The sequence below is a fragment of the Manacus candei genome, unplaced genomic scaffold, assembly GCF_025592945.1.
Source record: "Manacus candei isolate 608988 ecotype Guabito, Panama unplaced genomic scaffold, ASM2559294v1 h1tg000070l, whole genome shotgun sequence".
Taxonomy (NCBI): Eukaryota; Metazoa; Chordata; class Aves; order Passeriformes; family Pipridae; genus Manacus; species Manacus candei.
Genome location: NW_026138118.1, coordinates 505932 through 752242, shown reverse-complemented (window position 1 = coordinate 752242; position 246311 = coordinate 505932). Strand labels below are relative to the sequence as shown.

Here is a 246311-nt window from a genome sequence, read left to right as displayed (position 1 = left end):
CGGGGCTCTGCTGACATCTAGTGAGGTTGCATCCTCCGGCTTTGAGCTCCCGCTGGGGCGGCATCCAAAACCCTCCGAGGGCTGGATTTCTGTGCGCAGCCAGAGGATGGGAGTTGTGTGTCTGCTGGGTGAGCACACAGCTCCCCACTGTCCCCCTCCCTTGGAGACACGCAATTCCCCACTGTCCCCCTCCCGTCCGTGCAGCCGCTGCCCTGGCAGAGCACATCCAGCCCAGCAGGACCCACCACTGCCCTCTCCTCCTCCTTCCCAGTCCGGCTGAGGTTCCCTGCAGCTCCCTACGCTCACTCAGGCTGTTTGCTGCTTTTCTTGCCTCATTTTCCCCCCTGCCAACACCTGATGTGCCTCTTGCTGTGTCTCCGTCGTGATCAGACACCTCAGGATCAATTGGCATGATGCAAAATAGAAAACAAGGTAAAACCACCTCTTTGCCACGCAGCCAATGAGTTCTGTTTTATAGCATCCTAAAACAGTCACTGCAGTGAAACACCAGCTCTATCCTGCCTCAGCAGTGCAGGGCAGTGTCTGTGGGGAGGAAGCAAGGCTGGGAAGAGGAAGGAGAAATAACCAGAGAACAGGGAGAGGAACTAGAAGTAACCAGAGGATGGGGAGAGGGAGAGCTCTGCCCACTGGGGACATCACAGCCCAGCCCCAGTCGGGGTGTTTGCCTTTGGGTGGGTCTGTTCAGCTGAGCACAGTTCCTGGAGGAACAAAAATCAAGTTCCTGGTAAGGCTGGGTCAGGATAAACCCTTTGGCACCTAAACAAGAGCTGCCTGTTTGCAGAAGGGCTGTGAGGTCAGTGAGTTGTGGGGGATCCCAGTGCCCAAAAAGCTGTGCCATCCCTGCCCTGTCTCCAGGGCAAAGCTTACACCTTCCCCATGCTGCTGCCAGGTGGTTCGTGCCTTACCCCCCCTTTCTCCAAGCACCAAGGGAATATTTTCTTCATTTTTTTTAGCCATTCTATAGCTAAAAATGCCTTTGTGTCCCCTAGGCAGCACCCTTTGGCTTTTTGCAGGAGAGCACTTGTCCCTGCTCTGTTGTGGTGCACTTGTCTGAGCTGCAGCGCAGCTTCATTCCTGTGAAAACAGATTTTTGATAGCAAGAAACCATCTCACTGCCCCACCATTTCTGTGCACGCCCTGCAGTGCTGTGGCTGCCTCCAACCTTGGGAACAGTGGCCTTGCAAAACATTAACCAAAGCCCACCAGAGCAGGTCGGGAGCCTTCAGTCTGTGTTTGCAGATGAAGTGAGTGACCTCAGCGCGGTGGCACAGACAGGATGACCCCCAGGGACAGCTGTTCCCAGGAATGCCTCCCTGCTGCCCACCTGGCCCTGGTTCCAGCTGGTGACAGAGCCCAGCGAGCCAGGGACGTGTGTCTGCTCACCATGACCCACCAGCCAGCACCTGTCCTGAGCACAGCCCTGCTCCAGCATTCCTGCTTTCCCCCAGAGCTTCCCAGGCTGAGCTAATTTCCAGCTGGATCTCTTCCCTGATCCAGCCTCCCAGAGACTGTACCAGCACGGTGGGGTGACACCCCTTTCCAAGGATGCTTGATTCATGCTGAGGTGTCTGAAACCAGCCCTGGGTGATTCCTGCTGCAGTCTGGGGCATGTGGGTCCTTCCAGCCCAGGGGCTAAGGGAAAACCATCCCCAGCAGCAGCCATTGGAATGTTTCACAAATCTGGCTGGGAGATAAACCTGAGGCTTTTTGTCCTATCCCTGCAGATAAGGAGGGTGGTTATTCCTGACCCTCTGCAAGGAGAGACTTTCCACACTTCCACTTATCCCCTGCAGGGTGAATAGACCCAGCATGGCTGCTTTCACCCCAGGGACTGTCCCTCCTGCTGCCTCTGCCTTGGCCAGGATGGTTCTGCCTCTTGGCAAAGCCACCTTGGCATCAGAGGACGCACATCCAATTCTGGAAGATGACATGCTGCCCTTCAGAGCTACAACTGATATTTGCTTGGTGTTGTCCCCTCTGCAGTCATCTGGTTCCCCGAGCAGACCAGAAACCCTCTGCTCTGTTCCTGCACAGGCAGCAGTGCCCCCCGAGTTCAGGGAAGGCTCCCCTGGCAGCCTGTTAGAGCCCATCAGTTGGGACTCAGGGCCCATTCCCAGCCCTTGCAGCTGATTCCTGGGAAGCAAAGCCCCAGCCCCTGTGCAGTGAGAGGCACCAGCTCAGCAGGTGGGAGCACACAGCTGACACCCTGTGTTTTCCCTGTCCTGGCTTTGACTCCACAGGGACAGCACTGCCCCTGTGTCAGCCCAGGCATGAGGCTCACCCACAGGACACACCCAGCTGTCACTCCAGCTTTGCAAGGAGGTGCTTCCCAGCACTTGGATGCATTTCCTCCATCCCAAAGTCCGTGTGGATTAAGCCATAGCGCAGCTGTACGTGCGGGCAACCTCTCCCCTTGTGTTTCTTGCCAGGCAGATTTCCCATGCCAGAGGCTTTCTCTGTGCTTGGACTGAAACCCTCTGTAATCACAGCTGGAGCAAGATCTCAGCTTCGAGGCTGGAGTTTTGCCCAGGGCTCAAGTGTTATCGACTGCCATGGTCATTTTTTCCTCTCAAATCTATTTTCTTAAAAGCCTCAAATAGGAGAGGTGTGCTCTGCTTGGAATGTCCGGGCCCCGCTTCAATCTCCGGATGGTTTTAGTCTCTTGAGCTGGCTGCAAAAAACCCTGAACACAGACTCCTCATGAGCCCCACAGAGCCAAGAAAACAAGGAGGCAGAGAATAAAATGTCCCTTATTTCTGTTGAAGCTCTTTGAAAACAAAAGCTAGCAGCAATCTTTCAAATCCTTGGAGGCAGCAGCGCTGCCCACACCCCTCGGAGGCAGCCAGGTCGTGGCAGTGGCTGGGATAACTCCCAGCAATCCTGGCCAGAAGCAGGGCAGGGGTCAGCACATTCACAACAGTCCCGAGCTCTGTGTTGGCTGGAGCCCTGCCCTCCTCTTTCTCCTCTCACAGAGGGTGCACATGACACCCACCTGCCATGCCACAGGGGTTGCTGGCTTTGTCCCCATCTTGTCCTGCCTGTGTTCCTTCCCTGCAAGCTCCATCCCCGGGAGAGCAGGGAGCACCCCAGCCAGGGCCAGCGCTGCCTCCTGCCCCTGCTCAACACAAAGCCAGCTCCCAGCTTCCTCCCATCATCCCTTTTCCTTCTTTCCATGACCATGGTGGCAGAGTGGGGCCCAGTTAAGCATTCCCAGCTAAGGTCTAATCCCTCTGGGCTATTTTTAAATCCGATCCTCATTCCAGTCCTTTGTACCCAAATGTGGAACAAAGGATGAGCCCCCCTAAGCCCCCTGCTCTCAGCTCAGCCCTGACCCTCCACAACTTCTCAGTGTGACAAATGTGCTTAACAAAAGGCAGCAGCCCTGTCCCCTGGCACAGTGGCCTTGGGGACAGAGCAGAGCCAGCACAGTCCCCACACTGGGAATTCACCCCATCCTGCTTCATCCCTGGTGCATCCTCCCTGCACTGATTCCAGCCCGCTTTTCCCTGGAGTTACACTTGCTGCTGGGGGTGTGGGGAAGGCAGGGCTCTCCCCCATTGCTGCTGTGGAACAGGGAATGCAAGAGGATGATATAAATATCCACGGAGATTAGTGCTCCCACGGCCCTCTGTCCCGGGAGGGAGTGTTGAGTGTCACCCACAGCCTGCACTCCCTTTCTCTCCGCTCCCCAGCTGCCTCTCCTGTTTCCAGCCCTGGGTTCATGGTCTCCGCTGGCAGCACTTTGATTTCATTCCTCCCTCCACCCCCGTTCCCTCTTGAAAAGGAGAAAATAATAGAGCCTTTGTTGGATCGCTGCGGCACCGAGCAAGGAGCTGCACGGGGGAAAGGGGCTGCCTGGATTATGGCATTCCTGTGCCACGGCTCAGGAAAAGTCAATCCTGCACCCCATGGCGTGTAAAGGGACCCTGGGCTTGCTGACAGCCGTGAAAAAAACCCAGCCAAGCAAAAAAAATACCATCCTTCACACCCACTGCTGGCTTCCCCCACTTTTATGTAAATTAATATTAACAGGTCCTCGAGTTCGGTTTCTGTACAGATATATACAAACAGGAAACAGCTTCATATTTACATCATTAAGTTAATTGGGCCATATAAAAAAGAAAATAACAGGTTCCCAAGGTAGTCTCCTATGTACAGACAGCAGAGGTGAGCTCACGTGCTCGGCGTGGGCACACTGACAGTGTAATGTACACCAACCATCACCCCTATCCCCCAGGTCACAGCCCACGGGGGCCAGGCACAGAGGGGCAGTGGGCACGAGTGTTCCAGGCAAAACAATCCCAATCCAGCCTTTTCTGCTCTCCAGGCCCCCGGCAGGATCAGTGCTTGTGTCTGGTGAGGCACACGAGTACCTCGGCGTGTGTAATGTACACTACCAGCGCTCTGTGCATCCCGTGGAAGGCACGAGACCGGCACAGATCCCGTGTTTTCCAGGCCATGGATGCTCCACACGGCTTCTCCAGGTGCTCCCAAGGCAGACACCTGCATTGGCACAAGGCTGGGCCAGCCCAGAGAGGCAGAGTCCTTCGGAGAGCCCCGGTGGGAGCGGACGGACCCGGCCTGGGTCACACGATGCTGGCCAGTTCTGTGTTGTCCGATTCCGAGCTGCTGTTGCTCTCCCCCCTGGGGAAAAGAGTTGGGAAGGAGGCATGGAATGAGCCACAGAGCAAGGTCTGCATCCCAGCAACACCTGCCTTGGAGCATAGGAGCTTCTGAATGGCTCAAGAGGGATGTCCCTGGACAAGTTTTGTGTAGCAACTGAGGCGGGTTCCTGCTGATTTCCCAACACTTCACGCCACCTCTTTGGAAGTTGGGATTGGGAAAACAAGTCAGCCCTTCCCTCACCCCACCACCCACGGGTCCTGAAGGATTCCTGGACAAGTCATAGTGTGTCCCAACCCGCCTGGTCCTGCCCCCACACACCCCCACATGCTGGCATGCCACGTTTGCCACCTGGGGAGCACAGCTGGCACTCACCTTAAATCCTGCAGGGCTTTCTTGTTTTTCCTCCGTTTCTCCTCGTCAATGGGATACAGCTTGAACAGGAGCAGGCCCAGCAGGATCAGCACCACGGGTGCAGCAGACACCAGCATCTTCAGGGTGAAGTTTACCTCGCTGGGCTGGGAGCAGCCCCGAGTCTGGTACCCCGCAAAGCTGTGGACAGAAAGGTACCTTCAGGCAGAGGAAATGGGGTTTCTAGGAGGTGAATTCATCCCTGCAGGGAGAGGTTTGGAGCAACAACTGGATTTAGAGCCCTTCAACTCCCTCCCAGCCCTTGGGAAGCAGAGATGTCTGGAGGCAGAGGTGCAAGACTGGTCTCCCTCCCTGCCCACCAACCCTCAGCTCCCACGCAAGAACTCACTCCAGGCTGAGTGTGGAGATGCCCAGGGAGACCCCAGAGGTAAACTTGGTGAAGAAGACATAGAAGGAGAAGAAGATGGCTTCATGGCCATGGGAGCCGGGGTGCTGCAGCTTGAAGTCATCTACGACATCTGGGAGCATGGACCTGTGCAGAGAGCGGGATGGTGAACACCAGGACTGGGCCAACAAGGCACCTCCTCTCTGTTGAGAGGATTTCCCTCAACAGCCCCATCTTGGACTGAAAACACTGCAAAGTGGCCTTTCAAGGATTTCTAACCCCCCCCTCAGGCCCTGGAAACACCTTGCCCAGCCCTGGGGGGCACTGCTGGGAGCACCAGGCCCTCACACTCACCAGGGCAGCAGGAAGGCGGCTGCGACGCTGATCCCGGCCGCGACAGCCACGATGTAGGTGACGATGAGGTTACTGTCCAGGACAGCCACCAGGATGAGGAAGGGGATGGCAGACTGGAGAGGGGACAGAAATCAGGTTGGCATCAGTAATGCCTGATCCAGACTCCCTGCCTTTTTGCCTTCCCTTCCACATATTCCAGCCCTCTGACCACAGAGACGGCCAGGGAACCAGTGGTGCCACCTTTACCCCTGAGCCCCACAGCACATTCCCTGCTGGCCTTGGCCACATCCACAGCAGCACAAACAGCAGGATGAGGAACAGGCACCAAATCATCCTTAGCAGCAGCCCCTGCCCAACTCTGGGACACAGCTCTGCTTTATCCCATGTCCCAGGGATCCCATATCCCAGGGATCCACCTCCAGGCCTGAGGGACTCACTCACCGAGATGCCCACGTAGACAGCTGTCTTCTTCCCAAAGCGAGTAAGGAACCACTGCCAGAAGGGGATGGTCAGAGTGGCCGACAGCTATGGGAGGAGAAGGTCACATAGTGTCACAGGGCTCTTCTCTGGGGGGAAAAGCTCTTCCCAGCAAGAAGCAGCTCCTGAGCACAGCCTCCTCCCATCACATTCCCAGCACCCGTGATTTCCACATGCTGCTGGGACTGGCACGAAGCCACACGTGTGTGCGGGGCCACCTCCTCCCCCAGCGTGGAGAACCCTGGCACCACACCTGCACAAACATAGGGAGGACCCAACTCAATCCTGGGTGCTGGGAAGGGACCTGATCTTGTCACCACAGGCACAGCATGGCCAGGAGCCAGGCTCTGGGGGGAATATGGCACCTTAGGCCTTTCTACCCCACTGAGGAGAGAGTGGGAAGTGCTCCCAGGGATGAGGCAAGCTGGAAAGGGCTCTCAAGGAGCTGTTTTGCTCCATCTTCCTGGCAGTAAACACTGAGATCCTTTTCTCGAAGCAGGGGGAAGGGAGATAAGTAGCAGGATTTGGACAAAAGGCCCCCATGGCTCCTGGTCTGCCCCGTCTCTGGCCGCCTTCATTCGGGAACAAAGGCCTTGCTGTTCCTGCCAACCCACCAGGCTTTTGCAGGACATTTGGCAGCTTCTTCTCCCTCCCCTTCTCCCAGGGGATCTTTGATCATTATCCCTGTAGCAGAGCACCACAGCCCCATGGCCTCCCTGCCCTGAGATCCCATCCAGTGCCAGCTCCCAGGGAGGACCCACGGGATCCCACCACGTTCCAGGACAGGGCCACACTCACCATGATGGCCAGGAGGATGTTCTGGAACTCGTTGCGGAAGCCCAGGGTGTAGGTGCAGAAGAGGGCAAAGTTTCCCTCCAGCAGCTGTGGAGGAGGCAGACAGGGATTAGGGGGGACACCCCACCTCCTCAGGGGGACACCCTCCTCCTCCCACAGCTGCACCCCTGGCACAAGCAGGGGAAGAAAGCGGCCATTCACTGACCCATCCGAGGGACGAGGCCACATCCTTCCTCTCTGCCCTGGGGCAGCTCCGGCCCAGGGAGCTGCCACCTCACATGCTCCCAGCCCGCCAGGATCATCCCTGCAGCCACCCCCAAGCTGTGCTGCTGCCATTCCCTCTCCCCAGTCCTTCCAGCTCACCATGAAGCCCAGCGAGGTGAAGAGGAAGCCAGCAATGAGCTTGATGTAGGCACCGTGGTTCATCACCAGCCTCAGCCCCTGGAAGAAGGAGACAGGCTCGTCCGACTGGAGCTCAGAGGACTCTGGGGAGCAGAGCAAATCAGCCCATCGTTAGTCCCACCGAAACAGCACCCTTGGGTGCAAGGGGTGCAGGGCCTCATCCTGCTGCTCAGCACCCTGCACAAACCCCTGCCCCTCTACAGCACCCCACCCCAGGGGAGTCAGGGCAATCCTTGCCCTCATGCAGGGGTCCCTCAGCCCCACGGAGGGGAGAGGGTGGCCTGGCTGATCCCTCATGGGATAAGCAGGGGGAGGGAAGGACAGAAGCTACTGGACTCTGGATATCACATTCCCCCCTAGAATATCCTAGTTGGCACTGGCAACCTTGGCCAGCCAAAAATGTGCAAGATAACCTTTATCTCTGACAGTGCAGAGCAGAGCTAAGCCCTCATGGCTGTGCCTGACGCACCCCAGAGATGCTCTGGCCTCCTGCCTGCAGTGCTGCCCTTATGCAGCATCTCCCCAGGCCCTCAGACCTGGAGCTCAGCTCTACCCACCCCTCTCCTCTGGGGCTTGACCCGTGAATGAGGGGCCAAGGGCTCAGCCAGGCTCCTGGAGAGGAAGGAACCAGAGCATTTCCACAGGTGTGGGGTGTTGCAGCACCTCCCAAGCCTCACCTCTCTTCTCGCGCACGCCCGCCCACAGGATCAAGGCACAGAGGATGTAGAGCCCCCCGATGACCCCAGCAGCGATCATGTAGGCATTTCTCTGTGCAAGAGAGAGGGGGGACAGGTGAGGAAGGGGCAAATCCCGGGAATCAGCCTGGTGCAAAGGGCAAGAAGACATGGCAGGGTCTCCCCCACCCCAGCTTACGGTGTCTGTGAGTGAGCCGGTGTCGTGGGTCATGTTTAGCTCCTCCAGGGCCACCGAGGAGTTGGTCATGCCAAAGAAAAGGGGGCTCTCAATGCAGGGAGTGTCTGCTTTGCCCACAATCTGGCCCTGGATGGCGGTGCCCAGCACAGTGCCCAGCACTTCCACAGTCATACCTGGAGGGAGAAGCCAGAGGGACTGAGCACAGCCCTTGGGCACCCAGGGCGTGGGTGCAAATCCTCATCCACAGTAGAGCCTCCCCAGCTGCCCTTCACTGGGGGAAATGAGCCAGGCCAGCTCTGCTACAGCTCCTTCCAAATCCCCATGTGACAAAGCCACAGGGAAGGAAAGTGCCTCCTGGGGAAACTGAGTCAGAGAGAGAGGCCAAGCCGTGGTCATGCGGCTCCCACTGCTGCACGATGGAGCAGGAGGAAAAGCTCAGGAGCTCAGACTCCCCATCATCTGCTCCAGGCAGAGCCATAACAGGGATCATCTCCCCTTCAGCCCAGCTCACACCAGACCAGACAAGGATGTCTGCTGGAGGAGCCAGGGAAGAGGAACGGGAAGAGCTGGACCAGCTGCAATTCAAGCCCTGAATGATCATCACACACCACCCTTGGGATGGAGGGGCAATCAAAGGAGCCCTTGCCAGGAGGGTTTATAAGGAGGATCTCCCCAGTGAGAGTTGGGGGGAAGGGGAGGAGGAAGGGAGGAACAAGGGGGGGAACTCTTACGGTAGGCAGTGGCCGAGTCCCGCTCGCTCTGCTCCCTGCTGATGAACATGGTCAGTGCTGAGTAAGGCACGTGAAAGCACTGCAATGGCACAAGGAGAATTGGCTCAGGGAGGGTGTAACAGCCCAGGGGACCTGGGGCAGGGGAGGACCTGCCCCTCTGTGCAGCTCAGCATGGGGGAGGCAGGGACTGGTCCCCTCCATCCCTGGTGCGTGCAGAGCCCAACTCACCGTCACAAGGGTCTGGAAGACGCAGTAGAAGACAAGATACCACATCACTTGACCTCTGGAGATGTCTGGCACAAACCAGATGAGGATGTAGGAGATGACAGCGAATGGGGTGGAGAAGATGATCCTTTGGGAGAGCAGAGTGTTAGTCTCATGGGCACACAGGGCCCGGGTAACCCCCCTAGCCCAGGTCCCCCTGCTTCCACACATCCAGTGGGGTTCAGGCACCCGATCTGGGGGGCTCCTGAGCTGCCCCAGCATGGCCCACCCAGCTCCAACCCTTGGCCAGGAGGTGGTTGCCCCAGGGCTGATCCAAACCAGGCTGAAGGCAGCAGCTCGGGTGTCACAGGGTGGAAAGGGCTGACTCAGACTTCCAGGGAAGAGCTTTACTTGCAAGAACAGACATACCTCCTTCCATGGAAGTGATTGATCTGTTCTTGCCTTTGGCTTCCACCCTCAGGCCCAACCTCTTCCCCAGGCAGCACTGCTGTGTTCAGCAGGATGCAATCACCTCTCTCATCCTGGCAAGAGCTGGGGAGCAGCTGGGGGACAGCCAGGCAGCTCAGCCCTGCTCCCCAGCAGCCAAAAACCTCTCACCAGCTTGGCTTTTCTGCCAGGCCCCCCAGGCCCTGGTCCTGGGGTCACTCTAGTTCTGCTGGCAGCAATGGGGCAAACCACCATCCAGCAGCAGCCTGGCTCCTTCTTCCACCTCTGCCCAACTTCCCAGAGCTGTGGGAGCAGGGCCATGGGATGCAAAACGCAACGGAGGATCAGAGGGGATTGCTCAAGTGCTGGTCCCTGCAGGACCAGCCAGCAAAGGTGATGGGAGCAAGAAGCGATCCAGGGCACCTGCCCACTTCATCCAGGGGATCTCATAACTCCTGTCCTGGTGCAGGACAGCCAGGGCACAACTCTGCTCTGCACCAGCACCCCAAGGACACCACAGGCTCCCAGGACCCCACAGCACTCCAAGAAGCACGGGAGGAATTCCTCCTCCTGGAGGGAAGCGAGCCAGGTGTTGAGGTCACTTCCACATCTGTTTAGGAGATGGATTTTTGCTTGGCAATTTGTGAGCATCCTGCGCTCCACAAACTCCAGGAGGCTGCGTCCTGGAGCGAATCCAGCAGAACTGGGCACGGGACTGATCCACACAGGGCCAGAGCTGGCCCTGCACTGCCAGGGTACAGTGAGATCTTTCCCTCGGGGCTGACGTACAGGACGCAAAGTTTAAATTTAAAGTCGCGCAGGGAGGCGGGGGGGGGGGAGTAGAACGAGAAACTGGATCTCCATGGATGGAGAGCGACAGAGGCGCTGCACAGGACCCAACACATGCACATTCTTCCGCACCCACGTCACCCTCTCGGGGAAGAGGTGGGGGGAGGAAAGGGGCGAGCCTACTCCAGCCCCTCCTCTGCTGCCGCTTATCGCCGAGCACATACGTGGAGCCCGGGGAAATGCTGAATGAATCACCAGAGCAGCGGCGGGAAGAGCGTCACGCTGCCCGTGGGCGCCTGAACGTCAGATGCGCCAGTTCCCCGTGGGTCACCCCAGCCCCGACACCGGGATGCTCAGCCCCGGCCAGGGCTGACCGGCAGCTCCGGGCAGACACTGAGGAGTGACTGGGAGTAACCCCTGACCCAGGCCGAGGTGATTAAGGCGCTCGGAGGCGGCTGCCGTGACGCGCTCGCCCGCTCATTGGCCCCGGCGCGATGGTGTGTTCCTTTGTGCCGCGCTCACACCCCTTCCCGGCCCCGCCGTTTTTAACTGTTTGCAAACGGCTGCGGCCCCGGAGAAGGTCAAAGCCAGGGGTTCCTCCGTCACCGACACGGCGAGGAAAAGTTTAGTCACCGGGAAGTCTGGAGTGGTCAAGGAAAAGGGGATCCCAGCTCTTAGCTGGAAGTCCCAGCTCAGAGCAGAATCCACGAGGCTGGGGGGAAAGAGGAAGCAGCCGCTGGATGAGCTGCTGGGAAAAAACGTCACAAAAAGTGTTTCGAAAGGAAAGAATTGAAAGGGAGAGAAGTGATGGCCCTCAGAGAAGGTCTCCTTGCCCTTCTAAGGAGCTGGAGCAGCCGTGAGCTTTGAGCTGGAGGCAGCAGGAACCACAGATCAGCCCCCTCAGAACCTGGCAACAAACCCTCATGCACGGGGAGGGTTACACAGAGTCATCTCATGGGTGCTGAGGGTTGGGATCCGGCAGCAGCCTCCGAGACCACCCCAGTGCCTGCAACTCCTGGCTTTGCACGCAGGGAAACTGAGGCAGCACCGGCAGCTCTGCAGCCACAGCAGCAACACCAGCCTGGGGCTGTGCAGCCCCAGACCGCCAGAAAACCCTGGGTTTAAGAGGTTTAAAATCAGCTCAACTCCATCCAAACTGGACTCAGCGGGCAGCCTTTGAGCCATGTACAATAGCAGCAAGCTCCGGCCGCCCCGGCACTGCTGAGGGGCCCAGAGCGAGCCGAAAGCTCTGGCTAATTTTAACGAAGCAGGAGCCGCTTGGAGGAATGCAGCCGCTCCATCCCCACCCCCTGCCTCGAGATTAGGGCGAGCAGAGCCACGACAGCCATCCCTGGCTGTCCCACACAGCCCAGCCAGCCCCGTGCTAATCTCCAGACCCCAGACCCGGCCGCGGGGCAGCTATTTCAGGCCGTGCGTGGAGCCTGGCTCCAACAACTGCCTGCTGCTGCCCAGAGCTATTCCAGGAAAGCCAGGAAGCAGAGGGTATAATCTGCGGGGGAAAGGACTGCGTCCCTCCAATTCCACTCCCCCCATGCCCACCCTCTTCGCTGCATTGTATTTCAGCAATCCCACAGGCGCCCGGGGTTATTTTAGCACAGGACATGCCACCATGGCCACACCGAGGCATTAGCGCCCTGAAACGCTCCTGCACAGGGACAGGTGTTCATGGATGTCCTAAATCTGCCCCGGGTGCAGGCACGAGCCATTGGGGGGTTCACGAACCCCATGCCATCTGCTCCAAACTCCCCGCTCCCGAGGGCGGGCGGGAGCATCCACGTGCGGTCACCCAGCTCCATGACAGCTGTTTTCCTGCCCCAGGAGCGCCCTCGTGACTGTCAGCCAGCACCCACCACCACGCACCTCCGCACACACCCCCGTCCCTCCTCCCTGTGGGTGTGATGCCATCTGCTCTGCTGGCACCTTGGCCCTGCCACCAGCCAGGCCTCTGCAACCACCGCTGAACAAAGTCCAGCAGGGACGTTGGAGCTCACAGGTGCAGTGACACGGAGGTCAGCCAGGTCAGGCCGACCAGCCAGAGCAACAGGCACAAACTTGAGGCCTCCCAGCTGTTGGTGGCAGCTTGGGCTTTCTTGGGGCACTTGGCACATCACCTGGGTGAGCCAGGGCGTCAGCACGTCCTGCCCTGCACACCTCATGCCAGGGGATACTCAAAGCTGACACTCAAAGTGCTGTGACACATCAGGCAGGGAATGCAGGGTGCTCCCAGCAGCTCTTACCAGGGCATCAGGCGGCCGAAGCAGGTCCATGAGGATTTGCTGATGAAGAAACCCACCATGGGGTCCGTGATGGCATCCCAGGCTCGTCCCACAAACAGGATGATGGAGGCATAGAAAGGATCCAGCTGCAGGAGGAAGATCTTGTGTCAGCACATGCAAACCCTCAGTGCCCCCGGCTGCCCTTCCTGAGCCCCTCAGGACCCTCCCAACCCTACCTACAGCAACCCCACTGCCATTTGGGAGCAGGGGAGGAGTCTCTTGGTCTCTCCCGCTCGTTCAGGGGGATTTGAGGTGCCCAGTCCCTCCGAGTGCTGCCCCACCACACTCTTTCCACACCAAACTCCCACATCTCGGAGCTGAGTTCCCCAAACCCACCCCGCAGCCAGCACGAGGGAGCCCACGGGCACTTCTCCCGTGGCTTTCTTCCCTTCGTTGTTTCACACCGATCCGGCACGCTGCGGGCCCGTGGGACGCGTCCTGCCCCCCGCCAAAAAACAGCCACCACCAGCCCGTTTTATAGCGCGGGGAACCCAAGCACGGAGCGGTCGCACAGCAACACGCGTGGGAGCGGCCCGCGGGAAACCCGCAGCCCCCGGAGGGACTCCCGCCCCCGCGGGGCGATTCCGGCGGGGGCCGGGGCATTTCCAAGCCCCGGGTACGTCCATCCGAACGGGCAAAGCGGCACGGGGAGCTCCGAGACCCCCGGCCCCGGCCCCCCCAATCCCCCAGCCCCGGTCCCAGCCATACCTGCGCCACGTCCAGGAGGTAGATCTGGAGGAAGAAGCCGAGGGCGCAGCCCGTGATCTGGTAAGGAGCCCCCCCGACGGCGTAGCACAACTTGCTGCACACCGACAGCCGCTCGCGGCTCTCCTGCAACCGGGACCCGGCGTTAGCCACAGCGGGGAGCGCCCCCCGGCCCGACATGTCCCGTCCCGTCCCGTCCCATCCATCCCACCCCCGCCGAGGCGGTCCCGGCGCTCACCTTGCGGCGGTGCTGGCGGCAGAGGGGGGGCAGGAGCCCCCCTGCCCCGGCCCGCTCCGCGCCGCCGCCCCCGGCCATGCCGTGCGCGATGAATGGGGCCGCGCCGCCGCCGCCCGCCCTTGTACCGGCAGCGCCCGCCCCGGGAGGGCCGCGCCGGCCCGCCCCCGTCCGCCTCCCGCGAGCGGCTGCCTCCTCCTCCTCCTCCTCCTCCTTCTCCTCCTTCTCCTCCGTATCCTCCTGCCCCGGCCCTTCCCCCCTTCCCCACCCCCCCGTCCGCCCACCCGTCTGTCCCCGTCTTTCCTCTGCGTCTCTGCTGTCTCACATCCCCTCATCCCTCCATTCTCGCATTCTTTCATCCCTCAGCTCCCCCCCTTCGCTCCATCCCTTCCTTCCAATCCCAGCTCTTCATCGCTTATAATCAAAGAATGGTTTGGGTTGGAAGGGACCTTAAAGACCATCTCGTCCCACTGTGCCAGGGGCAGGGACACTCTCCACTAGCCCAGGTTGCTCCAAGCCCTGTCCAGCCTGGCCTTGGACACTTCCAGGGATGGAGTATCCACCACCTCTCTGGGCAACCTGTGCCAGTATCTCACCACCCTCATCCTAAAAAACTTTATAATCTCTATATCTAACATAAATAATTTAGTTTATAACCATCACCCCTATCACAACAGGTCCTACTAGAAAGGGTGCAGTGCTGCAGTGACCCCAGCACTGGATGGTGACGTGGACATAGATCCCAGCACCTCTCAGCTGTGCCAGGTGCTGTTTGCCAACCAATGAGCACACACAGACCAGTGCCAGTGTTGTGTCACTGCAGTGACAGCCACCAACTCTGCTTGGCTCAGGCCACTGATCAAAGATCACCCCAAGACGGGACTGCAGAGCAGGGCTGAGCCAAGGGGGCCAGCGTGGCACCAGTGCCATCACCTGACTGCCACATGGGACTGGGCATGGGGACAGGGATGGGCAGGGAGGACGAGCCGCTGGCACCCAGCAGGGACCTGGGATGCAGCAGAACCTGAGTGGATGCTGGGGATGAGCAGGGTGGGCAGCCCCTGGCATGGAGCAGTGAGTGGCACAGCAGCTCTGTACACTCCCTGGTTTCAGAACTGAGCTGGTGTCACTGCTGACTCACAGTTTCCGGCCCCTCACACACGTGCAGTGGGTTCTCCCAGTGCTGCTCTGCGTCACAGCCCCGTGTCCGGCCACACTGGGAGCTCAGAGCTGCTCCCCACTGGGGACAGGGACCTGGGTGAGGCTTCAGAGTGTCCAAATTTGTTCAGTGACGCAAAATACCTCGAAACAAAAGGTGAGGGAGGTGTGAACAATGCCACTCACCCAGTCAGTGTGAGAGAGACCTGCCCCTGGCTCCTCGTCCTGCTGTGCTGTGCTGACTCTGGGTGCTGGTGTGGAGCAGAGGGTCCTGGTCACCATCTTACTGGCAATGACCATGTCCCTGGGCAGCATTGGTGCAGCCACTGGGGACACAGAACCATAGACTGGGTTGGGTTGGAAGGGACCTTAAAGACCATCTCGTTCCAACCCCCTGCCCCGGCACGGACACCTCCAGTGTGACACTTCCAGGGACATCCATGCAGGTTTGTGTCCCTGCCTGAGAAAGTCCTGCACCACCCTGAAAACACAGATTTGGATCCCCCCAAAGCTCTCTGGTTCCCAAAGGCAGGTAACCAGGGGAGGTGTATTTGAGTCTGCTCCATGCCTCAGTTTCCCTTTCCACAAGAAAAAAACCTCTTTTGAAGGAACAGAGGGGACACTTGATTGACACTTGATCTGTAGGGACCAGACTCCCCTCTGTGTGTGACCCCAGCACTATTACTCTGCTCCCTTTGTCCCAGAGGCTCCTCAGCTCCTGAGAATGCTTTTGGCATTCCTGTCCTTGAGTAAAGCACTCAAAAACCACCTCCTGGGCAAACTCGGCTTTAGGGGAACAAAGAAATGGCCTTTGAGAAGGAGATTGTGCAGAAAGATCACAGATAGGTGAGCTCAGCCTTACATATGAAGAGGAGAAGTAGACAGACCAGGATTTCTCAGGATTAGGAGGATTTTCTCCCCCAAATCTGGTATTGCACAATTTCCTCTGGGGGATTTGAGATCTTCCTCCCAAGCAGATGCTCTGGGGGATCCTCACAGCAGTAAAGGGACTGCCAAGGGCTGATCCCTGTGGGGGTGTCAGTACAGCAGCTCCCACCAGGTTTGGGGTCTCCAAGGTACAGGTGGTTGGGGCTGGACCACTCCCAAGGTCACCTTTGTCAGTGTGATGGTCACACATCAGGCACAACCTGAGCTCAAATACCCTTTGACGTGAAATGTGCCACATCCCTCACATGGGGACACCACTGGGGACCCTTCATGGGCTGAGCCCCAAATAATGGCCTTGGTGACAGGAACAGGGATGGGGACTGCTGCTCCAGTGCATGATGCCATCCCCTGCCTCCCACACCTCCTGCTGTCATGCATCCGGCACAGCCTGGAGCAGGATCTGAGCAAATGTGAGAGCACCTGAAACCAGACAACCCTGCCAGGCTGGGCCAGCCAGGACGGGGAGGATGGGCTTGGGGGCAAATGGCAGTGAGGTGGTCACGGAGCTGCCGGGGTGACACAGTGTGTGCCTCAGTGTGGCTCCCCAGCACCGAGAGAGCACTGCCCCAATGTCACAGAGCTTCTCCAGGGCTCAGGGCACCTCCTGGCACCAGGCAGGGTGTGACGGGGGCAAAATGGGACTGGAGGGGGGAGGAGGCAGCAAGACTGGAGCCAGTGGTGCAATTTCCTCTCCCTTCTCTTCCTTCTCTGCTAAACTCAGAGTGGGTGGCGGCATGCCCAGAGAGCTGGGGCTGGCATGACCCTGGGGCTGTGGGCATTGTCCCCCACCCGGGCTGGGAAGAATTTCATGGTGCTCCCAAACCCCAAAGGGGCTCGGGTTGGCATTTCACAAGCGCCCAGCCAGTCCCCGTGGCTGCTGCCCGGCAGCTTCACGGGGACAAAGGGGACACATTGCATGGCAGCACGTGGCAGCTGCCCTGTGCTGCCCACCCCTCTCCTGTGTGGGACCCTGGGGAGCATGTCACAAGGCTGAGCAGGATGAGACAGGGCCAGGATGTGCTGGCACGTGGCTCACAGCCTCTGCTGTCCCTGGGGATCTGGGACCCCCATGGGGACAGCAGGGTGGCTCGAAGGCTGCTGCTGCAGCAGGATGGGGAGAGCCAGAGGCAGAGCCCAGCTCAGGATGCCCCTGGACCAGGCTCAGGGTGACTGCCCACCGTGGGGAAGCACTTTGGGGTCTCAAAGTCCAGTCCTGCTGTCAGTGGGGATCCAAAGGGCACGGGGGCCCCCGGGGAACTGCCTTTCATCATGTGCTGGAGCCGTGCCAGCCACGGCAGCTCCCGTGGGGCTGTGCCAGCGCCGGGGACACGTGCTCGGTGCTGGCTGTGGAGCTGTGCCAGTGCCCTGCAACGGCGGGGCACGGCAAGAGTTATCCTGTCCTGTGGGCAGCCCCTCCATCCCTGTCACCTGCAGTGCTGCCACAGCCCCCGGGGCTCTCACCCACCCACCCACCCACCCACCCTGTTTGCGCAGCCGGCGCCGCAGCGAGAGGCTCTCGGCTCCTGTTTGCCCAGTGCCTCGAGAGGCCGGGATGAAAGGGCTGCGTGGCCCCTCCAGCCCTCTCCAGCGGTGCTTCCGCACCTTCAAAGCATCCGGAGCCCCTTGAAGCCGAGACAAGCACCTGCCTCACCCTGGGAAAAGCCGGAGACATCCCGGAGGCCAGCAGGGAGGGGGAAGGAGACGTGGCTGAGAGCTATAGGCTGTGGGAGGCTTTGCTTCTGTGCCCGAGGATGTGTTGGTGTTGGATGGAACAGGTGGTTTGGGGCAGTGCCAGTCGTGTCCCCAGCCATGACCACTTGTCCCTGCAGGTGCTGGGACAGGACAAGCCTCTGTGGTAGCTCAGTCTCTGCCCTCAGTGCAGGGTGATTTGTTTCCTACTGAGGAAGAGGGGGCATCACCAACGACGCCTTCCCGGGGAGGGGAAAGGACTGGGAGCAGCCCTAGGGTGGGAGGATTCTGGCCTGGGACAGGGCTGGGAACTGGGGCCAACGCTGAGACAGGAGCAGAGAGGGAGCATCAGCCCGGGCTCCAAGGGAATACCTGGATCCCGCAGCTCCTGCCCAACCCCACAGGCATGCGGGCAGGATTGGGATGCTCGGGGCTGCTCTGGAAGGGCCAGGAGGGCATGCAGGGTGCTGCGGCCATCGCGGGGACCTCACGGCAGCGTCGCGGCTGGGAAACCACAGCCCCGGGCGAGCACCAGCACCCTCCCAGATGCGGGAGCTGGCAAAGCTTCGCAAGCTCCGCTGCGCCCCGAGCCAGCAAGGGAAGGGCTGGAGCTGCCCTCGGGCACACCGGGGCACGTCGGGCTCCCCCGGGGCACCCCACCCGCGTGGGGACCCCGGGCCAGCCGCCAGCCCAGCGCCCGCTCCCGGCGCTGCTCCTCTGCCTCCCCCCGCGCCCGCCTCGGCAACGGGGAAACTGAGGCACGGAGCAGCGCCGGCCCCCCGCGCTGCCCTCCACGCGGGTCGGGGTGCCCGTGGGGTGTCCCCGCCGCGTCCCCGTCCCCGCCGCCCCACGGACGGTGGTTCGCGGGCCCAGCAGGTGGCGCCCCGCGCCCGCCGGTGGCGGCGAACGGAGCCCGGGCCCGGGAAGGGCCGGGAGGGACCGGGGGAAAGCGGGGGGAGCTGTGATGGACCGCACTGGGCAGCGCTGGTTCGTGCGGGGCTGGGCTGGGCTTGTCTGTGCTGATCCATGCCGGGCTACACTGTCTGGGCTGTACTGGGCTGTACTGGGCTGTACTGGGCAGTGCTGGTCTCTGCTGGGCTACACTGGGCTGACTGCACTGGGCTGTACTGGGCTGTGCTGGTCCAGGAAGGGCCGTGCAGGGCTGGGCTGCACTGGGTTGTACTGGGCTGTGCTGGTGGATGAAGGACCATAAAGGGCTGTGCAGTGCTGGGCAGCGCTCGGCTGTGCTGGGCTATACTGGTGGCTGGACTGGGACAATTTCCTCCCAGCGTGGCCGATGCTGCATCCCAGGGACCAGTGCCCAGCATCCCCCTCCCTCCCAGCTCCCACTGCCACCGGCTGGGGCAGATCCTCTGTCCCCATCCACACTGGGTGGCAAAAGGAGGGTGCTGGGGCCGAAGTGGGTTCACACAGGCTGTGGGGGCAATCTGCTCGTTCCAGGTGGACTTTGTACCAGCATGTGTGTGTGTGTGTGTGTAATAATGTCACAGCTGTTAGTCCAGGAGGTGAAAGTCTCTCCGTGTCCTCATAACATTAATTGCTCTTCCTAGAAGGACCCTGGCAGTGGAGAGATGCAACATCCTGCTGGGCTTGCTCGGATCCCACCATCTTATATTGGATGTTGGGGAGAAATTCCTCCCTGGGAGGGTGGTGAGGCCTGACACAGGTTGCCCAGAGAAGCTGTGGCTGCCCCATCCCTTGGGAGTGTCCAAGGCCAGGTTGGACGGGGCTTGGAGCCACCTGGGCTAGTGGAGAGTGTCCCTGCCTACGGCAGGGGGTGGAACGAGATAAGCTTTAAGGTCCCTCCCAACCCAAACCACTCTGTGATTCCATAATTCCATGGTGCTCCATGGTGCCACCATGCTCAGCCGAATGTCCCCAGGCTGGTGGCATCGCTGCGTGCCTCTCCTTGCAGAGGGGGGGACCCCCAAACCCTGGCAGGACAGCGCAGGGGGCGGCCGCTGGTTCAGAGCCCCGTTACCGGGGGCTCCGGGGGAGCCGCGGGATCGCTCCCGCCGTGCCCTCCCGGGGGGGCGGGGAACAGGGCAGGGCCCCTCCCTCTATGAAACGCAGGCCCCGCGATTGGCGGGGGCGGGGCCGGGCTCCGCGGCCGGGCTATAAGAGCGGGGGGAACAATGCGCCCGCGGTCCCGGCTCGGGGGCTGGCGCCGGGGTGGGGGTTCCCCCTCATCCCTGGGGCTGCCCCTTTCCTGAGCGGGGCTGCCCCCCGTTTTTCTCTCTGTCTCCCCCTTCCCCATGCCGAGATGGAGTTTGACTCGTACCAGCATTACTTCTACGACCACGATGCCCAGGAGGATTTTCACCGCTCCACGGCTCCCAGCGAGGACATCTGGAAGAAGTTCGAGCTGGTCCCCACGCCCCCTCTGTCCCCGCTGGGTACCCCCGGGGAAAAGGGGTGCTGCTCGGGGGCGGAGGAGCGCTCGGGATGGCTCTCCCGGTACTGCCTCGCCGGGGAAGAGCCGGAGTATCTCATAGGGACCGGACAGATCTTCGGGAACCTGAGCGCTTTCATCCTCAAGGATTGCATGTGGAGCGGATTTTCAGCCCGGGAGAGACTGGAGAAGGCGATGACTGAGAAACTTTCCACGGGCACGCAGAGAGCCACCCCACTCAAACCCTCCTTCGCGCAGGATTTTGGGTTCAGCAGCTCCGTGAGCGAGTGCGTGGATCCCGCTGCCGTCTTCCTTTGCCCGCTGGCCGAGAGCAAGATCCCCGCATCCTCGGGATCCGAGGGCCAAAGCGACTCCGGTAAGGGATGGAGCTGCTCCGCCGCCGGGGTGCGGGCTGCCCCGGCCCAGCCACCCTCCAGCCTTGCTGGAGCCCGGCGTGGAGGACACGCGTGTCCACACATGTGCGTGCCGGGAGCCTCCCAGCCGGGCTGCGCCTTTGTTGAGGCTCCAAGCGAGCCCCGGTCCCGGCCCCACGAACAAAGCGGGCTCGGCTTCTCCCCTTCCCGCGGGGCTTCTGCTCGGGAAACCCCTGCCCTTCTCGGGACGGTGCGTGGGGCTCTGGTGGCCCGTCTCCCTCGTCCCGGGAGCCTCGTGGACAGGTTGAAGGGCAAGTTTGCAGCTCGCCGTGGGAAGTTTTGGTTTTTCGAGCGTCGCAGCGTGCCCTGCTGCCGGCTCGTAACTTCGGCTGATTCCTCCTGCGCTCCCACGGCCCACCCGGGACGGGCTTCCTTCGGGACAAAAGGCAAATTATCCCCTGGGGGCAGCAGGTTTGGGAGCAGCGGCGTGTCCCCCGAGGCGGTGGCTCCGTGGGACGGGCAGGAACAGCCGCATCAGCTTCCCAGCCCAGCCCCGGGGCACGTCTGCCTGTCCCGCGTGGGGGTGTTCACACGGGGGCTCGGCCTGGGAAGCGGATGCCTCCGAAACCCACCAGCCAAGGGCGACGTGGCTCCACCCTCCCCCCGCATCTCCCCCGTCTCGCACCAATTTTCAATCCTTATTTACAAACATCCCCCGGGGCTCTCCAACACCCCCCATCCCCAGTCCCGCAGCCCCGGCGGGGGCCGTGCGCTGTTTCCCTCGCTCCCACGGCAGCCGGGCTGACTCGGCAGCCGCGGTGCCGTGACCCCGTTAATAAATCTGCCGGTGGCCGCCACCTGCGCCGGTGAGTCACGGCGCGGGAAGGGCGCTTAATGCCATTAAGGAGCCCGGGCACTGTAAGCAGGTCGCGGGCGTTAAGAGGCTTAACCCAAATATGTGGGGCCGAGCGGGGGCCCGCGGGGGTCCCGGCGGGGTCCCGGTGCCGCGGGGGTCCCGGTGGGGTCCGGCCGCGCCACGTGGGCCCCGAACAAAAAGCAACAGATTGCAAACAATGAGAGCGGGCGCGGTGATGGACAGGAGCGGCGGCCAATGGGACGGCGGGACGGCCGGTCTGCCCCGCCGGGCAGCCAATGGGCGGCTCCGAGGGGCGGGGCCCCGGGGCCCGACTTTTATTAATGAGCGGGGGGGGCTCCGTGTGTGTCCACGTGGCTGAGAACGGGCGGGTTGTGACACCGATGAGCGCGGCCCTCGGCCTGTGTGTGGGCAGCGAGTGGCCCCCCCCCCCACCCCAGTGTCTCCAGTAGCAGGGTGGTTCGGGCTTGCTGGGCAGAGCCCCCGAAGCCTGGGGGGGCTGCGGTGTGGGCTGGGGGCCACAAGCAGGAATGTGTCCTGGAGGACCAGGCCTCTGCCCACAATGCTAGTGGGGATTTGGGGATTTGGGGGACCTTTAGTGAGTGGCTGTATTTTCCCCTGAAGCTTAGGAAAAAAGTTGGAGGTGCATCTCTAAAACAAGGGTGGTCACAAGTCATGGTCATCTCACTGACTGGTCATCTCACTGTCCCCAGGGCCAGCTTCCTGCCACTGGGCTTTGCTGGCATAGGACAAACTGCACTGACAACAGGCAGGGTGCTTTGGGGTCAGTTATGCTTTATTTAGGTCTTTCTGTTCCCGGGCTTGGGATGCCTTCGAGGTTCAGGGTCTGTTGGAGGGACCCTTTCACCTCTCCCTCCCCCCCTGCACAGTGGGGGATTGTCCCCTCTGTCCCCGGGAAGCCGGGGTTGAATGGGCTTTATCACTTGTGAAAAGTAACAAGTCACCGAGGTGAGAAGCTGCAGCCGAGGGGAACAAAGGGCAGCTCTGCCCCCACATCCCTCATTTACAATTCCAATGGGCCATGAAAGCACCCGACCGGGATGAACTTTGGAGCTAGGCTGTCCCAGCATCTTGCTCCTCCAGTCCCTCCCAAGCAGGAGGGCTCAAGTGTTTCTTGCCTGATGATCCTTTACATGAACACATGTTGCTCCTGGTGCTGAAGTGAGGCAGAAATAAAGCCCCGTCCCATTTTGGGGGACCAGGCGCATGAATGTGGAAGGAATTCTACTCCTCTCCACACAATTGTATTGGAAGAGCACTTAAATCACATAGTCCCTTCAGGAGGTCGCAGAGTGGCTTTGCAGTGCATGAGCAAACTTCAGTGGGACAGCAGCAGGGAGGTTGTCCGGGGGGGCTCTGGGGACTCCCCCAAAGGGGCGACTGGTGGTTCCCAGCTGATGGGGATTTGTTCTTTCTTTGCCACGTCTGTTTTGAGCAGAAGGAGAAGAGATCGATGTGGTGACGGTGGACAAGAGACAATCTCTCAGCCTGAGGAAGCCGGTGACCATCACCCTGCGTGCAGACCCCCTGGACCCCTGCATGAAACGCTTCCACATCTCCGTCCACCAGCAGCAGCACAACTACGCCGCCCGCTCGCCACCAGACTCCTGTCCCCCGCTGGAGTCACCCCAGCAGGACCAGGACCGAGACGAGGACGAGCCACCAAGTGCCGCAGAGCCAGTCCCTGCCATCACACCTCCTGAGCCCGGCTTGCCCAAGCTCAGCAGCAACCCCGGCTCCGACAGCGAGGACGTGGCCAAGAGGAAAAACCACAACTACCTGGAGCGCAAGCGGCGCAACGACCTGCGCTCGCGGTTCCTGGCCCTGCGGGACCAGGTGCCCGGGCTCGCCAGCTGCCCCAAGACGCCCAAGGTGGTGATCCTGAGCAAATCCTCCGAGTACCTGCAGTCGCTCATCAGCGCCGAGAGGCGGATGGCAGCCGAGAAGCGGCAGCTGCAGCAGCGCCAGACCCAGCTGCTCAAACGGATTGCTCACCTCAAGGGGCACTAGCACCCAGGGTACCCCCCGCCCCGGTCCCCACAACCCCCCTGGCTCCCTCTCAATTTGCACATTTTTTATTTTTTTTTTTTTTAGTTTTTGGTTGTCTGTTGGACTGTTGGCCCCGGGGGGCTGGAGCACATGGCGGTTGCTGCATGTGGGGTGGCCGTGGTGCTGCTCCTGGATGAGAGAATGGGGCCACGGTGGAGACCCCCCCCATGGCATCACCTGCCTGGGGCTGGTTTCTTGGCACCAAGTGTTGCAAGATTTCCCCTGTCCCTGCTGTGAAGCTTTGTCGAGTGATTACTTCAATTCAAGAACTCAACTCTACTCCCCCTCCCCAGCAGCCCCTGCACCCCTCTCTGCTGTTTTCCACCAACAGCATCACTGGGAGCTGCCCCTGGGCATCCATCTCACCCTAAAAATCCCAAGCAACCACGGTCTGCCTTGGCTGGTGGAAGCAGGCAGACACAGAGCCCAGCACAGGCCTCGTCTCTGGATGGATCCCACGGAGATGGTGAGGGCAGGATGTGTCTCTCACCAGGGTGAGCAGTACCCTGTGGGTGATCCCCTTGTTCGGCTGGACCGTACCTCACTTCCTTCTCACTTCCTTATCACTTCACGCAGTAGCTCATCTTGGATTTTATGTTCTAGAAACTGCTGCTGTAACTGCGAGTCTTATACTGGAGGCTGTGTTTTTATACTGTATTTTTGTACCACTTTTTGAGAAGTATTGGTAAAAGAGTTTGCTTTTTTTATATATATATAAAAACTTTTTTTTTAAGGGGGGGGTTTCCTGCTGCAGGGGAGGGCTCAGTCCTGCTGCACTTTAGGGAGATCAGGAAGGGGCTGGCTCCTGCTGGACCCTCGAGCTGAGTCCTCACAGAGGCCATTTACCCCCTTGCAGCTCTCCAAACCACCCATTTGCAATAACAGGGGATTTTATCCCTTTCCTCTCCTTGTGAGTACCCTTGTGACCCCTTTTCCCACCCTTGTGAGTACCCTCTCACCAGCAGCCACTTAAAATCCTCAGCGAAGCTTTGGGCTTTGCAGGGGGCAGGTTGTGCATGTGTGTGGGGCTGCTCTGCCTTCGAGGCTTCCCCCTGCCTGTGCCCTCCTGCTGCCCAACCTGCAGTGGGGTACGTGGGTGGCAGAGTCCCCTGTCCCCTCCCAGGGGTGCTGGCAGGGGTGGTCCTGCAGGACAGCACCCTCGGGCCCCCACTGACCTGCTGAGAACTGTTAGAGTTAACACTGTGGTCGGATTTAGCACTTTCTTCATTACCTCACACTTCATAAATAAATAAGTTTGCAACAGCCTGGGTTGGCTTTTTCCATGCAGTCGGCTGTGGGTTTCCATGCATCACATCATGAGGCTCCTTGGGGGGGCTGACCTGGCCCCTGTGTTTTGGGGTATCCTGGACATTGAATGGGAGTTAATATATTTTGCACCAGGGCTCGACTGTGCCAAGACTGAGCTCTTTGTCCTGGTTTTCTCCCAGCAATTGAAGAAGTGTTCATGGTGGTGGGGCCAGGGAAATGAATCACCTGGATTATTTTTCCTCTTTTTAAGTGGTTTTATTGGCAAGGAGGGGCAGAGAGAGCCCACACTGGGCTCAGAGGAGGCTTTGGTGTAACTATAAACCCCCCTAATGGGGCTCGGGGCAGGCAGTGTGGGGTGATCACCGCCACGCAGGTCAGGGGCTGTGGCTGGCAGTAACCCTATAGGGAGGGGGGAATGCAATCCCCTCGCTTCCAGGGGCATTGGAGAACTCCCTATCCCAGATCTGCCAAGTGGATGAAATTATATATATGTGTGTTCTCCGTGCTGCCCCCAAACTCAATGCATTTGGGTTTCCTTTGTCCTGGCAGCAAAAGCCTTACTCTAAATGCAGGAGGGACATGGGATCCTGTTACTGCTGAGGAGTCAGGAGAGAGGAGCTGCTGCTGGAGACTCGATCACCCGGGGGAAACCAGCCTTAAACAGCAACGATTCCACCCAGAAGCCCTTAAACACCCACCCTTTGGTTCCAGCAACATTTCGCGCTCTGTGTGTTGCATCACACCGTGTCACAGCCGTTCAGAGCTGCATTAAAAGGTGCTCTCGTGACCCACAGCTTAACCAGGGAGCAGGGTGACCTAAATCTGACACCTCGCCCATGCGCAGGAAACAAAGCCCAGATGTACCAGCCCCTCAAACGGTTATTTTTGTTGTGTGTACACTCACACTTGCAGCCTGGCTGTCTTTTTTCAGCTCAAGGTGACCCTCCCGAGAAGCTTTTTAGTGAGTTGGGCTTTTTGATTTCGTGCTCAAGGCACATCAGAGGTTTGAAACATTAATTATCTTTCTTGGAAGTGATGAGCAAATCCACGGTCTGAGCTGAGACTGTTACCAGTGGGAGATGTAGTTGGTCGGGGGTGAAATAAGGAACAGCTCCAGTTTTGCATGTACCTTTGAGTTCTCCTGCTTAAAGCTGCATACACAAGTACACATCTACCTGAAACTTCCCTGGTTACTGGTGCATGTGTCTCCTCTCGTATCACCAGTCAGGATGAGGAAAGGAGACTGACAGTGCTGTGAAGTGAATAAAATAAACACACAGGGCTTTCCCCCTTGCTTGTTCAGCACTGCAGTTTGTGAGTGTCAGCTGTAATCACCACAGTTCGGCATTTCCGGGCCTGAATTAGTGATTTTTTTATCACACACTGCCCTGCTCACACCCTGCTCCTTGCTGTACCCCCCAAACCACCTCTGCTCGCCCATCACATCAGCACGGGCCCGGGGGTGTCGTGGGCACGATGCCGCCTTCACGCCTGGGCTGGCAAATTTTTAGGACAGTTTCCCGAGGCGGCGATAATCCCTTCCTTGCCGAGGGGGGCCGGCTGCCCGCACCCCCCTCCCTCCCCGGCCCGCAGCCTCCCTCCCGCTGTTGCCATGGCGAAGGATGTGTGTTGCCGGGGAAAGCGGCACCGAGGAGGTGCCATGGCAACCGCCTCCCCATTTCCCTGCCCTCTGTTGCCACGGAGACAGCCGCCCGCTCCCCATCCCCTCCAGTTGCTGTGGCGATGGGGAGGACGAGCCTCCGCGGAGCCTGCGGTTGCCATGGCAATGTGCTCTTCTCCCTCGCCATGGCAACAGCCCCGCATCATCCTACTCTGCCCCGTTGCTATGGCAACAGCCCCCGCTCCTCATCCTCCCGCACCGTTGCCGCGGCAACAGCAGCCCTTCCACCCCGTTATACTCCCTGTAAAAAAAAGGGACCGCGGGGCTGAGCCCCACGCGTGGACACGGGTGTGAGGGGCCCAGAGGGATTTTGGGGGGGGGAAGAGGGGAGCAAAGGCCCCCAAAAGGAGGCAGGGGCGTGGGGATGGGTTTGGCGACCCGGAATGCGGGAAGGGGAACCGGGCTGGCTCTGGGGACCCGGGACTCGGGGAAGGAGGGACCCAGGGGTACGGGGAGAGACCGGGGGACACGGGGAAGGACCGGGCTGGGTCTGAGGACCCGGGGCGAGACCGGGGGACACGGGGAAGGACCGGGCTGGCACTGGGGAGCCGGGACACGTGGAGGGCCCGGGGTCACGGGGCGGGGGGCTCGGGACACGTGGAGGGCCCCGGGGGCCCCGGGAGGGACCGCGCTGGGCTCCGGAACGCCGGCGGGCAGGGGCACACGGTGCTCGGGGCCCGGCCCGGGCCCTCCCCGCGGGCGGCCCCGGCCCCGGCCCGCCCCCGTCCCGCCCGCCCGTGGCCGGCCGGGCCATGGCGGCGGCGGCCGCGCTGTGCCTGGGCCGGGCCCCGCGGCCGCCGCGGCCGCTCGTGGTGATCCTGGGAGCCACCGGCACCGGGAAGTCGGCGCTGGCGCTGCAGCTCGGGCTGCGCCTCGGCGGGGAGATCGTCAGCGCCGACTCCATGCAGGTACGGCCGGGAGCGGGCACCGGGCACCGGGCCGGGCCCGCGGCGCTGGGAGGCGGCCTGGGCTGCACCGGGGAGGGCCCGGGCTGGGCCTGGAGGGGCGGCAGGGCCCGGGCGGGGCTCGGAGGGGCTCAGCCCCGGGGGCTGCGGGCTGGTGCCCCCCCGGGAGCCCCCGGGCCCTGTGTCGGGGTGCCTGCCGGGGAGAGCACGGGGAGCGGATCCTGCTCGCTGGGAGCGCTCCCGGTGCCCCGTCCCGGTGCCCCTGTCCCAGCCCCAGTGACCCTGTCCCGGTGCCCCTGCCCTGGTGACCCTCTCCAGGTCCCGGTGACCCTGTTCTGATGACCCTGTTCTGGTGACCCTGTCCAGGCCACAGTGCCCCTGTCCGGACATGGTGCCCGTGTCCTGTCCCAGCCCTGGTAGCCTTGTCCCGGTGCTCCTGTCCCAGCCCCAGTGTCCTGGTGTCCCTGTCCTGATGCCCCTCTCCCAGTCCCACTGTCCCAGTCCCAGTGCCCCTGTCCTGATGTCCCTGTCCCAGCCCTGGTGCCCCTGTCCCGGTGGGTAGTTGTTTGTTCTGTGTGAGCAGTGTCACCATCTCCTCTCCTGCAGCCAGCGGACGGTGCCCTGTGGGTTTGTGGGCTCTGAACATGGCAGCACAACCAAAACTGCAGGGCTGGGAGTATACAGCCCCCCCATCCCAAATAAAATCCTTTTGAAAGGAAACCAAAACAAAGCTGTTTTAATTTTAGCCCACCCAAAGCTATGTGGAGGTGTAAGGGGTTAACTGAGGGAGGCAGCAGCTGGAGTTACTTAGTAATGAGTGACACCCAGGGTGATATCCTCCTCACTAGCAAAGAGACACCAAGAGATATGGGAAAGGGTATTAAAAATTATATTTGCTACTTGCCAGTGACAAGTGGTGTTGTCTCTTATTGCAAACAGCAGCATGGAATAAATATATCAGTTGTTTACTTGGGTTCAGTCAACGCTGAGGAGCCATACCTCATTTTTTGGTCCTAATGGTGTTCAGCTGCAGGATCTTTGTCACAATGTACATTTCGGCCACCACAAGAATAACAATTTTGTTATTGTTTAACAAAATGTTTTCCTAATCCACACTTTCATGGTCTTCTTCCTGTAGTGCCTGAACTTTCCACCAAGTTTAACGTTTAATGTATTTATTACGCTTTCTAAAAAGGTGTTTTCTGCCAACACCACCCTTTGTGCTGCTCAGGGACTGCTGTGCTGTGCCCCCAGCCTGCTGTGCTGTGCCCACCTCCTGGTTTCCTGCCCCAGCCTGCCACTGCTGGTCACTGTTTGTGTCCTAGAGAGCTAAACTTAAAAACTCCCTCTCCTGATTTTGGAGCAAGCAATCAGAAAGTAATTTCATGGAATGTTTTCCTTAAACTCTTGGGGAAGAAGCGTTTGAGGTCTGAGCTGAAGTGACAAAATCCCGCAGGGGCAAAACATTCGTGCAAAGCCCGAGGAAGCTTTGTCCAGCTTTAATAGCAGGGAAGTGGCTGTTGGCTTGAATGATCCTGTGAACACAAGGCTGCTGCTGCTGCACCCCAAGCTCTGCAGACGTGGTTGGGGCTGCCTGGCACGCTGCGAATTCCCGCCGCACGCTGGTGGATGTTTTGGAGCGTGTATTTTGTGCTCTGGTTGTTTCAGGTCCCACTGTGGGAATGCGGGCGCTGGGAGGACTCTGCTGCAGGCGCCCAATGGCATCCGGGCTCCAGTGGCTCTTGTCCTCCTTTCCTTTTAATCTCATTCTAGCGTGACTGTGGAGCCAGAGCCGAGCAGCTCCGCTGTTTTATCCTGTAATGCACCGTGCTGCCGGCGCGGCCCCGAGGGGCGGCGAGGAGGGGGAGCCCGGCAGCCCCAAGGCCCGGCCCCGAGGGGCTGCGCCTCCCCCACCACGCTCCACTGACCCCCCGTGCCCCCCCAGCCGGGGCTGCTTTCTTGCTGGCTTTGTTCCCGTGGAATATTGTCTCCCCCCGTGGCGTATCCCTCCCTCTGCCACGCAGAGCTGGCTCTGGTGTCCCTGTGGAAGAGTTGCCGGGTTTTAAAAACCCCATTGCTCATTCTGGACTGACAGCTGCCAGCGACCGTGTCGCCCTCAGCCCCCGCTGTCCATTCATCCCTGGGCTCCGTGGAGCTCTGACAAATGCTGGCAGTGTTTTGGGCAGCTGCTGGAGCTGGAGCCAGGCTCGGGAAGGGGCCAGGGAGCCCCAAGCCCACCTGTTCCACACACAGGCACCACTCCATCTATCTCCAGGGTGTTTTCGTCATGGCTGTGAGTTGCTGTGGTCAAATTACAGACTTAGCTGCTGCCTGCTTGCAGCTCAGGAGCTCTGGTTAATCTGCTGGCCTCTTAATCTTTCTTTTTGTCCTTTCTGTTGCTGTTTGTCATCCCACTGAGTTTTGTTGATGAGTAAGTAATTCCTTGGAAAGCCAGGCAGGGTGAAGCCAGTCCTATTTCTTCATTCCTGGCAGAGTAATGAACATGCAGCAATCCCAATTGCTTACAATCCCACTGTCCCTTCTGGATTTCACCCTTGGAAGTGGTGATGCAGTCCTTCTCCAGAGATTGCTCTAGTACACTGGGTACATTTATTAGTTAGTGTTTCAAGTCATGACGTTTTAAGAGCCTTTGCTGACATCACTCTCCTGGCAGGGGTCAGAGTGGGGAGTGAATTGTGTTCTCCTTGCACCTTTGCTTGGTTTGGGTCCTCCATGCCCGTCTCCAGCTGGGAGATCCCTTGGTCCCCGTGAAATGTTGATGCTTTTCCTGGCTGTAGGTGGTTTGAGTGTGTCTGGGGCCAGTCATATCACCTTGTATTCTGTGGTATAGAAGTACCAGGGGGTACCTTTCCCCCGCGAGCGCCGATGGTGACAGAGGGGCAGAGTTTGGGATTGTAGGTGAAACTGGTGGCAGAGCCAGGCTTTGGGAGAACCTGCCCTTCCCGGGCTGCGGATCCTCGAGGCACCACGTCCTGGGGATCTCTGGTGTTTGTGTCTCCTGCCTCAGTGTCCCCATCCTTTCCAAGGGGACGGCGCTGCCCTTCCAGCCCGGAGCCGCGGGGCCGCCTGTGCGGGGGCTCAGCGCAGAGGTGGGAGGACGCCGTCAAGGCTAAGCATCTTTAGTCCTGGCTTGTGTTCCGTGTCTCGGAGGCCGGCTGCTCCAGGCTGCTGCTAATCTGTTTTGGGGCCTTAGAAAGCAACAAAGGCTTATCTGAGCCACTGGCTGAAAATAGAAATGAGTGTCAGGAGGACGTCTCGGTGCGAGGCCCTGCCGACAGCCAGCTGGTGGAAACCTTCTCTGGGCTTTGCTGGGTGTGTGTAAAAGGCTGCCTTTGTTTCCTCCCAGCCCACACACTGACACCGCATTCCTCCTCTGGTTGCCAGATACTCCAGGAGCCTCTCGGGTGTTTAATCTCCAGGAGAACCTGGGGATTGCAGCCTGAACTGTGTATCCTGGATCTGCCCGTGCAGGGCACTGGGAGCTCCTGCCTGACTCCGAGCCTCCCATCAGCCCGCTGTATTCACTGTGATTGCAGGCAGACAGTGGGAATTGGAGGAGCTGAAGGGCTGGAAATGGGGAGAGCAGGCACTGAGCCAAAGCTCACCGAATTCAAAGGCTTTTGGTGCCGACTGGAGCCCTGTGTTGAATGGAGCTGCTGAGCCCAGGGATCAATAGGCTGCCTGCAGCCACGGGGCATGTTGGCAGAGCTGCCTGTGGGCCTCTCCTGCCTGCTCACCATCCCCTGAGGCAGCTGGGTTTCTGCAGGGCAGAAGGGAAGAGCATTTGGTTGCCCTCCCTCTGCCCTGCCCCGGGGAGAGCCTTTCGGGACGGGAGCAGGAGCCGGCCCTCGCCCTCCCAGCAGCAAGTGCCAGAGTTAGGCAAGACAGGAGTGGTGCCGGTTCAGCCACCCCAGTAGCTCACATGACTGCTCCAGGCAGGGATTGGGCTTCCCTGCTCCACTAACCTTGGATTGTCCCTGGCTGCCACTCCATGCCTGGTGCCCATGGGTCACCTCTGTGTCACCTTGTCCTGTCTGGGACCAGGGGAGCAGTGGGTGGAGGTCATGCTGCAGCCGGAGGCTTGGCAGCTTCTCAGAGGGTATTAAGGGGAAATTTATTTCTTAAAGTCTGGCTCTCTGGCTGGGGTGGTTTCTGGTTGATGGAGGAGGAAATGAGTACAGCTATTTCCAGTCCTTTTTCCCATTATCAGAGTTTATCCCAAGCTGAGAGACTTCTCTAAGCAGGAAGGTGCTGAGAACAAAACAAGTACCTCCTTTATCGTGCAGAGCTGGGCTGGGCTGAGAGGCTTTGTGTGCCCCACTGCCAGCACCCTTGGGATGCAAGTTCCCACTCTGATCCCTGTTTATCTGCAGCTCTGCAGAACCTTGCAGCACCCAGGTGTGCTCGGGACAGTGCCGGGGCACAGGACACCCCGTGCTGAGGAGGGCTGTGTTTGCATGCCATGGGAAGCAGGGTGAGGGGCCATCCTCCCTTCTCCTGGGTGGAATCTGCTCTCATCAGGAAGGGCTCTGCTGAGCTGTGGGGATGGGACTCCAGCCCGAGGCATCTCCAGTCCCTGCACCGCCTGGATCTGTGGGCTGGGCTGTGGCTGGTGCTTTATGCAGCCTGGAGGGTGGATTTGGTGCATCTGCTGGGATCCAGGTTGTCTTGGCTCTTTGCCAGGAATGTTCCTGAGGGGTTGGTTTGGGTGGCTTTTCTCCCTGTGCTGCTCTCACTGTCTCAGCAGTGCTCTCCCAGGTTATGTATCCCAAACTTGAGACTGAAGACACGTCAAATGCTGCTGGCTGTGTTCACCAGTGTCTCCTGGCACCTTGGCCAGGACAGTGCCACTTTTTCCTGGGGTCACTGACCTGCACTGATGTGTAGCTTGCTCTGTATCCAAGTGTCTCAAGGGAGAACAGGCAGCATGTCAGGCTTTTAAGGTGTGCCTGAGCTCAGACTGTTTGTGTGTGTTTAGGAGGCTCCATGGAGTTCCATGTTGCATCCAGAGAGATCTTTGTGTGTTACAGGAAGCAGTGATCCTTGTCCTCACATGAGACTCCGTGCTGTGCTGGAAATGGGTGTCTGGAGAGAGGTACATCTGAGCTTTTAGCTGCAAACAGCAGCAGATGAGGAGGTGGCAGCTTGGAGGTAGCTGCCCTTGTTTCAGAGCTCTGTGCTGGGCTGGTGGCATTGACTGGGCTCTGACCCTGCTCTCTGATTGTTCAATCAGCCTTTCCATCCCTAATTGCAGGGTTATATCAAACCAGGAAAGCAGTCACATGTGGTTGGACTCAACGGTTCATCTCCCATGGGCAGGAACAAACACCAGAGAGATGCAGTTTGGCCCTGGCAAGAGCAGGAGTTGGCAAGATTCCTGCTGCCCTGCCTGAATAGGGCACGTGCCCCTGCCTGTGCTGCCTGCTCCAGAGACCAGCAAGGGGCTTTGAGGGGTGACTGGGACAGGCAGGGGCTGTAGAGGGGGGAAGGAGCAGTGGTTGGTGCAGGTTTCATGGGACACAGAGGTGAAGGACGGGCTCTTCTCTTCCCCAGGTGTACAAGGGCTTGGACATCATCACCAACAAGGTTTCTCCTCAGGAGCAGCGTCTGTGCAGGCACCACATGATCAGCTTTGTGGATCCCCTTGTCTCCAACTACACGGTGGTGGATTTCAGGGACAAAGCCATGGCTCTGATATCCTTTCACACTGCAGCCTGCCTGGCCAAGCAGATATGGGCTTCCCACCTCTATGGCCAGACCTGCCACAGAGATCAGTGTTTGGGCTCTCATATCCCAACTAACTCTGTTTTTTCAGAGGATATTGCTGGTGGGGGGGGGTTGGGGCTTCTCTTACCCAGCTAATGCTCAGGGCAGCCCAGGGAAGATCTCTGCTGCTCTGCAACAGCTGAGCTGGGCATTGCCTTCCCTGGCAGTCCCTGGGTGTCTGAGTTTTTGGTGGTGGCTGGCAGAGGTAACAGAGAGATGAGGGACACCTTTAACCCTGTCCTGCAGCCTCACTGGCCCTGTGGGCCTGGGAGAGTGGGCCCCAAGGTGCTGCTTCCCTCAGCCCTCCCTCCCTGCCTTGCATCTGTGCTTAGCCTCCCTGACTATGGCACATTGAAGATATCTTTGCCCGAGACAAGATCCCTATTGTTGTGGGAGGAACCAACTACTACATCGAGTCCCTGCTCTGGAAGGTCCTTATCAACACCAAGGTACCGTGGGGGGCTGTGAATCCCTCTGGGAAGGGGTTAGAGACCCTGAGATTAGCTCAGTTGGTTAGAGCATGGTGCTAAACATGCCAAGACTGTGGGTTCACTTAAGAGTTGGACTTATTGATCCTCTTGGGTCCCTTCCAACTTAGAATACTCTGTTATTCTGCGAGCCCCATGTTCAAGGCAGTCTTGGTGCTGCCCCTGCTAGAGTGGGGCAAAGAGAACCCAAAGCTCCTTGTTCACCCCGTGGGCCCGGAAGATCTTTTTTACTTCCTCTGGCCTTGCACGGGGATGAGCGGTTTGATTCAGGGCTGCCTTTGTGCCCCACAGGAGAAGACCAGCAGTGCCCCTGGGCCGGTCAGCGACAGGAAGGTGGAGCTGGAGCAGCTGGACAGTGCTGAGCTGCACCGCCGCCTGAGCCGGGTGGACCCCGAGATGGCGGCCAAGCTGCACCCCCACGACAAGCGCAAAGTGGCCCGGTGAGCTTGGCATGCCCGGGGCAGGAGGTGCCAGGGCCCAGCACCCCTTCCCCAGGGAATCGTGTGCCTGGGAAGGCGGCTCTCCCACCCTGGGCTCTGCTCCTGGCCTCGCAGCAGGACCTTGGAGCACCGGGGTTGGGGAGCTCTCTGGGCTCTGAGACCTCTGGCCATGCAGCCCCCTGCCTGAGCTGCCTTTGGGGTCCAGGGCAGCGCCTCACCCCTGGGCTGTGCACACCGGGGCTGCTCCCACTGCCCTGCCCCAGCAGCAGGGTTTATCTGGAGCTATTTAAAGACAAGCTGCTGTGCTGGCTGAGTAACATAGCTGAGCTCTGTGGGAACAGCACGGCAGCAAGACCAGGCTTGCTGCTTTGGCGGGCCCATCCCAGCCGAGCCCTGGCCCGGGGGGGAGCAGAACACCACCCACCCCATTCGCACGGTGCAGGGGACAGAGGGTTGGGCACCCAGCACAGCTTCCTGCACCTCCCTGGCTGGGCTGGGCTGGGCTGAGCTAGTGGTAAAGCTCTGCAGCAGCATCGGCAGTGCTGACCCCTTCCCTGCAGCCCTGCCTGGCTGGAAAGGGCAGGGCTGGAGCCAGGTCCCTGTCCCCTGCAGGGCTTGTCCCAGTGCCAGGCAGGAGTGGGTGGCTGTGCTCTGGGCTCCTTGGGTGCCCCCAGGACCTGGGTGTGCACGGATGCCGGGCACGGGAGAGGGATGAAACCTGCCCTCCCCCCACATGAGAGGGTTGGATCCCAGCAAGTGTCTGCGGTTCCCTTTGCTGGAGCCCCCGGGGCTGCTGGGGAAATGGGAAAAGCTCATTCTCACCGAGCCTCTGAGCTCTGTCTGTCTCTGCTTACAGGAGCCTCCAAGTGTTTGAAGAGACAGGGATCCCCCACAGTGAAATCTTGCACCAGCAGCAGAAGGAGGAAGGTGGGGGGCCCTTAGGTGGGCCCCTGAAATACCCACATTCCTGCATCTTGTGGCTCCATGCAGACCAGGCAGGTGAGAGCGGGCTCCTGGCTGGCTAAGGTGGTGCAGGGTTGGGCTGACTCCCTGCTTCTGCCCCAGCCTCCTCCCTGGAGAAGGCAGCAATTCCTTTGGCACCAGTGGGTGTGACAGAAAGCTCATTCCCCTCACCTGCTGGGCCCTGCCTTGCTCGGGTGGGGCGGGAGGTTGGCAGTGCCGAATCACGTCCTGGCACACTGTCCAGCCCTGGGCCTCCCCAGGGCAGGGCTCCAGGGGCTGAGCGTGCCCTGCTGTCCTGCCCCCAGCTCTGGATGCCCGTCTGGAGAAGCGGGTGGATGACATGCTGGCTGCAGGGCTGCTGGAGGAGCTGCGGGACTTCCACCGCCGCTACAACCGCCAGAAGGTGGCCGAGAACCGGTGGGTGAGGAGGCAGCTCCTCTCTGCTCCCACTCCCCAGCTTCCTCTGGGAAGGGCTGGGACAAGGGGATGGCTGTGACTCTCGCCCCTTGTCTTGTTCTCCAGGCAGGATTACCAGCATGGCATCTTCCAGTCCATTGGCTTCAAGGAGTTCCACGAGTACCTCGTCAGTGAAGGGAATTGCTCACCTGAGACCAGTGCCCTGCTGCTGCAGAAAGGTGGGAGGAGCACCCTGTGTGCCCCACGTCCCTCAGCCCCACACAGCTCCAGGTGACACCACAAGATGGTCTGAACCAAGGTCAGACCTTGGGGCAGGTCTTGTTGGGGCTGAGCTGCACCTTTCTCTCTGCATTTCCCACTTCTGCCAGCTCAAGAGAGCAGGGACTCATTTTCCAGGGCTTGGAGAGCATCTCTGAGCATACCCAGAGCAACCCCTCCCTTCCCCCAGGCCTCGTTGCAGGATGTACAGGGCACAGCATGACGTGGGATCTGGGGCTGGTCTACTTGGGTGATGGGATCCCAGCTGGGCTGTGAATGCTGTGCAGAACAGGGGTAGAAAGGAGGACTGAAGCAGAACTCAGGGAGGGTTCAGTGTGGAGATGGAGACTGAAGAAACCACAAAAATGATAAAAGGCTTGAAAACAAGTCTGGTGCAGAAGGGACTTGTTTTGTCTGCTCAGGAGACAATTAGGAGGGATATGATAAGCCTGGTATGAAATATTGACTGGTGGTACAGTGGTAAATGATCCTCTGGGCCCACTGTGGGTGGGACAAGCAGTCCTGGGCTCCATTTGTGCAGAGAATCGTTCAGTTAGGCATTATGAGAGCAGTGCAGCCCTTGATTGTCCTACCTGCTAAAAGCTTCAGAATGGAGGGTTTGGGCTCTTTCCACCCACTGTTCATTCAGGGGTATTTGGGACATCTTATTCAGCCTTTCCATGCTGCCACTGCCCCTACACTATCTGTCAGGGCTTGACCTCTTTGCTGTGATGACCCTTCTCAGTGCTGGCTCAAGCCCCCCCAGACTGACAGTAGAAATAATTCTTGTGGTGCCACCCAGCACAAACATCTGTCTTGTGTGATTCCCCCCCTGGAGCCAACAGCCTCTTCTCACTGCTTTGAGCTCAGTTTGCAGCATTGCCCTGACCTTTGGGGTGGTTTTTTTCCTCTTCTTTAATCCCCCTGTTTCAAAGGGATCCAGGCCCTGAAGCAGGTGACCAAGAAATACGCCCGGAGGCAGAACAAATGGGTGCGGAACCGCTTCCTGAAACGTGAGTCCTCTGTTCCCATCCCTGTTCTTGCACCTCTCCTCATCCCTCCTCAGTGCATCCCCCACTCCAGCTGGAGAGGGGAGAGTGGTGCTTTGGGGCAGTCTGTGTCCATGTGTGCCCTGAGCACAGCCTCTCATCCCAGACACTCAGAAGCCACCTCCTCCTCACTCTACCCTGTACCCCATCCCCTCCCCACAGCAGTGCCATCAGGATGGATAAAATCCCAACAGGACACAGTAAGCCCTGTGCCAGGCTCTGGTGGATGATGATGATGGCCACAGCATCCCTGCAGATTATCCCACCAGCAGCTCCTGAGGGGCTCAGGGAGGGGGTCCCCACGCACCCACACATGCTCCTGGCTCTGCAGGGAGAAAAGCCCATTTGACAGCTGCCCTCCAGATTAGGAGCAGGAGCCCTGTGGCTGCTCTTAGCCTGGGCTGTGCTCTCTGTGGTGGCAGGGAGCCAGCAGGACTTCCCTGTCCCAGCCCCAGCCTTGGAGCAGGGCCAGCAGCAGCAGCTGGGAGCCGGGCACTTGTTGAAAGGTGCTCGGTAGGGGCAAAACAACAATAAAATAAACAATAATAATAATAATAATAATAAAGAAAAGGCAGGGAGAAACTCAAGTCAGAAGAAAGATGGACTTTGAACAGGGCTCAAGAGCTCTCCCGGAGCCATGTGCTGGGTGGGTGCAGCTCACCTTTCTGGTGGCAGGTGTGCTTCAGATGGGCCCTGTCGGGGCCTTGTTTGTGGGTACAGCAATAAAACCAACACCTGCTGGGGACTGGCAGGCGGCACCTTTTGATGGCTTTGTCTGGGCAGGGACAACCATGTGCCCGAGGGCAGGTGAGTTGTGGAGGGCAGGTGAGTTGTGGAGGGCAGGTGAGCCACAGAGAGCAGCCACGTTGCCCCAGGGAGCTGGCACTCTCTCAAAGCAGCTCTCTCACCCAGGCTGGGCTGCAGCAAGTGCCCCGTGCCCTGGCATCAGTCCCAGGGTGGCTGTGAACCTGTCCCTTGTCAGGTTGAGGCACTGGTAAAGTATCTCCTGCCATGACCTGGGAGCACCAGCCCCTGCACAATCAATTACGGCTCTGAGGCTCCACGTCTGCATCTTCTTGTAAGCTTGGTTTGATGGCTTTGTGCCTGGATCCAGCTTTTTCATCTTCCTCAGCCCCCTGTGGGCCATGGCTGGGGTGAGGTGATTGTTCTTGTGATGAGCTGTTGGCATGCTCAGGTTCTGCAGTGCTCTCCTGAAGGCAGCCAGCCGTGGAGAGGCTTCCTTGAGTTCCAGGGTGTTCCTGCTGCTTGCAGGGGCGGTGCCCCCGTAATTTTGGCTCTGGAAAACCTGGTGCTGTTTGCTTCTGAATGCTGAACAACAGCTAGATAGGAAAGAGCAGAGCAGATCTCTTCTTCTCCCCATGGGTGTGGGGTGGGATGCTGGGGGGTTCTGGTGGTGACCTGCCTTTCTGTGTCTCTGTAGGTCCTGGGCCCAACGTGCCACCAGTGTATGGCTTGGAGGTGTCTGATCTCCAGCGTTGGGAGGAGGATGTGCTGAAACCTGCTCTGGAGATTGTGGAGAGCTTCATCCAGGTACTGGATAACTGGAGTGAACACACGAGCAGTGGCAGTCTCAGCAGTCTCCAGGCCCCATGACTTGGCACACAGTCTCTCCCTTGAGCAGGGCTGGCTGCTTACATGTCCAGCCTTGGGCTTTCCTTGCAGTAGTAGAAGTTTGTTGTCTAAGCTGAAAATTTCTCCTAATGCCCAGTGTTCCACTTGATAAAACTGCAGTGTTTGTCCTGCCGACCTTAGTGTCTGGGTTTGGTGAGTCCACATCCCGAATTCATCTACCAAAGTGAACACAGAGGGGCAAATCCTCATGCCAGAAGCCAATTTGAGACATTATTTAATCTGCAGGGACGGGAGCCCCCGGCAGAGCCCCTGAAGATGGAGCACGATGTGACCGAGAACAAGCGGAGCCATCGCGTGTGTGAGCTCTGTGACAGACTCATCCTCGGGGACAGGGAGTGGGCAGGTAGGATTCCAGCAGGGGGACAGGAGGGGCCTGGGAGGGGACACAGCGAGTGTGGTTATGTGGAGGGAGGGATGGAGCAGCTTCCCTGGCTGTCTCTGTGTGGCAGGATGACCCTCGGCACATGATCTTGGGCTTTCAAGGATTGTTTACAGCCCGTGGATGAAAGCAGCCATTTGCAAGCCCAGAGGGGGTGCAGGAGCTGTGCCACAGCAACCATCTGTCGGGCTTCCCCCCTTCCCCGGGCTTCCCCCCTTCCCCAGCACCCAGTAAACACAGGGAGTGTCATGCCAGGGATCTGGATGTAGCATCTGACTGTGTTTAGTCAGGGCTGCTGGTCCTTTACAACACTTTGGATGCTTCCTCAAAAAGCACAGAACAAATCTGTTTCTTCTAAAATTCTGCTGTATAAATGAAAGTATCTTAATGTTTTAATAGCTCTCTTTTGCTCCAGTATATCCTATTTGTATGGGGTTCTTTTTTTTTTTTAAAAAAAGTATAGTAATAGAAAGGGATTTTCTATTTTCAATAGACTTACTTTAAAAGAGCTCAGCTGGAATCAGATTAAGTCAGTGAATTTATCTGTGCTGGGAGGCTCATGCTGAGAGCCAGAAACAAAAAGTAGTGGAGAAACTGGCTGCAGAAATGAAACTGGTAAATCTCCATGTGTTGCCCAAATGCAGGATGTGCAGGGTCGTGGTTTAACCCCAGCTGCATCCGAGCCTTGCACAGTGGCTGGTTTTGTCTGGGACAGCTGATCCCAACTGGCCCACTGCCCACCTGTGGGATGGGAGAGAGAACTGGAAGGGTAAAAGTGAGGAAAACTTGTGGGTTGAGTTAAACACGTTTTAATAGAGAAAGCAAAGCAAAACAAGGAATTAATTCCCTGCTTCCCGTGGTTGGGCAGGTGCTCAGCCATTCCCAGTAAAGCCAGGCTCCATCACATCTAATGGTGACTTGGGAAGACAAACTTCATCCCTCCCAGTATCCCCCCCTTCCTCTTTCAGTTTTATATACTGAGCATGAGCCTTATGGTCTGGGATATCCCTGGGGTCAGCTGGGATCAGCTGTCCCAGCTGTGTCCCCTCCAAACTCCTTGTGCACCCCCAGCCGTGGTGGCCTGAGGAGCAGAAAAGGCCTTGACGCCGTTCAAGAGCTGCTCAGCAACAACAAAACATCCCTGAATTATCCACCCTGCGTTCAGCACAAACCCAAACACAGCCCCAGACCGGCCACTGTGAAGGAAACCAACTCTGCCTCAGCCAAAACCAACACACGCAGACACAAGGTTGTTGATCTTCAGATTTGAAGGAGTCGCTTATTCCGACTGAGCTGGGGAAGTGCTGGAAGCAAAGATGGAAGCTCATTGTAATGAGATCAGTTTGTGAGTGCAGTTGTTATTTTAGCCAGTCTCAGCTTGGAGGTGCTTTGAAGGAGCTCTGCCTGCCCCAGAACTAGAGCACTCTCAGAGCTTTCAGGGTCCCTGTCACCCCTCCAGGTCCAGCAAGTTCTGTGACAGAGTGGGAGCTCCTCAAACACCACAGCTGCAGCTACACGTCCTTAGGGATGTCATCCCAGATTCCAATCGATCGTGGCAGCACCTCCCTCAACCAAGACCAGCTGCTGTTCTCTGCATCCAGCTGAACTGGGCTCAAATCCCCCAGATGGTGGGAGAAAAATGGCCCAAAACCTGGGTGTTACTTGTGCCTGCAAAATGGAAAAGGAAGGTGAAAACAGTGGTGGGAACTGAGTGGATCTGCAATCTGGTCTGTTTTCTTAAGTCAAGTTGCAGATAGTTCTGGGAACTGCTCCCAGTACCCTGCTGGCTCTGGAAGATTTTAAAATTTTATGTAATTATACAATTTGTGTGGACTTAAAGAGCTCGACTCCCCAGATAGCAGCAGCAATCAGCCCTTCTTCAGCCACTGCAGCTTTGGTGTTGCTTGTGACAAATTGCAAGAGGTGAGACTTTACTTCAAGCTGAGGGTGACCCTCCAGCATTGTGATAAAGCAGCAGCTTTGCATGTAATTTCATCCTTTGGCAGAAAAAGGATGACTGGAAAACACCTGAGGGCCTTAATTCAGCGAGCAAATACCCTTGTTTAATTAAGGCCCTGCTTGAAAAGTTTGTGCTTTAATTGCTGCTCTGATCTCTTTGGAAACACAGAACCGCCCCGCTAAGGTGGTCAGACAAAGCACCTTCCCTGAGTTAAAAACACTGATAGAGGAGGTTTTGCTGTCCTTGAGGATGTGATTTCACACAGAAATGCAGCTCCTGCTGCCCTGCTGTGTCCATACAAGCTGAATCCCTGGGGTTGCCCCTGTGTTTCCCTGTCTCCTGCTGCAGTGCACTCCTGGCTGGGGCATTGCCCTGGGGTTATGCAGAAGTGTAGTTGTGCTCCAGGCTCCATCCCTGACTGCTCTGTAGATGCACAGGATATTCCCAGTGCTGTGGTGCAGGCATCCAGCCCTACAAATGATCCTGGCAGAGCTCCACGGGGAGCTGAGAGTTGCACAACCTCACCTGCAACCTGCAAAGTGCCGCCTCTTTGGAAACACTTTCCCTTCTCCCGCCCTCTTGGGAGAGGCTGGGAGCAGACTTGCTGGGAGAACTGAGTCATGACATGGACTCTTCTGCATGTACAGAACCAAGATTATTCCTTCTTCCAGTCCTCCCTGTGTTCAGGAGGAGGTTTGGGAGCATTGTCCCCCTCTGAGCCCTGATAGTTTGGCCTAGAAGTGTCCAGAGGAACAGCCAGGGCAGGGCTTGGGAGTTCACTTTTCTGCAGGAGTGAGTTGTGCGGGAGGGTGGGAATGGAGGATCGAGTGTTTCCTCCTCCAAATTCCACAGATTAAACTGCCCTGTTTGCCTCCAGCTCACACAAGATCCAAATCCCACCTGCACCACCTGAAGAAGAGGAGGAAGCTGGAGGCAGCCGGCCGTGCCACAGGGACTGCCGGGGACAGTGGGGACACAGAGACCTCGGATGAGGATGGCAGCCTGCCTGTGCCATAGGCCTGGAAACCAGCTGGCAAAGAGGATCAGCCGTGCATCCACCTGCATGGCGAGGAAGCACCTTAGTCCTGGGCAGCCTTGAACCAACAAGCTGAGTCATTTTTTTGGGGATGAGGCAGGTTTGTGATGGCAAAGGCCGTCGGCTGCATTGGATCCTCTTCACGTGGCCTCATCCCGCCGTGTTCCCAAGCTTCCCCAGCCCTGCCTGGAAAGGGCTGGGCCCTGGGGCAAGGCTGCTGGGAGCGTCCTCCCATGCAAAGTGTGAATTCCTGCCAGAGAGGCAGCGTTATCCTTGGAATGGTTGAGCTGATGCTGCTGGCATGCGGACGTGTGGATCCCAGAGACAAAAATACCCCCACTCCTCCAGCTTGGCCAGGAGTGCAGCTCCAGAGCTGAGGGAGCTCTTGCTGCCTTTATTGTGGAGAGGATATTTTTTTTTTGTTCTTTTGTATGGAAATAAAGTTGCAGGATTATTGTGGGTTCACCTCCCTGTTAACAGGTGCGGTTTCCTTGCTCTCTGATTCCACCTGGCCCAGGTTCTCCGCTCTGGGCACAGGGCAGGAGGTCCAGGTCTGGTTCCTTCTTCCAGTAACCTTTTCCACAGCTTCTGAGGGAGCTGAGCAGATGTTCCCAGCATAGTGGGGGAAGGCTGATCCCTGAGCACACAGCAGGTGCAGAAGGAGCTGGCACCTGTTAAACAGGAACTTGGAAATGATCTCATCGAGTTTGCAACAGATGAGTCTGTCCTAGTTAAGGCTGAATTCCCGGGGGTTTACACTGTGGTTTGGCAGTGGGAACCAGCCCTGCATTTGAATCTGAGCTGCTGAGCAGCAAATTCCTGGTGTTCCAGGCAGTTGGTGTCCCAGCATTGTTCCTGGAGGACGCGAGTGCCGTCTGTGCCGCCGCGCTCCCCGGCATGCTGCTCTGGTGAAACCGGGACAGCCTTTTCCAGGGCATTTGGGATTCTCCTGGCAAATGAAATCGGGACAGTTCCTCCTGGGAGGATTTTGGGTTGGTAGAGCGCAAGTTTTTCCTTCAGCTGCTTGTGCCATGTGGCAAGAGCCACCTCCCAGGGCTCATCCTGCGAGGGGAAGGGCTGCGTGGGTGGATCTGCCGGCGCAGGCTCTGGAGATTCCTGCTTTGGTGGGGATTAGATTAAACCTCCTTTTTGTGTTCCTCAGCACTGAGTTATTTCTGTCACGCTCTGGGGGGTGTGATGGAGTGTGGGGTGGCTTGGGAGCTTGTACCAAAGGGAATATGTGGGGAAGAGCTGGGAATTTGGCATTGGGCAGAGCTGGGCATCAGGTTTGGAATGCTGGGCACTGCATTTGTGTTGCTGGGTCTGTGCAGCGCCAGCTGAGCCTCTTCTCCAGCCCAGACTTGTTTGCCATCCGTGCTGACTCAACCCATGGATATGGGCTCAGCCCAGGGCTGGAGCACAAGGCCATGAGGTCGTGACATGGAATCGTGTTCTCCCAGCCTGGATGGACGGGATGTGAGCCCCACTCACCGCCCGTGTGCTGAGCATGGTTTTTGACAGACAGCACAGAGATGTTGAGTCATCTCCCCAGGCCAGGCCAGGATCAATGGGGCCACACTGGGAATGAGGGGTGGGATTATCTGCTCCGGCTCCTGAGTGCAGTCAGATGTCCATACTGTTGGAAATGGATTAAATATCCTTAATCGGTTTAATATGAACTTTGTTATCCTCACAGATACATGTTATTCCTCTTCCACAATAGCTGTAGTCTGCCTGTTCTCTTCAAGAGCCTGCTCAGGATGGGCTGTGCTGAGCCATGGCCGAGCAGGGGCTCCCAGGCCTTCCCAGGAGAACAGGGTCTGTCATACTTGTCCATGCTGTGACTGGGTTGGGAAGTGGAAGGAGGAAGCACACCCTGATCCTGCCGGCAGTGAGGAGCAGGTGAGTTTGTTTCCTTGGAGAGGTGGGGGCTGTCAGTGGGGACACAGGGTTTTATTCAGGCATCCCTGCCATGGTTTGCTCTCCAAGGAAGGAGCCGGTGTCTGTTGTACCTCTGCTGTTTGAGGGTCTCCAGGCAGGGTCGCACAGTTCCTGGCACCAGCACCATCTCCTGCTCCTCCTGCTCTGGGCCCTGCAGAAGGGACAAACAATTTGGAATCGCTCTCCAGTCCCAGCCAGGACTCGCTGAGAAAGTTGTTGTGGTCTCAGGTTTCAGGCTGCTGTCAGTGCCGGGAGGTTTGGGGATGGGAATGGCACTTCACTCCATCTGCCCTCCACTAATCCCCAGACAAACGCGGCTCTTCCATCTGTGCAGCCGGAGCCGCCGAGCCCATCACACCAGCCACTTAATCTAAATGGCTTTGGCCAAAGATAAGGTCATTAATTACACTGGGATTAGAAAACAGTCCAGGCCCAGCGTGGCTTGGCTCGCCATCAATTAAAGTCCTCAGCGCCCTGGCCTGGCTGAGCATCGAGCGGAGAGCTCGAGCTGGGGGAGCTCTGTGTCCTTGCTGACAGGACACTGCCTGTCCTCGGAGGAGCCCCCTCACCTGGGCACTGGTATTTTGGCACAGCACTGGGGTGGGCTCCTGTCCCTGGTCACTGGCTGGGCTGTGTGCGAGGCAGAGCTGCAGATGCAGGTCCAAGGAGCGTGGGCACCGGGGCGGGCACCGTGGCAGCCAGTTCAGCACAGATCCTTGTGTCCAGCAGTGAGAGGTACGTGAGCAGCACCTCCCCATCTGCATCCCCATCGCTGGCTGCCTCCAGCCTCCACCAGCCCCTGCCAGGCCACCACACTGAGCTTGGCCCTGACTCACTGCCCACACGGGTGGCCAAACTCTGATGCCCTCGCTCATGGCCACTGTCCACAGAGCTCAGAGCCCAAAATCTGTCTGTGACTTGTGCTTCCTTCTGCTCCTCCACCTTTCGGTTCCCTTTTCTTACCAGATTTTGGGTATAAAATGCTCCGATCTGCTCATCCCACAGGAAGTGGCTCATCCATGCAATGCTGCCCTTTGCTGGGGCAGGATGTGCCACTTGCTCTGCTCTGCCAGGTGCCATGCTGGGGAACAGTCAGGGCTGGGACATGTCACAAGTTTGGCCTCATCCCCTCCCCTCACAAGCAAGAGGCACCGTGAGGGAGGTGGGGGGACATTATGGGCTCTGTGCCAGGAGCCAACTGGCACTGGGGCACGGGGGCACAGCTGCCACCTCGCCCGGCACCGGTGACCAGCTGGTGTCTGTGCCCCTGTTCACTGGTGGGTTTAAAGCACCCGGCTGTCCCTTAACTCCCGTTGGAGGTCCCGGCTGGTGACGCTGCCCTGGCTCTTCCCACCCCAGTTCCCACACTGCAGGGACAGTCCTGCACCGGTGCCTCGGACGGGCTGGGGACCATCTGTGGGATGGTGTCACCTGGGGCCATCGGCTCCTGCAGACACGCGGCAGCTGCAGCCACCGAACTGAGCCGTGTCCTGGGCTCGTCTTCGGCTCCCAGGTGGGATCGTCGTGTCGTGGAGCACCGGGGGGATTTAACGGAGCCCTGGGTGGTGGGTGTGGTGGGAGGGAGCCCTCAGGGTCCATCTGGGCTCAGCAGGGCTGAGTGGCACCGCTGCTGTCACAGGGCTGGTGGGTGAAGGAAACTAAAGGGGAACCCGAGTCATGGCTGGGGCACGGAACTGCTGGGAGAGCTGGGAGCAGGGCAGGGCGTGGGGGATGCTGTGGCCCATCCGGTGCCTCGGCAGCGTTTCGGGTGGCTGCGGTGAGGCCGTGTCGCAAGAGCCTAAAAATAAATGGAGCTGTTGGCCAGGGTTGTGCAACAGTGTGTGCCCCATCCCGCGCCGCGCGGGACCGGGGTGGATTTGGCGGCAAAGCCCGGGTGTGTGTGGCAGGATCCTGGCATCGGGCCCAGGAAATGCTGGTATCCGAAGGGCTGGGGGCTGTGCCCCCTCTTTGTCCCATTCTTGTGGTGCTGCCCTGTGCCCGGGGGTGCCCGTGCAGGTTTAGGGACGTGTGGGCTGAGCTGGGCTGTGGGGGCAGGTGGTTGGGATTGGTGTCCACATCTTGGCACCCTGAGGAATTCAGTGGGGGAGTCCAGAGTTCAGGGGGCTGTGGGGACCCTGCCCACGTGCCCTCCAGCACGTGCTGGACACAGTGGTTGTCACCCATTGCCCAGGTGGGGAAACTGAGGCACAGGAGTGCTGCCAATGCTGTGACACCTTGCAGGAGGCTCTGGGGTCCTGGTGGCACCTGTGGGGTGCCCATTGTCCCCTGGCAGTGGGGGGAGCTGTGTGGGGCAGTGAGGGGGGGTCAGCAGTGCCGGGAGCAGCCTGTGTGCCAGGCGGGAAAGGCGGGAAAGGTGGCGGGAAGGAGAGCACTGGCAGGACACCAAATCCCAGGGGACTTGGCCCTGTGCCCTGGGAGCATGGCTGTGCTGAGGTGAGTCCTGGGGTGTCCCCATGGGGGGTGTCACAGCCCCCGCCAAGGGCTGACCCGGGGTCCAGCACTGCAGGGGCCCCGCCAGGGTCTCCCCCAGCTCGGGGGGCTGTGGGTGGGGGTGTCAGGCCGAGTGGGGCCCCCCACCGTGTAGCTGGTGTGAGTGGGGCCAGCGTGGCCGCGTTGTCACGGTGTCACAGGGCCATCTGCCGGCAAAGGCACCGGCCCCGTGGCAGCCAGCCATGGCCTCCAGCAGCATCCCAGTCCTCCCAGTCTGCAGCTGCTGGGGCACTGGGGAAGGAGGGGGTCCTGGATGGGCTGGCTTGGGGGCAGCAGTGGGGGCAGCCCCACCATGGGGGGCACTCTGGGGGCCACCCTGGGCTGTTTACCCTCCGGGAGCTCCTGATCACCGGCAGTGTCACAGTAGGGTTGAGACTTGGGAAGTGGGATTTGCCCTACAGGGATGGGTCCCCACAGAATCAGGGATGGGGGACATGCTCCCTGGGGGGGGTTCAGTCAGGGGGTCTCATGGATGGGACTCATGAGGGCTGGACAGTGGGTGCCTCCCAGGATGAGGACGTGGCAGAGACAGCCCCGCTCTGGCCTCGAACATTAAATGTCATTTTATTTCACACCCAAAAAAAAATGTAGAAAAGAAGAGGTGAGTGTGGATTTAATTGCTCATATTAAAAATCTACCAGGTGAGACTGAGCCATTTCCTCCAAAGTCAGTGCAGATCCACAGGGATGCTTATTCCTCCTCCTTCTCCTCTTCCTCCTCCTCCTCTTCCTCCAGCAAATTCTCGGGGACCAGGATGGGGACAGGGGCGACACCTGCCCCCTCCCCAAGGTGTCCCCATGCCATGGGCACTCACTGCCACTGGCCCCATTGGCACATCCCTGCCCGGGTCCATCCTGCCCGGCCCCGACGCCCTCGGCGCGGTGTCCCCACAGTGCCACCCGCACCATGTGTCCAGGAGCGGGTGCTAATCTGGGGGGTGGGAAGGGGGGCAGGAGCGCCTGGGGGGGGTGGCCTCGGGCCATTTTGATGTTCTGTTAGTATTCCTGTGTATTCCTTATTGTCCCTTTTCCCTCTGTACAAAATGAGCAGTATGGTCATGGGCGTCGGTGACACGGTGACGTTGTGGCTGCGGCGGCCGCCCCGCGCTCACTGCAGCAGGGCCCGGATCTGTTTGGACGTGGTGTCATCGTTGAGGTGCCGAGTGGTGTACCTGGACAGAGAGGGGATGGTCACCCTGTGGCCACCCTGACCTGCTCTGCTGTCACCCCACACCCCCCTCCGTGGCCCCTGGCTCACCTCAGAGCATTCAGGAGCCCCTCAGTGCTGGTTGAAGGTTGGTCTTTCAAGACTTTGATGCAGCCTTTCATCTGGTGGGGGGGGAGGGAGAGGGGCTGTGAGATCCCTGATGTGTCACAGGGGGGGCTGTCCCTCTTCCTCTCCATCCTCCTCCTTGCTGCTCAGGGGGATGAGTTCCCCTCAGGACCAGCTCAGTCACATCCCCATAGGGATCATCCGGGGGGAGCATCACAGCTACACTGGGATGAGCAGGATGGGTGTGACCCCCGCCCCCCCATGCATCCCATGGCCACTCACATCGATCTTGGAGGTCTTGGCAAAGGCCCCCACGGGGTGGACGTGGTCGTAGAGGATGATGACGCCGACCATCACCCTCATGCAGAACAGGAGGGTCTCGGTGTTGGTGAAGCGGCTCCGGTATTCCCTGTGCCGGGAGAGGGGCCGGCTGAGCCTGGGGGGCTGGCAGAGGGATCCCGGCACTGAGGTGTCCCCCCCAACCCATATGGGGTACTCACGGGGTCTCCAGCATCACCCTGCAGACACAGGCCATGGTGCTCAGGCAGTCAGTCGTGTCCTCAATTGGGAGGGTCTTGTTCTGAAACCCAACATGTCCTGACTGCTGTTTCCACCCCCAGTCACCCACATGGTGCTGGGGCTGTAAGGAGCCTTCCCCCCACCCTGAGGGTCCCCCCAGCATCCCTCACCTCCGAAACAAACTTGGTGGTGGCATTGCTGAGTGTTTTGAGCATGGGGGTGGCCTCAGCATAGAAGAGGGACATCCTGTTGGCCATCTCGTTGTTCACCTCGCTCTCTGCATCCAGCTGGGGAGGGGTGTGATGGGGGGCCATTAAGGTGGTTAATCACCCCCGAGTCACCCTCAGCCCTGTGAACCCCTGGGGGAGGCCATCCTTGGTCAGGGTGGGGGACAGCACCATCCTTTCACCTGCAGGTTGTTGATGCGATTCCGGCTGATGGTCCGTCTGTAGTAGCTGAAGTCGTTCTGGATGGCAGGGTTGGTCATCTGGGTGGGAAACCTGGGTTAGGGGCTACAGCAAACCTGGGGGGTCCCAAAGGGACCCTGCTGGCTCACAACTTTTGCACGGTGCCAGTGTGGGGACCCCCAGTTCTTGTCCTGCACAGGGAGGTACCTTGAGCTCATCGAAGCTGAGGGTGAAGTGAAGGATCTCAGCAAACTGCTTGGCCAGGGCTTGCTCCCGCTCCAGGTGCTGGGTCGGGGCGTACGGGGGGCTGGTGAGGGCCTCCAGAAGGCTCCGCAGGGCGTTCTCTGGGGACGAAGCACCTCTGGTCCCCTCTTGCCCCTCTGCACCTCCCCACCCCCCCCGATGGGGAAACTGAGGCACAAGGCAGCACAGCACCCAGAGCTGAGCACACTCCATGGCCGGGACTCCTGCAGCCCGTCCCATTCCTGCATCCGGGCTGGCATGTGGGATGCAAGGAGGGGATGCAGGGAAGGGGGAGTGGGGGTCAGGCACTCACCCAGCCGCAGGGAGAACTCATAGAAGCGTTTCAGCTTAGCAACGAGGGGGCAGACGGCGCTCCAGGCCCGCTCCTGCAGCCGCAGGTCCCCGGGGTTTTGGATGGCCTGGGGAAGGAGAGCGCCAGCGGTCGCCCCAAGCTGTGGTGGGTGAGTGGGTGGGCAGCGGGCGCCGGCGCTACACCCACCTCTCGGATCTCCTGCCCGGCCCCCGTGTAGGACTGCAGCTCGGCCAGGATGGTCTGTGCCTCCTCCAGCACCGCGTTCACCTGGTTCCACACCGCCGTCTCGGCCTCCGTCGGCTGCGCATCTGCAGGGCAGCGCCCCGGGGAGAGAAACCCGGAGGGCTCTGAGTGGGGCCCGGGGCGGCGAGAGCCAGAGTGGGGTGCCAGCACCCCGTCCCACGGCTCTCCCGCCAGTCCACAGCCCTTCCTGGTGGGATTCTCCCCCTGATCCGTCTCCTTGCCCGAGCTCGAGTCAAGCCGTGGAGTGGGGGGCAGGTGGGGGCGAGTCCTGGCTGCCCTGTGACCAGTCCTGCTCATGGGGGTCCCTGAGGAGCCCTCGGCCCCCCTCACAGGGCTCCCCGAGCAGCCCTTGGCCCTGGGCTGGCCCCAACTGCCCCGGGGGAGAGGTGTGGAGTGACAGCCCCCGGCCATGGGTCTGCTCCCCCTCCCCGGGGAGACCCCTGGACAGCAAAGGTGGGGGCAGGACATCTGGGATGGGCTCAATGCGATGGGCGATGGGTACAAGAACTCAAAATGGCGTGGATGTGGAACTCAGGATAAATACGAAACAAAAAAGGAAAATAAAAATCCCATCTCACTTTCAAAGTCAAGGAAAAAATTAGGGCCTTGGTCAAGTTCGTTATAAGTCAACACTTTTAGAAGGTTCCCCATGTGAAACCTGCAAGAGAAGAAACAAGAGGAAAAAAGCATGATGGTGAGGTGGAGCTCGGGGAAGAGGTGCTGGGCTGTGGGCAGAGGCGGTGGCCAGAGCCCCCGTCCTCCCCCCACTGCTCCCCGGGGGCTCGGGGGGCTCCTGGACAGCCGGGGGGTGACCCCTCAGCTGCTCCCGGCCCCGAGTGCAGCCTCTTCCCCCCCCCGATGGTGATGAGCGCTGGCGGATGGGGTGATGGAGAGGAAGGAGCGGAGGGAGGAGGGAGCCGCCGGGAAGCGGTGAGCGAGTCCCTGAAGTCTTGGCTACAGGCGTTCCCCTCCTCTAGGGGCAGAGCCAGCCCCGGAAAGGGGCATCCCAGCGAGCCCCCAGAGCCCCATGCCCGTGGGCTGTGGAGGGGACTGGAGGCAGGTGAAGGTTGTGCTGCCTCAAAGGAACCTGGAGGAGCCAGGAAGGTCTCTTGCCGTGGGAGTGGGTGGCTGTGTGACCCCCAGCCCTGGGTATTTTGGAGGTGCCTCTGCCTGAGGTGGTTGCGCATGGCCCTTCCCCACTGGGGATGGAACTGGGGCCAGGACTGGGGTGAGCAGTTGCACTGTTTTTACGCTCCTCACTCTTGCTCTGAGCTGTGCCCTGGAGGAATTACAGGAGAGGGAGCCAGGGGGGCCCTGGGGCTGTGCCCGGTCTGGCATCTTGTCACGGTGTCCACCATCTCCTGTACACCCCTGTGCCCAGCCTGGGAGGTCTCAGAGCTGTGCTTTCCTGTCCCAATTAGCCAAGGTCAGCAGGAAGCAGGGGAAGGTCCCTGATCCCCATCGCTTGGTTTAGGCTGTGACCCCTGCACCAACCTTTCCAGTGGTGCAGGTGGATCATTCCCTCCTCCTTACCCAGCCTCCAGGCTGTCCCTGCCGTGAGGGTGGCAGGGGACATGCCACGTGGCCACCAGTGCCATCAATTACAGCAGCAGGCAGGTGCCTGAGGTCGTCCTGGGCCAGGTCCTGCTGCTGGGATGTATCCTGTATCCTGCCACTCAGCCAGGATGTCTCCCCACACTTCGAGGGATGGGGCATCTCTAGGGGTCTCGCTCCCCTGCCCCATTCAACCCTTTGCAGGGTGAGTTTGGGGCTGCCCCAAAGCACTTGGGGACACGGGGCTGCTCGGGGACACGGTGCCTGTCCCCATCTTCCAGAGAGCAGCCACAGCAGTGGCCCCGGCCCCCTCCCCGCGCCCGCCCTGCTCATGGGACTTACTTTCAAAATCCAGGAAAAAATGAGGACAGTTTTCTAAATCTTTGCCCAATACCTTTATGAGGTTGCCCATGGCCAGCAGACCTGAGCGAGAGAAACAGAACAGAGTGGAACAGCACCGGCACCCCTGAGCCCCCACGGTGCCACTTCCACGGCACCTGCCTGTGCCCATCCCGCCGGGATCCGCACCCCGTGGCCCCCATCACTCTCCCTCCTGGCCGGGCACAGGGGTGTGAGCATCCACCAGAATGTGGCAGCTCGGCTCTCCCGGCACTTCTGCCAATTCCCAAGGAAAGTGGGATGCGGGTCTGGGAGTGCTGTGCTCCCTGGGGCACCCCTGGCCATGCAGCCACCACCGAGGCACCCCGGTTCCCCCACCCTGGCACCCCGTGCTCTCCTGAGGGTTGGGGGGCTGCCCCAGGTGACCCCCATGGGGTCATGCCTTTGCTGATGGGGCTGGGCACTCCCCATGGACAGGGGAAGATCCCAGCTGGGAATTGTGCCCCATAGACTTGGTGTGGGGGTCTAGTGCCTGCGCTGGTGCATCCCACCCACCCCACAGCCGTGATCTCGGGTCTTTACCTCAGTGCCCGGAGTGGCAGCGGTGGCTACGGCAGGAGCAGGGGCTGTGCCACCCCCTGAGTCACTGCATGGGCTGGCGGGGACCTGCAGGCAGGAGGGCGAGAGGGTCAGGGCACCCCACTGCCCTGGGGCCCCACTGGTGGGTGACCAGGTGGGGAGGCACAGTGGGACCCTGGATCCCACCACCCACCTCATGCTGCCACCAGCCTTATTGACCTCGGTTATTTTTTTATTGCCACTGGCAGCTCACCAGGCACTGAGCTGAGTATCCCTGTCCCTCTTCACTCCTTGGGGGACCTGCCAGCAGCCCGGGGACAACCCCAGGGCTGAGCCATCTGTCCCCATCTCTCCTTGGAGAGGCCAAGATCCCCAGGGATGACTTTCCCAGCTCCACCGCTTAGGTTTGCTCTTTTCAGTGTGTTGCATGAAAATCCTTTTATGCCACCGATGAGCCACAACCCAAATCCTGCAGGCATTGGGATGCTCCCCCCGTTCCTTGTCTCCCACCTCTCCTACAGGGATGTGGGGGAGTCAGGATTGGCCCCATGGTGTTAGCGGGCTCCAGGAAGCAGTCATGGGTTCAGCAGATTGTAATTAAGCATTTGGGTTTAATTAATGAGGCAGGGGAAGGGGAGAAGGAGAGCTGGAGCAGCAGTGGAGAGGGATGGGATGGCCTCGTGCCTGGGATGGGGCTGCTGCCCCTCAGCCCAGTGCTCCCTGCTCACCCCCAGCGCAGCCCCTCAGCATCAACAGTGGTGGCTCTGCCTTCCTTCTCCTCCTCCTCCTCCAGACCCAGTAAGTGGTGGCTTTACATCGGAGCTGCATCAGACTGACACTAAAATTCAGCTGCTTTCTGGGGGAGCCAGAGCACCCACATTCCCCACTGCACACCCCTGCCTCAGTTTCCCCACGCGTGGTGGGCGCTCGTGTCCCGTGATGGCACAAAGACACCCAGAGCTGCCCCGGCACAGTGACGCCAAGGTTCGTCCTGCTGGATGCTGGGGTGTTTTGGAGTGGTGCTGAGGGGTCCCTGGGGTGCTGGGGGTCCCCGGGGTGCTGGGGCAGCCGGCGGGGTGGGAGATTGGCACCCGCTCTGCTCCGGCATTCGCACACATGCTGTGACTGTGACGGGCGTCCTCGTGGCCGTTGTCCTTGACTTGGGGCGACCTGGGGCTGGGATTTGACACTGCTGAACTCTGCCTCTGCCCAGGGAGGGGGCATGGACAGGTCCCTGTGCTCCCAGGTGTGAGGACACCCCGGTGTGAGGCTGGAGCCGTGGCACTGAGGTTTGGTGCTGGGTGGGAGTCTGGGGATTGCTGCAGCCCCTCCGGGTGGGGAGGAGGATCCGCTGGGGGCTCAGCCCCTGATTTGCACTATTTCCTCGGTCCCAGGTGCCTACATCCTGTGGGTGCCCTTGGCCCTGGGAGCCCCGGGTACCACAGCACATCCCCCCCGGGGGGACTGTCGGGGAGGGCGAGAGGCTCCCTCCAGTGCAGGCTGCCCATTGCTATGAGGCTGAACTGGAGGAACTGTGCACCCCAAATCCACTCCCAAATGGGGAGCAATCACAGAGGAATGTGCTGCTGGAGGAGGGCTGGGAGCAGCACGCTCCCTGTCCTCAGCCACACCCGAGGTGGCCCTGGGTTCTGTCCCTCCCTGCGGTGGCCTCATTGCACCCCAGCCCTGCTCCGGCAGCTGCTCCTCTCCCCGAGCGTCCTGCCCCATGGGGACCCCACGGCAGGTGTCACCTCCATGGGGACATCCCAGCCGATGGGGTGATCACCCCGGCCCCCTGCTCCAGGCAGGGCCAAATCCTGCATCCTGGAGCATCCCTCCCCACAGCCGGCAGCACCCAGGCTGGCCACCCCGGAGGGGCAGCGATGCCCACGGATCAGGTCCCTCCGTGTCACCGGGGGCCGTTTTTGGGCTGTGCCCCTTCGCCGCCGGCGCAGCATCGCTGTGGGCACCGCAGGCTGGTGCAGAGCCGCAGCCCCGGCCGGGGGCCGGCTGACCCTTCCCCTTGACCTGGTCTCGCAGCCTCCCCGCCCGCCGGGTGCCCACTGGGTGCCCCCCGGGTGCCCCTCGCCCCCGCCGAGCCCCTCCTGCCGCTGCCCCCCGCCCATGGCCCCGCCGGCATCGCCGCAGCCGCTGCGGGGTCGGACGCGCGGTGCCTGAAGGATTTTTCATGGCGGGGGGGGGAATACCTTATCCCGGGAATCCGGGTGTTGATCCTAAATCTTACCCCAGGATCAACCAGGACACCCCCAGCCCTGCCCAGGGTGGTGTTGGGGCTTCTCAGCGCCGCCACCCCCCGGTTTGGGGACCTCCCCGAGCAGAGGATGGTGTGATCCCCCCGCGGGGGCTGAGCCCCCGGAGTGGGGCTGGCGGGGTGCGGGGGGCTCCCCTCTGCCTGGCTGCGGCTGCGGCTGAGCGGCAGGATTTACCGCAGGGCTGCCGGGAGCCGATCCGCAGCACCCAGCCGGCGCGGGCGAGCACCCACCCGTGCTCCCGCACCCACCCGGGGCCACCGCGGGGCTTCAGAATCCCCGGGGTGGGGAGAACCCACCCCATCTCCATCCCATCAGCCACCCCATCACCCCCAGTCCTGCGGCGCAGCGGGCCAGGGGTGCAAAGGGAAAGAGGGGTCCCTTGCGGGGGCTGCCGGCGGTTTGGGTCCCTGAAGGGGGGACAGCCAGTCCCTCGCCCTGCTCTCAGGCCTGGTGGCAGCCCCGTCCCCGTCCCCCGTGGCGGCCCGTGCTCACCGTGGCGGTGGGAGCTCGAGGCGCGGGCGGGCGGTGGCGGCCGCGGGTCTGCGGATGCTGCGGGATCGCGGGGTGCCGGGGACGAGCCGCCCGCCGTGTGCGTGAGCCGCCCTGCGCCAGCTGCCGAATGCACCACAAAGACCACCATAGCCCCCCGGCCCCCCCTCCACGCCACTGGTGACGGTGACGTCTCAAGTGTGAGGGAGACGGGGATGTTTAACCCTCTGCGTGCCGGCCGGGGAACCTCTGCGGCCTGACTGGGGAGGGGCTCCGGCTCCTGCTGGGGGGGTGAGGGGGGGCTGCTCCCTGGTTTTGGGGGGCACGGTGACGCCGAGAGGGTGCCTGTGTGTCCCCCCACGTCAGAGCCAGCCTGGCTCAGCCCCGGCACCCGCAGCCCACTCTGAGCAGGGGGAGGGAAGTCCCAGATGTTCCTCTGCTCCTGACCCAGCCCATGGATGGCACTGCTTGCCCCCAGTCCCCTCTCCAGGGAGGAGGACAACCACTGACCCCACCTGGTGCCACTACCATGGGGACAAACCAAACCCATGCCCCAGGACCCCCCTTTTGACCAGCCAGCTCCCTCTCTCTCCCCCTGTCTCTCCTGAACTGGGGTCAGGAGTGGTTTGGGTGGCATGAAGTGGCACAGAGCTGTTCCCACAGGGCTGATGTGGGAGGTAGGAAGCAAGTGGGGACCCCCAAAATTGGGCTGGTTCTGCTTTTCCACCCTGCACTCGCCTTTCCCTGGGCCAGCACTGAGCATTACAGTGGGGACATCAAAAAGCATTCCCAGTGTCGTGGTCACCCCAGGTCCAGCTTGCCCAGTGGCACACAGGGGTGTCCCCCAGGAACACGGGGTGGGTGACAGCAGCTCATTACTCCTTTACTTGGGCATTTCTGTGCAGCAAAGCAGGATGGGTGCCCATCCTCCAGCACCCCAAGGCACCCGGCACCAAAGCTCAGCCCTGGGGTGCAGTGGGCGGGGAAGGGACCTGAGCTGGGGATGGTGAGGGACCAGGGAAAGGCTGAGACTGCTGGTGAGGAAACCCGGCTCAAAGGGAAAGAGCAGCAGAAGAAATAAGTGAGAAACCCTGATTTTGGCCCTGGCTGTGTGGCTGCTGCCCAGTGTCACTGGAAAACGGGGGGTTTTGTGGGGTTGCACTGGCTGTGACCATCATGCACTGGCCTCGAGGGACAGTGTCCATCCCTGTCCCCATCCCTGCCCAGCTCAGAGTGACGGGTCCTGCCCAGCGCCGTGTGCTGGTGACACCGACAGGAGTGGAGCACTGGGAGGTCACAGATGGGCTGGCTGAGCCACCAGTGCCCCGAGCACTGCCGGTGTCACAGCCGGCTGACCTGGCAGCGCAGCGGGACGAGGGCTGTTGGAATTCTGGGATACGCAGCTGCCAGGAGTCTGGGGGGGCTGATCCGGCTGCAGCAGCCCCAGGCAGCTGCCCCACAGCCCCCCCCCATCGGGCACAGCCCCCCGGGCCGTGCTGGTGCAGCCCGTAGCCGCTGGGGGAAGCTGCAGCCCTTTGCATTCCACGGAGTGGCTGGATAAGGAGGTTTTTAGGAACGGGCAGGGCCCTGGCAGCTCTGCACCCCGGGGAACTCGAGGCAGGGAGCTGGGGGGTGCTGCTACGGGAGCGGGGAGCAAAGAGCTGACACAGAGCCAGAGTTGCCTGCAGAGCCAGTGCCCCCCCCAAACACCCTGTTGTCTGCTCTGCAATCCCAGGGCCAACATTCCAGTTAGGGTTTGGGTCGCCCCAGTTAGGGTTTGGGGCTCACCTGGATGCTGTGATCAGGGCCACCAGTGTGTCCAGCCCCCCACGTGCCCAGGCAGTTCCCCAGCACCACGACTCACGGTGTCACAGCCCCAAAAATTGGGGCACTCCAGTACCCCACAGTCACCCTTACACCCATCTCCAGGCCATCCCTGTCGCCTGGTGCTCCCCTGCCTCTTGCAGCCGTCCCATGTCCCCTTGGCAGCCCTGTCCCATGAGCTGAGCTGGGCCGGTCTCAGCCCTGGCAGCCGTGCTGCTTCAATTAAGCCCTCATTAATTTTTCAGTCCCCCTGAGCACCCCGAGCACGGGAGGTTTGCAGAGCTGCTCTAATTGATGTCTCCTCGACTTCAACATCTAAGAACTGGCAGTGGGTCCGGGGGGGCTCATCCCCCGAGCTCTTGGGGAGGCTCACAGAGAGGCTTTGGGGCCGCCCAGAGCTGTGTGCCCAGAGCCCAGCAGAGTCTGTGGGGGTGGCACAAAACCCATGAGGTTGAATCACCCCATTCCAGGTGGGGTCCAACCCTGGACACAGGCACGGTGCAGGGATGTCACGTCCAGCCATGGGGGTCCAGCCCTTCTGCCCCCAGGGTGGGGGGGTGATGGAGCCCTGCAGCCCCACTGCTCACACACAGCTGAAAATATCTGGGTTTTTTGTAACCCGGCCCCGTCTTGCCTCCAGCTGAGACAGTTTCTGCTGCTTCATGCAGCCACCTCTGCAGCAAAGGTGGGTGCACCTGAGAGCACATGCCATGGAGAAGGGCTGAGCACCCCATGGCACCCCACAGCCCTTTGGGGACGGGATGGGGACCAGTCCTGGCTGGCTGGAGACTTCATCTGGGCTCAGTGGCCACCAGCTGCAGAGGGACAGCTGTGGACAGGCCCAGGTGGCACTGGGATCACAGCAGGATGCCAAGGTCACCGGGAGAAGCACTCAGCTATCTCCATGGAAACATTCCGCGTTTGGTTCTGAAGATCAGAGTGGTTTTCTTGTCCCTTTCCCCTCTGTGCTTCAACTGTGGCTCTGCCAACCAAGAAGCCACTCGTGTGTCCCCGGTGCAGGCAGCATGGGGCCGTGTGCTGAGTGCCAGCGTCCCCTGGCATCCCCCCGCCAGCATCCCCCCACATCCCACTGCCAGCATCCTCCCTACATCCCAGTCCCAGCATCCCCTCAGCATCCCCCTGCCGGCATCCCTCCTGCATCCTGCTCCCAGCATCTCCCGGCATCCCAGTACCATTTCCCCTCCCAGCATCCCGGTACCCCCCCAGTATCCCACCTCGACCCCCCCACCCCGCGGCCCCTCCCGGTTGATTGACAGCGCTCCCAGCCAATGCACGAACGCTGCCGCCGGGGGGGGGGCGGGCGGCCTGAGGCTACAAGAGGGGCGGGAGCGGCGGGGGCTGAGCCGGCGGCTGGACCGCGGCCCCTCCGGCACCGGCACCGGCTCCGCGCCCCGCCCGGCCCCGCCGAGCCGCCACCTGCCCGCGCCGCACGACAGGTAAGGGCCGTCGGGGCCAGAGCGGGGTTGGGAGCCGGTTCCGCGGTGCGGAGCTGCCGTCGGGGCAGGTGCCGGGGCTGGGAGCCGGTTCCCCGGTGCGGAGCTGCCGTCGGGGCAGGTGCCGGGAGCTGCGCTGCTCCCGGGAGCCGGTTCCAGCGGCTGTCGGGGCTGGTGCCCCGGAGCCGCCTCCTCTCCGGGTGGGCAGAGCACCCCCGCATCCCCATCCATCCCCCGGGGCTGAGAGCTGAGCCTCTTCCCTACTCCTTAGGGTGCCAGTCCAGGGGTGCTGCTCTGTGCTGCCCAGGGTGCAGCTCCCCTTGATGGGGACACCTGTAGTAATCCCCCCCTGTCCTGTTTTGGGACCAGCAGCCACTGGTCAGTGGTGATGTTGGTGCTTTGGGGTGAGTGGTTTGTGCCAAGTGTGTAGTGTCCCTTCTGGCTGCTGTCCCCTGCCCTGGCGTGACTGGGCACAGCTTGGAAAAGGGAATGGGGGACTGTGAACCAAAGGATGTTGCTCCTGAGTCCTGGCCAATTTGAGGGCTTCGTGCAGGATAAGGTGTGGTGAGATGCTGCCTCCTCCTGCCAGTGTGACTGGTGGGAGATGTGGGAGGCCATGGGTACGGATCAGGGAGGGGATGGCCGGGGTACAGAATTGGTCCCAGCAGCTTAGAACTGGACTGCAATGCTGGGAGGGCTTGTGCAGCCCCCCAGCCAAGCTGGGATCACTGGGGAAGGGTTGTGCTCTGTGGGAGTCTGGACATTCCCTCAGCTCCAGCTGCCGAGGGGTGCTGGGTTGAGTGTTGCTGTGGCAGACAGTGACAGATGCTGGTGGGATGATGGGGCAGGAAGAAGGCACTGCCTGTGAGATTAGCTGGCAATGGGGCTGGCTGGGAGCATGAGGAGCCCCTCATCACTGCAGGGCACTGCTTGTGCCCATCCCAGGGTAACCCCACATCCCCCCAAGCCTGCATGGCCGGGACATCGGACTCTCGGAAGGAAGACGGTGCTTGGTTGGGCTCCAGGTGAACTTCTACTCAACTTTCTCCATGGAGAGAGAAGCTCCAGGAGCTCTCAGCAAACCATCTGCTGCTCAGGCTGAGCGGTGCTGGCAGCCAAGGCTGCGTGGGAGCGGGCACGGCGTGTATCGGAGCAGATCCACGTCCTGCCCACGCAGCCATGGGCTCCCAGTGCTCCGTGCTGCTGGCAGCCCCGTGGTACAGGAGTGGAGGCCTGGCCAGACCCCATCCTCACCAAGGGCTGGCCAGGAGCAGGTTGGGTGTCACTGTGACCAGCTGGATGCTGCGAGTCCCATGGTACCAGTGAGGATTTTATGTGCTTTAGCAGCAGACTCTTCACTGTCCCATCCTTGGAGAGGGTCAAGTGAAGTGGAACTAGGTGATCTCTGAGGTCCCTTCAAACCCAAACCATTCTAGGGTTCTATGATCGCAGTCTGGTAAAGGCCATGGGAAGAATCCTGGATCTTCTGTTGCTTTCTGAGTGGTTTTCTGCAGGCAAAAGGTGGTTGAGGAGATGGGGGGCTGCAGGTGATGCTGCTGGGTGCACTGGGGGGCTGCCCCAGGGCCAGCTCCTGCACATCTCCAGCAGCAAAGGCCACAGCCAAGCATGCTCCCAGTACCACAGTCACTGTCCTGCATGAACACCCATCATCCAGGTGGATCAGCTCTAGCATGGGGAAGAGGGATGTGGGATCAGTCAGCTGCCAGGGTGGAGGAGGGCCTGGGAGGACCATACCTCTCCAAGCCTGGTGTGTAGGAGCCATGTGTTTTCCCTCCCAGGGGCAGCCATGGGCAAGCACAGCAGCAAGCTGGCCCCGGAGATGCTGGATGACCTGGTGAGGAGCACGGAGTTCAGCGAGCAGGAGCTGAAGCAGTGGTACAAGGGCTTCCTCAAGGACTGTCCCACCGGCATCCTCAACCTGGAGGAGTTCCAGCAGCTCTACATCAAGGTGGGGGCTCCAGCCAGGGGTCCAAGGGCTGCCTGTGGGGCTGGAGCACTCGGCTCCTGCTGGGCAAGGGTGCTGCTTCAGGTGCAGCCTCTGTGCTGAGCTCCCCCTCCTCATTTCAATCTCTCTTCTCTCCTTCCCGCAGTTTTTCCCCTACGGAGACGCCTCCAAGTTTGCCCAGCACGCCTTCCGCACCTTCGACAAGAACGGGGATGGGACCATCGACTTCAGGGAGTTCATCTGTGCCCTGTCTGTCACCTCCAGGGGCACCTTCGAGCAGAAGCTCAACTGGGCCTTTGAGATGTATGACCTGGATGGGGATGGGAAGATCACACGCTTAGAGATGCTGGAGATCATAGAGGTACCAGTGCTTAAAATCCACAGGGGTAGCTTGTTTTTTCCAGGCTTTTCGCAGCTCTTGGGTCCCTTTTCACACCAAAGAATGAGTTTTCCTACCCAGAGCCTTGTCCAGACGGTAACTGTGCAGCTGCAGAGAACTCAGTCCCAACAGAGCAGAAATCCTGTGCCCCCGGCCTTGTCCTGGGACATTCTGCCCACCCAGCATTCCCACTCTGGTACTTTGCTTCTCTTCTTTCTCCAGGCCATTTACAGGATGGTGGGGACTGTGATCATGATGAGGATGAACCAAGATGGGCTGACACCCCAGCAGCGTGTGGACAAGATCTTCACAAAGATGGACAAGGACAAGGACGACCAGATCTCCCTGGAGGAGTTCAAGGAGGCTGCAAAGAGTGACCCCTCCATCGTCCTCCTCCTGCAGTGTGACATGCAGAAATAGAGCCCTGGGGCTCAGTACTGGACTGGCTGCAGCCAACCTCTGCTCCCTGTGCTGGTTTCAATGCCCATTTTTTGCTGAGCCCCTCTGTGCCCGCTTGGTCCCAGGTATCAGCCATGCTCCATTCCTCCTGCTGCCCATCCACCTCTGCTCCAGCTGTATCCTGGACAGCTCACATTCCATACCCTCGAAGGGTAGAGCCTGCTCTGGGTATTGTCAGCTTGAGGTTACCCCAAATCAATCTTATCCCATCCTGGAGCTGGATTCCCTGCAGCCAGTGACAAGTTTCCTGGCTCCCCAGGGCTAACTGTTCCCACATCCCTGCTGCTTTAGAATCACATCCAACCTCAACCTGGTTGTAGCCAGGTGGGTGTTGGTCTCTTCTCCGAGGCAACTATCAGTAAGACAAGAGAGCATGGTCTTGAGCTCTGCCAGGGGAGGTTTAGGTTAGATATTAAGAAGAAATTCTTTACAGAGAGGATAATCAGGTACTGGAATGGGCTGCCCAGGGAAGTGGTGGATTTTCCGTCCCTGGAGGTTTTTAAGATGAGACTGGATGTGGCATCAGTGCCATGGGCTGGGAACCATGGCAGGGTTGGATCAAGGGTTGGACTTGATGATCTCAGAGGTCCCTTCCAACCCAGCTGATTCTACGATTCTGTGAGGTGCTGCTCCTGGTGTGTGGTGCTACTGTAGGGACTGAGGCTGTGCAGAGGTGTGGATGGGTCCTGCACCTGCTGAGCCTCCTGGCAAAGCTCTGAGGCCACAAGAAACATGCCTGTCCCCTTCCTCACCCATCCCAGCCTGCTGCATCCATCCCTCCTGTCCCAGGCCAGGAATATTGTCACGGGTTGGTGTTTAGTCTGCACGTTGTGGTGTTGATGACCGTAGTATCTCTTAGAAGATGGTGAAGTTGTTATCTATTTTTTTAATGGAAAAAATAAACTGTCCCCTGTGTCTGGTGTTCCCCCCGAATGGCTTATTGAGGAGCAGCCACTGCAGCTGTGGGGAGAGTGAGGTGACAACACTGCACTCCTGAGCATAGTTTAGGGGTCTCTGTTGGGCCTGTGACACTCCAAGGGATGGAGAAGCCCTTGGGGACAGCACAGTGGGGCTCAGTCTGGGGAGCCTTGAAGATGTGGGCAAGTGAAACTCTTCAGTTGTGCAGGTAGCTCTGGGGAAGGCAATGTTACTTTTGGGGTGGGTAGGACCAGGCATCCCTGGGTTGTGCTAGAAATGGGTTTCATTTGTCAGTCAAGACCTTAGCTCAGGGCTGGGCATGGCCAGAGGACCTGGTGGCTTTGTCCTGGGCTCCATCCCAGCACCATAAGCAACTGGGATCTGCTATCACAGTATCTTTGTCCTTTTCTCCACCCTCATCTTCCCTGTGCATAGTTTCCTCTGGCCCTTCCTCTCCATCAGCAGCCTGCACAGATAGTGACTGTTGCTAAGGAGCTCTCACCAAATTTTAATACTTCTCCAGTCAATCAGGCAGGGCTGGCTCCTGGGCAGCAGTGCTGACTCCCACCCACCTGGATGCTGCAAATCACCTGGTCTGTCCTGCAGCAGCCAGCACCTGAGCACAGAGATGGGAGGATGCCAAGGCCAAAGCAGGGTGTGTATTTTTAGGAGTGCTGCTGAGGGGAGAGCTCTGCACCCTGGGTTTGGCTGCTGTGCTTTCCAGGAGGGTGTGTGTGTGTTTGCAGCTCAGCAGTGCTGGGGAAGGAGGGACAGGGCAGGTCCTGCTGTGTGGGGGCCTGGGGACGTGCCAGGGCTGCTGCCTGAAAAGGCAGCAACTCAAAAGCTTGAAGAGGGGACTCCAAGAATAGCCTCAGTGATCCCGGGGCTCTCCAAGCTCCTGCTTCCCTTGGGGCCACCACAGAGGAAGTTCAGGTGTTTCCCAGGAGGGACCTGCAAAAGCCCTGGGGAAAGGAAGTCTTTGAGGCTGAAATGGTATCAAACACCCAAAGGGTTTGGGATCCCTGGAGCCAGCCCTGGTCACCAGCACCCAGCTGGCTCTGCTCTCCTGGTTGAACCTCAGTGCGAGTGAGGTGGTGTTGGATTGATCTCATGGACAGGGACATGGGGTCCCTGAGGCTTTACATCAAAGTCCACAGGGAGTGTTTTTCTTTAGCTGTAGGTTAAAAAAATCCTGCTGGTGGCCTCTGTCCTGGGGCTCTGTGACCTTCTCCCAGGTGCTGCCCTGTTCCAGGTGAGACAAGGTGAGATCCTCCATCACTTGCCCCTTCCTGGCTGATGGGTTTTGGTCTCTGGGTACACTCCCTGCTCCCCAAGGGCTTCTGGGGGTCTGCTGATCACGGTATAGGTTTTAGTCTGGGCTGAATGCTGGGCTGTATGTGCTGTTTTGTGTCTGGACTTAATCCCACCAGCACTCCTGGGAGTGGAGAGCCTTAATTAACACCTGTGCTCATTCCGTTAACTAGTGCACGGCACAGGTAACCCTGGCATGGAGCAGGGCCCCACCACACATTTGTCCTACCCTGCTGCCACCATCGTGGCTGCTCCAGCTCCCAGCACTGACCACCCTCCTGCCCTTCCCGCTGCCCTGGCATCGGTGCCACCCTGTGCCAACCCTTGGCACGAGCAGGAGATGGTGTCTGCCGTGGATGCCCCATCACATCCCTCTCCGTGTCCTCCTGGGGGGCTCTGCTGATGTCACCTTTGTCCCCAGCCCCCTCCCCTCGCTCCCGGGGGCTCGCTGCCCCTAGGGCTGGCTCTGCCTTGGAGCGAGGGCTCCCGGTTCAGTTCCCCGCAGCACCCCGGTATTACCGGGCCGAGGGGAGGCGGCGGCGAGGAGCGCTCGGTCCCGAAGAGGTTAATCCGTGTCCCGGTGGACTGAAACCCCGGAGCTTCATGGGATGCCTTATAAAGCGCGTTCCGCCGGGCCGGCCCCGGCTCCGGGAGCTCCCGGGACTGGCGGAGCCGCCGCCGCGCCGGAGCCGCCGGTGCCCCGGAGCCGCCGCGCTATGGAGCCGCCGGGCCCCGCCGGGGCGCCGGGCCGGCCCTGGGATGAAGCCAAGGCTTTCTACGACAACCTCGCCCCCAAGAAGAAGCCCAAATCGGTGAGAGCCCCCGAGGTGCCCAGCCGCGCTGCGCTCCCTGCCCCCGGGGGGACGCAGCCCCTCTGGGTGCCCCCCTCCAAACCGCGTGCCCCATCTCCCCCGGGTGCCCCCAGGTCACTCCAGGGGCCCCATCTTCTACAGGTTCTCTGTGGTCCTCCTGCGTGCCTCATCTTCTCTGGATTCCCCCGTGGAACCCCCCCGGGTGTCTCTGGGTGCCCCATCCCATCTCCTCCACACTCTCTGGGGTCCCCCCGGGGGTGTCTCTGGTTTTTCTTTGACACCCTGTCTCCGTCCAGGTCCCGGGGTCTCTCCAGATGCCCCCACTCCTCCTTGGCATCCCTGGGTTACGCTTGGTTGTCTCTGGGTTCCTGTGGGTCCCTGTGGTGTTCCCGGGTCCCTCCCGGGCTGAGGTGTCCTTGCATAGCGGCTCCGTGTCCCATGAGCTGCCCGTCCCCCGCGCCAAGGCGGGAGGCCCTGCCAGGGACAGGAGGGGTGGCAGTGCTGGAGCAGGGGGACAGCCCGGGAGCTGAATCCCTGCCCAGAGCAGTGGGGTGTCACAGGGGTGCAGCTGCCCCTGCCAGGCTCGCCTACTCTGGGAGATTAGAGGGAAAGCCTCCGTTATCTAACCAGGGCTGAGCCTGCCGGGTTTAAACATGGGAGCGCTTGGAAGTGCTGCTGTACCTCGGGATAGCTGTGGTGCTCTGTGTGTGACCTCTCCACGAGGGGAGACAGCCAAGCTCTCGCTCTGCAGACCCCAACTTGGAGCAGCCCCTGTGCTTTCCCGGCTGGGGACCCGGCTGCAGCCCCCTGTCGTGGACCCGCTGCCAGCTGGCATTGCTGTGCCCTTCCCAGAGGAAGAGGGACAGCCTGGCCTGGTGGTAGGATGCAGCTAGTTGTCTTTCATGCCATGCTCTCGGCCTGTGTGGATGTCAGCCCAGGCTCCTCCTCTCCTTGCAGGCAGCTCGGTGACCAGTGCCCCCGTCTGTGCTGTACGACTGAGGCGCCGGGCAGGGATGGGCTTTGCTCACACAGCAAATCAGCGGCAGGGCCGAGATCCAGGCACCCAGATCCTCAAGTCAGGCTGTGCCATCCCCCTTTGTGGGGCTGAGGATGATGCTCAGCCCCGTGCCCCTCCGTTGGGGCAGGCTGGGGGCCCTCGCACAGAGCTGGGGTGCCCTGCCCTGCCCTGCCAGGCAGCTGCCAGCCCGGTGATGGATGGCTGCAGAGCTCTTTTCTGCAGCGTAAATAATGCTCTGGGAAAACTCAAAACCATCTCAGCCATCGCCCTGAACTTTAATCTGATCCCGAGCAGGGGGCTCAGAACACCCAGGGCTCCCTCGTGCATGCGGGAAATGGAGTTGTCAGTCTGTGCCCTTGGAGGTGCCAGGTCTGTCTGTCCTCTTGGTGGAACAGGAGCAGGTACCTGTGGGGGAGCAGATGTGAGCTGTGGGGGCTGCTCCCTCCTGGACACAGGCTGTGAGGTGGCAGGAGGCAGGGGGATTTTGGGGAGCCCATTCCTGGCTGGGAAATGGGTTGGTTAACAGGGCATTCCCACTTTGCAGGGGTCTCTGCTCTTCCCATGCTCCGGCTCCTGTGGCTGCTCCAGCCTCGCTCCTGCCAGCTGGGGAGGTCAGCGAAGGGATTTGTCACTCCTCAGCAATGCTGAAAATGTCCCCCAGCCTCTCTGGTGACGCTGAGTGGGGTTAATGGGAGCTGACCTTCTTCTGGCTCCCTTCCTCTGAGCACCCTGCTTGTCCCCTGCACCCTTGGGGTCCCATCCGGCTCACCAGGGTGCCTGATTTTTGGGATGCTGTAGCTGGAGTGGGGGTCATGCTTCATCCTGGAGCAAGCCCTTCTTCTTCCCTTTCTGTGACCATATTTCACTCCAAAATCCACCTCCAAATGTTGAATTTGGCCTTCTGCAGCATCCAGGGAAGTGCCCAGAGCTGACAGGATTCTTCCAGGATTTTAGGATCCAGTTGGGTCCAGCAGATTCAGCCCCAGGCAGGGATCGAGGGGGGCAGAACAGGGTCCCCACTGTGGCTCCTGCCAGTGGTGGCCTCCAGGGGTGGCAGTGGAGCTGCTGGTGTTGGGTGCCACTGTGGGCACCTGTGGCTCTTGTGGGTGGGAGGACACAGTCCTGCTGCTCATCCTGGGAGCCCGTGGGATCTCCAAATGTCTGCCTCTAATCCTTGGGGGGCTGCTTAGGATTTACATCTGATTAGAAGAGCTATTTAAAGGCTGCCAGCTGTTGGGTCTGCAGAGGGAAATGGGCTGTTTCCAGTCACTCCTGAAATACAGCTTTGCCCCCAAATTGGGGGTTTGGGTCTGTGATGGGTTTTGCACTTGATGGATCTGGAGCATGTTGGAAAGGTCACTTATGCTTCTGAGATGGGCTTGGACTTTGTGGATCACCTGGAGCTGTGCCAAGGGCTGATGTCCCTCTTCAGAGGGCTGGGCTGTCGGGACATGTCCCTGGTCATCCCTCCTGTTTGCCTGACCACAGGGATGGACCCAGGATTAGGATGACACCTTCCCCTGTGCTGCCCTGCTCATACTTCTCTTAAACACATCATTAATCTCTTGCTCAATGGTCAGGATGGGGCTGGATCTGACCTTCCCATGAGAAGGAAGGGAGAAGAGCTCACCGTGAATCTCCAGGCAGCAAATTCAGTTGGACAAAGCTGAGCAGAGCCCAGGCTTGTGTTGGATGATGAACTTTAACTGACCTTGGCTGACCTTGGATGTTGCTCCAAGGGGAAAACAAGGTTTGTGATTCAGAGTTCCCAAACCCTCAGGGGCTGGGGCACCAGGAGCAGGAGGCTGTGTTGGGATGGGGGCTGTGAGTCTAAATACATCCCAACCAGGATTGTGAGCAGGACCCCTCCCATGCACATGCTTCCTGTTACAAAAGGAGGGTGTTTGCCTTGAAACATCACAGTTTGGGAGGAAAAGTGGCATTTGTTGGGTTGTTCGCAGCACTCTGATGGAGGATTTGAGGTGTTGTGGTTCCTGGAGCACTGAGGCTTTTTAAAGCCCATTTCTGAATGTTGTAATGGCCATCTGCAGTACTAGTAGGGACGGAGAAGCATCCAAACAACCTCGAGGAGGGAACGCTTCCAAATGAAACCTCCACTTCAAAGAAATGTCAAAACGCAGATCCCTCCTCGCAGAGCAGAATTGCCTTATTTTTTAAATGTCAGCATTTCCCAGAGAACAGCAGGGCTGTTCCAGCCCAGCCGGAGCTGGGAGCTGCGTTAGCACCCGGGTGAGACTTTCCTGCCTGAAGTGCTCCGAAGGTGCAAATCTTCCTTGGCAGGAGCCGACAGGATCCGGCAGGTCCCATTCCCAAGGGCCAAGCTTCCTGCCCGCGGGCACCTGGGGCTCCAGCAGCCCACGCTGGGGCAGAGTCAGGCCCCAAGCTTATGGTTATTTTTATTGCTGCGTTTATTACCTCTTAAATTAACCTCCTGGAGGCTGGTGCCTTTAAGTGGCAGGGAAGGGACCTTGAGCAGCCTGTTGCTGTTGTGCAAGGTGTCCCCTCAGGGTGCAAGGTGTGTGTGTGTGTGGAGACAGAGATGGAAATTCCCTCTGGGCACCCGGCTTGGCTTGTGGCCCCAAACATCCTTCTGGCCCCCTTCTTTGTCTCTGTGCTGTTACATGTGGGCTGCTGACCTATTTTCTCTCCTAAGGATCTTCCTTCAGGGCTGGTTCTGGAGGATGCTTTGCCCTGTGGTCCGCTGGGGACCAGGATCAGGGAGCAAACACCTGGCAGCTTTCCTACAGACCCAGCACTGCAGGGAGTCGGGAGAAGGATGGAGAGGCAGGACTCCAGCTAATGGCCGGATGTCCCAAGACCTTTAATAGTTATTCATATTTTCAGCTAACAAATGGCCCATGTCACCAGAGTTATTAATTAATGAGTTGAAGTGCCAAGACTTGGCCTGTAACCAGTTAATAGCTGAGACCCCTTGGGGATCTGAACATAATTGGAGACCTGGCCCTGGTTCACTTGGAGCAATGCTGGTGCCATGGATCAGCTCCTGCGTGGACCTGGGTGATCCTGCATGTCCTGGGGGTTGTTCCCTTGCTTTCCTTAAGGAGCCACTTTCAAATGGGGTCATATTTCTTTGCAAATGCTGCAGGAAAGGGATCCCTGTGGCTGTAGTGATGTTCTCAGCCTGACCTGATCTGTGTCTCATCCTGATCACCTGCTGCTTAATCTCTTCGCTGGGGATTTTGGGAATTTGGGGACTGATGCAGCCTTGGAGAGGGGACTGACCGTGCTGCAGGGCTGGCCTTGGGCACTGCTTACAGGGGCATTTGGTGCTGGGAGTGGGATGGAAGCTCCCAGTGACTCATTCCTGGGTGTGTCTCCATGTCGGGTTGGGGGCAGAGCGAGTCCCAGGGCAAGCCCAGCCCTGTGGGGAGTGAATCCCCAGTGTGGATGGGGTACCTGTCCTTGCCAGGCTGCTGTTCCTGTAAAGCTCAGCCCTAGGCAGGGTGGGAGCTTGAACTTTGGAGCACCTGGGTGTGAGGAGCAGCTGGCAGAGGCACCCTCCACCCCCTGGGCAAACGGCATTGCCGGAGGATTACTCACGGGGTAATGCCACAAAGGATCCCAGAGATCACAGAGGAGTGGTTTCTGCAGTGCTGACACCTGGATTTCACAGGCTTCCTGCAGAGATGCATCCCTGAGCTCCCAGGGAGCCCCTGAGGCCTGTCCTGCTCCCTGGTCTCGCTGCAGGCTCTGCTGGGGACAGGGCTCCCTGTGCCCCTGTCCCTCCGCAGGATTTGCTGTCCTGGCAGTGAGCATTCCTCATTGGCCACCAGTAATTAACTTATTTTTGTGCTTGCAAGTGACTGATGGGGATTAACACCTCCCTGCCCTCTAAGGGGAGAGGGACATTGGGTGGGGGTCAAGATGAGATTGACTTTCCCAGTGTTCCCTCCCTCCCTGCCAAGTCCCACTGGAGGTGCCTTGTTGACTTGAGTGGATTTTGGATCAAGCCTTCGAACATTAATAATAATGACACATAAATCATTGCCTGCACCACCTGTTTGTCATGTTTCCGCCCACAATAACTCTATCAAGTGTTTTTAGGAGCTGAGCTGGCGTGGGTTGTTTGTCACATCTGGACGGCATCACGGGATGCGGATCTGGCTGAGCCGCAGAGTGGTTTTTCCTGGCTGGGGGGTGGGAAAAGCCACAAAAATCCCTTCTGCATGAGGCTGAGTGGTTCTCCTGGGGTAGTCTGTTGGGCCTGAGAGCCTGCTTGCAGTGGGAATGCTCGGGAGCGGGACTGCAGGTATCCCAAAGGTGTGGGGGCGGCACGTCAGGCGCATCGGGAGATCGGGGTTGCAGCTGCCCCTTGTCCTTCAAATCACTACGGAGGTGTCACCCACCCCCTGGCCTTTCATGCTGGGAGCGAAGAGATGCCAGCCCAGGGAGCGGGGCTGGGAGCAGGGGCTGCCTCCCCAGTTTGTCCCTCTGCCCACAGCCCAAGCCGGAGAACGCCATCACCATCGCCGTGTCCTCGCGGGCGCTGTTCCGCATGGAGGAGGAGCAGAAGATCTACAACGAGCAAGGGGTGGAGGCCTACGTGAAATACCAACTGGACCACGAGAACGAGCCCTTCCTCCCCGGGGCTGCCTTTCCCTTTGTCAAGGTGAGCGTCCACCCACCTAAGGTGAATCAGCACGGTGGTCCTCACCCAAAAATTCCTGGGAGAGGGGAGTGCTGTGGGGTGCTTGCATGGGGTCGGGATGGAGACGAGCAGTGTGGCAGAAGGGATGCAGCCACAGAGCAAACAGAGGTCAAATAAACCTCCTGGCAAGTGATGTTGCTGCTTCCAGGGCTGAGCAAATGCTGGATTTTGGCAACTGAGCCCAAGAATTGAAGAAATCATCTCTTTGGATCATATTTAGAGTTTTCCTTTAGGGAATTCTCATAACCTTAAAAAAATTATTATTATTACAATTTATTTATTCTTGTAAATTGGCTGAGTTTAGCCTTGCTGCAGAGTCAGCCAATTTCTAATTTTGATGTGTTGAAATGAGGCATTTCAAACTTGAAAAACATTTTCCAGTTTCTTTCCCAGTTCCTCTGGATTTAGTGCAGCTTTGGGTGCTCGCTGGAGCAATCTATTGCCTGTTCCCAATGAATAAACTAATCCACTCGGTGGGGAGAGACTTATTCTGTTTCTGATTGCTTGAAAAACACTTATCTGTAACTCAGAGCTAATTTATTCTCATTTCTTAAGCTCGAAACCTTTCATGTTTGAAAACAGAAGAGCAGCTATGTGGGTTTTTCCCCTCCAGAAATCAGTCTGTTTTTTCCCCAGTCGATGCTGGCTTGGCTCGGGGTGTAGCTGGGGCTGGGCCAGATCCCTGGTTTGGTGAACAGGAGTGTTTTGCTCGGTGGGAGGGGGGTCACAGCCATACCTGGGGCTCGCTGACACTCCCCCCCCTCACCCTGGGGTGCTGCAGGCACTGGAGGCAGTGAATACACAACTGAGAGAGCTCTACCCTGACAGCGAGGAGCTCTTTGACATCGTCCTCATGACCAACAACCACGCCCAGGTTGGGGTTCGCTTGATCAACAGCATCAACCACTACGGTAAGCGGGGAGGGAAGGTATTCTTTGCTTGGCACCAAGAAAAGATGTTTTCTCCTGTCTCCTCCTGCCAAACACCCCCTGAGCCCGCTTCTCCCAGATTTCCTGGGTACTTAGAGCAGGAGTTGGCCGATGCTGAGGTGCTCTGGCTGCTGGCCCTGCTGTTGGGCAGCAGAGCCAAAATTAGCCCAGTCCTGCCGGCTCTGGGGATGCCACGGGGAGCAGCAGGTCAAGGCTTGTTCAGGGGGCACCAGGGCTCACCCCGGGGTCTGTCTGCCCTCAGATCTGTTCATCGAGAGGTTCTGCATGACGGGAGGGAACAGCCCCATCTGTTACCTCAAGGCCTATCACGCCAACCTCTACCTCTCCTCTGACGCCGAGAAAGTGAGTGGGGCCATTGAAGAGGGTGAGTCTGGGGTCCAGCCTGGGGGTGGGGGGAAATGGGGGGAGCCTGGAGCCCTCAGGGGGTTGGTGCCAGGAGCAATAGCTCCAATATCCATGTCCCTACGTTGACATGCAATTCAGGTTTGCCTTGTCCCACATCTTCGAAGCTCCAAAGAGCCTCTAGTTTCCATAGAAATAAGCTTTTCCACGAGCTCCACAGCTCTTCCAAGGCAAAGGCGGTGTTTTTCCTCATTAATTCCCGTATGCAAAGGGTGATTTGTCATCTGGGGATTTGTTTTTGCTGTAAAAGGTCTTGGGGCCAAGCTGCAGGCGCTGCTGGGTGCATTTCCTTGCGGTGTTTGCTTCCAGCCCGTCGTGTTTTGCTCTGCTCCTCAGTGGACGCGCCACGAGGACGGATCCTTGGGTAACTGCCACCTCTTGCCTCACGCTTTACCTCTGCAGGGATTGCTGCAGCCACCATCTTCAGCCCCAGCAGAGACCTGGAGGTGTCAGAGAACCAGCTGCGGGTGGCGTTTGACGGGGACGCCGTGCTCTTCTCGGACGAGTCGGAGCAGATCGTGAAGGCTCACGGCTTGGACATGTTCTTTGAGCACGAAAAGGCTCACGAGAACAAGCCTCTGGCACAGGTAGCGCTGGGGTGAAGCCAGGAAAAGGCTCTGGGAGGGAGGCAGCCCTCAGGGATGCTCTCACCTCTGGGAATAAGGCAGAGATGGGCATGTGGGGTGTGAGGCAGGGTAGGTCAGCAGCTGCTGGCCCATGGGATGGCTGTGGTGGGGCCCCTGCTGTCGTTTAGGGAGGAAGAAGGATGGCATGGACATCTGCAAAGTGATGGTTTCTTCTTGCTTCGTCAGGGACCCCTGAAGGGCTTCCTGGAGGCCCTGGGGAAGCTGCAGAAGAAGTTCTACTCCAAGGGGCTGAGGATGGAGTGCCCCATCCGCACGTACCTGGTCACCGCCAGGAGCGCGGCCAGCTCGGGCGCCCGGGCCCTAAAGACTCTGCGCAGCTGGGGCCTGGAGACGGACGAGGCTTTGTTCCTGGCCGGGGCTCCCAAGGGGCCGCTGCTGAGGAAGATCCGCCCCCACATCTTCTTCGACGACCAGATGTTCCACGTGGAGGGAGCCAAGGAGATGGGCACCGTGGCCGCCCACGTCCCCTACGGCGTCGCCCAGAAGCACAAGCGGCCGGCGCAGGAGAAGCAAACCCCCAACAGTAAATAGTGGAACTGGCTGGTCCCACAGCCCCCGGCATGGACCTCATCCCGTGTGTGTCACACCCCCGGCGGGGTCGTGGTCTGCGAGGCAGAGAGCGTTTGTCCCGGGGAACGTGAGTTTATTCCCCAGCGGGAGCCGTGTAGGGGGCGTGGAGGGAGGAGGGGGCTGATGGAACCCTTCCTTTGGCCTCTTTTAATGGGGGTGCTGTGGTGGTGTCCCTGTCCCTCGTGGGACTGGGGACTCCCCTGTGCCAGGCAGCCCATGAGCCGTTTCCCCAGTTCGTCCGCGCGCTCTGTGCTCGCTTCAGGCAAAATCCCTCGAGGATGGATCCGCCTTGTGTGGACTCTTTGTGCCAGGCAGGTTTCACCTATTGGTGTTTATTTAAAACCCCAGGTAACTCCCGGAGACTTCGGCTTCCAGAGCAAATGTTTAGGCTGAACTGGAAAGTGGGGAGCACCCAACAACCTTTCTTGCAGCTTTGAAACAAAATGCCCCTTTTAACTAAAATTAAACTGTAGTATTGTGTCTTCCCAGGCTCATCTTCTGCTCCCTAACTAGAAAATATTCAATATCTGTCCTCACAGCAAGATTTTGCCAGCTGAACAGCTTAAATTTGGAAAAATAGAAACAAATACTTACATATTAAAATGAAAAAATCCTGTTTCCTGCTTGGAGCTTTGGGCTAGCTAATGTATTGTTGGGCCCAGGTTTTTGTATTTGGGTTTCACACTTGCATGATTTAGCACTTGAAAATAATAATCTCGGTGAGGCATCCAAAGCCCAGCTCATCCCTGAGCTGTCCAGGGGCTGCAGACACATGCCCAGGGCTTCAATTAAGTTAAAAGCAGGCCCTGATATATTAGGGACATCATTTGAAGTCCATTTAGGTAAATCTGCAGAGAATTTCAGCCTGGGGATTTTAATTAAAGGATTTTTTTTTTCCCTTTCTAGGCTGAGCCCATATGAGTTGATAATCTTTTTCTCCTCAGCTTCTTAAAACCTCTGGTGTTTCCTAAAATAGACACCTCTGCTAGTGATGCTGTGAGAGAACCAAATCTCTGATTAAAAAAACAGGCTGAGAGATCAATTGGAGAGAAACTGGTGTGGAAATCACACTGACATTTCTGCTCAAAGCCCTGTCCCAGAGGACACCCTCAGGAGGAAAATTTAAAGATTATTTCTTCCTTGTGGTTTTTTTTTTTCCTTTTTTTTTTTTTTTTTTTTTTACTACACCCCACAGTGTAGGAGGAAGTGTAGCAGGAAGGATGCTCAGTATTATCAGTTTGTAGTTTTCTACAAACTCCATGGGCTGAAGTTTCCCCAAGGTGTGTGTCTGCCTCTGGCTCTTTCCAGGGAAGTTTCAGCTCAAAGAGTGAGGCTGGAGCTTGAGTTATTGCACTTTTGAGGAATATATAAACAAGCTGGTGATGCCTTCAGTGGCTTGGCAGACTTTGCACTAAATCCCGCTCTGGCAGTGAAGAGCAAATTGCACTTTTTTCCCCCCCCAAACTCTTTGACAGACTGTTCTTTGTCACATCTGGGTGACAAAGACCTCAGAGGAAGGTCTAAAATCCAAACAAACAAAGAAAAAAAAATCTTGAAAGACGTGAGTATCTTGGTAACACATCCATTAACATTCATGCTTATAGAAAGGTCTCATCTTTTTGATGTGAACCCAAGATTTTGGGATCTTGGGCTGGATCTTGGAGACCTTTTTTGGCAGCTGGGAGGGGAGCAGCACAGCCTGGCTTCTCAGTAAACATCTCCAAGGTGTTTCCTGAAGATCTGCATCGTGGAAGCCCAGCCAAGCCCAGCTTGCCCACGGGAGGGGATGTTCCAGGAGGAATGGAATTGTCAGCCAGCCCTTCGGAGCAGGGCAGGGTGCCAGTGGGATTGGATACAGGGTGCAAGCACGGCCACTGGGGTGGGTGGTTGCACTGGGTGCCGTGGGGAATGTGTTGGATGATCCAGAGGTTGGTGTTGGCAGGGCTGGGCTGGCAGGAGGAGATGGATGCCCTGTCTGGAGGTGCTGTGAGCTCCAGGGAAGTACGCACGGTGATTTTGGGGCACAGCCCTGGATCTCAGCAGCTTTCCTGCTGCCTTTCCGGGCCCTGAGATGCACAAGGAGCTGGGTGTGAGCTGAGGGCAGGGTTTTAGTGACTGTGCTTAGGGTCCTTCTGCTGCCAGGGCAGCTTAGGGGCTCACTGGGAGACGTGGGACTCAGGAAATGGGCCCCAGGTGAGGCAAACCTCCCTTCTCCCCCCTTGAGTCCTTCCCGAGTGGGGATTTCTGTTCCTGCAGTGGCTGCCCCATTTGCTTTTATCCACGTGGCTTCTTGTGTTTTTATCTCCTCCATCACTACAACTGGAAGACATGGACTTGCTGCTTGTGTGCTTTCCTCATGTGCCCACCTGCCACGTCCCCTCGGGCTGGGGGTGTGATGGGGCCCCTGGTTCCAGCTCCATGGGCTGGGCATGTCTCCCACCTGGATGGGCCAGTGCAATCGTGCCTCTTGTGCTCTCCTGGCTGACAACTGGACTTTCCTGCTGTGTTTTGTTGCCCTGGGTTTCACTTCACTGTCCTCCAGTGGTTTGGGTTTTTTTTGCCATGTTAATGAAATCCCTGGGGGTGTTTTTCTGTAATAAACCGTGTTGGTCCCAGCCTGGCTCTCTCAGTCGCCTTTCTCACAATGAGTATTTTGGCTGTCTGGGGTCCCTGCCTGGGACCTCCCAGGTTTTAGGAGGGTGGGGTGGGGGCGACGAGAAGCTTTTGGGGATTTAAGGGAATTCAGAAAATGTAATTAAAACACCTAATTTGGAACTGGAAACCTCTGGGAAAGGTGGGATTCCAGAGTTGAGATGTGTGGTGATACAAACACCTCCCTCTGCTTTGTGAACGGCTTTTGTGGGAACCTGGACTCGTGATGAAGCCCTGGATAAAAATACAGTTTGGCAGAAGACTTTTGTCAACTTGATCTTCTCTCAGCCAACAGGTGGGAGGCAGCAAAAGCTTAACAGAGGAGATTTATTGCTGCTGAAGTACCGGGTTTATCCGAGTAGCGACACTGCAGTTCTGGTGTTGGCTCCTCCCTGCCAATAAGGGGAACAGATGGGTTAAGGGGAAGCAACAAATTCTCCATCCAACACCAAATATAGCCAAGGAATGTCCATAGGCCCCGGGGCAGCATCCCTGCTATGGGTGTTCATTTAAGGGATGGATGGCCCTCAGCAGAGAGTGTTTTGTTTTGCTGGAATGCCTTCCCCCAGCCCATCCCCAGTCCTGCGTGTTCTTCCACCAGATGCCTGGAGGAAAAATCAAATTCCAGCACAGATTCCAGCCCCTGTTGCACCAGTGAAAGTTCAGGTGGGTCCATCCACTCCTGAGAGGTCAAGATGTCTACACCAAGGCCAAGAGCTGCCTCTGATGCAAAATCCACCCCAAACCCCTTGACTCCGAGGGTTGACACCAGGGCCAGGGCGGGTCATGGAAGGACATGGGCCAAGGCCATGTAGGGTGGGAAGGGGGAGGTTTGTGCAGGTGGGTCTGGCATGTTTTGTCACTGCTTTGCTGCAAGCCTGAGGTTTTGTTTCTGTTGCCTGTTTTCCGAGCTTTTTCCTTTGCCAGCATTGCAGGGCTCTGCAGTGAGAGTGCTTTGAAACGGAGCCCATGGAGGAGGAGAAGCGGAGGCAGAGCTGATGGGGAATTATGCTGCCACTCAGCAATTGTCAGTGCAGATGTTCCCGAGGTAATCACAGCCTTGAATAGCAAGAACTGCTTTTCATGAGGAATCCGGGATTTAACCCCAAGAACTTGTGGGGTGTCTTGGTGAGGGTGGGACACGCCTGATGACATGGAGGCATGGCAGGGAGGTCAGGCAGAGAGTGGACTCTGCTTTCCTCATCCTTCATGTGCATCAGGTAAGTCATGACACCTCCCTGCCTCAGTTTCCCCACCACTGTGACAGAGATCAGAAAGAATTATAAAATCACAGACTGGTTTGGGTTGGAAGGGACCTTAAAGCTCTTTGAGTTCCACTCCTCTGCCATGGGCAGGGACAGCTCCACTAGACCAAGTTGCTCACAGCCCCTTTCAACCTGGCCTTGGACACTTCCAGGGGTAGTGAATCCAAAACTGATGAATGATGAATGATCCAGAGGGAATGTCAAGTCTGAAGGATGACTCTAGCTCGTTGGGGGGGGAAAGCAGAAATCCAGGAGTGCTCTGAAGTGCAGTGAACCCTGTGTCACTGCAGGTCCCCATGTGTAGGGGCCGTGCAAATACAGGTCTTTCCCGACAACCCTGTGATTTTGGCTGTGAGGGGTCCCAGGTGGGAACTCCACTCATCCCTGCAGTCCCTTTGGTTTTACATCTTTCATGGACTGTGGAAAAGGCTCCAACACACACAGTCAGGGACCTGCAGCCATCCCAGGAGGCTAAAATGTCAGGGCAGGGGACCTGGTGACAGGCTGACAGAAACACCCTGAGTTGGAAGAGTAGATAAGGGGACCTGGCGGCAAGAGAACAAGCAAAGGGCACTTGCTATCAGCGCTAGCGGGGCCGTGCCAGGATCTGAACAGCCTGACCATCTCGTTCCTTCGACACCGCTATTTATAGCCCTGTCTGCTGATGCCTCTGTCACCGGTGCCTAAAATGGTTCCCCCGAGTGCAGCCAGGGCTGGGCTCGGCCACCCCGCGCTGCCGAGGCCACCGGCGAAGCCGTGACTCAACGGGGCGCGTGTGAAGCCGCTTCACCGCCCCGCTGACGGAGGAAAGCAGCGTCTCCCGCTGCCAAGAGGCAGCTCCACGCCGGGCAAGCTCCTTGGAAGATGCACCAGGCAGTTTCTGCTTCGGGCCTGGCCCCCCGCCAGAAGGAGTCAATGGGGTGCATACACCCATCCTTGCACTTTTCTCCTGCCTCCCCCCCAGAACTGGGAATTGCCCAGCTCTGACTGGGAACTGTTGGTATCCACAGCTTGGTGTTGGTCCTTAAGGTAGCTGTGGGATAACTCCCACCCACGCTGGTGGGAATAACCCTTTGGTTACTGGGCTGGAGCAGCACCAAGAGGGCAAAGATCTTGTAACTGCAGAGCAAATCCACCCAGCCCTATTCCCTGCCTGGAGATTCCCCTTTTAAAAAACTGCCTTGTTTTCCCAGTTCTGCCCAGACCAGTGAGCGACGGAGGCGGAGATCTTTCTGTCCTGGCGTTTTCCCATTCCTGCAGTGAAGGTTCTGTTACCAGGGCTGCACTTCAAAGCGTTGCTGGCAGCACTCTGCCGGATAGGACTGTGCCATAATCCCCCAGGGAGGAGAGGAGAGGAGGGGGTGTCAGTACCTAACGGGGCTCCAAGAGGGCTGGAGAGGGATTTCGGACAAGGGCATAGAGTGACAGGACAAGGGGGAATACTTTTAAGCTGAATGAGGGCAGATTTAGATGGATATTAGAAGAAATTCTTCCCTGTGAAGGTAGTGAGGCCCTGGCACAGGTTGCCCAGAGAAGCTGTGGATGCCAGGGAGGATAAATGAGGGAAAATTTGCTCCGAATGCCCTATGAGGGAAGCCTGGCTCTGCCAGCCCCTTGCAGCACTGGCTTTTGGGCTGCATCTGGTGGGAATTGGAGCACGGGTGGATGTGGTTGTGTGAGTGGGAATTCACACCCATCCTGGTGGGGATGCATCTGCCCCGGGAAACAGGGGCCCTGTTCCTGCTGCCACAGCTGTGAGGACTGGGACGGGGATGGGGCTGGGGATGGGGCCAGGGGTAGGGAGAGGCACCAGCACAGTTGTGGTGCTGAGTGGGTGCCACGAGAGGGCGTGAAGGGCTTTGTGGCGCAGCCAGGGGGTGACATGGTGGCTGGTGTCCCCCTCCCTGGTGTCCTTGGGGGGCCAACGTGCCCCAAGTGTCACCACCACCTTCTGCGGTGCTGCCTGGTGCTCCTTCCCCTTCAGGTGTGTTTGGGGAGCGTGTGAATGGGTGTCTCTGCCTCAGCACAGACCCGGGGGCCACATTAGCCCCCAGGTGGTCCCCAACCCACCACCTCACAGGGTATGACCCCCATGGGGAAGGGCAGCTGCTCGAAGCCCACCAAGCTGGGCATGAAGAGGTTTTCCTCAGTTCCAGTTCTGGCATGTGGCATGGAAATGCCACCGTGGCAAGGCTGCCATCTCAGGCACCTCGTCACCCAGGGTGACCTGGCTGGGGGGCCGTGGGGGCCTGTCCTGCTGGCTGTACAAACAGGCCCCCGCTTCCTCGGCGGCCAAGTGGCCTCCTCCAGGTGCGGCTGGGAATCATTAGGAGCTCTCCGCGCCGGCTGAGTGTGGGAACTGGAAGAGAAAGCTGGAGAGAGGCCTTCTTTCATCTCCCCACTCCCTCCTCCCCCCGTGTCTGCCAAGGCTGGCTTCCTTTTGAATCCTTTAGCTTGTGCCAAGCGAGGGAGAAAGGGGGGGGGGGGAAAGAAAGAGAAAAAAGGAAGAAAAAAAAAACCCCACAACCACAGGAATGTGTCCAGGGATCTGGCTTCATTCAGGCTGCTGAGCCCTGAATACCCCGGCTCCACTCGAGGAGCTGGAGGGAGGGCAGCCGTGGCCATCCCTGCCATGGCAGCAGTGGGAAAACAAACAGGGAAGTGGCAAAGGGTGGTGGGGAGGGAGACATGGCCACATCCCCCACCATGGCACTGGGGAGGCAGGAGCACCCCCGGGTCAGGGTGCCATGAGTCCTGTGGAGGGAGTGAGGGGTCCTGCATCTTGGAGAAGCCCGTCCATATTCCGTCCTCACATGGGGATGCGGCGCCCAGACTGCCCACATTCCATCCTGGCACGGGGGCATGGGGCCCAGAAACATGCCCGTGTGCCAGGCCTGTCCCCCCCCACAAAGACAACAGGGCTGCTGGCCGGGAGGGCTCAAGAGGAGGCTGGGAGACTTTTCTCCAGCACGTCGGGAGAAGGATGTTTTCTGACTCGCTGCCGACTTTGTTCCCAGCAAATTAATAATTTCCTCTCGTGGCAACAGCGTTGGCCCGTGTGAGTGCGTGTGCAAGCGTGTTGGTGGCTCCCACTGCCCTCCCAGCCGCGTTTCCCCCCTTCCCGGAGGGTCTGCACTGCAGCCTTCCTCCATCCTTCCCTCAGCTGGGCTCCTTCCAGCTGTGCATAGCTGTCGGATTCGGCCCAGCTGTGCCGGCCGCTGCCTTGGGAGCATCCCGGCGGGAGCGCTGGGCCGGGCTGTGAACTGATGATGCGAGTGCCGGAGGTGGCGGGAAAGCGCCTTGGGTGGCGGGGAGGGAGGGAGGGAGGGAGGCGCAGCTCCAGGAAGGAGCTCGCTCTCTCTTGGCTTCGTGGCCGGTCTGGCAGCACGCTCAGGGAAGAGAGCAGCGAGCAAGCACACGGGGCAGCCGCCAGCACACTCCAGCCTCTGTCCTGGAGATGTGGGGCAGATCCCAGACAGACCCAGTGCCGGATGGGAGCACCGGCCACCCCAGCAGAGTGCTGGCACTTCACCTGCACAGCTGCACTTACCACTCCTCCCTGTGTTGGTCTCGCTGGGACTCACCTGCCCTGCCTGGAGCGCTGCTCCAGCTGCTGCAGCATCCACAGGCCACGGGATAGGGCTGTCTCTGCCTGTGGACCGTGTTTAACACACCAGTGCCATGGCTGGGAGGGTCTGTGGATGCTCCCTGATGTGCAAAACAGAGTGAGATTTGTTGAGGCACAGGGAGGCTGTGGGAATAGCCAGTGGCTTCGAGGCACAGTGAGGCCGTGGGAATAGACGGTGGCTCAGGGAGGTGGGGTGGGGATTAAAGAGAAAGAAGAAAATTCAGCTCATTGGCAGGACGTGTATTTTTCCAACATAAAAGCAAATGGGGGAACCCTTAAAAAAGTTGATTGTATAAAACTGTCCCTTTGTATTATTGCCTCACCTTTTCAGGGGGAAAACACCACGATACCCGTGTGCCATGTGCTCTGTGCATGTTCAATCCCTTTGCCTGGAAGCTGTTCCCACACCACCCAGGAAGCTTGTGGGGCTGCCCACGTGCCCCCCACAGCACAGACACCTCTCTTTAGTGTGGGCACGCACTGTGGCATACAGTATCAGGAGATCTTCTGGGAACGCCATCCATTCCTCGGGCAGCATTGTGTTTTGTTCCTTATTTATATCCCCGGGGTGGTGCCACAGGTGGGCGATTGTTCCAGCTGACAGCCTGAAAGGCAAAGAAACAAGATTTAACTTCCTGCTATTCAATTAGAGAAAGTGAGCATTCAGCAGCAGCTGCTGGCTGCCGGCAGGAGCCGACCCCCCCGCCGCGGTGGGCGCGGGGAAAGGGCTCCTCGGCAGGAAAGCTGCCTGCTGCTGCCGTGGGCACGGCGGCTCCGAAGCTGCTCTGGAGACGTTCTGGCTGTCAGTGCTCTCTCCTGGGTTCGTTTTCCGAAAGGAGATTGCCCCATCAAAGCAGCCGCGTGGAGCTCAAGTGAGATGAGGAGGAGGTGAGGGAGCTGGGGGGGCTCAGCCTGGAGAAAAGGAGGCTCAGGGGGGACCTTCTCACTCTCTGCAATTCCCTGACAAGAGGGGGGAGCCAGGTGGGGGATCCGTCTCTTCTCCCAGGTAACAAGTGACAGGACCAGAGGAAACGGCCTCGAGTTGTGCCAGTGAAGGTTTAGATTGGATATTATGGAAAATTTCTTCACTGAAAGGGTGGTCAGGCACTGGCACAGGCTGGCCAGGACAGTGGTGGAATAACCATCCCCGGAAGTGTGCAAAAAACTTGTGGATGTGGCACTTGGGGACATGGTTTAGCAGAGAACACAGCAGTGCTGGGTTAACGGTTGGACTTGACAATTTTAAGGGTCCTTTCCAATCTGAATGATTCTGTGGGAAGTGCCAGCATGGAAAACACCAGTGTGGGGAGGGGGGAGGACACACTAAGAGAGGAGCAGCCGTGCAAGGAGGGAAAGCCAGGAGCTCACAGTGCTGGAGGGAGCGGCAGCACTGGGAGTTCCCCCCAGGCCAGCCCGATCACTGCCCTGAACTCTGCATGATCCCTGACCCTGGGGCCTCTCTGGCTCTGTAAGTCCTTTGGATGTGCACTTCTCCTCCTCTGTGCTGGAAGGGGCAGGGGATGATCCCCATCCCTGCTGAATGGGGACTGGGAGCTTCCTTATCCCCATTTCCCCCCACACGTGTGTGCTCCCTCATGGACGCCAGCAAGGCAGGAGTGGGTGCACACTCCTGAGAGCTCCATGTTGGTAACAAGCCTCTCTCCATCTTCCCCTGCACTGACTGACCCCCCTCTGAAGCACCCACTCACCAGGGCCTCGTGGAAACCCCTGCAGTGCCCAGGGTGCAGTGAGGAGCACCGGGCTTAGGGTCTCCATGTGCCAGGAGCCCAAGGCCATTCCTGCTCCATTTCCTTTCCTCACTCTTCCCCTTCTGGGGCCGATCCAATTTGAGAAGAGTCCCCTGCTGCCTCCTCCCCCTGTCCCTTCCCTGTGCCATCTGTCCCCAGCACAGTGACACCCTCACTGGTGGTGTTCCTGCTAAAGATCCTTTCGTGCACCCCTGAGCTCTCTATTTTTAATCCATCTGTTTCCACGGACTCGGGGTATCTTCCAAGCTGGTTGTGATCACCGGGAGTACAGTTGGAATCCGTTTCACATTGCTGCAGCAAGCCACATGCACACGGAGATCTTCACATGCCTACACGCTCGCCGGCTGCCGCGCCAGACCTCGCAGCTCCGTCACCCGCCCCGATCCAGAGGGTGGGACCGAGCTGAGCTCAGCACCTCGCACGAACATCGGGCTCTCCCCCCCAGACTGGGAAGGTGACACTCTGCAGCCAAGGCAATCAACAGCAATTAGCCCTTTTGGGAACTCGATGTGAGGCGCTGCAGAGGCTTTTCCGTGCGTGCCGATCGCTCTTCCTCCGCTCCTTTGGAGGTGACATGAGTTGGACACGCCGAACCACCGGTCATGTCTGAGCAACACTGGGTGCCTCGTGTCATTTCCATGGAGGCTGGGAGGGCTCGGGGGCGATGTCTGTGAATGCTGAAGGCACTTGTGTACCCAAGCAGCGAAGGCACATGCTGTCATTGCCTCTGCAGTGCCATCTGGCCAGCAGCAACGCAGCTAGAACCAGGGCTGTGCGCAGAAGAACATTTTACAACAGAAAGCAATTAACTGAATAAAGCCCTTTTTAAAATCCAGTAATTAAAAACAGTCCCTCCCCCTTGTTTTCCTTTTAAGCTGAAAGTTGCTGTTTACTCATTTGCTTTACAAAGTGTGCCTTGTTGTGGCTTCAGAAGAAATGAAAGTTTGAAGTGGTTAGAGAAGAAAGGCTTGGGGCTGGTGCGTTCCAGGCAGGGCGGAGGGGCAGGGGCTCTCCAGCCTGGCTTGTTTGTATTTGTTCTTGTCTACTCACAAGATCGCTAAACACACATTTAACAAGTGGTGAAACTGTCTACCAACCTGATCTCTCCCAGGGTTCATGAGAAGAGGCCTGGCACATTAGCATGGCTGGGGGAAGGGGAGGGGGAGAACAGGCCTTTTGAAGGGTTGGTGTTTTGGGACAGAGCAAGGGAAGGGCTCCTTGTGCAGGCCAAGTCCCAAACAAAGGCATTGTGTTCCCCGGAGCCCTGGGGACTGGCCCCGGGGGAAGGCCAGGACCTCACTTCACCAGCCATGGGTTTTCCCATCCCAGCTCCTCTTGTTGCTGAAGGCCTTCCAAGTCCTTCCAGCGGCCAGAGACGGGAGCGGGGCTGGCACCTCCAGGGTATGCTCATCCTGTCCATGACAGTGAGAGCCAAGGAGACCAGGGCTGCAGTGGTCATGGGCACTGCCCTGTACTGCAGCAGCTCACCTTGTCTGCATCACCCTCTCTGGGTCCGAAATACCAGAGAGGAGCAGACCAGTGTCCAACGACAGTGAGTCTCCAGGTCCTCTCTGTGTAGCCACAGGGGAGCCCTGACCTCAGTCTGGGCTCCTGGAAGAGCCAGTAACCCCGTCTGTCAGCAGGGGTGGTGCAATATTAATTATCACTCATCGTGGCTTTTCTGTGAAGTGAGTGCCCAGTGCAGCAGATCACTTTGGGTGGGGAAACTGAGGCAGGGGAAACTGAGGCAGGGGTAGCTGGGACTAAACCACTGGCGGTGGCTGATGCTAAACCATCAGGATCCACTGTCGATTCCAGAGCAGGAAGGTGAACCTGTCCCTGGCTGGTGATGCAGCAACAGAGCTGCCTGACACCTGGCACCCCCTCTGCAGGTCCCAGCCTTGCCCTGGGCACGGGCTCAGGGGGGACAAGCACCACATCCTGCAGAGACAGCAGCACACCTCTGAGGCACCCCAGCCATGAGCTCGGCAGGTGCAGCCTCGTGGTGCCCCATCCCATGGGATTTGCGGGGCTGAGCCGCATTCCTGGCCGGGGCTGCAGGGCCGGGCGGGCGCAGACCCGCCGTGGGGCAATAGGTGTGAGGACACAGACAGCCGTGCCAGGGCGGAGAGGGCAGCGCCGAGTTTCAGTCGGGCCCCGAGCAGATCCAGGATCTGCCCTGTCCCTGCCTGGGGAAGGGTGAGGCCACGGGTTTGTGGGAAAATGTTGTTTTTCCCTCCCCTGGACTGCCCGTAGCAGTCGGCTGGGCCGGCTCTGGATTGCGTGGGCCGGGGAAGTGGGGGGGAGTTTGCAATTGTAGTGCCTCTGGCTTGGAGTGGAGCCACGGCAAACAATCCTCTCCTGGCTGTGCTCCAGATCTGACAAAACACGGAGGTGATATCGTATTCATACCTACACGCTTTCATCCCAAGCCACCTCCCCAAAGCCCTGCCTGATTCTCCCGTCTGTGATGAATCCCTCTGCTCAGCCACAGAACAAGACAGCCTGTCCGCAGCACTGCAGCCAGGAATCCTGTCCAGCATCCCTGCGAGGCCTCTGCTTTTGAAATTACAGCTGTGGGTCTGGCAGCCGGCGGTGGGACCTGAGGTTAGGAGGTGATGTTGACTGAAGATGTGCGGACAGGGCATTCCAGGCATGCACGGGGTTAAATCAGAGGTGTCAGTTCACGGGGAGGTAACAGATAAGTCCTGCTCCTGCCTCTGGCTTTCCAGAAGCCTTGCCCTCCCTCCCACATTCCAGCTGCTGCAGCTTTTCACAGCTGGCCGCTCTCCTGGGACATTTCCCAGAGCTGAGAAGGAGGGAGGGGAAGGAGCAGCTTGATCCCAGCATGAGAGGGGGGTTGGTGGCTGGACTGACCATCACCTCTCCAGGGAAATTTAGGCTGGAGCCCTTCACCCCCAGGAGTCTGCTGGCGCAGGCAAACCTGGGCAATCCCAGGTTCCTGGCAGGGATCCACCCTCAGCCCTGGCCCGGAGAGTTTTTCCTGCTGCAGGGAAGGGACATCAATCTTTGCAGCTCACTTATTCCTTGGCCTCTGAAGCAGGGTAGCCAATTAGTGCTGGGTGTGATGGATGGCTTAGCCCCGTCCTCGTGACACCCATCCTCTGGAAACTGTTCCCACCATGGAGAGGCATAGCCAGCCCGAGCAGGGGACAGCTCTCACCAGTCTCCTGAGTCCCAGAGGGTCTCACAGGGGTCCTGGGGACGGGGAGAGGCACTGCAGCAATGCTTGCTGTGCTCTCAGAGGGGAAACAGCCCTGAGCATGGAGCCAGGGCAGTTAATTCAGGGCTTGGGGAGAGATTTCCCCTGATAATTCCCTGGCTTGGCTGTGGCAAAGCCTGTAGCTCTCCAGGGAAGAGCAGGGCGGCTCTGGGCAGGGGTTGGTCACCCACTGTCTGTGGCTCTGCACTTGGGGTCAGTGTGCCGTGGGAATCGCCTGCACCGATGCCCAGTGAGAGGCGAGCAGGGGCAGAACCCCCATTTCTGCAGCCCCAGACCCCCCATTTCTGCACCCCATCACCCCTTGCCCACAGTGGGGGAGGTTTGTCCATTCCCTCCCACAGGACACGGGTGATGTTCATCCAAACCCAGCTCCCCTCGCACGCAGCTAAGCCCCTTTAATCCTCCCCTGTCGTCTCCACTGAACCGGCCGTGAGGGGTCTCAGCACCATCTCTGCTTCAGCTGGGGTGGTTCAGATGGCCCTCACAATCCCCCTGGGACTGCTGGGGGTGATTATAAACGACTCTCCAGGAGCACAGCCTGGAAAATGGATCCGATTACAGGAGAAGTGGGTTTCAGGGCCCCCGCTCTGTTCATAATGAAGTGTAATCCTAGAAAAACATGTTGCCAATTACACTTCAATTGAACCCAGATAATGATGCTTAGACAAGGCCCAGAAAAGATCAAGTCTGGACAGTGAATTCCTTTCTAATGGAGAAGAAAAGTGTTCCTCCATGGCAGGTCTGGGCTCTGCGTGGTTCAGGCTCACTGTGATATGAGCAAGAGCCTGAAATAACCAATCTCAGGATCCCATTTAAATGGTTTTATCAGTGGAAAGGGTATTAATCTCTCAAAAACACATGTTTATGGGAAGTTTGGTTTGGAGATGTATGTGTTTCTAACTGAAATCACTTTGGAAAGGGAGGAGGAGCGGGTCTCAAAATTGCTAAAATAACACTTTTCTAATTCTTCTGGTTCAAAGTAACTTTTCATTTGGAAACGTAAGCTAATAACAGCTCGGCTTCTTGACCACTTTTCGCAGTGAAAACAAAACATCAGAATTAGAGAAACAAAGTGCTGTGACCTGGAGCAAATGTTTTATTCTCTTTTTCAGTTTACAAACACTTCTGAAATGTCAGTTTTGCACTCCAGCGCGGGACGGCTGGTTCAGGTCCCTGTTGTTTCACCTCGGGAGGGAGGACGGTGTGGTTCAGCCTCAAAAAACTGGTCAGGGGGGCCGTGCCTTGCTCTGCTCCGTGCGATGGGCTGGGGCAGGCGTGGGTGAAGGGCAGGCAGGAGCTGGGATTTGGCTTTTCCGGAGCTGCTGGCGAGGTGCTGGGGAATTGCAGACACCTCGGGGTTGGCGGGTGCAGCGAGGGTGAGCTGGCAGAGATGGCTGAGGCAGATAGGGAGCACCCCAGGAGGCCACGGGAGACGGGTGGTGGGGTGGCTTGGCCGGCCCGAGCGGCGACGGGCTGTTATCGCCGCCACGGTCTTTGCAAAAGGCTTTGGGAAACCCACGTGTTGCCAGATCTCAGCGCCGATTAGTTTTTTCAAAATAAAAAAGGCATTATTTTCGTACTGGGAACCTCCACTTCAGCGCTCTCCCTCCTCCACGCTCTCTCTCTCTCCCACACGCACACGTTTTTGCTGCCTTGGGGGATTTTAGCAGCGCAGGGCTCTGAAAAACAGACTCCTACCTCCTTCCCCCAAGCACTGGGAAAGGGAGATGCTCCCTAGATGCTGGGCTGCGGGTCAGAGTTTCCGGCTCTGTGGAATGAGACAAGAAAACAGCAATTCATCCCAGTGTCATAAACCCTTAAAGCTGGGCTTTGGCCGCTTTGTTTCACAGGGTAGGTGTCAAATGCCCTGGCAGCGCCATGAGCTGGCACTTGGAAGACGCTTCCAAGGCTGTGGGAGCGTGGCAGGGGGCCGAGCTCCTGGCGGGACCACCGTGGCACAGCGCCGGGGTGCCGAACCCATCCTGACGCCTCCGAGTGCGGTGCCACTGCTGCCACCCCGGCCCTCGGCCGAGGCCACTGATTAATCCCAGTCGAGGGCCCTTTGAGCGGCGTCCTCAAACAGCACCGTGTTTCGAATAAGCTGGTTTCCATCTGAATCATAAACCTCCAAAGTGCCTGCGCCGCGCAGAGCCGGGCAGACATGTGTGTGCGTGTGGGGCTGGATGTTGATTTTTCCCTGAAACAACTCAAGGCTTTATCAGTCCCATCTCTTTCCCACGGTTTTCTGTTGCCAGTGAGGTCACTGGTCCCTTTAAACTGGGGCTGAGGCCAATGTGCAGCGGGTGGAAGGGGGGCCGTGGGCAGGAGGGGGGGACATGAGACGGTTCACACAGACTGTTCCTTTTACAGGAAGACTTGGGATTTCGACCAGCGAGCGGGAGGAGGCGGGGGGGGGGGGGGGGGGGGGGCGAAGGGGGGCCCTGGGAACCGGGGAGCGCCGGCGCGGCCGCGTAATCCGTCACTCCTGGGAGATGGTGGCTCATTAACCCATTACCCAGGAGGTGGGGACGTGCCGGGAGGGAGCCAGGAAAGGAGAGCCGGGGGTGGGAGAGGCAAAGCGGGCAGGGGAGGAGCTGTGCGGGGCCGGAGCAGCGGAGCCCGGGCAGGGACAGCACTGCCCCGAGCACGGCAGGGGAAGGACGGCGGCGGCCACCGGGGCCACGCGTGGGGCAGCCTCGCCGAGCCCACCGACCTCTCCCCCCGCGAGGATGAAGCGGCTCTGCGAGGAGAGCTCGTCCGACACCGAGTCTGACGGCACCATCGACGTGGGCCGCGAGGAGGAGTACAGGTGAGAGCAGGCTCCGTCCCACGCGGGTTTTGGGGTCCCGGCACCGCGCACGGCGCTGGCGGCAGCTCCCCCCGAGCCGCTCGGGGCGGCAGCGCTCGGCGCCTGCCGGGGCAAGGCACGGGAGGGCACCGGGCTCTGCCACCGCCGCACCGGGGCACGGCACGGGAGGGCACCGGGCTCTGCCACCCCCGCACCGGGGCACGGCACGGGAGGGCACCGGCTCCCCTGGCACCTCGCTGAACCCCTCGGGGCCGGGCTGGCCCTGTGTGGGGCCGGCAGGATCATCCCCGTGTGCCGGCGTGGGCTGGTGCTGGCGGCGGGACTGACCCAGCAAGGAAACCCAAGTGGCGATACAAGTGTTAGAGCTGTGTTGGGAGCTGATCGCGTTCAAGAAAATGCCCATTAAAGACAGCGGGATGGCCTTCCCCTGCCTGGTGGGAGAAGGGCAGTGGGAGCCCGGGTGCTGGCAGGTCTCTGCACCCCGAGCTGGGGCAGCCCCCCAGAGCAAAGGCGCCTGCCAGCTGCCTGGTGCCCCTGCGGTCCCTGCAATCCGAGGGCTCTCAGGGAATGTGGAAGAAACCAGAAGGTTTTGCATGAGAAACCAGGAGGTTTTGCATGAGAAACGCTTCTGCTCTGCTGATGCATTCGTAACGCACCAGCTGGGGCTGTGATGTGTTAGGGAGGGAGCCCGAGCAGGGGAAGGCTGCCCCTGTGCCCCTCGGCATCGCAGTTGTCGGGCTCTGTCCCATCGCTGCTGAGCTGCAGTTTCAGCTCTGGGGCTTTGCTGCTGGTGAGGGAACAGTGAGGACAGGACCCGTGTGTCCTCGGGCGGTGTCCACAGGTTTTGCTGCACTCCCCTGGGCTGCACCTCCGCTGGCAAAGGGCATCCCCAGCGCCGCTCGCAGCCCGGGTTCCCAGGCTGTCAGCCCTTCATGGACATGCCCAGGCTCCGAGGGTGCAGACGGTGCAAGGGATGAAGGAAAGTCTCTGTTACTTGTTCTCATCCAAAAAATCAATTGCTTTTGAACTCTTGTTGCAGTAGCCCTCTGTCCCCCTCTCTCTGCATCCAGCAATTAATTCATTCCCTATTGCTGCCTGATATCCTGAGAGGAGAAGCCGCCTGCCTGGTGCCAAGCTCAGGTTCTCAGGGGACTAAATTCATGAGTCTGCTTCTGATACGGTCACAGCAGAGTCAGGCATATCCGAAAAATGTCCTGCAGAAATTCCCTGACCCCTTATGCAGTTTCTAAGTGCATCAATATTTAATCTACTTTCCTGCTGCAGATGAAATATATCCCACCTCTTCACATCAGCGCAGCACACAGAGTCTATAGTACCCTGAGGGATAAAATATTGGAATTGTCACAATATTTTATTTCAGTGAACAGTAATGATGAACTTTTAATCTCTTTCTGGTGCTGCTAATGTGTGTTTGTCTTCTCAAGGCAGTCGTAGAACCAGGCTGGCTGTGATCTGGTGGTATTTGTATATGTGTATGTTGTTCCTCATGTCACGCAAATATATGGCCAAAAGAGCTGTTCCTGCCCTGATGAGGTTACACCCCAAGTAATGCCATCTTGCATAGGATGCTGGTGGATCCAGGAAAATGAAACACTTCCAGGTGGGGAGTGAGGAGGAGTGATTAGAACAGAGGGAGGCAGTCAGGCTGCCTGGCTGGGGTTCCCAGCCCATTACCCATCGGTCGAGTGGTTTGGGCAAACCAGTTTTCCTGTAGTGTGGAGATGAGTCACGCCGGGTGTGAGGCTTGGATCAGTGCGTGGAGCAAGTTTAGGCTCTGGGGTCACTGCAGAAGTGCAAGATACCGCTTGGTTTATAGCCAAAGTTGGGCTGTAAGTGATAAAGTTAAGAAAAAGAGCAACGCAGAAATTTTGATCGTCAGAGAATATACTTACCCTATCTTTTATGTGGTTCAAATCGGTCAAACGTATTTTTAAAATACATTTTGCAGTAAGCTGGGTCTTGATATCCACATCTGGAACTGCGGCTCACAAAGAGCAATGTGTCCGGACCGCTCTGCAAAGAGAGTTTCAAAATGCACTGTTCCTCCTTGAGTGCCTACTCCGCATTCCTGCGCTGCCAGGCGAGTTCAGCACCCACCCCCTGCACGTACAACACTCCAGTGTCCACACACAGCCCGTTTTCACAATCATACGTGCTCATCCTATGTGTGTCTGCGTGCGCTGGCTACACATGTTGGTACTCGTGGAGCCAGCCAGCACCTGTGCCCAGAGAAAGCCCACCCAGCAGACATTCAAATAGGGTACCTGTATGGAGATGAGTGGAACAGGCAGCAGTAGAACGTGTTATTTCGTCTGATTGTGTAAAACCACTTCTGAAAGCGCCTCGCTTGGGCCTAACAAACTGTATTTTTAATGGGCTGAGTTTGGTCTAGTTTTTGGCTTGCTGCAGACAGCGCTGTCTGTGCAGGAACGTCATTAATGGACTCCTATTAAAATGCTTCGTCGAACTGAGAAGCATCTTGATTTGACGAGGTGAACCCAGGTGGCCCTTCCCAGATTTGCGTGTCTGACGTGGGCTCCGGTCCCTCCGGCGCGCTGGGCTGGCCGGGGCTGCAGATGGATGCGTGCTCACATCCCTGCGCTGCGTTTCGTAAGGCACAGAAACAGCCCTGAGCCAGTTCCACTTTCCAGAGGGAGAAACCCTGCTCGGGGAGGGCGGAAGGTGGCCCAGCTGGCCTCCCCCCCCAAGCCAAGGGGTCTTGCTCCAGGGAGTTTCCCACGCCTGGTTATCCATCGTTATGGAGACCTCACCTCTGTGGGGACCTAAGGCTTGAACTTTGCCTCCCCGTGCGTGCCTAGTGCAGACCTTTGGCGTCTTTAGCCTCAACCAGGCCTGCCAGGCACAGGATGGTTTGTGGGGCCCTTTTCCTTTGCCTGTGCCCCCCCCTTGTCCCTCTTCCCTTGAGCAGAGCTGGTCCCTGGGGCTGTCAGGCAACAGGCAGGGTCCCACCTCCGTCACCTCCTGCCAGGTGTTGCCCCCACCCAGGTCCTGGCCCTTCTCTGTCTGGTTCAGGAGTGTCCGTGCATTCGGAACGTCGCAGCCCACCCCAAAAATTGTGGTTTGGGAAGCGACTCTCCGGGAAGGCCTTCAGAAACCACATCAATGCTGCCGCTGGCCTCACCCTGAGGAGCAGCCAGCCCTCCCTGGGTGGGAGCTCAGATCTGCGCTCGTGCTATCGCGGCTCTGAGATGCAAAGCCCTGCAGACAGGGCAGGCTCAGACACGAGAGCTGGGAGGTTCACACATGGAGGAAAAAAAGGCCATGACTCCAGAGCTTGGATCGCTGCTTTTCCAGCCCTGTGGAGATGCTGACATGAGTTGAGATTGAAGGAGGGGTGAGCCTGGGAGTGAATGGACAGTTTGGTGCAGAAATCTGCCCAAGCTGGAAGGAGACTCTGGGAGGGGAGAGAGTGGTATCTGAGTCTCTGTTTGGCTCCTCGTCCCCAATTCCTGAGCTCTGTGTTGTGGGTAAAAATGAGATGGGAACCACAGAAGATATTTTTTTTGGGGGGGGAGGAGGAACTACAGATGGCAAACGTGTGTAAAGCATATGTGCAACGGAGGTTTCTCTCCAGCTAGTGCAAGAAATGACTCCCTCTTCTTCCTTTCCAGTCATGTTTCCAGGTCTGTGTCTCCCACTACAACATCTCAGATACAAGCCAGGAAGAAGAGGAGAGGGGTGAGTGTCATTTACAATGACCAGGGTGGTTGTGCTGTGTCCCTGACAGGGGGTCAGGCTGGTCCCGGCTCTGTGCCAGAGATGTTGCCCTGTGTGCAGTGGGGGGCTGTTGGCATGTCCTTCCTGTGGGAACACCATGCAGAATCACCTTTACACCATTCCCCGCTCCATCTCCTGCAGAGCTCTCCTCACAGCCAAGTTATTTGCAGAGGTTTGGCCTCAAATCTGGCAGAAAAGGGTGGGGATAGGACTGGAGGAGAGCGATTTCACCTGGGATTATCACACCAGTCAGCTGACGCTTCTTTGCTCAACTTTTGCACCCTGAACATTTACATATATGGCCCCGTTCAAAGCACCTCTCTCAACCTGGAGGGCTTTAGACCCGTGAGCTGTGGCTGTAAATGACTGTGGTTTCTTCTCTGCACTTGGAAATCTCCTGCAGATCATCGAGAAGCGGCGCCGGGACCGTATCAACAGCAGCCTCTCGGAACTGCGGCGCCTGGTCCCCACCGCCTTCGAGAAGCAGGTGTGTGTGTGTGTCTGTGTGTCCTGATCTCCTCCTGTGCAGGCTGCATTCAGCAGTGCTTGGGGTAGAACCCTCAGAATGAGAAAGTCTGGAGCAGCGCTACGTCTTTCACTTCAGGGAGTAAGTAGGTGGTGAAACTGGGTGGTAAAATGTTATTAGCAAACATTCAGGAGCCCTGGGGAGGATAAATTCAATCTAGAAAGTGTTTTGCAGATATGAAGAAGCACAGAAATAGGGATTTTCAATCTGCATCGGGGTACCTTGGGAAGGAGCTCTTTTTTTGTACTCACTTGATGTGAAAAGCAGAGTCTGGATGGATGCACTACACCAATCTGAGAACTCCCGGGCTTCAGGTTTTGAGGAGGAGCTCATTGGTCAAACACTGGCTCCTGAGAGGCACAAAGCCCTAGACCATAAAATGATGAATGGCTTTTTCTTTCTGCTCCAAACATCCAGGGGTCTTCCAAGCTGGAGAAGGCAGAAATTCTACAGATGACAGTGGATCACTTAAAAATGCTTCATGCCACTGGAGGGACAGGTAAGAACTGGTCTTAAAAGCATATGGGTGAGGGGAAGGTGGAAACCTGGAAGAAAAATTTCCCATCACCCGTAGCAGCAAGCTGACACCAGCCAGCACCAAAGCAAGCCCTGCTTGCTGCCCAAGGGAAATATCTCCTGAGGGAGGGCAGATAGACATTTCCCTGCCCTGTTATTTGACATATGGGTCAGCATTCCATGCATCCATTTTGGAGACTGGGCTATGTGGGATAGTGAGCCCCCAGACCTGCAGGGACAGCACCGGTGGTGTTGTCACACCCCCTGCTAAAAAGCTGTTCAGGCAGAGATGAGGTTAGTCCTGCTCAGAAATGGAGCCTGTTTCCAGGAAAAGGATATTAAACTCTTTACCTCCTCCCTGGGATACATTTCCTGCAGAGGCTGAATTCTGCATGAGGACTCTGCAAATAAACAAGGCCTTTTTTCCCTTTCTGTTCTTTTTCTTTGTGCGTCTCTTGGTTGTTATAAGAAGAGAGAGGGAGCCCTGTGCAAAATTCAACAAAGGTCTTATTTGTACTGAGACCTCAGTACAGACCCTCTGTCCTGTTCCAGTTAACAGGATGGAGATCACAGCTCCAGTAAAGAAGCCTCTGGCTTGCTTACCACCCAGTTTTGGCTTGCTGGGGACATTGCTGGCATCCAGGCTTTGGTTCAGAGCTGTAACTTGGTCTGGAACATTTGTTTAGATATTCAGTTTGACTGCACTGCAACAAAGGGCTGTATTGTCACGAGAAACCCCGTCAAGCACAGTGGTCCAGCGCTTCACTGTGCTGTGACATTTCTCTGCTTTATTGCTTATCGTCTCATGAAGCTGCAAGTTGGGAGTAGAAGCCTAAAAATCAGTCGTCAGCTGTTGATTTCTGTGGTTTTGAGCTTTCTTGGCCAAGCAGTTTTGGTTCTGCCACTGCCCTGTGTCCTTTGGCCAGACATTGGTTTAAAGGAAGTTTAAAGTTTGGGAGCCAGGCAGAGGAAAGTGTCCTGCTGTTCTGCAAGACCAGGGATGGTCCACTTGCAAAGAAGGCCCCAGAGCCTGTCTAGCCCACAGTCATGTCTCCAGCAGTGATAACCAATTGAATCCAATGGGGAAAAAATTCTTCCTTCCTGAGCTCAGCTAATGAAACCTCTTACTTGTCTCACATGCTGGGGTAAGAGGTTTCATGACCCTGGCAGGTTTATCCCTGTGAGATAACCACAGATGCTATTCTCATGCACGCAAACGTCCAGTCCCTTGGGACACCCACTTGGCTGTCTGCTTCAGGAATATCACACGGCAGCAAAGTGCCTCAAGTGAAATACACAGTGCATTAGAGAGGGTACTGAAATCAAAGCGCATTCCTGAGCTCTGCACGGGCTTACTGTCACCCATGTCCTCTCCCTGCAGGCTTCTTGGATGCCCGAGCTCTGGCTGTGGATTACAGAAGTATCGGCTTCCGCGAATGCCTCACTGAAGTTGTCAGGTACTTGGGCGTCCTCGAGGGCCAAAACGCCACCGACCCCATCCGGCTGCGGCTCCTCTCCCACCTGAATAATTATGTGGCAGAAATGGAACCTTCACCAGTGGCCACGTCCCTGCTGCCCATCCAGACGTGGCCGTGGTCCTTCCTCCACAGCGCCGCCGGCCCCGTGCAGATCCCCAGGAGGGAGGCTGCTCCCGCTCCGGTAGTTTTGACTGCATCTTCCCTGGCTTACCCAAGCCCTGCTGTGAGGCCAGCCCCGCTTCGCCGTGTCCCGGGGGACATGCTGCCGTCCCGCCGAAGCTTCCTGGCCAGCAGGATGGGCTCTTCCAGCCGGAGGGCCCGAGGCGGAGGCTCGTCCACAGCCGTAGCAGCCGTACCCAGGATGCCATCGCCAGCGGGTGTACTGAGAGAGGGCTCGTCCAAGAGCAGCCAAATTGCAACATTCCTCTTCTCCCCAGCCTCTGCCGGCATCCCCGTTCCACCACCTTACACGGCACCCCCTGTCTTGGGCGCTGCTGCTCAGGGACCAGGGATCAGGGTTGGGACATCCAGGATCTGCCGCTCGTGGGCGACTGAAATCGGGGCTTTCTGACCCTCCCTTCTCCTTCGGAGACAGGAATTCTTCAGCACTCATTGCCCGCAGGCCTAAGAACAAACTCGGCTGAAAAGGCGTCTTTCCTGCTTTGCAGAAGCCAAGGATCCATAGAGAAAATTCTCTTTGCTCTTCCCTCTCTCCTCGCACCGCCTTCCTCGCCTCACCATCACACGTCCTCTCCCTCGTGATGCCTGCAGACGTAAATCACATCCAATTCGATGCACTTGTCTGCACGCGGATGTACTCCAGACCCTTCCAGCTACGAGGGAGGGGGCACACACACATCCTAAGCCCATTCCTCCTCCAGCAAACCCCTCTGCAGAGCCCAGCGTTGCTCTCCTTTGGAAAACAGCCAGCCTTGAAATACTGTCTTATTTGCCTGGGAACTCGGAGCTGCCAGATAGACTTGCTCGTGCTGATTCCCTGCGATGTGTCCCCCAGCTGCAGGACCTAATTTTGGTGTGGTGGGACAGACACAGCTCACCCCTGCCCAGCACTTCTGGCACCCACAAGGCAGGATAGAGCCCCCTCCAGCTCCCAAAGCGAACTGGCTGCCTGCTAATCCCTGTGCTTTCCTCACCGCATTACCAGCTCTTCCCACTTATGTGCCCTTAAGGTGGAGTGAGGCAACAGCTTAACAGAGCTCGTTCCCACAGCCCGGCTGAAAATCCCAGTCGTGTCTGCAGGGCCTGTGCTAGGTCCCTGCACAAACTGTGCCGGAGCAGCTGGCCAGGCCACCTGGGTGCAGCCCTTGCTCCTCACTGAGGTGTGAAGAGGCGAGACAGAGGATTTCAAAGGGACGTCTGTCACAGAAGGGAAGGCTCTGACGGCCAAAGTGAGAAGAAAATGCCTTTTCCCTCTGCCAGTCTCCCTGCTGGAGCCGTCTCTCCTCCACCCCCTGCTGAAACCTCCACCCCCTGCTGAAACCATGACTGCACAGCAGGACGGGTCAGAGCAGCCTGCATTTGAAGTGCCTCCCTCATTGTCCCTTATCCCAGCATCCTTCACCCTCTCCTCCTACAATGTCTCTGTTTTCTTCCTCCAGCACCATGTTTGGGTCTCACTCATTCCTCTTCCTGGGCTGGGACCAAAACCCACTGAGGTGTCACTGCAGACCTCGGCGAGCTCTGGGTCTGCACTTGTCCTGAGTTTGAGCTTTTTCTGCCTTACCCTGTGTGCCCCTAGACAACTGATGCAGCAGATATGCCTCTGCTCCTCTGGCTGTCCTCCCTCCCTCTCTTCCTCGGGCACAAAGAACAGAAACTTGAAGTTTTCAAGCCACCCTTCTGCGCCACGTGTCATGGAGGCAGGGCAGGGTCTCCCAGTGCTCCCCCTCACCTGAATGGCCCCCACTCCCTGCATCTGTGCCTTGATTGCTGGGATACATGTGCAGAATAGCCTGGACCCAGTTGCATGCCCACCCCTAGCCCACCTCTGCAGCACTGTGACTCTGAAGAAGAAAAATGTGGAAAGGTCGGTGCAAAGAAAGGTAAAAAAGAGGGAGAAGATCTCTCTTGAATGGGAGAGGCTCTTCCCATGCCTCAGGTCAAACACACCACAGCCAGCTGGGCTGTGTGGATGAGCTGGTGTTTTCCTCCCTGCAGATTGCATCTGCCATGTGCATGTCAACGTATGTATCTGCTATTGTTTTGAAAGTGAGTCCCTCCCAGTTGTTTTGATGAAAGTCATCGCACTTAACACACAGAAATGCCTCCGCTACTTCTCCTCCCCCTTGTCCTGAAGTGCCAGAATCAGCCAGGAACAACGTATTCCCTTTTGATAAAGTCAGAGGAGGGGGATCCTTGCAGACCCCGGCTGTTCCTGTGGCTGGTTGGCACGTTAGAGCTCACGGCGAGTAGCCCGGCCTCACTTTACACTGTGCAGTGCTCTTAGATTCACAAGTTGTGACATCAGCAAAGGTGTCAAATAAAGTCTTTCAAACCCCTGTCCTGGCTGTCAAATGTAGTGTTGATGTGAATCTGTTCTGCTCATCCAGCCTGCTTGAATCATGGAATGGTTTGGCTTGGAAGGGACCTATGAAGGTCATTGGTGACTAGTTTTGCAGCAGGTGAGTTTTTGTTCCTGAAAAGGTTCAAAAAAAAAAAAAAGGTAAGGTGACATCCCCTCTGGTAGTTTTATAGCTCTTGGTGACTCTGGTCCCAAGACTTTTTACTTTGCAAGCCACTATGTGAGCCAAAATCAGCTGGGTAGTCAGCAAGGCTTGACCTCAGATTGGCAATAATCCGTCACTTGAGAATAAATCATTTCATCTAGCTGCAAGGGTCTGCAAAAATGTCAGGGAACAGATGGGGTCCAGCAGATCCTTGCAGACAGACGCCGAGGGCTTGCCTTGGTCTCCTGACCCTTTGCAGCCAGGGCCAGCATAACCCCTGTGGCACCTCGCCATCGGGAAACGCTTTGGACTAAACAAAGAGCCACAGCTGAGAGCTTGTCTCTGTTCTGAGGAAAGGACCAGTAAATGATCCTTCTCGTGAAAGATGCTGGGAGAATTTTCTGGGGAATGGTGGGAATTCAGCTTCCTTTCCCATAACTCCTTCTCACTCCAAAATGCCTTTCAAAACCGCCCATAAATCCCTTCCTTAAGTGCTGTGTGGGGAATTGCTGGAAGGGAGCAACTGCAGCTGTGGTGGAGTAATGCAGCATCCGTCTGGAAGCGGGGAGCAACTTCAAGAGCAATAATGGGGCTATTGATGACGGGTCGTCCCGCTGGTGCCTGGGCTGCCCTGACCCGACGGTGGGAGCTCAGTGCTCTGGTGTGGCCTCGGCCAGAGAGAGGAACCAAATTACCCTCCGTGGGAGGCAGGAACACAAACCGGCCCCGCGGGCCAGAGTGGTAAAACAAAACAGAGACAGTGGAAAAAAAACACTTCCTGATCTCTGCGGATCAAACAGGAGCCGGAGCGGGTGGGAGGGCATCGGTTCAGGCCCGTGGGGTTTTCTCCCCACAGCAACATGGTGATTGGAGCAGTAGCTCGGGACTGGAGCTTCATTTTTTTTCCCAGGGTTTTCTTGAGCCTAAATGACTCTTTTAACACATCCTGGCAACTTTTGATCTACCCTGCAGGGGAAATCCCCGAACTCTCCGAGCACTCTCTTCATCCTTGTTCTTCAGGCAAAAGAAAACACGATGAAAAGGTCTGTGGGAAGGTGTGGGCTGGGGTTGCTCGGTTAAACACGGCACCGGCTCTGACCCCGGCGAGGCTGGAACAAAAACAGTGTCCTGATGAACCAGCCTTCCCTGCTGCTTGGGGGGGACAAGGCCACTCCCAGGCTGTGGGAGATTTGCTGCGCAGCGGGTGCTCTAGGATGGAGTCCTGCTCTCCCAGATTCGCCTGCATGAAAAATATTGCTTATCTCCGTTCTGCTCTTGCCTGCCCTGGGTGTTCTCCCTCCTTTCTGCTCGTGGTGCAATCCCGGCCTGCCATCTGCTGGTAAAATTCCAAAGCTGAGGAGGAGAAATCCTAAACCAGGGGCAGCATGTGGCTGAAAATTTGCCATCTGTGCCATCTTTTATGATGACCCTCAGCGACTGAGGTACTGCTCAGACACACAGTGGTAGAGTGGCTTGAGAGGCCTCTGGGTGATTGATGAGTCTCCCACCAGCACCATCGGGGACAGATTGGCAGGATGAAGACATTAACAGATGTCACCTTTGCTCCAGGCACTGCTGAAGGTCCTGTGACAGTGAACTGGAAGGGTCTCAGGTATCGCTGGTCACCAGGAGCAGCTGCACTTGTGTGTTGAGGGCACCAAGAGCAGTGGGGTCCCTGGGGCAGTTTGGGGCCCCTGTGGGCAGAGGGCACCCCCAGCCCATCAGTTCATTTTGGGAGCGAAAAGGATCAAGGAGGACACAGGACTGTGGTTGTCTGCAGGGAGTCCCCTGGGAGGGAGCACAAATGTCACTAAATATGTTTCAAATCAAAGCCATTCGCAGCGTAGCCACAGCGGCTGCTGCAGCCAAAGGGCGTTTTATGTGGAAACATGTTCTTTGAGATCTGCTGTGTTTTGACTTGAGCTGTCAAAGCAGGAGCCGAACCCTTCCACAGCAAGACTCCTGTCTCAGTCCATGGTTTCCAAGAGGAGGAGATGCTGGCTGTGGAGAACCAAGCACAGAACAGTGACAGGCACCAGGCACGATCCCACCAGCACAGCCTCCCAGCACCATCAGTTGTTGTGAGGATGATGATCTCGGGAGGAGGATGACTTGTGTCTTTAGAAAACCATCCAGACTGAAAATAGTGCAAAGTATTACAATTTACCTTGCTAGTGTTACCTTTTATTCTGCTACGCTCCATTTTTCCACTGTAATGAAGGGATAGGTATCATATCCCATTTTTATGATAACATCATATCCCACTTTTAAAGCAAATTAAACGTAATTTAATGCAGAATTTAAAAGTCACAATGCCCAGCTACCAGCCTCTGTAGACTACCTTACTTCCCCCTGAACAGGACGTCCATGGAGCCTGAAGGTCACTGATGAATCACTGAATCCTGCGCTGCCGTGTCCTCACGCTCCACTGAAGATGCTGGAAATAGATAATTACGGGTCTCCCCGGAGCCGAATCTCGTGAGCGTGAAGCCATGGGACAGCGGAGGGGGGCGAATCCCCTCTCTTATTCCAGAGGCTTTCTTCTGCATTCGGAGTTGTTCAACCCTCACCCTGGGAAGAGGGAATGACAGCTCACTACCACAGGGAGACATTGAAGACCCTTGGTCCCTCTCCAGGGCAGCCCGTGATGTGAGCTGGCGCAGAGCCAGGGCTGCCACAGGAACTCGCACTTATTTGAGGAAAAATTATGCCCTGAAGACAAGGAGGCTGTGGGGACAGCTCCAGCTACGGCCGCTCCTCATCCCACCACCGCTACACCTCCAAAACCAGAGCTTGGAGCAGCGAGAAAAACGATCCCAGAGGAGGAATTTTTTCCTGATCTCTAATCCAGGCCCACCCTCTTTCAATTTAAACCCATTCCCCTCGTCCTGTCACTACATGGTCTTGTGAACAGCCTTGTCCCCAGAGAAATGTTTGCCCTGCTTGCCCTGGGGCACACAAGGAGGCTGTGCCAGGGCCATGGCTGAGCATCCCTGAGGCGCTGTGGGCCACCGTGTCCCTGAGGATGTTACTGAAAACGTCAGGATAAATCAAACTCTCTAACACTATTTTTAGTATTAGAAAGCGGACATTACTTTATTCACAGCACTGGGTGAGTGTGGGGTTGCTCCCCAAACATGCACTTTCAAAACTTCTCACCACTGATACATTTTGGCAAACAAAGAAATTAATGTTCATTGGCTATAAATTACATAATTCTCTTCATTAATTAGTATTCTGTCTTCTACTGGTTATTGATTCTCTCGCTTCTTATGTTATTAGTCCACATTTTCAGCCTTTTTATTATCTTTTTCCCAGACAGAGAGGGTTTCAGCACCATCACTGAAATTATCTTTGTTAGTTTCTTCTTTATCTCTGGCTTCTGCAAAAACGTCCTTGTAGCCTATAAATTCTGCATCCCTTGCGTCCAGTTTCAGCAATACATCCCTCCCCCAGGCTTTGTTTATTGACGCACATCGAGGTTGGTTTTGGTAATTTTCAGCAGGTTTTTTCCAGCGATTTTCCCTGTGTTGTGATTCAAAGAAATTAAACTCAGCGGCATGATACTGTTAGGCCAGCATTCCTTTAATATGCGGGCAGGGTAATGTCAGGATGGCTCCTCCATAAACACCCCACTAAAACAAGGATTTTGAAAGCTTTTATACACTCTTAACACCTCAAGCCCCTCTTTGACAGTCAGTCATTTAATCCTTACAAGGCATCAACATTAGTTAAAGATAACTTAGACTTCTTTTACTTAAACAACCTTTGGAGTAGTTTTGTATTTTATTGCTACGAGACACCAACATCAATCTTTGGTTAAAGACAACTTAAACTTTTACTTAAACAACCTTTGATTGATTTAGCTTCCTAGAGTGTATTTTCAGATCTTACTTTTACAGGATTCATTATCCATCTTTGGTTGAGGATTAGACTTGGAGTACTTTCACTTAGACAGTTTTCTATTGATTTAGCCTCTCTAGAGTGTAGCAGTCCCCAAAACTAATTCAAACTGCGGCCGCGTAGGTTGCCGACCTTCTTAATTTTTACTTTTCAGCAGACCATCATGACGTATCCCCTTTCGGTCGCCACCACAGCCAGCTCACTACAAACGGCGGGAAATCACGCCGGCTTACCATCGATTGATTAATTATTTAGGAGAGTTATTAGGAAAGTCACGTCATTTTCAACAGGAAAGGGGGGGGGGGGAGTCGCCCCGTGGCGACCCCAAAATGGCGGCGCCCCCTCAGGGCCGGGCGGGTCCTCCCGCCCTCTGGGGGCGCTGCGGCGGCGGCGGGGACGGGCACGGGGCTCTGCCCGCCGGGCCCGGGCCGCCTCCTCTCCGCGGCTCCGCGGCCCACACGCGCCGCCGCGGCGGCTATAAAGGGCCGCCCGCCGCCGCCGCCGCCTCTCCGCCCGCCGGGTGAGTCGGTGTCGCGCCCGGTACCGGCGCCTCAGGGGCAGGGAGGGATCGGGGGGAGCGCGGGGAGGGGGGTGGTGGTGGGCGAGCGGAGAGCGCGGCCGCTCCTTCCCGCCCGCCCGCCCTCAGGCCTCCGCCGCGTGTGGGGGGTATCGCCCTGCCACAGACACATAAATATATATATATATTTGTGGTATCTATAAAATATAACCCTCTGTAGAATATATGCCAGGGAACGCCTGATTTTAAAAGAAATGTTAATGTAAATACGTGTCAGAGATTTATTTTTCTTTTTCTTTTTTTTCTTCCCCCCCCCCCCCCCCCCCTTCAGAAAATCAACCGGCCGCCGCTCTGCAGGATTTGGGCTAAATCCAAAGCGGAAAAAAAAAAAAAAAAAAAAAAAGAAAAATAAGGCACGCGGGTTTTTTAGGGCCTTGTGGTTTTTAGGACCTTGAGGAGGGTGGTTTTTTTTGCCTCAGACCTGACGGGAAAAGCGCTCGGCAGCCGGCGTGTGAATTTTGGTGTCGTATCAGTTTTGGCGTCGTATCCGATCCCTGCTGCTCCAGGAGGCTGAACTTTAGGGTGGTTTGTTTTTTTTTTTTCTTTTTTTTTTCTTTTCTTATTTTCAGGCTTGTCCAACCCTCTTTGTGCTGGTGCCACCCCTCCCGTTACACCCACCCTTCCCCACGCTGTGTCTGCAGGCCCCAGCTTAGGCAGGCTTTTAAATAAGACTTTTGAGTGTTGCCCCGAAATTAAATATTTATAAGAAGCTTGACTTATAGAAACCCCGAGAGGGGAAAAAAAACCCAACAAAACAACAAAAAACTGCTTAGTCGACAGCGGGAGTGAGCGGTGAGGGGAAGATGAACACGGCAGCCAGCAGTTACCCGATGGCATCGCTGTACGTGGGGGACCTGCACCCCGATATCACCGAGGCCATGCTCTATGAGAAGTTCAGCCCCGCTGGTCCCGTGCTCTCCATTCGGGTCTGCAGGGACATGATCACCCGCCGGTCCCTCGGCTATGCCTATGTCAACTTCCAGCAGCCAGCAGATGGTAAGTGACAATTACAGCCCCATCTGCGACTTTTTGTTCGTTTTTCCCCACTAACACTGCCGGTGGCCTGTGTTGCCGAGGTAGATGCCTATCAAAACGCATTATAGGGGTGAGTAATCCCTTTCTAGTGATTGGAATTGGAATATTCACTGCTTGGTGTCTACAAAAATGCACATCTTAGTAGCATTTCTGATAGATCTATTTCTTGCTCTGGTGTTAAATTTTGGAGATGTGTGTTGGTTCCTCACATAAAAAAATAATCCTCACTCTGTTCCCCTTCGTTCTGGTGTAGTTTTGGGCTGTGGGTATTTGTGCAGTCAGTCCTAGCAGATAAAGCTCTGAGTAGCTAGCCCTGGTTGAATACTCAGTTAATACTTATCTTCTAGCTGTTCCACTCACTTCAGTGTAATACTTGGCAGATCTGGTTAACTCCTGTGTTTGTGCAAGCAGCTGGATGTCTCCCAGTTTGGGAAGTGGTGCTCCTGCTTTAAGTGGAGAGAAAATGCATTGTTCAATCCATGGGAAACCAGGTTGTCTCACATGCAGAAGCCAAGTTAATTTGCCCTTGCCAGACTCTTCTTTTTTTCCACACTTCAGTTTGTTTCCTACAAGTAGGTATTCCAGAGCTGAAGCAGCATGTGAAAGATGGGACAGGAGAGGTCATTTCAGAACATGTCTTTTCTGGAAGGAAAATGGGTCAGCATTTTCTGCCCTAGTTTTCAGAGCTTTGCTTGCTGACTAGTGCAAGTTTATTGCTCTGTGCTGTGGTTTAGCAGCACCTAAATGTGACAGAGACATCCAAAGGATAGTTGAGAATGGACTTTTCCCTTGAATTGAGAATCAGTTCACAATAGCACAGACTTGAGCAGCAAGTAAAGTTTCCTTTAGCCTGCAGTAGGTTTTCCTGCTTTACATTTTTACAGAACTTTCATCTTCTCCCTGGTCAGAGTAGCTTCTACATGCTCTTTCCTTGGCATACAGACTGATCTGATTGAGCACTTTTGATCCTTTCTCTTGCCAGGCTGACAAAAAGCTGGCTTGCACCCCGCTGCATGATTCCTCCCTCATGGAACTCTCAGAAGTGCTTTTTGTGCAGACTAAGCAGTGTATTTATGTGTTTTAAAACTTCTCAGTGAGGAGGAAAGAACCTGAGAGCTCGTATATGTGGTCCTGTCCTGCTCTGATGAACCTGTCTGCTCTGAGTCCCTCCTATAGACCCACTTTGGTACATTCATGTGCTGAAAAAGCAAAGGTACAGTTATCCCAGCTCACCTGCCTTTGCCTGGGCTACATAACCTCAGTTTGCAGGGAAAGAGAAATAAAAACAAGTAGCAGAAATAAAGCTAAGAACTCCGAGCTTGGATCAGGAAAATGCTGGGGAGATGGGGTGCAAAAATCTAGATAAAGTTCTCCTAAAGTGTATAGCAAAGCTGTTTAACACGTGGAGTGATGATGTAAAAAGGGAAGAGCGGCTGGTCACACGTGCTTGCTTTAGGAGAAAAGTTCTGCACCTCGTACAAATAGGTGGCTTTGCAGTATATTCCAAGGTAATCTTTTATGGTAATAAATAGGCAGGAATTTAGAGGGAGGTTGCACCATTCTGGGCTCCTGGTGAGGCAGCAGACATTTTAGGAAGCTCCTGCACTTGAAGTGATACTTAAACCAAGTAAGTGGTGTCTTGTTACTAATAGGTCCCAGAAGGTCAAGTGATTTAAACCTAATCATTGAGTTAATATCGGGACAGAGAAATAGTCAAAGTCCTCCTACCCTCCTGAAAACTCCTCTGAAATGCTCCTGGTTTCTTCTGTCTGGCAAACTGCTTAAATAAAAAAAAAACAAAACAGCTGCTGTACTACATGTAATGCAGCAGAACATGAAACAGCCCTTCCAAAACACAAAGCATATAGTTTTTTATTGTGAAATGCAGAAATTGGGGATGTTTTTAAGGTGGCAGTACAAAGCCCTGCCTGAACGAGGCTTCCTGAGAGGAGGAGGGGTCTGTGTTTTCTTCCAGGAATGCATAATCAGAAATGCACTTGGACTTCATTGCACTGAATCTGTGAAAACATGGGAGGTGTTCTGGAGCACTGTAGGGGTCTGGTTTGATTTGTGAGTGAGAGGAGGTGCTACAAAATACCTCTTAATCAGGAAGTTTTGTGCTCTGCAAACTTTTAGAGAAGTTCTTACGGACACATTGTATGTTTGAAGTGGCAGTAGGTGTTAAAAGAGGCTGATACGTGATGGTTTACATGTCCCTGGCACCTTTTGTGGAAGGATGAGTGCTTTGTAAACCTGAAGAGAACAGTGTTTTAACTCATTTTGTGTGGTGAGTAGGACTGTGTCCTTATGGCCACAGAGCAAGTCAAGTAGCCAGAACTCTTCCCCATTCTGTGAGCCATGAGGAGCTCACGCTGTCACATCCTGAGCATGCTCTGCACTCCCAGAGTTCCTGTGTCCAAACTGGGTCAAAGCTTGTGTTTTTATTTACATTTTTGCTCGGTGGGGGAGTGATGCTTGACCCTGGAAGGAGCTGCTTTCTGGACGTGCTTTGTCTGACTGTCAGTCTGCTGCAGAGACGTTTTTAGGGAAAATGAGCTCTGCTGGTTTTGATGGCAGTTCTTTGCTGTAGTAACCAGGGAATGCTGGATACTGAGCCTGTTTTACTGTGATAGGCAGAGTAAGGAAACACTTCAAAGTTCTGGCTAGTTCAGGCTCAGCTGTGGTTTTTAATATTTTTTCTTTCTGACTGTGAAGAAGGGAAAGAAAACAAACTCATCTAATTTGAAAGAAAAGCTGAATTTCCCTTTTCATGTGTTCCTCGTGCAATTTAGTTCCATTCCAGGGTTTCCTAACATTGACAGTCATGACATGACAACTCAGGCAATGAAGCAGAGAAACTTTAATATGGCTACAGAGATAAGATGTTCTGAAAGCAGAGGAAACAAAATGCTTCCCAAGCCAAGAAGGAACCCGGAGCTGGGAATAGATAAGAGTCTGTAAAGAAGCAAGGTGTAGAAGAGTACAGAGAAACTTTTTCACTCTTCTCTTCCTTGAAGAGAAGACAGTGTAATGTAAATGCAAGTGTGAAGTTAAAAGGGAAGAGTGGGGGCTGACATAGTGCTTTATTGCAGAGCATTTCGTTGTAATTTCAGTGAGTGAGGGATTTGTGTTCTCTGTGCACCCTCACTTTTTAAAAAAATAAGTGGTTAAATCTGTGCTGTGTGCTCGGGTTGTCAGCCTTTTTTGCTTGGTGACCTAAGTGAGAGCCCCCGGGGTTTGCAGAGCATCTGTGTTTTAGAATAAAACTTGTGTGGGGTTTCTCCTGGGTGAATCTTCATGTGTGTGGTTATCTGTCTTATTGCTGCTCAACCACAGTCACTAATTCCAGCATTGTGTTAGCTCTGGGAGCCTGTAAGGGAGGTTAATTACTTTGAAACCTGAGGCAAACTGCAGTGAGTGTTCATATGCTTTCCCTATCCAGAAGGCCATGGAAGAGGAATGAAAAGGAAGCCTGGAAGGGGTTAAGAGTGTGTATAGTGTTCTGTATGAGTTGCATTTGAGTCTGCTGGAAGGATGACAGGAACCAGTGGGAGAGAAACAGATACAGGAACTGAAATAACTGAAGCTTTGTGTCTTAAATAGAAGAAAACGAGAAGGTGTTTGCTCAGATTAAGGAAATGAATCAGATGTGCTTAATGTGAGTCACTCACAGAAGTCCTGCTGATCCTTTACAGGTTTTCTGAGGTCCTGGTGGAATGGGGATTGCATTTCCACCTCTGGGTATGGCACACCTCCCTCAATCCATGTAGGGCTTTCACTGCTCACAAGAAGTGTCTGAGGGAATTTAAGAGGAGTGTAATGATAGAGTGGAACAGTAGCAACCTATTGAAAGAGCACTGCAATAGTATCTGCTTAAGTATATGCTTAGGAAGCTTGAAAGGACTGGGAGTAAGTTCCTCACTCCTCTGGACCTCGCTGGCTCTGTGGAGCCTTCACAGCTCCCTCTGGTTACATGCCACTGCTGCATCTGCTTGTCACCTTTCAGCAGGAGCCTGTTTCTGCTGCAAATGGTATATACAACCAGTTTGTGTCCTTGCCAACACATACTTCTGCAGGACCTCTGCCTGCTATAAATAAACACTGCCAAATTTGACAAGCTGGACCAGGTCGGCTGCTAAACTGCCTACTAGGAATGGACTGCAGGAAGAACCTCGGTTGCATGGGCTTGGAGCAGCAGCTGAGAAATCATTTTAGCATGGCAGTTAATTGCACTTAACACCTTTGACTAAACAGAGCTGGTAGAATCCTTAAATTATTATTGTTTTTCAAGGCTGGCTCCTTCAGGAATGAAGTCCAGCAGAGCTTGTTTCCAGCTGGATTTATGTGTGAAGGACTGGGGGAAACAGTGATGGCCCCACTTCAATTTAAGAAGCAACAGCAACAAAAAAAAACATTTCAAAGCACATGAAAAATTCTGAGAAATTTCCATGCAGCAGTTGAAGGGGGAAGGAAGTGCAGGAGGCTTTGGTAGGCAATGTCCCACTGGAATTCCTAGAGGTAGTTTTGGGACATGCTAAGTAGTTTCTCTGCACAAGCAGAGGAAGGAAGCTGCTTGAATTGAATTTTCTCCTCCTAGAATTTAATCAGCAAGTATTATAGGGTGAAGGTGGCCTGGAAGAACTGAGCCAAACAAATTTGGAAAACCTTGGTTCTGCCCTGTTAATATTCCTTGATTTTAATGCATGTCTTTCCATCTCTTTCTCTGCTTCATGCTGGGAATTAAGAGTCTTTCTTTTTCTCGGCTCACTCCATGCTGGGAGTGTTTTCTGGCCCAGAACAATCCAAGCATCTCAATTTTATGAACAAGATCCTGATGTGTGTACGTAATGATCCTTTTAATATACCAGTAGGCAGCAGAAATAGCACCATGGAGGGGGGTTTCAGTGTGGGTTAGAATGACAGTGCTGGGCTTTGAGAGTTTAGATAAACACTTCCCTTTAATCAGATTGGGTATATGGACTTTTTTTCCCAGAATTTTGTCAACTCTTGCTGTCATCTTTAGCTTGAGCAACTTGGGAATCATTTTTTGGCCACAGAAGTTGTAGAAGCTGACTCATGTTGTCCTCCCTGCCAGCCACGTGTTCGTGCACATTTCCCCTGAGCTGACAGGGGGATGATCCTTTCTCTGAATAGAAATGAGTACGGGTAGATATGAGTTTCATGAAAAGAAAAACAGCCAAACAGTCACTTTTATCGCTTCCATTTTTTAACAGGCTTTCCTGAGTTTCCTTTCCTCCTTTTGATGGAGCAATTTACCTTTATAATAATTATGAATATAGCTAATAGACCCCAGGCTCTTTGACATCCATTTTACTGTGCTGGTTAAAATATTGCTATAATGTAAATTTAAATAGTCTGTGAAACCTTTTATATACTTAACATGTCTAGTGACTGTGCTGCAAGATCTCCTTTGAAACATTGAATTAAAAGCCATTGGTCACCTGTGATAATACCCCAAATGTCTCCACGAGCTGGGTAAAATTCAGAGGAAATGATCACCCACCTGATGGAAACCTTTTTATTCTTTAACCAACCACATAAATCTGTTCTTGGCTTCTCTTGCAGCCGAGCGAGCTCTAGATACCATGAATTTTGATGTGATCAAAGGAAAACCCATTCGCATCATGTGGTCTCAGAGGGACCCTTCCTTGAGGAAGTCAGGGGTTGGGAATGTCTTCATTAAGAATCTGGACAAATCCATTGATAACAAGGCACTTTATGACACATTCTCAGCGTTTGGAAACATTTTGTCCTGCAAGGTGAGAGATGTGGTAACTTTGTCCAATTCTGCTGTGGCGGGGACAGGATCAGACAGTTCAGTGTAGGAAGTGGAAGGGGCACCTTTCACCAGATGAGGAGCAGAGTCTGAAAGGCAGAGTTGACCAAAAGTTGGGGCATTGCTGAAGTGGTGGAGTCTGAAACACAGACCCTGTCTTTGTCGTGCCCCGGGCTGTAAGATATTTTCACTTCAATGCGACAGAGGAGGCACCACGTCCAGAGGGCTGACCTTTTGTTTCCCTTGCCCGTGTTGCAGGTGGTGTGTGATGAGAATGGCTCTAAGGGCTACGCTTTTGTGCACTTTGAGACCCAGGATGCTGCAGATAGAGCCATCGAGAAGATGAACGGCATGCTGCTCAACGACCGCAAAGTGTGAGTGTCACAGCCGGCAGCAGCAGCGCTCACATGCTCCGGGAGGCATCTCGGTATTAACAGGGACACACAAGGCACTGGTTCTCCTGGCCCAAGCCTTGGCCTGCTACCTCTCCACTACAGGGCTGGTGAGTGACCCTGCCCAAGCCATGGCCTGCTACCCCTCCATTCCAGGACTGGTGGGTTTCCCTGACCAAGCCTTGATTTGCCACCTCTCTGCTAGCGGGCGGGGTGGGTTCTATGGACAGGACAGAGGTGCAGAGCTGGGTGGGCGTCCTTGGCTGACCATAGGACAGGTGATTTTTCTGGTTGGTCTGTGGCCCGTTTGTTGTCCTCTGCTGTCACCCTTTCTTGTCCCCATTCCCAGCTCCTACTACACACTCATTTTTTTGCCTCGCTGCAAGTCACACATTGTTCTTCCACTCTTGAAGACAATCTGTTTATTGGGATTTTCATTCTCTCTTGCAGATTTGTTGGGAGATTCAAGTCTCGTAAGGAGCGGGAGGCTGAGCTGGGAGCCAAGGCAAAAGAATTCACCAATGTGTATATTAAAAACTTTGGGGATGACATGGATGATGAAAGACTAAAGGAGCTCTTTGGCAAATATGGTAAATACAGAAATACTTTTAATGAGACTGAATTCCATAACCTGTGGTAGTTTGAGTGCTGCTACCGTCTGTGTAGCTCTACCTGGGTCACTTTAAGGCTGAGGTGTGGGAGTAGTTGTGCCAAATGTTAGGCAGGAGGCAGAGGCTGAAGGCTGGGGTTATTTTATGAAGCTTAATAATCTTGAAATAGGTCTATGATATTTTACTAACCTTGTCCCTTGGTAACAGGTAAAACGCTGAGTGTTAAAGTGATGACAGATCCCACTGGAAAATCCAAAGGCTTTGGCTTTGTAAGCTTTGAAAAGCATGAAGAAGCTAACAAGGTAGGACAGATTTTTGTTGTTTGGGTATCTTCAGAGAAGAAAAACGTGGTTTGTCATGGGAGCCTTTTTCTGAAAAGAAAGAAAATTCTGCCTCAGGCATAACTGCTTCTAGATGTGGGAACTTAGAAACCTTTTGCACCTTACTAGCTCGACATTCAAGGGTAACTTGGCATTTCTCCAGTTTCCTAGATCCACAGCATGCAGTGGTATAATCAAGACTGTTAATTGCTGGAGAAACACTACATAGCAGGGCTTGAGGGGGGGGACGGTTTCTAGAGTGAGAACATGGTTCAAAAATGGTCTTCTCTAAGCAGTGTGCTCGTTAAAATTTAGCCTTATTTGCAAGAAGGGGTGGGGATAAATTCCCAATGGTGTTGTGTCAGCATGATCTGTCCTGATAACTTCAGTTTGTCTTTAATTAGCCTGTTGTCACACAGAAACAGTGCAAAGGTAATGTGCAAACTTTGATTTATTGACTGACGGGCAGGATGCAACGTGAGCTCTGGGCAGGCCTGTTCCTTACAGGATCAGGTACTGCCTTGCTTCAGCAGCTGACAGTTTCCTCTTGGACCCTCTGTGCAGGCAGTGGAAGAAATGAACGGGAAGGATATCAATGGGAAAATGCTGTTTGTGGGCCGAGCACAGAAGAAGGCTGAGCGCCAGGCAGAGCTGAAGAGAAGGTTTGAACAGCTAAAACAGGAGAGACTCAGCCGGTACCAGGTGATTAGTCTGTTCCTTCTCTGATTTTAAGCACCATTTTCAGCCCATTGCTGGACTCAAAAGGAGTTGATAAGCTAGTCATTGTCCTGTGAGAGACCCTGGGAGTTAAAACTTAAAGGTGTCTCCGTGGTATTTGGTGTCAAAGGGTTAATAATCTTGGCAGTGAAAGCGTTTAGGAGGACATGAGAAAACAGGCATGCAGTCTCCTTGACTGTCAAATGGGGAAACCCAGAGGGATGGGAAGAGGCAGCATAACTCTGCAGTGTTGTCTCTAACTTATGGCAGAACTGGGTCGTGTCAGAGGTCGCATCTGAAACTTCCCCGCTCCTTGAGGTACAGTTCTGGACTGGGGACACATGATGCAACAGGGAAGCAGAGGAAATCCAGACAAGCTCCCTTTCACCACAGTGGGACTTGTCTCTACGCCTTTGCAACATTTATCACACCTTCAGCTTTGGGTGGTATGAAAGGAACATGATGCTAAATTGAGAGTTTTCAGATAAATTACAGCTCTGGCAGATGGATAACTGTTCCTGTGCTTAAGATTTTCTTTAATGTTATGAATGTCTTACTGTTCTCTCCCTTCCAGGGTGTTAACCTATACATTAAAAACCTAGATGACACTATAGATGATGAAAAACTGAGGAAGGAGTTCTCACCTTTTGGGTCAATAACGAGTGCCAAGGTATTGTTGGGTTTAGGGGTATTTCAGTTTTAAAGCCTGAAGAAGGAACTGTTGTCTGACATGGGATTAAAGGGCAGTTCTTATCTTCTGGTCGTAGTGGTTCTGAAAATATCTGGACTAGTAAATAAACAGATTTCTTTGGGGCTTGGTGGGATTTTACTGAAAGCTTCATTCCCTTATCAAGAGGGGAGACAGGAAGGGGCAAACATGCCTGTTTAAGTGACTCTCAGTGAGCAGGAAATGGCATTTAGAGCTGCACCAAATCTTTCCCATTCCTTACTGCGCAGTGTGGGCCTGGGGACACATGGTGCTGACAGCAAAGCAGAGCAAATCCAGACAAGTGACTCTCCATTGAGTACCTGCCTCTACACCTCTGCAACAGTTATGAAATTTAAAAAACCAGTGATTCTTAGGCTAAGTTGTGCTACTGGTCCTCCACTAGCAATTGATCTTTACTGCAGGTGATGCTGGAAGATGGACGGAGCAAAGGGTTTGGCTTTGTCTGCTTTTCCTCTCCAGAGGAAGCTACGAAAGCTGTGACAGAGATGAACGGGCGGATTGTGGGCTCCAAGCCATTGTATGTGGCACTGGCACAGAGGAAGGAGGAGAGAAAGGCCCATCTCACGAACCAGTACATGCAGCGCATCGCTGGCATGAGAGCCTTGCCTGCCAACACAATCATTAACCAGTTCCAGCCTGCTGCTGGGGGGTATTTCATGCCTGCTGTGCCCCAGGTGAGCTGAGCCAGTGTGGGTCCTTTAACCTGTCTTAGAGGTTCGTTGGTTCAGCGGCATTAATCTCATGGAGCCTTTCTTATGTCTGTAAGCAAATAACTCCTAATAAGGGGTGCAGTCAGTGGGGTTAATTCTGTGACTTGCCAGCTGCCTGTTCTCTTAATCTGACTTGAGTGTTGAGTCCTGGCAACCACTGCCAAAACATGTTGTTAAACAATGTTTGTGATTCACTTAGATGTTGCCTCTGAGCTTGTCTGATCTTTCTTCAGGCTCAGAGCAGACCCACTTACTATGCACCCAACCAGATGACACAGATGAGACCCAACCCACGCTGGCAGCAAGGAGGAAGACCTCAAGGTGAGCGTGCCGGAGGCTGTTTTGGTTGTATGACCCTTTGGTGGCTGTACTTCCCAATGGGAGCAATCCATGCTTTCCTTTCCACGCACAACCCCTGTAGCTGACTGTTCTTGCTTGCCAGTTGGTTCTGTTCTGAGGATCTCCCCCCGTGTTTTCCATCAGGCTTCCAGGGAATGCCCAATGCCATGCGCCAGTCGGGACCCCGGCCGGCCCTGCGCCATCTGGCCCCTGCCAATGCTCCGGCCTCCCGTGGCCTCCCAGCTGCTGCCCAGCGAGTTGGTAAGGGATCTGCTCCCAGGCCATTCCCCTTGTCCTGGAGGGAAGGAGGAGCATGCTATGGAGACTTGACTTCCGCTTCCAAAGATGGTTGTCAGATATGGGACAACCAAAGGTCACCTGGAGCAAGGGGCAGAGCCAGCACCTGACTCTTTCCTGTTCCTCGCTGTGCAGTGCAGGTCTGGGGGACAGTCGGTGCTACAGCACAGCAGTGGAAATCCAGATGGGTTGTTTTCCACTGGTTTGGGACTCATCTCTACACCTCTGCAACACTTAACCACTCAAAAAAACAACAGAAGGCTCCGTAGGTTATGGATTTTACTTTGAGAGTAGAGCGCCCAAATTCATTTTATTCTAGTGAATACCTGAAAAACACAAGATGTGGAATCTATGGATTAATCCTAGGGAGAATAGCCCACTAATAAAGTAGCAAGTTACAGTTTGAAGACTGCTTTCTAAAGGATTATTACTGTGCAGAGCATGGTTTGGATTCAGCAGTTAATACCAGACATTCCAACTTGCTTGCATGTCGCTGCAGTTGTTTGTTTGTCACTCTGTCCTCCTTCCTTTGCAGGTGTTGGCACAGCAGCACAGAATTTGGCTCCCCGTCCACCTGTAGCTGCCCCTGCTCCCAGAGCTGTCCCTCCTTACAAATATGCCTCAAGTGTCCGCAGCCCACACCCAGGTGTCCAGCCTCTGCAGGTAACTTCAGGGGCTGGGCTGGGAAGTCCCTGCAGTTACTTCAGGGAGCAGGTTTCACATGCAACTGAAGTGTTTTTATAGAAACTTAAGCGACTTTTATAACCCAGACAGGCATAATTTGGAATTTAGAAACCTGGCAGTTGTGCCTTTGCCAGGGGCACGCTCATTGGTTTATCTCCCACGCCCTTTTTTGCCCAGGTTTCCTGTAAGGATATTTTTCTCGCTTCTTTGTTCCTATTTTGCAACCATTTATTCTCTCTCCTCTTTGCCAAGTCCTCACCAGAGTATCACTGAAAGCACAGTTTGCTTCTCCTGCAAACCTTTGCATTGTGAAAAAGGCAGGAGTGGATGTTGCTCTTTCTCAGTGTCTCACAATGTTTGATCCTGGTTTTGTAAGGTTTACAGTGCCCATGTATGACATTATGGGGTTTTGAGCCCAGGACTTGCAGGGAACATGTTTGTGAACCAAGGGCACCTTACCTGTCCTTCTCTGGAAATTAAGTGTGCTGTGGGCTTGACAAAGATTGTGTTTTAGGAGGGAATACCTTAGTATTGTCTAAATATGAAGGAATCAGCCTATTGCCTATTTCAGAACCCTCATGTCTGTCCTTTATAGGCACCTCAGCCCGCAGTGCATGTGCAGGGCCAGGAGCCACTGACAGCCTCCATGCTGGCTGCTGCCCCTCCCCAGGAGCAGAAACAGATGCTGGGTAAGTGAAACTCCAGTGCTCACAGATGACTTCCCATCTGGAAATCCCCTCAGATCTCAAAAATTACTTGTTTTAATCGAAACTCCTCTGAACTCCTTTTCCCCTCAGGAGAACGTTTGTTCCCTCTGATCCAAGCTATGCACCCCAGCCTCGCTGGGAAGATCACAGGAATGCTGCTAGAGATTGACAACTCCGAGCTGCTGCACATGCTGGAGTCCCCGGAGTCGCTCCGGTCGAAGGTAGATGGGTGTGTTCCCTTGGGTGGGGTGGCTCTGGGGGGCTCAGAGGGAGAAGGTCTCACTGGGTTTGTCTCCCCGAGGTGGAGGAGGCCGTGGCCGTGTTGCAGGCTCACCAAGCCAAGAAAGAAGCTGCCCAGAAAGTGGGTGTGGTTGCTGCTACCTCTTGAACCAGGATGACTGGTGAGTGTCTCCGTCCTCAGCTTCACTTAGAAGCTTCCAGAATCAGTAAATAAAACATGATTGTTAGTGACCGATCCAGTCTGGAGGCCCCGTGCAGGGCCGTGTCCAGCACTTCTCTGATTTTAGTCCCCTCTTTATAAACAAACAAAAAACTCCTAATGTAGTTTCTCCCAACAGCATCCTTATGTAAAACTTAATGTTCTTCACATACCTTATTTTATTTAAGCATCAGAAAGGTGGTGTATAAGTCCCTGAAGTGTTCCTTGCAGCTGACATGTCCAGGAAGGACTAAAGCTTTGGGATGAGTCCTGTGGAACTGCTGATGTGGGAAATGGGAGACATTTCCCACAAGGTGCTCTAGGGACTTTGAGGCTAAACAGGCTGTTAATGCCCGTTCCTTATCCTGAAAACCATCTGCCTTCAGTATCTGTTATAAAGTGCTGGTGTCAGGAGTGTCATTTCAGGGCACAGGTTTGTTCACACAAATGGTGTCACCTGTATTTGGAGCTGGCTCTCGTTTAACTTCTGAATAAGGTTTTTGATTCTTCAAATGCCTGCTCTTGATTTTGATGATCCATTTTCCTGTGGATTGTCTGGAATTGACATCCCCAGAACTTTTTGTGAAGCTGTTGTAGTCACATGTCACAACTCAAACTGCTGAAGAATGATTGGGATTCTTATTTTCATCCGTATATTCCTCAGTGGCTCCGGTCACTGGCTGATTTAGTAAAGAATTTGAGTTTCTTGTGGAGAATTGCAATTTCTGATCATCTGACAGCTGTGAACAGCTTCTCCCTACCTTCCAAATTATATTGCAGTCCTTGTGGTTTGTAGTTCAGGAATGTTCCCTAGCCTGGAGCAGGGATGCTGCGTGTGAGTAACTATCTCCCCTTTTTCCTGTAGGATACAAAGAAGCCAAATAGCCCCTTCCTAGACATCAGCTGAAGATGTTTGAAGATCCTTCACTGTCCTGCAGATCTCAATGCCATGCATCATATCACATAGTTATATTGCATTTTGTAAATTAATCTTCAAGATCTTATTTAAAAAGCCAACTCTGAAGCTCGAGGTTTCCAAAACCAGAATGGGGGTTCCTTTGTCAGAACAGAGCTACCCCTTGTGTCTTCTAAGGAGGACGTTGAGGATTTTAGGCTGGAAGTATTTTTGTGGGTTTGCGTTTAATTGAACAATCCAGTTTGGAAAGTTTGGGAAACATTTATCAATAAAGGAATAAACTTGCTCTGTGCTTGTTGTCATTTCTCTCTGTTTGATAAATAAACGTGGTGTGGTTTTGTGAAATTAAACTGATGGGCAGTTATCAGGTGGTGAATATATTAAATTGGGGTTTGAGTTATTCTGCTTGTTAATTTTGGATGATGAGTGTTTTGGGGCAGCTGTGTTAAAATGATGCCTTGGGCAATGTATGAAAGGGTGATGTCTGTAAGCAGTGATCTAAGAGAAGGGTTTGGGAGGTATTTTCACGTGAAGAGTACAAGGGTTTGGGCTTCCTTTTTTGCTGTCTGCTCTTAAGGAAAAGCTCTGCTGTTCTTTGTTTAGATATCCAAATTTTCAGCTGGGTGCTCAATGGTTCTGGTGCTACTTTATACACTAAAGGTGGCTGCGTTTTGGTGCTGGGGCCCATAAGTGCTTTGCAAGCTGTTTTGGGTGATCCTTTGGGATAATAAAAAGCATTATGGAAATATACTTTAATTCTGACAGAAAGAACCACGGAACTGCTGAGGTTGGAGGAGACCTCCAGGATCATTGAGTTCAACACCTTGTTCAGGGTGGAGGTGAACGCATCGGCTCAGGGCGATGGGCAGAGCTGGTGGCCTGTGTGTCCTCACACTTGTTTCTCCATGAATGCCTTGAAATGCTGTATCAGAACCTCCTGTGATCCTGTGGTGGGGACCAGCCTGTGAGCACCCATCCAGATGTGCAAGTACCCATCCAGATGTGTGAGCACACGTCCAGAGGTGGATGCACCTACTAATACTTTATCTGGACCAGCAGCTGAACTGCACCATCTGACCCGAACACCCTCAAACCCAGCCATGCTCATCCCAAAACCCTGTTCTCCATCAGGACCCACCGGGCTCCTGCTGCTCCCCAAGACCCTCAGTGTCCCCCCGGGTCTGTCCTTTTGGGTTGCGCTGTCCAGGGACTGCAGGATGGCGTGGTTGGTGGCGTTCATGCAGGAGTCCAGGGGGAAGGCACACTCCCCCTCGCAGTACCAGGAAAAAGCAGCTCAGGAAAAGCCTGGAAGCTGGTGGGTGGCACGTGCCAGGGAGGCAGCTTCCCGGGAGCTCTCACAGGGAAATAAATCCCCCCTGGAACCCGCCGCCCGCACCGCCCATCCTTCGCTCCGAGGGCGGGGCGATGGCGCCGTTCCGGGGCGGGTCGTCCCGTCCCGACCCGTTCCGGGGGCACCGGGGCGCGATGGCGGCCACCAAGCGGGTGCTGTACGTGGGTGAGTGGCGGGGCCGGGGGTGCCCCGAGCGGGGCCGGCGGTGCCCGGCGCTGCCCGGTGACCGCTGCCCGGTGCCCCGCAGGCGGGCTGGCCGAGGAGGTGGACGAGAAGGTGCTGCACGCCGCCTTCATCCCCTTCGGAGACATCACCGACATCCAGATCCCGCTGGACTACGAGACGGGTGCGTGCTGGCACGGCTGGGCACAGCGGGGCACAGCGGGGCATCCCCGGCGTGCGGTATTCCCTGGGATGGGATGGGATGGGATGGGACCCCCGTCGCTCCGTGGGACCGCTGTGTCTGTGCTGCCCGTGACCCTCTCGCTTCTCTCCTTCCAGAAAAGCACCGGGGATTCGCCTTCGTGGAGTTTGAGCTGGCGGAGGTGAGGAAAGGGGCAAATGCTGGGGCTGCTCCGGGCTTTTCCTCCCCTGGGGTTTTGGGATGGATCCTCTTCCCTTTGGAGACAGTCCATGGAAGCGGGTGGGGCTTATACCTGCCACAGCATTGAATCACTCTCCGGCAGTGGGAGATGTTGTTCTCCTCTTCCAAGTTCCTGCTTTTCCAAGTTCCCACTTTTCCCGTTTTCTTTTGGGCTGAAGCACAGCTACTGCTGGCCCAAACCCCTCCCTGCCATCGTCCCTGGGTGGGTTTCTTGGCTTCATGGGCAGCATAGACTGTCATATATTTGTCTTCTTATGGTCTGTCCTGGGTTTCATGCACAGATCTCTCCTCCTCTCCCAAGTGCTGGTGTCAGCAATAAAGCATCTTAAATAAAATGGATTTACTGGGTTGTTGGAAGATGAGACCCAGATCCTGGTTTGGATATGGCTGATGGAAGATCCATCAGCCCTGGGGCAGATGAGGTTTAGGAAAACCTGGCAGCCTTTTCTGTAATGAAGTGCTGGGGCATGTCTATGCTTAGCCTTGCTTTTAAAGGGAGAGAAGAAAGGATAATAATTATTTTATTTTGATTTCTTGGCAGGATGCAGCGGCAGCAATTGACAACATGGTATGGACCCTGTTCCCACTCACCCAGAGACCTGTGGCTTTGCTGCCCTCTGTGCTGTGGGCTGCAGAGAGAACACAGGCTCTGTCTTCCTCTGACCTCTGTGGGGATTTTTGGGGGCATGGTGATTTTATACCTTTGGGTGGGCTTTGTTGTGCTTTTTTTCCCCTCTGCAGAATGAGTCTGAGCTCTTTGGCAGGACCATCCGTGTGAACTTGGCCAAACCCATGCGAATTAAAGAAGGATCATCCAGGCCTGGTGAGTTGGCACCTGGGAGGGGGAGAACATCCCTGTAGATGTTCAGAGCTTTGTTCATAAACTCAGGTGTGGCCTTTTGGATCAATTCCTGTGCTCTGACTTTTCCTTTTGCTGTCACAGTCTGGTCAGATGATGAGTGGCTGAAGAAGTTTTCAGGGAAGACTTTGGAGGAGAACAAAGAGGAGGGAGGAACAGAGGCCCCCAAACCAGAGGCACAAGAGGTAGGAAAAACAATCCCAGCCATCTGTATCCGCACTATTCCAAAGGCTGAGAGCGTGAGACTGGCCATCTCTGGAAGCACAGCAGAGGAGTGCCATCAAAACTTGCTTTTGTTTCTTTTCCTGCCCAGGACGAGCCTCCTGCCAAGAAATCCCGGGTCAACCCTCAGGTTTACATGGACATCAAGATTGGGAACAAACCCGCGGGGCGGCTGCGGATCCTCCTGCGCTCGGACGTGGTGCCCATGACCGCAGGTGGGGAGAAGGTTCGGCCTCCCTGCCCTGGTGGCTTCCAGCAGTGTCACAGCTCTCACCTCTCTCCCCTTTGCCCCCCCTACAGAGAATTTCCGCTGCCTCTGCACCCACGAGAAAGGGTTTGGCTTCAAAGGGAGCAGCTTCCACCGCGTCATCCCCCAGTTCATGTGCCAGGCCGGCGACTTCACCAACCACAACGGCACCGGAGGCAAATCCATCTACGGGAAGAAGTTTGATGATGAAAACTTCATTCTCAAACACACAGGGCCAGGTAAAGCCCATCTCCAGGCAGGAACAGGAGAGAAAATCGTTTAATATCATCTAGGGGCCACATTTGGGCTGTTTTGTCTTGGTAGTACTGGCCCTGAATTATGATCTACGTTGGCCACGTGTGTCTGCCACCGTGTGATCTGCCCTGGTCAGCCCCTCGTGTGTCACCAAGCAGAAATGCCTCGTTCCCTCTCCAACCACACAGTTAATTTCCAGTGTTACATAATGAAAAAATAATTTCAAAGCTGCTTTCCTGTTCCGTTTTAAAGGAGGAATGTCACAGCGTGACTATGAAAAGCGGGAACAGGCAAGCAGGTTTATCTCCCTACAAACATCTTTGCTGTTACTGCAGCTAAAAATAGCTAAGCAGCTTCTACCCCTTTCCATCTTTCATGCTCGCAAGTGTTTGTCAACATAATCGGTTTCCAGTAGTTTCTGTGGATTTTGATATTCAGAAGCTCTCCTAAATGCAGGAGCATTTTGCAGGAAATGGGAGTGGGTCTGGGTCAAAGTAGCAGCTCATGTGCTGGAATCCGTCACTCCCTTCTCAGCCATAACACTGCACTCTTTGATCCCAGGCATGGTGTCGATGGCAAACTCTGGCCCAAACACCAATGGCTCCCAGTTCTTCATCACCTGTGATAAAACAGACTGGCTGGACGGGAAGCACGTGGTGTTCGGGGAGGTGACGGAGGGCATGGACGTGGTGCGGGAGATCGAGGTAGGTGCTGGTCAGCAGGGTGGTCTGGGCACAGCTGACCCTCTTCCTGCCCTTAATTAAGAGCTTGGTGCCCTTAATTGCTGCTGGTTTTTTCTCCAAGGCTCAGGGCACCAAAGATGGGAAGCCGAAGCAGAAGGTGATCATCTCGGACTGTGGGGAGTGCCCGTGAGCTCGGCTCTTGGAGGGGCTGGATGGGGCGAGCCTGGCCAGGAGGGACAGGGAACCAGCTGGAATGGGACAGCCCAGCAACTCCCCAGCAGCACCCAGTCCTGGCTTCTGTTGAAATTCCCCTGCAAAGCTTGGAGGGAAGGTGCCTGAGGGCAGTGCTGAGGGGTCCGACCTTCCCAGGATAAATCACTTCCCAGCCCGAGCAGGGCAGGGCTGGTCCTGCTGCCGTGTTCCAGAAAGACTTTATGTTTGGGAAAAATAAAAGCTAGTTTTAAAAATACTGAGGACCTGGCTTTCAGACTGTCTCTGTGTGAGACTGGTCTTTGTTTTTCAGCAAAAGTGCCTTCTTTTTTTTTTTTTCTTTTTTCCTTCTGCCCTTGTCTTTATTAATCCCGTGCCTAAATCCTGGCTCCAGAGAAAGCTACCTGTGCCAGGGAAAGAGCTGAGCCGAATCTCTCATGCTTATTCCACAGCAGGATCTTGTGGAGGTGTTTTTGGCATATCCCTGGCTTTGTAGTGTCCTTTTCCATCAGCAGAGGGAGGCAGGTCCCTGGCTGGCAGCCTTCCTGCTGGAAAGCCAGCCTGGTCCAGCTCCATCCCCATCCCAGAGGGAGGGTGTTTACTGGGATGTGTAAGAGGGAAAACATGGTCAGGAAACACCAGGAAATGAAAGAGCCCTTTGGGTGATGAAGGAAAAAAAAAACCCAAAGTGATGAGGCTGTAGGAAGGGGTTTAATTTCCAAACTCCAGTTTGAAGAGTAGGATAATCACGTGGATTTATAGTTCTTGTGGTGGGCAGCTCTGGCTGTGCACCAAAAAGGAGAACACAGTGGTGGGAAGTGATGGATTTGGGGTTTCCTATGAAATTATGGCACTGGAGGGGAGGAAGGGGTGGGTGGGCTTGAGCATGTGCAGGTGTTGTCAAGAGGGATGAGGCAGCTGGGACAGAGAGGAGGGTCAGCTGTGTGGGGATGGGTTGATCTTTTGAGGAGCTTGTGTCATTGGGGGTTTTTGGTTTTTCCCAGGTCGGGGGTGTTGCTTTTCCATAAGAAAAACTGGGTTGCTTTTATTCACTTGCTGGCTTTCCACAGTGTCTGGGGGTCCTGCATTGCCCCAAAACTGGACCAAGGTGAGACACAGGCACTCAGACGTGATTCCAAACAGACTAACCAGTCCAGCTTTTCCCTTCCTTGCTCTCTTCTTTCTGATGTTTAAATCTCAGATTTTTGAAGACAGCCCTTACAGGGCCTGAACCAGGGAGAGAGCCCAGAGTGATGGAAGCCCTGGGTGTTTTCTCTCTGCAGAAGGCAGCAGGTCAGACAGAGCCATGATCACATCCCAAGCTGGATTTCATGTGGAATTAGATACCCAAAGAAGCAACACCTTTGCTTGGGAAGCTGGGCATTGACTAGGAGCAGATCTTTCTTGTTTTGGTGGGTTTATTGGGATTTTTTTTTCCAGGTTCATTATTTGTTTAGTGACACAAGGTTCCCCCGGGTATCTGAGCTGAGAACCAGGACAGGCCTTTTCCTTTTAAAATCAGAGCAAATAAATAATTTAATTGTACAAATAGCCCAGGGAAGCCACCCAGGGCACTCACAGCCCTTTTAGGAGCCCACGGGAAGCATCCACTGGTGAGCACAGCCTGACCTAAAACTCACATCAGGGCTCATTTTCAAGCAAATAGGTACAATTTTAGCCGATTCTGAGTATTTTTTCATTGCGAAATGTCCTCCAAACAGAGCACTGTTGTGCTGTGACATTAAAAAAGAAAGAGCAAGAGAAACTCCATGTTTACTTTCCAAACTAGGCGTTTATTTTATAACAGTGCCGTAGCTCAATATGGATATTTTATTTTTTTTCCAAGTGGCTGAGTTTGGTGAACTTTAGGTAAACAGGAGCGGGTTAGTCAGCCAGCTACTTAATTGGCTGATGATATTTTCATTAAGGGAATTAAAAGCACTGGGTAGAGGTGGGTTAGTTAGAAATACACAGCTAGAAACAGCTCAATCCCAGAGCAACTCAGATGCTGCCTCCCTTGTCCTAGTTACCCTTAAGCCCAAACTGCTTCCACCAGAGACTGCAGCAGCATGAGGGGAAAACACATCAGCCACAGACAAACCAGACACAGAACCAGCCACAAATCCTCTCTTTCCTATATATATATATATGCTTGTATATATCTATGTGTCTCATTAAGCAGGGTAAGAGAATAGAAGTTTTATATTATTTACATCCACTTCTAGGAAGGGGTGGGAGGGATTTATTTTTATTATTTATTATTATTATTATTATTAATGGACTTCTGGCTCTGATGCAGCCCATGAAACTCCTCTTCCACACACGCAGCAGAAACCCAGTGTCACATTGCTCTGGTGGGGGTGGGATGGGACGTTCAGGGATGGAGATGGGATGTTCAGGGATGGGGTTGGGATGGGATGTTTGAGGATGGGGCATTCAGAGGTGGGGATGGGATGTTCAGGGATGGGGATGGGACCTGTCCATCAGTGGCAGCCACACGATTTCACCACCATGTTGCGATGCTTCTTGAGGATGACGTTGTTGTTGCTGTCGTAGTAGAGGACAGAGGTGGCACTGAGCTTGGTGGGGGCACAGCACGCCTTGGGCACGGCCTCAGGCTTCATCAGGTGGACCTGGGGGAGGGATGCAGCAAACGTGGCTCCAGGCAAAAGAAAAAGCATCAAACCGACTCATAGCTGCAAAAATCCTGGGTGAATGGGGAGATTATTCCCAGCGTTTTGCAAAAATATTTATCCTGAACTCCAGGCAGTCGCTGCTGCAGTTTATATTGGAGCAGGGCTCAAGGCACTGCATGGGCCAGGCAGCCCCTTCATTAATTTGGGACTTCAGGGCCCTTTTTTCTCACAAAAATAGACAAATGACTAAAAAAAGAACATAAATCAGGGCAGCGTGGGTCAGGCTCCGGTGTGGGCGGGGGGCGCTGCAGTAAGAGATCCTCCACCCCGAATTTAACGTCTTCCACTAAAATCTTAAATACACAACACCTCTCTGAACACAAGTCCCCTTCAGCTCGCTCAGCCCCCGCTCAGGACAGGCGTTATCCCGGGATTTTGCTGTGCAGCATCAGCCGGAGGCTCCCGGGCTGCCGGACGCGCGGAGCCCTCGCTGGCTTCACCCGACATGTGCGATTAATTTATGGCAGGGGCAGCCCAGCTCTCCCAGCTCGGAAGTCCGGTGTTTTTGCTGTCAAACCCTGCTATTTGCAGCACAGGCTGGGGCTGGCACAGCTCCACGGCCGCCTTTGCCCTGGCGCTTCCCAGAAGGGCCGGATCCGGGCGCCAGGTGATTCACATCCTGCCCAAAACGGCTCCGTTTTGGGAAGAGCGTTGGGTTTAGGGGCGATGGGTGGGTGTAGAGGGGAAGGGGGCCCCTCCCCGCCGCTGCCAGGATCCTTCCCAGCCCCGGATGGGCCCTGGAAGCTTCGTTAATGTCAAAATTAAACCCCGCCAGGCGACACCTTCAAAGGCTCAGCCGAGGGCTCGGCGCTCCCTGTAATTAACCGCGAGCACCGGAGCCGGTGTGGCTCTGCCATTGGGAAACCAAACACTCACAGGGCAGGAAATTCCAGAAATTAAAGCACTGGCTGGGATGCGGGGTGGGTTTGGGAAAAGAGGGACACTAAAGCTTTTCCTGCTTGGAATATGCTGAGCCCAGCGTTTGGGTGCTGAGCCGCAGCGGTGCTTTCCAGGGCTGTGGATAAACCCTCAGGCACAGCTGACACGGAGCCTTTCCAGGGAGGAGTGGGGGCCTCGGTGAGCCCTGGGCTTGTCCCTGCTCCTGAGCCCACTGCCAGGGGAGGGGGCAATTAATCTGTCAGAAATCATCTGTTTTGTCCCAGCTGCTGTTAAACTGGAGCAGGATTGTGTCAGAAAACCAAGAGATGGAGGAGCTCTGGAATTACAAAATCCCCCTGTTACACCCCTCTGGCTCAGGCTGATGGGCAGAGCTGGTGACCTGTGTGCCCTCACACTTGCTTCTCCATGAATGCCTTGAAATGCTGTATCAGAACCTCCCGTGATCCTGTGGTGGGGACCAGCCTGCGAGCACCCACCCAGATGTGCAAGTACCCATCCAGATGTGTGAGCACACATCCAGAGGTGCATGCACCTACTAATACTTCATCTGGACCAGCAGCTGAACTGCACCATCTGACCCGAACATCCTCAAACCCAGCCATGCTCATCCCAAAACCCTGTTCTCCATCAGGACCCACCGGGCTCCTGCTGCTCCCCAAGACCCTCATTGTCCCCCTGGGTCTGTCCTTTTGGGTGGCACTGACCAGGGACTGCAGGATGGCGTGGTTGGTGGCGTTCATGCAGGAGTCCAGGGGGAAGGCACACTCCCCCTCGCAGTAATAGGCTGAGTATCCCTGCGGAGCGATCACCCAGTCCTGCAAAAAAAAGGGATTATATTGAGGGCTTCACCTTCCTGTGCCCCTTCCTCCATTCCCCACCTGCACAAACAACTCAACCACCTCCTCCCCGGGTGGCCCTGCCAGTAGCAAGGGTTTATTTTGATTTTTTGGACTGAGCCATGAGTTGCTCAAGGTCAGCAAAGGGGTTTGGGGTTGTGGCAGTTCATGTTTGCCTTCCCAGCTCTCGGGATGGCTTCACGGGCAGGAGAATCTGGGCTGGGAAGGAGCCCAGGACAGAGGAATGGGATGATTTTTTTGTTGTTGTTGTTTGGTTTGGGTGGGGTTTTTTTGCATTTACTTCTCCCAGTAGACAAGTACCAGCCAGCCGAGGTCCTGAAAGCTGACGTAGAGCTCGTGGCGCCGGCAGACCTGCCGCCTGTCCGCGGCGTGGACGTCATCTGTGGGAGAAAGGGACAGGGAACATCAGCCCTGGCATGCCCCATCCCACCCCTCACTGCAGCCATCCCCTCTCCAGGGAGGGATACAGCCCAAATGACAGGAGTTAGTCCAGGAGAACCAAAGGGGAGGAGCCTCTGCTGCTGCACGAAGGGAAAAGGAGCTTCAGACTGGCCTATAATTTGATGTTCCAACATTGGGGTGAAGGAATTTGGCCTTGGAAGGGTTATATCATAGCTTTGCTCACAGAGAAGATGACTTTGTGGGTTTCCCAAATTCAGTGGGTTCAGGAGAGCTGGAGCTTCCTGCTCCCCTCCTGCCTGAGCACCTTTCTGGGGCTGTGACACCCTTCCGGGGTGATGACACCTTCCCAGGGTGGCTTCAAAGCCAAGGGCACTAGGGCAAAAATTCCAATATTCAGGAAACACCATTTCCTTGAGGGCAACCAACCCAAACCCTGTGCATCTCCCTAACTGCAAACAACCCAATCCTAAAAACCCAGAGCTCTCTGCTCTGCTTCCCTTGAGCCCAAAAACTGGGATTTCCAACAGCTGAAGGTGCTGACAGCAGATCCCTGGTGGCAGCAGCAGAGCCTGGTGTTTTCCACAGGGATCGCTCCTCCCCCCCAGCAAAGCTCTTACCAAAAATTCCCGGGAGCTTGTTTGGATGTGGGAGGTCGTTGGTCTTCTTGGGCTGCCGCCTCCTCGGGGGTTTGGCCGCTCGTGTGACACGGGCAGGGCTGGGACTCGCCCGGAAAAACGTCACCATGAAGGGCTGCTTGGAGCGGGGCCCCCGGCGCCCCAACAGCCCCGCCGAGCCTGGATCGACGCTGTGCCCTGCAGGGACAGGACCAGGCGTGGGTTTGCTCCCAGAACGAACTCATTTGGTTAAAGTAAGGAGTCAAAACAGAAGAAATTTGCAGTGGAGAGCTGTGGTTTCGGCACCCCGAGGGGTTTGAAGCCCGGAGGTGGTACAGCCACGCGCCCACCACCACATCACGGCCACACAGAGCGATTCAAGGATTAAAACCAAGTGATCAGTTTGCCCCTTGTCCCCTGGGGAGGAAAGCTGGGAGGGGAAGGGAATGGAGGGAGCATTCCCAGCTGTGATTGCTGGCCCCATGGGAGTGGAGATGCTCTGTGTGCCTGTGTGCCTGCAAAAGGCAGTGTGGGACCAGAGCTGATCCCACAGGGAAAAGAGGGTTAATCCTCTGGCACACACACAGCAGGATCCCTCCAGGTAGGGAGTTCATTAAGTGTTAATGGGGTTAATTACAGTCCACCCCATTAGCATGAAGCCTTTGGAAGGGTTTTCCATCCAGGTTTGCCTGCAAACCCAGACTTCTGGCACCTGTGGGTTCTCTGTCACAGCAGGGAATTTAAAATTGCAGTGGGACAAACCCCAACATCACATACCATGGCACCGAGTGGGGAGATGGGAAGACTCCAGTTCTTGGGAATTTGGCCCCGAATGCTTGCAGGTAGGTTCATCAAACTCACCATCATCTGTCTCCACATAGAGCCTCAGCCCCAGGTTGTATTTCTGATCCAGTAACCAGTGGTTGCTGGCAGCTGTGACGTCAAACACCAGCCAACCCTCTGTCCCGGCACGCAGGTCCTGGACATCCAGCAGGAACAGGTCAGATTCCCTGCAGAAACAAGGGGGGAAAGAGCAGGTGAGTAACAGCACCCAAAGGACACCAGCACCAGCAATAATTCTTGGAAATTACTGCTTGGTGCCTGTGTCCAGACAGGCCCTGGCACAGCAGGGTCAGGTCAGTAGCTCCTGATGCCGCCGGCTGTGCTGGACACGATGGTGGCATCCTGGAAAATGCACCCTCCCTGCCCTGGCCAAAATATCAGGGTGTGACATTTCCCCGTTGGAAACTTTGGGAACAGCTGATTGTGGCAGTGCCACTTGGCTTGGTGTTTTTATGGTAGTGGGAAGGGAAAGTGCTGGAGCCGGTTCTTGTGCAGGTTCCCATTCCTGTCTCCATCCCCACCATCTTCACCCCTGTTCCCACCCCTTCATTCCCATCCCCAGTCCCATCCCCACCATCTTCATCCGCATTCTTATCCCCATTCCCATCCCCAATCCCATCCCCACCATCTTCATCCGCATCCTTATCCCCATTCCCATCCCCACAATTGTCATTCCCATTCCCATCTTTTTTATTCCCATATCCATTCCCATCCCCTTTATTCCCATATCCATTTCCATCCCCATCTTCTCCATTCCCATCCTCATCCCCATTCCCATCATTTTCACTCCTATTCCCTTCTTCTTCATTCCCACACCCATTCCTATCCTTATCATCTTCATTCCCACCTCCATCCTCTTCATTCCCATTCCCATCCTCATCCCCATTTTATTCCCATACCACCTTCTTCACTGGAATGGGCTGCCCAGGGAAGGGGTGAATTCACCATCCCTGGAGGTTTTTAAGATGAGACTGGATGTGGCATCAGTGCCACAGCCTGGGAACCACGACAGGGTTGGATCAAGGGTTGGACTTGATGATCTGGGAGGTCTTTTCCAACCTGGTTGATTCTATGATTCTACGACTCCCACCCCATTCCCATCCCCGTCATCCCCGTTCCCCATCTCCATCGTTCCCATTCCCATCCCCGCTCCCGTCCTCAGCCCCTCACCTGTTGGAGTGCCCTGCAGCCACCTCGTAGATGCTGATGTGCAGGCTGTTGTTGCCGTGCCGGGACGTCCCCCGGGCCTTGTAGATGCGGAACTCGGCGGCCGTGACGGACTCGCCCGCGGGCACCTGGGTCAGGTCGAACCTGAACTCCTTCCAGTACGGCTTCGGAGAGAACATGTCCCGGTCCTGCTCCACTGCAGAGCAAAGGGCTCAGGGAGGGCTCTGCCAGACCCCAGCAGGCTGATCCAAGCCTTCACCTCCCTCCCACCGAGTCCCCCCCAACTTCCTTGTCCCCACTTTGGGGACAAACCTGCTGCCTCTGAGCCTTCACCCCCCACCCCGAGCTCTTGGCTGCAAATTCATCTCTCTCCTCTCCCAAAAGTTTTAATCTTGATGCATCCTGCCCCCCCCCCCTAGTTTTGCAGCCCCCAACTTTATTTTGCTGTAGACCCGCCAGCCTCCCAGCCTTCTTCCTTTATTAGTAATTAAAATTAAAATTAAAAGCACAAGTGTTGGTTGTGGGAGGAGCACAGAGAAGCTGCCACTCGTGCCATGGTTTAGGAGCTGCAGCCTTCTGTGCTGAAAAACACACACAAAAAAATTTGAGGTCAGCAGGACCATCTGGAGCAGGAATTGGGGTTTTCCAAACTTTTGTTGCAGCAGGACAGGGCTCTCCAGGGCCATTGCTGGGTACCACAAGTCCTCTCTTGCCCTCATGCTTGGGGCTGCTGAAATGGGAGGACTTTCAGCCTATGCAGGATTGTAAGGTCACTTCTCTGTAAAAATAAAACCTCCCTTTTTACTAGAAACACCTTATTTTTGCATCAATCCATTGCATGCTGGGAAAGAAAAAAAATCTGCTGATGGGTTATAAAGAATAACCCATTGTCTTTCTTTGCAGTAATGCAGCCCTACACAGTTTCTCTAATATGTAATTATTTGCTTCAAATTGTCCTTTAAAAATATTCCAATCTGCCTTGTCTCAATATAATTAAAGTATGTGATTAAATATGATTCAATATGACTAAAGCTTCTCCTGCTTCAGGCACAAAAGCAACGTAACCCATCCGTACTTTCAAGAGCAAACCAACCAAATAAATAATTAAATAAAGATGCACGTTTTAAATCCATTTTTTAACCAATTCCAGGGGAGAAATATTCCAGTTTTAACTCCCCATAAAGGAGTTGTTCCCATTCACACGGGGGGAGCAGTGCGACGCATCTCTCCAAACCCAACGCCGAGATTTCACTTGCGTACCCACAGGTCTTTTTTTTTTTGCTGCTTCTTCTTCTTTTTTCCTTTTTTTTCCCCCCCTCTTTTTTTTTTTTTTTTTTTTTTTTAAATCCCACATTCCCTCCAGCTACTGGCCTCACCACAAGCTATGTTACAAAAAAAGCCCAGGGCCAGGCGGGCAGGGCGGATGCGGAGAACGTTTCCTGCTCTGGCGGGGCGGCTGCCAGCTGTGGCAGGAGGATGCTGTGGGGAGCTGCATCCAGCCCGTGCACCCCTTGGAGGGGGGACACACCAGCCCCTCAAACCCTCAGGCTCTTCCCTCTTTTCCACTCCTTCCACCAACCCAGCGCTGATGGTTTTACACTCTCGGATTGTTCAGTGGTGCTGCCGAAGCCGCCGGTGCCTCATGGATGTTACAAAATCCCTAAATCCCCCCCAAAACACAACCAAAGGAATCGCCTCTCTTTTTTTTTGGCACTGATAAACCCTCAGTGGGATGTCCCATGGTCGGTCCAGGGGATGGCCAGGTACAGAGTGGTGTCCCCTTGGGTATTTTCAGTCGCCTGGGTACTCGGGTCACCCCTCTGCTCTGAGATCACCGGGGTCTTCACACATGAGCACCTTCAGCAAAGCAATGCTGCAGATGGGCCCTCACCCAGGAATGGGCAGAGGGATTTTTCTGGGGAGCCAAGGAGGTCACAGAGACCCCCACACCACAGAAAAAAGCCCCCAGGGTGATTTTTGGCCCCGGAGAAGAGTGAAAACCTTTGTTAAAGCAGCAGTTTGTTATGAAAACTTCCCATCAGCGTGCTGTGGAGGTGATGGAGGGGTCCAGGGATGAAGGCAGAGGAGGGGAGCTGGTGGGAGGGAAGCCTGGTCAGTAAGAGAAATGCTATAGGGGATGCAAATAGATAAGCTCCTTGATGAACCAAATAAGATGGATTTAATAGCAATATGTCTAGTGTTTGTGATGAGAGACTGGGAGGAACCCCTGAATACTCTGCCCCTTCATGGAGAGGAAGAGGGAAAACCCTTGGAGAGGCAGGACCAAGGAAGAAGCATCCCCTCCTGTGCAAACATCAGGATAGGATCAGATGCAAATAGCAGGTTGGAGGGAGTTTAATATGACCGTGTTTCCTGCTACATTATAAACTCCTGTGAAATTACAACCCCCAAAGCACCCAGTGGGTGCCCAAGTAGAACAGTGGGTGCTAAAATGCTGCTGGGGGTGTGCTGGAGATGCCCCCCCGGCTCCCTGTTGGGAACCTGCTATTGATTCGAGGCGGGTTGGCTCAGCCACACCACCAACCCTCAATTATCTGTGGGCGGATTATCCGGATTGCGGATGAGACACACTAAAAAAGCCCAGCCCAAGTGCTTTGCTCTCCTTGCCCCCTCCTTTGGCATTTACTGTCTCTCATCCCAAAGAGCTGCCGTGTCTTTCCCTAAAGCTGAATGTCATCACGAAGTTGAATATGTGCTCCCACCACCCCCCAAAAACCACTATAAAAATTACTTATAAACGGCCCTGGGGCCATTCCTCTGGCAGGGGATACCCAGCTCGATCTAGACTGAGCCTCACCGTGTCTCCCAGTTCCTGATCCCTTCCCAGATCCCACCCTTCCTCCTGCTCCCCAGGTTATTCTTAGCTGCACGTTTTCATTGTAAACTTTCCCTGTTTCTATAAACTGCACATCAGTTGTAATTACTGGTCCTGGTTGCTCCCGATGGTCCCCATGATCATTTCAGATGCTAAATTAAAAGGAAATGCCAGGATATTCAACCACATCAAGTGTTCAGGATCCCAAAATAGGTTTAAAAGAGATGCAGGGAAGATGCTGTCCTTTGCTTACAAGGAGTTAAAAATAAGCTCCGAAGGTTTTCTGAAGTGGGGAGAGATTTAGGATTTATCCTGAGTGCTATGAAATGAATCCAGGCTCCCAGTTTGTCTCAGGAGTGCTTCCTCCATCCTCCTGGGATGAACACTGGGAGCTGCAGGACATGGGGTTCAGAACTGGACACTCCCAGTCCGACTTCTTGTGGCTGGGAGACATCTTTGGCCACTGCTGCATCCCCCCTCACTCCCTGAGCCCTACACTCAGCCAGCTGGGAGCTCTGTGTCACGGGTGGGTCCCAGGGATTTTATTTGCAAGGCTTTCCCCATTAAAACACACATGGAGGGTGTGTACAGAGCACTGGCACCTTGGCACAGGCTGCCAGAAAACACTACCCTGTGTCCCTCGGATGGATGCCCAGAGGAGGAGGCTCAAATGGCTGCAAAATGAAGCCAGGAGTGGGGAAAATCCTGACCCAGCTGCTGACAGCAGCTGGATTTCAGTGGTAATGGTGTGGGGGCGAGGGTAAGTGGCCGGCAGTGGGTGATGATCTTCCAGTGTGGAGAGTGGAGCAGCATCTCAACTCCTAAAATTCAATTGAAGTGGCTGCTGTGAGCTCCCACCCCACACTAATGGCTCCTTGCAGTGCCCAGGGTGCTGCAGCTGTTTTTGCCAAGGTGTCCTGCCTTCCTCCCCAGTGCTCTCTGGGTTTGCCAGGAAGATGTCCCCAGAGCTTCATCTGGAACAGCCATGGGGAGTCCAGCCACAGAGAATCACAGAATGCTTTGGGCTGGAAGGAACCTTAAAGATCACCTTGTTTTGCCATGGGCAAGGACACCTTTCCATGAGCCAGGAGCCATGGATGCTGGAAGGGAAAGGGAAGATGTGCATGCTGTGGTGTCACGGGGGGCTCGGGCACACCGAGAGCCTCTTACCAACCACTCTGCTCCATGATTATACCCTGCCCATATCCATGACTCACAGCTGAGGAGAAATCCCAAAGCCCATCCTTACCCCAGTCTTAAAAATACAACCACCCACCTGACTCCTTCGGGAAGTGCTCAGAAATAGCACAGGTCAGGCTTTATCCTCACACCGAGAGGAGCAAACGGGATGGGATGGGCGGATCCACCATCACCAAACCCAACCAAAGGTACCCAACCCAGCAGCCACCCACCACCCAGAGGCCCCCGATGCCCCATGCCCCTGCCCAGCAGGCAGGGCACTCTGCCCACCCAGCCCAGGGTGTGTTTGTGTGCCAGGGAGGTTTGTCATCTCCCCTTCCCAGGAGAAAGGTGTGCCGTTGGGAGCCGTGCTCCGGCCCCGCTCACACAGCCCTACGTGGGGCGGCTGGGAGCAAAGAGGTCCAAGTGCCCAATGGAGCACTGACTTATCCCATTTGCATGTCCCATCAGGATAATTGTGCAGCGAATTATGCATGCAAATGAGAGCTAGCCTTCTCCCACAAAAACTTATTTAATTAACATGAAGGGGCTGAGGAAGCCGCAGAAATCAAAGCCATTCAAATTGAAGGCTGGAACTGTGTTCCCCAACTCTCCTGGCTGCTCCAAGAGCCACCCCCCGTAACAGGAACCCTCTGCCAGCACCAACACCTCCTGGGCATCTCCCCAGCCCTCTGAACATCCCACCCTGGTTGCCATCAAACCTAACCATTTTAAAGCCTGTTTTGTCCCAAGTGTTGAGGGGAGCTGGAATTCGGTGCTCCAGTGTCCGCCTACCTCAGTCTCAGCTTCCCCAGGATGCTGAGCTCCCACAGTTCCCCCAGAGCTCTAGATGGGAGCTGGGTGCTGAGTGCCTGCAACTGTGGGGACCCCAAACACTGCCTGACCAGCAGGGTCTGTCCCACGAAGCCTCCTTACACAGAAGATGCAGGAATGGATGGAGGGGATTTGGGAGACAAAAGAGCTCCACAGCCCTTCCTCATCCAAACCTCCTCCCTGCCTCGGGTCTCCAGGAAGGGATTCTCCCCATCAGAGTAGTGATTGTATGGAACTCCAAGCTGGCTTGGGCAGGGATATCCAAGCAGAGGGCAGAGGAAGAGCTCTACAGCCAACTGCCTGATCTGCTCATCCTGAAGGGTTCAGGCCAACCCAGAGCCTGCTCTCAGGGGGGACCCACCGTGTCCCGGGTGCTCGTGGCCCTGCTGATGCTGGAAACAGCTCTGCTGCTGCTCATGCAACCACCTGGAAACTGGATGGATGCTGGAGCCCAGTAACCAGCTAGATGGGATTCCAGCAACAATTAGCAACCCTGAGGATTTATTTTGAACCGTGATTCAGTGTCCCACAGTGGGGAACTCGGTCCATCCTGCTGCTGGCACGAGAGCTGCTGTCTTGCCTTGCTCCCCAGCCAGTTCATGTGCCCAGTGAAATGGGGAGTGCAGGGTGGACAAGCCCCCCTCAGCCCACCCTCGCTGCAGGACCTTCCCCTTCTCCATCTCCCCATTTTTAAGCAGAGCCGAGAGTTACACCTTTCAGGGCTCACAGCCACCGCGTCCCGCGTCCCTCCCAGCCGCTCTCCACCGTTATTGAGCCTAACTTCGGGGAAAAAAGAGGCTTTTCTCAGCAAGAGCGCCCTGAGAAACCACCCCAGGACCGAGGGATGCTCGGAGCTGCCGGTATCACAGTTACGGGTCGGGGGTTTGGGTCGGGGTCAGCTAAGCCCCGTGCTCCCCGGTGCCCCCTCGGTACCTCCCCAGCTCTGCGCTGTCCCAGTCCTACCCGTGCGCCCTGCTCTGCTCCGGTTCCCCGCGCCCAAGCCGCCTGGATCCTGCCCGCCACGTCCCGGTACCCCCTGTCCTCCCGGTGCTGCCAAAGCCGCCTAGATGCTGTCTACAAGTCCCGGTCCTCCCGGTGCCCCCGTACTGGCCCTGCTCCCGCACGTCCTGGTGTCCCCGGCGCATCCCGGTGCATCCCGGTGCCCCCGTACGCCCCGGCGTTCCCGGTGCCTCCGGTGCATCCCGGTGCCCCCGCACGCCCCGGTGTTCCCGGTGTTCCCGGTGCCCCCGCACGCCCCGGTGTTCCCGGTGCCCCCGGTGTTCCCGGTGCCCCCGCACGTCCCGGTGTTCCCAGTTCCCCCGGTGTCCCCGGTGCATCCCGGTGCCCCCGCACGCCCCGACGTTCCCGGTGCCTCCGGTGCATCCCGGTGCCCCCGCACGTCCCGGTGTTCCCGGTGTTCCCGGTGCCCCCGGTGTTCCCGGTGTTCCCGGTGCCCCCGCACGCCCCGGTGTTCCCGGTGCCTCCGGTGCATCCCGGTGCCCCCGCACGCCCCGGCGTTCCCGGTGCCCGGCGCGGCGCTCACCCATGTTGACGAGGCTGACCACGGTGTCCGCGTGGCTGACGACGCTGCCGGGCGGGGGGCTCTGGGTGCTGAGCCCGGTGAGCACCGGCCGCGACACGGCCGCTTCCTCCCCGTCCTCCTCCTCCTCCTCGCCGGCCACGGCGTGGTACAGGTCGAGCATGAAGAGCGGCGCGGCGGCGGCGGGGGCGCGGGCGGGGGCGCGGGGCCGGGGCCGGCCGGGCAGCCCCAGCACGGCCAGGATCTCCCGCTGCACGTCCCGCCGCTCGCCGCCGCTCAGCCGCCGCTGCGGGACGTGGAGCCGGCGGCGGAGGACGCTGCCGCTGCCCAGCTGGCACAGCACGGCCGCCACCCACAGCAGCGCCACGGCCCCCCGCCGCCCCCCGCCCGCCCCGCGCCCCGGCCCCATGGCACCGCCGGGACCCCCCGCCCGCCCGGTGCGGTGCGGCCCCGGGCACCGGCACGGCCCCGGCTCCGGCCCCGGCCCGCCCCGGCGGGGCGAGGGAAAGGGACGGTCCCTCCGGCGGCACCGCCCCGGCCCCGGCTGCGGGACGTCCCGGCCCTCCCCGCCCGGCGGCCCCGGGGATGGGGAGCCCGTGTGCAGCCGCCCCTGGGGGTGCTCAGCCTCGTGGGCACCCAAAACCATCGACATCAAAATCCATGGGAACCCATCCCTGGGGATGCCTCTCCTCGTGGGCACCCAAAGCCATGGGAACTCATCCTTAGGGATGCCTCTCCTCGTGGGCACCCAAAGCCATGGGCACATTTCAAATCCATGGGAACCTACCCCCAGGGATGACTATCCCCGTGGGCACCCAAAGCCATGGGCACCCACCCTGAAAGACACCCAAATGCACAGACACCCAACCCTAGAGATGCTCACCCCATAGGCACCCACTTCTAGGGATGCTCACCCTCACAAATCACCAAACCCAAGGGCACCCACCCCTGTTGACACCCAAATTCACCAGCACAGGATAACCAGCTCCAGCTGTCAATCCTCACAAAGCTAACACTGGGGAATAAAGTAGGAGGCAAGATTGTTTATTACCGCAAGCAAGTTTAATACAAAAATGTGTCTGGTTTTTAAACAATTCATTGGTAGAGCTTCAGATTTGCCTCAATTTTAAACCAAATTGAGAGAATCACACAGCAACACGGTCAGGGCCGGAGAGGAACAATATTTAATAAATACAGGAGCTGTGGAGAGCCCTGGCCCCCGGCCCATCTCCTGGTCACTTGGTCAGTTTGATTTTATTACAAAGAAAAAGTAGCGTACAAAAGCGAGACAGGACTTGCAGCGAGTGTGCTGGTGAGACTCATTTCAAGGACAAGCAACTGTGCGTGTAAGTCCAGATTTCTCCTAGGAGCAGAGTTCACATCAACCTCAGCCTGGTTGGAAGTGGAATGACCAGTTAAATAATAAATAGGAAACAAAGAGATGCAGATAAATAGCGATTGTGTAAGGAACGCCGTGCGTCGGGCTCTTTTAAGCCATCAATCCAGAAGAATCCTTGAATTTGGAGACCCACCACCGCTAACAAGGGATGTATCCGAGTGATCCAGACCTGCAGTCGTACCCACGTGCTCTCCTCCAGCCGGCTTCGGCGTGAACCTCCCTCCTCAGACCCTTCCCCAAACCCCTCCCCATCAGTTTGTTCTTTAAAAACAAAGCTGTCGGGACAGTATTTTCGAGACAGAATTGTCACGACCTTTGCTGTAGTGTGTGCAAATTTTATTAAGTCAAACTCCGCTTTCTTCAGGTAAAACCACATAGCTTAAAAAAATGGAAACATAAGCCCCAAGTCCCCTCACCTCATGTCTCTCTGGTTGAGGTATCTGTGATTTACAAAAAGAGAGTTCCTTGAACACTGCAGGATTCAGGTCTTTGCTTTTAAATATAATTTACCTTGCTGAGACAGCAAGTTTATAAAGACATTTAGGAAACAATCCTAAAAGATAAAGCAGGTTCACACCCTGCACCGCGCAGAAATCCTATTTATATTTTAGTTTTTCTTTACACTTTCACATCTTGACCTTTTTTTTTTTTGCTTCCTTTTTTTTTTTTAATCTTTTTCTTGTTTTTTTTTTGTTTTGTTTTGTTTTGTTTTTCTTTCTCTTCCACGTTTCATTTTTCCAGGCCCCTCTCTGAATAGGGGTCACCGAGAGGCAAATTTTATCTACATAAATATTCACATGAAAATAGTAACTTACAAAAAACGAAAAACAAACAAAAAAAAAAACCCAAATAAGGCAGCTTCATAACACAACTTTCTTTTACACTTTTAACAATATAGTTTCTCCCATTTAGATAAATATACATCCAATGTACGGAGCAGGGCTAAAAACTGGACACAGGTTGGGTTTTTCTCTCAGGAGGGTACGGGTACAGTATTATCTTTTAGGGCCTGGAGTTTTTGGGGTGGCAGTGGTCGTTTTCTTGGACATGGTTGGGATTTTGGAGGGTTTGGCCATGCCCCGGCGGGAGCTGCCCTGCCCGCCGGCCACGCTGCTCTCCGAGGTGTCCGAGCACGCCGACTGCGTCTCCAGCAGGTCGAAGTCGGAGGCGTCGCTCCCCCGCCGGCTGCTGGCCCGGCTCCCCGTGCGGCTCCCGGCCCGGCTCGTGGGACGACTGGCTGTTTTTTTAGGATCTGCAAGGGGAGCCCAGTGAGCCACGAGCAGGAGGATTCGGGTTCCTCCCCATCCCCGAACCGACCGGCACCCAAATCCCCAGCCCCGCTGTGGCTGCTTTTGATCCCCGCCAGCACCCCTGGGAGAGGGGGCTCAGCATCAGAACCCATCCCTTCCCAAGCTTTTAACAGAGCAGGAGCAACTCCTTGGACTGCAGAACTCTGCCAGCATCCCCTCTCCCAGGCAGGGATGCAGCAGTGGGCATCAGCCTCCCACCCCACTGCCCACCACAAAACATTCCATATTTTCCCCACCAATTTAAGCAGCAACAGCGTCGGAGGGAGTTTTTCCGTCTTTTCACCCGACTTACCTGCCCGACTGGTTTTGGCACCTGTAGAGACTGGTGAGGAGCTGTTACTGGTGTCCCCAGCAAGGGAGGTTCGGCTGGAGTGGAAGGTGGGTCGCTTCAGTTTGCTGCCTGCTGCAGGGGTCACCTTGGGAGGAAGAACACACAGGGCATCCTTTAGCTGTCACTTGGACTGTGATGGGCCAAGATCACATCCAAGATCAGATCCTTGGCAAAAACATTTTGGCATTTAAGGAACACCCATCTTAAAGGTCAAGGAGGACACAAGCTGCTGTTTCAGCAGTGGATGATTAAAAAGGAAAAAGCCCAGATCCTGAGAATTTGGAGGGTAATGGCAGTTTGTGCTCTGCAGGCTGATGCACAGGTAAAAAAAAAAATCAAAGCAAAGCTGTTATACATCCAGAAGAGACAGCATCAGCTGGGCTCAAAACCTCCACAAAGGGAAGGTGAAATATTGCAAAAATAGGGATTTTAGCATCTAGGCAGCTCAGGAGGGTTTTGGAAGGTTGTCAAGTACAACATGGGATCCTGAGAACTGCATCTCGTTGTGGGAGCATCAGCACAGCCTGACTGGGAGAGGTGGAGGGACACCCAGCTGGTGTCCACGCTCCCAGCACCAAAGGGCAGCCAAATTGGAAGAGTGATGAACAGAGACACAAAACACATCAAATCAGTTCTGGCCACATCCTGAAACGGTGCTTTTCCCGACCTTTAAGATGTTGCAAGTGCAGCTGATGTGGGGTGAAGCAGCACAACAGGCAACTCTGCTCCCGCCGCTGTGGGAGGAAGCGAAAGGGAAGGTGCCAGCAGGGTGAGGGCACCTGGATCCAGCTGGAAAAGGCAGCTCCAGTTTCTATTCACCACCCAAAGCTCTGGGTTTGGGTCAGTCCTGCAGGAAAGTGACTGCCTGTGGTGTCCCCCATCCCTGGAGGCTTTGGGGAGCACAGGGATGCAGGGATGGCTCCAGCTCCTCTGCATCCCTGCACAGATGGACACTGACACCAGAGGGCATTTCCCAAGGAACTTTAAAGCAACAGATGGAGGGGTTTCTCTCCATCCCATGGTTTTTGGGAAACTCAGAAACGTTGGAATGTGATGAAACTGGAGCTGCAGAGGGGAAAGGGGCAGCTGAGGGAATTAAAATCCATTAACGCGCGATTGCTGAGGTACCATTGTCATCATCAGAGATTTCGATTCTCATCCTTGATCCTATTTTATAATAAGCAGCAAGCATAAATTTAGGGCAATTGGGAAAGCGCTCCTGACCTTCTGATGAATTAAATTAATCCCTTTTCCACATGGAAGCATCACTGAGCAAGACACAAGTTACCTCACCAGCGCAGTGAACCACCGAGATCTACCCGGTGCCTCTCATCACCCATTCACAAAGGGCAAGGAAGTCCACGAGGAGGCTGAAAACTTTAGGGAAATCAAAATCTCAGGCCAAATTCATCCTCCTGGGAGCATCAAGGTGGTGACAGGGCTGGACACACCCGACGTGCTTCAACATGGTGGTAAACACAAGTGCTCCATAAAACTGAGGCGGTGCAGTTACAGTGCATGCGCTGTAGCTGATTTTCAAGTCTCAACTCGGCTGCTGGATTTGAATTTTGGGAAGCCAAACACGGCCCCTTTCCCAATGCAAAAGCTATTAAAGCTTGGAAAATTACTATATTTTTTTAAAGCACAGAGAGAATTAACACCGCTCTCACGGTCTGGAGGCAGCTAAAGGCGAATTGAAAGCGCTGTGCTTTATTCTGAAGTCGATGTTTTATTTAACCCCGAGTTGGAAACCCATGAAAAACGCCAACAGTCGGAGCGTTAGCGGTGCTACAAGCGCTGCTCTACCACAGGGAAAGCGTTAAAACAGGCAGGGGAGTGGGATGACTCCGTGCCAGTGGCACTTTGGCCTGTCAGCAGGTCCTCGGGGCTGCCAGACCATACTCTACCTCGGCGCTCGGGAGCTGGAAGTCGGAATAATCGAATCCCCTCAGGGGGGTGCCCGCTTTACTGTTTATCAACCAGGGTTTGTCATAACATCGAGAGAAGTGATGTGGAGTCTGTGAAATGGAAAATCCAAGGAAGGGGGGGGAGAGGTGGAATGAGTGGTAAAAAAAAAAAAAAAAAAAAAAAAAAAGGGAAATGGAAAAGTATCTGGAACGGGGCGTGGGGAAACAGCACTAAAATGGAACGAGAACCAAACAGGAAATATATAAATTAAAATAAAGGGAAAAAACCCGAAAGGTGATGAAATAAACCATGCAGGGGTGAGTGATGTGGTGGGGGAGGAGAGATGATGGTTGATGGATTCTTCCTGACATCACAGCTCTGCCATGAGGAACAGGAGCCTTCGGCTGCACGGTGAGCGCTGGGAACCCTCCTGAGGAGCCATGGGCGTCCAGTTTGGGCTGGAAACCTGCCCTGCACTATCCCACCCCTCCAATCCCACATGGACAGCAGGGTTCCTCCTGCAGACACCATGAACACTTTATAGAGACCACAGTACCATCAAGCCCCCAAAGCCCCAACCTTCCTCCTCCTCCATACACCTCCCGCAGCTCCTCATCTCGCTGGGACGGGTTTTGGAGACCACTGGTTTCTAAAGGAAAGGGAAGGGAAGGGTCTACATGTGAACCCCACCTTGGCTCCGCTGGCTGGAGTGGCAGGGGAGGATGGCATGGAGGCGCAGCTGTGGTTGCTCTGGCTGGCGCTGGAACTGGATCGTGTCGGGGAGGCTGCTCGGGAGGATGGTTTGGACCTTCGGCCTCGCGACCGGAACGGGGTCATTCCCTGGGAGGCTCCTTCTGGCAGGATGAATTTCTCCCGGAGTTCAAGGTTGGTCCGTCCTCGTGCTGGAAGGGGACAAAGGAGGGGAGACCTGAGGTTTGGAGGAACCCAGTGCTGTCACCAGGGCTCAGGAGGCTCCAGGGCTGGGAGCAGTGTCCTTGCACATCTCCTCGAGCCCATCTCCGAGAGCGGGCGGACATCAGTGAGACCATCCTGGCTCTCTTGCTCCTGCCACAGATCAGCTCTTTGAGAAACCGGACGATTAAGAGCTGCCTTAGGGTCATGGAATCATATTGGATGCTCTGTTGTTCTCTTGTGGAAAAGCATTTAAACTCACCATGTTACAATGTCATCTGTAACGTGACTTAAAAACAGCAAAAGCAGCTTTGAAGGGTCGAGATTCTCGAGATTCTGAGAGAGATTCTGCTCTCTCGCAACTCTGGGCAGCTCTCCACGCATTTTTGGGGAGAGATGAGAGAAAAGTGACCACCAGCCACTAAACGCCAACTCTAAAATTTCATCTAAACACCTCAAAGAGCTGGAGGGTCTCCCTTCCACAAGCAAGGGGCAACCGAGCAGGGGGAAGGTCTGTGGGCATCAGCTCCTGGGCCAGCTGACACGTGCCAACGTGTTTCATGCTCACGGTGTTCAAACAGAGAGCGAGGGCATGCACTGATCCTTACGGGACACAGGAGGAATTCTAGAGCCGACGGATTACAGGACCAGAAAGCCAAGAAAGCAACTGCAGGAGGGAAGCACCACGCTGAGATAACCAAGGGATAGAAACAACCTCGATGTCAGCGCTGCAAAGCATCTGCTGCAAAGCATGAGCGAGGGACGCCGGAGGAGCAGGAAAACCCTGAAGGTTCCCCGAGGCACACGCTGTAAATCATGCTGCTTTCAGCAACAGCCGTCGGGCAGCCGGGGCACGGAATGCAGCAGCTTGAAGAAGACACATCCGAAGCAATTAACATCTCAAGAGACCCCAGTGAGACAGGGACATGTGGAGCACAGGCCTAAGCCCTCCGAAACACGCAGCCTGATGTGCTCCATTCCTGGCCAGCCCCTTGCTGATCCTTCTCTGTCCCCTGGTCACGGCTCTCGGCATCGCGTCCAGACCGGGCAGCTCTGACCACCTTCATACCTCAAGGTTTTGGAAAGGAGGTGACCCCAGTTCTCCATGCCCACGGTATGTGACTGGTCTGCGTTACCCCAACTGTCCCTTCCAAACGTGTCCCACCAAACCAGCTCCAACAAACACCGCTCATCCCTAAAAACCCAAGACTGAGGTGGTTCTTCCCTTCTAATCTGCTACTGTCTCTTCCTTAAGCTCAGGTAATCCAGGAACTTCTTGCACTTTAATTTTCCTGCATTAATGCTGAACTGAAACACCTTTTTTGCTTCACCTGGGACACACTTATGCAAGGTGATGCTTATTGACACACATACAGCAGGACACAGTGCTTAAACCACTCCCCCCAAAATCCAACCCAGTCCCTGAACAGCTCCATGGACAATGTCATCTTAAATGTAGCCCCTTTTACAACCCAAATCTGGCTTGTGGCAATTCAAAAAAAGAAGAAGGGCCATGTTTTCACCCCCAAGGGAAAAAATACAGGAAGAAAGTTCATTTCAAGGCACTGGAAGAAGATCCAGCACCATCAAGACAGATATTTAAGGTGCACAGTCCTGCCCAGTTCAGGGTTTCCAAATTAGTTCCTTATGCTGCTGCTTTAAACACAACAAATGAACTGAGAAAATTTGTATTAGAAACATGTCAGAGAGAAGTTCAAAGTCACAAGAGGAATGTTTCCTTAGTGCCTAGGATGAGCCTGCATTCTCGGTGTCCCATGGCCACAGCCCGGTGCAGCTGTACTACAGGTTCACAGATCCTGGGCTTGAGCATCTTCTCCCCAGTGTGTCTCAGACAGGAATTTTACCATCTTCTGGCTTTAAACCTTTGGAATCTTTCAGGTCACCTTTCCAAAGCTTACTCCATCACCCACAGGGTCACACGTGTGCACCGACCACCTCCAAGGGAAGCCGAGCCCCCCAGCACGGTGCTGCAGCTCCACTCACTGGGGTCTTGGAACCAAGGAACACAACCCTCCCCTCTTCTCCCCCCACAAGACCTGGCTAAACGCTGCAGTACCACCAAACCCTGCGATTTTAAGCTCTTGGTTTGCTTTGGATCTGTTTTCTCCAGCTCCTTTGGATAACCCAGACCCCGCTCTGGTCACTCAGCCACAGCAGACGAGTTTCCAAGCTCCCCTCAGCGGGTGAGAAGACACCGGTTGTATAAACCCCAGGGACTGCCTTACCTCTGCACGGATCATTCTTCACTAAAAATTCATCCAGGGCCATCCATCCCCCTCCGACACGAACCATGACCGTGCTCCGCAGGATACGGACCAGCCGCAGCTGCTGGGAATCGCCAAACTGCGGAGCCAAGGAACAGGTCAGAGGAGGGGGAACAACGAGGGACACCCGGCTCCTTCCCACAACAGGCTGAACCAAAAGGCTTTTACCCATCTGTTTAATATTTTTAATGCTTCTCCAGACAGGTTCTTCTGGAGTAAGTGCAGGGCAGTACCAACCGACAGTTTTCCTGCTGCCTTGGTTTTAAGATGATGAGACCACCCAAATCCTCTGATTTTAAAGCTGGCAAGTGAATTTTTGAGGGCAGCAAATGGAATTTTAGAATTTGGGGTTTGGATGGGTTTTCTCAGACAGAGCTGTAGTTTTTTTGCCCTTTTATTGTGAAGGAAACAGAGGCTGACAATGCCATAACCCTCCCGGTGCAGCCCACGTGGGAAAGAGCCGGCTGATTCAGCTGCGTCACTGCTGAGCAAAACACCTCTAATCATCATCAAGTCTGAAATCCAGGGATTTCCCTGAGCCTCAGACTTGACCCCACCAGCCACAAAGCCCCCGCCACAGCAATCGCCCAGTGAGGATGTTTCAGTGAGTGCAGAGTGATGGGAACCCAGGCAGGAATGTTGATTAGTGATTGCGATGTTCATTAGTGATCTGAAACACCTGTGACATCAAAACAAGTGCACCCTGATTCTGAAGCATGTGCCTGTTTTAAGCAGTCTCCCTAAATCTCTTGGAAGGCCAAGCTCAGGCTCCTGGATATCTGCTGGGGGAAGGGACACTGAGAGCCCAGCTTGGATGTGGCAGCTCTGCATCCAGGTCTACAGAGCACCTGCTGGGATGAGAAGACAGGAGATCCAGCCTTTGGAAGCAAGACCCTCTTCAAAATGATTAAAAAAAATGGGAAAAAACCAAAACAGGAACACTTTTTGTGGGTGGATACACACACACACACAAAGATTCAATGCAAACAGAGAGTGCAAAGTGACTGGGATGGATCATGGCAGGTAGAGGGGCAGGAGGTGACAGCATCTCTGACCCACAGGGATATGGCATCCTGGACCACTGGGGGGTCTCCCTGCCTGGGAGTCCTACCAAAACTTGTCTAAGTGTGGTGGTTAAAGAGCTGCCCTGGTGCCCATGGGCAGGGAGGAGGGTAGGGGAGCTCCTTCCCTCTCTCCAGGCTCTACATGAGGCGTCCTTCAAAAGCCAAACCCAGGGATGAGTCAATTCTCATTTCTGCTGCCACATTTACATTATTTTTCAGCTCTTGTTGAAAATGCTTCTATAATCACTGCCTAAATTAAAGCCAGAGTCCTCAGAGTCATCCACTTCCAACATCCCAGTTTGTTTCGGTTTGGGCATCTTTTTGGGTGGGCACCATCATTCCACATGAAAAACAGGCTTTTTTATTTGGGCAGAGGCAGTGGGGACATCAGAATGGCTCTGTCCCCCAAACCAGCCTGCACTCAGAGGGGCTGCACTGCTCATCCCGGGTCACAACAATATTGGGATACATGCAGGTTTTGGGAGCCTTCCTCCAGTGAGGAGTTACTCAGTGGGTGTAGCAGGAATGAGGGTTTAGTTACTGTTACCTATGGGATTAAAGGGGTGGACTCAGCGCTCTCATTCCATAGTGATTGCGATCCAAACCCACCCAGAGCCTGGTACAGCCCTCGTGCTGTAGTTGTACCCCTGGGATTCCCCACAGGAGCACAAATCCATCTGTATCCCAGTGCTCCCACTACAGGGTGCCGTGATTCACCACTGGTTACCATCAACATCCCCAGTCTATCCGAGGAAGGAGCCCACAGAGAAAAATCTCTCCATTTTTGTCAAATCCTGCTTTTTCCATTGACTTTTTCCCCTTTTTTCTGCCTAATGCCATCTTTTTCCTTTTTTTTCTTTTGGGTGGCACTCCTCTGTACCAGGCTCTGCTCAGCAGCGCTCCCAGATCATGTCCTCCCACAGCACCACAGGACAGAGCAGCATTACTGACACACAACTACGTTGGTTAAAAAATTCCAGAGGTGAGAGACAGCAACACAAGGCAGACTGTACCTGATTGCCGAGGAAGAACTATGGAGGGGGAGGAGTTGGAGGGAGAGGGAATGGGGAGCGGGGAGGAAAGTCCAGAGGAAGAGGAGGGGAAAGAAAAACAAGAAAAACATTTATGGGATTAACAGTGCAATAATCACGAAAACTGTTAACTGCAGGGGTTAGAAATCTGGGGGGGAGGGTTTGGGCTATTTGGGGGGAGGGAGAGGCTCTGGGAGGCTGGGGCTGGTGCAGCCGGAGGGGGGAATGCTGTGGATCAGCGATTCCCGGCCGGAGCATCAGCCCTGAAACCAGTGGGCAGGGAAGTGGGAGCCCTGCCACCAGCTCGTTTCACCACTTCACCTCGGTGAAGGGTTTGAAACATAAACAGCAGTTCGTTACAAAGAGATTCTGTAAGGAAATTATTCTCCCTTCTTCGGGAGCGAGCTAAGAAAAACACAGGCGTAAGGTACACTCATCCATGAGGAAAACTTCAAGGGCGGCTCCGGCGGAGTGAATGCGGCGTTTCACGGGGCCCCCGGGCTGGCTGCCCCAGAACAGGGACACTTTTATGTTCTCCCAGTTCAGGGAACGCCCTGGGGCCAAGGATGGAGCCGGGAAAACACGGCCCAGCCACCTCCGCCGGGAGCCGCCGTGCCAGGGCACGAGGTCTCCATCTCCCCCCCAGATCCTCCCACACCTTGCTGGGCACCCACTCAGTGATCCCCCCTCCCTGGGTGGGAAGGGGGAGCAGGATTTGTGCCACTGGGGCAGCATTTGATCCCCCTCTGCCTTACCCGGTATTTGTTCTCGCCGATCTGCTCCACTTGGAATCTCTTGGCACACTTGCACTGGGCCACTTGCCTGGTGACCTGCCATCACCAACAAGAGAGGTAAGGAACCAGGATTTTGGGAGCCTATCCCAGTACCAGTCACTTCTTGGATAAAACACAGCCCTGTGCAGCCTTTCCTTCAAAAACATGGTAGGTACCATCAATTCCAACCACTTATTTTGGCTCAGCACCACCGCAACCCCTTTCTTTTACCTGTTTTCTGCCTCCCCCCACTGCCAACCCGCAGCCTGAACCACCCCAACAACCCCGAGCACCCCTTTTTTTGTTGCTCTACCTCATCCTCGATCTTGTCAGCATCAGTGGTGGGGCGATAGGCGTCCTTGTTGGGATGGAGAGCAGCCACAAACTCGTAGTAGTCGATGTAGCCGTCGCCGTCGCGGTCAAAGATGTCGGCCACCGCCGTCATCTCCAGCTTCGTGGTGGGGAATTCTGGAAGGAGAAAGGAATGAGGATGCAGGGACCTCATTCATCAGAGGCAGGGGTGTGGGGGCACCAAGGTGGTTGTTTTCCAAGCTCATCCCACGAGCTTACTGGAAGCCAGGATGCCATCGATGAACTCCTGCCGGGTGATCTTCCCGTCCTGGTCTTTGTCGATGCGCCGGAAGAAGTCCATGACACGGGACTTCTTGTGGTTCATCCAGCGCATGTATTTCTTCCGCCAGACATCGAAGTCGAAGTTCGCAAACTCCTTCAACTGGAAGGCAAAGTCGGGAAGAGTCGGTGGGAGAAATCCCAGCGGAGCAGCAGCCCCGGCTCTACCGCGCCCCAGAACACCGGCCTTGGCTGAGCCCGAGCGCCCGGCACCAACGCTCCCTGCCCACCATCCCGGGGAAGGTTGGTCTGGATTTATCCAGACGACCCTGATTAACGAGGGGGTTGCCCCAAGAGTGACTTTCCAGAACAGGACACACAGCGTAGCCGACAGCCAGCACGTGGACTGCGCATCACGGGACCATCGACACGGGATGCAGCGTCCCCCGCGCTGCCGTACGGACACACAGGCAGGAGATCAGCTACTTGCACACAGACACACACACACACACACCTCCACCCCATCTGCTCGGGCTTTTGGGCATGTTTCCTCACCCTACGGACTCACCAGGGAGGAATTCCCACTGTCACCATAATTTTGAGCATGAATCTCCCCTCTCCCTTTCCCTCTGAGCAGCCAAGAAAGGATTTCTTGCTCGTCTTGCACAGCAGCTGGGGCACAACTCAGCTCTACAAACCCTGCCCCAGCCTCAGACCCTCCAATTTAAACTAACACCCTTCTTATCCCCCAAAAGGACCCCCACAACCACACCAGCTCGAGCAGCTCACACCAAGGTAACACAACAACTTTTAGTAGGGGTTTGGTTTTTTTTTCTCTCTCTAAACACTCTTGGGGTTAAAAGCAACAAAGAAAAAACATGAATACGTATAAACTGAACTGACCTACAGCAAAAGCAACAGAAAACAAAAAAAAACCACTCACTTCTGGGCATAGCTGCTTTGTTAAGCGTAAATAAAAACAAAAATGACATTAGATGTTTGGAAAAGATAGAGACAGTAATTGTTAAACTAATTGCTAGGAGGAAAGCAGGGCCTGGCTGTCATTAGCTCTACAGATACCAACTACAGGGGCACAAAGTCGGTTAATGTGCAGTTAATTAATTAATCACCGAAGGGGTTTTAGCCTTAACATTTTAAGAACATTTGGTTTTTGGAAAGGCAGCAGGAACTGTCTGCAAGAGCTGGGGGCAGCACTAATTTAAAATGCATGTTTTTGGGGATGAACTCCCAGTTCCCCTCCTTCCCAGAGCAGCCAGGGGCTGTTACCTCCTCCAGTCTGTCCAGGGCGTCGTTGAGCTTCCGCTGCCGCTCCAGGGCCAGCAGCCAGACCTGCTGCCAACGTGCTGAGAGCTGATTTATCCTGGGGTTCTTTGTTTCTGACTGGGAGATAATGGGCATGCTGGGGGGAGCTGCCTGACCCAAGGATTTTCCTGGAAAAAGGGAGAAAAACTAATTGTTTGAGGTAGTGTTGATGGGTACAAGCAAGTCTGAGCTGTCCAGGGAAGAGCAGCAATGAAATCTGTTTCATTTTTCAGAAGAGAAAAGCTCCCACAGCCTTGCTGGCTGGTATCCCAAGGGATGCAGTGTCCCCAGGTAGGAGGACATGGTGACAGCTCTACACCCACAGCCCTCTGGCAGTCAGGAACTCACACTGGACTCTGGCTTCAAGAAACAACATAAAAAACCACCCCAAAACCTCGTCCCAAAGCAAGAGAGAAAGAAGAGCAGCTCCAGCCCAAGCACCCCCAGGAACAGCACACCCAGCACGGGCGTTTTGGGAAGTGCCACCTGGATTTTCCCCTCCTGACAAGCCTCAACCGCCTTCCTGGTGGCTGTTAACGCAGGATGCCTTGCTAATTGATAATCAAAGTTAATTAGCTTCCTATGTATTTCATTTCCTGCCATGCTAGAACGTTTCACCCCAAGCAGACGTACTGTTGCTGCGGGACTTGTCGATGAAGGGCCCGTGGGGAGGCTCAGTAGCTTTTCTCTTGTATGTCTTTGTCACCCGGTCCACGTCCGGCTGTTTCCGTGTCATCTCCTCCATAAAGGACTGTCCAAACACAGAAAGGACAAGAAAACCTTCGTGATTTTGAGACCTTCTGTTTTGCAGACCCTGACTGGGATGTGCCAGGCCCATGGAGGAGAGGTGAGCATCAAGCACCAGCGATGGCAGCTCGTGGTTGAGCTACTGCTCAGTGCTGGCTTGGATTTCAAGGGCTGGAGTTCATCCCTGTGCTGACTCTGCTCCGGTTGGGTCCCATGCTGCTTTAATAGGGACTTCCAAGAGAAGTCAATGCCTCCTCCATGGAAGGATCCCGCCCTCAGTCCCTCTCCTGAGTGCCCACCACGCTCAGCACTGGGCTCACCTGGTGCTCGGAGATGAGTCCTTTGACCTGATCGATATTCTGTGGCATGGGCTCCTGGTCCCGTTGGATCAGGGTTGTCTCAGCCCACTGGATCCAAGCCAGGAGCTCTTCCAGAAGCTCTGCATTCGCCACCAGCTCGGAAAGAGCAGACTCCAGTCTCTGCTGGTGCTGCTTTGCCCACGTGAGAACCTGTTGGAAACACAATATGAACATCAGCCCAGTGTGGGAAACCTGAGGCAGGACCCACCACCCCGTGGCCATCCCTGCAACCACCAGCCTGGAACAAATCCTGAGGGACTCACCTCCTCGAACCTGGCTCGGATGATGGTGATCCAGTGTTTGATGGTGGTGATGCAGTCGGGGTGGCAGGCGCCCAGGATGACCTCCCCCATTCCCACCGCCGCGTTCACGTCCACCCTCTTCTCCTCCACTTTCTTCATGAACTCCTGAAAGGCCCAAATTAATTTTGCAGTATCCTCCCCCATAAATTTTGCTCAGGTTGCATTTTGGAGCTCCCTGTTACCTTGTGGGCATCGATGAGGGACTGCAGTGCCTCAGCATCGTCAGGTAGTGCTCCCCGAAAACGCAGGGACTGCTCTGCCTCCGAGAGCCATTCCAGCAGCATGTGCACAGCTGCCCTGAACTCCTCTGCCTGCAGAGACAAAAGCACAGGCATCAGCCTTCCACCTTCCTAAACAGGCTGCTGGACAGCTGGGGGGACAACGGGCTGAGAGGGACATGAAAAATATAAAAAAAGGGGAAAAAAAGCCCAGTTTGTGGCCTGGGTTTGTGCAGCACCAGCAGCCAGGTCCTGCAGCAACCAGGCACCTCCCTCTCCTCAGCATCAGCTGCACTGAAGGACTAAATGTTTTTAAAAACAGCACAACTGCCCATACCCTGAGCAGTCTGGCACCTGGGTAGTTTATTCTGTAAATTGCCTACTTGATGTAAAAGCTGCTTAAGAGCCTTTGACCTTTGGGGTTCCTTTTTTTTTAGATTCAGTCGAGGTCTCTCCCTCACACTAAACACTGGCAAACACCAGCCTGGCCTGTCTCTCATCACTGCTCTATCCCTGCTGTGCACATCAATGAGATCTTCCCATCCTCCCTTTTCAAACCAGCCCTTATCAGCTCTTTTTTTTTGGGAAAACAATCAGTAAATCACTGCCACCAACCCACTGCTTCACAGCTCTCCCTGGCAACTGCTGCAGGGCTGGGGTGGCCTGCCAGGCCAGGGCAGGCCAGGGCAAAACCCCTTCCCTGAGCTTTGCCTTGAGCTCCCGGCACAAACCTGGAGCCCAGCAAAGCTCTCCAAGACCATTTCCACCTGTGGTCTTCTCCTCACCTGCTTCAAGGCCTGCTCCAGGCGGGTTTGTTTGGACACTGACAGCTTGCACACCGTGTCCCAGCGGTTGCTCAGCTCCTGCAGCTGCACCTTCACCCAGGTCGTGTCGTCCCGGCTGTTCTCGATGAGCTCCCGGCCAGAGCGTTTGAGCACCTGGACCGTCCCTGTGCGCTTCCCCAGCTCCTTCTGGAAGACCTGGGGGGAGGGAGGGAGGACAAAAGCCAAGTAGAGTCAGCTCCTGTCACCTTCCCAGTGATGTGAATGTTCCTTCCCACTTTTTCACTGTTTTTCCCCCCCTTATCCACTGCAGGAAGCAAAACACGCAGCTCTGCAGGAAGGCACCAACTCTGCCTCTGTTCTTTGGCTCTTGGGGAAGACAAGCCCCACTCAGGTCTCAGAGAAGAGCTGGAAAAGGTGCTCTCACCTTGTGAGCATCCATGAGGTTCATGACCAGATCCAGGTCCCCATGGACAGGCTGGTCTTCAGCTAACTGGGGTTCCACCTTGTAGAGCCAGTCCACCAAGGCCTGCAGTGCATCCATGAACTGCCCAGAGAACAGCAGGGCTTCTTCCAGCTTGTGCTGCCTGGAAAACAAACATCCATGTGAACTCCCATGAATAAACTCAACTCCTTTTGTCATGTCCCAGTGCCCTCCAACCACCCCATGAAATCCTTTTGGTAACAGAGTCCTGACACATGAGTACTGTTGGTACAATGTTGGGGCTGGACTTACCTTTCCACAGATTTTCCACACACTGTGTCCCACTTATCCCGGACCTCTCCCAGTAAATTGTCCAGCTTCTGAGTGTCATCTGGAAGCAAGGCTTTTTCCTTGAGGGCTCTGCCTGTCCTGATGGTGGTGTCGTAGACAGGCTGCTTTCCACCCAGAGTCTTCTGGAACTCCTGGGAAACAGAGAGAAAACAAAATTGCTTCAGAAAACCCGGCCTTGGCTCTGAAGATTCCCAGATGAATGTTTTCCATGGCAGCAGAAGGCTTTTCCCTTGTCCTGATGGCAGAGGAGATACTGCCCTGCTTCCCCTCCCTTCCTTCCACCCCACATCCAGCACCAGTCTGGCTTTGGCAAAGCCTTACCTTGTGTTTGGAGAGCTGGAGCTTGATTTTGTCAGGATCATTGGAAATCTCCAGCTCTGAGTCCAGGTGATTCTCTGCATCCTCCAGCCAATCAATCAGCTTCTTCCAGGCTTCGTGGAACTGCAAAGCAACAGGAGCAAGTCTGAAACTTCACACTGGTGGTGTCCCCAGTTCCTTCCTGGTCCTGGGACCTCCTGCCCTCCAAGGCTGGGCATTCCTTGAGGTCTGTCACACCTTTCTCACGTCTCTCACCTGCTTGGCTCGCTTCCTGGCATCGTCAAGGGCCCTTCCTCGCTCCACCGAGCGCTGGACGACCTTCTCCCAGCGGGACTGGACGCTCACCAGCAGGTTCTTGATCAAAACCACGTCCTGCTTTTGGCTGAGGAACTTCAGCTGGTTCCCGGTCTGATCCAGCTCGATGATGCGATCCCGGTGCGCGTTCACCTCGTTGGCAAACACCTGCAAACAGCAAAGGTGGCCCATCTGTAAGGGGAGCTGGATGTGGCCACGACCAGCCCATGGGTGCAGGGGAGATGAGGTGCCACCCTCGTCCCCTCCATCCTGAGAATGGAGGCACTGGGTGCCCGTGGGGTGGGTACCTTGTGCTCATCGATCTGGGCCAGCACCGCGGCGAGGATGAGGCTGGCCGGGGGTGCAATGTTCAGGCTCTGCTCAGCCAGTGTCAGCCAGTTGATGAAGTCCTGGAGGGAGTTCTGGAAATCGGTGGCCAGGGCCAGGGCCTCCTCCAGCTTCGCCTGTGGCAGCGGGAAGGGAGAAAGGGAGAGGGAAAACACAACGCAGAGGGTGAGAGCTCCGATCCGCAGCTTCACAGACAGAGGTGGCCTTTGTGTCCCTGCCCAACCGTCCCTCCAACAGGAACCTCATCGCCTCGGCCCGGGAACGCGACTTGTTTACCGAGGGGAGGGGGTTTCGGTGAAAGCCACCGCTTGTCTTTCGAAACAAGAATGGTCCCTGAAAGGGGAGACCTTCATCGGCACACGAGCAGCTGCGTCACCCTCGGCTTCCTGGGAAAGGGATGGCCGTGGGGAGAGCAGCTCCGTGAATGGGGCGGATGGCATTTCGACGGCGACAGCTGCAGCGCTGCACATTTATTCTGGGCCGAGGCCACCGCGGCCCTTGTTTTATCTCATCCCCGGCCAAAAGCTGAGGATGGAGTCAGCTCGGAGGAGGATTTGGCTTGACCAACAAAGCCCGCCTTTGAGAGCTGCGGGAGGCTTCTTCCCACCCCGCTAAATTAACCCAGAACGCAAATTCACTCTCATTTTCTGCGCGATTTAAGCAATTCTGATGACAATCTAGAAAAAAAACCCCCACTAACAGCCCCACAGCTTGACACTCAGCACCACCTGAAAGACAAACTCAACCTGTACAACAACAAGAGAGAGGCTGTTTTAAAAAACAACCCCCAGCCCTGCGTGGGAAAGCAGACAAGCAAAACAGGGTGCAGCTGCTGTCAGACCACTGGGCAAGGGTGGACACATCTCTCCCCCAGTGTTACCTTTCTCTCCTCCATCTTGGTGCTGACCAGACACCATTTCTGCTCCAGCAGTGCCACGCTCTGCTCTGTCTTCGAGCCGGAGCCAGAGTCGTCGCGGTTGAGCAGCATCAGCCGCCCCTTGGCCAGCAGCTGGCTGTAGACCTCCTCCTTGGCTTTGAACTGGCTGTACAGCTCCTGCAAAGAGGCACCACCAAAGGATTAGAGAAGGAAGAGCTCCGAGAGGGAACATGTTGTGCTGCAAAACTCCAGGTGATGGGAACATTAGGTTCAGGACAGGCAGCAAAGTGACAGCAGCACGTCGCTTTGAGCCAAGAAAAGGTGGTTAAGGCTTTGTGGATGCTTGTTCCAGGCATCAAGTGCGAAATGATCTGTAAGAGGAGAGCATAGCAGCCTCCTCTCCCTGTCAGATACAGAAGGGAGAAGTTTTGATGCCGATATTTGACAGGAACTTGCTGAATTAAAAGCATTAAAAAAAAAAATCTCTCCTGAGAAATTACCATGTGGGCATTGAGCTGTTCCCGGGCAGTTTCTGGCAGACCTCCTGTGGGTTTTGATGCTGACAATTGGCTCTCCATCCTCGTTAGCCACAGGAGGAAGTCTTCAATCTCACCATGGAAACCCTGAGCCTGTTCGGGAACATAGAATGGACCCCGGGATCAGATGACATCAGCCACCATTGATCATGTGCCAGGGTTAACACTGTGTTTGCTTTGAAACCAGATATAAAGGCAGAGCTGGATGTGCCAGTGTGTTCAGGAGGGTGATACTCTGTGTATCCATAATCCACAGGTGTTCCTGGTCCTCCATGTGCTTTTGGGCAGGCACTGAACCACTCCAGGACTGAGTTACATGAAAAACTTGCATAAAAATAATCCCAGTGTCTTCCTAACTCTTTCCCCCCTTATCTTCCCCCCAAAATGAAGGGGAAAGCAGACCCTCAAGCAGCACCCCACTGCACAGGGGGCTATTCCCAACGCCTCTTCCCAACCTGCTGGAGCGTGGACTGCAGCTGCTGCTCCCTCTCCTCTGTTTTCTGCAGCACTGACTCCCAGCAGGAATTCAGCTTCTCCAGGCGGTTCCGCAGGCTGCTGGCATCGTCCCCTGCACTTGACTCCAACAGCTCATTCCCTGCTTTGTTCACTGTCTCCACGGTGGCTTGGTGGGCCAGGACGTCGTTCTTCAGCACCTGCACGAGATGGGCAAACATTGGACATCTCTCTTAAACACCCTGTTGATCCCCGCCTGGTTGTGGACTCAAATCCTTCATGAGAAACACGATCCTGCAACGGGAACGGACTGAAAATGTCCTTGGGGTGGGAACACTCACGTGGTGCTTTGCGAGTTCAACCTCGATGACTTTCGGGTCTCCATTGATGGGTTTTTGGGCGTCGAGCAGCTCCTCGGTGTGGGTCAGCCAGGCCATCAGCTCTGCCAAGGCGTGCTGGAACTGGCCAAGTGCCAGCAGAGCTGCTTCCAACTTGTGCTGGGCAAGGACGGGGATGGAAAAGGGAAATTTTAGTAACTGGGAGCATCACGGCGAGTTTCAACCCCACACTTGTGAGAGCCCCAGGTCTCCACTCTACCTGTCTGTGAGCAATTTTCTCGCCCAAGTTCTCCCAGAGATGTTTCAGCTCTGTCAGTGGTTCCTTTATGATGTCCCTGTCTGTCTCATCCGTAGCCTTTTTTAGCATCAGCTCACCTTGGTGATTAAGCTTTTCCATCTCAATCTGCTGCTGGTAAACCTCCATTTTAAACTCCTGCCAAAACAAGCAGGACAAAAACCAGAACCAAATGAATCACTGGAGCTCTGTGAGGCAGAGCAGTGCCGGGGAACTGGTCCCTCTCCGCCCGCGTACCTTCATCTCGTTCATCTGCTCCTTGACCGTGCTGAGGTCGGTGCCAACAGGTGACATGTTGCAGAGCTTGATCACAGCGTTGTCCAGCCAGTCAAACATGGCCTGGAAAGAGCATGGACAACATGAGCAAAGGGAATGGCAAAGTGTTCCCCCTGCAGCTGGTCAGGTGACAGGGATGGTCCCTCCGCCACCCCACAACCACAAAACTCGTCTTTCAGGGCTGAGGTGCTTGGCCTGCTCTCTCTTTCCTTCCCTCTCCTGCTTCCAGCATAAGGACCTGCCAGCAGCCACCTCACCCTGCTGCTCTGTGCAGGAATGAGACAGACTTGGGAAGATAAATTCAAACTATCTGCTCTTCCTCAGAGCTGGCTGCTGAGCTTGGGCTCCATCAGACCTGCAAACGCTCGCCCAGGAGATGTTTCCTGGACTTGCAGTGGTGTTCCCAAGGTCCACCCACTCCACACCAGCAGCCCTGCCTCTTACTTGAAGCGTATCTTGGTACTGCACAGCCGACTGCATTGCTTCCTCGAGCTTTTCCAGCCTCTCCTTCCACGTTTTGTTTAGGTTTTCCCACGCGTTGTTCATCTGCGGAACACAAGATTGCCCACGGAATTCGTTCGGCTCTTCAACCAGAGCTCCCACTTGCTCCCACCTGATTTTATCTGAAGAAGAAGCTGCTGGCTTTTCCTACCTCATCAATGCTCTTTTTCACTTCTGGTTTCTCAGTTTCGCCACAGGCAAAAATCAAATCAGTTCCAAGGAGGCGGATGAACTCCAGCTCTTCATGCAACCCATCAGTCTCCTCTTTAATAGTCTGCACAGACACAGCCATAGAAGAAAAAAAACCTTTATTATTAAATGCTCTTCCAAAACTGCCCCAAGAGCAGGAGGGATAAAGAACAGAGAGTCCTTCCTGCTCCAGTGCCCTGCACCTTGGCCAACAGCCCAACTCCAGACCCCAGGAGCAGGTGACACAGGGAGTAGGTGGCCAGTGTTGTCACCACCACCCTGGTCCACTCCCACCTCTGCCCACAGGACAGGAACTAAAATAAGAACATCTGTATTTAGATGTGAGCCTGAACTGCCTGGCTGAAGATGATGTTTACAGGAGATGTGCTGTTTACAGGAGCATTTTGTCAACATAGGCATGAGGTTTTGAGACTCAAAAGGTGCAAACTGAAGTCAGAATAGTTATAAAAAGGGGAACAGCAAAGCTAAACTTAGCAAAGCATAAAGAAACATCCCAGCTCCTCAAGATCCGGGTCAAGTCACACCCACCTGAAGTCGATCTCGCCATTTATCTGAAACAACCATCAGCACACAAATCCAAGCACTTATCTCCAGTCTAACCAAAAGCTAAATATACACTTCCCACGCCAGACAGCCTTTGGGTTGTGAGCAGAGCTGTGCAAGCTTCCACATCACTCCAAACAAGTGGGCACAACAGCTCTGACCACACGCTTCATACGCTTCCCAGAACAGCAGCAGATAAAGTGATTTAAGGTGAAGGATACGTGAAATACACTTCTGGTTTATTCCTTGCAGTTCCAAACTGCAGTGGAAATAACTCTTCATGATCCGACTGACTGCCTACAAAACTGATTTACAGCTGCTTCTGGCCACGCTCACATCTAAGATCTTCCCAATTTAGAGGACAAGCTGGGGGCAGACGAGCTCCAGATTGAGGTACAGTCCCATGGGCCTCACCTCTGCTGCTTCCACCTGCTGCTTGATGATGGAGGGGTCAATGCCTGGGCTCTCCAGGTCATGAACAATGTCCTGTGTGTCCTTGATGGTTGTCAGGAGGGCTGCCATGTCGTACCAGAACTTCTCTGCAAGCTCCAGGACATCAAGGAACTTCATTTCACGTTCCTCCGTCCGAGCTTTGATGTCTTCCCAGTAGAAAACCATCTGATCCAACTTGTCTTGGATTACTGAGGAAGGAAGTTAAAATATTCAGTGGGGAAGGAAACCTTTTTACAACTCAAAAGCGTTTTGAGAACACTTCGAAACAGCCAAGAGAATATTCAAAAGGGAATTAAAGAGGGCCAGGACTATCAGAGCATTAACTCTGGGAGATACTGAGGGACGTGAGAAACTCCAGCTTGCAGAAATAAAGCCTTTATTTATGTGCAGGCAAGCTCAGGGCAAATTTGCCCACACACCCTCCCTCCAACGAACCTCTGTTCTGACCACCTCTAGCATGAAGTCTCTGCTCACTCAGTCCATGAGCTGACTGTTGAGCTGCCAAGGAAGGTGCCAATTAGTGCCAATCGTGTTGATGGGTCTTTTTGTGCTGGGGATGTTCCTTCCCTCCATTAGATGCTGAATCAACATCAACAAATCATGTCACAGGGGCCGCCAACAAGAGACCAGCTCAGGGTGAGGGCTCAGCTTGGCTGAGAAGCCACAAATACTTCTTTCTCCTCTGGCTGATGCCACCCTGTCTGCTCCAGATGGAAGCAGGCACCAGCCACCTCCATCCAGAGGATTCATCCTTCCTCCTAAGGCCAGGAGAACCTCCAAAACACACCTTTGGCACACCAAAGCCTCCCCAGCAGCGATGGCTCGGGGAGGAGAAGCTGGGCACTGTTAAATCCACCCGGAGATACCTTTGGCTGCCAGGTCCTTGTCTGCTCCCTGGGACCGACCGATCAGCTCTTCCCCGCGGCGTTTCAGAGCCTCGAAGGAGGGCTGCAGCTTCTCCAGCTCCACGGTGGAGTTTTTATTCTCACTGATGCACTCCCGGATCTTATCCACCTCGGCGGGGATGAGGGGTGGCAGCCGCAGGCGGGACGAGAGGTTCTCCAGCGTCTCCAGCATGGGCTCGATCTTGTCGTGGAACTGGAGGAGAGCAGATCCATTAGGGCAGGGGAGAGGGCATCAAATGACGCTGCGTTGCTGCCTGCGTGTGCCACAGCCCTGAGCGCTGCCCCCACGGCCTCTCAGAGAGGACAGACATTGCCCATGACAGCAAGGCCACCTGCAGCAGCAATGCCACCTGCAGCAGCAATGCCACCTGCAGCAGCAATGCCACCTGTAGCAGCAATGCCACCTGCAGCAGCAGCAATGCCACCTACAGCAGCAGCAATGTCACCTGCAGCCTCCTGCTCACACCTGCCCTGCTCCAACAGAGCCAACAGAGCAGCCAAGGAGACTCCCAGAGCCACCACTGGCCCCTCTGACCCAAACATGGCAGTGACTTGTCACCCGATTCAACCCCACAAATCCACTTTTTTTGCTGCTGTCTTGTTTTTTGTGGGTGGGCGAGAAAGACCTGGTTTGTTGGAGCAGCCGGGCAAAGATGCTGCTGGAAAAGTGCCCGTGTTTGGTGTTGATGGGAATCTCTGTGTGGTGCAAGGCCGGTGGAAACCCACCCCGGCAGGGTCAGCAGGAGGTGGTGGGGGGCTGCATGCAGGTGGGGAGGAGCTGCCACAGAGCTGGAGCTTTAAAAGCAGAACCAGAAAGCCAGGAGTGAGAGAGGAAGGGGGTCTAGCAGGGTTTCTCATGGGTTTTCTTACAGAAAAGTCAACTTTGGCCTTAAAGATCCCAAACCATCTCTGCTGGTGGGAAGGACAGCTCTGCACTGTGGTTGCCAGCTCTGGTCCCTCTCCCAGTTCCTAATGGGAACACACCCGTGCTGGTGTCCACCAAATCCCAGGCTCTACCAGCAGAGAGGGGACGGGCTCTTGGTGCAAAGTTGATCAGGACACGCTGGCTCAGCCAACAAGCAGGAGCAAACCAGCACGTCCAGCTTGGAGCAGGAAGCTCAGGGTAAACCCCTCCGAAAGCAAAACCTCTGCTTTGCAGGAAGCATTCCCAGCAGAATGAGCGGCTGAGACCAGGCGGCAACGCAATGAAAGCCATCCCAAAAACGTGATTTCAGGCCCCTGGAGTTAATTTTTAAGCATGTTCTGCTGAGCTGTGCATGGACCAGAAATAAAAGTCCGGGTGTAAAATAGAATCAGCCCAAAGAGTGAAAATGAATATCTGTGGTGGGGGACTCGCTTACCTCCGAAATCTGCAATGGTGGGGCGCAGTCAACACAAGAATGAAATGGGACCATGTGGGGAGGACGGGCACAGGCAGCAACACACACAGACAACACATTCCACAATGGGAGTGAGAGATGAGAGGGGAGGGGAATGTGGGGGGGAAAAACTCGGAGTTAATACAAGTGCAAACCAAGAGAAGTGACTACACAATACAGGAATTAAAATAATAAAACACCCAGACATGACGAGAACCAACTGCGCTACGGTAACAGGGGGTGAAATGAAACATAACTGGGAGTCACCAACCCTCAGTGGCAGGAACACTTCACCCCCTTTCTGGACTTCAGCACCTCCAGTCTCTGCCCTTCCTTTCCTATCTCTCCTGCACTCACCCACCTCCTCGGGGGATGCCCAGACCACGGAGACAACTGTTACCTCTCCCATACAAAGGATCCTATATGGCTCTTCACTGCACTCACAGCTTATCAGAATTGAAAATTCTCTCTTCAAGCTCTTTCAAGAGGCTCTCCGGGCCCTTCCAACCTTGGGCGGATGCCAAAGCAGCCCCTTTGAACCAGCATCATTATTGTGGTTGTAAAAATTTATTAGCCTATTTACCACGTCGAGCCTCAAAAAAAAGCCTTTTCCTCCCGCTCCCACAGCCAGAGCTGAGCAGCAGGAAACTGCCCCAGAGGTGTCTGACCACGTTATGCCTTATAAAGGGTTTTACAATCCTCACACTCGGAATAAAAACCACATTCCAAAGCACGTGGGCTTCCCCAGGGGGCTGCGGGAAGAAGATTCATCTCCTTGGCACCCCAGCGTACCTGGGTGGACTGAGAGACGGCCTCGTCGAGCGCGAGGGCCCGCTGGCAAACCTCCTCCTTGATTTTGGCATACATGGCCTCGGCCGTGGAGTACTTTTCCTGCACCATCTCTCCTTCCTCGGGGTTGAGGTCCTTGAGCTGCGGCCCGATTTTCAGCAGCTTGTCGATATGAGGTTTGTGTTCAGCGATGGACTCCCTCAGTTGCTAGGGAATAGCAGGGAAAAAAAAAATAGATTTGTTTGGAAATCTGTTTCAAGTCGCTGCCGATTTATTCCATGCAACACTCCAAGAGCTGTGATCGTATCTGGTAGGAACTCACACCGTGGATTTCATGCCCCAGTATCTGCCAAGCACATGGAACTCGGCTCTTCCTAACATGGCTATGGCACAACACCCAGCACGGGTCCTTCCCCAGCTCCTGGCCCTCCCCACAGCTCCACAGGGGACCCCACTGGGAATTTTTGCTTTGCAGCTCTCTACCCAAAAAGCACTTAGTGCTTTTCCCTGCCACAATCAGGCAGGAGATCCGAAGGCAGCCAGGCTCCCCTGGGTGCAAGCTGCATTTTGGTAAGGGGTGCTCAAATGTGACAAGTTACTTCCACATGGCACACTTGGATTATGCAAGCGGGATCCCCAAAAAGAAGAGAACAGGGAAAAAAATGAGGCAAATTCAAGAAAAAAGGTGCTCTTGCCTCTGCAAGTGCTGCAACTCTGTTTAAGGCAGAAGAACTCCTGGACAGGAGATGCAAACGCCGCAGCCTCTTACCCTCATGTCATCCTGCTGCTGCTTGAGCTGCTCGTGGTCGATGGCTGGAGGTGGCAGCTGGGAGAGGAGGGCCTGAGTCTCCTCGATCCATGGGTTCAGCTCCTCGTAGGTCTCCCAAAACTGGTTGACCAGGACCTGGGCACGTTCCAAGCGAGCGTAGCGCTCCGAGTTGAGCTGGCTCACGGCTTCGTACTGTTGCACCAGGGACTCGGTTTTCTCCTGGAAAAAAAAAAAAAAGGAAGGAGGGAGGAGAGTTATGGTGAGGGATGCAAAAGGGCCCAGGAAAAGAGCCAGCTCCATGCTGTGAGCTGGAAAAGAAGGAGGTGCTTTTGGTGGCCTTCCACGTGCACGGGCTGTAATTCCAATTAAAGCAGCCTCGGGAATCTCCGCTGTCTCCCCCTCCCCAAACCCTGCAATAAAAATACGCAATAAAGGAGAGCAATAAATGTAAAGAGATTTCTGCTAACACTGGTGGGGATTACTGAAGATGGAGCAATTTTAAACTCCTTCAGCCTGTGCCAGAGCTGAGGATTCGCCTCTCTCCCCTCTCTGTCCCCCCTGGGCTCACCTGGAGAACAGCTTTTTGTTCCTCGCCACAGGTCCCGAAGATCTCGTTGCGCTGGCTGAACAGCTCATCCATGGAGTCTTTGTGCCGAATGATGTCGATGGAAAAAGCCTGTAGGAAGGAAAGGTCCAAAGAAAGGCAAGAAATCAGAGCTGAGCCCAACCTCTCCCCCCAGCTCGACCTCTCCCCAGCCCATCCATGAGATCCTCCTGCCAGCGCTGGGTGCTGCAGAGACCACGAAAAACTCATCACAAGTGTCCTGTGGCACACTGAAAATCTGGCTGGAAATGCAGATTCCTGCCTGTTTTTCTCATGACTCATCTACATCAACCTCTCTCTTTCAAAGACCTGAAAACAGCTCTTAAAATGAGGTATAATCACTTCCACACCCAAGGTCCTCACCAGGGGAAAAGCTCCATCATCCATTCGTTAGCAAAGATGTTATCCCCCAAAACAGTGCTCTCCAGAACTGCATCTACCAATAACTTTGCCATTCCCAAGGTCCACAAGATTAACAGCTGGAAGCTGAGCTCAATTTAACTTAATGCTTGATGGTTCAGTCCCCCCACCCTTATAACACTCTTATTTTCCTTTTTTTTTTTTAATTTTAAATCCAATAAGCCTGTCAGCTGCTCTGATTGCCCAAGCAAAGGGAAGAAAAGGGTCGTTTATTTAAAGTGCACGTTCTTTCAGGCATGAGCTCATCTCAAAGATATAAAAAAAACAAAAACCCCAGCGCCTCTTTGTTCCATGTCTGGCTGCTGGGAGGGAACTGAGGAGTCCCCCACTGCAGGGAACAATGGGCAAAAAGCAAATGGAAAAGCACCCTCATTAATCAATATATACATTTTTCTAAACCCTTCCTGCTGCCAGTGCCAGCAAGATCCCAGCAGAGCTTGCTCCAGTGGCCACACAGAAAGGCTTCCAAGGGAGCAGCTCTCTCAAGGGGATTCCTGGCAAGAGCACCCATCTATCCCTAAACAGCTCCTGCAAACGGACAGGAAGCTTTTTCCTTTAGAAGCCCAACACTTAATTTCTCTAAATTCTCTTTCTCCTTTTTTTTTTCCCTTTTCCTTTCCAAGGACAAGCGTTGCATCTCTCCTGGTGCTCCAGGCTTGGCCCTACACACCCCAGGGTAAAGTTGCTCCCTCAAATCACATCCCGTGACCCAAACCACATCCCATCCCAAACTGGGCCATCCCTCCTCGTTGCCCACCCCATCTCCCTCATCCATGAGGTGCACACAGACCTTCTGCACCTGCAGCTGAGCCGTTGTCTGGTCCTGCTCCAGGCGGATGGGACCGAGAGCCATCAGCTTCCGCTTGGTCTCGGCCACCCAGGCCAGCTCTGCATCAGCTGCCTGCTCGTACTGGCACATGGGAGAGGATGGGCAGTGGTTAGTGATGGGCAGCAGGGATGGAGCACATGGAGATCTGGGGATGGTGGGAAAAACAGAGGGACCCAGCGGGACACGGGAACAAATGCCTCGCCCCGGCACACGGAGGTGGGGAGGAGAAGGGACATCAGGGTGGATGCAGGTGACTCCTGCAGCTGGTTTTGGGGCATATTGGAGCAGCCATCTTTCCCTACACCCTCCCTGCATGCAGGGCAATGGACATCCCTGTAAACAGGAGCATTATGCTGGCAGGATCAGCTCCATGGACTCAGCGCTCTACAGAGCAAGGGCAGTTATTCACTGCACTCCACAGCATCTAGCCTGTGCAGGACAAGCCTTTTTGGGGAGGACTGTTTGCCTGGAACAAATCCCTGTGCTCTCACAGCAGGGGATGATGTTTTTCCAGGCTTGAAAGTCACCATTTACATCACCCCTGTCAGCAGAAGCCTGCAGGCAGGATAACGCGGTGCTGCTCCAGAATTATCCCATCCCAACCACATGCAATGGGACCGGTCAGGAAACAGCCCTGCTGCCACGTGCTGCTGCTGTGGTCCATTTCTTGGCATTCCCAATGGGATTTGGTCCTCCTGTCTGGCTGTGCTTGCCATCCCTCCTGCTGCCATTGCACTGTACAGCTGGAGCAGCGCCGAGCCTCTCGCTCCCACTCTCCCAAGAAAACCCATCAGCCTCCAGCGGGGTTATTAAATTACCTGTTGAGACCTCTGAATAGCAGCATCGATTTCTTCCACCCTCTGCTTGATGGTGTCACTGACCAGCTTGTAGCGCTCGTTGGTGTCCGACACGAGCTTATCCAGCCCTTCCCGGGCTCGCCAGGGAACCAGCTCCAGGAGAGCCCGGCTCACCTCGTTCACCGTGTCCAGGACAAGCCTGTGCTCCATCACCTCCTTCTTCAGCTCCTGTGGAAGGCACCCATGGACACATGTCTTTCTCAGCAGGTGACCTCCCTCTCCAGCTCCTCCCCGGCCTCTCAAACAAGGAGCAAACCCCCACGAGCTCCCACCCTCACGTCCCCATCCCGGAGTGCCGCTCTCCCAGCGCCCACCTTCTGCCGCTGCTGGAACTGGGGGATCTGCTCTCCAGCGGGGGACTGTGCCCCACTGGAGCCCAGCTCATCCTCCACCTTGCTCATCCACCCCGTGAGCTCCTCGTGTGTGGACTGGAACTTGGTGGCCAGCTGCCGGGCCTGCTCCAGCGTGCGCAGGGCTTTGGAGCTGGCGGCGGTGATGTCGGAATAGCGGGTCTTAATCCCATCCAGCTTCTCCTGGATCAGCAACACCTCCTCCCCTGCGAGACAGCGGCGAGGGGCAAATGATGCTGGGTTGGGCTGCAGGGAGGTTTCAGCAGCCACCTGCCCTGTTCCCCTCATTTTAAACACCTAATTCCACCCTCATTTCTCTTTACATTCATACAACTTCAGCCTGTTTTTACAGCCAGGAAGCTACTCTCTCATTTTCCACCAGTCAGAGTAAAGTCCATCTCTTCCTTGGGATAGGAGCTGCTAAAACTGGCTTTGCCACAAGCTCCAAAACCACACCAGCTCAGTCCTCGACTAACGTGTCACAACTCCAGGAAAAAAAGGGCCGGTTCACTCTTTACTGCTGTTTCTAAGAGGACATGAAAATGCATGCCAAATCCTTTGTAATCACTCTTCCTGCTCCACAGCTCCCACAAGGACAGAGGGCTGTACATCTGCTCCGAGCAGACCACATCTGAAGGAAATGCATCGCCCCGACCTTTCTTCCCACTCATAAACATAAACTCACACCCACGTGGCAACAGCAACAACTGCTCAATATGGGAAAGCAATATTAGGAAAGGGCTGGGGGTATTTTTAACCTCTTCCCATGCGATTTAGCAGCTGGATGCAATGAGAAAACCCTCCCTTGTGCTGCAGGGCTGCTCAGCTCCGAGCATCCCCCCGGCAGCGGTGGGAATCACCCGCTCTCCAGGCTGCGAGGCTGGGATCTGGGAGCAACCCAGTGGCTCAGCATCCAGGTCTGGAGGTAAAACAGCTGCTTTGGAAGATTCCAAAAAGAAATTAAGACCTGAAGGAGAACAGCCTCCCCTGAACAGTGATCACTGCAGAGCATGGACTTCCCAGGGAAGAGTGTGAGGAGGACTGGGGGCTTCCCGTGCCAAGATTTCCGTGTTACCTGTGGTTTGTTTCAGAAGAGCTTGTCCGTTTCTAATGGCTTGGTCCACGTTCTTCTTCCTGTTCACAATTTCCTCATTCAAAGCCTGGTGGAAAAGGCAAATCTGGGTTATTCTGCTGCAGGCAGATCCCTGTGTCCTGCCAGCCAGAGATGCTATGAAGAGCAGGAACTTCCCTACCGAGCATAGGAAGGGTGGACAACCCATCTGATAATTGTCCAGTCATCCTGCTACAGGAATTATTGAGCCTTCTGGGACTCAAAGGCTCAAATCTTAGACAAAACCCATCCCAACCCACTGGATCCAGGTTACCAAAGGACTTGCCCTTCCTCACTCTTGAGAAGAGCCTGCACAGCCCCAGGAGCGGAAGCAGAGGCTTCCTTGGTGGCCAGCCTGGATCCAAAAACCCACCAGGCTTTTCCAGTTCTCAGTCTTGGAAACAGCATCCAGCTTTCTAAAGGCACAGGGTGGCCAAGCTGGCTCAGACATTGTTCACAAAGCAACCGAACCATTTGAAGTTTCCCCCCTTCTCCCCCAGGGAAACCCATTTTTGGGGCCACAATTATTGTTTGTAGCACATGAAACGTCTTTCCACTTCTCCAAGCCTCGAAGAAGAGAACCAGCAGCGGAACAAGCTTCGCGAAATTGAAGCCAGACCAGAAACAAAAACAAAACCAGATAAATGCAACAAAATAAACAACATAAACATGGAAGAAAAAGGGAAAATACCAGCTGGTCTGCATGCTGCTTCTGCAGGACGTCCCGTTTGTAATCCTTTACGGATATCGAGCCCAGCTTGTCCTCGACCTCAGCCAGCCAGTTGAGCACTTCCACCTCCTCCTCCCCAAAAAGCCTGGCGTTGGCCAGAGCCTGATCCAGCAGTGCTGCCTTCCGGCAGCACCGGTCGTGGACCTCGCCGTAGCGGGTCTGCAGAGAGTCTAATTTCTCTGCCAGCAGCCTCTGCTCGGCGGCACAGCTCAGGGAGGAGAGGGACTGCCCGACCCCGACCGCCCGAGACACGTCGGCAGCGTGGCTCTCTATCTCTTCCTCTAGAGCCTGAATGGCGGGAGGATAAAATGGACAACAGAAAGGAAAATGAGTGAAAAATGGATAAAGTAAAATAAAATAAAATAAAATAAAATAAAATAAATAAAATAAATGCAACGTGAAAGGGGAAACAAACGACGAGTGCAACTGAAGGAATGGAGGAGACACAAAACCCGCCTGCAAACGGCATCAAAATTAAAAAAGAAACACAATGGGAATGTTTTTTTCTATCCAAACCCAGATATACTTGCTGTGAGGTGCAAAGACATCGGTTTAATGTTCACCCACACTGGTGGGCCAGGGTTTGGCAGCCTTCTCCACACATAAAACAGCCTGGGTAACTCCTCCAACACTTGTGCATGCCCAAAACCCCCTCTTTGTGGTGGCAACAGCCACCAGAGCAGGACCTGACACTGACCACCTCCATCCCATTCAGGCACAGGCCCTACCTTGTGCCGACTGATCTGCTGCTGGATTTTGGCAGTCTGGGTACCAATGGGCTCAGAGTTGGCCAGTTTCTTCTCCGTCACCGACAGCCAGTCCGACACGGGCTCTGTGGTTTCGTGGAACTGCTTTGCCAGGACCAAGATGTCCTCCAGCTGCTTCTGCCTGTAAGAAGGAATAGTAAAATAAGAAGGAAGTAAGTGTTCAAGGCCAAGTTGGACAGGGAGTGGAGCAACCTGGTCTAGTGGAAAGTGTCCCTGCATATGGCAGGGGGTTGAAATGAAATGGGCTTTAAGGTCCCTTCCAACCCAAACCAGTCTGTGACTCTATCATTCAATGAAAACACTAAGGAGCCAGGAGTGGGAAGCAGCTTCAAGAATTAGAAAGCAGGAAGCAAAGCAGCCCTGTTCAGAGCAAGGTGAGACACCATGTCAGGCAAAGACAAAAATCAACGTGGAGAAACTGCAAATGGAGTTTTTTCCTGCAGCTGTGCCTTTAGGATCCAGTTTATCCCCCTGGGAAGATGGCAGAAAGGCTTCCCCATTGTGTAGCTTCTCATGGAACAGTTTGGGCTGGAAGGAATCTTTAAGATCATCTAATTCCAACCCCCTTTTTTTCCATCCCTATCACTATCTTGAAGATCCCTTGACATACTCAGCTTGTGGCCAGACTTGGTGTTTTAGGGCTGCTGAGCTTCTGGTCAAAGACAATCCAGCTCCAGTACAAGTTCTGGATGGACAGCCCAGCTTGTTGTCAGTGACTAAAAACACTAAGAGGGTCCAATCCAGCCCTCAGAAGTGTCTTCATAGCCTCAGATATCAGCTTAGGTAGTAACAAGCAACTCATAAACAAGATTCTGGCGGCAGAAAGGTGTCAACAGGATGTTAATGCTTACAGGAATAAAAATAACATCCCTCCCCTGCAGGGAAATTATTTAATCTGAGCTCTTCCCTGCCATTGTAAACCACCGTTATCAGCTCCAGCTCCCAAACAGCCTTTGATTTCCCATGTTTTCCAGCTGTTTCCAGGTTTCCAGGATGTACCTGCGCAGAAATCTCTGCCAGCTTCCCGAATGCTGTAACCCCGTGCCCCGGGACGCCGAGACCCGCAGGATGAGCTGGTCCCAGTCCCTCTCACCTGGCAGCTGCCCGGCCCAGCAGCCCTGCCCAGCGCCGTGCCAGGCTCTCCAGCTGCCCCACAATCTTCTCCCGATCCGCGGGCTCGGCCGACTGCGCGATCCGGTCGCCCTCCGCCTGGATCATCTCAACGGTGGCTTTGCGATCGTCCAGGAGCCGCTGGAGCAGCTTTGGCATCACAGAGAGACCAAGGAGGAGCAAAGTTACTGCACTGGGGCAGCAGAAAGGATTCCAGCCCTTGGAGAGGCCAGATCTCTAATTGTGGCTCAGAACCACCATCAGCACAGGGCTGAGACCAGACCCGGCCCAGGGGGAACAGCTCTGCCATCAAAACCAGCCAAAAAAATTATATAGTTATATTATATTACATTATAATAACAGCACGCTTTAATTTGGTCAGCCCTGAAGTGGTCAGGCAGCCGGACATGATGATCATTGTAGGTCCCTTCCAAGAGAAATTTCATTCTATTTATTCTATTCTATTCTATTCTATTCTATTCCCTTTCCTTCACATTTTCCTTTCCTTTTTCCTTTCTCTTTTCCCTTTCCTTTTTCCTTTCACCTTTCCTTTCCTATCCCTTTCCCCTCCTCTTCCCCATACCATTCCTTTCCCCCTTCCTTTTTCATGTTTTCTTTCCCCTTTCCTTTTCCCTTTCCCCCTCCCTCTTTCACACTATTCAAACCACTTCTGCGCCAGAGAAGTTTTCCAAGCCTTCCCCATCACACCCCCCCCCCAACTTACCAAGTTTTTAACTTCCACTTGAAATACATTTCCTCTTCCAACCTCAATAGGTTGGACCCAGGCTCGGTAAGAATTCATTTCTAAAATACTTCCCCCTGACCACACTTGACCTTCCCTCCGCCCGCTCCGAGGGGCAGGCGCCGGCCCGGGCTGTTATCTCTGCAAACACTCCTCGGGCCCACTCTTAACACTTTGAACATTCCCTTTGTCCAAACACCCAAACCAGCCCCTACACCACCAGCTCGCTCCTGACACAGCGGAATTACCGGCACAAACAAAACTCAGGGCTGGAAAAACACGGCCGACCAGCAAAACCAGCAAGCTTCAAGAGGCAGCGGGACAATGAAGTGACGCGGTGATTTAGGCGATGGAGATACTGAGTGTGGGCTAACGAGCTGCCTGTTCCTTACACTGGGATGTGGGCAACCAGGATCCACCATGAAAGAAGCAGGTTTGTGGGCATCCCAGCTGGGTCCCCAAAATACTGTCTGGTTGTCCCAAGCTCCCCCCCCCTCCCACTGAGCCACCCACCGCCCTGTGCTTGCTCACCTTCTGCTCCTGGATCTGGGCTTTCACCACCTTGTACTCTGCAGAGGGAGGTTTCTGGTTGGAGATGAGCTCCTCAGTGTCTGCCAGCCAGCTCAGCAACGGCTCCAGGGCGTCCTGAAACTTCCCGCAGTGCAACAGGGCCTCTTGCAGCTGAGCGACCCGCTGGGCCACCTGCACCCCAAACACAACCCCACTGCATGGTCAGGTTGGGGAAATGTCAATGCTGGAGCCCCAGCTCCCTGTCCACGACAGGCTTTTTCTACCAGACCCCAGTGGTGCTGAGAGAAACCAGTTACAGCCCCTCCCCATGCTCCCACCTTCTTGTTGAGGGTGTTCCAGCGGGTGTTGATCTCTTCCATGTCATGCTCCAGCCCCTGGACGTCACAGTTTTTCCCGGCACTTTGGATGAGTCCTTGACCAACTCCATTGACTTGCTGTAGTTTAACCTGGAGAGGATCCACTTGCTCCTTCTGGAAGAGCTGGGGGTGGAAAAGGTGGGAGAGAAAAGGTATTTATAAGCTGTAAGCTGCTCTTCCAGCCCCTCCACCATTCCATAGATACAACAGGCTTTCTTTTCTAGTGAAGATGTAGTAGCTACTTGCACTGATTTTATTAGAATTGTGCAAGTTTGCTCAAACTCCTCCCTCGCCTTGACCCAGTAACACAAATGTCACAGGAATCTGCTGCTGTGGAGCACAGCTCAGGACCTATTCACATCCACCTCTGCTTTTAAATGGGTAAATCCCGTATTTCCGAGCACTGGAGTGAGGTAGAGAGAAAAAACTGGGGAAGAAATGAGAGCATTGGCTGCAGCCAGCCATCAGATTGGGAAATAACGCTCCTGGGGAAAAACCCCAAGCAATTCTCACAGCGAAGCTATTGAGAACGGAGACCTGACATCATATGAGTTTTGTTAACCACGAAATTACAGGCAGCGAGGAGCTCGCTGTATTTCGAAAGACAAAGGCAATAGGCAATTAATGTGCGAGTCGTTTACCACGGATTTGGCACGGTCCTGCCTGGGAATCCTGTGGGGAAAAGCTTTTTAAACCAAAAAAGATTTGATAGGGAAGGGGGAGGAGAGCGAATGAAGCTCCCCATTGTCAAGAGAGGCAGCAGGGAGAATCCTGTTTCTGCAGAGGAGATAAGTGCTCTTTATCAGAGCTGGGGATCTGCTGGAACCACGAGGCGCCCCGTGCAGGGTTCCTCTCCAGAGCTGCACAGCCCGGTCCCAAGGGACAAACCTGCTGTATCCCCACAGCAGATAGCCCAAGCCCCAAAAAGAGGGAGCAGAATCCTTCCTGGCTTACTCTGCTCCCTTGGCCCACGGGCCCATGCAGAGCACAGGTCACCCCGCACCCAGCGCTGGGCAGGATCAGAGCCCTTGGCACTGTCGCAACATTTTCCCCTTGGAAAGCAGAGGGGATGGCAGCCAGCTGCCTGCTTTCTCAAGCGTGCCTCCTCCTCGTGCCCAAGAATGCATGGACATGGATGGCAACAAAAAATTCCCACTTGGATGCAAGATCTCCCCCAGCAGAGCAGCAGCTCGTGGAGGGCCCAGCTCCCCACACCGAGCCATCGCTTTGCCTCCAAAGAAACACAAGGCAGGTAAAAACCCCCAAACACACCAAAACCCTCTCAAAACCCCCAAACACAGTTCCCAGCAAGAGGCGTTGCTTTGACTTTCTTTGCCTCATTTCCAAAGAAAAAGCTGCTTCTTCCCAGCAGAGCTCAGCAACCAGAGGGCAGGGAGGTGTCCCTCCAGGACATGAGCAAAGGGTGAGCTGGCAGACACTGTCCAGAGCTGGCTGCTCATGGATAATTATTCCACAGTTATAAGAAATAAATGGTGATATGGAAGCACCGATTCCCCCGGCTGTTCTCCTGTTACTGTTTATATATGGAGTTGCTGGTTAGAACAGCCAAACCCACAAAAGGATCAGGCTGATAAGCCTGGCATGCCGGGCTGGTCCGAGCTCTCTGCACAAAACAAACTCCAGGGCTCTGAAGCAGCCAGGCAGGGAGGGAGCCCTGTGGAAAACCCGGACATCCAACCAGGGGTACCTGTAACGCAGGTATCAGCCAGTCTGAGAACCCAATGCTCCATGAGGATCCCTACAAAGACAATCTCACCAACAGCCCGAGGGTGAGCGTGTCCAACACCCTTGTTTTCCTTTGCTCATAAAAGATTCCAGTGATTTAGTTCATTAACCTCACTGTGACTCAGCTCTGAAACAAATATTTAACGACTGCCCTGTGCCAGGCAGGAGAAGGCGCAGAGCGAGGTGTCCTGCCCTGGAGAAGGGCTGGACAGACATTTTGGAGAGCAGAAGGACATCTGCTCCACCACACCTCCGCCTCCTCCTCACTCCCAGAAATGCTTCCCAAAGCATCCCCTCGCTTTCTGCTTCCCTCATCTCCCTTAACCCCAGCGCTGCTGAACGTGGAGCCTGGTGAGAAGAACTGGCATCACCAACAACCTTTGAGCAAGGGGAAGGTTTATGGGGTTAACAATCGGAGGTGCTGAACCTAAAATAAGGGTCCTACCACCAAGGACACACTGAATTTCAGGCAACAGACAACACCACGGAGAACCCAATGGCTTTTCCCTCGCCAAGGTCCTCTCTGGGTGTCCCAGCCTGTGCTCACATGGACCCCCCATGTGAAACCATCTCTCCAAAGCCCCTCCACGTGTGTCTCTCCAACGGGTGGTTCAGCCCAAAGGATGAGTAATTGCTACCAAATCGGGATTTTTGGCGCTGACTAACTTCTGATGTCTCCTTAGTGATAACTTCTCCCATTCCAGATGGCAGGAAATCAGCGCTCGGCTGTGGGAACTCCACCACTGAGGTCTCTCCAGGCAAAAGCCACGAGCACGGCACAGTAACGCCAATCCCCAAACGCCAGAGAGAATATGAGCCCCTTCCCAGGCGCCTTCTGAGCCTCAGCACCTTAGTGCTCGCTGGAAAAGCTCTACAGACAGCGATGACTGCACAAGACAGGAATTATTTGCACTTAATTCGTTTTACAGGTTTCTCTTTTCCGATATGTTTTCTGCTTCAAAGATGGGAACTACCCGCCCGGAGTCGGTGAGAAGGTTTTTCTGAAGTCTGTGATTTCCATCTGAGTGACCATAATGTACTTTACTAAGCCAAAAAAGTATAAGACAATAGTTGAGGTCATCGAGCAGCGAGCGCCATTTGCCTACCCCACTTATAAAATCACACAATTCCCCCCCCCCCCCCCCGAAACCTTTTGCCTGCCAAATTCAAGCCACTCTCAGGAGGGAGAAGGCTGTTCTGAAGCCTGAAGGACACAGATCGTGCGTTACTGAGTGGGCTCCCATCTCCCACCCACCCCTCGAGTGCGAAATAAAGCGATTTCTGCGCCTGAAGCCCCGGCTGCGAGCGCCCGAGCAACAAATACCTCGTTATCTGGAACGAATCCATCTGGTAGAGCAGGAGGCCCTTCTGCGACGAGAGCAGCAGCGAGGGGTCCCTCTGTGCCTGCTGGCACCTCTCCCTCGCCAGGGCACAGGGAAGTGGCACCACCACAGCTGGGAGGATGGAAGGTGTCCCCCAGCGCGGCCCCAGGGAGGGTTTGTGAGGCAGGTGCTGCAGCAGAGGGTGTCCCCAGCAGCTCTGGGATGGTGGAGCCCTCTGGGAGGGGGGGGAAGGCGAAAGGGGGACCCTCCATGCCTGGTGGCACGGAGGCACCATCGTCCCAAGCTGCCACCTCAGCTGCGGGTGCTCTTGCAGCAGGGTCATCCTCCAAAGCCAGCACTTCGGTAGGCAGGTGCTCCAGGATGGGCGGCACAGCCATGATGGCAAAGTCATCTGTATCCCCCAAGGCCACTACCAATGGCACGGGGTCACCACCAAGATCCCCAACACCAGAGATGGGTGGATCGGCTGCTTCTGGTGGCACAGTGGCAACAGGCACATCAGCAAAGGGTGGGGGGGCTTCCAGAAGCTCCTCCACCATCAAGGACATGGCAGGGGCGGTGGCTTCCGGAGGTTCCTCAGCATCCATGGTAGGATCCCCAGTGGCTGGTGGTGTCTCCTGAGCCTGGGGCTCTGGGACAGCCACATCTCCTGGTGAAAGTGGGTGGGCTGGAGAAGAAAGCTCCCCAAAATCCCATGGGATGGGGGGCCCTGCAGTGGGTGATGTGCCAGGAAGCCCTTCAGGGGCAGCTGGGCTGGCAGCACATGGAACCCCCTCACCCAGCCCTATGGCACAGCCCCAGCCAGGGGTAAACAGCAAGTCCATGTCTCCTGGCTGCAGGATGGCTGCTGGTGTCTCGCCATGTGTGACAGTCACCTCCATGGGGGGCCCCTCAGTGCAGGTAGCCCCTTCCAGAGCCATGCCCTGGCTCTGGGAAACCATTTCCCATGGGAGGTCCTCAACAGGCACCGGGAACGTTGTCAGAGCCTCAGAGCCTGGCTCTGATGCAGAGCCAGTGTGGAAAGGCAGCAGAAAACCACAGCAAACATCCCCACTCCCTGCCAGATGAGTCCAGCCATCAGCTCCACTCCCTGATCCCAAATTTGTGGCTTCATCCTCAGAAACCAGTTCATTGCCAACAACCCAGTTGGCAACTTCTGTCCTTCCAGGCAGAAGGTGATGGGTCCCAAATGGATCCATCCCCTCGATGCCAGCCTTGCTGTGCTGTGAGGGAGATCCCAGCTCCTCCACTGCTGTGTCAGGAGCTGGGAGCTGGCAGGGGGATACTTGGCCAGGACAGGTCTCCTTGGGAAGCTGTGACACTTCCCCATCAGGGACCAGCAAGTCTTGCTTATCTTCATCCCACCCCACTGGAGCACCGGGGTAACCAGTTCCCCCCAGTCCAGAAGGTGGATGTGTCCCTGTCTCAGGAGATGGCATCCCACCAGCCACCACCCCCGTGCAACTGCCCACCAGTGGGTCAGGATCATCCTCCTCCACCAGCACTGAGGAGCCTTCTAGGAGGGATCCTGGTCCTGTGGTGGCCACGGGGCTGGGGGAGGCCCCTCCATCCGAGTCCGTTGGGGTGACAGCCAAGGTGTCCCTTTCTGAGAAGGGCTCTGTCAATGGCTCCAGAGTGCTCAGCATCTGTGAGCTGCAGGTGACATCAAAGTCCTCCAGATCTGACACAACGGCAGAGTCTGAAGCACTGATGTCCAAAGGGGCCCTATGCTGACACCCTTCGACCTCTGACCCGGCCAGTTTGGTCGAATCTGGGTCCAGCACCTCTGAGTCCATTGGGGAAACCTGAACCTCCAGGCAACCAGTGACAGTCCCACCACACTCATTCTCATTCAGGCACTGCTCTTCCAGCTCCAGGAACATCTGCACAGAGTCCGTGTCGGACAACTCGGGACCTGTGGGGCTGGCTGAGTGCTCCAGAACTGGAGCAAAGTCCTCAACTCCACACTGCACCGCTGTGTCCTCGGTACAGCCCGTGCTGCCGGGGAGGGGGCTGCCGGCACCCCCTGGGGAAGTGCAGGACTGGGAGGTCCCTGGGCCAGGGGCAGAGCCATCCACCGGAGCAGCGGATTGTTCCCTTTCTTCAGAAATATCTGCCAAGCAACAGCTCTTCTTCTCCTCTGCCACCAGAACAGCCTTTCCTCTCTCTGACAGCGTCACCTCCTCCCACTCCTCCATCATCACCCAGCGCTCGTCCTCCTCAAATCTCAGCTCAGACTCCGTTTTCTCCCTGAGATTGGAGGTGATGAGAATATCCAGTCCCGCATCCAGCAGCTCCTCACTAAGGCACGGAGACAGGTTGACGTTCTCCACTGTAGAGTCCGACCCAGAGGGCTCCAGGGTCTCCTGGTGCCCATCGTTGAAGTTTCCCCTGATGAAATTCTTCCTGGCTCTTGGCCAAGTGGCACTGGGGAGCCGGCAAGCCCTGGCCAGGTCCCTGACACGGCCGTCACCGGCATTCAGCAAGGCCTGGCACTCATCCCGGGGACCGTCGTACCCATCCACGCTGAACTGCTTGGCCGTCAGAGCCTCGGCCGTGCCAGATGACTTGGAGACGTGTTCCAAGGTGAGAGACTCGGACATAGGCTCGCCATGGTCGGGCTGGCCTGGCTGCTCTGTGAGCATGGCACTGGAATCCCGCTTGTCCCGCAGGGAAGGGTTGGAGGCGCCCGCTTCCGACACCTCGCTCAGCGAAGCCCCCATCCTTTCCGCGAATTCGGTGAAGTTGGGCGGCATGAAGGACTTCCATGACCGCCGGTTGACGTTCTCCTTCCTCTCAGGGTTTGGTCGCCTCTTTGGTGGAGCCGGCGCCGGCTTGGAGACGTCACTGCTGAGCTTCAGCGCGTCAAAGATGACCCGTTCATCCAACTTTTTCGGTTCTGGCGCCCTGGACTCGAAGACGTTGGCAGCTCCCAGAGTCCCGTTGCTGGATATGGTGCTGCCATCCCCCTTGCCAAGGGTGCTCTTGGAAAGCTGGTTGAGCTTTGATCCCTGATCGATTTGCTCATTAATTCTCATTGTGTCGTATATCGATCTCTGGGGCACGTAGCAATCCTCTATATAACCATCCTCATCCTCGCCCTTCCCCAGGCAAGTGCGGTTCTGCCGTAAACAGTCTGGCCGGCTCAGTGGTTTGCCCATACTCTCGTCCTTATGGATGACGGAACCGCCCCGGCAACCTTTCGCCCACCACGGCAGGAAGCATCACATGGCCAGCAGGTCCCAAACCCACCGTGCCAGGCTCTAATCCCAAAGCAGCGACCCTACAGGGATGGGATGGTGCACCGGCAGCACCGCGCCGGCTCAGCAGCCCGACCGACGGTCCCAAGCGGTGAAACAACCCATCTCATCCCCCAGGCCCCCCTAAAAAAACCCATCCATCAGCAAGTCATCCGAACCCAACAGCTTCGATAAAATATTCCAAACGGTTCAGCGACAGAAACGGCGGAAGAGTTTGAAGCTCCTGAATTATCCCGTCCGTCCTTCTTTACTAACAAAGGCACTGCTTGTCCCGGCCGCTCAGGGCTGGCAGCACCGAGCGGCTCCGCGCGTTTTCTGCCCAGCTCCAAGTGCCGTGGGAGTCCAGCTGGTCCGAATTAGCCTCTCCCCCCGACTCTCGTGTTTTCATTTGAACTGAGCTTGTCAGCGGATATTCGTACAAGTTTAAACACAGGAAGTTCTTCATTCAGGGCAAACTCGGAGGTTTCCTGTCTCAAAAACATGATGGCATTGTTGCTCCCCGTCACCTCGCCCGGTGCCACCGGGAGTCACGGAACCCCCCCAGAATCCAGCCGGCGGGTGCACGGCGGCAGCGGCACGCCGCGGAGTCCGGCGGTGCAGCAAGGCTGCTGGGTTCTTCGCTTTTTTTTTTCCGCTTTCTCCCCAGGAAAAAAAAAAATTGGCTATAAAACGCATCCAAAAATGGCAAAGGGACGGAGCGGGATGGAATCCCCTGAGTTGCCTCCGGGAGCCGGCGGGGGGGACGCGGAGCAGCCGCGGCTGGAGGCGGCTGTTGCCGCTGCTGCTGCTGCTTCTTCTCCTCCTTCTTCTTCCTCCTCCTCCTCCTCCCGGCCCCGCTCGCACTAACTTTCCCGGCGGCCGGTGCCGGGCTGCGGTGGCTCCGCGCCACCGGGCGGCCCGGCCATGGCGGGGCCGGTCCCCGCGGCGATGCGGGGCGGACCGGGGATGGGTTGGGGTGTGTGGAGGGGGTCACACACACACACAAACACCGGGGCCGCCCTCCCCTTCCCCGCCGCTCTCGCCCCCTTTTGTGCGCGGCTCAGCGGCCGGGCCGGGGGCGGGGGGCTCCGCGCCGCCCCCGCGGGCAGCCCCCGGCCGGCGCGGCGGGATGCATGGCCGCTGCCTTCCTCCTCCTCCTCCTCCTCCTCTTCTTCTTCCTCTTCCTGCTCCCGGCCGCCGCCGCCCGCTCTCCTTCCCGCCGGCGGAACAAAAGGCCGAGCCGCGCAGGCCGCCGCACGCCCCGGCCCCGCCGCCGCCGCCAGCACCGGCTCCCGCGGAGCTCCAGCCCCGGCGGAGGGCGGGGGGACGCGGGGGCGGGCGGGGGGCGGCTCCGCGGGGCGGGGCGGCAGCGCCGGGGCCGCCCCTTCCCCGGGCGCCGCGGTGCCTCCCGCGCCCCTCCGCACCGACCCCCCCGCCGGCCCCGGGAAGGGGGGACCGGAGCGCGACCCGGCTGGGGATGGCGGGGGGGATGCTCGGTGGCAGCGCGGGGGTGGTCCCCGCCCGCCCCGCCGGGGATGGCCCCTCCTCCGGGGGGAGGCGGCAGCCCCCGACAAAGAGCAGCAACGCCCTGGCTCGGCGGCGGCTCCGGCTCCGGCTCCCCCCGCCACCGGCCCCGCTCCCCCGGCCCTTTGTCCCCGAGCCGGCGCTGGGTGGGGGGCTGAGACCACCCCCCCCGCCGGGTCCCCTTGCCTCTCACACCCACCCTCGCACAAAGAACCGAGTTATTAAATCATTAAACCCCCAAACACCCCCAAAGTACCATTTTTGCCTTCCCCATCGCTCTGCCAGAAACCCGCCCGCAACTTGCCACCGTCAAGTTGCCCATCACCCACTGCAGGCTCTTTTCCTAAAAATCCTAAATTTTAGAGCCTCGGGTCTAGGTCAGCATCCTGCTTCCCCCCCCCCACCCCCCCCGAGTTCTGTCACCCTCTTTTCCTCCCCCAAAAACCCTTGGGTTTAAGACACAGGGAACATTGAGAGCAGAGAGGGAGGCAGCCCGGGCGTGTGAATCACCACTGCGAAGTGATGCTGAGGGAAGTCACAGACTTGGGAGAGAAAACAGGAGGGTTGGGAACAGCCTCCATGCATCTCCAGGCAACAACCCGCCCCACCAGCCACCCGGCCTTCTACTTTGGGATGAATTATGGAATCGAGATAAAAATACAAGGTGTTTAACACAGAAAAACGTGCAGCATGCACCCCAGAAGTGCCAAGACCGGGAGAATGGGACTTCAGTCTGCACCTTGCTGTGCCACAGCTTCTCCAAAACCTTCCCACCCAGCCATGGTGAGCCATGGCTGTGTTACAGCTGAAGGCTGAAGCCAAAGGAGACAAAATCCTGATTTTTTTGGATGCAGGTGCCTGCCATCCCAAAAACCCCAAGGCTTGGCCAAGGTCACGGCATGGCTTTAGTGGGAGTCTGGCTTCCCCAGCCCCAAACCCTTGGACCCTTCATAGCCATGTCTCAGCACCAACTGGACATGGAGCAGCTCCAGCACCACATTTTGTTTTTGGAGAGATGGAAACGGATGTTTTGTGGAAGGGGAGGGTTCAGGGAGAAACGCCCGTTAAACAGCCCTAAGTGCTCGTTGGGAATGTTTGCACACCGGGACATCCTTGGAACCCCTTTTCTCCATCTTTAAATATAACCAAGGAAAAGAGAGGGAAGTGGGGAGGGAGCAGAGATCTGGGAGGAGAGTCCAAGCAGCCTCTGGGGAGCCCCTTTGCCCATCCAGGGCATGTCCCCTCCATGTCCCACCGAGCCCTCCTGGACGGACGGACAGACAGACGGTCAGGGCTGGCCCTGCAGCCTCCTCCAGCCCCATCTGCCAACACTGCCAGAGAGTCCCAAAGCCCAGATTTTTCTCCTTGGCGGGGGATACTCCAGCTCCTGGTCCCTGGTTATTAATCCAGCACAGCTGAAACAACAAGAGGATGACGGGGCTGTGCCAGCGCTCCGGCAGTGCCGCCCCCAGCTCCCCTGCTACCACCTTGGCTGGGAGCTGGCGGAGCAGGACCGTTACCGCTCCGGGGCCCCTCCGTGAGGAATCCCAGGCATCCGGGCTGGGGCGAGGAGGCTTTTTGTTCCACTGCGAAGAAGGAACGATCTCCGACGTGGAGCTGCCGTTTCACAGCCAGAAATTCTTTTCCCATTTCCTCACCGAGTCACGTGCCAGGAGCAAGCCAAGTCTTCCTCCAACACATCCCCCCCATTTCTAAGACCATTAGGGAAATATTGGGCAAGGACGAAAGCCAATTAAAAACCTGCTGTGCCTGGCCCGAAGATCCCAGCCGGAGCTCTTGCAGGTTCCCCAAATCATGGCTTTAAGCCTCCAAGTGCCACCCCAGCAATGGGGACAGAAGCCAAACGGTGCTGGGAATTGCAAGGTCAGGGCTTTGCTTGAGCTTTGTGTCGGTGCAAGGGATGGATGGAAAGGACCTGTCTGAACTTTTGTCCTTTTGGGTGTCTCCAGGTGCCCACCATGGCAGTGATGGGCAGAATGGACCACCAAGACCCCTCATCTGGCTCTCGCACGCCCTCAGCTAAAACCCACCCAGCGGTTTTCCAAGACTTTCTCCAAGTAGCAGCACCTCCATCTGTCTCCTGAACCTGTTGGTTCCAAGCTTTCCTCATATGGCCACCAGCCCCAGCACGTGTCGTCCCTGTCACGGGGTGATGTCACCCTGTTTACGGCTGCGCTCCATCCCGCGCCGCTGCCGCCACTGTTTACATGGCAAAGCAGTATTTGGAAGCCAATATATTTTTAGCTTTCTTTTAATGCATCTCAGCAGCTGGAAGTGAGGGACCTGTGTTATGTGACGAGCAAGAGAGCGCAGAGGCAGCTCGAGATCTCTGATGGACGCGTCGTTAACGAGACCAGGGCACAACCATCAAAGCTTCTTTAATCTTCACCTTCGTGCCCTTCCTGCCCTGGGATTTGCGGCACCTGCTCGCCAGCCTGGATGAGGGTGGATGCAGGAGAACTCCTGCCTTGGCACCATCAGCTTTGGCCCTACAGGTCATGCTGACCATGCCATAGAGTCATAGAATAGTTTGGGTTGGAAGGGACCTCAAAGCTCATCTTATTCCTAACCCTGCCGTGGGCAGAGACAGAGCTCCAAGCTCTTTCCAACCTGCTTCTCTGTCCCCCATGTCTGACTCCATGACTGTCACTGAGCTGGTGGTGACAGGAGGGACCACTGGGTTGGGACACTGCATGTCCCATCAAGGCAAAGTGGGTGAACCCAAATGCCTCCGGCCCAGAGGGGGGACTCAGAGCACATTTGAGCCTCCCTCAGACACTGCAATAAAAGCAGAAAGCCAAATCACACGCCCCTAAAATCTCCCTTAGAAACCGCAGTTTAGGTTTCGCTGGGATTTTTACCAGAGGATTCACGTTTTCAAAGCCTTTGCTGTGTTTATTGGAAGGTCAGAGGGATTTCTTTCTCTTTGTGTTGCTCTCCTCCTAAACTTGTTCCTTTTCCCCTGATTGCTGCTCTGGTGCCACGTGGGCAAGCCCTGAGCTCCCAGCTTGACCCAGGAAGGAGCACCCAGGCTAATCCCATCCTGCCATGCCACTCTGGGTGCTCCCTCATCCCCTTGGCTTACAGCTGACTTCAAACCAATTTCACATCACAGCTCTACCACTACTCAATCCCTCTTCAAAGGCTACAGCTGCTCGGGATGCAGGGAGCCAGCACATCTTTAAATCAGCCATTTGGAACCCAGAGCCTGTTAATTTGGGACTCTCCTCCGCGGGGCTGTGGGAGGAAACCTCGGCTGGCTCCACGGGGGTCTGCCCCTCCACTGGAAAAGTTTTAGAAAGAGGTTAAAACCCAAACCCACAGGGAAACCCTTCTGCAGGTTGGATGGACAGGGTGGTTTTTAATTTATTTTGTTTCTGCAAGGGTGCAGGGGCTGCACCGCAGCACTTTCCCTGCAAGGCAGCTCACATAGATGTCAGTATAAATAATTCTCCCGAATGAAACCTGGAGCCCACGTGTTACAGCAGTGCTCAGGCACAGCCCTACACGTGGCATTCAGCACTCCCATGGAACCCCATCTTCATGCACAGAGCACCCCAAAGGTGCCTGACAGCAACTTGAGGTGGAGCTGTGAGAGAAGAGTAGAGCCACATGCCAGGGTCTTTATGGCCAGGAGGTGAAACTCACCAAAATGCCCATTTTTGTCCTCAGCTGCCCAGTTTTCCTGCAAATTCTGCTGCCAGGCTTTGCTCCGGTGCTGCATGAGGGTGGATGAAGCATCCTGGGATACCCAGGCATCCTACTCCATGCTCCCAGTGAATCAGCACCCACGGGCAGGGTGGTGGGTGCTGCCACCCCACTGCCCACCCCAGGGACATGGAGAACTGCAGAAGCTGCTCCTCAGAGTAAAGGGGGACAACAGGGAGAGCCGAGGGATGGGGTGACTAATAAACTGCTCATAAGGCTCTTTAGGAAGTGAGGTAAGTGTGTTATCATCCAGAGAATCCTCTGGATGGGAGACATTTAAACCACTCCTCGGGCAGGAGAATTGGCAATTGTTCTTGAAAGGCTGCAGTGACTAATCCAAGCCTGAGCCCCTTCCTGCAGAAGTCCCCATTTGCTCCAGACCCAGTGGCCACAGTCCCTCCCTTCCCTGCTGGAGAATGGCAACTTTCTTGGATGCTGTGGGAGACGGGAATGTCCTGTGTTCACTCAACCCCACACTTCCCTATGGATGCCCCCTCCACAGCCATGTGCTACTGGGACCGGGCTCCTCTCCCTCCTCTGCTCAGCCCTTGCAGACAAAAAGCTTCCCATCTCCTCCTCCCTCAGATCCTCAGCTCTCCCGGTCTTATGCAAAGCTGGTATTTTTAGTGTCTCCTGGAAACACTGTGAAGTGTCATCACCACCAGCTAACGAGTGCTCCGGAGACAGGACATTCCTCCGGCCATCTCCCTCAGCTGGGACCTGGCAGGGTCACCAAAGCATCTGCAAGTGGGTGGCTTTGGAGCAGTGACCCAAGGTGGCTCCTGAAAGGCACCATTTGATCACAGCTTGACTGTTTCACGGTCAAGAAAAGAAAAGGAGGGAGGAAAAAAAAAAAGCCTCGCTATGATTTGGTCGATCTCAGCAACTCTTGGCTTTATTCGCTCTTGTTCTCGGCTCGCTCAGGATCAGGGAAGGGCCTGATGACACGTCAAGGTCAAACCCACCCGTGGCTTGCTGATGAACCAGCACACCGGCAACGTTCCCTTTGGGAACAATGAGCTCCAGGCACGTTTGCTCTTTCCTCTGTGATAAAATTTATATCCAAGGAATAAGGAGACTGCGGGGGCCACTCACACCCACGTTCCTCTTGTGCAAACACAAGATCACCAGGTTAGAAGTGCACCAAGCACCACCAAGGACCTGCAGCCTGGGCCACTTGGCCCAGCCAGGCTCGGTGACAGCCCTGTCACCCGGCACAGCTCATCACCCCCCATTTCTCATCCTCTTCGCCAGTGAGGGGAGATGGTGCCTTTAAGGCAGCTTAACAGCTGTCAGAGAGGAGGCATTTCTGCGTGTGTTGCTGATGCTGAAAATACAAGCCAGAGATACTTTAAGTAGGTCTGGAAAGCGTTCAACGAGAAGACACCGTCGTGCAGCCGGTCCCTGTTCCCAGCCCAGTCCCACCCAGCTGCTCCCAACTGGACGACTGTCGGGAGCCGCACGCATTCCTCCGGGGGCACAGAAGGGTTAAAAATACCCTCGGCCAGGCTGGGGCACAGCAAGTGGCAGAGTGTCCCTTCCCTGCCCCATCCCATCCCATCCTAGAAACCCAGCTCCGCTCTCCCACCTGCTGGCGATGCAGCCCCCAGCTATGGGGTCTTTGCTCTATGATGGGGTGTGGAGTGCCCAAAAAAAGCCTCCCCGGATGCTCGGGCACTGCCTGGGAGCACATGTGCTGCTCGTGGTGGCTAACGTGCTGTCTCCAGAAATTAAGGCTTTGATTTGGGTGTAAATACCTTGTGTCATCAGCAGGCCGATTCAGTCCTGCTCTTTGGGTTAGCCCTGCGATCCCAAGGTGGGATGCTGCTTCTCCTCTGCCCATCCTCTGCCCAAAAAGCAGCAGCCCCGGGCAGCAGCATCTGGGAGAAACCCAGGGACACGGGACAACAGTGATGGGCACCAGTGGTATTTTCAACAGCACCACTGAGTCAGATCCCTGCTGGAAAGGTTGGGGGAACTGAGAGTCATAAATAGAGTGCTGAGGAAAGCTGACATCCTCCAGCCAGGAAGGGGGGCAGGAGGAGGGCACGGGAGTGTGCGTGGGCTCACAGAGAGCACAGGCTAACGGCTGCTTCCACTTAGGATGAAGTGGGGAGGACCCGGGGCAGGGTCAGACGGCGGCATTGGAATGGCAAGATGAGTAATGCTGGTTAAGGCTTCACTCACTGCATCTCCCCCCCGGGATTCCTTTCCTGAATTTTTTTTATTCAAGCAGACAAAGAGGGTGTTGGAAGCCACAAGGGCTGCGCGGGCCCTGGACGACCTGACCTGCTCTAAAATAAAAAGGGAGTGCGGCTTCAGTTATTGCTGTCTAGGGATTCTCCCTCCCTCCCTCCATCATCCAGCATTAAACCTTTACTGGTGTGACAGAGCAGTGCCCGAGTTCACTGCACTGAGCAACCCCAGTTTCAACCAAACCTCCCCAAAAACCCACACACCAGGAGGAAAGGCAGGAGGCCTGAAATCCCACGTCATCCCTCCGCTCCGCGCAACCTGCCTTGGCAAAGCCACCTCCCGTGGAAGGTCGATGATGCGACAGACCCCCTTCCTCTCCCCCCCACCTCCTCCTCCTCTCTGGCTGGGCCAGGGTGGGGTTTAATTAACCCTGGGAGGAGAGGTCCCGGCTGTGCCAGCTGCGGCAGGTCCCGGCTCGCCGCATTCCTCCGCCGTGCCCCAACGCCCGCGGCAGCCGCGGGCCAAGCGCAGCTGCGGGGCCCGGGCGGCATCAGGAGGGGGGACAACAAATCCACGGAGGTCCAGCCACACACAGGGACACGCCACCAACTGCCCCTGCGCCCGTCGGGACGCGACGGCGGCCGTTGGGTTATGTCAAGTTTGATGTTTTTCCTTGGGTTACGTTTTGGGTCGAGTTCTCTGGGTTCTTGCAGAAATCCCTTCTGACTGTTGAGTGCAACGCGGAAGGAATGCAGGCTGAGCTGATCCTGCTCTCATCTTCCTCACGGGGACAAAGTGTTCCCAGCAAAGCAAACCATTGTGGCATGATACAACTGAGAGTCTTCTCTGGCACGACTGCCCACAGAAGCTGTGGCTGCCCCATCCCTGGAAGTGTTCAAGGCCACGTTGGACGGGGCTCGGAACAACCTGGTCTAGTGGAAGGTGTTCCTGCCCACAGGAGGGGGGTAGGAACTAGATGATCTTTAAGGCCTCTTCCCACCAAAACCATTCCATGGTTCTATGAAAGGGGAGGGAACAGCACCCTTCCCTCCCAAGCATTGCTCTGTACTGCAGCAAGCCCCAAAATCTCTGCCAGCACCTTTGACCCAGGGCTGAGTGTTACTCTCTGCTTTGTAGGTGAAATGTGGTAACGTTAGAGTTTGTCCAAAAACAACATGGTGAATCAAAGAAGGTCCCAGCTCAGAGTTGCCAACACCAAGCACCAGCCAGGCTTTGAAAGCCAAGTTCAAAACCCACTGCATAAAAGATAAACAAAGCCCAGCTCGCTCAGCCAGGAGGCCAAGCTACCCCAGCACAGATGTCTTCCCCAAAACACCCAAAAATTTGATTCCATCAGCTCCGTGGGCCCAGGCTGATGGATGCTCTTTGGCCAGACAGGACAAGCCCATGCCTGGGGCTTTCTGGCACCACAGTTCCAAACCAGCAAACCTCACCTCTGCTTCTTCAGCGTGTAAAGGAGGGATGAGCCACTTGCACTGAGCAGATCAAGCTTTATCCCATTAGTTTCACAATTTTTGGGAGGAAGGGTTCTAACTCAGGGTTTTCCAGCTTAGGGGTTGCTGACACCAGAGAGCACGTGATGGAGAAACTCTCTGGGTCTTCATGTGACCCCCACCTTCTCATCCCTACCCGGGGAATCACTTCCCTGGGGAATTCTGCTGTTTGCTAAACTGAATCAACAAAGCTGTTATGTTTAGTAACATCCCAACTGTAGCTCATTTGATTCCAGTCATTAAAATTTAATATTAGCGTAAGCTTTGAGAAACCTGAGCTGACAGCAGAGAGAGGGGAGGGGGAAGAAGTGCCCCAGCCTGAAAACTCCTACGAGGAGCTCTGGCTGGTGGCTGGTGCTTGTCCCTCGTGCTGAAGAGCACGACTTGGCTGTGTGAAGCTCAGCACAAAGATCCTTCCAACTTTCAGTACCTTTTTATACAAAAAGGGGCCCCTCAGAGAGGCAGCAATGGAAAGGGAATCACTTGGGTTAAACTCCCGCTGAAGATCAGGAGTTAAAAATGAGGTTCCTTTGCTCTGACAGCTTAACATGAGCTAACCCCATGTTATTTCTTCTGTGGCATTGCTGGATCCAAAGCGATCCATCAGGATGTCCATATAAAGCACAGGCTCCAAACCACAGAAACGCCTCTCAGCTGCACTTGATCTCATCAGAAAACGAGGGGCGAAATTAGATGACCCCTTAGAGCCTCCTCCAGATGGGTTTCTTATGATCCTCTAAAAATGTGGTGCTCCAAACCAGTCCCTGCCTAGTTTTCCCGCACTCCAGGTCCTTCCTGCATCGCTGTCCTGGCTCTTGATGGCCGTGGGAGCCGGTGTGGACTCAGCCCCTCGGTGGTCCCATCCCCAAAATCGCATCCGCTCGCTGAACCGAAACACCTCCTGCAAACAAAGCCTCCCCCCCGAGCAGCTGCTTCCCACCCTCCCATCGCTGAGAAACCCGGCCAGGAAGAGAAACTCAGAGCGGGAGAGGGCTCGTCCCTCCCAAAGCCAGGATTAGTCCCTCTGTGACCTGGGAAAGGGGCTGGGGAGGGTGGGGGGAAGGAAAGGAAATGCATGGATGGCAGTTTTCCAAAAGTTAAGGGTTTGTTGGAGGTTGTGGCCTTTTGGGGCAAGTTAAGGGGATGTTTGCAGGAAAGGAAAAATACATGGGATGCTTCAAACATAAGCTGCTTCGAAAGTCATCTGTTCCCAGCCTCCATCAGAGCCTTCAATATATCTTCTTTATTAAAATCTGGACACAATGAGTCCAGAAGTGCCCACCTTTGTCAGGACTTCATTGGCAACTTGCCTGGAGCCCTGGGGCCATGCCTAATTTGCATCTCATTTACACAGATGTTCATTAAAATTAATGCCTTAAGACATAATATCTGCCTGCATTTGAGCCTCCTGGACAGACAGACCGCGACCGCTCCCGGAGAGCCCCAGTCACCCCATCCATCACCCCATCCATCACCCCATCCTCCCCCCAGTGCCACCCCCAGGAGCACTGCCTGGCTGAGGAGCTCTTCTGGTCCCCCTGGACACTCCGGGCGTGCATCTGGTTTGCAAGCCAAGAAGGGAAAAAGAGTTGTGATATTGTCTTAGAGAGACAATTCATTGAGAAATAAAAGCCTGGTACAACCAAGGGAAGCCCCCCCATGGTCCCCACTTCCCACAGAGCCCAAGCCAGATTTCTCCACCTCTCTCCCTCCTGCACGTACAGAGGACAGACAGTCCCTGCCAATGCCCTTTCCTGTGCAGATCAGAATCAGGGAGATTCCAGCTCCTCCTTAGAGAGGATTGGAAGGTGAAGCTTTGCTAAGATCTGCTCTGCAACACTTAGGATTTGTGCAGAGATCCCTGCTCTCTGGATGCAGAAATCCTTGCTCCCTGGATGAACCGTGCATGGGAGGAACGCAGGAATGCTGCTGCGTAACCACAATTGCTCCATCCACCCCTCGTGCTTCTCCCCCATTTTATTCTCAGCCATTACAAGGCAAAACCCTCCCCTCTCTGCTGCAACTTTCACTCTCCCACCAACGCACACCCCAAGTGCACCCCGTGGCCTCGATGGCCAACAAATGACTCCTGGTAAGGACACCTCATGCCCCCAGAGCACCCTTGGCTCATGCAGCCCAGGTCAGCTGTGTCTTACAGGGTCATCCTCAAGGTCACTGAGCTACACAGACCATGTGCAAACCCCTGTGATGGGTTAAGCTGCTCCTGCAAGCCCGGCCAGCCCAGCAATCTGGATTTCGTCATCGTTCCTAATGGGAGCTGCTCAGCCGGGAATAATCCCTTGCTCTGCAGGAAAGGTTCACTGATTTTAAGTCCTAAAAACTCCTTTTTGGATATATTTGTTCCAAGTGACTGTGTGGTGTTTAATGATTTGAAGTTAAATCCTTCCCGTCGATATCAGCTCAAAGCAAAGCGCTGCCCAGCACAAGACAGCAACACCATCAGATGAGGCTGAGTTTGTCCCATAAATAACACTTACAGCTATTTTTCGGATAGGCAACCCCAAAACCAGAAACACCTTGTCCTGGTGAAGGTTTCACAGACATATTAAAGCGGTGGAACGGGATCAATTAGCCATGAGATGAAAAGTAAATGGCTGTAAAACTGCCTTCCCCTCCCGCCCCCCATTAACACCAGGAAACGAGCAGCCAGATGTAAATCAGCCCAATCATCAGCTCCTGAGCACATCAGGAATAGAAGTTTCACAGCAAGAGAATTTCTAAGCTGTATTAATATAATTAATGTAGTGTAGCAGCATGACCCAACATCATAATACTGTATAAAAATATATCAAACACACTCCAACTCTTCCCTCTCACAGCATTTCATGCAAGTCTTGATGGTCCCCATCAACTCCTTGCTGGAAACGTGAACAGCCCACATAAAACTTCACCTTGGTTTTACTTCCTGTGTGCATCCCTTGTCCCACAGTTTATCTGTGGCTGTATTTGTACCCAAGAACCCCAAAGTGCATGTAAAATATGGATGTAAAAAGTGAAGTGAACAACAAGCAAGAATGGCAGGCCAGGTAGAAAGACCTGCAGAACGCTCTGATCTGGACTAGACTCTCAAATGTTGCCAACTCACAGCTCAGATGGACTCAGAACCATCCCTCCCTCCCCCAAAAACCTAAATGTCAACCACCTTTACCAGCCCACGAGGTGTTGGCACATCAGCATTACACATCACCAGGAGAACAGGGATTTTCCTCCCAGTCGCAAAATCCTTCTGCACCTTTTCACCGCAGACTACCAAGTCCACCAGTTGATCTTACACTCTCCACAGCAAGGAATGTTTTAGCCACCAAACCCACTCGAATTACAGCAACAAACAACAAAGGCACGATGGCTCAGAGCCCAGAGGTCCCACACAAAAAAAAAAAAACCCGTAACACCAGGCAGGCCCTCAGAACACCAAACACCACTTAAAAAAACCCCCAACATTACAGCATCAAGACTTACCTTGAAGTCTGCCAGCTGCTGGTTGATGGTTTCCACCTCCGTTCCCACCACCCACTGCAAGGCCTCGTTCTCCTCGGCCGCCGTCGTCATGTGGGTCAGCTCCTTCAGCCGGCCGTAGAAGTCCTCGACGCGGGACAGCGTCGTCTCCACCTGCTCCTGCCGGTTCCTGCCCCTCTCTGTCAGTTTGCTGCACTGCTTGTTCAGCGTCTCCAGCTCCCGTTTCAGTCCTAACAGATCAGGGCTCCCTTCTTCCTCCAGCATCTTCTTGCACTCGCTTTCGGAAGCTTCGATGTCCGACTTCAGCCTGTGGAGTTTGCCCAGGAAGGCGCGGACGTCCTCGGCCTGGGACTGGAGGCTGTCCGAGTCCCTCCCGATGGGGCCCATGCTGTCCAGCTCATCGTCCAGGTCCGCCAGTTGAGAGAACATCTCCCTGACCCGATTATTGAACTGGCTGATCCCTTCCAGCTTGTTTTCCATGAGCGCACAGCAGTCGTTCACTTTCTGCTTCGCAGCCTTGAAGTCCTGCTGAGCCACTTCAGCCTGGCTTAAGAGCTGGGAACAGTCGGATCCGTCTGGAGCATCTTCTACCAGACCTTGAGTGAGGTTTTTCAGATAATCCACTTGTGGCTCGAGGGCCTGCAGCACCTCCTGCTGTGCCCTGAGCTTCTCCAAATTCTTGTTGCTGCAGGCTTGTGGCCCCAGGGCTTCGTAGATCTCCAGCTGGTGCTTCGCCCCTTCCAGCTTCTTCTCAATGTTCTTGAAGCTCTCTTGAAACTCCTTGAGCCTCTGGGACATTTCTTCAATGGAGCCAGTCTTGGCTTGCAGTTCTTCTGTGATGGCATCCATCTTCTGATTGATGCCAGCCTTCTCATCCCGGATGTCATCCTCATCCGTCTGGGAAGCATCAATCAGGATGTCGGCAGCACTGTTCAGCATCTCCAGCAAGGACCGGCGCTTCTCCACATCACTCAGCATGGCCTTTGACCTCAGAAGAGTTGCCTCCAGCTGCACTGGGTCCAGAGTTACCTCCAGCTCTGCCACCTTTGCCTTGCAGTCCTCCACCCATGGCAGGAGATCCTCCGTGTGCCGTTGGTACTTCTGAGCTTTCTGCAAACAGTCCTTGAGTTTAGAGTGTCTATCAGCAGCCTGTTTGCTGAGCTCTTCCCAGTGTGTTTTCAGGCCAACCAACTGGTTTTGCAGAGTGGTCTTCTCCTCCCCAGGCTGGACTGAAAGCAGCAAAGATTCTCCCTCGGCTACAATCATCTCGTAGGAGCCACTGTGTTGGTTGAGGCTCTTCTGGAACTCTTCTTGTTCCTGAATTTGGCTCTGTAGCCTCTCCAGTTTAGCAGAAATCGGTTGGCTCTGAGCTTGCTGGCACAGTTTGTCATCTAGCCAGGTCCTGAGTTCATCAAACATATGCTGGAACTGCTGGGAACTCGCAAGTGCAGTCTGGAGTCGGTTCATCCGGTCGGCTGGAATGGGAATAAGATTAGAAGGCGACAATTAAGCTGAAATCAAATAAGCAAAGTGCAATTATTTAAAATCATCTCATATGTACCAACTGTGTTTTGATTAACAGGAAGGAGTTTTCCATTGCATCACCAGCCTTTTTGCTCACTAATTCATAAATTTCTTAAGTAGTAAGAGGCAATGATAACACGGTTGTCTCGGTTCTCCTGACCAGTCTCTAAATGCAACTTCTTAGAAACCAGAAGATGTGTCCCCAGATTAGAGAGTGGCCACTGGGGCTCCTCCATGCCCCACTCTGAATTTAGGAACCTGTTTTTTTTCCAAGCACATGCCACAGTGCTTGTTGAAGAGTCACATCTGTGGGACTAAACACCTCTGTTCCCTCTCCGGGCTCAGGTATGTCTGGAGTTTGAACTCTCTCGTGCTTGGTCCCAGATAAAACACCTATGAAGCACCCCAAAAAATGATAAATGGTGCTTCCCCTACTATTCTTAGAAATCTAGGGATGGGAGAGCCCTTTGGCAAAGAGCAGGGATGGAGCTGGACATTCCAATATCTCCTAAGTGTCTCACCTGCCAAATCTTCCAGCCCTTTGAGAGGAAGTGCCACCGTCTCCAGACGTTTCTTTAACTCATCTTTGAGGTACTGCTCCCCAATCAGGACGGAGAGGTCGTCACAGAGGGTCTGAGCCTCTGCAATCTCCTCTTCCAGCTGCTCCAGGTCCGAGCGGATCTCGCTGGTTTCCTCCAGCTGCTGTTTGACGGCATCGGGCTGTGTGCTGATGGCAGACTGGCTGCTCAGGCGCTGCCCAACTGCCTTCACCTTCTCTGAGAGGCCCTGGAGGAGCTCCTGGTACTGGGTGCTCTTTACTATGGCTTGATCAATCTGGCTGGAGCGGGAGTTGAGGCGTTCTGTTAGCTCAGACCATTTCTGATTAACCCCCTGGAGCTCATCCCGCACTTGGTTAGTGGATGGAGAAACATCTCCAGGGCCAGTCAAGATGCTCTGAGCTGCCTGGTTGAGCTGCTCGTGCTGTTGTCTGCGGGCTTCAAATTCCTTCAGCATAAACTGGGAACAGAAATAACATAAAAATGTTTGCATAAAACTGACAGCTCCGAATACACACAGTCAAAACAAACCAGACCTCCAGGGGCTTTATCCAGCCCGTGGAATGAGCAAGAACAAGCCTTTGGGTGGGACAGCCGTTGGGCTGGGTAGGCCAGGATTTATTGTGACCTTGGAAGTTAAAAAGGTGGGAGGGGTCTGCAGCTCCAGGACTTTGCTCTCTCTCTTATTTGTCTTACTGCTGCGTAATGTAACATAGACCAGTTAGATGAGGAGGCAATCTGATTATGTTAACTGGGGCTTTTTGCTTCATGATGTGGCCTGTTACGGACATGTTAGGATTTGGAAGCAGGAGGTATGGAAAGAGCAGGCTGGCAGGAGGAGGGACAGAATTAGCAAGTCCTGCAGAGCATCAGCACAGGTCTTGTTTAAAACAATTTCACTCTCCAAGAGGGGCCAAGTGATTCATTGATGAGTCAATCCGGTGCGGGGAAGGGAGCTTGGGCACTGCACCCATTTTAAGTTATTCACAGCAGTTTGGGCTCAGTTGGGAGGACTTGGGAGAGGAGCCATGAGGTCTCCAGAGTGCTTGCAAGACAAATAATTCCAACTGCAATCTTCCATCATCTCATATCTGGATGAGACACCCTCCCCCTCCACGGACACCCATTGAGGAGATGCGAACCCGTCTCACCTGGACCTGCTGCTTCTGTGCGTTCAGCATGTTGGGGTCGATGGACAGGGGTCCCAGCACGCTCATCATCAGCTCCTTCTCCATGAGCCAAGGGCGCAGCTGGGATTCAGCAGCCTGGAAGGTGGCCAGCTGGTTCGCCGACTCCTCCAGCTTCTGCTGCCGCTCGGCCGTCGCCTGGCTGGCTCTTTCCCACCTGCAATCTGAAGCACCGGCTGCGTTGGCCATGGTCGTGCTCCTGGCCAGCCCACCCCTCCATCAAGCAGGTTTTTTTCCCCCTTTTCCCATGGTTTTCCCCATGGGAAACCTCCTCAGTTTTCCAATAAAACTAGCGTGGCTCTATTCACTCTCTAACAAGCCGTTACCCAGTTCTAATGGCTACGTGGTCTTGAAGCTCCCAAGGAAAAACCTTGCAAGCAGGATTTCTGTGTTCTAGTCACTACTGCCATGAGCTGGTCTGACCTTGGGTGAGCCATCTCACATCCCTGGCTCGATAAATGAGGATACTCTCCTGTGTATCAGTCCTCACACAGCACATGCAGATCTCCTGGATGGAGAACTCCATAAACACGTTCCTGCTATTTCAAAGAAGAGAATCTCTGGGCTTCTTTTTAAACACACAGCCTTGTTTAGTCAACATTTAACTACCTGGGATAGCCTCACTAATGACTAGAATTTTATATCAAGTAGTGAAGCTTTTAATCACAATAATCAAACCATGTCACTAACGCTTTTTTTTTTTTTTTGCCTTTTTTTCTTTTTTTTTTTTAAAGTAGCAATTTAAGGAGGCACATCTTTAAAATCCACATCCATCACAGAGATTTTGTTAATCACGACAGTGCTCCTCTCAGGAACACCTTGTACACCAGACAGCTCTGAGATAAGTTTGCTATTTACTGAATATTAATTAAAAGTGACTCTGCTCTGCCGTGACTTTGGGGTTGTCCCGCACTCCTGAACCGCTTCTAACGTGATGTTTGGAGACAGAAGCCTCACTAACTGCTTCAGGCACTTACTCAGGTCTTCCTGCATCTTCTTCCAGTTCGCTGCTTCTGGAGAATCTGGATATTTCTCCAGCAAGCCAGAAAGTGCCTCCTTTACCTTCTGGATCTTCCCAGAATTCTGTTCCAATTCAGCCAGAAATGCCTGGAAAATAATGATTTGAACTTCCTCAGATATAGGGCAAAAGGATCAAAACACGGAATAGGAACAAAGCAGCAGCTACAAGCTGCAGTTGGACAATTTCTGTTCTTTGCTCTTTAATTAAATTAACTTGTCAGTGATACTGTGAGCTAACTTGGCTCCTAGAGCAGGGAAAAGCTGGGAAAATTGCTTTCCAAGAGAAGCTGGAGTGACCCAGCAACAAGGGTTCCAGATAAGCTCTTCTCCCCCGAGCCAAATGCCTGAAAGCAACATGTCTAAAAGCAAAGGGGAACTTTGGTCTCCTGCTCCAGGGAGCTGCCTGGGATATCTGATCTGGGAATGCCCTTCTTAAACCTAGGGCAGACCTTTATGACTAATCCTTCTGGTCCCGTTGCAATAAAGCACATCTCTGAGATCCTTTGGGAGATGCATGGCAGGGGACTGAAACAAGATGATCTTCAAGGTCCTTTCCAGCCCAAACCATCCTGTGATTCTATGATTCTCATTTTTAACTCAGGAAAAGGAGTTACCTTGTTGTGCTCAGCCTGGGCTCTCATTGTCTCCGTCTTGGTGGGCGAGGAGGAGGCGTCCAGCTCCGACAGCGTCCGTTCCTTCGACTCCAGCCACTTCAGCATCGAGCTGGCCTCCTCCTGCACCTCTTGCATCTTCTCCAACATAGCTGAGAGCTGCTGCTGCCGCTCCCTCAGCGCCGTGCCCAGGGCCTGGTACTGCTGGGTCACATCCGAGACGTCGCACTGGATCTCGGTCAGATCTGTTTCCAAAAAGCAGCCTGAGATGAGGACCACTGCCCGTGTTCTCCATCTTAACCTGGACTATCAGGTTCTAATCTAGCCCTGGGCAGCCACAGCCAGCCAAGCATGAGAAGCAAGAGGCCACGCTCCATCCGTCTGCCTGCGGAGCGATGTCGCATCATCCTCACCTCTCCTGCCAGAGGGACTTTTCCACTTGCACCACATATACACGTTGACAGTTTGCAAACAAAGCAAATGCCTCCGTGGATGTGAGCCTGATGCAAGCTGAGCCCCCCCCCTTCATAATGCCACTGCTAATACAAGGTTAAACAATTTGACACCGAAATATAAAGCCATTTTTATGCCCCTATTATCTCGCTGAACCGGTGAGCTAACAGCAGATAACGGGCCATAATTAAAATTGCTCTTCAAACTGGAGGGTTGGATGCCGTTATAATCCCGTAGAACCAATAAATTTAATTGCAGGCCTTAAAATGATCTCCCATTTATCAGCTCTTAACACCACCTGACAGGGTGTCAGGGTGCTGTCGCTCCCCAAAGCCGCCCCGCTCTGTCCTTCAGCCTGACTTCCATCCTCCATCCCCGCGGCTCCGGCTGAGAATTCCCAGCCCACTGCCAAGCTCATTCCCGCTGCGCCGGGATGATGCTGACAGTGTCAGATTGAGGTTTCTGTTCTCACAGAAGGAACTGCACGGACAGGAACAGGCAGGGATGTGGCTCGGGGGGCGCGTGCCGGCACGGCGGGGACCGCGAGCTCACCTTTGCACGTGTGGTATCCGTTCACGCTGCCCACCGACCCTCCCGGCACGGGCAGCGCGGCACCTGAGCAGGGGGGACGGAGACAAGGGACAAGAGGGATAAGACAGGTGTGTTAGGAATGCAGACAGCAAGCAATGAACACGGTCCATGGCACGGACCACCCCGGCCCCAAGCACAGACACGGCGTCTCCACGCGCCCGGCGCCGGGCAATCGGCATTAATTCCATTTGGAGTCCCTCCATCACTCCTCCTCCCTCTCCCCTTGCTTTCCTGGAGCTCATCCTGCCTTGCTGGACCAGAAGCAGAAGAGCTGAAGCTGTTGGGAGCTGGGCACCTCTCCCAACATCACCCAGAAACCTGGGTGGATGCAGCTCCCACATGGACCACTGGGGACCACTGGCCACCTCTCCATGCCTGGCAAGTTGCTACCTTGAGCATGATTTTGTGAATTGTACCCTGTGAGACTGGTGAATGCCTTCCCTGAAGGGATTAACTCCCCCATATCCTCCTTTTCTTATGGGATGAAACTATTCAAGCCCTCCCTGGTGTGTGGACATGCCCTCTTTGCCCAGACACTCCAGGGAGGATGCACTATTGTCCTTTCCCTGGACACCAGATATCACAGCTATGGTCACAACCAAAGGGGGATTCACATTGCCAGGTAAGTCTCTCTCTCTTTCTAACCACATTTTTTAAAGTTTTCATGGACATAAGGGGCTGCACCTTTGGTCACCCCATGTGGGTGACCATGGGAGTCACCCACAACAAGCCTCTCCTCACTTCTCTTGGAGGTTTCCCAAAGAACTTCTCATGAACTTAATCCTAACAAACATATCCAGACCGTGAATTCCCACAAATTCCCAACAACAACGAGAGTCCAGGGACTTGTTTTCACAAGCTGGAAGGCATCTTGGAGTTGGTTTCCAAACAAACCAGACATATTCTCATTGCTTCACAGACTTGAAGCCAAAAAGGAGACCAGCAAATCACATCTGAATATTGCAGCCTTAAATGTCATCCAGATATGAAACCCAAATGCTGGAGTTTGATTAAAACACTCCAGCCCTCAGGAGGCTGAAGCACATCACCAGGAGAAAGCAAAGAGCCACCTCCACGAGCCCCCTGCAGGGCTGACAGCCCAGACCCCCAGCTCTCATGCTCCATCTCATGGAGCTCTCATGCTCCATCCAAGCAGTTATATGTGTCCCCACAGCAAACACAGGGTAATTCAGAGCTTGTTACGCTATAACTAATTAAGCCAAGTTAGGCTGATGCATTAATGCAACAAGCACCAGTGACTCAACCACTTTCAGCCCCACGATACTCAGACTGCCAGGGGCCCTCTGAATTTGGCTAAAAGAGGGAAATAGCCCCATTTTTTGCTCGGGACAGGCTTAGAAGATGCAGTGGAGACAGCGGAGTGCTGAGGAATGAGGCCTCCTCAGGAGAATGGGCTACAACTCACCTGCCTTGGGTGGGGTGTTGGGGGCCGTAATCTCCACGATCAGGTTCTCCAGGAGGGTCCCTCTGCGGCCAATCTCCTCCACCTGGGCCCCTTTCCCCTTCCATTCCTCCAGAAGATCCTGTTTGAAAGCAAAGGTTGGGATTGGAGGCCGTGCTTGCCCGGCCACAGCCCTCCCTTCCTCACCTGTCACCTCTGAGGTGACACGGTGGCACCAGGACACAGCACCCAGGGAACCAGTGCATGGCAAAGAGGCCGTGCTGGGAGAGTGGGTGTGAAACATCTATTTTTGCCAGGGGAATGAAGGAGTGAAAAGCTCTTCCTTAACTAATGGGTCTGTTGAAGGAAAGCCTCTCCCTCCCACCATTTTGGGGACGTCCCTCCTCCTCCTCCCTGCACAGCCCAGCCTGGCTGAGCCCAGCCGGAGCCCGGCGGGTGCCGTGGGGTGCGAGGGATGTGGGTGACTCAGCAGAGCTGCTCTGCCTCTGAGTCAATCCCTTGGCACATCCCGATTTGCAGCATCCCTGTGCCGGAGGGGAGCGGGGGCTCGGGTGACAGGAGGCCACCTTCTATGTCTGCCACGGGGAAACACTCAGAGAAAACGAGTGTGCTTGGGTCTCCCACTCCCAAATCCCGCCCAGAGCAGGCAGGGGGAGGGAAGGGAAACCAGGCAGTGCCCGAGAGGAATCTCACACTGCTCCCTTCTCCGTAAGCCACTGGATGCACAGCGAGGATTCCTGAGACCACAAACCACCTCCCAGGACTCTGCTTTTCCTGGAATGTATTCCACATTCCAGCATTTCCACACCAGTTGCCAATTTTTTCCAGTCAGATTCCAGCTCCCTTTGCCCCACCTGGACCTGCTGCCTGCGCTGGTGCAGCTCCTGGGTGCCCAGGGAGGTCTCAGCAGGCGGCATTTTGCCTTCGCTCTCCCTCAGCCACTTCCTCACGGCGCCAACCAGATTCCGAAATTCGTCCAGTTGCTCCTGGCAGGACGACGCATCCTTTTCTCTGAGAGTGAAAAGGTTTCAGAGAGTCAGAGCTCGTGCTTTGCCTTGCAATTACCCCCTCCTGAATGTAGCACAGTTGTGTCTCTAGGAGCCCTTTTTTTTAAATTATTATTATTAGATGTTGCCTGGGAACAGCCCAGGCAGTGCCAGCCAAAACAGGGTGCACGCAGTGCCAGCCTCTCACTGCTGCTGACCCCCCAGATCGTGGCTGGTGGCACTTTTGGGCAGCACAGTGGTAGCCAAGAGCCGTGAGACTACCACTGCCAACCTGCTCTTCCTCTGCACCGGGCTCTTTGTCCTGGGAAAAGTGAAGCTTTGGGGATGACAGGGCTCATTCATGTTGTGTCCCTCCAGGCAGCTGCATCCCTGGGGAGCCCAGGCTGTGCTGCCCCTCCTCCCTGGCCACAGCTCCATCTATTCAGCCCATCCTGGAGGAACAAGGCAGCCCCCGGATGGGAGCCATGGGCCCCTCTGGCTCATCCCTGCTGACTGCAGCTGCAAGCAGCCTGCAGAGCGCTGAATTACTGGGGATTGTTGTGACTTTCATCTGCTTTTCCCCATCACCTTCCCTGTGTTCCCCAGGGATTCTGGAGACACAGCCAGAGAGCTGTGACCCCCAGGGATGCTGTTGCTCTGACCCTGCTCAAGCTGCCACGGCCAATCCGAGCTCAACCTCTGCTTTATCCCGACTTCAGGGGACTCTGCTGTGCTCTGTCCCCTCCTGGAGAGCCTCCTGGGGCACGCTCCTGATCCTCTGCCAGCACCCCGCTCCCCTCCTGCAAGATGCTCTGGGGTGGAGCTGTGGCAGCCCACACGCCGGGAAACGCATCACACCGGCTCCTGCAGCACCAGGAATTTTTCCCAACGCCCCCAGCCAAGGCTTTTTTTAAAGCATCAGCTGGATCGAGCTGCCTCCGGCTCCTGGCGTGGGAGGAGGGTGGCAGGAAGAGTTCGCTCGTGCCCCCCCTTGGAACAGAGACCTCCCCAGGGTCTTGCTCAGGCCATGAAGCCACCCCCAGACCCACCTCCTCAGGGAGTGGCCGGGTCCCTGGGACTCACCTCTCCTTTGCCACCTTCTGTAGCTGCAGGAAGTCTTTCTTCAGGCTTTGCAGCTTCTCCTGCTGCTGGAAGGCACCAGGGGCGAAGCCGCAGGAGCTCAGCTCTGCAGCCAGGTGCTCCAGGGTGGTCAGGTCCTCCTGGTGCTGCCTCATCTCTGAATTCAGCTCCTGCCAAGAGCAAAGGGCGATGCTGGTCATGTTCCCCACCAGCAGACGCAGGCAGAGGGGATGAACTGGACAGTCCCACGCTCTGGTGATCTGGAGAGACTCTGTGGGCAGAGCCATGGATGGCTCCAGTGCCATGGACTGCAGCTGTGCCAGGTATGACCCACTCCCACCTGCTCCTCCAAATCCAGCTCAGCAAATACTTTAAGGAGCTGCAGGAGCAAGTCTCACCTTCCCCTGTGCTGGTGTAAGGCCACACTGTGACTGGGATGGGATGGGGTGCCCTAGACTGAGCCAAATCACCCACACCACTCCCAGCACAAGTGTCTGGTTTTATGCCACCTTAGGGCATTTCTGAGGCTGTGGATGAACCATCCCCTGTAGCAGAGCACTTGTAGGAAGCCAGAGGGAGGAATCCTGCACAGCTATGACCAGCCACCACAACCCATGGCATCCCTGGAAGTGTTCAAGAGCAGGCCCTGAGCAACCTGGTCTGGTGAAAGATGTCCCTGTCCATGACAGGGAGCTTAGAATGAGATAATATTTAAGGTTCCTTCCAACCCAAAATATTCTATGATTCTCTGGCTCTAAGATCTTCAAGGCCTCTGTCCCATCCTTCACCAAGCTCACTGCCAGTACATGGGAATTTTGCTGTATTAGAGTCTTTAATTGGTAAGACCCTGCTACATTTGGACTGGTCCCTAAAAGCCTTCCTAGAGGCCCCATCTAAAAACCAGTCTGACTCTTGGGATATGCCATGTCCTTCTCTAACTGCTGGAAACAGCCTCATCCACTCCAGCCACACTCCCTTCTGCAGGCAAAGAGCCCACAGAGGTCCTGCCTCAGAAACCCACCGCAGGCAGAGCCTTCTGCCCCTGCTCCTCACCTGGATGTGCTGGGAGAAGTGAGCGATGTCCCGGTCCGGCTGGTTCCCGGACGCCAACATCCGCGCTCTGCTCTCCGTGAACTGCTGCAGCTTCTCCGAGAGCTGCTCGTACTGCTCCACTTTGGGGAGGAGGCCCTTCAGGGCATCCTCCCGCTCCCGCTGCTGCTGGCACAGCCTCCCAAACTGCTCCGTGACCTCGGCCAGCTTGTCCTGCAGGGCGGAGGCCGTGGGGCTGTCTGCGGCCTCCATGAACCGCGTCACCATCTCCCGCGTGGCTTCCAGGCAGCTCTTCTGCCGGGCGATGTCCTGCTTCAGCTTCTGTGGAGGGCACACATGGAGAGGGAGGGCATTTTAGGGAGGTTCTTGAGCGAAACTGGTGTGAACTGGCTGGGCTGCCCGTGGGAGCAGCGGCATGTGCTTTCAGACAACCAGGGGAGGGAAAGAATAATTTTCTACCCTGCTTTTCCCTCCCTTTCTGATCTCCCCAACCTGCTCTGCATTCCCCCTGTGCCTGTAATCCAACCCTGACTTGTTAGCAAAGAAAAAAGGAGACTTCCAACAAGTCTGTGACCTGGCACAGGCACAGGTCGCCCAGAGAAGCTGTGAATGCCCCAGTTGGATGGGAGCAACCTGCCTAGTGGAAGGTGTCCCTGTTCATGGCAGGAGGTTGGAACGAGATGGTCTTTCAGGTCCCCTCCAACCCAAATCATTTTGTGGTTCTATTATATTAAGCAAAGGTTCTGCTCATATCCCTTTTTAAGATTTTTTTGGTGGTTTCAAAACACTGTGGCTTAAACCCCAGTAACCCCTTGCACAGTGCAGGTCCCGCACGGGTGTGTTTGAGGTGAGGGAGTTGGGCCCAGCCTTACCACGCTCGTGGCAAGAGAGTCCTGGATGGAGGTGGAGGAGAGCTCAGCCGGCTGGTCTCTCTCCAGGTTCTTCTCAATCTCAGCCACTGACTGGAGGAGGCTCTCCAGGCTCTCCTGGACGCTCTGGGACTGGGCGATGGATTTCTGCAGCAGGTCCGAGCGCTCGGACATCTGCTGGGAGAGGCTCTGGAACCGGCTCACGATGGCATCTGCAAGAGTTCAGCACAAAGGAGAATCAGTGGCAAAGAGCTCAAAGTGCTCAGAGAGCAGTGAGGGCCACCTTTGGCTCCTCCAGAACTTTCACTGACAACAAATCCCTGCCCCCAAACGCAGTAGTGAGACAGGGGACGCAACACATGTTGTCACAGCCCTTCCCAAGGGCAAACACAAGCCCTGAGGATGCACTGCTCTGTGTTTACCTCCCCCAAAAGTAGGAAACTTCATCTCTGCTCCCTCCCTGGTTTGTTTTCACTCTCCCCAACCAGCCCTGCTGACAATGGTAGCTGCTTTGCTCCATACCTGTTGTTTCCCGAATATGCCCGTGGTCAGGGGCTGGCTCTCCTTGTATCTCCAGCAGGGACCGAGCTGCTTTCTGGAGCTTCTCCACTGGTACCTGGTGCTCAGCCAGGTCTCCTTGCAGCTGCTGCTTTGACAAGAAAAAAGCCAAAATCAGTGATGGGTCAGGCAGGAGATCCCCACTCACAGGGAGCTCAGGGTTCCATTTAAACCCTCTGAGGGATCCTCTTCACTTAATCATTAATCAGTAAAACATTAAGAAAAATAATAATGTCGCTTGGAAAGTCCAACCCCATGCTGCAGGCAGAGCTGGATCAGAGGGCTTGGGCTGTCCCAGTACCCAGTCACCCTCATGGGGGAGGAATGTCCCCCTCTGTGTCCTGCTGGGGTGTCTGTGACTGCAGCCCCTCGCTGACTGCAGCCCCTGGCTGAGCACCTTTCCCAAGAATCTGACCCCACCTGATCTGCAGCAGCAGGACCTGCTGCATCTGCAGGTGCATCTTTGCACTCAACTGGCAAAAAAAAGCCAATGGGGAAGAGTCTCTTTCCTGCTGTTGACTGCTCAGTGCAGCCAAATTCCCATCCAGGCTCAAACACCTCCCAGGAGGTCACCAAAGGCTCCTGTACCTTCGTGCTGGCAAGCTGCTTCTGCAGGACAGCTGGATCTGAAGAAACCGTCTCTGAGAGCAGCTTCCCAATGGCAGCTTCACTCTTCTGCAGCCACGTCCTGAGAGACTCTGCCACCTCCTGGAACTGCTGGTAGTGCTCCAGCAAGGTGTTCAGGTGGGAGCCGAGCTTGGAGCACTGCAAAGGAGCAACGAGACGTGATGGGAGGACGTGGGCAACCCATGGAAAAGGCACAGAAATCGTCAAGGAAGAAAAAACTAATTAAAACATTAACCTTGCCACATGTTAAAGTAGTTACAGGAGGCAGCATGCAGACCAGCACCAAGCTAAAAGGTGCTGCCTTGCCCAAGCCTTGAAGAAGACAAGAGGGCACGGTCTTAAGCTGTGCCAGGAGAGGTTTAGGTTGAATATTAGGAAAAAATATTTTACAGAGAGAGTAATCAGACACTGGAATGGGCTGCCCAGGGAGGTGGTGGATTCACTGTCCCTGGAGGCTTTTAAGATGAGACTGGATGTGGGTGCCATGGTCTGGTAACCACAGCAGGGTTGGATCAAGGGTTGGACTTGATGATCTCGGAGGTCTTCTCCAACCCGGTCGATTCTATGATTCCATGATTCTTTGAAAACAATCCTTGCCCTACAATCTACGTATGTCCTAGAAGTCCAGCCAAACACTGAAGTGAAATGTCCCTCTGCCACTCCTGGAAAACAGCACCCAGGGTTCCACTCCCAGCCCCACAGAGCCCTTCCCGTACCTTGGAGTGCAGCGTGGTGTATCTCTGCGTCGCGTCCTCCAGCTTGCTCTTGACCACGCTCTTGGACATCAGCAGCTGGGACTCGGCGTCCCCTGCAGCTCCCTCCACATCCAGAACCTTCTGCCCCGACATGGTGACGAACCGCAGGTCGCCCTTGTGGGAGATCACGTCCTCGGAGAAGCTGCCCTGGCGCGCGAGCAGCCGCCGCAGGGCCGCGGGGTCACCGTCCCCCTTGGACATCCCCTCCAGGTCCTGCTCCGCCTGCGTCAGCCACGCCTCGAACTCCCCGTGGTCCCGCAGGAACTTGTGCAGCTCATCCCGCAGGACCTGCACTTGCTTCAGCCGCGTCTCTGACTGCGACAGGGACGCTGAGTACTGGTCCTTCAGCTCGGCCAGCTGGCCCTGGAGCCGCTCCCGCTCCTCCCCGGCCAGGCTGTGGCCGTGCTTGTCCAGGAAAGCCTGAGCCGACTGCGTGGCCAGGATGACGTCCTGCTGCTGGGACAGCAGCTCCTGGTGCTGGGCCTGAAAGATCCACCGAGTAAAGGTGATGCTTGTGACAGAGGGTCTCTGCCCACCACGAGTGTGACTGAGCCTCCACACCCTCCAACAGCTCTGGCTGTCCCATCCCTGGAAGTGTTCAGGGCCAGGTTGGATGGGGCCCTGAGCAACCTGGGCTAGTGGAAGGTGTCCTTGCCCATGGCAGGAGGTTGGAAGTAGGTGAGCTTTAAGGTCCCTTCCAACCCAAACCACTCTGGAATTCTATGACACAGCACCAGCAAGGGGGGGAACCCCCCAGGTTGGGGTACAGGGGCTCTGCCTTCTCTGACCACGATTGGCACCTTCTCTCATTACCCTGATTACACCCTGCCAGGCACCCACCCACCACACAGTCAGTATTTCCACCAGGAAGTCAGGCAGGGACTTTCCAAGCCTCCCATATGGAAAATCACATGTCCCAGGGGCCAGATGCACCCAATACCCCATCCTATTCCCAGCTCTGCACCAGCAGTGGAGGCGGGGTCAGTGTGTGGGGCAGAAAGCTTCAAGAGGGACAAGTCCTGACCTTCAGCCTCTCATATTGCTCATCCAGGCTCCCGGCAGCGCTGTCTGCTCCAACCACGTGGCCGTCGGGGACATCCTGAGAGCCTGTCCCTGCTCCTGTCCCTGTCTCTTGCTTGGCAGGGTGAGGTCTGTACTCCAGGAGCCCTCCCTTCTGCTCCAGCGACGCCACCCAGTTCAAAAGGGAATCGATCTTATTGCTGTTCTCCTCCAGCTCTTTGGCAGCTTTCACCTGAAAGCACAAACGACCCAGATAAAATGAACCGGTTTTTGCATGTTCAGCAAACTGCTGCATGGGGGAGGGAGACACAAATCAACACAAGAAAAAACCCAAGGAGTTTGCCAGCCTCAGCAAAGTGCCTCTCAGGCACACTCACAGGTCTCCAAAACCTTTTGTGGCTCTCTAGAAGGTGCAAAGAAGCTGTGAATAAATTCAGCCTCTCTGCTCCACTGCATTTCTTACCCCGACACAACCCAGGGTCCCCTCCCTGAAGGGCTCCACACACCCAGGTGGGAGCATCACCTGCACCACCAGCACAGGGAGGTGACTGGCATTCTCACTCCCACTGAAGGTCAGCCTAAAGGCAGAGCAAGGGGCCTTTCTCTCCCCCATTTCCTCCACAACCAGCTCATCCATGGTTGCAACTCTCAAGGCATTTTATGACAGAAATGTCCAGGGGACACCTTGCCTGGGGGGACACTCAGGATGGGACCACAAATTGCTTTAAGCTGCATCACCCAGATAACTGCCAGAACCCTGAACGACTCCAACTGGACCTCACTGTCCTCCTCAAGCAGAGCCCAGAGACTACAGCTCTTTGCTCATTACCTTCTCAGTCTCCTGCTGCACTGCAGCACTCACAGCACTCTCCAGCTCCTTCTGGGCCACCTCTGTCCTCTCCTGCAGGGACCGGTATTGCTCCTTGGCACGCTGGAGGTTCTCCTGCAGTGCTGCCAGCTCCCCAGGCTCCATCTTGGCCTTGTTCTCCTCCAAAAACTCCTCTGTGCTTTTCAGGACGCTGGCGAAGGAGGCGGCTCGGGTGTGGATGTTCCTCTGCAGCTCCTGGGCAGACGATGCCGTGAGGCTCCGAGCGCTCCTCCGACCCCTCCACCTCCTGCCCCCCCTTTTTTAAATTACAGCACTGACCTTAACATCACTTTGTCTCTGCTGCAGGGCAGACAGGTCCCCTTCTGCTCTCTGCTGCTCTGTCAGCGTGTCCTCTGCCTGGCCCAGCCAGCGGCTCAGCTCGGCCAGGCTCTGTGCCCGGGCTGCCTGCTGCTCCTGCAGCGTCTGCGGGCAGAGGAAAGGGGACAGGGGACAGTCAGTACCAGTGCTGCACCTCCACTCACACTGCTGAAAGGCAAGGTGAGAGGTTACAGCTGGAGCAGCTCCTGAAGATGAGGATGCAGCACGGAAAATGCCTTTTGTGGCTCTCCAGGAGCTCCTTCTCCCTCTCCAGCTGCAGATGCCCCGTCCCTGCCGAGCTGGTGGCACATTTGCCACCACTCGAGCAGGTTTCTCTCTGAGGAGCCTGTTGAGCTCCAAAGTGGAGCTGCACTCCTCTCCCAGGAAAACTCGATCACAAGTTTCTGTGCCTTTTGCATTCCACGTTACAGACATTAAAACAGCAGCAGAAACTCATCAAAAGAGAGGTAATAACAATCTGAGTCAGGCAGCACCACTGTGGAGCCCCAGACAACCCAAAAAGGCTGGTTTTTAATGATCCTGGGTTTGGAGAAGGAGCCCTGGAGAGGAAAAGCATTTCTTTGCTGATCCAGCTCCTCCTTTTGCTGCCAGAGCACAACACAGAAGCGCCTGTTTGAGCAATTGAGCATGATGTGACCTGAGAGTCCCTGCAACACCCCTGTTCCCCTTTCCCAGGGGAGATAAAAGGTTTCTGAGTTTTTCACTGAGCATTTCAGCAAGGTGATGTACAAACTTGTGCAAAACACTGTGCTTGTTTCTCCCAGTCATAAGATAAAACAACAGAAGCAAATTGAAAGAGCCTTCTTAAGAGCTCTTCAGCTGCAAAGCGAGTTCTTCCTGGGTTAGGATGGGCGCACACTCAATCTGAAAAGGCAAAGCAAACTGGTTAATATACACACACACACTCCAGAGAGGACAGGCAAGAGTTACAGAGAGCAATTGTTAATAAAAAAACACATTAATCCTGTTTTGAATAAGAGGATCCATGCAGTGATGGGTGCTGCAGCAGTGCAGCAGAGACCTGAGGACTTGCTTTGGTCCTTGATACACTGTCAGCTCTTTCCCTGGGACAGCAACGTAGGCAGTGGAAATAAGACATTAACACTGCTGGGTATCTGTGGTGGCCCCTCTGCACAGGGGTTTCTGGCAGGGTTACAGGGGTTTATTCCATCCAGTCCAAAGCAGCTCCACGAGGGCTGCCGGGCTGCGCTACCCAGACCTCACGAGGACTCCAGGTATTTTGGGAGGAAAGAGACTTTCCACCTGGGAGCCACGCGGCGGGAAGAAGGAAGACTTTCAGAGGAAGCTCATGATGTGCAACGAGAAGTCACAAACTGTGAGTGGCATGCACGTGAAATCCCAGAACGGGAGGTGTCTCGGCGCGTGTTCCTGCGGCCGGGAAAGCGCCTCAGCGAGCAAAGGGCAGCCAAGGGAGAGCAGATGTCTCACAACCTTCACCTGGTCTGTCTGCTCCGCTTGCTGGAGACAGACCTGCAGCACCTCCGCCCGCGCCGTCACGCGCTCCGACAGGTCCCGGAAAGCCTTCTGCAGCTCGTTGAGCAGCCTCAGCAGCTGCCTGCTCTGCTGGGGCGTTAAGTCCTGGGCGTGCTCTGAGATGAAGAACTGGATGTCGAAGGCGGTGGCGTCCAGCTGAGACTTGGTGTCGGTGAGGGGCTCTTTCAGCTCCTGAAGGGGAGAGAAAAGACCCGTCAGGCAAAATGACCCCGCAGCCAGCGCTGGCCTGCGCTGCTTCCCACCTTCAGGTGGGACATGCGGATGGGCAGCACCCAAAAAAATGTGCTTTGCCACGAGAAACACATTCCAGAAACACCAAATGCTCCCAAAATCACACTCAGCATGGAGGTGAGAGCATCCCACTGCAGTGATTTTCCAACATTCCTCTGCACCAGGTGCTGGAGGCACCTCACCAAGAGGTTGCCTGGAGCAGAAATGCAGGGCTGCCCTTGGGTCTGAAGATGACCCAGGCCTGGAACTGCCACCAGCTGTGTACAGGTCGCAGTGACTCCATGTGCCACCACCAGTTCTCAAAGCCTTTGATCCACTGACTTCAGTGCCAAGGTGCTACCAGCAAGCAGGAGATGCTGAACTTGAAAATATCTTAATAATATCTTTAAAGTTATCACCAGAAGATGGATAAATGTGGAGGGGAGACCAGGCTCCTTGTACAGGTGATGGAGACCAGGGCAGGTGTGATGGAGGGGGCTCTCAGAGCCCTTCCAGAGGAAGCAGCTCTTTCCTCAACAGCCTGATGGGAATCATTCCTGGTCACTCAGCCCCCACCACACACCTATCTGCAGTGTAGCAGCCAAAGTAGATCCTTTGTGTATTGTGGAAACAAGTGACCTTGGAGCAAATACAGTACAGTCGCTCCTACTGCAGCACAGGATAAGGGCAAACCCTTGGCAGGCTCCAGGAGGGAAGCAGGATTAAAAGCTTCTCCTCCATGCAAAGGGCAGCAAGTTCATCAGCCTCAAGGATTAGGGGCATTGCCATGGTTACCTTGTAGTGGTGCAGGCAGCGACTCAAGCTGTTGGAATCCGTCGCCTGGTGATAATCACTGTCATCCAGCGACTCTGCGGTGCCAGAGACCCAGCTCAGCAGCTCCTGGAGTTTGCCCTGAAGAGCCTCGTGATGTGCCAGGATTTTAGCCTTAAAAACAGAAATGCACTGCTCAGAGAAGGAGTTTTGGGGTGCTCAGGGGGGCAGCAGGCACATTTGCCAGCTCTACCTTTTCGTTCTCTGCCGCCCCACGAAGGTTTTGCAGCCGGGACTCCAGGACGTCGTTCGCAGAGCTCAGAGACTTCTGGAGGTTCTTGGCATCCTTCTCCAAAGCCTTCAGTAATTGCTCAGGGACTTCTTCAGGGGGGTTGGCCACAATCCACCTCACGGCGTCCAACTCCTGATTCACTGGGAAGCTCAGCTCCCGCAGCTCAGCGCCCAGGGCCTGAGGCAAGACAGCATCGTTATGTCTAAGACTGGGTGACTTCATCTTCCCGCTGCCAAAACCGAGCAAAGGTTTTGGAGATGCAGCTCCAAACACTGCGTCTAGAAAGATTCATCACCCCCCCCTCCAGCCCTGCTCAGCTGCCAGCGCTCGCCTGCCTTTCTCCAGGACTGGGAAGAAGGGGGACAAACTGCCCTGCCTAACACCAGCCAAGCCTGGCCCAGCCCTGCTCACCTCTGCTTGCTGCAGCAGGTCATGAAGGGCTGCCAGATTCTGCTCCGCTGGCTGCACCCGTTTGATTCTCATCTCGATATCTCGGAGCATGGAGAGATAAGATATCAGCTTCTCATCGTGCTCCAGACACATCTTCTTGCTGAACTTGATCTACAGAATCAAACAGGAAAACGAAACCTCAAATTTAGGCAGAAAAGAAAACAAAGGGGTATACATCACTCTTTTTTTTCTTTTTTTTCAAAGGAGAAATCTGTTAATAACATTTCAGCTCATGGACTTGCCACTCGCTGGCCTTATCTACAAGATTTACTACAGGAAAAATAAAACATGTTGGTTGTTTCCAACATAAGCTTATAAATGGCAAGAGATCTCTGGTGTTACAGCAAAAGTGCCAAAAAAAGAGTCCTGCTCATTAGTCATTTAGAAGTAATGTTCCAGCAAAAGGAGCTGCAACTAAGCCCTGAGTGTTTTCAGTTGTACATCACCAGGTCCTTTGCCAAATCCACTGCAGCCAATACTGCAACATCCACTCCTCATGCTCTGGCTGCCCTCTGTGCCAAGGACCTTGCACAGATTTAGCATCAAACACACACAAATACCTCATAAAAAAATGTCAGAATAGCAAAAAGCATTCATTTACCTGGGCTGGTCTCGTGGATTCCCTCGAGGTTTCCAGCAGCTCCCCCTCCACTATCACAGGTAACAACAAGCTCCAATCGCCAGGACCCGGCTGCTTGGTCCTCTCCTGGGGGGTCTCTCCTTGGGATTTTGGGGGAACAGGGGCACCTCCTTGGTCTGTGGTGAGCTTGGCTGTTTGTTCTTGCTGTTTCTTTTCTTCAAGCTCAAGGACTGCAGAGGTTTCCTGAACTTCTCTGAGTTCTTCTCTGATAATCAACTCACCAGGCAGTTCCTCTGCCGTGGGAGCTGCGCTGGACACATCCAGTGTGGTTTCCACCTTCGTGTCTTCCCGAGTCATCCTCTCCTCCAGGCTCAATGTTACCAAGGACTCGTGACCATTCCTGATCCCACCTTTCATCACCTCTCCAGTTTGCCCTTGTTTGGGGGGCACAGGGAACACCTGACCCTCTCCAAGGTCTTCCATATCTTTCTCAGAAACTGTTTTCTTTCCTTCCCCATCCCTGCTGCTCTCCCCAGGCTTGGCTGTGTCTCTTGCCAACCCAGAAGAAATCTTGATGATGGCTTCATGTTTTGGCTCTGGCACCCTTGAGACAAAGTCCTCCTCCTCCTTTTTCCCTGGAATTTCTTTGGAAACCAGAAAAGGAAGGGACTGCTTTTCTGCAGGTTTCTCTGGCTGAGCACTGTCTCCTGGAACACTGCCCTGCTTTGCTTTCTTTTTCTTGCTTTTGTGTTTTTGGGTAGGTTTGAGCTCAGTTTCACTTGTTTTTTCCTGATCAACTGGACCTCCTGCACCCAGTCTCAGCATTTCTCCTTCAGTGTGTCCTTCAGTGTGTTTGACAGCTTTTTTCCCTGCAAGGTCATCTCCTGCAGGCTCCACAGGGCCACCAACCTCAGGGGGTTCTCCAGACTCTGTAGGACCCATCTCTTCCTTCCCTGGACTCACACTAACAGATTTCCTCAGGGCTGCTGGTGTCACCTGGACCGTGCTGGTCACTCTCTCTCCTTGCCCAGAAGTCACCACTGCACCTTCTGCACCTGCCACAGCTCCCTCTGCACTTACAGAGTCTCTCCTCCTCCTCTCCTCATCCTCCACACTGTGAAGCACCTCCCTGTCCAACTGCTCCTTCTCCAAGGTCAATCCCTCTACTTCCCCCGTCTCTCCATCCACTTCTTCTCTCCTCCGTTCTTTCCCCCAGGCTGCTCTAACCTGGGAGCTCCTTTTTGTGATCCCTTTTTCCACAGCCTCTACCACCACCACCTCTTCAGGGAAAGATGCTGCACCTAACACTGAGGGGTGTTCTGGAGTCACCTCAGCCTTTGCCTGGGGGTGACGATGATGTTCATCTTGGGGATGAACACCATCCTTGGAAGCTTCCTGAGGTTTTAGCTTCCCTTCTGTCTGTGTTACGGGGGATGTCTCGGTGGCAGCGGCTGCACCTCCAGCTGTGTCATAGCTCGGGGCTCCAGTCTGAGCTTTGTGTTCAGCAACATCAAACCTCTTGGCAGATCTGGTAGGGAGGATGACGTCTTCCTCTTTTGGAGGTATTTTTTCCTTTTTTTCCTGGAAAAGCTGGGGTTTTTCCACCTTGCAGACCTCAGAACCATATCTGTCTTCGGGTATCTGTGCATCCTGAAGACCGGCAGCTAACTTTGGGCTAATCAGCCCTTTTTCAACAGCTTCCTTTACAGTCAACCTTTTCCCACCGCTGGCATCAACGATTCCCCCAGTCCTCAGCTGGTTGGTGGCGATGACTTTGGCCATGCCCTCATCCAGCAGCCCTTGCTCCACAGCAGCTCTCAGGGACAGCCTCTTGCTGACGGTGCCCTCCACCACCCCCCCAGTGTCTGCCTGTGCCTGCAGCAGCCGCAGGGTGGGCAGAGGGTCCACCTTCCCTAGCCTCACGGCCTCGGCGCACGTCAGCTTGGTCCCCGTCACCTCATCCTTGATGGCTCGGAAGGGATGGACCTCCAGGTACCTCTGGCCAGATTCGATATCGATTTTACACTTCTTCACGAACTCCGAGTAGGGAACGATCATGCAGGTCTCGGGATCCACAATTCCTTCTTTCATTTCTGAAGATGACAGGGCTTTCTCCATCGCCTGCTGGGGCAGCAAGCCCTCCTGCACTGCTTGACACAGTGCCAGTCTCTGGCCAGAAGCTGGATCTAAAATGCTTCCACTCCCAGCCTGGATTTCTTGCACTTTCCTCTGGAATTCTGGACTAATGAGCCCTAATGACACTGCCTGGGGCAAGGGCAGCTTCTCCTTCGTAACTGGATGGACATAGTCCTGCAGGCACACACCTTCAGCCTTCCTGAGCTCATTACATAAATCTTGATCAATCAAACCATGTTCCATCGCACTGTTCACCGAAAGCCTCATTCCAGACACGTGATGGATGATTCCTCCATCAGCAACCTGCTTGGTCAAGAGCTGAAGAGCTGTTTGCTTTTCCAGGAGTCCTTTTTCAACAGACTCTGCAAAAGTCAAAGGCTGCTTAGTTTTAGGATCCACAATTCCACTGGTCTCAGCCTGTAAACTAACGAGCTTCTGTCTGGTTGCCTCATCGGTGCCTTTCCCCTTGGAAGCCTTCTCCAGCTTGACCAGCTCTTTCTGACTTGTTGGCTCTATGAGGCCCAGATTTGAAGCCAAAGTGACCGACACCTTTTTGCCACGTTTCAAGTCAACAATCCCTCCGGTGACCACCTGCCCTTCCAAGATCCTCATTGCTGTTTCCTTGTCCAGAAGGCCAACAGCAGCAGCGTCCTTGATGGAGTAGACAAAGTTATTGCCCGGGTCAAGAACACCACTTATGGCTTTGTCAGACGCGAGAACCTTCTGGAGAAGCTCCTCATCCATCAGACCTTCTTCAATGACGTCCTCAGTGGTTAAGGACTCGCACGTCTGAGGGTCAAAGAAGCCACTGAACATCTTCATTCTCTCCATCAGCTTCACGGCCGTGTGGCTGGACACCACCCCGCAGGCCACTGCCTCATTCAGAAGCAGCATCTTGCCTGTCTGCTCATGGATTATGCCCCCGCTTTGGAGCTGTGCTAAGAGCATTTCCAAACTGTCCCCTGCTTCCTGCTCCTCAGGGGCCGGCAGGGATGTTTCATCAACGCCTTCATCACCTAATACTTCTTCCCCCTCTCCTTCTGCCACTTCCAACACACTTTCCATGTCTTCCCTGTGCCTCTCTGTTCGCGCTGTCTCTCCAGTTTCAGGGAGCACAACCTCCTCTCCTCCCAGCACACCATTTTCAACTGTCTCTTCGTTTAGTAAATAAACCTCTCGTTCATCTTCTGCCTCTAGTTCAGGTTCCTCCACACTCTGAGACCTCTCTGCCACTGTTTTCAGTCTGTCTCTGCTTTCTGAAACACCCATTCTTATGCAGATCTCACTTTTCACAACCACTGACCCACTTTCCAAGGATCTCTTCTGATCTTCAATACCTTTCACTCCATCTACTGCAGTAGGTTTGGATTCTTCTGCCTCGATCATCAGTTCTTCTGTTTCTCTGAAACCACTGTCAAGGTCACTGGGAGGTTCTGGCATCAATAATTTTACCTGATGTTTGTCCCTGCTTGTAGAAACAACCTTCTCTCTTCCAAATTCAGCATCAGGTTCACTCTTGATGGTCACCTGTTCAGTATAAATCTGCTCTTGCTCTTCCACACGCAGAACATCTTCTGCATCCTCCATGAGGAGACTTTCAGGTCCCATCACCACTTCTCCATTCTCCAAAACAGTTCTGGGTGGTTGGATCTTTTCACTTTCTTCTTTTGAAGGAGCAGATTGAAGCTCAAAGTGCTGCAAAGCCAAACCATTGCAAGGCTCACTTTCAAGAGCCGCGTTTGCCTCTGTCTCCTCAAAACTTGCACTGTCTTCCAAACTCTGTGCACAGGATCCATTTTCTTGGGTTTGGATGAGAGTTTTAGTGAGATTGTTCAGCTCTCCATCCACCAAGAGCAGCTTCTGGCCGTTGTGGATGTTGATGTAGCTGTGGGTCATCAAGTGGAACATCAGCCTTTCATCGTCACTCCTTAGCAGAGGGTCACTGGGCTCTTCGTGACCTGTGGGACTCCTTCCAGGAGAGCTCTGGCCATGCCTGCTCCTGCTCGGAGAGCCAGCGAGCTGCACACTGGCCATGACATCAGGTATGACTGTTGACTTCAGCTTCTTCACCACATCTCTCTCCAAGACGCCTTGTTCAACTGCTTTCTGCCAGGACAACACCTCAGTGGTTTCTGGTATAAAAACAGCCTGAATGAGTTGCCTGGTGCTGAGAATCCTGTGAACCAGCTCTGTGGACAGGATTCCTTGCTCCAAAGCATCTGCAACCGAGATGATCTCCCCCATCTCTGGCCACAGGAGCCCCTTGAAGGACCGCAGGGATTCCAGGACCACCAGTGCCATCCTGGGTGATACCAAGTCCTTCCTCACAGCTTCATCCAGGGTCAGTCTCTCTCCCGTGACGGTGTCGATGATCCCGCCCGTCTGAAGCTGCCGGATGAGAAGCGTGCAAGCCAAATCCTGCTCAATTAGATTATGTCTCACAGCCTCACCCACAGTCAGCCTGTGCCCTGTCCTGGGGTCAACGATGCCACCAGCAAAGAGGTGGGCTTCCAGCAACCTGACTGTCACCTGCTGGTCTATCAGCCCTTCCTGGACTGCCCGGAAGATGCTGACCTCTCTGCCTGATTTCAAGCTCACCATTCCCCCTGCCAGCTGCTTCACTGGGAGCAGCCTCAGCCCAGTCTCCTGGTGGATGATGCACCGCTCCATGAGCTCTGCCAGACTGATTTTCTCAGCAGTGTTGGGGTCAATCAAATCCTTGCCACCTTCCAGGTGAGACACAAGTCTGGAATAAAGCTGGGGGGTAAGGAGCCTTTCCTGCACCGCTGTCTCCATGCTGACTCTGCCCTGATGGAATTTAAAGCCCCCAGTGACGAGCTCAGCCTCAAGAATCTTCAGCCCAATGCTCTCACTGATCCTCCCCTCTTCCATCGCAGCGACGACGGGTAGGAGTTGCTTCCCTTCACGTTCCACTTCTTCCACCTGGTGGAGAGCATCCTTCAATTCCTGCAGCACCTGGAATGTCCTGACATCGATGATGTTTCTTGCCAGACCTTTCTCCAAGGAGAGCTTCTCGTTGGTCTCTGGAACAACTAAGTCAGACGTGATAACCTGGGCCTCCAGGAGGACCAGGCCCGTGTCCTGATCTATAAGACCTCTCTGCATAGCACCAAAGACAGGGAATATTTCTACTGTGCCAAGATCGATCACTCCTGCCACTGCTTCGCTGCCCTGGAACAGAAAGAGAAGGAAAGGAATTAAATCAAAATTGAGCATTTCCAGAACTCATTTCATGAGCTCTAGGGAGGCCTCAGTTTCAGAAAAAAAAAAAAAAAAAAAAAAAAAAAGGCTTAAAATCCCTAAACAGGCTAGAAAGTGAGTCCCAAAGTGTTTGAAATGCAACTCCAAAGTCATCACAGCACAAAAATTGGTGCATTTGCCAGCTTGCACATTGCCAGCAAGTTTTAATGCTCGTCTAGTCCATCACCAGGGCAGCACCAAGAGGTTTCCAACATCCACCACCAGTAGCGCGGCGAAGCGGCAAGCGCCAAAACCAACAAGTGCTCCAAATGCTCCAAGGAAAAAGAGGGCAGGAGACCAACAAGCACAACAAAGCCCTTCAACAACACCAGTTTTTAAAAAGTAAAGACAACACAAATACCACTGTTCACTCATAGAGAAGAGAACCCCCGAAGTCGTCCACTTTGGGGTAAGTAAGAACCTCTCCCAGCAGTAAGAACCAGCCCACATGCTGATTCCTGCCATGCTCTCAATCCTGCACTTCCCAAGCAAATCTCAAGTGCCAGGATGGCCAGGGAACACCACAGACCATGGAGCAGCTCCCAGCCACGTGGCAGGGCAGCTCCCTGAGCACAACCACGGCACCCACTTTGCCCACTCCAGCACCTCGAAGTTGCTCCTCAGACAAGGCCAAAGGAAAAATGGAAAAAGCTGAAGGTCCCAGCATGGAAACAGTGACAGACTGGGAACACACCATCTACTGTGGTGTTTTGGAGGGGCTTTTCTTGCTGCTGTCCCCACAGGGAGGGTAATAATTTAGATGATGAAGAGTACCTTTGTCCAAATGCTCTTTGGACATTTGGGTTTCTCCCAGTCCCACCGGTTGGGCCCAAGCACTAAAAGATTTTTGTGGGGATAGCGAGGAGGGAATCAGGATCACGAAATTAATTGCTTTGCATCCCAACACCCTGCTGTGGGGAGAGGGGGAACCTTCTGGGACAACCTAAGCTCTCCACCACCATCGCCAGACCCTGACATGCATAGTCAGAGATGAACAAGCCGTGGAAAGACAGAGAAGAGGGAAGGAGGGAAAAAAGAGAAAGATAAAAAAGGAGATGGATGGGAGGGAGGGGAGTAAAAGGCTTTTACTTACCGAGTTGCAGGGTGTGCCTTGAGCAGTTAAAGACAGAGCCTTATGGAGCAGTTCAGCCGTATCACACACAGTGTAAAGCTTGGTGTTAGCGTCCAGCATGCGACTGTTTTGTTTGCAAAAAGAACCCCACACACAGGTCTTCCTCTTTCCCTTTGTGTGTTTTTTGTTTGTTTAAATCCCGGAGGGTTAGTTAAACTTGTAAGCAAGGATGTCAGTTAATCTCAAAAAACAGTTGACATGAAACACAAACTGTACAGGGACACATCATGCTCAATTTAGCGCGTTCTGCTTTGCACTTTTGGTCTTTCATAACTCCTTTCTGACAGTTGGATGTTTCCAGCAAGCAAATGTTAAAGAGTTCTTCATGCTCCCTCTACAGTGAAGCAACGGTTCCGCACGAGAGCCGCAGGGATCATTTTGTAGACGGGGAACTGAGGTGAAGCCCCACTGCCATCTCTTGTTTTCTTTCCTGGGCTTTGTCGAGAGCGTGAGTGAAAACTGTCCCAGCCCCAAAGCAGCCTCATGCTGTACCAAAACAGCCCAACAAGCCCTGGAGAAGGCTTTTGCCCTAAAATAATTTTCCTGCCCGAGAGGCAGGAAAAGGGAAAGGAAAAAAGCATCCTTTCCACAGGCAGGCTGCACCAAATCTGTGTCGGCTTAGCAGCGACTAACGAGCTGATTGCTCACCCTTCTGCTGCCAGCACGAGGGCGAAGGGGCTTGCAATAAAAGCACTTACTGCTCTGTAAAGTCCAGTCACTATATATTTAGGTGAAAGCTGGACAGGCAGATCTCAAACAGGCAGCCCTGATGCCCTCTCCCCATGGGTGACTTGAACAGGGCTTCACTCACGGACCCGACGGCCAAAACCTGTGTTGTGTAGCCAGGTCTGAGCGGGCCATTGCTTCAGGGTACAGGGAGCCAGCAAGCAAACACACAAATATATCCATTGACACATGTATATACACTTACAGAGCACGCACACGTATATCTGTGAATGACAGCTCGTAACAGAGGCAATAAAGGATGCGCTTCCAGCCCTCCCTACCCAGCGGAACAAGGACGGGGACTGACGGGAGTGCTGGTGGGTGTGAACAGGGAATGGGTTGGGAAAGTCTCCCAGGTCAGCTGAGGGGCTGGACAATGCAGTGGCCTTGCACTGGGAAGAGAAATTTGGTTCAGCCACAGCTGAGGCAAACCCTTTGCCAGACCCCGAGATCCATGAGGCCACAAGAATCTCACCTTCCTGCCTCCCCTGCTTGCAGGCAGCCTGTGAGATGGAGCCCGCTGAGGTTAAAGCCCTGAGAGGACATTCCTCTGAGGACACAGATTTCCCAAGGGGACAGTTTCCAGGACAGAATTCCATCTACATCCCTGCTCACCAAGCATGAACGAGTCAACCCTCACACAGAGGGCAGAGCTCTGATGAAAACCAAGGGACAACTCTCCCACTGACCTGGAAGGCAGCAGGGAAACAGCTCCTGCTTGGCCTCCAGGGACCACCAGCCTGGATGCTTTGGGTGACCATGGATGGAAGAGAAGGGAGGGCAACCACGTGCAAGTAAGAGAGGTGATGGGCCGTGAGTGGCCAGTGGCCACGAGACACACGACAAAGTGAAACCTTCTGTACCCCCTGAGGAGTGAACCATGTCCGTGCAGCCACGGCACCGAGCAGGGAGCAGTACCTTGTGCTCTGTCTCCTGAGCCAGCTGGCTCTGGAGCTGCTGGAGCTGCTCCGAGGAATTGCTGCAGAGCTCCTGGTAGGTCTCCTTCAGGGCACCAATCTGAGCAGAAATCTGTTCCTTTTCCGGTTGGGAAAGCCTGCAAGGAGAAGGGGAAACCACTCAGGATACTGCACAAACCACCTCCAAAGAATTACCATGTTGTTCTGGTGAAGGAAAATGCCAAATCCACCATGAGTTCCTTCTTCCCACTGTCCTACTCCTTCCCAGCTCAGCTAAAACCTGCAAGGATAACTGAGCACAGGTTGACCTGCATTGTAGAGATCAAATCCCAAAATATACGGGGCTGGATCACTACTACAGAGGATTAACACTGCCCCACAGCATAAATGGGTTGCACATTTCACAGTTCTCATTGCAGATAAGAAAGAAGTCAATTGTTATGTGCAGCTAATCATTGTTTTCAATTGGAGTCAGGTACTGGACCCCAGGAGCACCAGCCCACCAGTGCCAGCTCTAAGGAATCTCATCTCCCACCCCTCTGTTCTCTCTGCCTGGCTCCTCCTTGGGTCACACTCACTTGTGGCTGTGTTTTGCCAGGAAGATTTGGGACGTTTTGATGGCCTCGGAGACCTGTTCCCTCTTTGCAGTCAGCTCCTCATTCAGGGCCTGGGAAAAAAAATAGAGACAAAGAAGTTTAAACCAGCCGTGGAAAAAGAGCAGAAGTTACACCTCAGTGTCTGATGGTCGCTTGTGTTTTACCTGCTGCTCTGAGATGGATTTCTCGATGTCACCCAGCTCTCTGCTCCCAGCAGCAGCAGTCCTGCCTTGCACACTCTGCTTCAAGCCCAGGGCCCAGCCCAGGAGTTCCTTCACCTTGTCCACGTGCTCCTGCTTCTCCTCCTCCACTACTTTCTGCAAAACAAGGGGGGAGGAAGACAACCACGTCAAAGGGGGATCTCCAAAGAGGGAGAGGTGTAACCTCAACAGGGAGCAGCACCCTTAGGGGGGGAGGGAATGAGCCTGCACAGTCTGAACAGAGCTCAGCTCCGTTGCACACCCTCACCTCCTCCTCCTCCAGCCGCCGGAGCGCATCGCTGATGTACTTCACGTGCTGCGTGGTCAGTGTCACCAGGGCCGTGTAGCGAGTCCGCAAATCCATGAACTGCCAAGGGACAGAAGGGGGAAAACAGGAGAGATCAGCCCCACCGGCAGATCTGGAAGGATGTACTTTACAGTACCGTGACACGGATGCGGCACCTCTCGCTTGGGAACCCCCCCAAGGCACCTGGCAGACCCAGAATGGCATCAATGAAATGCAGCAAGTCTGATGGGGAGGGTTGTGGCCACACATGCCATGCTGCACGACACTGGAGCGAGGGGAGACTCCGGTCACGGACACTGGGGCGGATGCTCAACTCTGACAGAGGGCTACCGGGATCTTTAATATCCACACAGAGCAGACAGGACCTCGGGGCCCTAAAGGTCTCATCCCAAAGATCCACACACAGTAACGCTGCATGGTGCTCTGGTTATTTACCTCACAAGGCTGAAGGGCTGAGCCGACCCCGCTGGATTTGACCCAGGGGTTCCCAGGGGTTCCCAGGAGTCTACGTATGTCATACCTGGTGCTTAGAGCACTAAGCCATCCCCTGTGGCTATTGGAAAAAACAGCGAGGGTGGAAACTTTATTTACACAAGAGAGTTCAGCAGAAGGAGCTCATTGCACAGGGACTGCTCGTAGGTTTGCTCGGCATCGAAGGACCCCCCCCAAAGCACACACAGTTTCTCCCTGCTGAGGTTGGGTGGGTGGTTGTGCTCCTACCTCCTGTGTGATGGCATCCGAGGACGAGAGCATGCGCCGGCGCTTCATGGGAGACTTCTGCTGCGACTCCACAAAGGCCCTGTACGTCATCAGCTGCAACTCATAGTCCTGAAAACACAGCCAGGGGTGGGGGAGACGTGGAGCATGAGAGACACAAACTGTGCCACGGCTGTTTCTGCACAGTCAGTCTCACCCGGGTGCAGGAAGAGGACTGTACCTTGACGGCGGCCGAGTACTGCTGGGAGAACTTCTGACACTGGTCCAGTTGGGCTTGATTTTTCTCGATTTCTGCAGCCAAAGCCTTCAATAAAATCCAAAGTAAAAAGGGTTGTCAGGACAAGTTGTCTGAGTCGTTGCCCAGAGAAGCTGTGGTTGCCCTATTCCTGGAGTGTTCAAGGCCAGGTAGGAGCAACCTGGTCTAGCGGAGGGTGTGCCTGCCCGTGGAAGGTGGTTGGAACTAGACAGTCTTTAAGATCCCTTCCTAAACCATTCTATGACTCTATGACAGCTGCCACAGTGGGGTGAGCTGAATTCTGGTTCCCATCCCTCCCCTTTTGGGTAAAGTCTTCGTGTTCTTCAATTTTTTCACGCAAGACCTCATCTCCACCTCAAGCTGAGCTTCTCCACTTCCCAGACACCCAGCTCATGCCTGCAGCCTCTTCCCTGCTGTGTTTCATATTTTCAAGCTCACAGATGAAAAGAAGTGACACTGTCAGGGCAGCAACTGTGCTGAGACATCACGAGGTCCTTCCTCACCGTTTGCTGGCTGAGCTGCTCCGACAGCACCCGGCTGTCCTCTGCCTGCCCAGGCTTCATCAGCTCCTGCTGGACCGTGATCTCCTCGATCCAATGGATCAGGGCACTGTGGCACTGCCGGTAATCACTCAGCACCTCCTGGATGCTCTCCAGCTCCGTGTGGCTGAGAGAAGAACCATGACAAGTAAGAGGAAGGTGAAACGCCAGGGGTATCCCAGCCACCAGTGGGAACCCCATCTGGAAAAATATCGCTGCTAACAAGCCTGGTCCCAGCTCTCAGCTGAAGCGTGAAAGTAAATCGGAGGGAGGAGGCAGGAGGAGGTTCCTCACCGGGTCTCAATCTGGGCGCAGACTCGCTGCCAGCGATCCCACAGCTGGCTCCCCTTCTCCTGGTAGCGCTCCAGGTCGATGTTGCGCTCCTGCCTCAGCCGGTACAGCTGCTCTCCCACCGCCTTCGCCTTTGCCATCTCCTCCTCCAGCGTGGAGAAGACGGAGCCCTTGTCCTTCACTTCCCCGAGCCATTGCTGCAAAAACCAGCAAGAGACAGCCCTGGTTCACCACCCAAAGCAGAAGGGACATTAGGTCGGAGATGTCCTCCTGCCTGGGGCTGAGAAGCCTGAGAAGGGGTTAATGGGCTTATTTTCCCACTCTCCTTAACATGCAAAGAACTAGGAGGTTATAGAAAGTGTAAAATGAAGGGGATCTGTTCCCAAGTCAGATTGGTTCAGCCCCTGTCCTACAGGAACAGGACATGTAGCTGCTAAGACACTCAAGTGTGCCAGCATGTGCCCTACAAGAAAGTCACAGCAGTTTCTTTACCTTTACAAAACAATAAGGGATCACATAAGCAGCACAAAATCCTCCCAGCTATATTGAGGCAAGAAAAACATCACACACCCAAAATTCAGCAGAGAAAGGGAAGGACCCTGCTTGACAAACCAAGAGCACCCAACCTGTAACGCTGTCCTGTGAGACTGAATGGCCGCCAGGTCAGCGGGAACTGCCTCCTCCTGGCTCAGCTTCACCTCGTACCCCTTCACCAGGGATTCTGCTCCTTGGGTGTTCCGGATAATAATGTCAACCGTCTTCAACCTGGCAAATCAAACAGAGGCAGCACAATGACATCCAAAATTTGGCAGAGATCTTGACCATGAGGCTGTTTGGCACTGTCTGCCACGGAGGGATGGAGCTTGGTTACAGTCCGGCGCAAGGTGTGTTGGGCAGGTTCAAAAAGGTATTTGGGAACAGAAGAACATCCTGACTCACTTTTCCAGGTAGATGGAAGACAGCCCATGTGTCTGGTCCATCTTGTTCACCACCAAGTCCAGCTCTGCACGCAGGTGGGGGGTGCTGGACCCCGCGGGTGCCTTGTCGAGGAAGCTGTAGCACCTCTCGGACACAAACCGCAGGTCCGACTGCAGCCGCTGCAGATCCTCCTGCATTCTCTGTGGGAGGGAGGGAGAGGACGTGAAAGGAGAGCCCAAACAGGCAGAGGAAAAGCAGGATTGCCCTTGGCAAAGGAGATGGTAGGAAAGGAAGCAGAGAGCCCACCTGCTGAGGTTTCTTGCTGCCTCCTGTGCAGCAAGATCCCCTCAAACCCCGCACATTCACGCACCCATCACCCACACGTTCACTCCAGAGAAGCTACAGCTATTTTTGGACCAGTGTCCACCACCTCCCTCCCCTGCCCATCTCCCAGCTGCAGGCCTGACCTCCTGCTCTGCAATGCGGATGGTGTTTTCCTGGATAGTGTCACTATCTGCTCGGGCGCTGCTCGGGGACTGGATTCGGCTCACGAGCCTCTGCTCGCACTCCTCCAGGCGCAGGCGGATATTCTTGAGCTCGGAGAGATACGTCCTGGCAATGGTCTCATCCTTGTCTTCTGCAAGTCAGAGACAAACAAAACAGCAGCTCAAACACCCCCAGCCAGTATCTGTCCCAAATGGGGTCTGCCGGAAGCCTCGGAGCTGAGCACAGCATCGCACAGACACCAGGATCTCTGCTCAGACGGAAAACAAGTTAATTAAATCATCTCATTCAAACACATCTGAGAATGAGTCCAGCCACAGGGAAACTCATGTGACAAAGCTGGAGTCCTGAGTCCTAACGGGACTCACAGTGTCACAAGTGCCACCACCACATATACTTTCCCAAAGACTAAACTCAGGAAAAAGTCCTTGCTCCGAATGCATCCTAATGACTAAACCCATCACCAACAATATTAGGGTAAGAGGACTCAGCAGTTAAGCTGAGGCTGCAAAGCCAAGACCTCTCTGCAGGAATATTGCTGGACAAGGGCCGAACACTCGGATGGATGGATGGAGAAATAAGGAGAGTAGCTGCTTACGCCATCAGCCAGCTAGCTCGGGAAAAGAAGGACATGAAGCCATCCCATAAATCCTTTGTTTATGAGTTCCCACAGCTCCTGGTTAAACCATCAGCCCTTTGAAGCTCACCGTTCTCCATGGACTCCAGCAGCTGCCGGATGTGTTCCTTGGAAGACTCCACTTCCTCCTCCAGGCGCAGCCGGTCTGACACCGAGAAGAGCTCTGAGTCCCGGCTGTCCTGCAGGAAATCCTCGTAGTGTGCCTGGAGGCTCTTCAGGGCTTGCTGGCACTCCCCTTGAGCCAAGGATCTGAGCTGTGAGTGGAAAAGCAGCACATCCAAACATTGGGAACAACTTCCCGCACATCACCTGCAGCCACCCTCCCCACCTGAACCACCCTCATGTGCCAAGGGAGTATTTCCAGAGGAGAAAAGGCAAACCCTCGACATCAGCCTCGTGCCTCCCCCACAGCTGTGCTCACTCCCTAATGAATCGCTCCATCCACGATCTCTCATCTTTTATTCAGCTCAGTAGCAAACTCCTGATGCTCTTCTTGTTGGGAAAAACTGCAATCCTTTTGCACAGCACCCCCAAGTTCAGGTTTTCCCACTGCTCAAGGTGTAAAGTCCCGTGACTTCTCCACTCTTGAACTCTGGTCTTCCCCCTCTCCTCTGCCACACAAAGGAGCCCAGACAGGAGCAACACAACCCCAGAGCCAAGCATGGAAGTTCCTCCATACCTTTTCCATGCTGAAGCTTTGCACCAGGGCAATGTCCTTCCGCAGGTAGTTCCAGGAGATGAGGCTCTTTGTGTTCATGTGGAGCTGGTGCCAGAGAGCCATCACTTTCTGGTACAACTGTTCTACCCTGTAAGGGGAAGGAGCAGATCCATCAGCCCTGGATCTTCCCTGACCACATTAATCCTCCAGCCCTTGCTGCCAGCCAGCAGTCCATTAATCCAGTGATCCCAGTCTGGCAACACACTGGGAGTGATGCTCCTGCTGTTCAGTGCCAGAGATTCCTGGGGGGATCCCTCCTCCCGAACTGTCATGTTCTCTTTTGCAAGCTGCCATAGCAGTGCTGGGGAGTTTGCAGCTCTAGAACAAGGGATTCCTTTCCTTGCCACAAATCAGCTGTGCCACCCACTCCCGTTCTCCACCCCAGCTTCTTTCCCATTGCCACCCCAAATCTGTCCCCTCCCATGCCACCATCCCATCTCTGTGACTGCCATGGTGGAGAGACCACCAAAGTACCTGTTGGCCATCTCGATGGCCTCTTTGTTGGGCGGGGGGATCAGGAAGCAGACAGAAGGCACCATGGCCTCGTTCCCTGTGGGGCTGATCACCTTCCACTTGGTCCTCTGGGAATTGTCCTCCAGGACACACTCGTCGTTCCTGCAGATCGTGATCTGCGGCAGCACCAACACCACCAGCCCGTCAGAAACCAGCAGCAGAGCCACACATGCCTGTCCCCGCTGCCACCCTCCCTTCCCAGGGGTGAGCCAGCTCCCAGAAATATACAGATAGATATATTTTCATCAAGCAAAAGCCTGGAATAGTGCCAAGCAGCGCAGCACACTCGTGTCTGGAGAGGAAGGGACAAGGAAGTTAAACGGAGCTGGCTGCCACCCGTGTGCTTGTTTGGCTGTGGCTGATGAAGCCCATCCTCCTTGGGGAAGAAAGGACTTCAGCTCCTGCCCAGAATAAACCTGAGACATGGAAATCTACTCCAGGAAAAACAGCCGTGCTATTTCCCTCCTTCTGTCTTCCCACTCTGTTCCTGCTTCCCATTGACAGACACCATGGAGCTCATTCTAAACTGTCACGGGTGTCACTCCCCTGCCTCGTCCCTGCCTTCCCTTTGCAAGTTCTGCTGACACCCTCCGAGCCCTCACCTCGATCTGCCGGTAGTCACAGACAGCCTTGATGGGGATCGTGCTCTTCACAACGTGCTCCGGGTTCCTGGGCCGGAGCTGGACGATGGATTTGGATCGTCCCACCAGGCTGGCGACGGAGCTCTTGGACTGAATGAGCTGCTCCTTCTCATCCTGGCAGAAAGAAGGAGGATGGACAGGTTGTTCAAGGCTGAGGAGGGGAGGTCTCTCCCAGGCATTTCGGGACCCCCCCACCCCAATGCTGGCCTGCAAGGGCTGAACAAACATCAGGAGGATCCTGCTGCCCTGACGGGATGGGAAGAGGGGTCAGATGGGATGGAAGGAAGAACGGGGTGGGACCTCTCCACTACTACTCCCACTGCCCTGCAAAGCCACATGCACACCTCTGGCTCTTTGGCTGCTTGGACAAGAAAACGTTTTCTTTCAAAAGGGCAAAAACAGAAAACACAACATACACCAAAATTAAAGTCCCAGGAGGTGTGAGGGGGCGAGAGCAGGACGAGCTCCAGCCCAAAGCCGGGGACGTTTAGTTGTCTGGAGGAGAGACCATGGAAGCATGCTCCCTTCTCTAAAGCAAAGGATGAAGGCATGTCGAAACCAATGGCTGGAATGGGATACGATGAATTATGCGGATAAAACGTCTCAGGAGAAGGGGCTCGTGGTGGAGTGACCGCACAGGCCTCTGGGGCTGGGGAGAAATTTGCCGGTCGGGAGGAAAATGCTGCGTAATTGATTCCTGCAAATCCCTGCCGGGTTTGGTGACGGGGAAAACCCAGGGGATTGGTGGCAAAGCTCCCCTGGAACAGCCTCCGGCAGCGGCGGAGACGTGTGCGGATCACGGCACTGGCAGCTCGTGTGATTAGTGACAGCTCAGCCCCTTCTGGCTGCAAAGGTTTAGAAAGGATCCCAGAAAATGTCCTCCCTCATGCTCGGTACTCTGGGGTTGGTTAGTGTGCTTGACGACAAGTGGAGGATAATTTAATGGGTTTAAGAAAAAAAAAGGGGAAGAAAAAAAAAAAGAAAAAGAAAAGAATAAATGATTAAATAAACTACCTGTGCCTGTCCCAGGGAGCATGATTGGAAGAAATACAACTTTAACTTATTAGGTAAGAAAGAGTAATAAAGCTGAGCTCAGGGCAGCTGCCCCAGTCCTGAGATCACGGTTGTTCTCCAGCTGCCCGGAACAGCCTCTCCCACCCCAGACAGCACCTGCCCAGACTCCTGGTGTTTCAGGGCTCCCAAACACACACCCCAGGAGCCAGGCTGGCTGCTCCATGTTCTGGCAGTGCTGGAGGACAGACTAGGACAACCCTGAGACCATGACAGAGAGGATGGGGCAGCCCCCAGGCCTCCAGGAGCGAAGACAGTGCAGATGCCCCATCACAAACACCCAGTAACGGCATCCCAGTGTCACTGGGGACACACTGGGGATCACTGGTGTGCACTAAAAGCAAAGTCCAAGTGATTCCTGCCTCCACACACTCACATGTCACCTCCTGGCCCTTCCACCAGCAGCTCAGCATTTAACCCACAGCCCAAATCCTCCCCTGACCCTGGTTTCAAATGCCAGCTGATGCTTTGCTCCTTGAGGTTTGTTTTTAGGTTGTTTTTTTTCAGGCCAATTCAGACAAGAAGATGACAGAGCAATGGCCTGGTCTCTGCTCTGTGCTGTGCCACAGCTAAGCCAGGCCACGTGTTCAGAGATCAACCCCTGGCACAGCCAGGCTGCCCTGGCTCTCCCCCCATCCATGGCGATGGATTAACGTGGGATTTGGGCTGGATAAAGAGTAGGAATTTCTCCACATCCCACTAGCTAAAAAGCAGAACCAGGAGCATCCTGCAGGCTTTGTCAGCAGAACTCAACCACGGTGGCACGACGGGCATGGATGGGGCAGAACCAGCTCGCAGGTCAGGCCGTGAGCTTGCACAGGCAGCACAGGGAACCTGCTCTGCACCCTGAGGACACCGAGAGGCTGGATGGTGCCTCTACATGACAGTGACCAAAATCCAGCCACCACACAGCTGGGGTCACTCACAGCTGCACCCCACAGCCACGTACAAACATATTTTGCAGCCCCAAGGAAAAGCAGAATGTTGACTGAGGTGGAAAACAAACCACGTTACATCAAACCGTGGGAATAAAGAGCCCGGTTTTCCCTGAGAAGCAAGAGGTGCCCCAAGCAGTGCTGCTGGACCAGGAGTCATCCCAGGGCAGTAGGATGCTGGAGAACCCACCATGGAGTCCTGCAGCAGGTCCTCCAGCCGCGTCAGGCTCGTGTTATGGTCGCAAGAATACTTCCTTCTGATGGAGTCCTGCAGGTTCCGCAGGTACGTCTCCGACTCCCGGGCGTCGCTGAAGAACTGCAAAGGCAAAAGGGTCACAGAAACCTGCACTACAGGGAAGCTGATCCTTTTTTTTCCCATCCAGCAAGACATCCCTAGAGAGCAGCTAAGAGATATTTGGGAGAAACCCTGAGCACCCCAAATCCTCCTTCCCTCTCCCCCAGAGAGAACAGCAGCACAAGGAAGCTCATGCAGCGGGATTCAGCAGATGGTGACCAAGGGAATTTGGGCTGCCCCTCCCAAATACCTGAAAATAGGCAGCGTTCTCCTTCACGTGCTGCTCCACGCACAGGCAGAGCTGCTTAATCCACTGCCACTGAGTCTGCACGGCAGCGCTGTACGCCTGGGAAACACACGGAAAACGGCGATGGATAAGGAGCACTGACAGCCAGGAGGGTCACGGGAAGGACACGGCAGGAGGGACATAAATGAGCAAGAATAGTTTGGACACAAGGCAGGAAGAGCAGGAGATGGCAGACCCTGGACCATCAACGTCTCTGTGTCCCACACACCCACGGGTACACGATTCCAGGGGCCATGGGATGCACAGGTTTGCTTTCTCCCAACCCAGAGAGAAACCCCAGGGAGAAACAGGTCCCTGTAGCCCTTTGCTTCACCACCACAGCACCCCTGGAAGCCATGCCCTGTATCACCTCGCTGCAGGGAAGGCTCATGCTCTGTTTAAGTGTATTTGTGTTTTAATTTGAGGTGGAGATTATTTGGGAATGGCCTCGAGCTCCTCACTGCACTTCCCAAAATAAAACATCTCTATCACTGCGCTGATGTTCTGCCACCACAAAACACTTTATCAGGCACTGTGGGGTGGGACAGCAAGCCTCCCAGTCCCAGATGAGATTTGCTGCCAGCTGGTTCTCAGGAATCTCCCAACTCCTCCAGGTGCCCACTCACCTCTACAGTTTGCTTGGCTGGGTGGTTCTCCAGGGACAGCAGCTCGGCCGTGTCCTGGAGGGAGCGGAAGATGTCCTGCTTCTCTTCCAGCTCTGCCATCAGCTCCTGCATGAAGGACACAAGCAAAGTCCAAATCTTACGTGTGCGGATTGACTTCACTCAGACCATGTGTCCAACTAACACAGCATGGAAGAGCTGCAGGGAATACCAGTGTATCCCAGGGAATCCAGCACAGCTTATGGGAGCATCACAGCCCATTCCCATCGGGATGCCTCCCATGTGCCAAACACACGGGGCAGATGTAACACAGACACTGGAAACCTGCCCGGGGACCTCTTCAGCTCCAGACAGTGTGACTGGGGAAAGATGGGAATTTATTTATACTGCTTTTAAAGAGGAATCAATTTTCCTCTTTAGCTCAGACTTTACTTCCCCTCCACTAGTTAAATGCACCTTCAGTTCCAAACAGTGCTAAAAATACATCTTTTGATGCCTTTTTGATTGAAATTCAATTGAACACAGGCTTTTTTTTTTGCACTTTCTGCTCTGGGGAGAACTTTCATCAGCTCCACTCAGGAGCTACAAGCTCAGTGACTTGGGAGGGAGCATCCAGCCTCTGGGGGATTCAGGTCTGTTGGGAGCTGAAGGTCCCACAGGGGATCAAAAGCAGCAGCAGCAGCACAACCAGGAGAGCACCCGCCCATCCCACCATCCCAACTCACTGAGAAGTAGTTCTTCTTGGCTGCAATGTTGGGGTTGTTGTCGCTCCAGTCATAGGCCAGTTCCTCCTCCTCCTTCTCATTCAGCCAGATCAGCTCGGCCGTGGCCCGAGACACAAACCCGTGCAAGCTCTGGAGGTGCCTCAGCCGGAAGCTCGAGGTTTCCTGGACACAAGGAAGGATGATTCCTCTCCCCTGCTCTGAAGGCAATGGGTGTCTTCCCCCCCTCCCCAGCCCTGGAACAGGGATGCTCAGGAGCAGGACAGCAGGGATGGACCCCAGATGGGGTAGTTCTAGAAGCCCACTCACCATCAGCTTGCAGTACTGCGTCTCCAGCTTGCCAAGCGTCTCCGTGTAGCTCGCGCGGAAATTCGGAGACATTTTACCCTGAAGGACAAAAAATGCTCCTGTTGCCCGACACAGGATGGCATGACTTGAAACCCCATCCCCACATCTTCCTCCCCAGCTCTGTGTGAGGAAGAGGAGGTGGAGAGGATGGCTCAGGGCAGCAGCCTCTTGCACTGCGTCAATTCAGAAGCTCTACCCTTAAAAAACACCTCTGTCCCAGGCACCTTCACCCACCAGAGCTGACCCCAATGCCCTCACCCCCCTGTACACATCGTGCCATGCACTGTGTCACCCAGCCCCTGCCATACCTCATACATCCTGGCCTCCTTTACGCTGGAGCCCAGGTCCTCCACGCTGGTGTGGATGTGCCTCTGGGTCTCCAGCTGGGATTCCACACTTGGAAGGTCAGTCCCCCACTCTGCCCGCTCCAGTCTCATCTGAAACAGGCCAAGAGGCTCAAGTCAGCATTCCTCATCTGCAGGAGCTCATCCCAAAGGACATGAGGCCAAGGAAACCTCCCAGGTCACTTCAGAAGGAACAAACACCAGCCAGTACTGGTAGAAGATCCAAAGCCAGTGCTCCAACACTGAATGATTTCTGGGACAGCCTACACAAGACCACCTGACTGCATCAGTACAGGTTTGCTTCCAGCTTTGAAAGGCTCCCCTGGTACCCACTGATCAGCAGGATCACAAGAGAGAAAATCCACCTCAAGATGAAAGAGCTCTCCAGAAACACTGAACCACCAAAGCAATTATCCATAGATAAAGGCAGGAAAAAAGTCCAGAGCAGCTTCTTGCTTTCCCACATCAGCCTGAGCAGAGGCAGGAGATCTGGCCCAGCACTCACCTGCATCTCCTCCACCCAGGCCAGCAGCTCGTACACGAACCGGAGGCTGCCTTCGTCTTCAGACGAGGAGATGGCCACCAGCTCTGTCCTGGTCATGGGCTTCCTGAACCAGGAGGCCGAGGAGGTGTGGAGCCCCTTCGTCAGGGACTCGCCCTTCAAGTGTGTCGTGCTCAGCGTGGACGTGGGCACCAGCTCCAGGGTGGAGAAGTGGCCTTTCCTGTACAGGTTGGTGCATTCCAACCTCAGAGTCACCAGCTCGTCTTGCAGCCGCATGATCCTGGGGGAGCAGGCAAGGAATGGGTAAGGAGATACACACACCCCCTCCCTCCCTCCCCAGAACAGAGCAGAGGGGCCCCGTGCAGGCCCTGACTACGTTTCTCCATCTCGGACACAGTCCCTCTCACCTGAACACCAGCTCCTCCAGCTGGTAGTAGTTCTCATCCCGAAGGATCTGCACATCCACCTGGAGCTGGCGGATGAGCCCCTCGCACTCCTGCAGGTACACGACCACGTCGGACTCGTACTGCACCGGCTGGCCTGACTCCAGGTGAGCAGCATCCTGCACCAGGAGAGAGGACACTGAGGGCTGGGTCCCCTCAGCTCAGGAGAGGCAGGAAGAACACGACAGCAGCCCAGCATCAGCTTTGAGACTGAGAAAACCTTTTGATCCGCAGGCTTAACTTGAGCTGAATGTGAATTCATCCCTCACACCCTACCCAGGACATCCCCCTTAGAAAAACTGCTGCAGATGAACTGAAAGCTTCTAGGGATAGATGGGATCACCATTTTTAGCTCCCAACCCTTTCAACCAACATCTCTTTCTCCCAGAACAAAAAAGCCCTCTTCAGAAACCTCCTCCCTACCCAGGGTCTGCCACCGAGTCCTTCCTGCCAGTCCTTTAGGCAAATAAAACACATTTTGGGGGTTTTAGGCCTCATTATACAACAAGCTTTCCCAGAAGTGATGTTCTCCTCCACACCAGCACCTCAGCAGTTCCATCCCCAGAAGGCAAAACCATTCCCTGTCCACCCTGCCCCCAAGATCCTCCACAACAACCACAGTTCACCAGGTACCCACCACCCCCACTTTAGCCCCTCTGGGATAGGCTCAAGGGCAGAAGAGAAAGGAACATTGTCTAGGGGAATCCACCACCCCAGACAGAAAGAGAGGGGAAGAGATGGGTACAAAAGAAGAGTAGGAAAACAAAGAAGTAAATAAAATAAGGAGGGGGAAATACCACCCCCCACTCACAGCCTGTAGTGTGTTCTTCGCCAGAGTGAGTTTTTCTTCACAGCTCAGAGCACCATTCTGGATTTTGTTAGCGATTTGTAGCAGCAATTCCAGCCTGGAATGACAGAGGGAGATGAGAGAGAGGCTTGGGGTGTCCCTCTGGCCAGGGGAGCAGGAGACATCCCTTCCACAGCCACAGCACCAACCTCTCCACTGCCGGCCGCAGCAGCTTCTCGCGCTCCAGCATCTCAATGATGAGCTTGCCCCACTCCTCCTCCACATCGTTGGGGTGGTAGCCCTGGGGCAACTTGATGCGTCCAAATTCAATCCATACCTGGGGAAAACATCAACAGATTGGCACTGCCCACCTCCTCCTTAAGCTGGTTAGGGATTTCAGCAAGGAAAGGGACTTAAAAGGCACCAGCTCTGCCTCTGCTCCCACAGTTTGCTGCTTGCTACATCATTCACCCTGAGGGTTATTCCCACAAACCTGAACTGAGCACACTTCAGTCTTGCTAAAAGCACAACACTCCCACCTACAAGCCTCCAGGTAGCCATGATGATCCTTACCTCTAATAGTTTGTAGAGCTCCTCTATCCTTCCTTTTTCCTGCTCTTTTGCTGGGATTTCAGTTTCTTTGAAGTGTATGTACTGGTTATAAAGTGCCTGGGATGAGAAAGGTTCATCAGGAACCACCCTGGGGAACGCCACCACCCCTCCCTTGGCACTGGGCACACAGGACACTGAGGATGGACCTTGTCCAGGACCTACCTTTAGCTCTACAGGGTTCTGGGGGAAGGATTTGTCTGACATGAGTATCGTGTGCTGCTTGATCCATGAGATGAGGGACTCCACACGGGTCTGGTATTCCAGCCACCTCGAATCCACCTCCTGTGGGGTGAGAGTGTCTTTGCAGAGCACTGCTGGTGGGCAAGTCTCCATGCTTTCCCAGCCTCCCAAACCACAGCAACACTTACAATAGCGCTGATCCCTTCTCCTCCCTCAGGGACTTTGGGAAAGGCATCGTAGATTGAAGACACATAAGTTATCACGGATTTCTCATCCGGAGAGGGGACATCCACATCTGACAAGAGGGAAGCAGAAAAGGCAGTGAGGAACAGGAGTGGGTGGAAAGGTCAGCATTTCCCTGCACCAGCCACATCCCCCAGGCTCCCACCTTCAGCGTCCAGCAGCCGGGTGACCCCCAGGCGCTCGGCGATCTCGAAGGCCTGCTCCAGGTTCTCCCGGTTGCTCTGGATCTGCACCCTCTCCATGTCCACCAGATCTGGCCTGCAAGACATGCACCAGAGTCACAACACTGGCAGACAGCACGAGGTGCTCAGGGCAGAGCATCTTGGACAGGCATCGCTGCCGTGGGTGGCTCCGAGGGTTTGTCCCAGGCTGGTGGCTCTCTGAGGGGACCTGGGCTGCAGCACCTCCCCAGCTCATTCCCTTTGGGAAGGGGGAGGTTCAGGCTGTGAAGGAAAACCTCTTGGTCCCGTTGACCAAGCAGACAGGGCAGAAACCAGCCCTGCTGGCCCCGTCTCTGACTCACTGCCCACACTGAGCAAGGCAGAAGGTGTGAAGGGCTCTGCTGTCCCTAAAGGAAAGCTCTCAGGAAACCTCTGAGATCCTTGGATAAAAACACAGATGAAAGTGCTGCTATTCATGGAAAACGAAAGGGCAGCACCAACATGTAACCACTGCAGCACTCAAGAGTTTAAAAGCTTTTCTTTTTTTGCCTCTCTCCCCAACCTCATTAAGATATTTTTTTTTCTTGCAAACTGATGTATTTGTTGCTCATTCCAAGCATCCACCCCCCCAGCTACCTGGCAGAAGAGATAATTCCAGGTAAAATGACATTGCTCCCTGCAAGTCTCACCCACATCCTCAAGTTCTCCAGATCACCACTGACTGCTGTGGTGGGCAGGGACCCCCAGGAGATCCTCATCCCCTCTCCCACCCACACAGTGCTCCCCACTGCTCCTTCCTGCCTACCTGTATCTGTGGATGAGCGCGTTGAACATCTTCCCATCGCTCCAGCACGAGGAGAAGTTGGTGCACTTCACCCCAATGTAACCTGCTGTCACCTTTTGTGTCCACAGAAGCAGCTTCTCCTTGGCTGACATATCCCCCAGCTCCCCGCTGATGTAGATGTCGGAGATCTGTAAGGAAGTGGCACAGCCGTGGGATGATGCAGGAGCAGGAAAGGCTCCACCAGGCACATCCAGTTTCTGTGAACTTGCCCCAGACCCAGCAGGCGCCAGGAAGGGCAGGAGTAAACTCCTGGTCACAGTGGGGTAGAAGGGTGGCAAATTTAGGAATGGACCACCTGACCTGCAGGAGGGTGCTGGGGGGTGTGGCGTGGTTTGGGCAGGCTGGAGATCCAGGCAGGTGAGGGAAGCAAAGCCAGACATTTGCCAACCCCATTTCACAGCGGCACGAGGTGTTGCTTGGCTGTGCAGCCCAACCCAGTCAGGACAGGAGCTGCCACCACCAGACCCCAGCTTCCTACTACCACTGGAGCCACTCCTCTGCACCATCCCCATCCCCACCAGCCAGGGTTTGCGACATACCTCACTGGGAATGTAACCTTCTGGAGAAAGGAGGCCCCAGGTGGGTCCCTTCCTGTCCCAAACATGCTGTGCCAACTGCTATGCTCTTGTACATCTGCTCCTCCTGCCCAGCACCCACCACAAGGAGCCCCAGCACCCTTGGACACCTGGGGCTCCCATCCAACAGCACCCATGGTGAGCAGCAAGGGAGCACCCAAGGAGGGACCACCAACACCATCCCTTGCCAGGGCTGCAGGTGTGGCAAAGGATCCTCCACCTGTTGCTCCAGGGCACACCTGGATCATCCTGTTGTAAAAAATACCAACTTAAGAAGCACTCGGAGACGACGTCTCTCCCCGACCTCCAGCTATGGAGCAGGGCCACCAACTCCATCCTGGCAGGAAAGGGAAGGATGGGGAGAAGGCTGTCACATCCCCCCTCTGCCTCGCTGTGCCTGGAGAGGCAGGTGCCAGGGGGTGCTGGTGGCAGGGGTGCCATGACCCACTTCCCCAACAAAAGAGACCGACAGTCACAGACCCCTCAGACAGACGCACAGGACTGGCTGCGAATCCCAGACCGGCACGTGACACCACGCACGTGTCTCCACATGCCAGCATATTTCTGATTGGCACGGCTTCCTCCTCGCCCTCCCCCTCCTCCAGCTCCCCAATTAGTACAATTACCTCCCCTTAATTAAGGGGCAGACAAAGGGGAGGATGTGAGCCGCTCAGATTTTTCCGGGGTGCCTGTGGAAAGGCAAAGGCAGGCTGGCTGCTCCCTGGATTCCTCCTCCCGGCACTGCAGGGAGAAGGTGTGCCAGGACCCGGCCCCACCCGCCGCCCTGAAAACACCCAGTTGCTTGATTCCTCCTCAAAATACACCCAGCTGGGTGCTGGCATTGCACAGGTCCCAGCGGTCAGACATCCCTTTGCAGGCAGGAGACAGGGACCTGCAGGATTATCCGTCTCTCCCGCCAGCGGGGCGGATGCTGCCGGTGTAATTGGTATGCTGCAGCTCACCTCCCTCTCCCCAGCCTGATACGCTCATCACACATAAAACTGCTCTTTGTCAGCTGCTGCCACACCACCGGCACTGCCTTTAACTCCTCCAGCCCCAGGGCTGGGTTTCCTTAGGGATGTCGGGAGCTGGCACCTGGCAGCAGAGCCAGGATGGATCGGGCGATGAGCTGGGAGAGCAGCAGGATGCAGGATGGGACCCTTCACGTCTGCAGGGAGCAGGAAGAGACCCACAAACCTCCCATCTGCTCAGCACCCTCTTCTTAATTACCTGACAGCTCTTAATTAAGAGGAGAATGAACCCTTCTGTGAACCCACCCATGGGCTGTGCCCCACCCAGGCATTGCTGCCCATCGGGGAGCACCTCACAGCACCCAGGTCTGACAAATCCTTTACTTTTAACCACTGACACAGCACTGGGGTTCTCCAACCACTGGGCCTTTTCCCTGAGAGCATCCTTGCAGGAGACCCTCCTAGAGACGTGCCTACAGAGGTGCAGGATGCGGCACCAGCTCCACCCTCCTTTCTTCACATCTCTGTGACAGGACAAAGATTTAGGGAGGCACCAGAGAGAAAAGAGAGCAGAAACTCGCAGGACCTGGGGCCAAAGCCTTCCAACATCAGCCTCATGCATCAAGCAACTGGTGGCAGGATGCTGAAGGCCAAATTGTGTCTGTGACACTGGTCCCAACCCAGCAAAGGTATCGGGGACCACAGCCCCTCGAATCTTGTCCTGGGGTGTGCAAAGCTTGGACAAAACCCAAGGGCACCATCACCTGCCCTGGCACCCCCAAGGAGTGACCTCCAAATAGCAACAAGCTACAAAACACAGTATCATCCCCTCCTCTTCCTCTTGGAGACCCCTTGGAGTAGGCAGAGCCCCCATGTCTCCACATTCACCCACTGCCACCCGCCTGGGAGCTGAGCACAGGCAGCAGGAAGGGAACACCACAAACTCACACCTGACCCAGCAGCCCTGAGTGACCCAGCACATGTGTCACTGGTGACAGCAATGGCACCAAGACCCTGTGTGACCACCAGCTGCACCCAGCAGCTCCTGTGACGGCCACTCCCAGTCTGCCCGTGCCAGGAGCAGAAGACAGGACAGGGACACTTTCCCAGAGGAGATGCTGGAAGAGAAAAGGCTTCAGGAGCTTTCTGCACCAGCATCCTCCTGCCCGTGCTCAGCATGGGGTTGCCCCTTGCTGGGATGACCATCCCCGGGGACCAACAGGATCTGGGGTCCACTGAACCGGGTCCCCCCTCCCCACTCCAAAAAGGGGGTGAGGGCACACGCAGGCACTGACCATTGCTCCGGCTGTCCCCGAGCTCCCCCTCCAATCCCAGCCCTCTGCAGCGAGCCTGTGGCCACCATCAGAGGGTGACACCGTGGTCCCACCAGCTCCCGTGGCCTTGGCTGGCCGGTGTGCCGGGTCGCTGCCGTACCCCGAGGAGCTCCGGGCCGCGCTGAAGGAGGACGGGCTGCGGGAAGCTGGCAGTCCGTGCCCATCTCCCTCCCCGGACCGAGAGGATGGCAACCCTGAGGTTCTCCCCACGCTGGGGTTTTCCAGCTGATCCACCATGGGGGACGGCGTAGACAGCTCCGAAACGGTGCCCGGCTCTGCTGCGGAGGAGCAGGTCCATGCGGCGCTGGAGCTGGGATCATCACTGCCTCCTTTCCCCCAGGCATCCAGGGCGCTGCCAGCCCCCGGCTCCCGGCTTTTCGCTGGCTCCTCGCCGGACACGGCGCTGGCCGGGGACAGGAGCCCCTCGGCGTGGCCATCGGTCCCCCCGCGCAGGGGCAGCAGCACAGCCCGGCAGCTCCCGGTGCCGCTCCTCTGCAGCTCGACCAGCCGGCTCACCGCCTTCTCGCAGTCCTTCTCGGCCGGGTTCTCCAGCAGGCGGGCGATGACGGTGGTGCCTTCCTCCCGGGAAGCTCCCGCCACACCCGGCCGCTGCGGCTCCAGCACCAGGCGAGCTTTCTGCACCTCCCCCTGGAAGCGCTCCTTCACCTGCACGATGATCCCGGGCTGCAGCGCCGACGGGTCGGGGTCCCGGCCGCGGGGCTCCTCTCCTCCCCCCTGCCGGGGGGCTGCCTTCGACTTCGGCGCCTCCTCATCCTCAGCCACCTCCAGCGCCCGGGGCTCCTCCTGCGGGGCTGCCTCCGGCATCGCTCTCCTCTTCCCTCTCCGCCTCCGTTTGAAGCGGACCCTTTTTTTGGGAGACAGCGGTGCCTTTCCCACGGCTTTTTCCTTCTGCTCTTTAACGCAGCCCAGCGAATTCCCCATCTCCTCCTCCTCCTCCTCCCGCTCGGTGCCGGCAGTAACGCAGCTAAGCGAGTCGCCGGCTCCCGAATAAATCCCAAACCGGGCTTCATCGGATCAAGCGCCCGGCGTTCCACGGACTGCCCCTCGCCGCCTGTCCCTCCCGCCAGCCCCGCCGCCACCGCCGCCGCTCCAGACAGCCATCTTACAGCCTGGGCGCTGCGAGGAGACAAATTCAAAGCATCTCACTGCAGTTCAGAAATCACTTGACCTAAAAGCAGGGGGAGCGGGGATTGGCTGCGGCGTCCTTCTCTCCAAATATGAGGTAATTGGAGCACGGCCCTCGCCAACACAAACAGGGAGCAGGAATCAGGCAGCGGAGCGAGGAGGGGAGTGGGAGAGGGTGGGGAAAGGGGGGATAAAACACAAAACCCGAGGAAGGTTGGCAAAGGTAGGATAAAGGAAGGGGTGGGAGAGAAATGGGGGAAAAAAAAAAAGCAGGGAGGAGTCAGAGTGACTCTGCATGCTCGCCAACCGGCTCCGCAGGGGTGTTTCTCTCCAGTTCGGGAGGTTTGCTCCTTAATTCTTAATTCCAAGAGCCCCAGAAGACCAGCTCACGTGCCCACACTCCTACCAGGCTCGCCCAGTTTGGGGCACAGATGGGCAGCCCAAGGTGCCCTGGGGACATGGCATTGCTTCAGGGAGCTGCAGTTGGAGGGTCCCAACAGGAACAGCAGTGTGATGTTCCCAATCCCACTCCAGCACCAGTCCTGCCTCTCTCCTGCAGCTTCTGCCTCAAATGCTGCCCCAAAGGGCAGGGGTTTGAGGAGCACGGAGCATCCCAACTCTGCTCACCGGGTCAGAGCAGGGTAACCAAAGTGGGGCAGCATCCAAACTGGGGGTGTCACAAAAACTGGGGAACAGGAGGCATAAAGATGGGGGGACTGAGCTCAGCCCCAGCAAGCAGGGAAAAAACACTCAACAAGGAAACACTCAACGAGGAGCAACCCTGGAGATGACTAAGGGAAACCAGTGACCACAAGAGCCCCCAGGGCACGGGGGGGCACCCCCCTCTCATCTTCACCACTCCAGCTCCCTGCAGAGCTGGTGATGCCCAGGCTCTGCACCAGCACCATCCCACCACAAACCTCTCCCGGGTTCTCCCAGCCGCCTGCCCCCAGGCAGCAGCACTGGGACACGGGAGATTAAGAGGCTCACAATGGAGCTACAACCCCAGAAAAAATCCCGTTAGCGCAGGCGGGGACAGGACGCGCAGGCTCGGCGGCACCGGCCCCACTCTCTGTGTCACCCACCCTGTGCCCCATGGCAGAGTGGCAACATCCCCTCCCAGACAGGCATGGAGGGCACGCAGGACCTCCTGATGTGCCCTCTGTGGTCTCCTGCAGCAGAGGATGCATCAGGGCAGGGTGATCGCAAGGACAGCGGGGACAAGATGCCACAACCAGGGCCCCACTGGAGATGACGGTGACTCATCAGCATCCAGAGCCTGCTTGACCCCGGCCGCTTCCCAGGGCCAAAGCTCGGGAAGAGCGCCTTGTCAGCAGCCTCACACCCAGCTTATCCCCCAAGCTCCTCCCAAAGGCCTCTTCCCGAGGCACTGCCCATCCTCCAAAAAAATATAATCTTCTTCTTAAGTGTCAAAGCCAGCACTAGTCCTGTCTGGAAGATGCCAGCAGGGAAACAGCAGGAAGCTGGGACACGGCAGTTCCCACGGGCTCAGGCCCACAGTGGAGATGACTCCACAGCTAATGCCACATGGCCACGAGCTGCTGACAGCAGCACCACTCAGCAAGCCCCACATGCCGACACACTGGTGGCACTGGGGGCCACACATCATCCCCCTGAGGGCATCAAAGCTACAACCAGATAATTTGAGGCTATTAAAAACCCAAAACCCTCTTTTCCAAGAGCATCCCTAGCACACAATTGCTGGAGACGGTCCCGGGTCAGGGAGCTTCTCTCCTCTCTGCCCTGAACCACTGTCACACAGCTGACACATTCCATCCCAATGACAAGTCCTGTGGCTGCACGACCACCCAAAGGGCTGGTAACGACTCAGGATAACAGCCCTGTGGCCCCTACCGAATTTGCTCTTCTCCAGAGCCTCCAGCTGAGCAAACAGCTACTGCCAACAACCCCGGTGCCAACCAGGAGGCCACCGCACACAGCCCATCATTAATGCTTTCACTATGCAGACGATGAGCAGAGGGTGTTGCTATTCTCCCACACGGTCTCCATGACACTGCAGTGTGTGCCGATCCTCCGGACCCCTCCGCGCGCCAGCACCGCCACGGAACACGCAGGAACACGGATGTTGGCACCCCGGAGAGACAACCCCGCCGCCCGCCCCGCAGCCTCCAGCAAGAAACTTCCCCGGCCCTACCTGGAAGTGGAGGATGATCGTCCATATGAGCCCCAGGGTGAGCTTGGGGTTGCCGTCCGTGATGTCATCGTTGCGAATATTCACCAGTTTCACCTGAAGAAGACACGAGAGGGTCAGAGCTGCCCGTCAGCCCCACCCTGAGAGCAGGGGGACGTGTCCCCCACCGCGCTGTCCCACCCCGAGCACTCCTTGGGGAGTGGGCACACAACACCCCAGCACTTCCCCAGGAGGCAGCAAGGCCACCTCATCTGCTGGCTTGGGAAGGATTTTTCCATGTTTCCAGCACTCTCCATCCAGAAGTGCTTTCCCAGCACTTAATGGCTTTACTTCAGCTCATGGAACAGCGTCCCTGGAGCCCCGAGCACTGGTGCATAATTGAACAGCTCCAGCCCACAGAGCACGGGTAAAAGGGGATGACCAAGCTTTAACTCCATCCCAGGCTCAAAACCAAGCTCTAATCAATCAGCCCTAATGAAGGCATTGCCCTCCCTCTCCTCCCTTGGGGGAGTCCCTGCTCCCCACCACTCAGCGGGACCCACAATCAGTCTCTGGCAGGAGTGTCTGGGGTAAGACATCCCAGCAAGGCCACCAGGCCATCCATCACACTTCAAAGGAAAAAGCTGTTTCATCCAAGTGGAGAAACGAGTTCCCCAGAGCCCTTGGCAAAATGTCTCTATCAAGGAGCTGGGGAGGAGGAAGAGGCGGGGGGCTGGAAGCGGCTCACCCTCCCTGGAGTAGGGAATGTGCTCAAATTTATTCAGTGCCCTCAGGCCAGCAGCAAGCAGAGAAAAGTCTCTGCTTCAGCATGAACTGGTACAATTTATCATCATCATCGCCTTGGCATATCTGGGAGCATCACGGTGGGGAGACCTGACCCAACAGGCAGAACAGGACACCCGGCTCCGGGGCTGAGCCAACAAGTCTTGGGATGCAGCCCATTGCTCCAGGCAGGATCTGCCCAGGGGTGCGGAGCATGACTGGTCTCTGCCAGCTGCACAGGCACGGTGGGGCCAGCAGCTCCCAAAAGCCCAGGGGAGGGAGCCTGTCCTCCAAAAACTGAAGGATAATCAGTCCATGTTGACAGCCGGAGGGGTGATGCCACAGAGGTGCCAGCAGCGAGGCCAGGGCTGCGTGGGCTGGGCAGAACCAGCAGCCACGTCGCCCCCAGAGCTGGTGGCAGGGCACGGATGTGCCACAGCTGCCCATCCCCACCACCAGGATCTGCTGAGGAGCCCCAGGTGAGGCTTTCAGGGCACAGATGTGACTGTTGGAGACATTTGCAAACCCCTTCCCAGAACTGGAGTTGGTCCCTCATTTTCACAGTCGTTTTTATGTGCATGGCTGGATTTCAGAGGGGGAATGGATTTCCCATTTTTCCCATGGGGAAAAGCCCCCAAAAGTCATCCTCAACCAGCACCATGGAGACGGGCACACCACAGCATGGGCTGATGCTGCTTCTCAACACCCTTCCCAAGCCCCAGCCAGGAGAAAGAACCACAAACCACCCAGCTCTGCTGGATGAGCCTCTGACAGCCCTTACCTGTCGCTGCTTCAGGAAATCCAGGGCAATCTGCACGTTCTGCAGACGGTGGAAGCGCATCCGCCCCTTCTCACGTGGCTGCAAGAGAGAGGCAGCAGCTTCAGGTCAGGCTCACAGGGTTGGCTGGACTGGTAGCACCCAACATGCACAGTGGCCCCCCAGATCCCCTGAGAGCTGTCAGTGTGCTGGTGTGACCCCCTGTGCAGCCACACAACCTGCTCTATACCATTCTGGAGCAAATAAAGCCATGGCTCTGCACAATCCTGCTGGAAGGCGGCAAAAAGGCCCCAGAGGGAGACTGAGGTGGGAAAATCTGAGATCTAGACCTCTGCTGAGACCCCAAAGGTTGGTGTCCAGGCCTGGCAACAGGTAGGACTGGCTCAGCCTCCAAGATCTCAGGGCAGGATCTCACCCAGCCCATGGACAGCCAGACAAGTTGGGAAAAGGGCTCAGCAAAGAGATGGGCTCAAACAGCTACAGAGTCCGACTGATCCAGGTGGAAGCAGAGGTAGGACATGGAGACCCAGGCAGGGACAAGCTGTGGGTCCCCACTGATGGCAGAGGAACCCCAACCTCAGCATCAGCCCCTCCAGACCCAGCCTGGCTCTTCCTGCACATGGGCAGGGGCTGCTGCTTGAGGTACCATCTCCAAATCCTTCAGGAAAGGGAAAATGAGACACCCTGGACTGTGCCTGTTGCTGCTGCAGGTCAGGGATTTCCAGAGGTACCCGTTGGCTGAGTCATGGCCAGGGAAAAGGTATGGGGATGTTGGGTCTGCTTTGAAATCAGTAGGAGTGGGAGGATCAATGCCCAAATCCTGATCCCAGCCTCAATATGAGGATTCACCAGGATGTTCATAAAATCACAGAAAGTTTGGGTTGGAAAGGACCTTAAAGACCATCTAATTCCAACCCCTTGCCATGGGCAGGGACACCGTGTTCTGAACTGTTAGGACACCCCAAGTCCTCTGAATCACCTTCCTTCCTCAGCCTGAAGGGAAGACCTGTCCCTGCGAGGAGAGGAGCTGTCCCTGCAAGGGGAGGAGTTGTCCCTGCAAAGGGAACATCTCCAGGCCTGCAGAGAACCACCAGGAAGGTGCTACAGCCCAAGCTCCTCCTGCTGAGGTGACACTGCACAAGGGCATCATCACCCAGAGCACAGGGGCTGGAAAACACATCTTCTCTTATACCTGACCAAGTTTTGGGGTCTGTCCCCTTCAGGCTGACCCTTGCCTGGGACCAGGCTGTGCTCGCTCCCACCTCCACTCACATGCACGGTCGTGCCCCGTATCCCAGGAAGTGCCTGTGCCCGGAGCCTGTCCATGCAGTGCCAGGTGAGCAGCCGTGTGGGACCCATCCCTGTCCCCTCCCACCCCGTGGAGGGGCACATGCTGTCACACCGGGTGGGTGAGTGCCCTGGCTGCAGGCGGATACTGCGGTGCACGCACAGATAATCCAGCTCACAGGAACGAGGGAGCATCTCCACTCTCACAGCTTCCCCTCCACACACCCTCGCTCAGGGCGACCACCCCAAGTGGGTTTTATCCAAAACCGCAGCTAAAACCGAGGAGAGGGGAAGGCTGGGCTGCACTGGACTATCTGACGGCACTCCAGCGTCTGCCAGGGATAGGCTGCATCCGGGACAGGCTCAACCTACTTCTTCATCATCATCATCTTCCTCCTCACGCTCCTCGCTGCTTGCACGGCACCAGGCCGGTGCTCTCACCAGGCGAAGGCTCCGCTCAGCTGGCGGCTCTACGGGCTAAGGAGGACGGGAGGGACGGCGACGGGAGGGTGACACAACAGGGGAGACAGAATGGAAACCAAAATGCAGCACCCGGGTGCGAGGAGAAATAAAAGAGCAAGGGACGAAGGCGGCTGGGTCTCTGGCACGCTCCGAGCCCCAGCACAGGAATTTCCTCCTGATTTTGGAAGCTGGGAGCTGTGTGGATCATGAGTAGCGTGATCCAATTTTTCAGCCCCCACAAAAACCGATTTGGCGTCTCTGGAGGGTAACGGAGGGAGGTAGCAGATCTTTGCCCAGATCCTATTTTGGGGGAAAACTAAAATAATTCCTGCTGTGCTACCCTGTTACAGCAATCGGGATTCTTCCTGGAGCTGAGGGAATGTGTCAGTCTGAGAAGGAGGAGGAGGAGGAAGAAGGAGGAGGGGGGATTCCACGAGAAGAGGTTTGCACCACTGATTGCTACAAACCCAGCTCGTGCAGGAGCTGAGCTCGGGGCAGGAGTGTCAAATCTGAGTTAAACTGCTGGGCACGCTGCCACAGAAGCAGTTTATAGTCAGATCCGCTATTATCCATGATTTTAAATTTGGAGCCAAGACTGGAAGATGCAGGTGTGTAAGACTTAGCAAAAAGAGGGCTTTACCCAGGGCACCATAATCAGATGCTTTGGTGGCATCCAAGAGAGACCAGCCTGGGGGACAGGGCTTTGAGTGAAAATAAATAATAATAATAATAATAATAATAATAACCATAATAATAAATAATAATAGCAATAATAATAAAAGAAACAATGACAGACATTTGAAAACAAAACTGTGGCATGAGAAATGACAGCTGATGGCTGGGAGTGGAGTGGAGCAGGGGGAGGACAGAGGGGGCTCAGGGTGGGGGGTGGTTCCAGCATCCCTGTCCATTCCTGAAGACTTACCAGCTTCACTCCCGACAGCACTTCCAGGAGGGAGATGAGGTTGTGGCCATCTCGTAAATCCTCGTAGAGGTCATTGATGTGCTTGCGCACCTGGGGAGGGGAAAAGCCATCAGGCCATTTCAAACTGTTACTCCAGAATTATGGCCAAGGAGAGCAGCCTCCCCCTTCCCAAACGACCTGGTAGAAGCTGCTGCCAGTTTTACACGCACAAAATCTGACTGTTAAACCATCTGTACTCCAGGTAATCCCATAACACTGCACACAGATCCCTGCGGGAAGGGCAGCTCTTCCTGAGGCGGTGGTTTAACTTCTCACATTCCTCACAGCATCTCCCAAAACACAGCACCCAGATCCCACCTGGCAGCAGAGGAGGTTTCCATGGGCAGCACAGCTACAGGAGCAAGCTGACCCCATCCAGCTCTTCCCCAGACACCAAGGTTTCACTTTCCTGGGAGTCCCCAGATGTTTTCCCAGAGAAGCCTCAAGATTTTTCTGGTTTTTCCATCCTTGTAAAATTTAGAAAGCAGCCAAAAGCTTGGCACAGAGTTTTGCAAAGCTGGCAGGAAAACACAGCTGGGACACCTTGTACCCAAGCCATTTCTTTTCCTTCTTTTTCTTTTTTTTGTTTTTTTTTTTTTGTTTTGTTTTTGGTAAATGGAGAATTAATTAAAACCCACCCAGCACTAACCAAGAAAAGCAGAAGGCACCTTGTGGTGACATGTTAATCCTGCTTAAAAACACGTCCCTTGGCACTGTTTGGGGCTCCTCCACATGCAAGAGCATCCTTTGAAAGACAAAAAAGCCCATTTTTCCCTGGCAAGGTGGTGTGAGGGAAGAACCTCCTTTGCCCTGGCATGAGGGAGGATGCACAAGCTTCCAATTAAGCAAGGACCAGGTACCCAGGAGGGAAAGGTAATAAAAGGGCTTTGTGGTGATGCTACAGTGCCCTCCAAAGGCTCCAGCACATTTCCAGCACATCCTGCTCTGCTCTGAGTAAAGACACTCGTGAATACTGAAATCAAACAGTCCTCGGCATAAAAAAAAATTGTAAAAAACCTTAAAAAGGCATTTATCTGCCAGTCCTGAGCTGGAACAGACACACACACGGTCATTTAACCGGCTTCATAATAAAATACGTGACTCTTACCTTCATCAAGTGTTTATTGACCCATTTAGTGAAGGTTTTCTTTTGGACTCTGTCCCGTTCATCTGTCAAAAGAAGACAAAGGCAGCTCTTGGTCAGTGGTTCTCATGCAGAAACTCAAATGACTTTGAAATGAGGGGAAGAGACAGAGGGATCGCCGCCGGTGCCAGGACGGATCCCGCGCCGGCACAGGGAACAGAGGCGGCTTATTCACGGGTTAGTGTGGGACAGGGCCCTTCACGAGGCTCCAGCATCTCCCTGGGGCAGGGAAATGGGAGCTAGGACAAAATACACTGGTTTCCTGGTGAGAACAGTGCTATTTAACGAACGCAGCGTGGGTGACTGGGAGAGGTGTAACTGCAGCACCAACTGAATGGCCAAAATGTGCCCCTGCTGTGGCTCCTCGGCCCTTCTGGAGGCAGCACAGGGAGGGAGGGGGGGTTTGCCCGAGCCCACCCACTTTAGGAGGGTGTCCCTCTGCCCTGCCCGCTCCCGGAAGGCTTTAGGGCATTATATAAACCCCCCAGATGTCCCGTTACAGGCCTCGGCCGGGCACCACCAGGGTGTGCAATTAGCAGCTTACTCTGTCGCTGTATTTTTGGTTCATTGGATTGTCAGGATTTAATGTTTATTTCTGTCCTGCAGCTCAGCCCTGGCCAGACACTGAGAGTTCTGAACGCCGGCGGGACACAGTGACAACGTGGGTGACACTCCCAGGGGGTCCCATCCCCAGGGGTGGCGGGGTGACAGGATGGGAGATTTGTGGTGATGCCCAAGCAGCAGTGGGGGAGCTCCAGGCAGGCTTTTTGCTCCACGGAAAAAATAATATCACATGAAAAACAAAGGCAAGAAGACGAAAAGAGAGGGGCACAAGATGGGCCACACACACTGGAGGGTCCCACAGGGTGCAGGGGGGTCCCACTCAGCTCCCACTTCCCCATGCCCAGGCAGTGAGGAGGGCTCAGGGCAACCCCAGCAGCCAGCCCTGTGCCCAATGGGATCACTTGGGTTTAACAACAACACCCCAGAGGAAAAAGTTCCTCAGCATCAACCCCACAGCACATGACCCCAGGCTCCCAAGCACTGTCCTGTCCATCCCAGGGGATCCCTGGGATATTCAGGAAAGGATGAGCCCCATTCCCCCAAGAGACTCCCTCTGACATCCGGGTCCACCAGGCAGCAGCACCCCTCGCTTTGGTTTTAAGCCAAAAATCAAGAAAAGGGAGAAAACAGCATCTCTCAGCCAGAGATCCCCATCCACACCACGTGTCCTGCCAGACAGCCCCACACCCCACTCCCCGGGATGGAGGGGTCACTGAGAGTCTCTGCACAGTCCCAGAGGCCCTTGAGAAGACCTCCCAACACCTCCATCCACACAGATTGGAAAGCACCATCCAGCATCCTTCCTCTTCCTCCTCCACCCCACGGCTTCCCCTCCTGAAAGCGCCGCGGTCAGACACGTGGCACACGGCAACACGTCACTTCGCCATGTCCCCCTCCATCCCGGGGCCAAGGCACCCAATCAGGTGCCAAAAAACTACCCGTTGGTTGAACTACGTCCACACTCACTTCCCGCTCTGCCGGGCTCCAGCCTCGGCTTCCCGGGACAATGCGGCTGAGCCACGGAGCTGCTGCCTGGCACCGCCAGCCATAGGAAGCTGTGTCACTCTCACGTGTTTTTAGGGACTTTTCCTTCACCCGACCCTCCCAGAGTCCCGGTGTTGGGTCCCACCCCAACCCCGGTGTTAATTCAGGGTGGATAAAGCTCCATACCCCGTACCCCGCGTATCCCACAGGCCGGGCAGGGGAGGGTGGTGGGTACTAACCGATGCAGCACATCCGGCACACCAGGCAGGCGCTCAGCCGCCTCCTCTCCCCGGAAAGATGCCGCCTCTCCATCGCCCCAGCCCGGGATGGGGAGCGCTGGGTCCCGGCAAAGCAGCAGCTGCCTCCCGGCTCCCGGGGAAGGGTCTTCTGGCAGCACCACCCACTCGCCGACCTCGGCCCCAGTGGGTGTGGATGGGTGAGTTCTCACCCGCAGCTCCTCCCACCACACCACTTCCTACCCCTGGTGCCCCCAGTGCGGGCACAGGCCGTTCCTCCTCCGGGCTATCACCGCAAACCTCACCACGATGTCAACGGCTGCCTTGCCCGCGGTCTCCCGGCTCCTCGGTTTCTCCGGGTGCTCCCAGCCCTGGGTGCCGCCAGCGCGGCAGCTCCGTGCCAGCAAAATCCTCACCCACGGTCCCAATGGCCGGCAAAGCAGCTTGGAACACTCCCAGCACGGGAGGGCAGAGCTGCCACCTCCAGCACATGAGGAAGAAGCGGTGCCGAGTGCGGCGCAGCTCCGGTAACCGGCGGGTTGGGGGTGCGGGCACCGGCTCGCCCCGCAGAGCTGGGCACTGCCCGCTGGCCGGCTCTTGGCTTGTTTTTCCTCGTCTTGTTTTCCAGTTAATTGCACCAGGGACAGGAGGGACAATGCTGGGCTGTTCTCCCCGCTCCCGCCTGCGGCTCCTGCCCAAATCATGGCCCGGGTCTGAAGCGCTGGAGCCGGGACACGGCGCAGCCCCGCTCGGCACGCGGGGAGATAACGGGGGCCGCCTTATCACCACCTCTCTTCCTTTTCTTCTAAATATAATCCCCCTGCAGCCCTCCTGCCGGCTGCTGCCCCAGCCAGGAGGGCAAGAGCAGCCAGGGTGCTGCCTCGGGAAGGCAGGAGCGCGTCCCCGAGCATCGCATGGAGCACGCGGGGACGGAGGCACGTCACCGAGTCCCACACGGACAGTCTGCAGCCAGGCACCTCCAGTGCTGGATCCCAGGGTTGCCTGCAGGCCAGCAGCTCCTCGACGAGCTCCCTCTTCCCGTCTCTTGCAGAAATTGAGGGATTTCTTCCTTTTTTTTTGCCCTGTTTCATCACCTTTGGGTGGTTCCCGGGCTCCAACCAGATTAAACCTCCCCAGCCCGCACCCGCACTATCAGCTGAGCTAATAATAATGCTGGTTACTGCTTACTAACAATATTAAGGCATTGCAAGCTTATCTCTCCCTGGCTTATCTTTTCCAGAGTCACCCTGACAAACAACTTGTTGCAATCCCCTCATGTTCATCCCCTCCCTGGTTGCATCCCCCCATGCTCATCCCCTCCCTGGTCTAGCAGAGGTTTGCCGGCCCCAGCCACCAAGAACCACCCTGTCACCAGCCAGGGACAGCGAGCAGAGGCAATGGCCTGGGCAGCAGGCAGGTAGGGCACAGCCAGAGGGAAGGTTACAGTGGCTAAAGGAAATCTGTCCCACTCTGAAGACAAGCCAGTAGCAGAAAAAGCAACACCAGAGCTTCAGGTCCCCTCGCACGCAGGCCATGGAGCAAAGACTGGTGGCAGTGACACAGGGAACATCACCAGCAAACAGAGACCATGCATGTGGTTTAATTCCCTCCCCACCTCCCCTCCCCACATTGCAGACCAGAGCTCAGCCCACCTCATCCCCAAAAATGGGGATCCCAAAGGAACCAGGGCATTGTCTGCCCTCCACCACAGCAGCACAAATCCCCCACAGACGGGCAGAAGCAGCAGGGATCAAGGAACACTGGTGGCCACACAAGGGGAAGGTGGTTTGGGGAACTTCCCCTCTGCTGTTGGTCCCACAAGTGAACCCAGCTAGCGAGGGGGAACAGGGAAAACCATCCTGCCCCATATCTGGTATCCAGTGCTCCAAAATCAGAGGCATCAGCTGAGCATGGAAAGGAAAACTCCCACTCACCGTCCTGCTGGACCTCAGGGCCCCCAGGCACTTGCCATCGTCACAGGGATGGCTCCCACAGGCACTGGGTGCCAGAGAACCCACCACAACACCCTGCTCAGACAATTCCCTTCCCGTTTGCCCGCGGCAGCCTCCATCCTGGCAGCCTGCCTGTGCCCAGCAGCTCCCAACACGTCTGGCCGGGAGCTGCTGCTCCCCCATGGATCTCTCCTCCATCATCGCTGGCCTTGCTCGCTCTCACACTCCATCACCGTGTGCCTCCTCCTGCTCAGGCTGCTGCTGCCAGAGCCTGGTCCCAGCCCTGGGAATCAGTGGGATAGAAGGTGCCTGGCCAGGCACCATCCCTAATCCTAACCCTGGCTTGGTACCCTCTATCCTGTGTGCGCTCAGTGCTCCCCAGGATGGCCCTTTGCCATCCTTAGGAGGGAAACCAGGGGGTTTCATGTCGTCCACAGGCTCCTTCAGCCTCCTGGAATAAAGTTGGGAAGTGGCTCACAAACTTTCTGTCCCTGTTCATGAATTCCTGCTAAATCTGAAGGAATATGGGAAATCTCAGACAGGGCCCTGAGCTGGACAAGCTTGAGGACATCGAGCCCATACTCAGGGTTAAAGTGGCATTGAACTGTGAGAGACAACCTTGGGGTGACGGAGGGGTTGGTTACTGAAAAATTCCAAAAAAAATCAAATTTCTAAGCACTGAAACCCATTGCTCTCACTTCAACACAAGCAAAGAATGGGAACGCGCGGGGATTTTTTTTAAACCTGGTCCCGTTAAGATGGGGGATATGCAAAAAAACCTGGCTGGCTGAGGAGCAGGAGGTATTTGAAACATGCTGGCTGCCAACTTGAGAGCTGACATAATCCATCATGACAACAGAGCCAACCAGGCGGGATTTACAGAGCCTTTCACCCAGGGAGAGGAAACGGAGCCTGATTCAGCCTGGAAGAATGCACAAGAGATACCTGCGGTGGAAAACTATCCAACACCCAGATATTTAATGAGGGAGACACCTGAGAAGTGGTGATGCAAAGGAGAGGGGGGCGGATGCTCAGCAGAGCTGGGTGAGCATCACAGGGCAAAAAACTCGCTGCAAGATGACCCCCGTCTTCCAGGATGCTGTGCCCACGGGATGGGCTTCACCTGCCCTTTTCTGGGAAGGAGTGATGAAGGAAAACAGACATTGGATATACTTGCTGCTTGCAATACTTGCTCCAGGATTTTTTCCAAAAGGGATGGATTTGGGGGGGGGATAAACCCCTCCAAGAAGGGCGAAACAGCAGGTCAGCATGGGGAAGAGACAGTCAAGTTGGGAAGCATTCAGGAGGTCTCTGGATGGAGCCAAGCACATCTCTGGACAACACTGCCTGGCCACGGAGATTAATTAAATGGACAAGGAACGGCAGGTCAGCAGGAGGAATTGCAGCAAGTCTGGGTTTAGTGGGTGACGGTGCATTCTGTTTGTGCAATTCACTCTTAATCTCCCTCTCCCAGTAGTTTAGAGGGGGAAAGGAAGAAGTGTATCCCTAAACAGTATCTAGGGAAAAGTCCTGCGCGCTGCCCAGGCTGCGCAGTCCCGCCCCTTTTCATGGAAAAAGGGAAAGAAAAGGGGGATTCGGTCACGGCCGCGGGGAAGAGGCCCCATGCAGAGGCACAGGCTAGAACAAGCACTGCTGGAAAAAAAAAAAAAAAAAAAGAGGGAGGAATCAAAACAAACAAATCCCAGGAGGAAGAGGCCGGGAGACAGAAGGAGCTACCGAGTCCTTGTGCGGGGCCTTGGAGCTATCACACCTCCCTGTAACGAATCCTCACGCTCCTTGGGCGGTCATGTGCAAGCCCTATTTTGGGAAACTGAGGCAGGGTCAGCCCCAGCTGCTCGGCGAGGCCGTGCCAGCGCCAGGAGGAGCTCCCGGGGCTGTGTCTTGCTCCCGGAGACGCCGCTGTCACGGCGAGGGGTGGGAGTGACGCTCCCCTACACCGGGGCAGAACCGGGAGGCAGAACCCAGCCACGTGTGGTGGGATTGTGCCAGACAAAAAGCAGCCTCATCCCCAGCGGGACCACCCCCCAGTCCCAGCTGCTCTCAGCCCCACATAAGCTGGGAATGGGTGGCGAGGCCAAATTTAGGTGGTAAAACCTCCGAGTACCCCCCCCTTCATACACACAGGGCTCAAGGCCACCGGGAGGATCCCCATGGCCGTGTCCTCCTCCCTCCTTCCCACAACCACGGCCCTGCCCAGACGCTGCCAACAGCTCCTGGGGAGGGAAAACAATCCACGACCCTCCGGCCATCTTAGTGCCTCCCTGCCCCCCCGAACACCCCTACCTTCCCTGCTCCGGCTCCGCCAGTACAGGACGCCCGCGATGCCCAGGACGTGGCTCAGGACAAAGGCGGCGGGCGGCAGATAGGAGCTCTCCGACAGAGGCATTGTCTCCTATTCCCGGCCCGTTATCCCGAGCCTGGCTCCAAATTTCTTTCTCCTGAGGCTGCCGGAGTCCGGCATCGCCGGGAGGGCGAGGGGATGGGGGCCGAGTCGCTGCCTGTAGAAACTTCAAAAACTTCCTGCCTGCGCCTCTGCCCGCAGCTGGCTGTGTCTCCCCGGAGCTGGCAGGGCTTGGGACAGCCAGCGCCGCTGGGACTGGGAGATTTGGGAGCTCGAAGAGGGGGCGGGTAGAGGGACAAAGTGAGCGTCAGGCCGGCTCAAACATCTTTCCTCGGAGTTCTCGCGGCCAAACTTCGTCCACCCCCCCTCGCTCGGCGGGGAGAGACGTCATCTCCTCGATTTCCATTCCCAGCGGCGCTGGAAGGTCGGCTGCGGCTCCGGCGGCCGCGGCGAGGGGATATCGGCGGGAGCAGCCGCCGTGTCGGCATCACCGCAACACCCGCATCCTCACGGGGGGCTTGGAGGGGCACGAAACCTCGCCCCGCAACGGGTGACAGTCAGCAGCGTCCCCTGCCAGCACAGAGCCCAGCAATGCCAACACACCGAGGGAAGCTGGGATCGAGGGGGAGCAGCTGGGAGATGAAGGCAGCGCCTCGAGGGGCTCCCAGGGGGCTCGGTACCCCGGGCTGGACCCAGCAACCCCCTGCTCACAGGAGAACCTCTGCCCAGCAAAGAGGCAAAAGCAACAGCAATAAAATTTGGGATTCTGGGAGTCAAGCACCCAAAGGACATTTCCATCACCCTCCCTGGATGCCCAGGTTAAGGATTAACTGCCAGGACACGCCCTATGGGGAAATACCCCCAAAAGATGCTCCAACACCAGAGATTTGTCCCCCTCCCAGCCAGGTGTCCCACTTG

At 55.4% G+C, this 246311-nt stretch overlaps 12 protein-coding genes and 3 non-coding genes across 28 annotated transcripts; 10 read left to right on the top strand and 5 right to left on the bottom strand.

The window, feature by feature from the left end:
- Positions 1-4013: 4013 nt before the first annotated feature.
- On the bottom strand, positions 4014-13857 carry MFSD2A (MFSD2 lysolipid transporter A, lysophospholipid). Its single transcript, XM_051807076.1, has 14 exons — positions 13714-13857; positions 13479-13601; positions 12732-12856; positions 9262-9385; positions 9034-9112; positions 8303-8475; positions 8107-8197; positions 7391-7512; positions 7031-7114; positions 6197-6280; positions 5756-5868; positions 5405-5548; positions 5020-5196; positions 4014-4665 (listed from the first exon to the last, which is right to left on the bottom strand). Exons 1-14 carry the CDS (start codon positions 13789-13791, stop codon positions 4608-4610), a joined length of 1575 nt encoding a protein of 524 aa, XP_051663036.1. The 5' UTR covers positions 13792-13857; the 3' UTR covers positions 4014-4607.
- Positions 13858-19680: 5823 nt separating this feature from the next.
- Positions 19681-24501, top strand: MYCL (MYCL proto-oncogene, bHLH transcription factor). The gene is made up of 2 exons (XM_051807263.1): positions 19681-20294; positions 22626-24501. Exons 1-2 carry the CDS (start codon positions 19790-19792, stop codon positions 23195-23197), a joined length of 1077 nt encoding a protein of 358 aa, XP_051663223.1. The 5' UTR covers positions 19681-19789; the 3' UTR covers positions 23198-24501.
- A 2418-nt stretch (positions 24502-26919) lies between these two features.
- On the top strand, positions 26920-41986 carry TRIT1 (tRNA isopentenyltransferase 1). 2 transcript variants are annotated; one of them, XM_051807061.1, is made up of 11 exons: positions 26920-27094; positions 32666-32808; positions 33231-33327; positions 33658-33806; positions 34663-34805; positions 35075-35186; positions 35292-35404; positions 36380-36457; positions 37935-38044; positions 38372-38489; positions 41363-41986. In XM_051807061.1, the coding sequence occupies exons 1-11, from the start codon at positions 26939-26941 to the stop codon at positions 41500-41502; spliced, it is 1359 nt and encodes a 452-aa protein (XP_051663021.1). In that variant the 5' UTR covers positions 26920-26938; the 3' UTR covers positions 41503-41986. The 2 variants fall into 2 exon arrangements, with proteins under 2 accessions (XP_051663021.1, XP_051663022.1); XM_051807062.1 differs by lacking the exon at positions 36380-36457.
- Positions 41987-46511: 4525 nt separating this feature from the next.
- Positions 46512-54368, bottom strand: LOC127479821 (CYFIP-related Rac1 interactor A-like). Of its 10 annotated transcripts, none has more exons than XM_051807257.1 (12): positions 54208-54294; positions 51446-51529; positions 50867-50947; positions 48914-49074; positions 48728-48833; positions 48379-48515; positions 48174-48251; positions 47935-48051; positions 47746-47825; positions 47528-47654; positions 47231-47301; positions 46512-47144 (listed from the first exon to the last, which is right to left on the bottom strand). In XM_051807257.1, the coding sequence occupies exons 3-12, from the start codon at positions 50934-50936 to the stop codon at positions 47081-47083; spliced, it is 1011 nt and encodes a 336-aa protein (XP_051663217.1). In that variant the 5' UTR covers positions 50937-50947; positions 51446-51529; positions 54208-54294; the 3' UTR covers positions 46512-47080. The 10 variants fall into 10 exon arrangements, with proteins under 10 accessions (XP_051663217.1, XP_051663221.1, XP_051663219.1 ...); XM_051807261.1 differs by having other exon boundaries at positions 48914-49035; XM_051807259.1 differs by lacking the exon at positions 54208-54294 and adding an exon at positions 49549-49628 and having other exon boundaries at positions 48914-49035; positions 51446-51459.
- A 3017-nt stretch (positions 54369-57385) lies between these two features.
- HPCAL4 (hippocalcin like 4) lies at positions 57386-61208 on the top strand. Its single transcript, XM_051807345.1, has 4 exons — positions 57386-57485; positions 59282-59451; positions 59594-59809; positions 60050-61208. Exons 2-4 carry the CDS (start codon positions 59290-59292, stop codon positions 60245-60247), a joined length of 576 nt encoding a protein of 191 aa, XP_051663305.1. The 5' UTR covers positions 57386-57485; positions 59282-59289; the 3' UTR covers positions 60248-61208.
- A 1895-nt stretch (positions 61209-63103) lies between these two features.
- NT5C1A (5'-nucleotidase, cytosolic IA) lies at positions 63104-74219 on the top strand. 2 transcript variants are annotated; one of them, XM_051807058.1, is made up of 7 exons: positions 63104-63186; positions 63222-63327; positions 68829-68996; positions 69817-69946; positions 70227-70349; positions 70790-70974; positions 71200-74219. In XM_051807058.1, exons 1-7 carry the CDS (start codon positions 63119-63121, stop codon positions 71563-71565), a joined length of 1146 nt encoding a protein of 381 aa, XP_051663018.1. In that variant the 5' UTR covers positions 63104-63118; the 3' UTR covers positions 71566-74219. The 2 variants fall into 2 exon arrangements, with proteins under 2 accessions (XP_051663018.1, XP_051663017.1); XM_051807057.1 differs by having other exon boundaries at positions 63152-63327.
- A 12405-nt stretch (positions 74220-86624) lies between these two features.
- HEYL (hes related family bHLH transcription factor with YRPW motif like) lies at positions 86625-95771 on the top strand. Its single transcript, XM_051807078.1, has 5 exons — positions 86625-86971; positions 90625-90691; positions 91134-91217; positions 91674-91755; positions 93154-95771. Exons 1-5 carry the CDS (start codon positions 86892-86894, stop codon positions 93819-93821), a joined length of 981 nt encoding a protein of 326 aa, XP_051663038.1. The 5' UTR covers positions 86625-86891; the 3' UTR covers positions 93822-95771.
- Positions 95772-100250: 4479 nt separating this feature from the next.
- On the top strand, positions 100251-114397 carry PABPC4 (poly(A) binding protein cytoplasmic 4). Of its 3 annotated transcripts, XM_051807358.1 has the most exons (17): positions 100251-100360; positions 100689-100939; positions 101191-101413; positions 107039-107232; positions 107508-107623; positions 108092-108231; positions 108460-108554; positions 109137-109274; positions 109864-109959; positions 110421-110693; positions 110963-111050; positions 111213-111329; positions 111901-112028; positions 112645-112738; positions 112847-112977; positions 113058-113157; positions 114061-114397. In XM_051807358.1, exons 3-16 carry the CDS (start codon positions 101221-101223, stop codon positions 113142-113144), a joined length of 1890 nt encoding a protein of 629 aa, XP_051663318.1. In that variant the 5' UTR covers positions 100251-100360; positions 100689-100939; positions 101191-101220; the 3' UTR covers positions 113145-113157; positions 114061-114397. The 3 variants fall into 3 exon arrangements, with proteins under 3 accessions (XP_051663318.1, XP_051663317.1, XP_051663319.1); XM_051807357.1 differs by having other exon boundaries at positions 100689-101413; XM_051807359.1 differs by lacking the exon at positions 100689-100939 and having other exon boundaries at positions 100280-100360.
- Positions 109581-109713, top strand: LOC127479909 (small nucleolar RNA SNORA55). The gene has a single exon (XR_007907716.1). It is a non-coding gene; the product is annotated as a small nucleolar RNA SNORA55 (small nucleolar RNA).
- LOC127479903 (small nucleolar RNA SNORA55) lies at positions 110215-110343 on the top strand. Its single transcript, XR_007907709.1, has one exon. It is a non-coding gene; the product is annotated as a small nucleolar RNA SNORA55 (small nucleolar RNA).
- On the top strand, positions 111468-111601 carry LOC127479908 (small nucleolar RNA SNORA55). Its single transcript, XR_007907715.1, has one exon. It is a non-coding gene; the product is annotated as a small nucleolar RNA SNORA55 (small nucleolar RNA).
- A 1147-nt stretch (positions 114398-115544) lies between the features above and the next one.
- Positions 115545-118801, top strand: PPIE (peptidylprolyl isomerase E). Its single transcript, XM_051807396.1, has 10 exons — positions 115545-115627; positions 115710-115808; positions 115964-116007; positions 116608-116634; positions 116808-116889; positions 117010-117110; positions 117239-117362; positions 117448-117633; positions 118211-118353; positions 118454-118801. Exons 1-10 carry the CDS (start codon positions 115597-115599, stop codon positions 118520-118522), a joined length of 906 nt encoding a protein of 301 aa, XP_051663356.1. The 5' UTR covers positions 115545-115596; the 3' UTR covers positions 118523-118801.
- Positions 118802-120383: 1582 nt separating this feature from the next.
- Positions 120384-132819, bottom strand: LOC127479884 (bone morphogenetic protein 8B-like). Its single transcript, XM_051807390.1, has 7 exons — positions 132414-132819; positions 126025-126217; positions 124873-125021; positions 124015-124209; positions 123296-123375; positions 122843-122953; positions 120384-121175 (listed from the first exon to the last, which is right to left on the bottom strand). Exons 1-7 carry the CDS (start codon positions 132817-132819, stop codon positions 121026-121028), a joined length of 1284 nt encoding a protein of 427 aa, XP_051663350.1. The 3' UTR covers positions 120384-121025.
- A 631-nt stretch (positions 132820-133450) lies between these two features.
- Positions 133451-246005, bottom strand: MACF1 (microtubule actin crosslinking factor 1). The gene is made up of 99 exons (XM_051807351.1): positions 245336-246005; positions 239260-239321; positions 238113-238202; positions 235442-235519; positions 233902-233994; positions 227661-227827; positions 226840-226952; positions 226640-226746; positions 226434-226553; positions 226233-226328; positions 225869-225996; positions 225684-225777; positions 224837-224991; positions 224433-224709; positions 223892-224020; positions 223545-223622; positions 223239-223400; positions 222517-222621; positions 221855-221950; positions 221500-221625; positions 219265-219417; positions 218624-218778; positions 218111-218237; positions 217502-217685; positions 216758-216927; positions 216312-216490; positions 215999-216137; positions 215376-215569; positions 215046-215208; positions 214507-214590; positions 214290-214397; positions 213531-213629; positions 213227-213379; positions 213045-213133; positions 212468-212603; positions 204316-209622; positions 203676-203825; positions 203226-203441; positions 202997-203146; positions 201929-202162; positions 200417-200560; positions 200099-200332; positions 199274-199501; positions 198211-198732; positions 197456-197632; positions 196832-196955; positions 196313-196521; positions 195444-195761; positions 194394-194560; positions 193179-193335; positions 192328-192445; positions 190863-190925; positions 189861-190102; positions 189204-189333; positions 188191-188390; positions 187004-187499; positions 184962-186433; positions 166152-166313; positions 165835-166005; positions 164545-164711; positions 163413-163572; positions 162646-162972; positions 161919-162003; positions 160808-161049; positions 160455-160661; positions 159598-159717; positions 158352-158459; positions 157784-158002; positions 157018-157221; positions 154808-155039; positions 153903-154129; positions 152887-153009; positions 152679-152780; positions 152196-152297; positions 151923-152096; positions 151667-151822; positions 151328-151525; positions 150837-150965; positions 150340-150513; positions 149420-149575; positions 149073-149279; positions 148821-148940; positions 148461-148630; positions 148152-148311; positions 147728-147922; positions 146907-147035; positions 146686-146829; positions 146384-146572; positions 145950-146067; positions 145281-145444; positions 143994-144156; positions 143737-143891; positions 143406-143480; positions 142633-142650; positions 140517-140634; positions 138049-138260; positions 137358-137468; positions 135412-135535; positions 133451-135061 (listed from the first exon to the last, which is right to left on the bottom strand). Exons 1-99 carry the CDS (start codon positions 245436-245438, stop codon positions 134805-134807), a joined length of 22344 nt encoding a protein of 7447 aa, XP_051663311.1. The 5' UTR covers positions 245439-246005; the 3' UTR covers positions 133451-134804.
- On the bottom strand, positions 229656-233130 carry LOC127479886 (uncharacterized). Its single transcript, XM_051807395.1, has one exon. The coding sequence runs from the start codon at positions 231519-231521 to the stop codon at positions 230418-230420; it is 1104 nt and encodes a 367-aa protein (XP_051663355.1). The 5' UTR covers positions 231522-233130; the 3' UTR covers positions 229656-230417.
- Positions 246006-246311: the final 306 nt, after the last annotated feature.

Coding starts and splice junctions, on each gene's coding strand:
- MFSD2A (XM_051807076.1), bottom strand. CDS start 13,791: ATGGCCGGGGGCGGCGGCGCGGAGCGGGCCGGGGCAGGGGGGCTCCTG. Junction 9,113..9,261: donor TCTTCCAGACCCTTGTGACG/GTGAGTTGGGCT, acceptor GTGCCATTGCAG/TGCTTTCACGTGCCTTACTC. Junction 5,869..6,196: donor CTGTCTACGTGGGCATCTCG/GTGAGTGAGTCC, acceptor TCCCCTCTCCAG/TCTGCCATCCCCTTCCTCAT.
- MYCL (XM_051807263.1), top strand. CDS start 19,790: ATGGAGTTTGACTCGTACCAGCATTACTTCTACGACCACGATGCCCAG. Junction 20,295..22,625: donor CGAGGGCCAAAGCGACTCCG/GTAAGGGATGGA, acceptor TGTTTTGAGCAG/AAGGAGAAGAGATCGATGTG.
- TRIT1 (XM_051807061.1), top strand. CDS start 26,939: ATGGCGGCGGCGGCCGCGCTGTGCCTGGGCCGGGCCCCGCGGCCGCCG. Junction 33,807..34,662: donor GACAAGCGCAAAGTGGCCCG/GTGAGCTTGGCA, acceptor CTCTGCTTACAG/GAGCCTCCAAGTGTTTGAAG. Junction 35,405..36,379: donor TGCCCTGCTGCTGCAGAAAG/GTGGGAGGAGCA, acceptor CCTGTTTCAAAG/GGATCCAGGCCCTGAAGCAG.
- LOC127479821 (XM_051807253.1), bottom strand. CDS start 49,438: ATGTCCTGCCCCCACCTTTGCTGTCCAGGGGTCTCCCCGGGGAGGGGG. Junction 48,516..48,727: donor TGAGTTCTCCCTGCGGCTGG/GTGAGTGCCTGA, acceptor CTTCGTCCCCAG/AGAACGCCCTGCGGAGCCTT. Junction 48,252..48,378: donor TCAGCTTCGATGAGCTCAAG/GTACCTCCCTGT, acceptor TTTCCCACCCAG/ATGACCAACCCTGCCATCCA.
- HPCAL4 (XM_051807345.1), top strand. CDS start 59,290: ATGGGCAAGCACAGCAGCAAGCTGGCCCCGGAGATGCTGGATGACCTG. Junction 59,452..59,593: donor TCCAGCAGCTCTACATCAAG/GTGGGGGCTCCA, acceptor TCCTTCCCGCAG/TTTTTCCCCTACGGAGACGC. Junction 59,810..60,049: donor AGATGCTGGAGATCATAGAG/GTACCAGTGCTT, acceptor TTCTTTCTCCAG/GCCATTTACAGGATGGTGGG.
- NT5C1A (XM_051807058.1), top strand. CDS start 63,119: ATGGGATGCCTTATAAAGCGCGTTCCGCCGGGCCGGCCCCGGCTCCGG. Junction 68,997..69,816: donor CTGCCTTTCCCTTTGTCAAG/GTGAGCGTCCAC, acceptor GGGGTGCTGCAG/GCACTGGAGGCAGTGAATAC. Junction 69,947..70,226: donor CAACAGCATCAACCACTACG/GTAAGCGGGGAG, acceptor GTCTGCCCTCAG/ATCTGTTCATCGAGAGGTTC.
- HEYL (XM_051807078.1), top strand. CDS start 86,892: ATGAAGCGGCTCTGCGAGGAGAGCTCGTCCGACACCGAGTCTGACGGC. Junction 90,692..91,133: donor CCAGGAAGAAGAGGAGAGGG/GTGAGTGTCATT, acceptor AATCTCCTGCAG/ATCATCGAGAAGCGGCGCCG. Junction 91,218..91,673: donor CCACCGCCTTCGAGAAGCAG/GTGTGTGTGTGT, acceptor CCAAACATCCAG/GGGTCTTCCAAGCTGGAGAA.
- PABPC4 (XM_051807358.1), top strand. CDS start 101,221: ATGAACACGGCAGCCAGCAGTTACCCGATGGCATCGCTGTACGTGGGG. Junction 108,555..109,136: donor AGCATGAAGAAGCTAACAAG/GTAGGACAGATT, acceptor CCCTCTGTGCAG/GCAGTGGAAGAAATGAACGG. Junction 109,275..109,863: donor AGAGACTCAGCCGGTACCAG/GTGATTAGTCTG, acceptor TCTCCCTTCCAG/GGTGTTAACCTATACATTAA.
- PPIE (XM_051807396.1), top strand. CDS start 115,597: ATGGCGGCCACCAAGCGGGTGCTGTACGTGG. Junction 117,111..117,238: donor CCAAACCAGAGGCACAAGAG/GTAGGAAAAACA, acceptor TTTCCTGCCCAG/GACGAGCCTCCTGCCAAGAA. Junction 117,363..117,447: donor CGTGGTGCCCATGACCGCAG/GTGGGGAGAAGG, acceptor CCCCCCCTACAG/AGAATTTCCGCTGCCTCTGC.
- LOC127479884 (XM_051807390.1), bottom strand. CDS start 132,819: ATGGGGCCGGGGCGCGGGGCGGGCGGGGGGCGGCGGGGGGCCGTGGCG. Junction 122,954..123,295: donor TTCAGGACCTCGGCTGGCTG/GTACTTGTCTAC, acceptor TTTTTTTTGCAG/GACTGGGTGATCGCTCCGCA. Junction 121,176..122,842: donor ACGCCATCCTGCAGTCCCTG/GTCAGTGCCACC, acceptor TCCCTCCCCCAG/GTCCACCTGATGAAGCCTGA.
- LOC127479886 (XM_051807395.1), bottom strand. CDS start 231,521: ATGGGGAATTCGCTGGGCTGCGTTAAAGAGCAGAAGGAAAAAGCCGTG.
- MACF1 (XM_051807351.1), bottom strand. CDS start 245,438: ATGCCTCTGTCGGAGAGCTCCTATCTGCCGCCCGCCGCCTTTGTCCTG. Junction 225,997..226,232: donor AGCTCTACAAACTATTAGAG/GTAAGGATCATC, acceptor TGTTTTCCCCAG/GTATGGATTGAATTTGGACG. Junction 148,631..148,820: donor TCCAGCTCTCCAAACACAAG/GTAAGGCTTTGC, acceptor TCTGTTTCCCAG/GAGTTCCAGAAGACTCTGGG.